The following is a 239233-nucleotide window of genomic DNA, read 5'->3' on the forward strand; positions in this document are numbered from 1 at the left end:
TTTGGACCAAACTGCCCCTGATGCTATACCAATAAGCCCTGAATCACACAAGCGTCCATCCCAGCCTCCCATTTACTGCCCTGCTGGTCACCTTTGCCACACTGCCAGTTTCTACTGCCGTTAAGTGTTATAGACCTTTAGGGGCGTTATTGATTCTTAGGTAAATGAGCACTCGCTACAACCCCTTCAATAGATGCCAGGTAGTGTTAAGGTTTTGGTGAAATTTTTAATCCGATCCTCCAGTTTCCTTTACAATGCACTGTAAAAACAACACAGTTGACCAAAGTGCAGTACACACATCATAAACAACACAACTGAGTGGTACAAAGAGAATGCAAAATAAAATCAGTATAATAAATTGAACACAAAATTGTGAGTGACTCGGCTTGTCTCAGGTACAAGGGCAGTGCATTCCACAACTTGGGGAGAAGGAGCGATTGTTTTGGGCACCACAGGCAAAAAATGATCTGCCGACCGGGGAGCGTGAGCAGGAGTCTCTCCTGGTCGGCAGATCATTTTTAAGGAGTGTAGGGCTGGAGCAGGTCACAAAGATACTGTGTTGAATTTTGACATTTTCTGTGAAATTTTCAAGTTAAGCTTAATAACCATGTTACACAGAGACACATGCCTTGGATGCGGTGAGCTAAACCCCTCCCCCTGCCTCATCACTGCTTGGCAACTGTTGCTAAGCAGAGCAGAACCATATAAGGAATACATCCTGAAGCTCTGAAGGCTGTGGAGAGCCTGGACAAAACATACGTTTTTGACTTTGTCAAAACAACTTCTTCTTGACAACTTCTATATACCTTCAAGTATTCACGTTAAAAGCAGGGTTGTGCGGTGAATACTTGCTGACTACAAGACAATATTGACAAATATCACAGTTTGCCCCCCTCCCCCCTGATGAAGGCCTTTTAGGCTGGAACACACTGGGCTAGCTATGTTTGTCTATTTAGACATGCCATAATAATAAAGGCATTTTAACACTGCCCTGGTTTTTCTATGTTTTAAATGACTTTCCCGCCCCAGGAATCATACTTGAATTGACTTTTGAACAGAATATTTTTAGTAAAACATTTTTTTTCTAATAATAATAATAATGCATTGGTTTTACATAGCGCTTTTCTGGACACTCAAAGACGCTTTACATTGCATTATTCATTCACTCCATACCCGGTGGTGGTAAGCTACTATTGTAGCCACAGCTGCCCTGGGGTAGACTGACGGAAGCAAGGCAACCAGTCTGCGCCATCGGCCCCTCAGACCACCACCAACCACTCACTCACTCACCACTACATTCGCTAGGCTTCCTGGTGTTACTAAACGGTCTCCCATCCAAGTACCGACCAGGCCCTTCCCTGCTTAGCTTCCAAGGTCTGACGGGATTGGGCAGAGCAAAGGCGGTGTGATATTGAATGTTTAGTACCAGGAGTTGAAGCTCTAATTCCTTTTTGCAGGTAGCAGTCCTGGGTTGTTGGTCTGGTGATTTGGGGGGTTACCAGCTGAAAAGCTTGAAAATACCTGGACTAGAGCAATGTTTATGAGAATCACTTCTATATTATTACTAAGAGAATTCTAACTTTGATTCCTGGCAAGTTAGGATATGAATTATGGTTTATTATATTACCCTTAAATAACGGTGTGTGTCCTGTTGCAGTGTGATTATTATAATTACCATGTTATTACACTTTCAGGTACTGTGTTTGTCCTATAGCATGCAATTACTGCACTGTAAAGTCACAGTTGCTGCCACAATCTGCACAGTATCTGTGTCTTATTTGACTAGCTCAGATGCCCCATAGGCTGTGCTGCCATGTGGGGTGTGGGAACAGGGGACACCCATGATGTGAGGCCTTAAAAAGAAAGCAATGGTATTGATTAAACTGCCTTGCAATGGTCAACAAACATTATCCTCCCTCCAGAGGCTCTTTGATATACAGTAATGTTTATATTTCTGTAGGTGCTCCACGAGTCAAAGGAGAGACCTGCAGTGGACCTGGGTCATTGGGGGAGCTTCCATCAGAGACCATTTCAAATACCAAAGAAAACAGGAATAAACACGATTCCCACCTCTATTGATTGCTTGGACGCCCGTTTGGAGGTTTGTGGGTTTGTGTTGACTTACAAACAGCCTGGGGGCCGGTCTGCCTCGGACTGATCGATGCTGGGGAGAAAAAGGCACGGGTCTGGAGCCACTCCCCGGGCTGTAAACCTTCATGGGGTTTATGGTCCGGGGTTACGCTCTCAACATATGCTTGTACCAACATCATTTAAGGCCATGTAATGTCCATCTATAGAGCCCACTTAGCTGCCTATGCCGGGACTCTCATCTCCGCCCCGCCCTCCCCCCACTCACTTCCTGTGTCCTGCTTTGACCTGCTTTTTCCCTTCTCACCTCTTCACCCCGGCCTTAAGGTGCACCATATACAGCTCATAGAGTGCATGGAAATCAATAGCATCATCTCAACACTGTCTCAATTTTCAATTAACGACTTTGAAGACGGTCTCCCCAGACGCATCCATCACAGAAAGATGGGCTTTAGCTTAAACACCTCAGCATGTGACGGAAGAAGTCAGTTTTTACTGTTCATAATTTTGAAGCATAGAAAAGCAATACTTTCTATAGTCAGCCATTAAAATGATAATTCAACATACCGTATTGCAGGGGTCAGCAAATCCTGGTTGCAGATTTATGTTTTGCTATTTTTAATGAAATAAATAAACTCTGGAGATTGGCCCATATAAACTGGCAGTGAATATATTATATGTACGAAATGCACCGGAATACAAGAATATACATGTTTAATATGTGTTTAAAGCAGTACTTAGTAACTCATGCCCCTAGAGGCCATAAGCGCCACTGCAAGTGTCGTAGCATGTTTTTTTACTCATTAATCGTCCGTGAGAATAAGTACTACACTGACATGTCTGTGTATGCTCTCAGTCATACAGGAGTTGTCCATCTTCAATGAAGGTATTTGAGTCGTCTTTTGTACTCAGTGGTTGCAGTGGTTGGAGTCTCGAACGCAAACTAGGAACTAACTTAGTTCGCTGACGAAGCCTTTTGGATGAGAGGTGAAATGTTCGAGTCTCCAACCACTACAACCACTGAGTACAAAAGACGACTCAAATACCTTCATTGAAGATATTACATTGACAGTAAAGACAAAGAGGGATATTGTACATCCAATTACACAATGGAGATTATTTTTTTCGCTCAAGCTTGCCTTTAAATACTGTTTAAGTGGCGCTAGCCCGCAATTAGCTTTGCCCGTTAGCCTGTTAGCTTCTTCTTCGTGATTCCATTAGTGTGTATCGGTGGCTTCCACCCGGAGGCAGCGAAGTTGCAATTGTGGTTTTCTGGCCAAAGACACCAGGGGGAGATGAAAGACCCCCCAATCATCCCGTTAACACTTGTATTACCCCCAAAGGGACAACAAGAAGGATTTATTAAGGTAAACAAGTTACTTAGTTCTGCTTTAAGTCAAATGTTCTCCCAGACCATTGTCTCAGTTTAAGAAATGTAATACAGTTGTTGGGTGACGCATCAATGTACTGCTGGCACAGTGATCTTTCCTCAGTGACACCTTGTGTAAAACAGTTGCTGAACCCTGATGTACTGGATTAGATCTTATTTGAGTTGAACATTTTCACTACAGCATGACCTCAAATCTATTTTAGCGGTGCAGTGCTTACAGTGCAAGTGTTTGTGCTTGTTTTTATCATCATTTGCTCCATATGATTTCGATAACCCAATGAACTCCTTAGTTGTGCTGATGTAGAGCCACTGCTATACCATCCCTTTGGTCTTTACCAGATGAAAAACAAAACGATAAATCACAGACAGCAGAGTCGTTACCACATATGAAACCAGCTAGCTCCACCATTAAACAGTTTAAATACCATCTGCGGAATAATTTCTCCCTCATAGCGCCGATCTTTTTGAGTCAGCAGATCGGCTGTCAGAAGAGGCTCGGCGATGATGAGTAGAATTAACAGTGCAATTAACAGGATCCATATCTCTGCTGAGGTCAGACAGATGAGGCAAACAGGAGCGCCAGACTCCAGGACATGCGTCTGGAGAGGGACAGGCTCCTGGGACACAGTAATGAGACGTGAGATGTCTGTGTTTGACTACAAACACCTCTGAGGACAGTCGCCCCAGGACATGCTCGGGACAAATTAAGAACCGTCCAATATGGTTACACTCATGTGACAATTAGTCTGGAGCAACTAAACCGTGGATGCGTAAACAAAGTTACCAGCCATGCCAAACATGCCCCCAATGATCAGTCGGGCACTGACAACGCTATGTTTGAAAATGGCTTCGCATTTGTAACGACCAAATGACGGCCCAGTCGAAGCACCAACAGCATCTCCATGGAGACATGGAGCTTGTGATGTTCGCTCCCAGCAAAGTTACGAGGCAGGTCTGAGGAGAGGCGAGCCACTCACAGTAAAGACACTTTAGGAAGAATTTTCACCAATAAAACACCATATTGCAGTCTGGGTGAGAGGTTTTGCGAAAACTGAAAAGTTACGCAGGGTGCCTTCAATATCAAGATGGACGATGAATTACAATTCAACAATTTGCCTTTCAACAGATGACAAAAACACAAATGTCTTCTCTGCCAGCACTAATATGAATTATTTTTTCCTTAAACTAGTTGAAAAATGTATTCAGTGACAGACTTGTTGTTGTTTGACAGGAATTTAACCCACAAGAATAATATGGCTAGTAGGTTTTAAAAGGTATTAACCTCATAAGAAATATTATTTGTTTTTTTCCCTTCGAGTTATATGGAGGGTATGCAGATGATGTCACAGCATAGCAACAGAAGCCAAATGATGATCAATATTGTGTAAAATTTGTCATCATTAGTTGCGACGCTGAAATGCTGATGGTTCTGTTTGGAATGAAAATGATGTAAGTGCCTCAGGCCTCTGCCCTCTTTCTGAGACATTGAATTCCAGTGCGTTGTGAATGTAACGCAGTAACTCCTCACATGTTGGCTCTTTGCCATCACTGGGTCTTCCTCATTTCAGCTCTGGTGTGGCCTGGAGTAAAACATTCATTGATACACAGCATTTTTGAAATCTTTATGAAATTATGTCAATACCCTCTGTGTGGTTTCCAAGGCAACCAGAGACCTTGTCAGTGTGGCGTAACCATTGTACTGCAATGCTGCGTTCCCCCCCTTTGGGCTAGCTCTCCGAGGCCCTCTCCTGTATGTCATGTTTACATTAACATCACACGCCGCTCCCAAGAGCAAACATATGGCTGCACGGCTTTATGAACCCCATATTGCGGCATATTCTTCCGGCATGTTCTTCCCACTGGGTTTTATTCATAAATAACAACTTCTGGAAGCACGATTGATGGCGCGTTCCACAAATCTGGCTTGTGTCAAGAAAGAAAAACAAGCAAATAAACACTTACTCAGGGCGTAATAAAGCCGGGTGGAAAAAAAAAAGCAAAATGGCAGTTGCTTTTGTGCATGTCCCACAGGTCCTGCCTGTTTTCTTTTACCTCTGCTGTCAGGGTAAAATGACAGATCAGAGCAAACCCTATCCACTTATGACATGTGCAGACACAGTGACGATGGACAGCAGAACACCAAACATCCCTTTCTGATGGAGCTTGGGCACTGGCTGCAATCTTTCTTTGTGCCTCCCGACCCTGCCCCCCAGTTCTCCAGGGCCAATCAGCAACACTTTCATACCATAGCACTTTTTAATCACATGTTAGTTAGTTATCCAGGCAGCCATTATGCAACTGATTAACTCATGTAATAGACCCACTAAATAGGTATCACTAATCTAATTAAAATGGCTGGGTCCTCTTTACAGGCCAATAAACGGTGCTCCAGTGAAGACCGTCCTAATGTACCTTTCAAATTACCTCGGTCTACGACAGGTTCTCAAGCAGAAAGGTACTTGTGCAAACCACTCACTTCACAAAGGCTATCAAAGTATGCTATGTGCAACCATAGGACCGAGTAGGATGAAAAAAATCACCACAGTTGTAGTAATTTTGATTGTGCATCTCATTAACCTTACCTGAAGTACATATCCATTTAATTTTTGATGTATTTATTTTTTCAAAGCTTGCACAATCTTCGGCCTTTGATTTGGTCCGGACATCTAGGTCTCATTTCTAATTCAAGTTCATGTTTAAATTGTTGTTATACTAATATTCCCAGTAGTGTAGATGTCACAGATTGACACAAGTCCTTATGCACCAATTATCTGCACTTATGTATAGTACATACCAATAACGCCTCAGAAAACATTTTTCAACAGGGAAGGTGGAGACATGTTAGAACAGTGAGCCACCACAACCTGTGAGATCATGTAAATATGTAAATTGGGTAACACTTTACATTACGGGCCAGTAAGTCCATGGTACTTCCAGTGGTAATTACTAGTAATAACCGTGGTACTTAGTGTGGTACCTAGAGTAGTAAGTACTAGTACTTACTGTGGTACTTACTGTGGTACTAAAAGTGGTAAGTACTAGTAATTACAGTGGTACTTGTTATGGTACTAAAAGTGGTAAGTACTAGTAATTACAGTGGTACTTATTGTGGTACTAAAAGTGGTAAGTACCAGTACTTACAGTGGTACTTATTGTGGCAATTACTAGTAATTACTGTTGTACTTCCAGGTACTTATTGTGGTACTTTAAATATACTATCGTGAAAATTACAAGATATGTACTGTGATACCCTAGATACAGTGGTAACTCTTAGTGAAGGTGGTAGCCTACTTCTTTGATCATCAAGTGATAGTTTCTAGTAGTTAGTGAAACATCTACTTGTATAAAGGAATGTGTATAATATAAAAAACATAAAACAATATTAGGGAATACAAGTTTCTTTATTAATATGGGACAAGAAGCAAAGAGAGGACAGTAGCAATACAGAGCTTACCATTTAATGCATATTTCAAAACAAGTTTCAAGCACAAGAAAAACACTGCAATACTTTACAAGAGTTAAATAAAACACCAGTAATTACATAGTAAGTACTAGGTACCCAACACAAGTTACAGTAATTACACATTAACACACCAGTAATTATACAGTAAGTATCAGGTACTTACCACAGGAACTGGCCCATATTATGACAAGGGACTTTACCATAAGTACCAGTGACAACACCAGTAATTACATGGTACTTAACACAGTAAATGGCCCATATTATGACAAGGGACTTTACCATAAGTACCAGTAATAACCAGGTACTTCTCACAGAAAATGGCCCATATTATGACAAGGGACTTTACCATCATTACCAGTAACAACACCAGTAATTACCAGGTACTTACCACAGGAACTGGCCCATATTATGACAAGAGACTTTACCATAAGTACCTGTGACAACACCAGTAATTACACAGTAATTACCTGGTACTTACCACAGGAACTGGCCCATATTATGACAAAGAACTTTACCATAAGTACCAGTAACAACACCAGTAATTACCAGGTACTTACCACAGGAACTGGCCCATATTATGACAAAGAACTTTACCATCATTACCAGTAACAACACCAGTAATTACCAGGTACTTACCACAGGAACTGGCCCATATTATGACAAGAGACTTTACCATAAGTACCTGTGACAACACCTGTAATTACACAGTAATTACCAGGTACTTACCACAGGAACTGGCCCATATTATGACAAGAGACTTTACCATAAGTACCTGTGACAACACCAGTAATTACACAGTAATTACCTGGTACTTACCACAGGAACTGGCCCATATTATGACAAGAGACTTTACCATAAGTACCTGTGAAAACACCAGTAATTACACAGTAATTACCTGGTATTTACCACAGGAACTGGCCCATATTATGACAAGGGACTTTACCATAAGTACCAGTAACAACACCAGTAATTACCAGGTACTTACCACAGGAACTGGCCCATATTATGACAAGAGACTTTACCATAAGTACCTGTGAAGACACCAGTAATTACCTGGTACTTACCACAGGAACTGGCCCATATTATGACAAGAGACTTTACCATAAGTACCTGTGAAAACACCAGTAATTACACAGTAATTACCTGGTATTTACCACAGGAACTGGCCCATATTATGACAAGGGACTTTACCATAAGTACCAGTAACAACACCAGTAATTACCAGGTACTTACCACAGGAACTGGCCCATATTATGACAAGAGACTTTACCATAAGTACCTGTGAAGACACCAGTAATTACCTGGTACTTACCACAGGAACTGGCCCATATTATGACAAGGGACTTTACCATAAGTACCTGTGAAGACACCAGTAATTACCTGGTACTTAACACAGGAACTGGCCCATATTATGACAAGGGACTTTACCATAAGTACCTGTGACAACACCAGTAATTACCTGGTACTTAACAGAGGAAATGGCCCATATTATGACAAAGAACTTTACCATAAGTACCAGTAACAACACCAGTAATTACCAGGTACTTACCACAGGAACTGGCCCATATTATGACAAGAGACTTTACCATAAGTACCTGTGACAACACCAGTAATTACACAGTAATTACCTGGTACTTACCACAGGAACTGGCCCATATTATGACAAGAGACTTTACCATAAGTACCTGTGACAACACCAGTAATTACACAGTAATTACCTGGTACTTACCATAGGAACTGGCCCATATTATGACAAAGAACATTATCGTCATTACCAGCCAAAACACCAGTTATTAGGCAGTAAGTGCCAGGTATTTACCACAGGAACTGGCCCATATTATGACAAGGGACTTTACCATAAGTACCTGTGACAACACCAGAAATTACACAGTAATTACGTGGTACTTAACACAGGAACTGGGCCATATTATGACAAGGGACTTTACCATAAGTACCAGTGGCAACACCAGTAATTACACAGTAATTACCTGGTACTTAACACAGGAAATGGCCCATATTATGACTAAGAACATTATCGTCATTACCAGCAACAACACCAGTTACTAGGCAGTAAGTACCAGGTATTTACCACAGGAACTGGCCCATATTATGACAAAGGACTTTGCACTCACTGCCAGCGACAACAACAGTAATTACCAGGTACTTACCACAGGAACTGGCCCATATTATGACAAGGGACTTTACCATAAGTACCTGTGACAACACCAGTAATTAACAGTTATTTTTCAGGAGGGTTAATCATTTGCCACAAATCTCTCTGAATCAAATTTTACCATCTTTTAGTGCGAGCATCCATTAGTTTAATCAGACATGCAAACACAAACATGGTGTCATAGCGCGTTGGTTTGTGGGAATTTTTTAAAAGACCACTTACATTTCAGGACTATAATTAGGCTTACATTTTTTTTAAGAACTGCAGTTCTACTTAGGGCTTTGGTTTCATCACAGAGTGGACAGAAACATAATAAAACGGTAAAAATATTATTACTGTTTTGATTTTTAGAGAGACAATAAAGAGTTTAAAAATGTTAAAATTATGTTACATGTTCCAACAATGTCCTAATTTGTAGAATGAGCCCAGACCTATTCACCACAACTGCCTCTAAAATCCTGCACTGTCACTCAAAAACATGTTCCTTTGGGTCCGAATTGCCGTCATGCACGAGCTTAATATAGAAGCTGCAGTTACACGTATGACATGAGGTGGCAGTATTGAGTATAAAATGGCAAACTTGCATCTAGCCCCTTTAAATATAGATGTTAAACTTGTATTGACAATTTGTAGGAATATAGAATATACAAAAAAAATACATTGGTATACAGTGGTCTCTCGTTTATCGCGGGGGTTACGTTACAAAAAACCCCCGCAATAGGCGAAATCCGCGAAGTAGAAAGCTTCATTAATTTCAATTATTATATACATTTTAAAGCTGTAAAACACCCCACTACACTTTTTATACACTTTTCTCACTAGTTCACACGGGTTCTCCCTCATGCCTGGTGTACACTGTGTGATTTCATTTGTCTAATAAGATTTTTAGATGTCACATTACAGATGTAGGGGTGGAAACATTGTGAGCTGCACTCGTCTCTGCTGTGCGCTGGTCAGTTTAGCCTCCACCACACAGTAAATTATAGCTATCTGTTAGCTTTATAATTTAGCTTGTTGATGCACTTACGTTTCATGAGGCTATTGTCAAATATGAAAGCTACAGTCATTGCAAAGCTTGGTGCTCATGTCCCATGCACAGTTGCGCAGTGTCAACGTAACTTTGCAGACTGCATTTCGCCCGCTGCCACTCGATACTTCATGAATCCAAGCAGCAATAAAGGTTAACATGCAATATACAGAGGTATAACTTTCACCTCATCCCCCCTTTTAAATTGCAGATTGACACGATTCACGTGAATGGTATTGCAAGGTCAAAATGGTGAATTTCGCCAAAAGGTGACAGATTTGCATGTATGTACATCCTTTTTCTGATTCTTCTGCTTTTGATGATTGTTGTCAGCCATGGGACTTTAAAAAATTCGTCAGTCGTCCTTCACTCCACCACCACCAAGGAATTGATAAAAGGTTGCCTCTGCAAGAAAAAGGTAAAATGCATGTTAAAACATGATTAGCCAGGAGTCAGGACCATAGCCAAAATTTAAAAAATACTAAGGTTCAGTTCCCGTCCTCATTTAACATCCACATTAGGTTAAACAAGTCTTTTTTCTGTAGATGATGACGCCTCGTTAGAGCTCTGTAAATAACACTATTTTTGGCGGGACTTAGCATCGTAAAGCTTAAAATGATGCTAGTGCCACTTAATTTTGCACTCTTTATGTAATAAAATCGCCTTTTTTTCCAAAGTCCATTTGCGTTTTATTTTATTTATTGGTTTATATGGTTGGGATAGTGCATGTTAATAATACCTTTCTTTTAACCAACAAAATGTAGTTCAGCCAATCAGTAAATTAAAGGAACAATCCTGGGAAGAAGGGTCCTATACAATGAAGTTTTGCTCAAGGCAATATGAACGGTAGCTTTTGAATGAAATTAAATTTGTATTTATTTTCTAACTCTGACGCACAAGGGATCGTTGAGGACAAAGCTCTGCTATGCATCCGAACACTTGTTCGGATGCATAGCGATATGTTTTAAGTTGCTAATAAGACTCTTTTAACAAGAATAGGAATATTTTGTATTCACTTGTACAATCAAAGACTTCATCATTCAACCATAAAACAAGGTGAAAAGCAATAACTAGGTCTGGACATTGGTGACCTTAACCTCTTAATCCCCACCTGAACTGAACACATTATCCCCAGTTTAGCTTTACCCAAATCTAAAGGCTTCTTGAAAAAAGTGTCAAAACAGCGACAAAAATTAGACAAAAAAAAGCATTGAAAATGTGGCTAAATGTAACGAAAACAGTATGAATAAGTATAAATAATAAAAAAAGTAGAAAAAAGATACAATGCGGCTACAACATGAGGAAAAAGTTTAGTTAAAATTAGTTTTGTAGGCCTTAGCTTTAAAATGAGGCATTACACTGGCCTATAGGCTGTGGTGACTATGAATTTGGGTAAAGCCGAACTGAAGAAAATGTTGGTGCTGGGGGGTTAAGAGGTTAATGATAATAATAATAATAATGCATCGGTTTTATATGGTGCTTTTCTGGACACTCAAATATGCTTTACATTGCATTATTCATTAACTCCATACCAGGTGGTGGTAAGCTACTATTGTAGCCACAGCTGCCCTGGGGTAGACTGACGAAAGCGAGGCAACCAGTCGGCCCCTCCGACCACCACCAACCACTCACTCACTACATTCGCTAGGCTTCCTGGTGTTACTAAACGGTCTCCCATCCAAGTACCGACCAGGCCTCTCCTTGCTTAGCTTCCAAGGTCTGACGGGATTGGGCATCGCAAAGGCGGTATGCCAATGATGGCTATGACCATGTTATTAGTAACAGCATGTCGACAATATTCAATGTTTTTCGGGTTGATATTGGTATACATTAGTGATTGCTTTTCAGAGTGGGGTCACCCTCTTTATTTACAGGGAGGTTGCGGTCTTAAAAGACAAACCAAACTAAAACATAACAAAATTATATCAAAAGAAAAACAATACACTAATTATTTATAACGCTGTTTTAACAACATGATTCAAAAATGGAAATATTTCTCATAAGCATTTAGTATATAAAAGTTCAGTAAAATTCTAACCTACCACTCAAGAGATCCACTTGTAGATGGAGTTGACTTGATGAGGTGACTGATGAGGCAGCTGATGAGACTGGAGCAGGGGAGGAGACAGATTCATCGGTTTCTTCAGTGCACGTCTCCTGGCTGCTCCTGCTCTGGAATGTTAAGCCTCGAAGTATTTCTATACCAGAAGTGTCAAATTTTTGACTCTGCAACATAAACACAACAGACATTTGGCCTCAGTTCAACCAGTTAGGGCAAAACATTTATAATATGTTTTCTTAAAAAGTTTTCTAGCCCAGGAAACAGGTCTTGCCAATTCTTCTTAGTGAGGCAGGGCAACACGGCCATCTTCACACCAGCGGCAAATTTTAAAAATAGTTATTGTAATATATATGCCAGCGCATTTTCTCCAATTCGGATAATACAAAATCTAAAAGCTTCTCGGCTGGTTGTTCTGAAGACAGCAACCTGCCCTGGGACAACAGATGAAAATTAGCCATTGTGGCTAACACTGGCATATTTACATGTGGACTTTGAGGACTCATGTTAATTAATATGCACTGTCCCATCTTAAATAAATAAATGAATAAAATAAGCCTCATTTAAAAGCTAAGACCTACAAAACTCATCTAAGCTTCTGCCTTGTTATGATTTTCGTTTTTGGTTGTGTTTTCACTACGCTTTAGCTGCTTATTTCACATATCTTGGTCACATTCTTATGGCTTGATCGCAGTGACATTACACTACATAAAAAAGGCCCAAACCCGACAAAAAAGCAATGAAAAGGTGAAAAAAATGTGGCAAAAATGCAATGAAAAGTTTATTTATAAACGCAACAACAATGACTAAAACGTGAAAACAAAAACAAGGAAGAGGCTTAGAAGAGTTTTGTAGGTCTTAGCTTTGAAAGTAGATCTCACATTGGCCTATATGCTGTGAGCTTGCCAGTCTAGTTTAGTTTATTCATTTATTGGAACAGAGACATTGTGTACAATATACATCACACTCAAAAAGGAGAGATGCTTTGTACCAGTTTGTGCTAATTTCCACCTGCAGTCCCTGGGCAGGCAAATTCTGAGTCTGAATCAAGAAGCTTTTAGATTTGGATAAAGCTGGAGAAAATGTCCTTGGTTCAGTTGGGGGTTAAGAGGTTAAAGCTTAAACTAAATATTCAGCTGTGCAAGTGTACATTAGCTCTGTTGATTGAAAAAGAGCTAATGTACACTGACATGAAAGAAATAATACTACTGACAAAACTCATGAAAAATATTATTAAAAAATTACCAGTACCACACATAAAGTGCAAGTACCAAATGTCAAGGTTAAACACAAATCAGAAGTTCTAGTCTGATCACACAAATCGAATTAGGATATGCAGGGCTGCCAACTTTTCACCAAACTTTGGAGTGAGACTTTGGTCGGTCCTGAGCTGGGTGGCCTTTTTCATGACGATAGTGTCTCATAATCATATTAAATTCTAAGCCAAAAACAAGTATACATTTTACATGACTGAGCACATCAGGAGCTGCATGATGGATCAGAGGGGGTTTGGCACCACCCCACATGACCATCAGAACCAATTGAAAGTGTGGGAGGACACTCTGAAGGGGGGGTTTGGGGGTCCTCTCCCAAGAATTTTTTTTATAATTCAGATATGATTTCCTGCAATCTGGTGCATTTTAGATCATAAATAATAATTGTAGCTGGTCTATTTACTGGTGTTAAAGAATTATATTTCTGGGCCCCTTTCAAACTGGGGCCTCTCAGCAAATGCCCAGAGGCCCCTTCATCGTTACAGCCCTGCCAAAAGGTACAATGACACAATGGGCCAGATCTTGTGGCGGCGCACGGGGCGGCGCAGGCTCTTGGCGAATTATTTTCCGAGTGGCGGCGCTATATGTGCCATTTGCCTCCGCCACCTGTGAGGGGGCGTCACAAGAGGAGGTGACTGCACTGACATGGCTGACATTCACTTCCTCGTTTACATTGCGCTGTCTTGCGTTCTTTCTTAAGCCTTAGGCTCTCACAGGTCAAACTAAAAACTTTATTTACCCGATCGTGAGCTAAACCATGTTCACGTCTCGAGAGAAAAAGAGCGCGAAGCAAAACAAAAGCACATGTTCACCCCCCACTCCCACACAACCACTCTCCTGGACGCGGAGTCGATCTGGTTGGAGGAAAATGTGTGCGTCTCCACCCACGTAAATGCGCTAAGTCTGGAGTGGCAAGATCACAAAGTGCGCTCCGACTGAGCGCAAAATGTCACGCTATCGTCTCCGTTTTGATGCACAAGATCGGGCCCAATGTCTCTGTTTCTCTGCGTCAGTCATTCCAATTATTACCAACAAAAAGCAGCACAAGCTTTAGAAAATATGAAAATGTGATCTCTGTATTTTGCAGTATGTTAGAGCATGTTTGATGATTAAACTTTGAATGATTATTCATTGTAATAACTACTTTTTCGGAACGGAAAACGGAACCCACGCGCCTTTTTCCCTCCCATGGCCCGGGAGAGCTGGCGCTGGGAGCGTTCGGGCGCTCTCTCTCGCTGTTTCCCAGAGCCGCGCTCCGCAGGCCGCGCTCACGTCCCGTGGGTCGTGCACTCGCAGTCCCTCTGCCACTCCTCTCTCCGTCCGCCCCACTCCAGCAGTGACTTTTGTTTTGCAAAAAAAGCATGCACAACTTAAATGATGCCCCTCCTCCGAAAAGGAATAAAATAATAATACAAAAAATGAGCCGTTCACGACCGACACATCACTAGAGCCGCCGACAGACACGCCAGAGGAGCGGTGGAGGCACACAGACGAAGCAAAGCGTCTGCAGCCGCTCACTTCAAAAAGTCAAGGATATTTTTTGGTTGAGCGTGTGATATGAGGAGTGTGGCGTGAGAGCGTGTGAAGGCACGGTGAAAGCGTGAGAGTTGGCATCCCTGGATATGCTACGCGCTAGTTTATTTTTTAATTTAGCATGTTGCAATAAACGATAGTACACAAATTTTACCTTTTCATACGGAAACTGATACACTGTCCACCTCTGGATATGTTTCATCAGCCCCCTCTTCATCCATGGTGGATCTTCAAGTTGTCTAGCAAAAAAAAAAAAAAAACGTGTAATCTGAAAAGATCAAATTTTGAAATTTAACGACTGCCCCTTCTTCGTACACCGCCAAGTCGGCGCTTCTGCTTTGTGTTGGAAGATACCAATTCACTGAGAGGGGGGAGCGTAAAGTCAATGAATGTCATATCGCCATAATCACTACTATGTTAATTGTGATGAAGAACACTTTTTCCTTACACCTACATTTCGTTTGGGTGATAATGTGACAGACAGTCGCATTAACAGCATATCATACTTTAAACACGTATAGCAATATTGTACACCCCCCTCCCCATCAGCTAAGAATGTACGTATCTAGCTTTGGTGAAGTGCGCGTGCGATTGGGACTTCGTGTTATACAGTCTATGGTTATTCCTCACTTTAACTTATCAAGACATGAGCTTGCTCTTTATTGAGCCATATCAACAGACTGCACAGCCGCAGTCCGGGCTTTTGGCTGCTAGTGGCTAATTCCTGCTACCACCGCCACATTAAAAGAAGACACCCGCTGTACTTACGTGATGATATCCAGCCAACTGATGAACAAACGGGAGGTCAGACGTCGGTGGAGGGGCGAGACGCAGGTGCACAATCACCGGAGGAGAACAGATCCAGCTGCTGGTGCTGCAAGTAAGTCCTTTCGAAAGCTAGCGTAGCTTGTTGTGGTAATGAAAAATGGCGCGCGATGCGCAGTTTGTTTACGAATGTGATTTCGCTGTAGCTGTGTTGTCTTTGACACACATTTTTCTTCATTCCTCTTCCTTTTTGTCTGTCCGAACCTGACTTCAAATAATTGACAAAATCCAAACGCTTTGCTCAAATATAATATTTTATTTGTTTTACATGCATAACACCCTTTCTTCAAATTTAAAAATGAAAATACTGTACTTTTCTAAATGTCATATCTTGGGTTTTAACCTCTTAACCCCCGTCTGAACCGAGCACTTTTGCTCCAGTTTGGCTTTACACAAATCTAAGAGTTTCTTGAAAAAGTGCGAAAATAGTTACAAAAAGAGGATAAAAACGCAACAAAGAAGTGACAAGAGAGTGACAATAACAGGAAAAAGCCACACAAGAATATCAAAAAAGGGACAAAAACGCATCAAAAGAGTGACAAAAAGAAAGAAAGCCAGAAAGAAACAATAATACAACAAATAAGCGATCAAATGTGTAGCTATGATAAATACCACTTGCTGAGTGGGAAATTGCACATGAACTCCACCTCATCTCATATTTTCCACTGGGAAGATGTTACGATGCCTGAGTTCCAGAGATGAGATAACCTTTGATACAACAGAGAGCAGCAATATTTTAATAATAATTTAGAAAAATTAGAACATCACAATACAAAAGAGTGCAGTTTTGTTGATAAAAATCTATATCGTTTATATATGTTGCTTTTTCGATATTAAAACATTTAATGTTGTTATATTGTTATTGTATCAATATCGAGATATCTTTCAGCCCTACTTCTACCTGTAAAGCACGAATGCTAACCACTGCCACCCATAAACATAAATGCGGTGACAAAAACATCTACATAAGCATTTTAGCTTTCAAATGAGCCGTTGACATATAGGCTTTCAGCTCTCAGGTCAAGAAGCTTCTAGATTTGGGTAAAGCCGAACTGCATTTAAAGCTGCAGGGGGAAGAGGTTAGAAAGAATCACGTAATTTTGAATATTTCATTTGATGCTGGTAAGTATACTACTGTAATTTTATTCACTTGACTAATGTATTTATGTTTTTCAGACCAGAGGACTTTGTACAGCCTGTCTCACCTCCAGCTGAGCAAGATGATATTGATCAGCCACTTCAGATGTCTTACTCAAATGAAGAGGAGCTGAACATAGAACAAGATGGAACTATTCTACTGAAGAAGTATGTCCTTACATAAGAGACGAAATCTAAATCTCTTGAAACAGTAGTGGGTAATAGTCAGTTTCATATCTAATTTTCCTTTTTTTATTTTGAAATGTCAATTGAGTTACTTTTCCAACATTGAGTAAACGTTTAAGTGACGCAATACCTTAACATTAATTTAAAAATATTTGTACAATTTCTGTCAAATTATATTATTTTAGTAGTGACATAATTTACTGTTGTCACTTTAATGCACCATTGTCTTTACTTGAGTACACATTATTCTGCCTAATGTGCCAACTTATGTAGTTATTTGTCTGCATGTACCTAATTAGATTTATATATTTTTTCCAAGAATCTCAGAAGACTTGCCACACTGTTTGTGATACATACCAGGACCGAGTCTAATATATCACAGGTAACTGTGGTCAATTGTATTCTGTTGCACTTATGTTTTTAACATGACACAACCTGATAACAAATCTTATTATTATTTATCATTGTTGTACAGCAGTCTTCTCTAATGGACAACCTCAAGAAGCAGATGAAGGACCTGCTAAAGAAACATTCTGGAAATGCCTCCTCAACTCAACTGGAAAGGGATGCCCTGGATGTAATTTTGACCGGTTTGCTGATCCATTTGCTGAGGTGGCAACAACCTTTCTACGGGACAGTATCATGAAGAAACGGCTGGATTCTTTGGAAGCACAGTAAATTCCTGTTGCTCAAATCCTATGCAGAAGAAAAGGTGTGGATTACTCTTACCAAGAGCAAATTGTAGACTGAAAGACATCCCAGGATTTGGTCAATGATTGATGGTGAGCTTTTCAAGTAATACCTCGTGTTTTCTGCCAAACCCGATGCACTGCAGATAATTTTGTACATTGATGAATTAGAGATTTGTAATCCACTCGCGTCCTGTGTTTCAATAAAGAAACTGCCAATGGTGTACAACACAATAGAAAATATAAACCCAAAATGCAGATCAAAACTGGATGCTACTTGCCATGGCAAAATCTGTAGATCTTCGACAGCTTAGGGTGGACCTGGACCCCATATTCAACAGAATTAAGGAGGACTATGGTGCTATATGGTCTTTCTCCGTGCAAGTGCAGATATTGTGAGTGTTCTTTCAGGACATGCAGTTCAAATTCACTGCGGATTCATTTACAAAAACTTTCCAGAGGTATGTATGTGAGACAATGTGACGAAATTGAAAAGGCACAAACAGACTTGCTTCGCAACATTACAAAAAACTTCTGGAATAGGTTGCGTTCACGTGACGTCACAACATTCTAAAGAGCCTATAGTTTAATATTGAGGTGGAGCAACTGACGGTAACTATGTTAACTGTGGTAACTGACAAAATGCATGTTTTATGTCTTTGTTTTTCGGCTAATATCTCAGTCATTACTAGAGGAGTCCACATGAAACAAAAACTGTCACAAAGTTCATTATCTCCTCTGTCAGCACATATGAACTAATGTCCAATTGTTTTCTCTGAAAAGCATCAAAAAGTGATGACAATATGACAAATCATGACTGTGATCTTGTCCAATAGAAAGGACTTTCAGACATAAAAATAATATCACAGGTTTGTGAATCCAATCACGATCAAAAACTGATGAGGAAAAGCATTTGTCAATTTTCGTTTTGGAGATTTCTTACAAAAACTGCATTTCTCCCATTGAGTTGTATTGGCCCTGTCCTCCATCTGACATTATGACATCATCACATTCTAAATCGTGAACGCCACCTATTAACAGGAGGAAGCTAGTGGAATTTCCCGTTTTTGATATGTTTCAACAAACACCACAGGACATTATGCATGTGATCTTAAAGGGTGCAGCACCACTTAATAATATGGGCCTGTTCCTGTGATAAGTACCTGGTACTTACTGCATAATTACTGGTGTTGTTACTGGTACTTATGGTAAAATCCCTTGTCATAATATTGCCCAGTTCCTGTGGTAAGTACCAAGCACTAACTGCATAATTACTGGTGTTGTTGCTGGTAATGACGATAATGTTATTTTTCATAATATGGGCCAGTTCCTGTGTTAAGTAGCTGGTAGTTACTGGTGTTTTCACAGGTACTTATGGTAAAGTCCCTTGTCATTATATGGGTAAGTTCCTGTGGTAAGTACCTGGTAATTACTGGCGTTGTTACTGGTAATGATGGAAAAGTCCCTTGTCATAATATGGTCCATTTCCTTTGTTTAGTACCAGGTAATTACTGGTGTTGTCGCTGGTACTTACAGTAACGTCCTTTGCCATAATATGGGCCAGTTCCTGTGGTAAGTACCAGGTAATTATTGTGTAATTACTGGTGTTGTCACAGGTACTTATGGTAAAATCCCTTGTCATAATATGGGCCAGTTCCTGTGTTAAGTACCAGGTAATTACTGGTGTTGTCGCTGGTACTTACAGTAACGTCCTTTGCCATAATATGGGCCAGTTCCTGTGGTAAGTACCTGGTACTTACTGCATAATTACTGGTGTTGTCGCTACTTCCAGTAACGTCCTTTGTCATAATATGGGCCAGCTCCTGTGGTAAGTACCTGGTAGTTACTGGTGCTGTTACTGGTCCTTACGGTAGCGTCCTTTGTCATAATATGGGCCAGTTCCTATGGTAAGTACCAGGTAATTACTGGTGTTGTCACAAGTACTTATGGTATAGTCCTTTGTCATAATATGGGCCAGTTCCTGTGGTAAGTACCTGGTAATTACTGGTGTTGTTACTGGTACTTACAGTAACGTCCTTTGCCATAATATGGGCCAGTTCCTGTGGTAAGTACCTGGTACTTACTGCATAATTACTGGTGTTGTTGCTGGTCCTTACGGTAGCGTCCTTTGTCATAATATGGGCCAGTTCCTGTGGTAAGTACCTGGTAATTACTGGTGTTGTCACAAGTACTTATGGTATTGTCCTTTGTCATAATATGGGCCAGTTCCTGTGGTAAGTACCTGGTACTTACTGCATAATTACTGGTGTTGTTGCTGGTCCTTACGGTAGCGTCCTTTGTCATAATATGGGCCAGTTCCTATGGTAAGTACCTGGTAATTGCTGGTGTTGTCGCTGGTACTTACAGTAACGTCCTTTGCCATAATATGGGCCAGGTCCTGTGATAAGTACCTGGTAATTACTGGTGTTGTCACAAGTACTTATGGTATTGTCCTTTGTCATAATATGGGCCAGTTCCTGTGGTAAGTACCTGGTACTTACTGCATAATTACTGGTGTTGTTGCTGGTCCTTACGGTAGCGTCCTTTGTCATAATATGGGCCAGTTCCTATGGTAAGTACCTGGTAATTACTGGTGTTGTCACAAGTACCTATGGTATAGTCCCTTGTCATAATATGGGCCAGTTCCTGTGGTAAGTACCTGGTAATTACTGGTGGTGTCGCTGGTACTTACAGTAACGTCCTTTGCCATAATATGGGCCAGTTCCTGTGGTAAGTACCTGGTAGTTACTGGTGTTGTTACTGGTCCTTACAGTAGTGTCCTTTGTCATAATATGGGCCAGTTCCTGTGGTAAGTACCTGGTACTTACAGCATCATTACCGGTGTGTCAATGTGTATTTACTGTGACTTTTGTTGGGTACCTAGTACTTACTGTACTGGTGTTTTATCTAATTGTTGTAAAGTATTGCAGTGTTTTTCTTTTGCTTGAAACTTGTTTGGAAAAATGCATTAAATGGTAAGCTCTGTATTGCTACTGTCCTTTCTGTGCTACTTATTCCATATTAATAAAGAAACTTGTTGTCCCTAATGTTGTTTTATGTTTTATATATTTATACAGATTTATTTATACAAGTACCATATATGTTTCACTGTAACTACTAGAAACTTGATGATCAAAGAAATAGGCTACCACCTTCACTAAGGGTTACCACTGTATCTAGGCTATCACAGTACATACCTTGTAATTCTCACGCTAGTATATTTAAAGTACCACAATAAGTACCTGGAAGTACCGCAGTAATTACTAGTACTTACCACCTTTAGTGCCACAATAAGTACCACTGTAAGTACTGGTACTTACCACTTTTAGTACCACAATAAGTACCACTGTAATTACTAGTACTTACCACATTTAGTACCACAATAAGTACCACTGTAATTACCAGTACTTACCACTTTTAGTACCACAGTAAGTACCACAGTAAGTACTAGTACTTACTACTCTAGGTACCACAGTAAGTACCACTGTTATTACTAGTAATTACCACTGGAAGTACCATGGACTTACCGGCCCGTAATGTAAAGTGTTACCGTAAATGGTTGAAAGAACAATCTATATGCGCGTGCCATTGAGCTATACACACTGCACCACTACTTTGGTACTATTGACTCAGACTTTGCATATCTATTATTTGCATATTGAGCCGCTTTGCTGGGAAACTTAACTGTGGGTTATTGTGTGCTAACCATTAAAAATGCATTGCTTTTGCTGCTTAAGAGCTGACTAAGAAACATCAACATAGAAAAGTACTTCTCAACCCGTGTAGCTTCAGGACTAGCCTTGAACCAAGAAGCAAGTTTGTTTGTTGAGCCCATTTTGCACACAATGTGATTCAATGTTATGTCACAGTTACATACGATTACAAGGAGGCGTATCAAATCATTCTACAAGACATGAATAGAATCATTAAAGGTGCAACTTCTCAGTGCCTATTTGACCTTTTAGCTGTATGGGTGGTTCCATCATGGTGGCCTCAGTGATGCTCCAGGATCAATTGTTGTTGTTTTTTAGGGTGTCTGGTAGGTTTTCTCTCCATCGAGATGGTCCCATCAGATAACCTTCCAGAAACCCTAAAAGAAAACAAAACAGCTGTGCCTGGATGATTTCAACATTGTCTAAGTCGATGCCTGAATCACACATCCTGGGAGTCTGTTCCAGATTTCAAAACATAAAGGTTTCTCTGTCTGTACGGTTACTAATTAAGAGCTTGCAATGCTGGAGTCACACAAAAACACACAGCCCCACGGTGCATTAGTAAGCAGCAGCAGTACAGTAAGGAGTGATGCAGCAGAGTGACTCATGAGTGAGGTGTTCATAGTGCCTCTCCTCTCTGTTTCTGACTCATCTCTGTTGGCTTTGAAACAGAGAGGCACGTTTCTGAGTCATAAACTGGGATACAGTATATTCAAATGCTGTTGTCATTGTACAGATAGAGGTTTAAATGCATTATTCAGGCAGGCATAACGGGGTATTCAAATGTGTCTTATAACTTATAGATAGTAAAAGGTTTGTGTCAGCACTCAGGTGTTTTCCATTGTAGATGAAAGTTCTGAGGCAATCATCTGTAGGATAAGTGTTGCGGATGTTGCTCTTCTCACCCAAGACGCTCTGCCAGTGACTAATAATCTTTCAGTAACCGGCCGAATATTCTTTGAAGGGTCATGTCATCTTTATTTTCTATCCCTATTTTGCCAGTTCTCCCTTCCCGTATAAGCTAAGAAGGAGAAATGTGCAAAAGTGAGTGACATGGCATTTCAGGTCACCTTGCTCCGTTTGGGAAAAGATCTTGAAAGGCACTCAGAGTTGTTTGCCACTTAGCCAGCGGGGCTCGTCGTTCTCTGTGTCGGGAACACAATGTTATGCAGCTGAAAGGTGGGCTTAATTTGGACCAGCGAGCACCTTGTGTTCCCCCCCCGAGCTGCCAAAGAAGCACGGGAAGAACCTCTTTTTTTTCTTTTTTCTTTTTTGTCTGTATGCTCACACAAACCACAGCACACACATTGAGAAGACACAGTGTTCCTCCCTAGAAGCAAATATTCAAGTTCTCTGCAAAGTTTCTGCACATAAGTGAAAGTATGCTTTCATTAGCACTTATAATTTACAGCTAATAGTGCACACGGTAATAATATTTCCAAGAGCCAACAGACAAGTATGTTTTATTCCCCTGAAGAAGAATTACACGTAATATGCATTGGCAGTCATGTGTTACAATACACAGGCTTATCAGTTACCATGGCAATGTACTGTATCCTCCGCATGCCCTCCGATGGCTGTGCTGTATCAGGAAAGTAAATGAAGTGGAGATAGGAGCACAGAGAAAAGACAAAAAAGATTATAGTCAAACAGGGTTAAGGAGAGAGCTCTGATGACCTTGGCTGACACATGGAGAACCTGCTGACACATTAGGAACATTGTGGGTAGCATAAGGGCGAGATGTACTATATTGACCCATACTTTGCATAGGTTATTCAGATTGCATAACTTGTAAGTTCAATTTGTCAGCCAGTCTGTAAAATTAGCACGAGCTACACACTCTTTATGCTTAGGATCAGCAACAAGCCTGTTTTTTACTATATTGAATTGCAATGTCCCTGTCACATAAATAAATAAATAGCAGACAGTATAAACGTAAACAGCATTTGTGGCAGGCAGATATTTCAAGATCCAGTAGAGCCGATCCTCATAGCCAAGGCATAAGTCTATTCTTGCAGCTCAGTCTAAGATAATCTGTGAACAACTGCACCTGAAACTCACTTTGCTCTTGCTTGTATTTTCTGCAGTTTTTATGATATGGTGTATTCTCTGTTGTCTTTTTTGCTGTTACAGCAATAATAAGCTTCTGAGAAGAATCATTGATTGACGTAACATTAACATTTGCAGGCTCATTTGTTAAGGAAGCATGTCCTCTTTGATCTCCATCATCTCGGATTGCCTTGGCAATGCCTCATGTCACTACTGGTTTGATGGCTCAGCTTGTACTCCAAGAATGGTAATTTCAGCAAAGTAAATAGTAGTAGTAATAGTAGTAGCTGCAAGAAGTACGTGTTTATTTGAAGATAATGTGCAAGTGCGTAGTTAAACTCATGCATTGGAGTCAGAGTTATTTTTCCCATCTTTGCAAATATGTAGGCTATGTTTGTTGCTGCAGTTGTCAGCATTGTCTAGACCCAGGGAACAATGTGGCAACTATTATAAAACCCTGTTAGTACTATAGTCTCGGCCGGGCAGTCACGGTGTGGACCCAAAACAAAGTGTTCTTTATTGAAGCAAGCCATAACAACGTGCCGTACATCTCCCCTCCCCCGTCCCCTAGTCTGCCTCCGATCTCCGCAGACTGAAAGGTCAACAGCAGAGCAGCGTAAAGAGGAGCAAACCCTGGTCATTGAGTTACTCTAAAGTTCAATGAGATTCAGACAGGGGGGCCCACTCTCTCCCTCTCTCTTTCTTTTGTTTATGTCCGTGACTGAATAAGATGTTTTCAGATCATGGGTAATAAGCTGGGGTTGATACAATGACCCTGAGGCAGGGCAACCCGAGGGTCAAAACAACAGGAAGGAAGTCACATGACCTAAAGTTTTTAAAGGGAGGGGGGCAGACGGTGGAGGGTTAGATGGGTTCTTGTTTTGCTCAGCTGGTCTGACACAGGAAACATGTTTGACTCCGGTCCAGACCAAGATGGGACACAATGTCAAGGCCCCTGTGTGAATTCAGCATGATTAAGACAATTGAGAAAACAACAAAAGTGCGCCAGATGAGAACTTTTGTCTAAAAGTATATGCGAATATCATATGACTAAACAGGACAAAAATGCATTTCTCTTTTCCTAAACTGATCAAGCCATCCTGAGAAGCAAGTCATTTCAGCAATGACTCAAATGAGGGATTGGAACATGAAGCCCTGGTAGCTCTACTAGCACTAGAGTCAACATTTGATATTGTAATAAAATAAATAATTGATAAATAATGTAATGTCTTGGATGACTTTTAATCAGTCATCCAAGACATTGTGAGTCTTTTCCCTTAACTTTACGACACATGTCCAGGTCAAGTGGCAGCATAAGCTGTGGCCATTACTGCCACAAGTTATTGGTCCCCACAGCCCTGCCAGAGTAGCCCTGTGATAGTGGGTCGTATAAACGCATCTTGTAAGCGGTGTCCGTTTATTGGAGGGCCATTAAACTTTGGCCCGTGATGGGAGTTCTGTGTGAGATCACTGACAATCGGACAAGGACTGGACAAGCCCTTTGCATCCCACTGCCACTACATGTTACACAGACCCTTTTAGTAGGTTTAAGATAAATCCCGCTGTGAAAGAAAGGTGCTGTGCTACACTTTGAAATTGTATGTATAAAGCAATAGGATAATGTTTCCATGAAATTAAAATCTCCATCAAACTGCAGAATAGTTGTAGAGCGAATGTCTTGGTCGGTCATTGTTGACTAAAACACTGTCTCCATTTCAATCCAGTTTCATTTGTTCCATAAAGAACCCTTTCTCGCAGCACAATGGTCTGGATAAATAATTATCTTTTTGGACACTGAGTCCATTAGAATAACCTTTGTGTTCACACAGACAGCCTCATCAGTTACTGGTGTTTTTGTTCTTTCTGACAATACTCCTTCTGTCTGCCCCTATTATCCAACAGTTTGGTCTTCATCTTTTTCAGATCTGAATCAATGTCAAACTCCATTGGCTGTGTACTCGGACGTGCCTTTGTTCTTTCCATTGACTGATGCTTGACACAGGAGAATAGAAGGTGTTAATGTGCACTCAGGAAGCTGACAGAATTGTGCAAGATAACAAACATCTTGAATGCAACATGTTTCCCTATAGAGAAGAGAACTATAATGCTTTGTTGGTTTCTTTCATCTTTTCAAGTTGAAGTTCTGCAGCTACCATTCTGTATACCTGTATGCATCTTGTAATGTTGCTCATATAAAGTCAACTAAATTAAAACTTTCGTTCTGTATATTGTATCAAACATTGACTTGAGACATTTTATATGTAACAAAATGGTAACAGAGCAGCTGAAAATAATTATAACTCAAGTAATACAAAAAGTCCCAAAAAGGCTCAATCTTGATGTCAATAATCTACATGAATGATGTTTATCTATATCGATCTCCTCAATGACCAGAGGCATATTCTCTTTGTGTAAGCCTTCAACTGAATGGTGTGTGACATTGACTGACATTTGTGACATTTGGACACAATGTGTCTGGTATGTGCAAGTGTCTTGAGCTGTTTGGGTGTCAGGTCAGCTTTAGTGTCATGTAGCCCATGGCTGTGCTGTCTGTCCGCTCCCTCTGTCTGCACTGATAGCATCAGAGGAAGTCTTTATGACTTCCGTTCAGGCTGAATAATCATTGTTCATGGGCTTGTGCTTACACGTGTCCCGCACCGCCCTGCTGCGTCCTCTGTCCCGTACAGGAAGGAGATTATTAGCTTCCTGAGGAGCTGAAGGGACCGGCAATGGACCACTCGATGAGGCCAATGCTGATATAGATTGGCGGGTCGGAAGCACCACGTATCGCTTACAATACATCTCAGAGAAAGTTATGGGCAGAAGCTCATATACTGTGAAGTGGATGGATTAAAAGACAAAAATAGAAAGAGTGATGGGAAGTGTCAGGCTCGAGGTGATACACTAAAATCACTCAGAGTCACATTTGTGGAGAGCGGTCAGAGAGAGTGAGATTGTGGCAGGCAGGAAGTAGAGGTCAAGAGGTTTTCTGGACGACAACCACAATAGTCCATTACGAGCAGCCCGACCTTCAACCCACTGTCCCATACACACAAACACACCCACCCCCAACACAACACAACACACCTCACCCCCCTCCCTTCCCACAAACACAACTACTACTACTGCTGTTTGCATGGCCCCTTATCAAGGCTTTGTGTTTGAGGCTGTCTCCCCAACAAACACTACAAAGTGCCGCTCCTTTTATCTCCCATCTCCTGATAATTACACAGTCATACGAGTGTAGCTATTTGAACGCCGGATTCCTTGGAGCGCAGGGTCACAATGCACCACTTGTTTCTCCTCAACAACAAAACCACAAATGAAACGTCTTGATGATAATCTTCCTTTCGCTTTTCAGGAGCTTGTTTTTAGCAATTGGAAAAAGAAAAAAACATACCACAACACTTCACTCTCACTGTCTGTGCACACAAATCATTCCAATCCAGCCGTATAAGCACCGCCGTTTTGTGCCTTTCAAAACATATGACGCGCATGGCCTTTTATTATGTTCCGGACACTGTTTTTCCTCGGGCTGGAATGTGGACAGGAATGTGTTGTTGCTGCTCATGCTCAGAGAGAAAACCATCACTCTATTGGAATTTTTTAATTTAATCTAGAAAAAATTGTAAAGGATCAAGCAAGGATTTCAGAAGAAGCCATTTCAGCATTTGACAGCTTTTGATCTGTTTTTTGTTAAGAACGCTGTGATGCTCCTTGGAGGGGTCGGCTTGCATAATAGGTTGCTATTGGCCCGTGTCAAAACACAGCTCCTGCTTGTCTTTTTCCATTTCAGGCTATGTATACAAACAGTTGTCCTGACTCGAGTGCCTGTATGAGTAACAGATGTAGGTGGCAACTTGAGTCATAAAAGGTTGGGAAACAATGGATTTAAATGTATCATCAGTAAGAATTGGGATTAGAATGATGAAACCAGAAAAGCATTGTTACAAAGCGGCAAACCCAGACACTCCAAACAAATATGAGCAGCACGAAGAAGTACTTAAAAGGCCTTTATTTAGATAAGCCAAGCCGCGTCTTCATGAGAGCTTGGCATTATGAAGACCTGGTGGTCGAAACAATATCATTTGCATATTCTCTGCCTCAAATTGTGCGCATTGTGCCCCGTTTTGCATAATTAGTCTCATGTGTTGTTGCTTTTTGTTCCACTTTAATACACTCTATGCAGGGGTAGGCAACGTCAGGCCTCCATCATAGAACCTCTGGCCCTCAAGATGATTTTGAGGATTATTATTGCACCAATGAGAGATCAAATGCCTGTTAAAGTACTCTAGAAATGTGAAAAGTGCTGTTGATTCCTTCACAATCCCTTGCAATTCCTTGACAGAACACCAGGCCATATATGATGCACAACACTGGCATTTGGAGAAAGTGATGCTTTATTTCGGCCTATTATTGGAGGGTCCGGCCCTTACTCTTTTGACAATGAAGAAAATCGGCCCTCCAACAAGTAATTTGTAAAGTGCTCTGTAACAATGTGTAATAACTTGTGCCTATGGGTTTTGGAGGTACATAATCTAATAAGACCCTATAGTCTTACATCTTATGACACTATGTACCTCCAAACCACTAATACACATTATTCCACCATGTATGTACTACATCGGAACACGTTATTACATATTGTACTAAATTTAGTTTGGTACAATGTATCAAGATAGTGTAACATGTAGTGTAACCCACTTCTTTACTGGACAGCACTCAATGTGACATAAAGTGATGAATATACATTACTTTTGCCAAGCGTCCATAACCTGGCAAAAGACAAAATGTAAAATCCATTCACGGCAATACTGCAATCAGTTAGCTTAAACTAGCCGTGGTGCAGACTTAAACAAATCAACAGGGGATAAATAAAATGACTTATTGTGAGTTTGTGAACTCACATATCTCAAAACAAACCTTACTGTATGAGTGAGTCCCAGTTTTATCTCTGAAATATCGATTTCTCCTTATCCCCATGAAATTCAAATCTCACTCTCAACAGATCCCGCTCGGTTCGAGTAGTTTTCAGCCAGTGTCCGGCATGGTGGAATCTTGCTGCAGAAATGCCATATTTGTCTCCACAGCAGTCATTTACGTTGGCAGTGATTAACAAGGTAGATAGGGTCATCCACAAGCCAGAGGGGTGTCAGTCTTCTGTCCTCTGTGTGCTGCTTCAATGCTTTGATGGCCTCAGAAGCTTCAGAACACAATCTGCTCTCCATATCTTTTACTGTTATATTGTTTATTGTTTCATTACTAATGCTGTGGACAAAAGGGACAAAAGGTTGTAACATAATAGTATCTACACAGTCTTAATCCCATTTTGCAGAGGTAAAGGGCAGACTAAAGTCACCTTACTGGGGTCAGCCATATTGTTTTGAATGTCCATGTGTCTTGGTGTGTGATGGAGTGCTGGCACAGGGCCGTCATTAAAGCAGAGGATCACCAGCTCTTTCAGGGAAGGCCTCTGATTGGTTCCCCTGAGACTGGACAGTGATGAGGTCTTTGACCCCGCAGCGTGATTTTTCAGCCAAAAAATAAATCAAAAATGATCTATTGCATGCTGCACTATCATTTATGTGGATTTATGAATGCGAGTTTTTGCCACTGGTAGAATGAAGGGGGGAAAATGCATGAATATATGTGTAGCTTCAAGAGTGTTTGAAATACCTATTTTTGTATTTTATGTGGAGTATTAGGCCTTCTGGGTAGAATTAAGTAAATATCGTTGATGTAATAAATATTCTGTACGTCATGAGCTATTGCCAGATTTACGAATTTTCCTTAGAGTTTATGCTTATGATAAGCAAACAGTTTCCTCTCTCGGTGGAAATTCCCTGGAATTAAAGTTCAGCCAGTGTCAGCTGACGTGATGAATCATATTCTGCGGAAAATCCTAGGGAATTATTGAGTAGATGTTTTTACATGACAAACAAGTTAGATGTATTCGAATGTCTATTGCAGGTTCATCTGTCTAAAAAGCCAGTGCTTAGGGACCGATTTGTCCCTAGCAGGAAGACCAAAGGGTGAGGGATGAGGTCTGGGAGTACCCCTTGGCCTGTCTGGGAGCGTCCCAGAACACCCAAGATGGATGTGTAGAGGGGAGGAGCGGGAAAGACCTGGCTTCAACCACGAGTGAAGCAAGAGCATTAGAGAAGAATGGTGGGAAGAGAAGATGAGCTGTGCCCGGACAGTCCCCTCTTTTGATCCGCCATTGAGTGATACTTCTTTCAGTGGGTGATTGAGACCACCTGGGGGGCAGTATGTACGTGCGTGTGTGTGCGTACATACTGCCCCTGTGTGTGTTGGTTTATGAGCTCCTGGGGGAGGGGCTAGAGACGCCTGTCAACCTCCCATAGCCATCCACATTAAAGTGATTGAACCAAAGTGATGGCCCACGTCCAGACAGTGTCAATGTCCTCAGTGAAGACAAGCAGCTTTCATTACGGGCAACAGTGGAGACAATGCACCGCTGAGCTTTTGTTTGTTTGTTATGGCTGTCAATTAAACTAATAGCTCATTATGAAATTAACAAGCTTGAAAAATATTTCTCAGATCTATTAAGCTGAGGTGTTGACGTAATTTGTTATTTTTGCCTCACCGTGTCTTCTGCAAATGACTTATTTATCAGGCCTTCCCTCCTCCAGTATCTATCATGAATAATACGTTGATTTCCAAATGAGCTTGCCCCTCCCACTCACCTCTCCATTCTTAAGTCTCCCCCACACATGTCGGCTCATGTATTTTTGTATGCACTACACACATGACCCCGCCCAGGGTTCAAAGGAGTAATGCAGTATTTTTGTTTTTGTTTCGCAGTGATGCAAGGCTGCCTAAAATGTGGTACACAGACTTTCAGATTGTGCGAATGGAATTTACTTAATTGAGTCATTGGAGCATCTTATTTTCAAGGTTTATTGTTTATCGAGCACCAGCTGTATTTAAGTTTAGGAAACGTCTATTTGTGACATATTAGACCGGGGTTTGTCTGGTGCATCCGTGTTTAGTCTGTACCAGAGTGGGCTCTGGTTCAGTAATAAGGTTGATGCTTGGTGGGGTTCTTTGTTGGACCTAAATGTTTAATGTAGAAGGTTTTTATATTTCTATAGTATGTTTTACAGGTTAGACTACTCATTTTCTTATTGATAACACAATTGATACCTATGTTTTACAAAGATTTCTGACGCTTCTTTGTTTTTTAAAATGTATGTATTTTCCTCTGCTTCCATATGTATATACATTACATGTGTAATAGGTCATTCTCTTAATTTCGGTGTCACTTCTGTTTAGAGCATGAAAACAGTATAGTGAAAGGGGGTGGAGAGAGAATTGAACCCACAACCACCATGCCTGATTCATTTGCCACTTCACTGTTATAGGACTGACTACTACCACTGGCATTACGCCATCAAACTAAAAACATATATAGAAAAAGGTAAAAAGGTTGAAAAAGGTAAAACAGTTGAACTTTAAGCAGTTAGTAAACAAAAGCATTTGTCAGCCTGCTTACAAATATACAAACATTGAAATGGCCCTGAGTGGAAGGTTAGTGTCTCAATTGGGCACACAGACGCCATGTCCTTGTGAGCATGCGTCACACACAAGATAAGTTGAGCGCAGAGAATTCACAACATTATCAGGAATAGAGGAGTGTAGAGATAGAGAGAGCGTAGCAGATAAGCCGGGCTGAAACAGTTTGGTCATCTGTTACAATGGCATATGCATCCAGGAGCAGGTGAGCTCTGAGGAGCAGAAAGAGAACTTTTATTTTGAATCCTGTCATTTTTAAAGCAACGTGAGGAGGAGCAGTGTACTTGTTGTTCACATGTGAGCCTAAAGACTTAACAGCTCAGCTCCCAGTTTATCAGTTCGTGACTCGAGGTGGTGACCTTTCAATAATGTATGGTATGCAGGCTGGACAAACAGCTGTCGGCCCGTAAACATCAACAGAGAACATCGCTTTTGTTTCCTGGCTGCACCCCTGAACACTGGGCTGTCATCCACCGCTGCACACTATTGGCTGGAAAAGGTGCTTTACCTATTTGTTTTAATTATTTTAACAGTCTATGATCAGGTTTAATAAGGCAGGAAACAACTTTACACTAATGATCTTTCTTTTCTTCTTATCTCAGGTAAGTGGAATGTAACCTGGCAATAGCCAGATTGATATTTCAGTGCCAATAACATTTACGCTGACATCAATCTGGGACCGCGCCGGCTTGTATCGTTCAGGGAGAGGTCGCACGTTTGGAGCAGCATTTGCTGCTGATCAGATGAAGAACTCTGCAAATCCATTCAATGTTTAGTTTTGAAAAAAGTGAGTTTGTGTTATGTGTTGCAGCACCTTGTGTTATTTTGTGATCGCTGCGTTAATTTGTATCTTTTTTGTTTGAACTAATTTTGGTCTAATTCTAACAGTTAAGGCGGGAGTGGTTCAAGATGGATTCTCATGTGTTTGTAAACTCACAAGCACTGCCAGAATTCATCTTATTGGCAAGGTTAAATGGATGGAGCCAGACCAGTAATTCAATTATACACTACCATTACTTAGAAATAAACAATAGTGGTCTCAGAGAAAAGGTGTCTTTGGAGTGGCACAATTAGTTCACTCTTTGTAAAAGTAAACCACTGGTGCACTTCTTCAGTAAAGAGGTTTTGGGTTTGATCCACGTGGCATGCACTTTTTATGTGATTTTCCAAGATTACATTTAGGTGCTTTGGCTGAAAGCCTGACTGTAATTGTAGATTGTTGTACATCAGCGACTCAGCCAGTGTTAATCAGATGTATTTTGATGTTGTTTTTGCTGTGGAAGAGTCGCGTCCCTGCCATGACTAGCGTGAGTGCCTGTGCTTGAGTAAACATGTTTGTAACGGCCCCACCCAACGCTGACCTGCAGCTGTAAACACACACCTGCCAGGTATGAGTCAAGTAGGCGGGGCTAAACCCTTTCCTATGACCTCATCCCATCGCTTCCCGCTCATTCCCACAAGCTCACTCCAGAGCCCTTTGTCCCGTCTACCTGTCCGCGCCTCTTTCTGCTTCTCCCTCTCTCTCATTTGTTTGTTTTCAAGTTGTTATTTTGTCCGTGGGGCCTCTCCTGTCATCAAACATGTGAGAGGGGGGCGGCCAGACTGGAGCGAATGAGCGAATAGGATTGCGGATCACTTGTTGTTTGGCCACGTATGCTGGCACTCTGGGAGATAAAAAAAAAAGTCTATTGTAAGGCGTGGGAACTTTTCTTGCAAAACAGATGGAGAAGTCTTCTGGTCAAAAAAACCTCCATAAGCCTCCCTTAAATTGTACACAGTGATGCAGTGATGAGCCACTATACTCCTACTCGCACATTCTTGTTAACTACATGCCCGGTCAGACCTCACCGGGCGAATACTCTGACTCATTCCTCAAGACTCCTTTTTCTGGGAAACAAGGAGTTGAAAAAAAGTGCCGTGACCTTTCCTAAAGCCTTAATCAAAGTGGATTAAACTCAGCCTGGGCATGTCAAGTGTAATGTTTATAAGCTCTTAGTGGTTTTAAAAAGGCACTACAACAATTAATGAACTTGCGTTGCCATAAGCTGCAGACGAACACACACGTTTCTTTATGTGTGAACATGCCATTCCTCATTTCAAAGTTAGGATCCTTGTAAGTTGAGTCACTGAGCGTTAACTACCGGAAGCTGCTCTAGCACTAGTTTGGTCTTGACTTGAGTCCCTTTTATCCAAACTGGTTTTAGCCATTGGATCTGGCTTTCTTTAATATGGGGCTCGTTCTGTTTTCTGTTTGGATTATTGAACCAAAACCAAAACATCACGTTAAGTGTTTTTTATAGTTGGGAATTACTATAGTAGCAGTGGTGGTGGTAATAGTTGTCGCCATAGCAGTAGCAGTAGTAGTAGTTGTTGTAGTAGTTGTAAATGTTGTTGTTGTCAAACTAGTTTCTCATCAGTTGTGACAGTGTTTATTTTGTTACTGAATAATACCAGTACATGCAAGTACTCGTGCCGAACACTTCTACTACATGTTTTGAATACTTCTACTTCTGCTTGGCTGTTGTGGTAACAGAAAATGAGAAGTCAGAGTTTCTGCCTTCTCGCATTTCTCCTAAAAGGGGAAGCCAGCCTTTGTTTACTGCACTTTTATGGGCTGATTATGCAACACTGAAACGATGACACAACACTTGCCATTCAACTGTACAAGGAGAACGAGAGACAGAGGGAGAGAGAGAAGCCACCGTCGACGCTGCTGAACCTCATCCAAATAGGAAGTGTGACTTGAATAGGTGACCACAATTGGAGAAAGATCAGTTACACACAAGTACAGAAAGGAGGCATAGACATTCAGTATCGACAAATATGGACAATGTTTTTTCGTATGTATGTATTTCAGAAACATGCGCGTCCCACACCCAGTGATAATGGCAGAGACAAACAGCATTACAGGAACCGAACAGAAGCAATACAAGAAGGAATATTTTAGATTACAGACCGCGACTTCCATATACTGCATAGGTACAGGGAACAAGAAATGAATTTCACATCTAAATAATAAACTCGCAGGCTGCCATCCAATGTGTTACCAAAAGAGCAAGGTGCCTAAATAGTCCGGTTTACTATGTTTAGATTTACACTGTTGTGGGATTTTCGTGGGGAGTATAAAAACTATATATTTTTGAAAACATTACGGTAAAAGCAATGAGAATAAGCTCAGGGCTGCAGAGAACGTTCATGTTTTTAAAGAGGGGGTATTATGCTGCTGATTTCAATCACATAGCACCAGTCTATAACACACTACAATGATGACGAAACCTTCTGTTAGTCTGTAAATGCAGTAAATTAGAATAACTGCCTTGTATAGAATTGCTCTCTCAAAATGGCTGTAGTGAATGTCTTGAAATAGGCCTCTGTCTCTTTAAGAACCTCTGACCCTTTCCGACACGCCCCCTCCACATGCTGTCTGTGGCATCAGTGGGGAGGGGGTTCTGCTGAGGAGCAGTGGTTGGTTACTCGGCTGGTGACGAAAGCTCGGAGGCGTCTCCAGGAGGTGGGGGCGTTCCTAGGAGGACTCAGACAAACCTATCCCTAAAATGGCCGCCATCAGCGTTTTTACAGATTCCTCAAAAATACGTGAATGAGCCAAGGCAACACTTCAGGCATGTTTTTAATGAGGGAATGACATAATAACAGGATGTAAAGCTTGAAAAAGTCAATTTTGCATAATACCCCCCTTTTAAGAGCAGGCTCAAGACCCTTGAGCTGACTAATCTATTTATTTAATCCTAATATATAAAATATATATATGGGAGGTTGTGCCAGGCGTATTGTTTTAAATGTTGTAGTCTGTAAAGCACTTTGTGATACCTTTTGGTATGAAAAGCGCTTTATAAATAAAGTTTAATTGATTGATTGAATGATTGATTGATTGATTGATTGATTGATTGATTGATTGATTGATTGATTGATTGATTGATTGATTGATTGATTGATTGATTGATTGATTGATTGATTGTGTCCATTTGCCCTTGTCATTTGGTAAAATTGTGCAATTATACAATTTGTCCATAGAGTAAATGGGAGCTCTGGTCATCACTACGGCAACACCGTGAAAAATATCAAAAGGGTCTCATTGACTTTTTTTTATTGTAACGACACATTTCCCTTTTGGTCTTTATCTAGGCTGCGAGCTGAACAGAACTTTAGTTCACTGACGAAGCCTTTTGGATGAGAGGCGAAACGTTCGAGACTTCAACCACTGAGTACAGAAGACGACTCGAATACCTTCATTGAAGATGGACAACTCCTGTACGACTGAGAGCTTACACAGACACATTTCATAGCTTTCGTAGCATGGCCTTAGCCAAGCCGTAAACTCCGGTCAATTATAATTTCCCTACATGTGCGTCTGGGTCTGATGATTGAGAAAACACATTTGTGTTTGTCACACACACAAAAAATAACATCCATTATTTAGTGAATTTGTTGGGAAATATCTCAATTAACCTTTTCCCCTAAAATTGATTTGAAGAAAGGGCTATTAAAGGGACTATACGGAGTTTAAAAATGTTAAAATTCTGTATTTTCCTCCCCCTACATGTTCCAGCAATGTCCTAATGTGTAGAATGAGCTCAGACCTGTTCACCACAACTGCCTCTACAATCCTGCACTGTTACTCAAAAGGTTGTTAATTCGGGTCTGAAGTACCATCATGCACAAGCTTAATATAGAAGGTGCAGCTACGCGTAAGACCTGAAGTGGCAGTAGTGAGTATAAAAATGACCAGCTTGCATCTAGTCCCTTTAATATATAAGAGATCTGTTTTGCATGTAATATTTTTAGGTATAATTCACGTCCCTTATACAATTCTGTTAACTGGACTAATCATTAGAAAAATGAAATACAAATGAACCCACTTAACCAAGGAATTTTTGACAGATGAGACAAGCACATTGTAGCCTGACCTATCAGTTATTCAGACAATGACATTTAAAGGTGAAACTGCATCAACACACCTCTGGGGGCATCCATTATTAAAATCAACTTCAATCTTGAATTGAATATGGTCACGTGCATCATACCCTCCCTGCTTGAATGGAGCTGGTTATTGCTGGCCTCACACACACTCAGGGACACACCAAACTGCTAATGTAGTGGTGATAGTGTCCCGAACAGCATTTCCGGAAGCAGCCATTTCCTCCGGAGCTTCTACAGGTCTCTGGACATACGGACGTCCATTCCCCCGGGGCCAGTGGCTACTTTACCCCGGTGTACTGTTGCACGAGCAGCTGGCGCCAGATATATAAAGACTGCTGTACTTAAAAGACTTCTGAAAGAATGGTGCATCAAGGTGAATGAATGAATGAATGAACTGCAGATATTTCTCTATAGAGTCACTGCGACTTCAAAATGGTAAAGGCATCGAGTCCAGATCTGAAATCAAACTTTAAAGAAATGCAAAGTTCTTTCATGTCTCATTTTTCCTCATCTTTTTTTTCTCTTTTTTTTTTGACACTTGTAGTTATAACGTTTTCTTTTCCACTATTATTATAGGTATTGTCAGCAAATGCCATGTCATTTCACAAAGTTCATTCACATGTTCATTTACACACCCATTGAGGCAAGACCAGTTTATGTATAGAGCATATTTTGAACTCCAGGCATTTCAAAGTGCTTCGCCCACATAAGATGACAGGAAGGCACATAATGTCAATCTGTTAGAACATAAATATAATCATTCATCAATTACAAGCTAAGGGTGCAGGTACTTTCAGTTGTCATATGCACAGGTAAAAAGAACTGTTTTAGCCTGGATTTAAACATCGCCAGAGTTTAGGACTCAAATCTTCTGGAAGTCTGATCTGAGCTGTGTAATAATTACACAACCTCACCATGTTTAGTTACTCTTACCGCTAAATTCTGTACATACATCTTTTCATTATTCATGACTTCATTATTAGTCATTATTATGAGCCAATAAGTTTCCTTGTGTATCAGAAAACCTTTCTCAAGACTCAGAGGTGTTTTTTGGTGCTAGACCAAGACTTAAAGGTGCATTATGCAACTTTTTATGTGGGGAAAAAAAAGGTTGATATTTGTGCGTATTTGACCTTGTAGTGACCCGCCGGCTGTGGTCTCTTGGATGCTCCAGGATCAATTGTTTGGAAAGTTTTCACTGCTGTTTTCTCACCAGAAAACCTACAAAACAACGGATCCTGGATCTTCCTAGAGACCACCGTGATCGAAAGTAAAGATGTCATGCTGACCCCTCATACAGCCGCTGGCTCACTACAAGGTCAAATATGCACAAACGTCAAAAAAATTTCTTGCATAAAAGTTGCATAATGCACCTTTAACATTTCAAGTCTATTATCTGATTGACAAGAGTCCAGTGCAGAGATCTGAGCACTGGACTAATATGAGTATTTCCTGGTTCTTTAGTCCGGACTTGAGCAGCGGTGCTCTGGAGGGTACACGCAATAGAAATTTAAATGCAACACATTTGTATTTACTCTAATTTTTCATGGATTTCAAAGATATAAAACCTCTTCTCTGTAAACAACAGATCCATTTCTCTCAAATGTTGTTCACAAATCTGTCTAAATCTGTGTTCGAGAGCCCTTCTCCTGTGCCAAGAGAATCCATCCCACCTCAAAATGCTGATTAGACCGCATGAATATTGCAACGGTTTTACCATAGTGTCCTTTTGTATATGCACAAGAGATAAATATTTATTATATTTCAATAAATAAATCATGTATTTTTTTATTTTTTTTTGCCAAATACCTTAACCATTGTTATCCTACCCTTACCACAATAAATCGTTCAATCTTTTCAGCAGCCCTCAAGGATGCTATTCAAATTGTCCCATTTAATGAGACAAATGACTATCTGTAATTAAACTTTTATATTGCATCGCTGTGATGGAGGAGATTTGCTTCGTTTGGACTGTGCCACACTATGTGCTCTGGAGTCTCCTCTGTCTGACGCTCATTAGCCTCTTGGCCGTGCTGGAACAAAAGGGACACATCTGAACCTCCTTCAGGCAACATCCCTGCCTTCTTTGTCCATTAAACATTCTGATATTCCTTCTGCTCAGTCTGTTCAACAAAACATGCAAGCCTGGTGCTAAAGAGGCAATAAAACATGCATAGCCGTGGTAGCAACACTATAGTGGCGTTATTGGTTGGCATGAGTTTTTATAGTTGTTGTAACCGAGTATTGTCTAACAGCAGCGGCCACAATTGCAGGCTCAGAGTGGAGGAACAGCAGAGTAACAATAGTGGTCAAACCTGTAGTATTAGCGGTCATAGTAGTGACATGCCTGCCTAGCCCACAAAGCAAAACAGAAAACGGCCACAGTAGTGTTTTGATTTGCTTCTGTAATGTCGAGAGGGATGTCCGTCCTGTGTTGCATTCATTTTTCCCAAAGATCTTAATGATGGGAGAGTCAGACCTACAGATCTCTGAAAAAAACTCTCGATTGGACATTGCCGTGGTTATCCACTGGAACTAATGTCCAGCTCTAGCGGCCATGTTGTGATTATTCAAGAACACTACAGCAGACACCAATTTGTGGTTTATTTTAATTGTGTGAGCTCAGTATAACGTACTTGCACCACCATAACTTTTATTTCTCATATACGTCAGCGTTGTATTCATAAATAATAATGTGTTGACATGTAAAGAAACAAGCACAGATGGACTTCCCTGTATTTTGAACCTCTCCAGTTCGACTTTGCCCAAATCTAAAAGCTTCTTGATAAAAAGCATCAAAATAGTGACAAAAGCGAGATGTAAATGAGGCTGAAAAACGCAAAACCGGAGACAAAAAAGTGATGACAACGAACTGACATAAACGTGGCAACAATGCGAGGAAAAGGATCAGTTTTGTAGCTCAAAGCTTTCAAATGAGGCGCGACACTGGCCTAGGCTGTGAGTTCCAGTCCAAAAGCTGTTGGATTTGGGTAAAACTGAACTGGAGAAAATGTGCTTGGTTAAGGCGGGGGACTCCAAAATTGCCACTGTATACTTATTGTCTAACTTTCATTTGTAGAAATAACTGTCCTTGTGTGTCATTGATGAAAAATCCATTGATGGAATAACCTGTTTGTCATCATTTTCATTCAAATCAATGTTCCTCAAAACAAATAACACATATCATAACTCATCACTGACAATCATTTTGGCTACTACTTCATACTCAGGATATCAGCGGACCTCATTCTTGGACACAGGAAGTTGTTTGAACCTCAAGGCACATTAGCTCTATGTGATACATCCTTTTTTGTTTATTTATTATTATCTTTATTAAACAAAAAAAGCCCTACTCTGCATACTGACAGGCACCATGGTTGTCAGCCTGGAACTTCTGACTGCCCCCCACCGCGGTCTTGGCATCTTGGAACGCTGAGATGTAATGAATGTGTATTTACATATTACTTTCTCCTCTTTTTGCCATTGTCTGTGCTGTCATCTTGCTTTTATCTATTCACTTTTTTTGTCCTATGTTATATATCCTATATTGTTTTGACCTCTTTTGTTGAATCTTTCTCCGTAAGTATGTCTGGTTCTGTTTGTTACAGTAATGTATTGATTAATTTATGTTAAAAAACAACAACTTGTGCCATAGTTGTTTGAACCCTGACCTCATGTGAACTGCAGTAACCCCCAGAGAAAATCCAAGTGGCAACTTATTTGTTTGGCTTGAGAATTTGCTTTATATTTCTCATCCTCAACACATTTCTGGTCCATATACATGGGAGCAATATCCCTCATAATAGGTATCTCAAGTATTATGAATGTGATAATCACTGCATTTGACTATGCATTATACAGGAGTTAGGTCAGTAAATCAGGGACAGTCCTGATGCAGGCGAGCATACTTCATTGTGCTCTTTCTCCTTCAAACCGTCTGTGAAGTGCCCTATTCTTACAGCTGTTCTTCTCTCTGGACCCTACCCCCCCTCGCTCCTTGAGATGGGAGTCGGCTACAAATATGTCTTGTAGCACACAAAGCTAAAGAGACACATAGGCCACCCCAGACAATTAGACCTATTTCACAGCAATAATTACCATTTTAATTAACAGGCTTGTGAGAATGAATAATCTGACAGCATATGGCCAAGGGTGCAGAATCATAATCCTATCACAGCGCTTTCCCCTCCCCAGCTTGTTTATATGGATTGTTTCAACACGCCGGTCTAATTACTATTGCAGGGGGTGGGGCCTGAACGCCAAGTGCAGAAAAACAATAACAATGCTCAGGCTGCAGGCACCTCCATAGCTTATTGGCCTAACACACCCACGTCTTGTGTAATTTTTCCTCAATAGGGAGGAGTGTGGATTTTAAGCATCTGCTGCAACCTATTCTAATGTGGCTGATATATGCGGGGCAAAAACAAGGGGCAAGCAGACAGGCAAGGCTTCTTAAATAACATTATTTATTGCATTTGTCTGTAAAGACTTGGTACAATCTAAAGCAATGAATTAAATTAATTATCATCTCTTAGTAGCATCACAATATTCAATCCGTATGAAATATTTACAATGAGAAGACACAGCAAGAGAAGCCCATATACTGTAACCGTTTAGAGTAAAAACATTATCCAAATGCAAAAAAAAGAAGCAAAAAAAAACGCTGCGTAAAACACCAACAGGCTTAATTAGCAAAAACAGAACAAATGGTCATTTTAGCAGGAAAAAATTTACAAACATCAATAATTAGATCTTTAACAAATATTAATAACTTTCTTTATACATTTTGGTATGTCTTTGTAAACTACGTTTTCAAAAAAGTGTAAATATTGCATATGCCATTTGTGTTGTACCTATAAGAATTAATCGTATCAAGTAATAAGAATTGATCTGAAATCGTTTTGTAGAACAGCAATAGAAAATGTCCCCTTAGTGGCATTTGTTTCAAAAGAGTTTTTAAAAAATCAGAGCCAAACCATACAGGTTAGCGTATAACTTAATAATTAGTCACTCGTTCACTCAAACACATACGAGGATATATACACAATACAAAGAACATAACTTATTAACTTAGCATCGCTTTTGCAGCAATGAGATTCTCACACTATGTACAGTAATAGGCAAAAGTTAAGTACCAGTGAATTCAGATAAATTAAGATACATCCCCTGGTCTGTCTCTCTTTGTAAATGGTCGAGTATCTGCTAAAGACTCTACTCAGTGTGTTGTTGAAGTTGTGATGGTGGTATCCGTTGACGCGCTCGTTCCCAGACTTGGAACAAATATTACATTCAACGTGTCTTGTGTTACAATCGACAAACTTGGTAAGTGCAAGACCATGCATTAGCTGTCTGCTCTGTCTCGCGGTCTCTTAGCTACAGGAGTGGCTCAGTGGAACTGTGTGTCCTGCCCTGACCGCGTTTATAGGAGCCGCCGCCTTTCACCTGCCCCACAATGGCGTCTGGCGTGGCGGCTTCACGAGGCATCGGTGTGAGAAGTGTAACCATTCTGTGCTAGTCGTTCATTTTCCTGTTTGTCCCGTGACAAAAGTGGGGTGCGCGTGCTGAAGGTCCTGGCACGGGAGCCCAGTCTGGCCCAGGGTCGCCCCGGAATACGCTGCGGGGGGTTAGGCTGTGACACACTACGTCGCCTAATCCTCTATGGACTTTGTGTATGTGTGTGTGAGTGAATGGGCACTTCCTACTCTGTAGCAGTCATTTGAATAAATATATTACTCTGCTCTTCTTGGATACATTACATTGTTCAAAATGGCAACATAAAATAAATCTACTGTGGCAAACATTCAGTCTTATGTGATCTTTGACATACTGCGTACTACTAAAGGTCCAAACTAAAAGATCCATCAGATAAGGCCCGACAGATGGGCAAGTAAGGCTTTGGACTGTTGAGTTAAAAACATTCACTTCTGAAAATAAATAGGATAATATAATATGAATCAATATATCAATAATTTTGACTGTGTGAACTGGTACCAACCCGGCATCTGGTGAGGTAGGTTTTCCTTAAGCAAAACTGATCTTAAAATCTATAAATTCACACATTCTTTTGAGGCGTACATACCGGAGAGATAAATAAATAAATATATGGAATCTGTATGCATTTTTCTTTTTTGCGCATGTTTTACCTCCAGGTTTGGTTCACAGATTTTCATGCAAAGGGTCCTCTGGCTACCAACCAGTTTAAACAGAACAGAGCATTATACACTCAGGGTCGAGGAACAGAACTTGCCTCGAGTCCCAAGGTCATTTGAGTTCTGGTTAAGTACTCTATAACAGCAGCAGGGATGGCGCCTCAACGTTTTGGTGCAGGGAGAAACACGGGGGAAGATTTTTTCTTTTTTTGGGGTGGGGGGGAGGTGGGGGGTGTCCATGTTGTCATGACGATGGCCGTCCCCATGACCCTTTAAGGCGGCGGAGGGGTCAACGGTCAGAGGACTTGGGACTGCGGCACATGTTCCAGCTGTCGTCGTGGTAACAAGGTCACTATAGGCTGCGCCGCTGGCCTGCGTTCATTCTGGAAAACAAGAAGGGGAACATATGTTATTGATCATTGATTCATATGAAGTCCTGTGTTCATCTATGGTCACCAATATTCATCTCGGATCGAAGCCTTGAGCAGATTTCTCTCTCCTATAACGCTTGGGCTGAACATACCAAGTTAGCGTTATTGCATTAGTTGACACAATACAAATCACTGAGGTCTTCAAACACAGCCTTGAACAAAAAACACCTGGGAACATAAAAATGTGCAAAGGTTGTTCCTGCTGTGTTGAAATGGTCAGGAAAAATATTGCAATAATGATGTCATATGTTGTATATATTATCGAATATCAACATTTTTTGTCATATTGTTTAGCCCTACATTGGCCTCGTTGAATGACTGTTGATACTACCAACTGCATCGTAGCCGTCTGATAGTAGAACCTGTTTGTATACAAGAGCCGTATTGAGGAGGCGGAGTCAGCACTGTAGGCCCCTCCTCCCTAGCGGAGAGCAGGAGTGAGTCTTCGTTAAGATGCGGCTGTGTGTTTGTGTGTCCCTCCTGAGCGCCCTGTATACAGTCACTGGTGCAGCAGGTGCTCTCACAGCGGGACATAAACACTCTGGCATTTAGCGGCACTGCGCAGCTGACACGGAGCAGTCTCTAGTAACAACAACCCCCCTCATTCTGTGCAGGTACCCCACCACCCACCAACCTCCAACCACCAAAACAATACACCAAACTGCTTCATATTTTGCACACAAACATACTGCTATAGCTGCGTATTTCCATTCGGGCAGCACGATGCATGACCTTTTATATTGCAGTGTATATATGCCATTGTTATGTCTAAAATACACAGTACAGTTTGGTACTGTTGTCAAATATAAGTAATAGGAATAACATTGTCATTCTGTTGCAATCGTTTTGGTTTCTTCTAAAGATATTTTGCAGCATGAAAACATGTCTCCTGGGTGAGTGAATGCTGCTGGTCAGAGTGATGTGTAAATGTGTAGAGGACCTTGACAATGAAATCAACTCCAGCTTCAAAGACAACAGAGCATTGAAATGTCACATCAACATTTTTGCCATGTTTATATCACACTGTGGCACGTTTTTTTCTCATATGGTGTAGCTCTAATTTCCATCTACCACCACCAACTCAGAACCTTCAAAGTGTTGCTTTTCCCCCAGTGGAAAGCAGCACCGACCTCTGACCCTGTGTACTTGTTTGTGCGGTTTCATTTGCATGCAGCGATCAAATGGGAGCGGAAGTGTCACACATCAGGCCCGCATTTCTCTTTTCCCCCCAGTGCGCTCCGGTCTCCTCGTCTTTCTCCGTTAGCCAACACAAGAGCTGTTTTCACAAAGCTGGATGCGATCGTCATTCTCTAAAACAAACCACCCATTCACCAGCCGCACTGTTGTACCCCTCCTCAGCGACTCCCACCAAACACCAACACATGCACCTCTGTTCTCGCTGCCCACCCTACGCAGTCACTGCGGAAGAAACAGAAATCGAGTTTTGTAAACACCCGGTGTGTTAAGTAACGATAACCAAAACAGTAAAAAGAGGAGACTGGGCGTTTGGCCTGCAAGATATGAGATAACTGGCCAAATTTGGTCAAAACAAGACTTTACACAAACAAAACACTACAACAGAATCAAAGCAAGGCTAAAATAGAACTAAATTAGGAAAATCAAGACTAAAACGGGACTGTGTACATTTTAAGTTATTTTATGATGTGTTCACAAAAGACAAGTGAGTCTCAGTGATCTTGGAATGTAGGTCTTGATGCTTTTTTGCAATCTTGTCTAATATTGCAGTAACAATAATTTAGTGATGTATTATGCAGCCCTGGGTGTCTTCATGACTGTGAAAATCTCCACCACATGATAGGAAATACTCAGTGAAAGGAGTCGTAGTAGAAATAGTAGCAACAGCAGTCATAGTAAGTAGTATTGGTGATAGGATCCAAGAGCCCTGTTGGCAAATCTAAAAAAGACCACCCAAAAAGGCTATGCTCTTCATGGCAAAGGACGAAATAGAAACAGTTGGGTGGGAGAGAGTGTGTTGGAAAAGCACAGTAACAGAATAAACTTGACAGGCAGCGACGGGAATGCAGTGAGGTCATGGGACTCGGTGTCTGTGTGTGCGCGTGTCTATGGGATATGGCCATGGAGGCAGACACTTGGGTGAGAATGACTGCAATGTGCCGAGAAGCTGGACTGAATCAGTAACTAGTCAGATAGCAACCAGGTGGAGACGCAAAACAGGGCTATAAATAGGGAAGACAGTTAACAAGTTTATAGTTTGTTCGTTCATTTCTTTTCCCACTTTTGTATCTTTGTACAAAGGACAAAGGACATGTTTTTGTGCCAATGCCCTTCCATTCATAACCCTGTCTCTGGTGATCACGAATTGCAAGTTTATCCTCCAAATATAAGTGTATTAAGTTGCTGATTTCATTTAGGCCTATCTGAGACCTGCCCTCTGCATAAACGTGTTGGATTTGGATGCCTTCTTAATTGTGTCCACCGAACAATAGCAAAGCATTGAGTCCCTTCGCTCTTCGCTTTTCAGACAAAATGTGTATCAGAGAAAAAAAGAGCATGTGGGTGGGCAGCAAAAGATTTTGGGGTGGGTGAACGAGGGCGGTGTTATTGAGAGAACGGGACAGAGGTCTGACAGGGAATGAACCCGATGGCTCCCCCTCCTCACTGCCCCTCCCACTTACCCCCTCCTCCTCCTCTATTACACATGAGTGCCCCCCATCCAAACTTACACAAACACACACCAGGCCTGTCTTCATTATTTATTTAGTTCTCACAAGCTAAAATTAGCCGTGTTCCATTCAGGGCTCGGACACACACACACACACACACACACACACACGCACACACACACACACACACACAGACCTGTATTAGCGCGGCTGCCTCTCCAAAGCTGGAAGAGCAGAGTAAACATGGGAACGTCTACTAATATGCGTCGTCTGCTCGAGTAGTTCTTGTTGTTAGGGCTAAGATAAATGGCCCCTTTGGAGGGAAACCGCTCCAGCTGTTTCTAAATAGCACTGGTGCTCATGAAATTAATCACCTAGCCATTGTTTTTTTTATATATATCTGCACATATTCTTTAAATTGGTTGGCAAATAAGCCCATGTTAGCTGCAGCCTCCTTGTAACCTCGCGTTTTACAACTGAGGGGAAGCATCCGATTTGTTTACATTCCTGGGTCACTGTGACTCCTCCTTGAGCTGCAGCACTTTGACCAGGCTGTGAATGACCTGCCACCTCTGACCTCCCCACTTCTGCGCCCGACCAAAACAAAAACAACACCCTTTGAACATTTTACTCATGCTTTAAAGCAGAACCATCTAGGATCAGAAACTCATTCAGTCTCTATCCACTGTAAATAACAGTATTATTTTTTACTGTATTCTATCTTTCTATTATTTTTGCAAAATCACCAACCAACACACAATCTTTTTGACCTAAATGTTATCGACGTGGCCTGGAACATTTCATATTCCTCAGCCCTGACCATTGCGCAACATTACAAAGGCCATTGCCACACGGAGCTGCTGTGTGTCAGGTGTTGCCTAATGCATTTCCTCTCTGCAATTCCCACGCAGCAACGCCTTGGGGAAGCAGCACAAAGCAAATACAGCATAAAGTTTTGACAGTTTATGAATGGGAACTTCTTCAACACGGAGGAGCCACCTGAAGCTCAGAGGTGTGCCTGTGTATTTTAGCTCACTACGCCGCGTGCACTACTCTCACTACTACGCAGCCCCCGTAGCCTTAACCTCGCAGACAAAACAAGCTACTGAACAATGTCTTAATCCCGTAGTGAATGTAATCCGTTTTACCTCTAAGCTAAATTGAGGATACGCTAGGTTTGACTTTGTTGTTATCTAGAGCTGGAACATCCCGCCCTACTTTGCACATACGAGTTATGTATCAGACAGGAGCTGCTATATGAGTGTCCTTGTGTGTGTGTGTGTGAGTGTGTGTGGGGGGGGAACAGGTGAGAAGAGCATGGTGAATTTGACAAAACGATGCAAGTAAACACACACACAGTAGGAAAATATGGTTCTCTATATGGACACAGCACTGGACAATAGACAATGCTAAAGTGGGGTGTAACAAAATGCTTCTGGTAAATGCTAAATAAATACATTTCTTCCTGGTTTGGTGATTATTACTCTTGGTCTACATTAACAGCTCACCAGCATGTCAGCCACTCAGACCTGCGCGTGAGCACCAACTGGGGTCGGTTTTTGCACGTGTCGCACAATAAAACAAAAACAAAACAAAAAAACTTGCATCTGATTACCATTTTTATTCAAATGCCAATCCAGTGAGGCGCGACTGGCCGAGACCGCGCGCCGAGGTCGAAAAACAACTGAAGAGAAACAATATGATTTCTGGGAAAAAAACAGAAACCAATGCCTGGAGAATTGAAGACGAGGGGGGGAGGGGATTCTTGGAATAATAAAAAAAAAAATCTGCTTGGCCACGCCCCCACCTTCTCTTGCGGTGTTGTTGTGGCAGATGGTGACCAGTCATTAGCGTTCTGTCAGTGAAGGGCCAGATAACCAGTGAGCAGTGCTCGGCGGGGCAGGTGCAAAAACCCTACGACTCTCTCTCCCCCCCTCATCCCCCTCGGCACCATCTGCTGAGGGGAATGGGACTTGGGGTGGGCTTAAGGAGAAAGGGTGCAGATACTCCCTAGGTGTGTAAATAAAATGAGCAGATAAGTCAATATTCTCCGCTTGTTGTGTTCAGATTATAGCTTTAGAGCAACATTTCACATGGGAGATTATGTTGATTAGAATATTAATTAAGAATAATATCAATAGTAAATAATTTACAACCTGTGCACGTACTACCTACTATAAATACACATTAAGACAGTCAATAGGCAGACATTATTAGTCAAACTTATAGCCAATATGCTGTGGTTGTTATCTTTCACTACTAGTTCAAAGGTCACAAAGCTGACATTGGGAGTCACACCAGACGCTGCGCTTTGGAAACTAAATAACAACCCCCACCCTCCCTTTTCCATCTCTCACTCTTTCCTGTTGCCTCTTGAATCCCTAGTGCTCTTCACGTCTGTTTCAAGCCCAAAACAAAACAGCGGGTCAGCAAACGGACCTAACCTTTCATTGTTATGTCACAAACAAATTGCGACGGCCGAGGTAAGCGGACGCAGGTGAATTTGCATATCAGCCAGTTTGGCAGGTCAAAGTTCACCTTCTCCGCTTTCAAAACATCCAGGTATTTGTTCTGTTGTTCTTGTATTTTCTTCTCATGTCAGGGCTAGACATCAACTATTATTACTGCAACATTCCATACATGTCTAAGATTTGTTTAGAAAAAAGGACACCAGATCCCTAAATACTACCTCATTTCTATTCTACCGCCCCTATGTTCTAAACAGAAAACTATCTAACCTTCAACGCCATTGCTCCTAACCCTCCCTTGTATTCATAACCTTTGGTGAGACTTTTGCAAACGAGCTCTGGATTTGCATATTATTTTTCAGAAAACATAAAAGACACTACAGGACACAGGAGATAATGGGTGGGTGGGTCAGAGGTGTAGGTGTCAGTTTTGTAGTCAAATAAGTTGACAATACAATAGAGGTTCTCAAACAAGAGGAACAGGTACAATATGTGTGACGCAGGCCCTGTGTGTGTTTGCCGTTCGAATGGTTTGATTTGGCCAGTTTTATCATAGTACAAGGCAATAAAATGTATTGCCATGTACTAAAGTGTACATAAGCTATAGCTCAGACCTGAAATGGGTTGATTTTTAAAAGTCTGTAAAATGCAGTATAAAAATAAACTGCACAACAATACTGTTGAATTGTCCTGTCTGGTATAATGCAATATAGTGTAACAATGCCAAAAATGTCCCACATACCTTCCTCCCACTACGTTACCACAACAAGCGAGTATTCATGTCTCCCAACAACCTTTGCACACTGCCCTGCATTCCTGAAACCCAGTACCTGACAATTGGTAAACAACAACTGACTCACTTGTTTTTCTGCACCAAAAGCCCTGTTGCGCTAGTTACCATACCCATTAGACAATAGCTGAAAAGACACAACAACACATGACAAAACCGGCATTAAAATCTTATATTTCCCAAACCTCTGACTCACTGTAACCCTTTCTGAGCAAACGGCAACTTCTAACATGCCGCTGTTAGCTCATCTCTCCTGCTCAGCCTGAAAACAAGCTGTAAAGTAACATTCCCTACACCGCAGCTATAGTGGTCTCATAAAACATTGAAATCAAATAGAAAAACATTTTTCTGCTTATATAAAGATATTTTCTCCTATCGACGTTAGTTCATGCGTCACTGTGCTAGAATCAGAGGATTTTGAAACACTGACGTTGTAGTGAAAGTGCGTCACCGAGGGGCAGACTGAAGCAGACCATTCATACAAATAGACAGCAGCAGTGATATCAAGCTGGCAAGAAGACGACCGCCTCTGATATTTCAAAATAAAACAAAGTTAAAAAGCAACATTGAAAGCAGCTCTTTGCTGACGTTAAATAATAGATTTCTTTGATTCTTATTAGTGATAGAGGTATAGTAAACATATCCCATTAGCCTTGAGATTTGAGCTTCGGGGTGTGACGCTAGGTGACTAATCCTCTGTAAACATCACAGTGTACACCCCAGAGGAGCTGTTCAAAAACTTTTCACACCAATTACCACTTCATTAAATATTTGACTTTCCAAATACCACCAGGCTTTGTCGCATAATTAAATCGGGACAAATTTGGGTTTAAAATAGACCTAAAATGAAGTAAATTATGTCTAAAATGTGTGTCGAATTCAGAATAACGTCTGACTAAAATTCATTGCCAAAGCATAGATAAGGATCTCTAATGAAAATGAATAAAGGTTCAAATTGCAGGTGACCATGAGTACACGTAGCAGAGGCCTGGAGGATAACAGCAGTAACAATGATTTCATAGTTTGGAAATGCCTTGAACCTTTGTTCTTGCAAACCGCAGATTTAAAAACAGCCCTTTTTGTAGCCTATGACACAGCAGGTGTGAAAATGGTGCATTGTAGAATAGCAGTTGCCAAAATATTCAATACACATAATTAGAGCAGAAATAAAATTAGTTAAGCATCACCATGGCAACAGGCAGTCTAATCTCCCTGCTGTGAGCAGAGCCCTGAGGCACATGCGTACTATAAACCACTCAGGCCTTGAAACCTCTCACTTTATGAATGAATGCTTGAGTTGTAGAAAATGCTCACCTTTTACAGCAGCCGCAGTTTCCTTGAATCCCATGCTGGCGTAGGGACTTGTGTTGAATCCATTCATCCCTCCCTTACAGCCACATGCAGCCTTCAACCTTAGCAGTCCATCACATGCTCCAAGGTTTCCCTCCATTAAGTTTAAGGCAATGTAATTAAGTCCATTTTGGAAACCAGATGATGTTTCCCTGCACATGGGGCTGCCATATTCCCCGTCCTGTCCATCAGAGGTGTGAATGCTGTGCGATACATTCTCAACAGATGCAGAGCTGTGCCTCTTTATATCCTGTGCAAAGGATGGGCAAACGGGGGGCACAGTGGTGGTGGAGGAGAAGGTCTCAGAGCTGTGCCTCCTTCGCCCCTGAGGGTCCGCCCTGATCACTTTGGCCCCTCTGTGCGGATCTAAAAGGTTGACAGATAATGATGGGGCACCTGAGAGAAAAGAGTCCACTGGAGCTGGGGGTACCTCATCCACCAGAGTGCTGTCCAGGCTGAGTCGCTGCACACAGGTGGTGGGACTAGTGGGGAGGGGGACAGGGTTGGCGACACGGGGAAAAGTCATCTCTGTGTAATCGTCCCTGACTGCAACAGGCTGACACCTCACCTGCGCCTCTCTCTCCACACTTAGGTCCCCCTGCTGCTCGTTTCGCAGTAGGGGGCATCTTAATGCCTCAGGCCGATGTTTTGTGGAGTTGATATCACCGTCAGAGGATTTGGAAGTGGATTCACAGGTGGAAGTGCTGAAATCAATGTTGATGTACTCTCCAGGGCTGCGGGGCTCAGAGGGTAGGGGGTGCTCACTCATGCAGGGCAAAGTTCTCAAAGACTCCAGCACCAGACGTGTGGGCCTACACGCCCTGTTCCGGTGGGTAAGCCCCTCCACTCGAGGTACCCTAAAGGGTGTACAGGACGCCATGCTCAGAGAAGAAGTAGTCTGGGACTCTCCCACAGAAGCAGGACAATGGTTGGACTCCTCTTCTATTCTCTGTTTCTGTATAGACATGAGCACATACTGGTCTGAGTCAGTGGAGGCTTTCCTCTGCAGTGGGCCCTTGAGCATGCGGGACAGAGAGCTGAGAGATAAGGGATGTCGAGGGTGGGGCTCTGTGGGACTGAGGATGTATTCAGGGGGAGTAAACGAACCCAGTGGGTCCACTGGAGACATGTTCAGGTAGTCTCCATTTGAAAGCTTTGTCTCTGTGTTGTCCATCCTGGTCCCACACAACATGGGCATGTAGCCACTTTCCTCCAGTGAAACACTCCCAGGGGAGTCTGTGCGTGGGGCTAGCCCAGTGGACGAGTGTGAGCGGGGGTTTATGATCTGTTTTGGGGCAGAGATACACATCGGGCTCATTGGCATATAGGAGTCCTCTCTGAGCCTTTGAGTTTGAGGCGCTGCCCCTGGCATCATGGCCATGTAGCCATTCTCATCTGATTTGCTGTTAGCGCTCACTTGGACTTGTCTGTTGTCCTCCGGATAGGTCCCTTTAGGAGAGGCTGTGTGGCACCGGCGAGGAGCCTGGCTCCCGTTGGTATATGTGGCCCTCATTAGAGTGTACTCATCCAGTGACGCTGAGGACACTTGTGGCGGTACCCTGTGCTGCCGAGGGGTGGTGAGAGAATAAGTGCGCTTATGGAAACTTTTGTCCGATTCTGGAACCCGCCTGTAGCCGTTCTGATTCTGCCGCTCCATCACCATGTAGCCATCCAGCTCAGTGCTGTCCCGGGATGGGGGGGTGTCCGCTCTGATGGACTCAGGGGTGTTGCTGCGTACAGAGAGGGGTAACCTCACATCCCTCATGTCTGCAGGGCTAGAGCCATACTCCTCACAGGATGTGAAGCCAGCATCACTGGGGGACCCGGAGAAAGAGGCAGTGCAGCTGGAGGGGCGCGGTGCATTGTTATCAGGACAGGATGACAGGCTCACCAGGCTGGGGGCACCAAAGGGTGGAGAGTGGGAAAGTGGCATTGACATAGACTTGCTGTGCTGCAGGGAAGAAGACTCAAATGTCCGTGTGGGGCGTGTAGTGACGGTGTGAGACCGGCTCAAGAGAGTCCTGTGCGCGCTTGGGCTGAGCGGGCTCCCCGTTACGGATAAGGGGCGTGTCATGGTGCCGTCGCCCTCGCTGGCTGTGCGTATTCTGCACGACGAGAATTTGCTCACCGGTGAAGTGGCCGCCATGCTGTCAGTGCGTGACCGGCGGGGAAGCCCTGTTTGGCTGGGAGGGGGGTTGTTCAGGTGCCGCCTTGTGGGCACAGAGATGGGGTTGGTCCCGGATGACTGGCTTTTACTGCGCGGACGGAATTCCGACAGCTCCTTCATGGCTTTCATTGCCTCTAGAATAGTTTCGTGGATGTTTTGCGCCACAACAGAGTCATCCGCTTGCATCCACAGCTCCCCAGGACCCGTGGCTGCAGAGCGGCCAACCTCGATAAAGAAAAAGCTGTCTGAGTGGCCGCACCTCCGGATATTCATTAGCTGGAGAACGACGGAGGCGACCTCGGAGTTGAGTTTGACAAAGCTGATAGTCCGACTGGACAAGCACAGTCTGTACACTCCGGTCAAATTCCTGCTCTGCCCCAAGCCTTTAGACTTCAGGTTGACTTGCCATACCTCCTTATAGGCTGCAGACACCGGCGTTATTACACCGTAACTCGCCTCGTCAAATCCCACAAGCGAGGATGCGGAGTTGGACGCGGAGCTGTCATACACTTTCCCTTCTGACATTAATTCCGTCAAAACCTGGTACCAGCTTTCCTGCTCCTGCTCGTTCTCTGCGGCAACAGCGAAATACTCGTCCTTGGTATAAAGAGCAATGAGATACTTGTGTTTGGCGTCCGCTCTCTTGTTGATATTCAAGCAGGAGTCCAGAGGTATAACTCTCTTTGCGGTCGACTTGTTTTTCCATTTCTTCTCGCTCTCGTAGTACTCCAGCCGCGCGGGGAACCCCTCGCTCTGCTCCTTCAGAACGAAAAAGCGCCTGTGTCCGTGTTTCTGCTTCTTCAAAAAACCGCACTTCTTCGTGTTACTGGGCAATATCGGCTGATCTCCCGTGTTCGGCGGACTCGCCATTCTCTCGTCTTTCACTTTCAGTCAATGCTTCTCTTCGTCAAGTTGTTATGTTTTACTCCTCTATACGAGCCGGCAGTGCGTTCGTCCGTCTTCCCGGCTGAGCAGAAAATAACACATGTCTGCTGGTGTCCGGACCAAGAAGGGGAACAACATGTGACGATCTACACACATCCAGCTCTGGAGTAGACCAAAAAAAAAAAAGAGGAGGGAGAGGAGGAAAAAATACACACGCCGACAGTGGGCGGCGCGCGCTCAGCTCATTGGGCTCATTGGTGGAAACGGGAGGAGAGGAGTGAGCTGGCGAGTTGTGCTGAGCGAGAGGAAACGACCTCCTACTATCACTGCCCTCTTCCGACTCGTTTGTGCGTCGTCAGTCAGCACGCCAAATGTATTTATAGAACACCAGCTATTAGGCTCCGGATTTGGCTACTATACATTGCAGTTGTTTTTTGCCATTCTTAATTAGGACACCACACAATCAGGCCTATTAACAGACAGCTTTGTTTGACGGTCTTCCAAAGAATAAAAACCGCCTTTCATGAGACCTAACACAATCCAAATGCTTGAACAGGACGTTCCCTGCCCGCCTCGCGCACAGCCGTTCACCTGCTCCAGACTGCAGCGCCGCCACCTGAATGCACCCACCGCACATGTAACCTCATGTAAACCCAAACCGCCGGAAGACCTCGCGCACTTGACAGAAATACGCAACGTGCTGCGTACTGAAAAGTCATTCTGCAAACATTACCCGCAAACGGAATCGACACTCTCACCACTTCTTAAGTAGGCCTAACTAGCCTATTTTTAAAAGCCTATATGCCTGATTAACTATATGGATTTAGGGGAGTCTGGCAAAATGTTTTAAGATATTCAATAAAGAAGACCGTGGCACATAAAAAATGTCTTTATGCAGCCTATTCAATCATAATTTCTGCGTCATAACCGGGCGGTGCGTAATGATGGCATCTACAGCCGTGATGATATGAACACTGAAGACTGTCTGGACACTTCCGTGCGTCCAGGCTACAGGAGGGATGGGGTTACAGTGCTTGTAGTGTGTGACGATCTGGCTATAATAAGTGTTGCTCTGGAAACATAAGCCATCGGTAATCAAACAGACTGAACATCACAGCTGGCCTGGGCCCATACATCCTCATTCCCCCCCCACACATCTGCACCGTGGCGTTTATCCACATTTCCTTTAGATCCTACTCCTGCTGGCTCAGCACCTAAACCACCCTGTCGTCTCAGGCAAGGTCAATTGCCATGCCCTCTCAAGATCAATTATGCCCATACACCACAAGTTAATGATTTGACTTCCCTGTCATGGCCAACAACTGGTTAAATCAGGCAACCGGCAACATATTCCGTGTCCCCCAAACCACCTCTGAGGTAGATTGAGTTCAGTGGAACCATTGATGTGCATGTTTGCTATGATGGTTTAAATAGACGTGGCGGATCAGGATGCCAGTTCATAGGGCTCAGATGTCCTCCCAAAGGATGTAAATGCCTCCTTGTTTGTTGATATTAGGTTTCTTAGAAGGAAGTAGACTGCATTGAAACAGGATTGTTTTCATGTAAAAAGAAAAAAAACAACAACCCTCTAATCCGTGAAGCTTGTCTTGGTCGAATCTGCAACACACGAACATAGAAGATTGTCAAAATTCCATTCAAATTCCTTATGGAGTGTTTTACATTAGATGCTTTGACACCAGCTTGACCTGTGTTTTTGGGTTAATAGGCTTAGGACAAGCAATATCAGTAATAGTGATTATAGCTGTAGTACTTGTAGCCGCATTCATAGTAGCATTCATAGTAGTAGTTGTAGTACATCTGAATAGCAGTTTTACTTGTACAATTTAGTTTTGACCAGCCCAAGCTGCTGATTCATGCTTGCATAAACCCAAGATAAAAGTCACTGCAGTGTCACTATAGTCGTCATGATCACAGACATGTCATGAAAACAGCCATTTGAACAACTGAAACAAGAGAAAGACTCTTCGCCCCCATAGGAATAGGCTATAGACACATTCTGAACATGTTGTCTGTTATTTTGTCTACATTTTGTCTTATAAGCTATAGCATGGCATTACTCATCTCCCAATTGATCATATCTAATGCGGTTGCCAAGTGCTGATAATAGAATGTGTTTTCTGTGCACATAGCGCTATAGATCCTTGCATTCAATCTCATGTTGTCAGAGGTAATTGACTCGATTTTTCTAATCAATATGGCAAATGCGAAATTGAAAATTCTCTTCGGGTTAATTCTTGCGCTGATTGATCTTGTCGCCGTGCAGACCTGGTGGGAGGAACGTGATGGGATCTTTATGTTATTGGACATGGACACATGCAGCTATTGAGCCAGAGCAGCTGTGATTACACTTTTGATCAGGTTAGTTAACTCATTATAGTGGACAATCTGCTTTTGATTAATTTGCACACAAAAAAAAAGAACCATGGACGACGTGTTGTTTTAAAGGTTAATGTGTATTTGCTTGGAAAATGCCAATCTTGTGGAATGTCACAGGCTGCACCATATAAGGCCAACTGCAATATTCAATAATATACAGAGATATTATACTGAGCTATTTCAACAAAGTCAACTGTTTAGCTCCCTCCACTATATTTATTAATTTAATACACAGCCCATCAGGAGCGTATTAGCTTTTGATTAGCACTCCCTGGCCTTGCATTAAGAACACAATCCATGTTGGGAATGTTTTATATCTTAACCACATGTGACTGGATTGACAACATCTAGGCAATCCTAATTTTCTAACCACACAGTCATATATGCACCACAGTGCCAAGCCTTATAATCGTATGAAATGCTGTTCTATCTGCTTGAAATGCATCAGTATGAATCTACACTGTACTCATTTGCTGATATAGCACTCCTTAAGGCCTTACACTCATTCACCCCGGCATTGAAAATTACGATAAGCATTTTCAGACCTAACTATCTCTTAATTGTGAGAGCTTTTTTTTTTTTTTTTCATTTTATGGGTCAGTGGGACGTATCATTATTTCAAACACTCATCAGAATAGACAGGCATATATCAGACGCACACACAGCCACAGCCTGCTCATTTGACCAGAAAAAAATCGGGGTGATAAAATGTTTATGTAGGCGCAGACATGCAAAGACAACATATTTATTCATGACTTGCATCCTCCCCCAAACAAATGTGTTGATATACCACTGTCGCAAATTTAGGCTCTTTCGCGTGGATTTCAAAGATACCAACGCATGTAATATTCAGACTCCTTAATGCCCTCGTCTGTCATTTGTCATAATTACGTCTTATCTGCAGTCACATGGTTTGATTTAAATGACAATGATGTATAAGGGGCCTCTCCAGAGAAAGAAGACGAAAATGCCCCATACATTTATACAGTAGAGGCTTATCAAAATTTTAATCATTCTTATGCATGTCATCTATTGAAGGACTTCTTTCAGGGTCGCCTACAGTGTGAACACAGTAATGATGAAAACCAAGGTAGTCCATCTTGTGCTTTAAAGAATGGGCTTCTAAAACAGTGCAGACGAGGGAATAGTCCACAGCGGTAAAGACGCAGTAGGATGTGCCCTACAGATTTGTATGCTTTGATCACTAAGTCATAAATTTGCAATCATTAGCACCCACTGGCATAAATTATTTAGGGCTGCATGATGTGACAAAACATTGTGGTGTCCAATTACTCCGAACATGGCGATACTACTGTATTATTGTGTAAACAATTTTAACACTGCAATTGTATGAAATTTGTTGCTGTTTTTTCGTCAAGTTGTGCAAAAAAACAAAACAAATTCAAGGCAAAAATTGAGGCTAAAACAAAAGTAAATTAAAATGGGACTTTTATACATTTTTTAAGTAAGTATAAGTTTTTGTTTTACACTATGTAAACAAAAAAAATATGTCAATCTCAATCAGATCAAAGTTAACTGTATTCTTAATTCTACCACATGTAAAGTACATACAGACAATTATAATGCCAATTCACTCAAACCATTAGTCTATAAATTACTCTTCCCATATCATGAGAGCAATGTCTTAAATATGAACAAAACATTCACAACAGCAGAGTCACAGTTCTGTGTTCTTGAGGGAGCCATAATCGTAATCCTAATAACATTTTTTTAGTATATTAATTTACTAACACATGAATGCCAATTTAGAGTCTTGAACAGACAGCTTACTGAACATGATGAATTCAGAATTTTGGGCTGCATGCCTATAACTGTTAATATCATAAATAGATTTTCAAATAACAGTGGGTCAGTGGGTCCTTTCTGTAAAGCGCTTTGAGTGCCTTAAAGGAACAGGCCACCATTTTTCCATACTGAGATATGTGCTTACCTGAGCTTAGACTAGTTGCTGAGCTCCATCACGCAAAAAGACCAAAGACGTTGTTAGCATTTAGCTTCTCCTCCTCTTCTGGAAAGTTAGAAGTGACCAAGCTCTTACAGGTTTCCACTATTTAAATACGGTTACGTGAGTAGTTACACGATCCAAGTCTAGTTACACCAAATTAAACATGTTGATTTTATAAGCAGGTAAAAAGGGGTACTATATTGTAAGGCGCAATAACACCGAGGAGCACTTTGACGTTCACGCAGAGAATTCTATAGGAATGAAGATATTACTGCGCCGATGTCGAAGTGCTCCTAGGTGTTAGTACGCCTTACAATATAGTATCAGTTTCATATTGTGAAACTATACTTGAATTGTGTAAATCTCACATAACTGTATTTAAATAGGGACAACATGGAAGAGCTTGGTTGCTTCTAACTTCACCCCCGTTTGGGTCCATATGTTGGGAGAGGCTATGCTAACAACAGCTTTGGTCCTTGCGAGACTGAGCGCACGCACAAAGGCCAGGCAGGTACGCATCAACTCGTCTAAGCTCAGGTAAGAACATATCTCAGTATGGAAAAAAACGGTGGCCTGTTCCTTTGAGTTGAGAACATTTACCATAACTGTGAGACGTATTCATGAGTGCAAAGGAGCCGTGCTGCTTCATGTTGTGGATGTTCATATTGTTATGTTGTTTGTCGCTGCACTATGTACTATCCATCTAGAGAGATTTTACCACCTCAATAAAGTGTGTGTGTGTGTGAAAAACAGAGATTGCAGTTTGAATGTGTGGGAAGATGAGTGATGATTTCTGCTGGGTGCGTTGCCTGAAATGACCCAGTATAGTCTATTAGATTGTTCCAAACGCCGGCATTTGTTTGTCAATTGTAGCTACTGGCAACATGTCATCTTACGTGAATAAATCGAAAAACCCTAAATAACCTCGGCTAATGTTCTGACTGATGTTGACTGACACAAGCTTTGCGCCTCCATAAAAACAGAGTTTATCCACATATTGCAAGACACTACCAGAGTACCTCCTTTTCCTGGGTCTCCTTTCAGCAAACCCGTAAAGCAAAATCGCGTTCTCTCTTTAGCAGTGATGGTCCCTGTTTGCCACAGATAAAATCAAACGGGATCCGGAAGAGTTAAATCCAATTACTGGCAGTCACTTGGGAGACATTGGCTGAAGGAAACGAAAATTTAGGCCTTGACATGGAAGAAATATGATGAGAAAAAAAGATTGTATTGTTCAACTAATAGATCTGATTTCTCCAACTATGGCGCTGAGCTTGTCCAGATCACAAGCCAGCATGTGCTATTGCCAAAGGATGTGCTGTAGTAGTAGCACATTCCTGACCTCACAAGACTGCTACAAACCCTCTTCAAAGAAATCAGCAGATAACGGGGAAGCACTGGATCAGACGTAAAGTTCCGGTCATGAAGGAGGCATTTAGGCACTTCAGACGTCAAAGGGGATGATTTATAAAAACAGGGACATGTGCCAGACCATGACAGAGTTTGGATTGACGACAAACCTCAGCATATAAGGATGGCCATAGAATGCTCCCAGTCATATCTATACAAAGGAAAATCCTAAAAAAAAAAGTGCTGTCGTATACACCAAGATGAAAGAAACGGTGTGCTATTACATTATATGATATGCCGTGCTTGTTCCTTTGGGTAATAAAGCCTACCATACAGTAAAGTGTATGTTTGACTACCCAAAACCCTTTATTATTTAGACAAGACAACCCATTCCTCCAATTTGCCTTTTAAGCGAAAATCAAAACAATGGCGGCACTAATTTAATGAAGACAGATCAGAGGGATCAGGTCAATGTGCTCAATTATGCATGTATTCTAATTAGGCAATCACATCTTTAAATGGAAAGTTGATGACTTTTTTACACAAATGAGAGGAATTGCCTTCTCTGGGTCAGACGCACAGGTATTATGTGCGCTACATATTTGCCACCAGCGCTCAGACTGTAACTGTGTGCAGACAATAATAAAATATATGTATAGTGATATCAAACTGCTGTTACCACATGGGTATGATATCAAGCTGTAGATATGCATGAGCAATCGTAGCATGTGCACTTTACATTTTAGAGACGGGTCATTTTTCAAACACGTAAATGCCATTTGTTACATAATTTTAGCATGAAGTGACAGCATGATGCTAATTAATATGCAAGAGGTCAGAGGTGAAATTTAAATCAAATTCAAGCCGTAAGATATCGTTTATTATCTATGACTCTGTGGCTGTGGCGCCTCGGGGGGTTGAACGTCCCCCACCCAATCGGAGGGTTACTCGTTCAAACCTTGTCAAGGCATAAGAAAAACATTGCATGCTCCATTGTATAGCGTAAATGTAAAAACTACATTTGAAATTAATTTAGAATTGTCTGACACACATAATCATCAATCAAGGGTGGGTGTTGTTGTTGTTTTTATTGTATGAAAAATACTTCTTAAAATCATGCGTTTTTACTCTGAGCAATTGTACTTCACATCAAACCTGACTTGTAAACTTTGCTGGGCCGGACATCACCAGCTCATTTTACGGGAGATGTTGTTGCTTTCTTCAACTATAGTTACCCAAACATGAGGTTTGAATACATTAGGTCCTTTTCCAAATTCTTTTTTTTGATACCCCTGAGCAAAAAACTGCATTATCTGTGTCTGACTGATCATTAGGAGCATGTTTGGTATCTACTGTATGGCACTTTTTTTTTTTTTTCAGCAGTTTTTTTGCTCTCGTGATGTAGCAACGTACAGTATAATATATACAGATGGCATGGTTGGAATTGCCCATATATAGTCATGTTTAAAGCAGAGAAAACACTGAACTTTCTCCCATTCCACCACCATTACTTTAAGAAGTGCTGAACTATTTTTTTTTCCACTAAAGAAAGAGACAGAGACATGGAGAGGAGCAAAGTGGTTCAACCATAGCTATCATGTAATAAAGGCTAGATGTCTTGTACGCGCTGCTGGCCAATGGAAGTCGACGTCCGCACACGGCCATCTTGCCACAGGGAGCTTTCTCACAAACACATTGTGTTTATGGTGCATGTACTTTTTAAATAGCCATAACTTGCTCAATTTTCTACCGATTTTCAAACGGTTTGGTTTGTTATAAAGTCAGAGATGTAGTTATGATACTGCATACATATGAATAAAAAAGAAAATCTACAATTTCAACATGCATTCCAGCATTCAGAATTATAGCCACATTAATAACGTTTGTAAGAAACCAAACCGTTTGTACATCCGTCAAGATTTCAGTGAAATAAGAGGATTTGTATTTGTACCTTACTTCAGATAACACAGGACTCGCCAGAAAGCTTCCTGTGGCAAGATGGCCGCCGGTGATGCCAGAAGTGACTCCGCCTTAAGACATCTAGCCTGTATTTTATGATATCTATGGTTTCAACAGCCCATAAATACGCAAAAAATGGACAATGCTAACCAGGAAGCTAACGAAGCTAACATTAGCTTCATGCTATGTTAGCTAAGAAGTGCCGTTTTTTGCTTCTACTGAACAATTTGCTGTGAAAAAACATCCACATGGACCCGATTTTGGCTTGATTCTATTGGTGTGTGATAAATGTACTTATTGTCCTCAAGAAAATGGTGACAAATTTTCTACACCCTCAGCTAGGCCACGCCCCCTTGTATGGCGCGATGCCATCTGATCTGCATCTACATAGCCTGGATTGTTCCGCACAGTGGCTTTAAATAGAGATGGAAAGAGTGCTCTAGATTTGCTCATAAAGGAAAAACAAAGATAAAGAGAGGTCTGACAACTCATATCATTACCTTTCTATTAAAAATGTATAAGTACACAGACGTCCAAGATGTCAAATTGAGCGAGGCAGAGGCCACAAATTGCATGTCGGTAACTGTATTTTTCCACATTGATTAACCCGGGTCAGGCCCCCATAAGAGCGCTATTATTATTACATTACTATTGTTTTGGCTGTTAAATGAATTTTTCATGGTTTGTGATTGTGTTATATTGTCAATGCGTACAGAACTGAAGAAAATAATTTGTTGAACGTCCTTTATGAGAATGACAACAACACCGTAACAGAGTTATTTTGAAGTGCAACATGCTTCAATTTGAGTCACGATATCTAATAAATTTGATGTTGATTGGTATTATCATGGAATTCCCAGGGGTACTGCAAACATACATAGGAGGGGGGGGGGGGGCATGTTGTTCCCATACATCACTAATGAAGAAATAATACCGTATTCTAGACACATAAATACATTCATTCAACCCTTCATATGCGCACTCAAGCAAGTGATTTGAAAAATGTCCTTTATGTGGTGTTATTGATGTTGGCCCTTTCTCTTAAGCACGATTACAGTGGAGGTGATAGGTAATACACAATCGCAGACATGCATAATAATGTTTGCATAATGGAAACATGAATATGGAGCAAGAGTTGGTGCCTTCTATCTTTCCACTGCAGCTGTTGAATATTTAACATTTCAGCGCGATCAACGGCAGTCTCGCTCAGTGACAATGAATCAGATAGCTTTGTTTTCAAATAGGCCGTCTCTCATCCGACATGATCGTAGTGGAGTAGTGGAGTAGTGGGAAGCACCGGCAGCGGCATTACTCACAGCCGGCTGCGGAGTGTGTGGGACGAGCAGTCATGATGGAGAGCGTTTCAGAAGATGACGGGGGCGTGAGGATGTGAAGAGGTGGACCACTCGAGAACAGGAAACATCCTCCTCATGTCCCATATCAGAGCTTGCCAAAAATCCACAACTGCTCATGTTCATTCTGAATCAAGTCAAGAAGAAACGAAAAGAAAAGAAAACGGTCATTCTTAAATTGCCAGTCCGTTTCAAAGAGCCGGATTTTGTTTGGAGTGTTTTTGGATTCAGACACTTCACCCACTTTGCCTGTGTGAGTTGGCCTGTCACAATAGCAAATTCGAAATTCGATATATTGAGGCAGGAAAGTATCACGATAAACGATGTCATTGACTAACGATACTAGATACTGTCAACTCTCAGGCATAAAAAGTTCTAAAAGTGCATCATCATATCCTAAAATGCCACACAAGCTGCAATAAACATAAAATATAAAGTAACGCAATCAACGGTTTACAAAGAAAAAATAGGGGGGAAATGCTAATAAATGTACAGACGATATACATTGAGCCCAAAAATATATTGTTTATCGGTAGCACTTTAAGTATTAAAAAGGCATTAATAAGCATTAATAATATGCTTGTAAAGTATTAACACACTGCTTATTATACTTGTCTGTTTACATTCTAATAGGCCATTAAAAATATGCTTATTCATAGCCAACCCTTAACCTAACCCTGACCTTAACCCTTACCCTGACCTAAAATCATTACTAATGTTTATTAATACTTAATGAGAACACCTTAATTTAAAGCGATACCTGTCTGTTATCTGTTATTTCTTGAACGATAAGTCGATATAGAATCCTGACAGCCCTATGTGTGAGTTAGTGATTGGTTGTAATTGGGGGGCACCTTACCTCTCAGGGTAACTGCCTCCAGTTATTTTTTCACATCAAATTCATTTAAAGAGTAAAGCGTTTATGACATATCATGTTGTTTTGTTCTCTTTTACATTGATTGCACTATGTGAAATTAAATGTTTTATCATATTGAGTTTGGGGTAGGCACTCATAAGCTTCTTGCTTCGGCCCACTCCTTTTGAGCAAAAAGTATGCTCAAATAAATAAATAAAAAATAGTAAAAGGCCAAATCGTGATATACTGAAATGTGACCTCCCAGTTTTTCATGCTTTTCTATGTAGTGCAGTTATGGCTGTACGTCCCATCTCAGTGACATTTCCCATCAACATGTCAACACTTTCCCTTTTGTTTCTGTCATGTTACAAATATTATTCCAATTGTTTAATAATTCATTCTCTATCCTACTTTTGCCAAGCATGAAAATCAACTGCCCAGATGTGCATAAAGCATAAAGCCAGCCCACCAAAATGACTTTAATTGTTAATCAAGTTGTCATAGTGCAATCTTACGGCGCTGCATTAAGATCTTGGTCATTGACTCAATAATGAATCTATGGATTAACGTCGATGACCGAAATTGATTCAGACTGCCTTAATTGCGCATATATTGAGCTCTAATCTACATCTTTCAGATATAATGATTTTGTTATCAAACGCTCTGATAAAAAAAAAAACTCATTTCTAGGTTTAATCCGCAAGAGCAGCCAGCCAAATCTTCGCCATTGAGTTGACTTCTTCTTGAGATATGCATCCATGCTGCACAGAATATGTCGCCTGGACTCGAGATAATTTGCATACATTTACATTGTAACGTCTGCGGCTTCTTGTTTAATGATGTTTCAAAGTGGTGCAGGGGTATAGCCAGTTAATAAATAGCTTATAGGTGCAAACACTGTTACTGTGGACATATAGGCTTCCATATGAGTGATAAGATACTGACAATCGCTTATAAACAGTTATTGTGTGCTTGGCCCGAAAATAATATAATACAGTAAATCAGTTTGAAATTGCGAAGCGACTTCTTGCTTCATATTTTATAAGCAACCTAAAGAAAGACCGCAAAGTAACAATGGTTTGGTGCAGTGAAGGCAAAACGGCATATTTTCCCAAACGCTTCACTAACCATGTGTACGGATAAATTATACAGAGAAAGGAAAGTACATATATTCATGCATATAGGGAGATCATTATTCTGAGGGTTCGGGACAATGGTTGGGTGTAGGTTGTGGCCTCCAGAGATGACTTTGACAGGGGCAGCGTATGTGTGGGTGGGGGTTCGTTGATGTGCAAGAAATGGGGTACTTGAAGATCTGAGGGCCTCCATGTGTGACCGTGCTGAAATAAGCAGGATTTAGCGGCAGCTCCCACCTCTGTGTCACTTGTCTTCATCAGCCGCTGTGACTTTTCTGTGGCTACACCCTGTCAACCTCTAATAAATACAGACTAGACACAGCAGGAGTCTGTCAGGCCCACTTCACTTCATTTGAGAAACGTTCAGCCGGGAATTATGAGGAATGGTGTGGAGACTAACAGTCACTTTGTAAAATTTAACTGGTATAGTTCTCCCTCGTAAAGATATGGTAAAGACAGAGATGGGAAACAGACCTCCCCGACTCTCCTTGGATTTACAAGACATACAATTTCAATCCCATTCAGTTCTAATTTTGTTATAATCATTGTTGAGCCAAAACACAACAGTCTTATACCGTCCACTGAGAAGAGCGTTGTCCAGCTTGACATCCAAAGAGCAGGTGGCCTCTACAAGTAGGAACAGGCAGCTTGGGCGGATTTGTCACATTTGTCACAATAATATTTTCTTTAGTGGCCGTAGGTGAAAGATGTTAGTAACTTCACAGGGGAAGCCTAATAGTAAATCACCTCTCTCCTCTTATTTAGGATTTCTTTCATTTCTTTGACCTTCACTGGCCTGACGTAAAAAACAATATGCATAACAAAAAAATCGGAACTTTGTAGATGTAGTTACAGTCATACTATTTGGAGCACCCACTAAGATATAGGACATTAAAACCAAATATATTCCACTGATGTGTTTATGCCAGTCATTGTCCCGTTCTCAGTCTTCTGTGTGCAGTGTGTTGTCGATGATAAGATGAACAAGTTTTCGAATTAGCTTTGTTTGCTTTGTCTGCAAAAGGTTAATGTTGTAATTAAATCTCTTTAAAAAAAAATCTAGTAAAATTTTGGTTCAGAGGAGTCAGAGGAGGGTCGACATGCCAGATTCATTATTATTATAATGAATAATGAATAATCCAGTCGATACAGTATTTATACACAATGCTGTGATTTTAAATGCCATGTACTATATGATGCCATGCTCCTTATTTTTAGCTGTAGGTGTTGTGTTCAGAAAGTATTTTCACTCACAGCCAAATTTAATCCTAGCTCGCCATTCAACCCCTGCCACCTCTAACAGCAAAACCACCAGGCAGCAAGAATAGTAAACATGAATGTTTTCAGTTTGCAAAGGCCAAAGGAGGTGCCATGCTTTATATAGCGATGCCCCTCTCTTGCCTGTGATGATGGGGAAGCTGACTGGTGCGGTGTGCACATATGAGGGGTCACCAGGCTGCATGCATAAACACTGAGGCGACTGGAAAAGACCTGTGTACTGATCAGATTACATCCTTCTACCTCTCTGTTGCCGAGAGCCCGGTGTGGGATGGTGTTTTTAATCTATGGCCTCCTGAGATGCTCCCGGACAGACGCGCTGGCTAATACTGTCGAGCCAGCAACCAGTCGAGCCACGGCGTAAGCACATTTCCAGCGTGAAAAACAACATTGTCCCATGTGAAATGACAAGACTATAAGAAGAGTGTGATTGTGTTTGTTTGTGTGGATGCAGGTGCTACTCTGAGGCTAATGGAGAGGCCCATTAGCAGAGCAGGCTTAATAGTAGCTATTGTAAAAACCTATGCTGAGCAATGATGGCGCTGTTCAATAATTCAGCAGCTGCAAGGACTAACCAAGCAATAATTGTACCAAAACATTGTTATTGTTGACAACATCATCAGATAACCAGAGGTGGAGGAAAAACTGTGCTAACAGTCCTGGCACTTCTAACACCCCCTAACATTATAACTGATATTACATAGCCTAGTCACATCAGTGTCCTTGAGCAGGACACTTTATTGCCCCTAGTGTCAATGGCACTGATGTCTGGATGTTTTTGTGTCTGCCAGACCCCCTATAGTGCATCAGGGGCCCCCCAGGGAGCCCTAGACCCCAATTTGAGAATTGTTGTTATATCCTATAACATGGTCATGGTAATGGTTGCAGAGCTGCTTCAGCTAAATAACACTGCTCTAAATTACACTGAAATCCAAAAAATATATAGTTTTAAAATGTAAATTTAAATATTTTAAGATTAGAGTAAAGAGATCAACACCTTAATTTTCCACTCGGCTGAAGAACATAACTCATATTAGAAAACCAGGTTGAGCCATTGTCTCTTTCAGAGGCACTTGTTAATGATGATAGAATTAGGTGATGACTTAACATGTAAATGACATTCCTGCATTCGGAACATATTAAGCGAGCTAATTTACCATGAAAACCATGGCGTATAAGGTTATTCCTTAGTATGATAGTGGTCTACAGACGCAGCATGTGCACTGAACCAGTCTCTAACCTTTACAAGGGAAGGTGTCAGAAAGACAGACGGTGTCAGGCTAAATCCATTGTGCATTACTTAAACACAGAAGTTAATAATTATGTGTCACAGTGTGACAAGAAAATATGGTTTGATGTAAGAATATTTTTTGTTGAAAAATGAGATTTTCAATTTTTGTGTTTTCTGCAGATTATTTTTAGCCATGTGTGAAATCAAATTGTAATTGAAGGAGTCCCTTTAACAAGTGTGGTATTGAAACATGAGCAGTAATCGCCTGCATCTTTCACTTAACCTTGGTTGGCCTGTTTCAATGTTTACAAAGCAGTGCCTCAAGTACACAATCATACTATAAATACACAATAGCAGCAATAGTGTGGGACATGGCGTGACTGGTGTGCCTCTGCTGCAGACACTGGTGTGCGTAGCACTGGCTTCCCGTTTGGACATGCCGTGAATGCAGTGGTAAACCCAGATTGCTGCGTGACTCTCGGCAGGTATAACTGTGAATGAATGAAACATGAGACATCGCCAAATTATCTGAAAACGGCTTCCTAATTTCCCGAATCTCTCCCCTCTGTTCTGCGGACTGAATGCCAACCATCTGCTGTAACCATCCAGAAGGAGCCGGCTTCACTACCGAGTCCCATCCCATTTTCAACAATTATGAATAGAACCTCACAGTACGATTGTCAGATATTTGCTAAATCAAGTGCAGACATTAGATAGATAGATAGATAGATAGATAGATAGATAGATAGATAGATAGATAGATAGATAGATAGATAGATAGATAGATAGATAGATAGATAGATAGATAGATAGATAGATAGATAGATAGATAGATAGATAGATAGATAGATAGATAGATAGATAGATAGATAGATAGATAGATAGATAGATAGATAGATAGATAGATGCAGTTGTAACTGCAGTTGTAAAGAACACTCTCCTTTTCTAAACTAAAGCCATTCACTCTTATGTCCTGGTACACGATGAACAGAGGAAGCAGATAGTGTCCTTCCCACAGACACACTCCCACACTGACTACCCACGCTCTCCCTGTTAGCATGACGTGTCCCGCTCTTTTTTACTCTGGCCCTTTGCTGCGGAGGCGTCCTCTTCTGCTCCCATTCACACGCCACCGCAGCCACGCCGCTATTTCCATATTTTGGAACAGACTTTAGGTTTTGGGAGGGGAAGAGGAGGAGGAGGAAGTGAGGCAGGCACAACCATGTTTGGTGGTGCGGTGGAAGATTAGCGATCGTGCCGGGATGGTGGTCAGATGGGATCTCATGGTGTACTTGGAAATATGTCGTCTTTTTTCTTTTTTTTGGGGACCAGGCCAGTCGTATTGTCCCGCAGATTAGAAGGCTAGTAGGCATCGTCCTCAAATGAACCCCCTTAAAATGAATAGAGCCGGTGCCACTGGCTGATTCAGTAATATTCGTCATGGCAACAGAAAGATGAGAGGAGAGCGGTGAATCAAAATGCAGAGAAGGCGACAAATCAGATGCTCACACTGTACAGTACAAATTGTGAAATCGTTTCAGGAGGTTACGTCTTGGTCACCGGTCATCGGCGTGTGTCCAATTAGTATCCGGTTTCACAGCAAATGTTGAAAATTTTACTCCAACAAACACATTTGCAAGAGTTAAATGTCTTGACGGTGAAAGATTTAATTGATAGAGCAACCATTTGGTGTCAAATGTATGTTAAACAAGATTCAGGGGCCAATGTGGGAAAGAGCAATGGTTCATGCCTGAATGACAATGTTATTTTGCAGACTATGAACATTTTTCTAGTAACATGAATTGTAAAAAACAAAAACAAAACAAAAAAGAAAGAGAGAGAGAGAGAGAGAGAAAGAAAAAAATACTGTAAAATTTTGAAATATGTATATTAAAAACACCCTAATTCACACCACATCTTCCAGTAACTACTGATTTACCAATAGGCACTGGCTCTCACCTTGTTAAATGGCCCAGGATGACCTTTTAGAGTAAACAAGGTGGAGTTCAATCCAAGTCTTATTCATCCAAACAATATATAGTAGTGCATATTATCAACTCCCTCTGGCTGTAAACTCCCTCCACGATCAGGGTCCTATGAAGGTGAACGCAAATATACTGGAGTGCAGCTTTACAGTTCCAATAATCCTTTTTGATAAGAAATCATCAATAACCTTTAATTTGTGAGACATTGGGTGCAACCTTGGATTTGAAGGACCAACAAATCAAAATCAATAAATAATATGGTCTTCTAACAGTGTGCGGTGTGGGATTATATCTACTGGTCTATAGGGACTTTAGGTTTCCATGAATGTAACGCTGCTTTTCCATTTTATGTGTGGCATCATCAGTTTTATTACACCTATTCAAAGACAATGTGTATAATGCTCTGCCCAATAAAAGACGTTGTGTTTGATATTCACAAATATTAAAAAGCAGTAGTAGTATTGCCAATACAAAAACAAGTGTAAACAAGAATAAACAACACAGTGTGACTAAATGTCGAGTTTCTATTGTACATTGTTTTTGGTTTACATTGTCACACCATGTTCCCAACTTGGAACAAAACACTTTCAGATTGTGTGTTGTAGCAATTACAGAATGCATTACACCAAAATACAGGTCACACACCTCAGTGGTGACCGGCATAACTGAACTAACACAGGCATAACTTAACTTTTATCCACACGCTTGACATTTCCTCTTAGAGACAGTTGGACGGGGAGTGATGGCTGTTGTATGTAGTACAGTTTTAGAATGTGATGAAATGTTTTCGGTATAGTTGGGTAGACAGTAGCCTAAAGGTCCTGCCTCCACTGTTCTGTTTGCCCTGTCTGTGTCTCCTGCCGTGTTTTGTGTGGCACGCTGTGTTGTAGACTAATCGGTGTTTTTGCATCGCTCAGGTCGGAGGCGGTGTTCATTTTGACAACAACATTAGTTTTAGTCAAGATTTAGTCAAATAATCCTCTTCAATTTTAGTCAAGTTTAAGTCCACTAAAATTGCATGTAATTTTGTCAACATTACATTTTAAATATTCGTTATGATCATATTTAATCAAGGTCCTCTGCTTCATATTTGTTCTCCACATGAATAAAGCACAGACCTGTTTCTTCACCAGTGAATTAAAATCATATGAGGCTTTTTTCAAGCTGTGTCATTGGCAGTTTGGATGATTTTCTTTTTTTTTTTATTGACCTTTATTTAACCAGGATAGTCCCACTGAGATTAAGATTCTCTTTTTCAGGGGAGTCCTGGCCCCAGAGGGGAATCTATTGTACACGTTTGTAGTGCTAGGGGAAACTGGAGTACCCGGAGGAAACTTACACGGACACAGGGAGAACATGCAAACTCCACGCAGAGAGGTCCCATCCAGGTGGGAGTTGAACCCAGGACCTTCTAGCTGTGAAGCGCGAGCACTAACCGCTGCATTACTGTGTCTCTTTGAGTCTCTTTTTTTTTTTCATTTTTATTTCGTCAACCAAAATAAAAGAACATTTTAGTCATAGTTTTAGGCCCATTAACTACTTTGAATTTAGTTTTACTCTGCAAAAATATCACTTTGATGAGGAATTGAACACTGGTCGGTGGGAGGGGGTTGTGGTGAGTGGCTGTTGCGCCTTGATCCACTAAAAGGTCAGGGTCAAACTGACCAGCTGACACATCCTCCAGTACTACTCCCGCGACGTGGCAAACTAAGCTAAACTGGATTAGGCCTGTTATACAAGTTTGGTCAGGCAGCAGACTATACTATCAACATACTAGATTGATCGCACAGACGCACTCATGCCTGGACTGTTGTTGTTCCTGCTGTAAGAGCGTAATACCAAGCTTACAGGTCCACTGTCACCTTGTTTGCAAACAGGGTGCTGGATTAGACACATAAGAAGGAAAGGTGTTTTGAACCATAAGCCTCTCAGCAGGGGTTAAGAGCCGACCATAACACGAGAGAATTAAAGTGTGAATTCCTCTAAAGGGGTAACTATTTCACTGGTGGATTTAGTTCTGAAGCACACGTTAGTGGATGTGCACAACATGAACAAACATATGAAGTCTATCGCAAAAACAAAAAAGAATGAGAGAGAGACTGTAATCCCCAACAGGAACAGAAACATTCAGTAGCCTATTCCAATATATAAGTAGCCTATTCCCACATTTCACATTTCATTTGCCTCTATTGCGACATAGCAGCAGAGATTGCAGTGGATGTTGACCGTTTCAGGGAAGGCCACGGTGGCTCTAATAACTTTCAGCTTTCTGACACAACAACACATCTGAGGCTTATGAAATAATATTACATAAGTGACCCTTGTTCCCTGTTCCAATTGAATCTGTCAACGAACCATTTTGCCCCAGTGCGCTGCATCTCTCACCTGGGTGACCTTGTTCTAGCAGGTCAAAGGTCAAGGCCCTGTTAGTGTTATGAAGCCTCCTGTTTGTCCGTCTGGTGGCAGCAGAGGAAACAGCGGATTGGATTCCAGTAAGAGGATGAAAGACGAGATCACGGATGAAAGCGGAGGTTATCAGGCCCTCTGCTGCGCGCATTGATCTGTTTGTGTTTTCGTGGGGTGAACGGGTTTGTTGGACACGCTCCCAGTAGAAGTGCTGAGGTAGCGGCTGCCGCAAGAGTGTTTGGTGCTCAAGACGCACGGGGAAAGTGATCTTACTATTGCGCAAACAAGTCTGTAGAGAACTGCGACATGAGGTGAGAGGCAGGCATTTTCTTTCCACAACATTATCCACAAAAAAAAATACATAATACAGCATGAATAGCCAAGGAGTTCGAGGGCTGCGATCGGTTCAAGTTCATGTTTAGATTAAAGGTCTCTACTCCAAGTAGCTACACTAATTTTAGGGTTCTGCTGACCTCTGGTGGAATATGGAGCGCATTGATAAAAGTAGCTGAATAAAGTAAGTGCAGTTGAGTAATGGATTGGTGGCAATTTGCAATTTGGAGACATATGACAACATGATGTGCACCCGTTTATTAAGAGTAAAGCAGAACTAAAAATGGAGAATTCTTGGTATAGGTAGGCCTTATGAAACACCCCGAAGAATTAGGCAACTATTTCTTGAAAAAGTTAGCCTAGTATTACATGGCACCACCCGCATTTCCCAATACAGCAATTTATAAACTAAAAATATGAGATAGGGAGTAGTCTCTTAACCCCCATTTGATTAAAGCACGTTTTCTCCAGTTTGGCATTACGCAAATCTAAAAGCTTCTTGAAAAAAGGAGAATGAAAACGTAACAAAAAAGTGACAAAAAGAAGCAAAAATTTGATGGAAAGGGGACAAAAAAAGAGGCAAAAATTTGACAAAAAAGAGGCAAAAATGTGACGAAAAAGAGATAAAAATGTGACGAAAAAGAAGCAAAAATGTGACAAAAAAGATATAAAAATGTGACAAAAAAGATATAAAAATGTGACAAAAAAGATATAAAAATGTGACAAAAAATGTATAAAAATGTGACAAAAAATATATAAAAATGTGACAAAAAAGATATAAAAATGTGACGAAAAAGATATAAAAATGTGACAAAAAAGAGACAAAAATGTGACTAAAAAGAGACAAAAATGTGACGAAAAAGAGACTAAAATGTGAAGAAAAAAAGACTAAAATGTGACGAAAAAGAGACGAAAAAGAGACGAAAATGTGACGAAAAAGAGACAAAAATGTGACGAAAAAGAGGCAAAAATGTGACGAAAAAGAGGCAAAAATGTGACAAAAAATATATAAAAATGTGACAAAAAAGAGGCAAAAATGTGACGAAAAAGAGGCAAAAATGTGACAAAAAAGATATAAAAATGTGACAAAAAAGAGGCAAAAATGTGACGAAAAAGAGGCAAAAATGTGACGAAAAAGAGGCAAAAATTTGACGAAAAAGAGGCAAAAATGTGACGAAAAAGAGGCAAAAATGTGACGAAAAAGAGGCAAAAATGTGACGAAAAAGAGGCAAAAATGTGACGAAAAAGAGGCAAAAATGTGACAAAAAATATATAAAAATGTGACGAAAAAGAGGCAAAAATGTGACGAAAAAGAGGCAAAAATGTGACAAAAAATATATAAAAATGTGACAAAAAAGAGGCAAAAATGTGACGAAAAAGAGGCAAAAATTGTGACGAAAAAGAGGCAAAAATGTGACAAAAAATATATAAAAATGTGACAAAAAAGAGGCAAAAATGTGACGAAAAATAGGCAAAAATGTGACGAAAAAGAGGCAAAAATGTGACGAAAAAGAGACTAAAATGTGACGAAAAAGAGATAAAAATGTGACGAAAAAGAGGCAAAAATGTGACGAAAAAGAGGCAAAAATGTGACAAAAAAGATATAAAAATGTGACAAAAAAGAGGCAAAAATGTGACGAAAAAGAGACTAAAATGTGACGAAAAAAAGACTAAAATGTGACGAAAAAGAGACAAAAATATGACGAAAAAGAGACAAAAATTGGATGAAAGAGAGACAAAAATGTGACGAAAAAGAGACAAAAATGTGACGAACAAGAGACAAAACTGTGACGACCAGGATTTGACATTTGTCACAACTAATGTATGCCAGTAGACACCAAGCCGTACCAAACAGTTTCAAATGTGGCTGTAAAACGCAAACCTTTTTTGTACTTGATATTGTTATTAAATTACTTACATTTCATACAAAAATTCATGATACAATATAGGTAGGCCTTATGAAACACCCCGAAGAATTAGGCAACTATTTCTTGAAAAAGTTAGTATTACATGGCACCACCCGCATTTCCCAATACAGCAATTTATAAACTAAAAATATGAGATAGGGTGTAGTCTCTTAACCCCCATTTGATTAAAGCACATTTTCAGTTTGGCATTACGCAAATCTAAAAGCTTCTTGAAAAAAGGAGAATGAAAACGTAACAAAAAAGTGACAAAAATGCAACAAAACAGTGACAAAAAGAAGCAAAAATGTGATGAAAAGGGGACAAAAAAAGAGGCAAAAATGCGACGAAAAAGAGACAAAAATGTGACGAAAAAGAGGCAAAAATGTGACGAAAAAGAGGCAAAAATGTGACGAAAAAGAGGCAAAAATGTGACGAAAAAGAGATAAAAATGTGACAAAAAAGAGGCAAAAATGTGACGAAAAAGAGGCAAAAATGTGACGAAAAAGAGGCAAAAATGTGACGAAAGAGGCAAAAATGTGACGAAAAAGAGGCAAAAATGTGACGAAAAAGAGATAAAAATGTGACGAAAAAGAGGCAAAAATGTGACAAAAAAGAGGCAAAAATGTGACGAAAAAGAGGCAAAAATGTGACGAAAAAGAGGCAAAAATGTGACGAAAGAGGCAAAAATGTGACGAAAAAGAGGCAAAAATGTGACAAAAAAGTGACAAAAAGAAGCAAAAATTTGATGGAAAGGGGACAAAAAAAGAGGCAAAAATTTGACAAAAAAGAGGCAAAAATGTGACGAAAAAGAGATAAAAATGTGACGAAAAAGAAGCAAAAATGTGACAAAAAAGATATAAAAATGTGACAAAAAAGATATAAAAATGTGACAAAAAAGATATAAAAATGTGACAAAAAATGTATAAAAATGTGACAAAAAATATATAAAAATGTGACAAAAAAGATATAAAAATGTGACGAAAAAGATATAAAAATGTGACAAAAAAGAGACAAAAATGTGACTAAAAAGAGACAAAAATGTGACGAAAAAGAGACTAAAATGTGAAGAAAAAAAGACTAAAATGTGACGAAAAAGAGACGAAAAAGAGACGAAAATGTGACGAAAAAGAGACAAAAATGTGACGAAAAAGAGGCAAAAATGTGACGAAAAAGAGGCAAAAATGTGACAAAAAATATATAAAAATGTGACAAAAAAGAGGCAAAAATGTGACGAAAAAGAGGCAAAAATGTGACAAAAAAGATATAAAAATGTGACAAAAAAGAGGCAAAAATGTGACGAAAAAGAGGCAAAAATGTGACGAAAAAGAGGCAAAAATTTGACGAAAAAGAGGCAAAAATGTGACGAAAAAGAGGCAAAAATGTGACGAAAAAGAGGCAAAAATGTGACGAAAAAGAGGCAAAAATGTGACGAAAAAGAGGCAAAAATGTGACAAAAAATATATAAAAATGTGACGAAAAAGAGGCAAAAATGTGACGAAAAAGAGGCAAAAATGTGACAAAAAATATATAAAAATGTGACAAAAAAGAGGCAAAAATGTGACGAAAAAGAGGCAAAAATGTGACGAAAAAGAGGCAAAAATGTGACAAAAAATATATAAAAATGTGACAAAAAAGAGGCAAAAATGTGACGAAAAATAGGCAAAAATGTGACGAAAAAGAGGCAAAAATGTGACGAAAAAGAGACTAAAATGTGACGAAAAAGAGATAAAAATGTGACGAAAAAGAGGCAAAAATGTGACGAAAAAGAGGCAAAAATGTGACAAAAAAGATATAAAAATGTGACAAAAAAGAGGCAAAAATGTGACGAAAAAGAGACTAAAATGTGACGAAAAAAAGACTAAAATGTGACGAAAAAGAGACAAAAATATGACGAAAAAGAGACAAAAATTGGATGAAAGAGAGACAAAAATGTGACGAAAAAGAGACAAAAATGTGACGAACAAGAGACAAAACTGTGACGACCAGGATTTGACATTTGTCACAACTAATGTATGCCAGTAGACACCAAGCCGTACCAAACAGTTTCAAATGTGGCTGTAAAACGCAAACCTTTTTTGTACTTGATATTGTTATTAAATTACTTACATTTCATACAAAAATTCATGATACAATATAGGTAGGCCTTATGAAACACCCCGAAGAATTAGGCAACTATTTCTTGAAAAAGTTAGTATTACATGGCACCACCCGCATTTCCCAATACAGCAATTTATAAACTAAAAATATGAGATAGGGTGTAGTCTCTTAACCCCCATTTGATTAAAGCACATTTTCAGTTTGGCATTACGCAAATCTAAAAGCTTCTTGAAAAAAGGAGAATGAAAACGTAACAAAAAAGTGACAAAAATGCAACAAAACAGTGACAAAAAGAAGCAAAAATGTGATGAAAAGGGGACAAAAAAAGAGGCAAAAATGCGACGAAAAAGAGACAAAAATGTGACGAAAAAGAGGCAAAAATGTGACGAAAAAGAGGCAAAAATGTGACGAAAAAGAGATAAAAATGTGACAAAAAAGAGGCAAAAATGTGACGAAAAAGAGGCAAAAATGTGACGAAAAAGAGGCAAAAATGTGACGAAAGAGGCAAAAATGTGACGAAAAAGAGGCAAAAATGTGACGAAAAAGAGATAAAAATGTGACGAAAAAGAGGCAAAAATGTGACAAAAAAGAGGCAAAAATGTGACGAAAAAGAGGCAAAAATGTGACGAAAAAGAGGCAAAAATGTGACGAAAAAGAGGCAAAAATGTGACGAAAGAGGCAAAAATGTGACGAAAAAGAGGCAAAAATGTGACGAAAAAGAGGCAAAAATGTGACGAAAGAGGCAAAAATGTGACGAAAAAGAGGCAAAAATGTGACGAAAAAGAGATAAAAATGTGACGAAAAAGAGGCAAAAATGTGACGAAAAAGAGGAAAAAATGTGACAAAAAAGATATAAAAATGTGACGAAAAAGAGGCAAAAATGTGACGAAAAAGAGGCAAAAATGTGACGAAAAAGAGACAAAAATGTGACGAAAAAGAGACTAAAATGTGACGAAAAAAAGACAAAAATATGACGAAAAAGAGACAAAAATTGGATGAAAGAGAGACAAAAATGTGACGAAAAAGAGACAAAAATGTGACGAACAAGAGACAAAACTGTGACGACCAGGATTTGACATTTGTCACAACTAATGTATGCCAGTAGACACCAAGCCGTACCAAACAGTTTCAAATGTGGCTGTAAAACGCAAACCTTTTTTGTACTTGATATTGTTATTAAATTACTTACATTTCATACAAAAATTCATGATACAAAAGAGAAATTATTTAAAACTGACAAATAAAAAACATGCTCTAGTAATCATGGTACAACTTTTAACAGAACCCATTTAAACAAAATCGAAAAAAACCCAAACAAACATGGAAACATTTTTATTGATGGCAAACCGTGTATTTGAGGGCGTTGAAATGAGCGGGAAAGGAAAGCTTGAAAATGTAATAAATCTTGTACAAAAACGAAAGCATTATGCATGTACATCATAACAGTATCCTATATACACTTGTCATTGGGATCCAAATATTACATGTGCATTTTTGGATTAATTCAACACTACAAAGCAGGAATCACACCAGACACTCACATTCTTACATACATGTTCAGTCATTCACCTGCCAATATCATTTCAGTGCTGTTTCCTGTTGAAGTATGGGGTTGGTGGTCAGAAGTAGAAACATTGCTTTGATACAATCAAGCTATAAGTATTTTCATAAATCTCATAAATAAAGTTATAACACACACTTTCAATAATAACCTGAGGACTATGCAGAAGAAAAGCAACATATTTACAAAAGAATGACAAATACAAAGCTGTAGTTATTGGGCATAGTGTGAATTAGCGTAACATCAGTGGTAAGTCCCATCATTTACAAAAATGTGACAATAATAGATATTTATAGCTTTTCTGGATGTGGTGATAATGAAGGAATCAAAGTGAGCTCGAATAGCACCGGACACAAGGTATTTCAAACAGACCCAAGTTTACCAGTTCATAAGTGTATTCAGTGCAGTGGTAAACCTGGTGACAGTCTTTCATCATCAAATGTTGCAAAAAGGCACTTTGGTCTGTTTTTGGTTTGAGCTTCCAGCTGTTCTTCAAGGCATGCCTCTGCTCTGTCCTTTTTGATAAACTGGGAAATAGCACCATCTTCTGGAGACAGGACCCTATTGACACTCCAGGCACTGCTCCAGCTCGGGCTTATATCCTCTTCATGCACACCTGACAACGGCTGATGTGTGTGCGCAGACTTCCTGCCTTGAGTGTTGTTGGAATAGGTTTCCTGTAAAAATGATCGTAAAATATTAGTATGTGGCAGTTATTTTCCTGTTAATGATTATTGATTGTTAAAAAGTCTCTTACGTAAACATCTCGCTGTCTTCAATTGTGGCTAGCCAGAAGCTATAAGAGTTTGCGTAGTAGTTGCAAGTTCCTCGGCCGTGGCACTCAATGAACGGCGCACTGCGGAATTCCTCAAGACAAGATCCTGGAGAGGCAAGAGCCTGGCCAGATCCCTCTGCACCAGCACTGGTGTGCTACACACAAAGTAACACACGTTTAAAGACTAGCATAGAAACCTATTATGAAGGATTGCATGTCTTATGTGGGTATTAGGAACAGTCCAGTTAGTGTCATAAGAGGCAGGTTGTTGACTTGTACTGAAATAAGATCGTGCTGGACTCACCATGACAAAAGAGTAACCAATCCACAAAGAGTCCCATCCATTTGGACACGGCGGGATCATAATAGTCTGACTGTGCACAGCGATCACCATGGCCGGGGCCTCACACACAGTACACCTATGCACAGAGAGATCAGATGTGTTCTAGAAGGCAACGTGCAGTTTTCTAATAATATTGTCGTAATTCTTACCTGCTGATGAAGGGTTTAATGCTCTGTCCTGTGATTGGTGCCATGCTCATGGGCATGGGTTCAGGCGAGGTGAGCCAGTATGAGTAGTCATTGCGAGAGGCAAAGTTGCACACATTGTTGATGTTACAGAAAAGAAAAGGCATCGGGCTGAACTTTCGGAGACAGCTCCCCGCCGTACCTAAAGAAAGCAACCTCTCACTGTTTGTTCTCACTCTGAACATGTCATCTTTTTGTGAATCTCACCTAAGTCCTGTCCATGTGAGCGCTCATTCCCCTGCACATAGAGCAAAGAGTAGCCATCGTAAATCGGCGAGGTCCCTTCAGGACACAGTGGAACCTCTATTGACTGGCTGTGTCGAGTCACCAAAAACCCATGATACATTGAAGAGGGCCCGGGTGGACCTATTTGACCAGGCACTCCATCAGGCCCAGGAGGTCCTGGATGTCCTCTGGAACCTTCACATATCATGTCAGTTATCAATCTCTCTTTAGACAGACATTTGTGAATGTTTACAAAGAAAGGACATTTCTCACCATGAGGTCCAGGGAGGCCAGTCTCTCCTCTCGACCCTGGCTGACCGTCGTAACCTGGGAGACCATCTTCACCTTTTGGCCCTTGCTGGCCAGTAATGCCTGTCGGTATTTGTTTTTTCAAAAAGAGTTAAAGCACAAGGGAATAGCAAGAGAAAAAGTATGATTAAAGAGCACGTCATGCCATGCTTCACCTTGTAGGCCTTTTGGTCCTGTATATCCAACTGCTCCTGATGGTCCCGGGAAGCCCTGGATTCCAGGGAGACCTGTATCTCCTTTGATAAAAGAGTGGGGGCCAGGTGCACCTGGGGGGCCTTGATTACCTAAAATGCACAGACATTATACCACTGAATAAACAAAATGAACAGTAATGAATCATTTCAATAATAGTAAATATAGTGTCCTCTTTATCACAATGCATTGAGTTTTTTACCCTTTTCCCCCGGAACTCCTCTGTCTCCCAGCTCTCCTTTGAAACCAATTTCTCCCACAACACCTTTTTCACCTAAATGCACCACCAGAATAAAATGATTGTTTGTATCTGGTATTTCACAACTTTAAAAGGTAAAAAAGAACATCACCTCTGAAGCCAGGGGCCCCCTGTTGTCCCCATTCCCCTTTTGGTCCATCGATGCCTGGTAGACCAGTCTGGCCCTGTAAAAGACAGGATCTTGCATGAATTAATGCCTCATTTAATATTGTTGAGGTGAGTTTTTGACAGTGAAACTCACTGGGAGGCCAGGACTGCCAAAGTCACCCTTCTGTCCGGTCTCTCCCTGAAAACCTGGATGGCCCTGGTCTCCTTTATCTCCTTTGTTTCCATCTCTGCCCGGCAGTCCAGTAATGCCAGGTACGCCAGGGGGTCCTTATTCATACATACAAACATTTTTTTTTTTTTTTTAAATAAATCTTTGTTTACATGACATAAAATAATAATAAATCACCTGATTCTCCTGGCTGTCCATAGTCTCCTTTGTCTCCCTTGGGGCCTTCCAAAGAGACCCCCGGCAGACCCCTCACTCCTGGCTCTCCCTGAGGACCTGAAGTGCCTTGTAATCCTTTATCACCTTTGATTCCAGGGACACCTGGATGCCCAGGAGTGCCAGGAATGCCGTGACCTCCTTTATCACCTGAAAGAAGAAGCACAGCTTAGTAAAATCTAACAATGTATAAAAGGATCTGCAAGCAAATGGCTGTACCTTTACTGCCGATTGCACCAGGTTTCCCTGGAAAGCCTTGTCCAGGTATTCCTGCAGATAGGAGAGATCAGTTTAATATCTTATTCGTTGCATAATATAACTAGAGAACCAGTGATAAAAGTACAACCTGGCTCTCCTCTCTCTCCCGAGGATCCTGGGATCCCATCAACACCAGGATCTCCTTTCTCCCCAGTAGCACCAGGCGGTCCCTGTAGGCCAGGATCACCTGATAAACAGATATTGTACTTGTTATAAGGTCTGGTGAACTCCATGATGAATAGAGAACATGTGTTTCTTACCTGGTCGGCCATCAGATCCAGTTTCTCCTTCAGACCCAGGCAGCCCCGGAATCCCCTTTTCTCCTGGTTTTCCAGGCTGACCTACACATCAGACACTCTTACACTCAAATCAACAGACAAGAAATACATATTGTATAATTGCTTGATCAAATAATTTTCAGATTCTGACCAGAAAATCCAATGCTGCCTTTGTCTCCCTTGTGTCCCTGCTGACCCGGTTGACCTGGCATTCCCCCGTGACCCTTCTGCCCCTTGTCTCCACTGGATCCAGGGAATCCGGGCTGGCCCTGTGGACCCTATTTATTAATGAATACAAAGCAGGTCCTATTAGTTCAAACGGATGCACTAATACATAGAAAAAGGTAGCAAACATTGGCATTAAAATTCTACAATGACTAGTTCATTCGTATAACAATGGCACACTAGTGATTTGTTTGCTAAAACAGGCCTCGGTTATACCTAGAGCATTTACCTTTTCTCCTGGATGCCCAGGAACTCCAATGCCAGGTTCACCAGGGACACCTTGTTCACCCTTTTCTCCCTCCTGGCCACCGAAACCTGGATGACCTGGAATACCCGAGTCGCCCTTCGTGCCTTTCGGGCCAACAAGACCTGGTATACCCATTTCTCCAACAGTTCCTTTGTGTCCAGGTGGTCCCATGTAACCGGGTTCCCCAGGAATGCCTTGGTCTCCTTTTTCACCTGTGAGATAGAACAGCAATAATTAGTGTTTATTCCCCTGAAAAATAATGACTACCTTTATATATTAGCTTGGATAAACAACCAGAAATGTTACCTGGGTGCCCAGGTGAACCAGGTTCGCCATCTTTTCCTGGCATACCGGGGTCTCCGGGCATTCCTCTGTAGCCTTTCAGCCCACTAGTGCCAGGGTTACCTGACAAAGAACATTACACTTTAAGAAATTATCCAGTTTACTTCACAACCGAACACAGTTGTAAAGTAGCACCATACCTGGGTCTCCAATGTCTCCTTTATCTCCCTTCATATGCTCCATTTCCACCTTGGACATGTTTCCAGGTGGACCCTGTAGACCCTGGTCTCCTCTCTCTCCTTTCTGTCCAGGCTCGCCCACACCTCCTCTGATTCCAGTAAGACCCGGGTCACCTAACACACAGGAAACCCCATTTATAAAAAAAATTCAAATACTTTTACATGAAATGTATCTGAAGTGTGTCTCCCCCACCTCTCAGACCAGGAGATCCACGTACACCAGGTGATCCAGGAAACCCTGGCACTCCTGGTGTCCCCATGACACCCATCTCACCTTTGGACCCTTGACCACACCCAACCATTATTATAGCACAGGACACAAAGAGAGGTATGCAGGGTTTGGGCCATTGTGGCAATTGTTACCTTGACTGCCAGGAAGTCCATCTCTGCCTGTTAACCCCGGAGGACCAGACAAGCCTTTGGAACCAGGTAATCCTGGAAAACCTGGAGCTCCTTTCTCACCCTGGAGGCCTGGCATGTCCAGACCTGGAGGCCCGGGGAAGCCTTTTTCTCCCTTTTCACCCTCTCCGCCTGTATTCCATGTAATTATTGGTGTAAGTATAAAGTATTTGTTTCTAAAATTGCTAAATTTACACTCACCTGTTAGACCTGGGTCACCAGGTAGTCCTTGTGGTCCAGGGGATCCAGGTGCCCCTTTGCCAGGTGGACCAGGGGCCCCTAGTTGTCCAGGAGGGCCAGGGACCCCAACATCACCTAAAAGACATTGTGGAACAGTGTTAATTGTACGCTATGCAATAAAGATATCCGCGAGGTGGCTAATGAGGGCCGCCATTAGCTGACATTGCTGCAATACCTCCATCCAGAAAAAGTTAGTTTCCCACTAGAAAGCATTGCTCTTTGAGGGCCTGACTTTGACAGGCCGTTAGCATCAGAGCAAATGGTGCGGTTACAACTGAACAACACACCCCTGCCCTACGAGGGCCTACAGCAAAGATCTCGCCCTTATGCCATTTTTAGGAACATGCTCAATCGGAACAGGATAGGAGGAGTCTGTAAATCCAACATGGATTCCCTCTCGAACATAGTTATTAACGTAAGCAGGGAGGAGTGAGCAGACAATACCATTTATGATGTCTATGGGAATGTTGAGGGAACATTGATAGAACTTACCTTTAAGTCCCTGAGGGCCATGTTGGCCAGTTGGACCGTCTCTTCCAGGGATACCAGGAAGTCCAATGTTACCCTTCTCACCTTGAAAACCAGGGAATCCAGCAGGACCCTGTGCACCTTTAGGTCCCGGTAGACCACGCCCTGGTTCTCCCTAAAGCACCAATATCATGTTATTTTGTAAATTTTATCAGCTCTAAACTGTGTTTTCCTATTATTTTGAAATGAGACATATATTCACACGCGCACATTAATAGATACACACTTTTTGACCCAGTGGACCTGTTTGTCCTGTCAGACCATCACGGCCTGGTTTTCCTGGTTCTCCTGGTAATCCTGGAGCTCCTGGGATTCCACTGAATCCTGTCCAAAATATTAGTTTGTGTTTTAATAACTCTAATAATCTCTTTTCATTAGCATCTAAAGAATTACCTTTGGCACCCGTTGGTCCAGGCAATCCAATTCCTGGTGATCCAGTTTCTCCCTTTTGTCCCGGGAAACCTGGTGCCCCTGAGTCTCCTTGAGGTCCTTTAACCCCTGCACCACAAAAACAGTTTGAGTCCTCTCCAACAGTTCAGTGTACAGTAGTGCATTTATTTTATTATTGCTAATTGCGTTGCTCACCTTGAAGTCCAGGTAAACCAGGTTCTCCTTGTGGCCCAGGAGTGCCCTGTGGTCCTGGTGTGGCCATGCCCTGTCCTGGTTCTCCTTTGCCACCTGAGTTAAACATAAGATAAAAGGAGTGAGTCCACAATGGAGAATTTTAACCTTCAATACTTAATAATAACAAGTAATACTGCGCCCACCAGGTGGTCCAGGAGCTCCAGGGTGACCCGGTCTGCCCGAACTGCCCTTTTCTCCAGTTTCACCAGGACGGCCAAACCCTGGGATACCCGGAGGACCTCTCTCCCCAGGAACTCCAATGGAACCAGGGTCTCCATCTTGTCCACGGTCGCCCTTGATACCTTCTTTAGCCTAACAAAAATAACCCAACAATTACCCCAAATGCCACAGGCTTAAATGTTTACATATGTTTTGAATACCGCTAAAACATACTGGTTCTCCTTTGAACCCAGGTGTCCCGGGCAGGCCATCTTTGCCAGGCTGTCCATCCAGCCCATGCCGGCCCGGTGAGCCAGGGGTACCAGGCAGCCCCTTCTCGCCCTTAAGACCAGGTGCCACATAGATGTCACCAGGTTCACCAACAGCACCTGGAGATCCCATTAATCCAGGGTTGCCTTGAGTTCCCTGGATATGAACACACAACATGAGACCCAAACCCTCCACTCTCTTCTTTAAATCTTAGTTTCATGGTCTGCTCACAGGCCTGCCAGGGGTTCCAGCCACTCCAGGGTGACCCTTTTCACCTTTGCCACCTACTGCACCAGGGGGTCCTGAAGAATGAAATATTATTGGAGATGGAAAGCCGATATGGATTCCATTTGGTAAATATTGTCTTAATGATTGAATTAAATGAACAGACCTCGATCCCCTTTTGGGCCGATGGGGCCTGGTAAACCTGGGGACTCCAGACCATCACACCGGACACATGTGTCGCCTTTGTCCCCTAAGAGGATGATCACATGAGAGCGGTCATTTAGACAGTCAAATGTCATGGCGTTAAAGTGATTGACCACACTGGGCTGCATGGACAGTACCTTTCTGTCCTAGCTCTCCCTGCAGTCCAGGGGGTCCAGTTGGGCCAGGAGCCCCTTTCTCAATATTACAATTGAGAATATTAGCTGTTAAGCCAAGTCAAACAGAGAGAATATGATGAATATATTTTTAGGTTACACTTGAACAGTTTATCAAATGTGCGACAGACCTATCCGTCCGGGATCTCCAGGTTGTCCTGCTTGTCCTGGGTCTCCCGGGGGCCCAATCAGAGACTCTCCATCCAACCCTCTTTCGCCTTTTTCACCAGCACTTCCCTTCACACCCCGGTCTCCTTTAGGCCCCTCGACATGACGCCCTGATATTCAGACAGTAACAGCACTAAGGCATGAGATTGCTTTAACTGAGCATTTGGTTGACAGTCACCATACCTGGTGGGCCAGCATCTCCCTGAGGACCCGGAAAACCTGACCACACACAAGTTTATTATTATTATTATTATTATTATTATTATTATTATATTGTAAATGGAAAGAAGAGAGAAAACCTCAGCATGAGCACATATAAAAAGAGAGTGTTGTACTGTACCTTTCTCTCCTTCCAGTCCAGGGAGACCCCGAGGACCAGGAGGGCCGGGAGCACCATTACCCTGAATGTTAAAAAAACATAAATAATTACAATGCATTTTAAAAATTGGTTGGTTGGCTTCAGTCCATATGATTGAGGGCAAGACATGATGCAAATACCTTTGCTTTACTTTATTGGCAACGCTTCATAATACATAAAACATGAATTCATCACAACTTTCATAATGGACCTTAAGAAAGTGTAGTATGCATAAGTGTACGGGGTCATTGCCCTCGCCTGTGTGTTCTGCACAAACAATTCATCATGATTTGGATTAATTACTCATGATCATTAACGAGTTCATTGCCTATTTACTAATTTTTGCAAGTCATGATTGTCTATTGTTGAAAGGAGCCAGCTGAGGTGGCTCGGGCATCTGTTCCGGATGCCTCCTGGTCGCCTCCCGCGGGAGGTGTTCCAGGCATGTCCTAGTGGGACAAGGCCTCGTGGAAGACCCAGGACACGCTGGTGGGACTATGTCTCCGAGCTGGCCTGGTGTCGCCTCGGGGTCCCCCCAGAACAGCTGGAGGAAGTGTGTGTGGACCGGGAAGTTAGGGCATCTCTGCTGAGACTGCTGCCCCCACGACCCGGCCCCGGATAAAGCGGAAGAAAATGGATGGATGGATGGATGATTGTCTATTTTTAGTCCTCATACATTTAGGAAAATTACAATATATCAGTGATATTGATCAGTGATCAGAGTTAGAAAATTATAATATAATAATAATAATAATAATAATAATAATAATAATAATAATAATAATAATAATAATAATAATAATAATAATAATAATAATAATAATAATAATAAAGTTATGTTAAAACACATTTTTATTGATGCACTTCACACACATCAAGTTTTGTTCAAATGTATGGACTCTGTTGCTGAAGGTCCACATACAATGCCTGAACTGCAGAGTATAACTTTTGTCCTTTCAAAGTGGTGTCTTCAGTTTCTGTCAGCTCCATCATACTTTTAATAAACCTCATTAAATAAGGTAGTAATATTAAATATAAGTCTAGGAGGGTTTGTTTCCCTGACTGTGCTGAACGCAGAAATAGCACATAGTCCCAAGATCTCTATGATCACATTTGAAAAATGTCAGCTCCATCGCTCTCTTTTGATGCACTCTTTAAAGCAGTACTGGACTAAAATGAAACAGATTGGATTAATAAGCATTTAGATCAGTTATTTAGACACAATTACACTCTCTAATAACACATGTTTAGGAGGGAAATAGTTGTCTTTTTGGAAACTCATTGAAGCGTCAACTCTTAACTCTTAAGCAGAGTTGACCTGTGAGTGATAACTGCACCTTTAACCTCTAAATGTGCTTATAAGTTATTTTATTTTATTTATTTATTTATTTTTTAAATTTGTACCAGATTACATTTCTGCAGGTGGCATGTCTGTATTGTTCGAGTGAACATTTTAGGATGACACATTTGACAACTTGTGAAGATTAAAGTATAAATAAAAATTGGGAAACAGGTGCGTAAGAGAAATTAAAGCTTTTTTATTTTCATTTCTTAAGAGCTACATGTAAAGAATAAACTGCATGATCTCTACAATCAGAATCAGAAATCCCTGAGCTTCAGAGGTTCAGAAGGGAAGAGACACATAGTATGGAAGATTTATTGTGTCATCAGAATATGAATTTTAAATGTCTGTGAATTTTTGGCATTTAAATTTTTTTTTACACGGAAATAACATCTTTGAATATTTTTTGTCCTAGAATTTCAGACACTGAATATTCAACATATAATATAAGTGTTTCAAATTCAAAATGAAAAATTCACATTGAAAATATACACTGTATGCCCACACAGAACATCCTGTACACCAAGGCCTGAGCTATTATCGATCTAAAGCGAGTCGAGCCAAATTCTGGTTCATGAGCAAACGGTGCAAGGGACCAATCAAAATTCTCAAATTTCACTCAACTCTTGATTCCTCATGTGTAAGTCCCGCCCACTAAAGACACAAACCAATAGGAAACATCCTGCGTCTCAGCTCTCAGTCATCCAGGATTAATTGCTCATGCCTTGAGGTCCAGGATGTTCTATGTGAATTTTTTCACTGCGAATTTCTCACTCTGAATTTATACAGTTGAATTGAAGGGCTTGAATTCTTTAAATATTGAATATTTTAATGGTGAATTTTTCTATTAGAATTTTTTTCTATAGCAAATTTGACAATTTCAACTGTTGAATTTTCATTTTTTTTAACATTGAATAGTCTAAGGGTGAATTTATGTATTTAATTTTACACTCTGAATTTAGACTGCTGAATTGAATGTTTTGAAAATAATGCAGTGAATATTTAAAAGGTGCATTTTTCATTTTCAATTTAAAACCCTTAAAAAATGTAGCCTGGCTAACGCCAGACTAAAATCACAAGTGATATTTAGTCTGGGGACCACCAATTCATTTTCTCGTAGGAGAGGTGTGGTTTACCGGGCGCTACGAATGTCTATCATGCGTCTGCACGTAGCCACAGCCAATCATATCATCGTATCCGATGACGTACCCGCTGTAAACTTTCGAGCTAAACTATTTAGAACACGGCCTAAAGCTCGATCGAAAAATAGCGTCGCGTCTGCTGCTGTCATGTTTGATCCGTAAATAAACTTTTTTTTTTTTAATCCGTAAATAAACATCTTGCCGTCCCTCCTCGTTCTGTGATTGGTTCCCAAATCCACGCGAAATTTCGGCCATGGTCCCCAGGCTGTTGTGCAGTTCGAAATGATTCGAGCGCACACAGCAGCCTGGTGTTAGCCAGGTTATAAAAAATGAGCGTTGAAAATTCAGTGTCGGAAAAAAATATATATATATTATTTCAATGTTATAAAGATTCACTGCATAAATTTCTCAGACATTTAAAATTCACATTTTGATGTGACAAAAAAATCTTCCATGGAAGTGGAAGCAGTTGGGAAGAAGAGGGAGACTCAGGGACAGGAGGAAGAAGATATTGAGTGTAGAACACTCAAACACATTTGTTCATTTTTCAATGATGTTGTATTTTTGTGAGTTTTCTTTGACCAGCTCATCAGAACTATACAACAGGTGGTGCTTTTTCTCGTATAATTATCACCCTTTGTCCTCCGTCTACTTACAAATGCTCTTTGTTAAGTTAGTTATGTTTAGTTAAGTTAGACGTTTTTATGTACGAGAGTAAATCCACATGGAATTATAGAACAATGTCAAAGAATGATTTAAATGGTATACTTTTTGTAATAGCGATCAATCAAGAAATATGCCCTTTTTAGAAACTATTGTTTCATCTACAACCTGTTCCTTCATAAACTGTACCAACTCAGATTTTTGCCTTCTGAAATATATAGCTCTAATAATATATTGCTGTTTTGACCCAACTCCTAAGGATCACTGATACATCTACACCTCAATTATTATAATTAATGGTGTATTATTCCATTACTTACATAACCTGGGGGTCCGCTTTCTCCTTTTTCTCCCTGAAATATGTAATGCAAATCAAGTGTCACAGTTAATTACCTTAATGCTGCGTACAGAGTCATTGACATTACTTACCGGTAGACCAATCTGCCCTGGGATTCCACCAAAACCTTTTAGTCCCTAAAAAAATCATAAAAATATGTCAGCCTTTGAACACAGGCCTATATATGATAAATATTCGGGCTGAGACGATCCCCTTTTGTCACGATACTCCGATGCGTACTTTGCGTACGATACAATAAGTAATTATGATAAGTAATATGCCTTCCTTGCATTAAAGCTAAATGTAACAAAGTGCTGCGTAACTGTTACTGGAAAGCAAAGAAGTGCATGATTAAAACGCCTTCTAATACAAGTATTGAAAGCATTGCTTGGTATTGCAGCACAAAGTGTTACGATCCGATCCAATATATTGTCCCAGCCCAAATAAATATATTGTTTCAGCACCTTTTGTCCAGGGTCTCCATCTTTGCCAGGTTTCCCCTTGAATCCAAACACATAAACTCACATTATGAACTGTTGATGATACACACGTCATATCAGGATACTCACCCTCGGCCCTGGGGGACCAACTTCACCTTTAACCCCTGTATGATATGGTACACAGAATCCCTGCAAAGAGGAACTTATTTAAACCCAGTGAATGTATGAGTGAAGTTGTTATTTTTGTGTAAATGCACTAACTTTGTCTCCTTTGTCTCCGGAAGGTCCCCTGGCACCCTTTGACAAAAGAAACCACAGAAATCACACTGTGTTCTGGTCATAGACCTGTTAAATCTTTGCTTTGTAATACCGGAGGGCCAGACACATGAATAGTAGCTCCTTCGACACCACTGTCTGGTCCAGGTGGGCCAGGAGGGCCACGCAGTCCTCGGTCCCCCTGGAGAAATGATGATACAGTTTAAAACGCTTCACAAATAGGTGTATCCTTGATTCATCCATTTCAGATTAAATAGACCGTCCAGACGATGCATCTGCTCACCTTGTCTCCTTTCTCACTCACAAAGGCCAGCCGGTCTCCCTGTGACAACAAAAGACAAACTCAATTGTCCATTGAATGACTGAGTGACTCTGTTTGTGTATTAAGAATGTGTCTTACTTTCTCTCCAGGAAGTCCAGGGGGTCCAGCATCTCCCTGCATAAACAGTCAAATCAGTGCTACAAAACACAACACAGTAAATACAGGTCACTTAGAGACTTACTTTTGGTCCTTGATCTCCTCGAGGTCCACTTGGTCCTGATGGTCCTTGTGGCCCAACTGGACCCTTAAAACAACAAAAGAAACAAATTAATTAAATATCTGTCATAACAGTTTTGCTCAGCGTGTTTACGGGAAAGTTTATCTGAGCGCAACTCACTGGAAAGCCGGGAGTACCAGGAAAACCTCTATCTCCTTTTAGTGGAACAATCCCAATGACACCACCAGGGTCGCCCTAGTGCACAGAGCAGCCGTTATTTTGATTAGTATTGCCTTTAAGAGGGACTCTACTTGTGAAGACATGTGGTCTCTCACCCAGAACATAAGTGATCATGATAAAGGCTGACCAACAGGAGGAGAGAGTGGAAATGTGTTGTAGATGTGTTGTCAATGTGGTGCAAATGTATCTTGTTCAATTCATGGGCGTAGGTTTGCGTGGGGACCATGGGGACATGTCCCCACCAAAATTTCAGGATGGCCAAGTTGTCCCCACCAACTTCATGTGGAAATCTTCACATCTTTCACATCAAATCTTTCATGTAGTCTTAACTTAGATGTGGAAACTTTAGGCTTGGGGAGTTACAAAAACAAAACTAAAAGAAATGGTCATATTAATATGGCTAAGTGACAATGTTTGACCAGTCTGGAGGCATTATCTTTGATTTAGGTAAAGTATCCCCACCAATAGTAACACCAAACCTATGCCCTTGTGTTCAATATCGTTCTGTGTTTGACGATAGAGATGCAATAAACAAAAGGGGAAAAAAACAATCGCTCAAGACAGTCAGTTCATCAACACTGAATATACTGAATATCAACGCCCTTATGGGGTAAAAATAAGTTTTTCATTTCCACTTACCTTCATTCCAGGAATTCCTGGGATACCCTAAGAAAATACACAGATAAAAAAAAAGCAATTGTTAATTAGCAGGGATATTGTTGGACTTAATATAGTCAACTAGAATAATCTACAGCTCCAATAAAATGTTGTCCCTTTACTGGACTGATGGCTTATTATTTTACATAAGTGCAAAGTAATTTTATTCTATAAAGTCCATTTAATGTCTCCAGTGCTTTATTTTCCTCAACTGACTGTTTCTCCTCTCAGCCTCACCGGCAGCGTGAGGCTTATATTTTTGATCTAATACATTGAATGTGCTTTTATTGTGTGTCTTGTAGGGCTGGGCGATATATCGATACTCAAGATATATCAATATATTTTTTAATCAGATATGGAATCAGACCATATCGCGTATATCAATATAGTTCAAATTCAGACAAGCTATTAAGTAAACAAAAGGAAACAGATAATCTCAAACTGATGTTTAAAAAAGTTTATCTTAAACTGTGCACTTTATTTTGTTATCTCTTTATATATAAATGCTTCCCTCAGAAAGGGCTATTTTTATTTAAGAATTTAATGTGCACATTTATTTAAATCTGCACCTTATGGAGCTTTGTTATACAGTGTTTATGTTTACATTTTATAGTGCATATGTGGCTTTGACTTTGACTTAACATTTCATTTCACAGCTCTCACATTGTGGAAACAATTTCGGGATATATATTATATTTCAACCTAAATATATCGGGATATGACTTTTGGTCCATATCACCCAGCCCTAGTGTCTTGTATGTGGTTATGTATATGTGGTTATATGTGCCCATGTATGAATATACTATATATCAATTGATGAGCTTGAAGGCTCATTGCAACTTGAATCTTATTAATATAAACGGCTAGTTGAAAGCATCAGGACTTGATTCAGACATAGACTAGCTCTGATTGTATTGGTTTGACCCCGGATATTCTGGGTGCTTTAAATAAGCTACGTCATGCCCAAAAACTGCCGTCATTTAGACCTATCCGTCTGGCTCAGGGCCTGATTTGTGTGGAGCACATGTTTAATCCTGCTTTAAATATGGTATATTTGCCAAGAGGATAATTGCCTATTTAAATGTGTAACAGTAAAAGTTTAAAGTCTTTTAATGGGCTAAGCCTCAAAGATCAAGAAATCCTAAAAATGTCACAAGCAAACGCTTAGGTGAAATTCATTTGTTTCTTACTGCTGGTCCTTGAAGTCCAGGGAAACCGGAGGTGCCATCTCTGCCTCTTTCACCCTATTACAAACAATACAAGCATGCAGTCAGTGGTATAGCTAAATCACTGAAAAATCTGTCATTACAACAACAAAGGAGGGGCTTACTTTAGTCCCATTGCATCCTGGGATACCCTGGGCACCAGGTGGGCCGTCATTTCCATTGATACCCTAATGGAACAGTTAATGTAAGAAACATGATATGTAATTGAAATAACATTTAGGAACTTACTGGTAGTCCAGGATTTCCCGGAAAACCTGGCAAACCAGGAGGGCCCTGTGTGAGAACAAACACATCTGTGTCATTTGTCCAATGCTACCAAACACTTTCTTTGCCTCTGATCTGTCATTACTCACTCGCACTCCTTTCAGGCCAGCACCTCCCGGCTCACCTGCGCTTCCCTGAGGGACAAATTATTAAATCATTACAAATGATGTTTCCTACTTTAACATCCGTTAATAGTGTTGGTGTTGTATGGTTTTAAAAACCTCTAAAGTGAATCAGTGCATAAATGTGTTTGTTTACCTTTGGGCCCATTGCCCCAGACGGCCCCTCAGGTCCCTGCATCCCTGGAAACCCCATGTTCCCCTGAAGTCCAGGAAAACCACGCTCACCCTGGACAACAAGGAATATTCCAATAAAACACAAAACAAGGAAAGGTCTGGGGAACACATTATTTTACACTACCCTTGATACATTGTACCTAACTAAATGTAGTACAATGTAATGTGCTCTGTAAGAATGTGTGATAACGTATATAACCTATGGGTAAGATACACAATGTAATAACATGTTTCAAGATTCAAGATTTTTTATTTGTCAAACCATGTGAATGATTTGAAATGATCTTTCTCTCATCCTTGACTGTGGAGCGGGGAGAGGGGTGGGAGGGAGGGCCCTCCCTTAAGCCCTAACCATAAGGGTCTCGTCTCCTATTGCATTATGTACCTACAAAGTACTAATACAAGTTATTCCATTGTGTATCTAACCCATTAGGTACAAGATATTACAGATTGTTACAAAGGTCATTACATTGTACTAAATTTAGATACAATAGGTACAATGTATCAAAGTGCTGTAAAATAAAGTGATACCAAAGTCTGCATACAAAAGTGCATTTTGTACAATGGTATATACCGCATATATTTTATAGAAAACTCTTCCTCACCCACTGCGGGCGGTCTCTTTTTCCTCCTGCTCGGGTCCTCTACCAGAGGCCTGGGAGCTTGAGGGTTCTGCGCAGAGTCTTAGCTGTTCCTAAAACCGCACTTTTCTGGACCGAGATGTCTGATGTATTTCCTGGATCTGCTGGAGCCACTCTTCCAGTTTGGGCGTCACTCCCCCGAGTGCCCCAACGACCACGGGCACCACGGATGCCTACACCCTCCAGGCCTTCTCCAGCTCTTCTCTGAGACCTTGTTATTTCTCTAGTTGTGTTCCATTTTCCTGATGTTGCATCACTTGGTATTGCTATGTCGACCACAACGGCTTTCCTCTGCTCTTTGTCCACCACCACAATGTCCGGTTGGTTCACCATTACCATTCTGTCCATCTGCATCTGCAAGTCCCACAGGATCTTGGCTCGGTCATTCTCTACCACCTTTAGAGGTGTTTTCCACTTTGACCTTGGGCACAGATGTTCCTGTACACTATGCCAGCCACTTCATGTAAGCCAGCATCTTACACCCTGCAGCTGCTGTATGTGCTGGATTGTCTCGGGGCCTCTTTGCACAGTCTACACCTGGAGTCTTGTCTGGTGTGGTAGATCTGGGCCTCTATTGCTCTATTGCTCTGGTGCTCAAGGCCTGCTCCTGTGCAGCCATGATGAGCCTCAGTGCTGTCCTGTCCAACTCTGTCCATCCCATGTAGGGGATTGTCCTCTCATGATGGAACCTCCTGCACCTCATCTTCTGTTCCCCATTGTCTGAGACATTCACTGAGTACATCATCTGTTGGAGCCTTGTCCTTGATGTACTTATGGATCCTGGATGTTTCATCCTGGATAGTGGCTCTCATGCTCACTAGGCCTCCTTCCTTATGGCTAGTGTTCCGTCTCAGGGGGCTGGATTTTGGGTGGAACCCTCCTTACATGGTTAGGAGCTTTCGTGTCTTAACATCTGTGGTCTGTATGTCTGTCTATAAGTTTTGTAGATGTATCATTCGTCACGTACTTAAAATAATGGAATGACATGTAATTTCACACCAGCACCACTAGGAGGAAGCATAACACAGCCACTGAGCCGCTCATAGGGTACCATTGAGGAAAATGTATGGCTGCCAATAGCTGTCGATTTCAATTTTCAAAGCTGCTTTTTTCACTACCGTTTCAAGTCGCATTGGGCACGTTTCTCGGATCAGACTTCCGCATATCAAGTAGTTTGTATGTAGTATTTTGCAAAAAATACTAGATATGGGGATTATGTAAAATGTTCTGGTGTTTCTACAGTTACTTGACACATGACTACAAGTTAGTTAGTGTTAGTTACAGTAAACTAAATACCACATGATATGGACCACATGACAGTATTTTCAACATTTAGTTTCACTGGATAAAGCCTGAGTGAATACTGTTCAAAATACATTGACAGTAAAAGCTGACAACAAGTTGAAGCATTTTGATGGTGATGTTATAAATGCGGTGCAAAAGGTGTTTCACACGTTCACTCAGAGAAATACTTCACTTTGCTTGATTTGCTAAACACTTTGAGCAGCTTTTTGATTTTGCATTAGACATTGTGTTTTGTCTTCAGAAATGTACTTAAAGTTTAAAAATATCATTTCTGATTTGAGAAACGTGCCCAAACTACCGGAGAAACTGTAAACCTGGGCTATAGGTTACAGTCCAGCTGCGCCCCCGGACATGCTCCAGTTCAGAGTCTTTTTTTTTCCATCCTAAGTCCTGCTGCTTCACTCCCCCGCAAGGAGAGATAAATTATTGTGGCCTCAGATAACCTGTTTTATTATTCGTCTTACAGCATCTGTAAATAAGACAATTCTCACCTTTGCTCCTTTCACACCACTGCAGTCACATTTTCCACAGGATGCCCCACAGCCCTACAAGAGAAAAACATTACTATTAATGACTATTAATGACACATCACAAAACAGTAAAGTACTTTTACTTTTCCTCCCCCTCAATAGACAAGGTACTGTTCTTAACACAAAACACACACTACTGTAAACACTGGTTGTAAAAAAAAAAAAAAACTTGCAGTGCAGATAAAACACACTGCACAGCAGCTCTGCTCAGTCATTGTGTTCTCCACCTTTTTTCGGTTTGGGAACTGATAACAAATCATGTGTTGTGTTCATAGTTCTGAAAAGTCAGGTTTTAGAGAAATTGGTTGAGTCAGTTTGTGGTTTGATGCAGTAAATGGGGTTTAATGTGTTATCAATGGGAAAAATATAGCATGTTGCAGTTCTCATGATGTTGAGACATCAACTAAAAACATGCAGTTAAATGCATTACTTGTTTAGATGTAACCAGGGTTGAACCATGATGTGCAAAACCATTTTATTGGCACAGTGTAACAATGATCAGAGAGTGATTAAAACCATGTTTCTACATCGGTGTGTGTGTACCATATTTCTGCAGAGGCATTAATAGGAAGAAACAGTTGAATTTGTGTTTAGAACTGCATAGAAACAGAATAAATGTGACTGGAGTGGAGCCATGCAGCTGGTTTCATCCACTCAGCCTCTTTTCCTCTGGGCTCTCTGAAGGATCAAGCCTGGGAACTGGACTGCTCTGTTTAGCCTCTGTCTTCCATACTGCCCCCACCACCAGCATTCATCCCAGCTGTTCTCAGACTCACGTGTGAGGCGTTTGGCCAAAAATCTGTCAGGGTTTTTAGACTTGGGTCTTCGGGCTCAGTCTTGTCCAGCAGATTCAATAAATAATGTGCAGCAGCTTTCATTCCTCAGTTTGATGCATTGCTGCACTGACCTCTTAAACGGACACCTTTCATAGTTACATTTCCTTTATTACATGCTTCATAACAGAATCAATATGTGATTATCTGCCAGTGGTGGATTACTGTACTTCTTTAAGTATTACTTCAACTTAAGTTATAGTATTTGGAAGTAACAGTACTCTTACTTAAGTAAAACTTTTGGTTACTGTTTTAACAACCATGAGTAAATGTTTTGATGAAAGCTTCATGTTGACACAGAGTGAAATTGAAGTTGAATGGACAAAAATATTGGTGGTACATATCGGCATCAGCCTAAGAAAAACCTATAGGCTATCGGTCGACCTCTATATCTGTAATGTAAGCAATAGGCAGTGTGTATGTTGATGTAATGGAAATGAAATAGACCATAAAACGGACATGATTTAAACCCATAATGCATGAGGCGCATTGAGTTGCCTTGTGTATGAAATGCGCGGTATAAATAAAGTTGCCTTGCCATTGTGTTATAAATGACAGTATAATGTCTTTGATGTTTGTGTTTGTTTTGTCCAATAAACACCTCCTTGTCCAAAGCATAAAAGTGCATCACTTTAGTATAGGGGACACAATCGTCATGAATTTATAAATGAACTAAGGATTAGCTAATGATGAGTTCATTACAGCAGTAAGTGGTAAAGTATGTCTTGCAAACTAATTTTATTAAAAATGGTAAATGGTCTCAACTTACATAGCGCGTTTACACCTACATTATGCACTCAAAGCGCTTTACAGCAAGGATCCACTCACCCATTCATACTCTCATTCATACACCAGTGTACGCAGACACTGGGGGCAATGTGGGTGAAGTGTCTTGCCAAAGGACACAACGACAGTGTACACTTTCAGGAGGTGGGAATCGAACCCCTGACCTTCTGGTCTTGAGACGACCTGCTGTACCATCTGCGCCACTGTCGCCCCAGTGACATTCATTCATAAACTTATATTTTCGTGAATTCATCACGATTCTAAGACCATGATATACTAACAAGATTTTCTCATGAATTCCTAATAGTAGTTACTTAATTCATTCATGCATGAAGTCATCTATGAAAGAACATGAAGTCATGCTAACTCATGATGAGTCATGATATTGTCATACATTAACACATCATTAAATCATGCATTAGTTCATGCATAATTTAATGTTATTCATTCATGACTTCATGAAACCTTATGATAAAGTGTTACCAGTAACTTCTGAAGTTCATACTTCGCTGTGATTGGTTTAAATCGGTTGTCACTCACTTAGAGCGTGAGACTGACCAATAGAGGGCGTGTTCTGTCATTTCCACAGCGGTTTGCACAAGTGGCCTGTTGTAACAATTTACTGTCTCATCTTTTTCACATGCTCGCCTCTTGCACTTGTCTTGCTCGCTCTTAATTCATTTATTTTTCCTTTACGGCAGGAAATGACAGAGAAGAGAGAACACCTGCTCCAGATAAGATTATTATTGTAAGTCAGACAGAGGAAAGGCGATATTGACTTTGAGAATGAGGTACATGTGTGTTTGGTTATAGTTAACCTGCAGCACCCGTCCTAGCATTGGATTAGCATGACTCTTGTATCCCATGGGAGCTGAGGCACAGTAATGCAATAAAAAGACCCATGTTGTCAGCTGTAGTACTGCTGTTGTTGAATAGCCAAGTTACACAGCCATACGCACTTGTTTTTCCTTCGATTTTAAGAGAGTGAAGTCTCCACACAGGAAAATAAACTGGCGTGCAATCAAACCTTTTGAAGAGAACAATCCAAAAGATTTGGGGCTCGTTTCACCCTTTTCCAAATCTTGTCAAATCTGGAAGTGCACTTTTATTCACACACAGACACATCATCAAAGCTAGTACATAAACATGTGTATTTTATGGCACTCTATGTAGGCTGTGTATCAAACTATGTGGATCAAATAAGGCCAACTAAACCTCTGTTAGTACTTATACCACGTGTGTAATAGATTACTAGGCGCCACAATAACTTTGTTAATTAATTACCCACATCCGAGCTGTACATACATTATACAGTACATAAAGCTGACTGATGGAAACATGGCAGTCGATCAACAGGCTGGCCGACCATTACTAACACCGTACTTCACTTGAAAGCCATTAAGGCAGCACGGGGAAGTGTCTTGCCAAAGGACACAATAGCAGTAGCAATCAAGGGAGCTGGGATCGAACTGCTGATCTTTGGATTCATTGACAAACAGTGTAACGACTTATCGTTCAATAAATAACAGATAAACGGTACATTTTGGACTCGATATTTATCGTCTGTTCATTTATTAGCATTAGCATTAGCATTAGCACCTATTTTTTCTTTGTAAAAGTTTATTTTTAACTGAAGCAAATTGGGTTGCATTATATTTCTTGTTTATTGCAGCATGTGTGGTATTTTAGGATATGATTTTAGGCTTTTAGAACAAAGGTTTGCTGTCATTTTTGTGCTTTAGAGTTAAAAGTATCTAGTATAGTTAGAGTCAATAATATCGTTTATCGCGATACTTTCCTGCCTCAATATAGCAAACTTCAAATTTAATATCGTGACAGACCTAACTGAGCTCCTGCCACTTTCTCGTCAAAGTGTCTCTATTAATCATTCTCACTTTTCCCTAATCCTCTGTTACGATGGCTGAGTGTTTAGCACTTCTAAGCTTCTTCTGCTTCAAACTCAAGACTCAAAGGCAGAGCTGTAACTGGGCTTTGAGGTCATTCCTTGACATCACTTGTAAGTCACACCGTGCGTCTTTCCGCTACTTTATTATTTCTTCTCTGACAACATTTCCTCCTTACAAGAAGTCTCTGTGTTAAAAGTTTTATTCACAAACACAGGGGACCAGCTTGTAGCCAAACATGGCAAAATCACTGCGAGATGAACCTGATGTCGCCATTCTTAAACAGCGTGATTGTGCACAGAGCAAACAGACTGTCAGGGGCCTGTGGAGCTGCAGCTGGCCCCCCTCCACACTCTATATACAGACACACTAGTGAGTCACGGGATTTTGAGGAAACACTATCAACCTGCCTCACTTTTTCATTTTTTTCGCCGCACACCTGAGACGAGATGGCAGCGTCTCCAGACTGTGAAACGTCCACTGTTTACTTTGCGGGAAACGCGACACACAACACGGCCTTATCATAATCACGGCTCTATGACAGTGTGTTTGTGATTGTTTATGGAGACCAGAGCAGACATGGAAACACTGGTCCCACTGTTTGCTTTGAAAAGTCTGGGACACAGGATAGATGCTTCTGGAAAGGCAGTGGAGACACAGGTACCCAAAACTCTTTTCGAAGTATAGGACTGCAATTCCGATTTCCATAGTTTGAAAACCACTGATCGATCTTGTTATTCCTCAACACTATCAAAACACAATGGACACAAAAGACTTCTACTGGGGCAGTACAGAGGGGCTGGGAAGGACTTAAATTGTCTCAGGTCCCATACAGCTCAAAGAGCCATCATCAGCACGTACTTGATATGTCTGACATCACACGTCGGAGCGAGACTCAGTGGGAAGTGATGAGTCATGTTTAGTCTCAGGATTACAGGCCCCATCCCGAAAGAGGCCTGAAAGTCCCGCGATGTTATAAACACTCTTAATGCAAACCCAAAGTAAGTGCTGTTGCATAATGAGATCGTCATAAGGAGTTGGAGCAGCGGACACTCGTTTTTATCTAAAGGCAAAATCTGAGGTGATACATCTGCTATTACAAAGGCCAAGTTTGCAAGTGAGTGTCAAAATTATCCAAACCTAAATATAAGGGTGGGTCTATTGTGCATCTATATCTATAAATATGCACATTTCTAGGCAGATTGTGTGTCTCCTGGTGAACATCGCGCGTGTTTGGACATCCATATCCAAGTCTGTCCAGTGACATCACTGCACAGTGAGAGGGCTGATATGGTCAATATTGTGACTTATGGGCTATGCAAAAAAATAACTTAGATAAGGGATCTGCTCAGCTCTTAGTGCGAATGCAAAATTAAAACGGGGCTGTGCAGTCACAGTAATCAAAATACAATCAGTACAGCCAACAATTACAAAAATAATATAATTGTGGAAAACATATTTGATTGAATTAGTTGCAATGTGTTTATTGTGCACCCATCTCCCCCGCCCAGAGCACTCAGATCTATGTTCAGTTTCAGGACACTGCATTTGTTTGCTGCAAAAGTGAACACACTTGATAATAATAATAATAATAATGATCTTAATAATCATCAATAATAATTGTATTTTTCTGTTTGTTCAAAATTGACAATCATGACTTCAAATATATTTATGTTTATCAAAACCAAATCAACATAAGATATTGTTTGAGTCTGTATTGAAGTCATAATTATTAATAAGAAAAGTGAGTCATAGAGCCCTGACGCATCTCTCTTTTACAAAGCACAAGCATCAGTTTGTTCAAAGAAAAACAATACATGGAAGAGGAAAACAAGGTGTTTACAATATTATGTTTTGCAACTGGATTTCCCCCAATCCACAAAGGAGGTATTTCATTTTCACAGCACTTTCAGTGTGACTCAGAGTCTCTGTTGCGCCTGCCAAAATGAACAAATCTAATTCTTTTTATCTACTGCGTCCAAAAAAAAAACATGTCTGCAATCCTAAATCCAGCAATACTGACTTGTGACCAGAGGAGGGCAGTCATGCTCCCATAACCATATCCAGCTATGGATGCTCCATGTTCTGAGGAGTTAGAGATCACGCAAACATCTGGCCAATGTCATCTCCAGGCATGACTCCTGCACGTCACATGAAGCAGATTCCAGCCACAGCCTCCCACCGATTCACAACTATCTCACAAGACGCAAGGGAACCCATGCACCAGACCATCTACACACTGTACATTTATTTCATCTTTGATGTGTTCTGTAAAGCTGAATTTGGCCGTGGTGATATTTTTAACAATGAAATGAATAGTCTATGTGGGGGAGAGTTATCTAAAAGAGAAAGTTGCAGTGAGATCCTTCCTTCCACCGCACTGATACGAGGAGCCCTAAAGAGGAAAACAGATTTTGGGGTCTGCAGACTCTGTGGAGTATGCGCTTGTTACACTTGCTGTCGACCTAGTCCCTGTTCTGAATTAGTCTACATGAGAAGTTCCTTTTCTGACGTTTGGAAAAAAAAAAAAAATCCTAAATGATGGAAAGTTAAGTATCAGAAGTTGGCTTGGTATCTACTATATTAAAAACAGTGTGTTTGTGATTGTTTATGGAGACCAGAGCAGACATAGAAACACTGGTGCCACTGTTTGCTTTGAAAAGTCTGGGAAACCTGGATAGATGGCTCTGGAAAGGCAGTGGAGAGAGACGGAGGTACCTAAAGCTCTTTTCAAAGTAGGACGGCAACTTTGAATGCACATTTTATAATGTGAAAAAGTGTATTTATTTCTCTAATTCAATTCAAAATGTGAAACTAATATATGATATGGGCTTAAGGTGCAAGACACCAAATAAAAAATAAACTACTATGATAGACTCATGACATGCAAAGTGACATTATGTCAAGCCTTTGTTTGTTTTAATTTTGATGATTTTGGCTTACAGCTTGTAAAATTCAAATCTAAGAAGACTTGAATATTACGTTAAATTTAAAAAAAAAAAATTTAAACAGAGAAATGGCGGCCCTCTGAAAAGTATAATCACACACATAGTACTTGGTTTGGGCCCATTTTACTTGAATTACTGCCTTAATGGGGCGTGACATGGATGCCACCAGCCTGGATAAATAGGTAAATAGCCATCAGAGAAGGTATTAGGTGAAAAGGCTCTCATTTAGTTCACACTTTAGTTGCTGATTCAGCTATTGCCTAATTATTTGAACAACATTATTATTATGATGCAGTGGTCAGATTTCATGATGCTTGATTGATCTAATTGTGCATATTGACTTATATTCTTAACCCACAGTTCACCAAATCGAACACGTCCTCACACACTACTCAAACATTTGCCTTTTGCAGGATTTGGAGGCTAAAACAACAATCCACTCATATCACATGGCTCTATCTCTTACCAGCGTCTGAATTTGAACATGCAGTAAATTTAAGCCTCAGATCAATAAAGTGACCAGGACAGCAGTACAGTTACAGTAAATTAAACACAGTCACTGATGTTTAACCTGTGTCTGTCACCCTGTAAAGATTCACTCCTGGCTGTAAACCACAAAGCATGGTTTCCATATGGGGACAATTAGGATACTCTTACCCATAAAGAGGCTGTAAGTACTCCCCCCTTTGGCACAGCGGCGGTAAAGCAATGCAAAGCACAGAAACGTCTCACAATTACAAGACAATGTGTAAGAAGAGAGAGCAGCATGTAAAGACACTATACTTATTGTTTTGAATACGGTAGTTTAAGGTCCCTTATGGAGCAAATACTTACATGGATCACTGACAAAGTGACTTGCTGCTCAAGAGAGAAAGTGTTGAGGCCAAATTTGGAAACGCAGGTAACATATCTCATACTGTGTGGGAAAACACAGGATGAGGATGATTAGATTGCACTAAATTTGACACTTTTTTCATAATTCCCTTGAACATATTCCCAGTAGAAAAACTGAATGTCAGATGGAGTTATCTTTGAAGACATACAGGCAGGATTTTGCCATCTGCATCCATTTATTTGACCACATTTGTACAGGCCTTACTTTCCCAGCCCAACACTGCCTGGCTCTCTCAACACTACACATGTCAGACAAAGTGATAGATAAAATTGAGATGGATTGGATTGCACTGGGCATTTCGAAGCACAAAACTGTCCTTATCCAACAACTCCTTTACAGGCCTGAATCACTTAAATTGGAAAAGAAGCTTGATGAGGTTTTCTGGCATTTTCTGAGATACAGACAGTGGAATATGAAAGCTGCAGGGATGAGAACGGGGGCACTGACTAGTTTTTGTCAGGTTGTACTAAGTTGAACTTTAGCGCGTTGACATTCCTGGCCTTCTCTGGTTCTGACCGGCTGCCATGAGACGATGGATGTGGAGGAGGTTTTTTTTGTCTAACTGCCTTACTTGGATAGACTAAGCTCCTGTTGCAATGTGCTCATATAAACAGTGAAAGACCAAGAGGCAGAGATGCAGGTGCACAAAGTACAATAAGCTAAATTTAGCGACTACAATCACACAGGGAATGTGTTGGCATTGGATACAAATGGGAGTTTCTTAACCAACTGAAGATAATAGTGTCTTTCATAATGGTGTAAAATCTGGGATCGTCACTTTGTTTCACATCCACACACTCTGGCATAAATCTGCTGAGTCACTTTAATCACTGCACGGCAAAAGGCAAAAGCATAAACCTGTTTAGTGTAACTACTTAGCAGAAAACCGTCTATTCCTGAGAACTTTAAGGTGGCCAGGATTTACTTAATAACTGTTTAGGCATCATAGATTTAAGACAGAGGTGTCGGCCAAATTCTCTCACAAGAAACAAGGGCAGAGGTCACAATCCCACCAGGAGACGTAATGCAGGTACACGTGCAATAAAACAGGGCTGTGTTGTGTGCTTCCTTTATTTAAGGCGTCCTGCCGCGCTTATTTGCTGGGAACCACTTGATTTGAACCATGCCCAGCTTGGCTGGAGGCAGCAGGTATTCATCTGCAGTGGGGAAATCATTCAGGGCTTCTGTAACCAAAAGCAGATGCACGGACAGACCCGCGTTCTCACACAAACACATGTCCAAATTATTCGACGTCATAACAAGCAGCAAGACCCACATGGAAGTCATCTAAACAGCAGAGTCAAACGTGAGGACATGAAAAACCACAAGACGATATCCTTATGTTCTTTCAACTTTCCACATTTAGTCTTAAGGTTTGAATTTAAGGTCAGTCGATCTCAAATAAAGACTAATAAAATGTAGCACTAACGTTTCATCAGAATGTAAGAAGAAAAAGAAGCAGTACAGCACAATAACTGTGAATTAAATAAACCTTGAGTCTTCTGGCTGGATAAGGGCCCTATTTGCTGACTCTCCAACAAAGGAAGTTTCTACTTGACTTGAATCCATGGCAGCTGGAGAGATTTAAGTGTTAAGCACCAATTGCAATTGCTGCTAAAACAATCATGCTTTGCTGTCACCAAGCATATCCATTTTCTCTTGCAAGAGACAACCTCAAAACTCAGATTAGTAAAAGTAATATCTTATGATATCTATCCCTTATACCACATAATGATATTAAAAGTTCCAACAATAAGCAGTAACACTCCTTCTTTCATCTCAAGACACTTACACAATCAATGCTACACAATAACAATGGAACAAACGTAAGTACAATGACTTTTAACTTTTGATTTCCTTGTTAAGACTTTTTCTTTTGAGATGTATCTTTCTCTAAATGCAGATCTGTTCCAAAAAACACTGTTCCTTTTAATTAATGTGGATAAAAGTGTCTTCAAGCATGACCAGCCGCTAAATGTTGCCTGTCATCACAGTTAAGGCCAAAACAGCTGCTAATAAGAGTCCCCAACTCCGGAAAGCATTTCTGCCCAAGCACGTGTCCCAGCCAAACAGATACCAACTCATTTCAGCATCTCAAGCATTGGACATTGACCATGCACTGCTTGTTCGTTTTGCAATTATGCTCCTATAACAAAGTCTGCTCGGAAGAAAGCCCCGCTTATCTGTTCAACATGTCACTAAGTAGGAACATAATCCAGGACTGCTGTGCTGCCATGTTTTACTGTCAACGCAAGAATTCTCATGTGCAAAATTAACTGGGCAAATGGGAAAATAGTTTTAGAGGACTTTTTAGGCCCTGTTCCCATGATTGCACTGGGACATATCGTGTAGCACTGGTTGTCATGGCGATGCCTAAACAACACAAACTTCTTCGTGAAAGTACTTTTCTTCGCCGCCGCATGCGTTTATCTCAAAGTCTTTCCGCTGCCTTTGTCTCATCAGTCCTGTGTCCACTTGACTCGTGGTGTGACCCCTAGTGACTCATCCTGCCGACCTTTGACCCTGGGGGAGGCCATTAGCGTGGATTTAGGAGCTCAAACGAGGCTTTCGATTGCAGGGTCATCATGATAAGAGGCTGCCTCTGTGACTGTCTCTGTCGGGGAGTGCAGCAGCAGACATTGGCATGAAATGTTAGCCTGTTAACAAATTAAAGCTAAGTCCCTCCTAATCAGCGAGAGTGGGGGACTTTCCGGGTCTGAATTCAGCAGAAACACCCAGGAACAGATGCTTTCAGATAAAGTACTTTCACCGCAGGAATTACTTAAGTAAGGACAACAAAAATTGTTTGTAAGAGAGACTGTGGTTAACCTCTTAACCCCCACCTAAACCAAGCACATTTTCTCCAGTTTGTCTTTACCCAAATCTACAAGCTTCTTGAAAAAAGTGTCCAACAGAAGAGTGACAAAAAGCAATGAAAGTGTGACAAAAATGTGATGATATTTATTTGGATGAGATATGTAGGTCTTAGCATTCAAATGAGGCGTTACACTGGCATGCAGGCCTATGGACTTTATGGATTTGGGCAAAGTTGAACTGGAGAAAATGCACTCGGTTAAAGGGACTACATGCAAGTTGGTCATTTTTATACTCACTACTGCCACCTCAGGTCTTGCGCGTATCTGCAGGTTCTATGTTAAGCTCGTGCATGACGGCACTTCGGACCTGAAGTAACAACGTTTTGAGTGACAGTGCAGGATTTTAGAGGCAGTTGTGGTGAACAGGCCTGAGCTCATTCTACACATTAGAATATACTGGAATATATTGGGGGATGAAAATACTGAATTTTAACATTTTTAATCTCTGTATAGTCCCTTTAAGGCGGGGGATTTTTTTTTAAAGTTTTTTGTTGTTGTTGTTGATTGTTGGCTGTACATGTGAAAATGCGTGTGATGCATCCGCACATGTGCATTATGTAGAAAAGCTGAACACCTTTGAGGAGCTGCTTGAAAAGAGCTGAGTTACTAGTAGCTCCTCAGTGTTCTCAGATGTAGACCTTGAGTTCAATTCTTTTCTGCTTCTAAACTGCTGCAAAAAAATTTAGCTGTTTTCCTAAATATTTACAGTGGATGCGTACAAGTGCAGTGTTATTCACATGCCCACATGTTGAAGATCTGAGCTGAAATTGTTCTGAAGTGTCATTAAACATTCCCCATCAATCCCACAGAAACAACAGCCGTCCAAGAACTAGCAAACAGAGAAAATCAAATCAGCGTGTTTGAGATGCCTGTGCCCAAAACGTGACTCCGATCAGCTCAGCTGCACCTTCCTCTGCAAACACGTCTCTGATTGAGGCTTTTGGAGAGTGCGGAGTGAAGGCAGCACAAACACAAACACAGAGCCGCTCGGGTGCACGTGAGCGCGGCGCACTTGTGGTTCCTGTCTGAATGTGCATCTCTGGGCTCCAGGATGTAGGCTTTAGGAAGTGGGTCTTTTCTGTGCAGCGAGGCCTCTTCCTTGCCTTTTATGCGCACAAAGACAAGAAGGGGCAGGGTCCGCTCCACATCTCTCCAAAGAGCACTGGGCTATCTGGGAAAAATGTTGGCACGAGAGGACAGCAGTGACCTCTGTGACCGACCCATATACTGTATCTAATGGCAGTTATTCCCACACTTTCACTCGACTTGTTTGTTTCAGTTAACAGAATTACAATTTAGTTAAGAGCGAGCCTGTGGTGGAAAATAACCTGGCGCTTTAACTCCAGAAGTTGTTTGTGACCAGTAAAGTTGTGGTTATTGTCAAAAGGAAAACATGACCAAGGTGATATGGCATTCACTTGCAATCTAATCTCCTTGCTGGTCTTACTAATACCTCAATAAAACATTAACATTTTCTGGACTACAGTGAGTGAAGACAAAGATCACTCATAATTTCCCACATAAGGTCTTTGAACCACCTTTTCCTTTGGCGCTGTGACGCCGTTCTCTCTAAAAGGGAAAAATCACTCCCTCATTAAATTACCTCTAACCACTTCAATTTACACATTGTGTTTGGAGTGTGAGAACATTGGGGATTTCCAAAACAGTGAAAGACGCTCTTTATTCTGGTCGTTTCTTCCTAATATGCTGAAAAGGCGCAATAATTATCATTCCAGACACTTAAAAAGCTGCCCGAGAGTGGCGATCTATTGTTCTTCTGTTTCCACATCAGATCGTATCACCTGCATCTCCATAACGTCACTGCTATTGTAACATCAACGCCCCAGGGGCTTTAGGGATGCTGTCATTGGAAATTATAGACTCCAAATATAAACATCGTGTTCTCACTTCCTATATGTTCGAGTCTCACAGGGTTAATGAAAAACTGAACAATAAAAAGAACAAAGAGAGGAACTTTGGTTCTCTTGATGAAGCATATTGTAGCCGACATACTATATGTCAACATGTTAGACCAGCGAGACCTCCCAATGCAAGCATTCATCATTTAAAAGGGATGTAATGCATTGAAAAAAAGGGACATCTTAAGTAACAAAGTATATTTGCTTGAGTTCTCTGTCTCTGAAAGAAGAAGTGTCTGGCTTTGATACACTGTGTGAAATATCTATAATGCTGCTGTAGGTGGTCCCAGCCCTTTGTGTTCATTATTGTCACAATATTTATGGAATATCTTCCGTCTACCTCTGTGCAAATTGAGTTACTAGACATTTTTGGCCATTGTACTTCAAGAACAATACATACTGTTGCTAATTTACAACTAATTTAAGGCTGACCAAAATGGCAGAGGCTCATTACTCTAATAACATACTCTATTAAGATGCCATATATAGAGAAGTCCAGAATAATATGACCTGTAACATTCAGATTGTAGTTCACATCATTGTATAGTCTTGCTCTGCAGCTGAGACTTTATGAAATACACTTCACTTTGGCACAAAGTATAACCTGATAAACCTTAAATGGAACAAATATGAATCATGTGCTTATCTCATCTGCTTTCATGATACTGTCACGAGTGTTTCGTCTCCATTCACACTCACTGAAATTCACATATCGGGGACAATCAACTGTACAAAACGTTCCAGGTAATGTCTGACTTTTTAGAGTACAATCCCAGGTAGTCCAACCACTTGTAGATGCATTAGAAAGATCAGACGATATAATCTGATTCAGTGATCTGCGTGTCCGATAAATCCAGTAGCCTTTCATTCATGCGTCAGCAAATGAAAACAAACCGCCTCTAGTTCTGGCTCAACATCATCCAAAAAACAACAGCCACCATTCTACCTCCAGTCAGACACAACAGCTGGACCAAAACCTGACTTCTGCCAAAACATTTTCAGTGCTCACTCTCCTCATTGCGGGCGGTGTCACGGGAAGAACAGTCAGTGCTGCCTGTCCCGCTCCAAACATCACCTGACCTTCAAACTGAGCTCTGATTGCATCTTTATTTGCGTAAGGTAGATTTAATGGGAACAAACTGTCTCTTTTGACTGAATCTGGTAAGTCACTAGCACCAGAACTAAACACAAGGCTTTCTCATTTGACACGGTTATCTGAGCACCGAGCTGTTTATTTAATATGGTAGAAAAATTCCATTTATAATGGGCTTTACCAGCGCAATGCAAGACAGTGGCCAGATCTGATAGTCGTTACTCAGTTGCAGTTTCATAGACTTGCTTTGGTACAGGCTGGGGTCTATTTTAGCTGATTTGTTGCAGTCCTATTGTAGGTTTTCCCAGTTTTGGTGGTACATGAGACAATATTTACTGAGGTGTTACTTGGTGTGAGAAGTCTGAGAACAACAGTAATGAATGAAATATACATAATAACCAGAGCACTCAGATCTCTGCAGCAAGACAATCTTTCCATACCCTCAAACTTTGTAAAATATCATCAGTAATCGGGGCATGAATGGGCGATTGTAAAAACATTTAGCTGAAATTCATAAAAAATCGAAAGAGGCCCACCCTATGAGATCAACCCAAAGTTTGACAGACCATGCCCTAACAAAATTGCCTCAGTGCTCACCGTATGTCATAATTTGTCAAAGCCCTAAGATGTAAATGGCAGGACATTGTTACCAAAAGATGTCCTTGTTTAACAGACATAGTTACAAGAATGCTCATCTGACACAGACGATTTGGAAACAGTAAAAAAAAAGCACTAATGGGAAACCCCGAACCCATCAACATGAGATCAGTCATTCATGTGCACAGATTTATGCCGCGCATTTGTCACACACCCATGCAATTATTGGGACACACATAGAGCCACAGAATGACTCTTTTCAGTCACTTTGCAGAACCATAATGCATAATTGCAGCGTTAGGGCTCAGTTATGGTAAAGTAATGAGACGTTCGGATTCCAAGGGGAAATTGTGTGTTTAGTTTGAGGGAAAACAAACCTCACACCTGTCTTTCAAAGAAACCTCAAACAAACAACTGAAGAAAGACAGCGCCCAAAACTTTATTTTTCAAGCAAACTCGTGAATCTGCTGAATTAAGCTCCGCTACTTTCAGCATTTTGAGAGGGTTAAGGGCAAGGACAAGAGTGAGACCAACAGATTGTCTATGGAGCATCGTCGTTGGCTCCACTCAGCATTCCTCTGCATTAGGGCAGGATCCGACCTCCCACCTCACTGTTAGAGAGAGGTATCCATTTCCCCATCAACGTACAAATCACACATGACTTTTATGACTCGCCTTTTCACTGTTAACTTGCTTCATTATATACTGGCATCATGTAGCACCCATTAACACACTGCTGTCGACAAGTTAAAGTAAGGTCAGAGTGAAACTGGGGATTAGAGCGGCCAGATTGATTAGAATTGAAGCAAATTCTCTACAGAGAATGTGCAAACATGGTCTGTGATTAGTGCAAACATGTTATTAGTTTTGTGTTTCAGTCCTTTCTCAAACATGAATGTACCTGAACTATATTGATTTAAAAATCATTTGAACCTCTTACCCCCCGCCTTAACCAAGAACATTTCCCCCAGTGTGTCTTTACCCAAACTTAAACGTTTCTCGAATGGAGCTTACACCCTGTGTAGGCCAGAGTATTTGAAAGTTAAGACCTCCTAAACTCTTCTCTTACAAGTTATGATTGTCATGCTTTTGTCCTTTTTGGTTGTATTTTCATCACGTTTTTGTTGCTTTCTTGACATGTTTTGGTCACATATCTGTGGCTTGATCAGTTACATTACAATAAAAAAAACTAAATGTGGCCAAAACGCTACAAAAAATCATTGAAAATGTGACAAAAATGTGACAAAAAAGCATGAAAACTTGATTTAAAAAAACCCACAACAAAAACAAGAAGCTTACACGAAATGTGTAGGTCTCAGCTTTCAAATGAGGCATTACACTGGCCTATAGAGGCTTTAAGCTCCAGTCAAGAATCTTTTAGATTTGGGTAAAACTGGAGAAAATTAGCTCAGTTAAGGTGCGATGTGTCTTTTTCCCTTTATCTTTTTCTCTTGTCTTTTCTCTGCCCAACACATGTCACAGTGTTCCTCTTCTTGAACATCATCTGACACTTCACAGGAGCCACAGGCACTAAGTAGGACAGCGCCGTCACACTACGTGAATATCAAGGTCAGAGATGTCTCAGCACTGGCCACTGTCAAAACACAGTGCTCCAAACAGAAGCACAACTCTCCCAAATGGAGGCATTTTTACAGCGGTGTGAACAGGGCTGAAGCGGCTCAGGTCTCCTCTGGGGGCTCTGTCTGGGCTGGTGGCCAGTTGTGTGGTGAGAAGGTCAGCTGTCATCTATGTGGGAGGGGGGCAATCGACAAGATCAAACCTCGACCAAATGACATGATCCCCTGTCACCACTTTGAGGTCCCAGAGAAGAGTCGCTATACGATGTTTCCTATAGACAATACATGCACATTCCTCAGGCAGAAGGAGGATGAAGTGTAATTAGCAACACTTCCTCCATGTTGGGTTTGATGCTCTGGACAAGAGAATAGGAACCCGGCTGTGAGGAGTTGACTTTCTCTATGCTACAACACATTTCCAAATCAGCAAACTCTATTTCTATACTAATAATGTCGACATACAAATATGATATGTTTGGATAATGATCATTGTCAGGTTATACCACAAGGTAATGCTCCAAGACACAATGGAGATCTCAGTTCATGGCCTGAGATTGCTTCTTCTTCATGTGTAGGGCCACAAAGATTTCCAAACCTTGTTGAATCAGAGTCCCTTCATAAGAACCTATGCAAATCAATCTGAGATGTTTATTTCACAAGGTCATTTGATCGTTATTTAGAAGTTTAAGACCTTCCTCTCCTGGGCTCAATCTCTCCAAGTGTCTCTAGTTTCCTGTTTGTGTTGCAGTTCATCCATGCAGCCACCAGATAAAGCAACTCCAGCTGCAGGATGTAGTAGGCGCAATATCTTGAGCATGTGTGAGGAAACATTGAGGGAAACTACATCGATGTGAAGATGTGAAAACCGCAGAGAGCAAAAACTGCATTTTTCTTAGTGACAGCCATAATTTACTCTTGCCTTTACATACTGTAGATGGACAGAGAAACTCCCTGAAGATAACAGCTCTTGAGACTTACAGAAAGCTGAACACATTTGTGGCCAATTACGGGACAGTGATTTGAGTGTTGACACTGGAAGTCATTCTTGTTTCATCCAGCATCAACGGTCCCAGGAAACAGACTGCTTATCCTTGAATTGGCTTGTATTTAAACTGTGTGAAGACTTTTTTCTGTAACTCAAATGCCCATGCCCATCACCTAACTATGTGATAAGTCTCAATCACATTAGGAAAAGTATGCAGGGATGTCCAGGCAAACGCTCTTGGGTTGGACATGTACTGGAAACTTGAGATTTGCTTACTGCTACTGAAGACAGGACCCCACCCTCCGCCTGCCCCTCTTCTACAGGAGAAGGGCGGGAGGCTCAACCAGGACACTACAATGTTGAGAGCAGCATGACCGAACCAAAATGTTGGTTTGAGGTTAACATAAATCACTGGCCACAGATTTCACACTGATGGTAAAACATTTGAGCAATGAGCACAAACCAAATGGCACAATAACAAGCATAGACTGAATGAAAACTTTTGTCATTGTTCTTTTTTTTCCTCCTTCCATTGAGATAAAGTGACACTTTCATTAAGAATAAAGACTCCACATATATGTATTTGCAAATAGAAACCCCACAGCCAGTTTTGAAGCACTTACCTCAGCGTGCGCTCGGTCAAAGCAGAGCGCCAGTAGGACCAGGGCTGCGCACTGGAGCAGCATCGTAGCGGCGTCTGCAGCAGCCTGGCTCCTCGTAACCACCACCTGTTGACGCGCCGCTTCTCTTTCTGCACTATTTTTCAAAGATAATTCGCTGTTTATGTCCGTGCAGGGGACAACACCGTTGGCTGCATCTTTGTCCGAGACGATGTGAGCGTCTGATCAATCCAACTTGGTCTTGTTTCTTACTGCACCACACCCCCTCCTCCCAAGAGAAGACCACCCTCGTCCATCCGAATGCGCACAAACTTGCAAACAGTTTGCCTTTTCGGAGTAAGAAGAAGGACTAGTCGCCACACATTGCTGTTTTTCTGTCAATGTTGAAGGAGTTTTCCCACTAAGCAAACTACCTGTTGTAAACTTCTCGGGAGCGCGCTGCTCTGGTGTCCGCAGGCGGTCGGTTTGTCCACCTTCAATCCAGCACCGTAAGTAACATTATCAGTCTACATTAGGCTTTACATCTGCATATCTGCGACCGGAATCCTAATATTGTATTTGTTCAAATCTTGCTATAAAATACTAGAGTGATTAATGTACTAGTGCTGTCCTAAAACTTTTGTCTTCACGTTGAACGGGACGCGTGTGACAGTCCAGGCGGGAAGTGATGCTGTAGAAGTAAAGTGCATCGTGGGAAAGAAGTTTGCGGTCCACGTGCGTAGGACCATGCAGGGACAACACACCGGTGTGAGGTATGAGTGGGTCTGACTTCACATCACAGCTCTGTGAGATTTCTCATGCGTTTCTAACGGGTTCATTTTGCTTCATTGCAGACTTCTGCTTCTGCTTCTCTGCGTCTCCATCTTCGCCTCTGGAGTTCACGCAGTAAGTGGCCTCATCAATCCTTCACTTTTAATTTGAATTACTGCTCAGTGTTAAAGCTGGCCGACTGTAAGTGCAGAGACTGGACTGGATGCAAACGCTGCTCTTCAGTGGGAGTGTCATGTGGGGAGTTCCTCTGTGGAGGAGGGAACTGGGCTTGACATACTGATGCTACATAGCAGCAAAGCCCAAATCAGGAATGAAAAGTGTTGAAACTATATTGGTTGAAAGTACTTCATTTAAATAATTGTGCTCTTTGTAAATCAGAACTGGCAAACATGTGTTTATAATAGGGCTATTTGGCAGTCACTTCACCATAGGGTCAGGTCATGTCAGGGTTTTGTGTCTAATGTAGAAACCACCGATCATATACAGAAGACTTGTTTCCAACTTCCAGTTTGTCTCATTGCCAACAGTTTGGATTCCTTGTACCGTGTGGTTGCTTTATTGAATATCATTCCTCTGAAAAATTACAGTGGGATACACGCCTATATAAAGTAATTATTGTGCTGCACAACAAAGTGCATTGTTCTAAAATGTTATAGTAACATTACAATCATTATTTGGCTCCGTAAGCTGTCTATAAACATTGTTTGTTTGGACTTTACTGTTGGAGTTTTATTGTCACTCTGATGCCAGAAGTACGTTCCATGGCCTACTTGTTGCTCCCTCTCCTCCAGCCCTCCTCCGTGATGCATAAACCATGTGTTTCAGCTTGTTACACGTGAGTGTTGTGTGGCTGTTTTCTGCAGCGTTAGTACATCAGATGCTTTAAGCATTCTCTGAGGTATTTAATATCATTCTCAAGGCTCCCAAATTAAGAGATGTTTTTCCTCTGTAATGAAAGGCCTCCTTGTGTCTTCTCTTTATAAAATCTGTTTAGGCCTTGATTAAAAGCGTGTGACTCTGCTCGGAATCTCTGTTGAGCAAATCTAAGATTTCGAGACCAACAGTGTTGAAGTTCACAGTTATAACTAACATCTCTCAGTCTTTAAGACGAGTTCAGCTCTGAATCCAGTCACAAACATCACAGGATCTGTGCCCAAGTTAGTGACAAGCTGGACAAATGTGTTAAAGTCAAAGTTAAGTCCAAGTTTAGGTTAAAAAAAAAAAAGGTAGAATGAAGAAACAAGTGCAAATCTTTTTGCATTTGACATTTGTCATTAGTCATTGTAGTTACTAATGTCTGGATACTGTGTGTTAACTAGAGCACAGAGGTTGTATCATATAAAGAAAAAAAATCCTAACCATGTCTGAGAAAGTATGTTTCTAATATGAAATTCTAATCTGACCTTTGGGATGGCTTCAGTTCTTTATGGCTGCTCCCGATGGATTGAGCTCTTTCCCACCATTCATGTCCACACAGAGGATGGCTCACATTTAGGCTTTCCAGGAAATATATTTCCCAAGATATCCTACGACAGTTTAATATTCTAGAACAGTGGTTTTCACCTGGTATGACAGGATGACGAGCTGCGAATGAAACACTCCTTAAATTTGTAATCTATGAAATAAAATACTGTGTTTTCCCCACAATTTTTTGTTGAATAAGCTTTAATTAAAGCTTTAATTGAAATCATGATTAAAAACAACCTGATTGCAGTCGTCTTAACAAGTCCCGACCAGTTGAGAACCATGTACTATTCTATTTTGTTTCTATCATTCTTCTCTTGATTTGGAATGAGCCATCAGCCAGGATTTCCGGGTTAGCTCGTCTTTGAAACTGCTGCGTGCATGTGAATGACTTTTCCAAACTCCGCATGAATACCATTATCAGTGTCCTGTGGCAGAGGAAGGAAGGCTCCAGAGACAGTAGCGTTAACAGGAAGTTCCACACCGGACACTTTGAGATGGTCCAGCGTCAAATGTTTAAGAATATATTACTAGATGTTTATTTCGGCCAAGCAATAAAGCAGCAATGCCAGTAGCGGATGTAGGGTTTGTGATTTCCAATGGGGGTGGCCTTGATCCCTCGCGCAGCCACATTGTCTGCTATAGCAATTACCGCTGATTCAAGTTGAATGAATGATTGTTGCGAATGTGTAGGTTTTGTGTATATTACCGAAACAGTAAATCAAAGTGTCAAAAAAAAAGTCTTCTAAGGTTGAAGGAAAATCATGCAAACGGGAGATAGATAGTTCTGGAATACTTTAAAATTGGACATTAACTTGCAGAGCTTTGGAAATTCAAATGATCATGAGTTTGAAAGTCAAAAAATACGGCATAGGGCCTCCACCGTAGAAATATAAAGGAGAAGCCGACGTATGTGGACAGTTAGCAAGCTCGATAGTCTGGGAAACTTTTCAGAGTCCGTTAGCCTGTTCAGTTTACCCTACTTCCATTAGCGATTAGCCATTTGGGATTAACATTCCAAATTATGAACGATGCAGAGGTCAAAGCCTTATTATTAAATCATTAATGAATGTACAGACCAATAAGATTTCACTTTAGAGCTAAATGCCAAGTTTCAGGAAGTTAAGAAGTGTCAGGGTCAAGAACACATCATCTTATATTTTAATGATAGCGAAAAGACAGAAATGTAAATGCCATGAAACGGTCGGATATGTCACATCTTGCCATACTTTAATATTGGGACTTGCTTCACCATTCATTGTATGGGGATAGGACGCTCAATTCACACACGTGCAGAGGGATGTATGTATTTGAAGGAACAGGCTCAGATAGCTAAAGGCACTTTTGTTGTTTCAATGGCTTCGGCTCACTCAAAATGGCCTTGCGAGTCGTGACCCACCCGTTGAGAACCATTCAGTTACACTGTACAATGGTCAAACACTTGTATCGTAAGTGCATTTTAATTGGGTCAAGAGTGGCAAGCCGACACGTGACTGGCCTCTCTAAAGCTTTCTGTTGGAGGAGGAAAGTGCGCTTCCGGATCAAGCGAAAGATGTCTGTTGCTGATATGGGCCGAAAAAATGAACGCCATGTCCCCTGACAAAATACCACTGGAGATATTGCAAATGCCTAGGCTCAACAATGAAGGGAAGAGCCCATTGTGTGGGGCAGCAGGATGCAGAGGCTGGATGAGAAGTCCATGTGTGGGGCTTCCCTGTCTTCACCGCTCAATAAAAATGCTCTTTCCATCGAGGTGTTGCCTCAGAGCAGACCTTTCTGACCTGTATTCTTTAGTGTAGCTTTTGGCCAGTGGAAAGTATGTGTGCTGACCCAAATCTCCGCAAGATTCAGAACTGTGTGTCGCTCCTTTCTTCACCAAATAGAAACCCCAAGTGCTCTACAGTAGATATTCAACATATTCCCTTGTTGTAGAGTAGATTTTCATGACACAAAGCACATTATAAAACCGAGATTGGCAGCACAATCTTCATCTTTGCTTTTTTAATAAAGTAATTTCACTTTATTTTGAGGCTGTGGTCCAGGTGAGTGAATGCTTGTCTGGGATAAGTTTCTTCTTCTCTTCATTTTGACTCTTTTACTCGATCGAAGATGTTTGCTTTAACTGTGCTTCAATAGAGTGCAGGTTTTGGGATGAAAAGCTTGAAACCCAAACTAGTCTCCGAGAATCTTTATTTTGGCTTGGGCTTTATTTTCTCAAGAAAACGTGACACTTTAGTGCAGAGTTTTCAGATCACTTCAATCTACGTAGTTCCCTATTGTGACATTATGAAAGGCCTAGTGCTCTTGGCTGCTTGCCCCCATTGGTTAACAGTACAAAATACAGGTCAAATAAACTATAAAACAAAGTGACAGACCTCCTTTCAGTTATGATTCTGATTTGTTCCCATGATCACATGAATAGCGAGGTGTGAATCATTTTCTCACGTGCACGGCCCATTTCGTCTGTGACCTCAGTTTTTTTTTTCAATGGGAAGCATCCTGAAAACAGAATTGTGTGAAAAGAAAATAGATTATGCGGAGGAGAGCTCTAAACAGGAAGAGGAAACAGGGTGGAGTTACTCTGTCACAGTGTTTTACAGTCGGGCTGGACTCTAGAGAGGGTAAAATCAATCAAGTTACTGTACAGCCTGGTTAGCAATCCATTAGCTCTGCATTCTGCTGTGATGATGTCGATAGTTCTGCGTTTTACAGTGATACTCCTGAATTATTGTTAGCATACAGGGCATAAGTTACGGCTTTACGGAAGTAATAGATGATTTTCTTGAGCCACACATTGTTTCTTGTTTCAAATGACTGTTGCCACATTTTACTCTGAACTCCATCAAATCAACAACTGATTTAGTGGCTTCTCACTGATGTCAACTTGTCGGGGGTAAACACATGCATACATTGTACACATACAGATGTATACATAGTACACATGCACCACCATAACTCTGGAGCTGGAGAGCTGCTGAATACCAGTGGTTTGATCCATGGATAATAACACTCCATGCTTCATTTACATTCCCGGTTATGTGTGACAGCCGCAGATGACATGCACCACATCGGACTGCACAGGAAGATTTAGGGATTCACTGGGTTTTTTTTTTTCCTACTATTTAGGTTAGTACTTAGGTTCCTCAGCTCAGACCATCAACATTTCAGTTTGCATGAATTATCAATTTGAGATGGTAAATAGTCTCAACTTATATAGTGCTTTTCTACCTTCGTTAGGTCCAAAGCGATTGGAACCAGTCGCCCATTCACACTCTCATTCATGCACCAGTGTACACAGACACTGGAAGCAAGGAGGATGAAGTGTCGACAGTGTGCACCTTCAGGAGCTGGGATACGAACCCCCGACCTTCCGATCATGAGCTCATGAGATCATCACAGCTCTACCAACTGTGCCACTGATCTCATCCACACTTTGACATTAATAGCTTCCGTGTCTACTGTCATAAGTGTTCGATAGAATATTGATAAATAGAAATGGGCTCACCTGTGCATTTGTATATCATAATCTACAACATTTCTTTATGTTCCAAAGCCAACCGTCCAACTCTCTTTGACACAATATATGAACGGGCCTGTTGGGTTTTGCTTTTTACCATAAAACTCTTGTCGTCACGTGTTTCTACTCGTCCCAGTCTTTTGTGTCCTCATATGACAGCACCCATTTAGACATTTAAGTCATTGTCTTTTTTCTGACAAATATGTACTGCATGCCCTCACAGTAAACCACAAAGTGATTCTATTACCAATATCAAAGGCTCTTTGTCCGTAATAATCCTGTCAGAATCGCAGCCAAAACATACCATTCGCTTGTGCTCAGGACCAGGATGCTCTCCCAGCTGGAGTCTAATTGATTCGACCGAATTATATCTGGTCATGGGAGAAATGCTAACTGAATTAAACATACTTTGTGCTAGCGTGACCATGTCCAACTCCTCATTCTATTTTTTTAGTGCTTACTTTGGCTGTACTGCCCTCAGTTTTCATGGTTGGAGATACAATCCCATGTAAGGTCACACCAGCTGCTGATCGGTTCTCGGACCCGAAGAAAGATCGTGTGAAGTCAGTGCGCCGTTCTAACACTAAACTTGTCATTGTTAGACTTGTTGGAGGCAATTTCCTCATCAGAACTCAATGGCAACCCCTGCTAACTGAGCAGGACGCACTGATTGGGAATGCGGCCCTCTGGGAAATGGAGTTCATTCGGCTGGTGACCCGGGTCCGGCAGTGCTGGTGTCAGTCGTGGGGCAGTAACAGGAGACTTGTTGACACGAGGGCCTCTGCTGTGAGCACTGACCCTCACCCAGGTCAGGGTCATGTTCAACACTAAACTCATATAGTGTCTTTCTCCCCATCAGAGCCTGCCCTACAATATAACACAAACTCATCCCCACTGATGCTGTGATTATTTATTTTTTAATGAAACATGAAAATTAGATTACTTTTTTCTTTCTTTGCCCCAGAGAGTTTTGGTGTCGTAAATCTGTCGTGTTCTTGGTCAGCGGGCAGCAACGTCCACTGAAACGTAAGGGCCCCAAAGGAAAGAAAAGACATTTGAACCACTCCTTTAACTCCGTTCTCACCACCAATGAACACACATAACACATGGCTTTTGCAAAAACTCTATTGCTTTATCCACGTTGCCTTTGTTCCCAGGATTGAGCACATATTTCCGAGCTCCATTTTGTTCAATCAAATCAGTGACATCGTCTATTTACCTGCATAGCTTTTTTTGTCATGTTTTCATCTCCTTTTGTCGCTTCACTTTTTCAAGAAGCTTTTAGATTTGGATCGTGCCAAACTCGGTTCAGGTGGGGGTTAAGAGGTTAGCTTCTAGTTGGCTTGACGACTTGGTGTAACTTGGCTCTCTTTTGACTAGGAAAAATCACACCTCCAGTTGCTTATTCTTCACCATTTGACTTTCCAAACATCTCTAGCCCTCAAACATCTATCACAATGCAGAGTGGGTTATCACAGCTGCCCTACATTCACATGAGAACTCACCTCTCCCTCTCCTTGCAGCTGTTCCCATGGCGATACTCCAAGCCTCTTTTTCCTCCTATTCGTCATAAATCCATCCATGGCCTGAATCTGTAGCCCCCTCATCATCACCCACTCTTTTCCCATTTCCCCTGGACTTCACATGTGCGTGCCAATGTGTTTGTCTTATGTCTGCCACTTTCACTGTTCCACTTAAAATATATATCGCGGACTTGATAGCAATGGTAGCAGGAAGCATTTTTAGCCCTAAAGTAGCCATTAGCGGCTGCACAAGAATGAGCCTTATCAGCAAAATGGAGACCAGTGGGACATCAAGTGTTGTATCAAGACATGCGTCAGTTTCAAAAGGCTGCCAACAATAATACAGTTGCTGTGTTTGATGTTTGGCCTCCTGTGTTTTTGGTCTGGTTTAAAACCTGATTGAATCAAAAAGCCTGATGCAGGTGATAAAATACAAGCTTTTCTTTTGACCCGCAATTCTACTTTTAGCCTGGCTAGCTACCTGACCATGTATTGAGAATAAGACAGTATGGTACTGCTTCTGCTGCACGTAACTTCAAGATGAGACTCACCGACACAGAGTTAACCTGTTGGAAAGATTTGATGACCTGTACACTCCCATCAATATGAATGGAGACTACCATAAATAGCCGGGCTACAACTATGCCACAAAACAAATAAGTAAAAGGATTTCATTTAAAGCAGTACTAAGTAACTTGTTTACCTTAATAAATCCTTTTCGTAGTCCCTCTGTGGGTAGTACAAGTGTTAATGGGATGATTGGGGGGACTTTCATCTCTCCCCGGTGTCTCTGGCCAGAAAGCCATGCTTGCTTTCCCTGCTCCGACCTGAAGGTGCAATGCACACTAATAGAATCATGAAGAAGAATCTAACAGGCTAACGGGCCAAGCTAACTTTTTACAGCCAAGTTTGAGTGAAAAAAATGATCTCCATTGTGAAACTGGGTTGTGGCACGAAGTACAATATCCCTCTCTCCCTATGTCTTTTCTGTCAGCGTAGTATTTACTCTTACGGACGATTAATGAGTAAAAAAAAGCAACATGCTACGATATTGATCACACATTAAAATGACTAGATATATTCTGTTCTCTGTGATTGGTGTGTACGCCCGCACCTCTTCTGTTCCTGTGGTTATTTGAACATTCTCACTCACGGACACAGGCTTTTGGGACATTACTTGGGTCACATATGCATCAGAGGCACTATATTGTGTCATGGAAATTGTACATCTTATACGTGAAATTATTTAGGTATTATCAGCCTGACAAACCCAAACCATCTTTACATACATGATGGTTTTCATCTGGTCTAAGGGAGTACGGCTCGTGTGGCTGTTAGATTAAGTGCGGAAGTCTATCAGGTCCTGTCACTCAGGCCCGTCTGTCCATGAATGGGTTCACAGTTAGCTCAGTCCTGTTGAAATCGTCCAGGTGTTTTCAGTTCAACCACTTTGCTCTTTATCCTGACGTCCGTATCATTAGTGTGAACAAGGGCAGCTGGGACTCTGGCACCACATACATAAGCCCCCGAAGAAAAATGCACACAGATGTCTTTATGGAAACTGATTTTTTGTAATTCTTCGATGTAGTGTAGGACTTAACACTGGCTGTTGTTTCTTTGTCCTTTTGAAGAATCCTGTAGAAGTGAGGTACATCACCCAGTACATTTGATCCTTTAACCTCAAACCTACTTAACCGAGCGCATTTTCTCCAATTCAACTTTACCCAAATCCAAAAGCTTATCGACTGCAGCGCAACAGTGTAGTGCCTCATTTGAAAACAAAGCCTGACAAAACCAACTTTTTTGTTGCATTGCTGGCACGTTTTGTCGCATTTTCTCTTTTTATGTTGCTTTTTTGACTTGTTTTTGTTGTTTTTTTGTGTGAGTGTGTTTTTGTCTTTTTTGTCGCTCTTTTGTCACTTTTTTGTTGTGTTTTTGTTGCATTTCTGGGCATGTTTTTGATGCTCTTTTGTTGCTTCTTTTTTTTTTTTGTCACTTTTTTGTGGCTTTTTCATCACTTTTTTTCCGTTGCTTTTTTTATTGTGTTTTTGCCACTTTTTTTATATGTTTTTGTCACTTCTTAGGCATGTTTTTGTCCCTCTTTTCTCGCTTTTTTGTTCACAGTTTTGTTGCGTTTTCATCCTTGTATTCGTCGCTATTTTGATGCTTTTTTTTTCAAGAAGCTTTTAGATTTCTGTCATGCCAAACTGGAGAAAATGTACTTGGTTCAGGTGGGGATTAAGAGGTTGTGGTCTAACTGAACACATTGTTTGCAGTCCACTTCATCAGCTCTTCTTCATGTGTGAAAGCTGAGAAGAACCTCAAACAACGTCAAAGTCACCCCCTGTACCTTCAGAGAAAACTCTGTCAAGCCCTCGCTGAAAGAAAGCCACTTGACAAACACAATGCTGTAGTATGTTGATGTGAACCTTTCTTTATTCATCGTTGGTTATCTCAACCCATGTGATCTTTTTTAGTGTTTAAATGTAGGTCACCAAATCCCTCTTGGTCACATAGCAGATCTTCATTTTTTTTTAACTCCCCCTAACATGCCTGGATAATATAGTTTATTCTGTGACTAGGCGTCTCAACAGATTTGATTTCTAAGATTCAATAGGTTATTTTATGTGAATGTACATTTTATAAAAGGGAGTCTGGTGTCTATTTTTTGCCAGTTTTACTGTTGATTCAAAGGTCACACAGGATTACATGCTCCCATCATTCCATAAAACGCAAACTTAATGTACTGTTGAGTCCATCATTTGTTCCCTGAGGGAGGTTTGTGTGATACAACTATACATACCTTAAATGCCAGGGATATTTGGAGGCCACGGATACCTAATTTGGCTCACTGCGTTATCAGTGAGTAGTTCATCTCAACAGAAAGACATATTTCACCCACGAAGCTCCAGTTACAGAGCATTCCCATATTTTATTTCTGAAATTGGCCTAGATCCACCATCAGGGTCTACTGGATCTCAGTTTGTTTTGTCTGTGTCTAGGTCTTGGCTTGATCCTGTCCCTTTGCTAAAGTTGGTTTTGGATGAGGACATGATAGGAAGTGGTCGTGTCTAGCTTTTTGTTTGGATTGAGGCGGTAAATAAAAAAGCCCTAAACCACAGTGACTCACACTGACCACAGACCCATGAGCAAAACCACCCTGCATCTGGACAAGGCGGGAGAGGTTCTACCTGTCACAATGTCATGATCCCCTTTTTTAGTTATTCCTGTTTTTGTACATACTTCTCATCTGAGCTGGGGAGACATTGTGGTGTGGGGTTGGTGATAAGGTTTGATGCCAGTTATTCTTTTTCCTTAGACAATTGGAGATCAAAATGCCGATTGTATATCCAACACATTTGTGCCTGTCATTGAATTATAACCAGTGGATGTACATGATGCTTATTTTGAACTCTCATCAGTCTTTGTCAAGCCCTCATCCACTGTTCATTATCATTAACAGCAGCCATTTATTTACTGGGAGACTAAAGAAACAAGCATACGACCAAGGTCAGAGGATGTCCTGTTTTTATTTCAATCACAATTAAAGACCGGTGTGGACGTATAGGCTCGCAGTGCAACAGACGGGCCATAAAGAACAGCATTCATTAAGGGTTAGTCATTTAGCCACTGTGAACCTCAAATGTGCACATTACACTCCACACAATGTCTGTTTTTGCTGCAGTCATCGCTCATAACACTTGTGTGGTCCAACGTATAGCTTATGAAGATTAATAGTTGGTATTGTGGAAAGTACATTACAGTAGAGTTTCGCAGACCAGACCATAAAGTCAGGACATAAAAGGTGATCCTCTCCAGAACGCCAGTGTAAACGGCAAACTGCACTGACTGACCTACATCTTGCACGGTTGTTTGGGACGTCTCATAACAAGTATTGTATGTATTATCGCCTGTATTAAGAGATGACAATCGATTTAGATTAATTGTGTTCATTTGCACAGACGATTCTGCAGTCTTTGTAGTTTTTGTAGGGTCTGAGGGTATGTATGCTGCATTGTGATATTGGGTGAGGAAACAGGATGTAGCAGCATATTCACATTGTTTTCTGTTGGATTAGTTATTGGTCAGTTTAAAGCCATAAAGAGTGGAATGATTGGGAGCATTGTGTTGCATTGTGTGGGGGAAGAACCTGCTGTATGATTGTCCAGATGTGGACCATGATGTAATGGCAGAGATGAAATGATTAGCATCTACCGTATTTTCCGGACTATAAATCGCTATTTTTTTCATAGTTTGGCTAGGGGTGCGACTTAATTTCAGGTGCGACTTATATATCACATATATAATTTCACATATTTGCTATTTTCGTACTGACAGAGAGCTTGAACAATGTGATCCCAAGAGAGGCTGGTGCGACCTATACTCCGGAGTGACTTATATATGTTTTTTTCTTCTTCATTATGCATTTTTTGGCTGGTGCGACTTATAGTCCGGAAAAGTCTTCTGCAAATTAACACTTTCACACTAGGATTGTGAGTTACAAGGGGTAAGGGTAGATGATGACTAGACCATAGGATCAGAAATCCCTAACATCTTGGAATATATTGCGACAGCCAATCATAGCCAGTTGGTTGCTTGATCTGCTTCGTGTTCATCTTGCACCATGAGCATCTTGCCATGAAAACCATTGAAGCATGTCCTGGCCTCGCAGCCTGGACCCTCAGATATTCTGCTGTCTAACAAAGAAATCCCGCCTCGCGCATTCCTCTGCCCAGTGGAAGAGGGTCTTTTTGTTGTGGAGATAGGGGATCATTAAAGGACCGCGTCTGCTTTGCTAAAAGAAGCTCTTTGTGCATGTGCTCCATCTCAATGTGGGCTTTGTGCTGGACCGCCCGATATGCCGTCAAAGTCAAGTTGGGGGAATTATTTGGGACCTTTATCTGCCACTCTATAGCTGTGGGCATAAAGTGGCCATTTGGAGCAGAGAGGAGGGCAATGAGGCGGCTGCTCTGTAAGCATTTAGTATTGAGGTGTAGGTGGAGGAGATTGTTTGGAGCCTGATAGACATCGTTGTAGAAAAATCTAGAAAACTCTTTGTTGGGATGTTTCTATACATTTCTATACCAGAGATCCCTGATACGTTTCTGATGCTTTACATGTTTAAGAGTTTGGCTATTAGACTAATCAAATTGATATTGAAGTAAATTATTGATGTGAAAAGCAACAGGGTTTAGTTTTCAATGATTTATGTAACTTATGGGACTGCAGTGAAATTGTCAATCCGTGTTTAAGGCTCTTGCTGATTTGGCATTTGCAGGGAAGTTGAAACAATGGAAATTAAAGCAAGTGAAAGTGTGCTAATGCTTTGGATCATTGCTGGTGCACTGCAGTCACCCATAATCTCTAACTTGATTGAGCAGTCTGGATGTTGCATTTTTCTTGAACCAGATTAGCACACACTTCCTGATGACCGCATTATGCCATTATGAATGTCCTGGTTATCTGAGCCATTGCACCTTTGACCCATGAGTCGGGAAACCCGGTTAATAGACTTGACTGCTTTGATCATGTGTTGACCCCACTGCTGCTATTGCCTTTCTGTCACATCCAGGCGTGGGGAGGGCGGGAGGTTGGTTGGTATGCCGACATCCCAGGACAAATTGTCCCTGTTAGTGGGGGGACTCTGACCGGGGTTGAATAGGACTTTTATTGACACATGGACCCACATTCTCATGAGTCATTTGAGCCAAAGCATCCTCTCTGCCCCTACACCAATAAACACATGTGCGAGCAACTCTAAACTATCATGGCAGACACACGCACAGACAACATTGTAAACAAACTCTGCATACACACATACAATAATGTGCTTAGATCACATGGTCATATTTACTGCTGTTTGTGTTGACTCCTGAACATTTGCCTTGGATATGTTGTGCTCATGCTGTGTGTTTGTGCATCAGGGTGGGAAGAAGAACAGCGGCCCGTGCGGAGGAAGAGACTGCAGCGGAGGATGTCAGTGCTTCCCGGAGAAGGGTGCCAGGGTAAGTCCCACTCCAACAATGCCATAAACAACTGTATCTTCCTCCTCTACTTCCTTTCTTCTTTTAGATCAGAGAGCACTTTTGTGACACAGTTTAAGGCCATTACAGGATGTAGATCAGAAGAATAACCGTTTCAAATGTGCGAGGGAGATTGTGGTTCAACGCCAAAGCAGGCACAGAGCCAAATGTAAACCATACTTAATGTCATAAATGTATAATGTATTTCCTCAAGTCCCAAGAGCTGAAAAGGGTGCGAGGTTCATGAGAGTCATTAGGAGACAATGCAGGACAGGAGGGAGGGCTTGACTTCAGAGAGTTGAACTTAGACTAAACAATGAGAGATAAGGGCCGCCTGAGTTCTGCATCGCCACACACTTCATACACTCACTGTACATCAGATATAGGCCTCTAATCATCGGACCCTTCATAACATGACGCTTTGAAATGGCAATGCACAGTCCACATCAGAGTAATAGGTTTTGCTATTCCTAAAATGTCTACTAGTGGAGGGTCGAGAGTGCATTTTTAAATATCTGTAATTATTCTGCTGTTGAGGAGGAAAGAATGGTTTGGTCTTCTCTGTACTGAAACACATATCAGCTCCCTCTTGTCTCATGGGCAGAGTCAGACCTTTTTAAGGGCTATGTTTCTATAGTACTCGTGGTCTAGACTCGAGGACAAGTAATTCGTGAAATCCCATCCAGCCATGGGTAGCACAGGCCACCCCTAAAACCTGACAGACGCGCTGAGGCAATACATGGGGTTAATTAACAAGTTTAATTGAATTCTACCTGTAATATATGATCAAGCAGTAGCAAGAAACAGGGAGAACATGCAAACTCCACAGAAAGGCCCTGTACGATGATGGAACCTGTATTAAGAAAGCGTCAAATCCGGCTGCTCTGATTTGCTCCTCATGAACAAAGTTTGTACAGAAACAAATTAGCTAAACATCCGTCTTTGACCTTTTATTGATTGAAAGACACATAATACAGTATTTAGTCTGTGCTCAGCTGCATGGTGTAAAAGACTCATGCCCGCATTGTGTTCGGTGGTGTTGAAGACTCCCCAAGGAGTAATTAAACATGAGGAATGTTCCTGTAACTGTACTCTGGCATCCTCTGAGGAGCGGCCAACAGCAGCCGACCTTCAGCCCTTGAGCCCGACTGACAGAGGAAGCACTGCAGAGGGCAGACACGAGGAAGCTCTGTGTTACAGAAGGAAATCAGTCTGAGTGGGTCGACTGCCACGCATTGTTTAATTTTGGTCTGTGCGTCATGGCCTGGCATTATAAGTGATAACCAAAGCAATTATTTTCAGACCGTTGCTGTTTTGCCATTCAATACAGCATCCAACTGAGTATCGCCGCTGAAGATGTTCACTTGCACAAAATCCTCCACATATCATAAATTCACTTGAGTATTTAAAAAGACTTTTGACATAACCAGAGCATAAATTGAGCTGCAGCAAAAAAGGAATAATCATTTGCTCTAAATGCAGCCGCGTTGCGAAAGTGCCTGCCTCGTCCTCTGCTTATTTAAAGCAGAGAACGAGTAATGAACATTTTCCAACGCCTTTGACAGAAAATTTCATCCAACTCTTTGCGCAACTAATATTAACTGCTAACAAGATGGATAGTCACAGATGTGACTGATGAGCTACAAGCGTTTCCAAACGCAGCTGTCTCATTTGGTGAGAGACTTGATACAGCTGTTGTGATGAGGACTTTGCTTTTTATGGCGACATTTTAGTCACTTCATGGTAATATGGTTTTGACAAAAGTAATTCAAAAATAATGATCTTAACGGTCATCCTGCCATGTTCACTCATGAAGCAGTAAGATTAACGGCACTTGAAAACCAATCTGAGTGATTGTAATTTAAATAAATAAAATCTCTGCAAAATACCCCTAGGATCTTGTATATAATAGGGATATTTGCCAACCCTGAAGTTTACATCTTTACAAATGCATGGGGATCTCTCTCTTGTTCAGCAGTTCAAATTCAAATGTTTTTGTGCCTGGGTGTGTCCCATGTTTAAAATGTTGAATCTATGACATGCACTTGTCATAAAAACTGAAATCAGATATTTTTCCAGTTGTGCACCCCTATTCAAAAAACAAAGCTGGTGTAAATCTTAAGTGGCAGCATTCTTCAGCAGTACATTGGGACTCAAACAGATGCACACTGAAAGAGTGTGAGAAAATGGGACAATGAGGAACTTTGTGCAGTAATCCAGAGACCTTAATGTCTTTGCTTTTCGCACTTGGCAAATGTCGGGTCCAGTGCACCACCCACTGCTCTGGCATTGTGTGCGAAGGCATGCAGAAGTCCCACCCACTGCCCTCTCTACATCTGCAAAACCTGTTCAACTAAAAGTTAAGTGGAAAGCAAGAAAATCAATACCTGATGTACGTTTTTGGTGACAAGTGGTGGGTGAAAGAACGAGGTATTACATCCTAACAGAGCATGTGTTGAATTGGTTTAGTAAAAATATCATTGATCTAGTAAACCTCAGCAAAATATTTCCTGACACGTTGTGGTTGGAGTTGGCATTTTTGGCAATACAGTAAGAGATGAACATGTAAATGAAAGCAGCTAATGGGCGAGTGGTAAAGGAACAGCATGTGTCAGGAAAAATGTCAAAATATAGACAAAATTACTGTGATATTACATATGTAACTGCAAGATTGTAACATGTATCGAAAGATCTATTTCTATCTTCGGAGAAACTTCCTCATTTTGTTTTTTCGGGAAATGATGGCCATAAAGTAGCCCCGCACAATGACTGTCACTGATCTTTTTATAACTTAACAGTCTGCCCTCATGCTTGGGAACAAGTTGTCTGTGTTTGTGCGATCTATGAACAGCAGCTATTTCCTTGTTTGATTAAAGAAAGATTCCAACATTTTCCCCCCATTATTTTTCTCAATATTCCAGTGAATTGTATCCAACAGACAACACAGACTGCTTTCTTGAGCGTGGAACTGAGCTGCCCTGATTGTAGTGACATCAGCGTTTACATTATAGTTCAAACTTGATTCTTTTTTTCTGCACAACTCAAAAGATACCGTCTGTCTGGAGCGGACAGATAACTTTGTGGATTGATTTGGTGCTGCCGCTTTGAATTACGGATTTTTGGTCGAGAGAGACGCGAGACGTAGACTAAACCTGCAATCAGCGGGCCCATCCATTGCAGCAGTCCTGACCCCGACTTATGAACTGCAGTGTAATGATGAAAAAATGCGTGTAACTAAAGCTATTGCATGGGAGGATTTTCTTTTGCTTAAGATCTACGCAAAGATGTGAGCTGACAGTGGCTGCTTTGTGAAGTCTGAGGATTAATGGAGGGACAGGGCCTAGACAAACAGACAGTACAGCAGCTGTGGTCATGTGTTGATGCTCCACCATGGACTGAGCAGAAGTTCATTGCTGACCCGCGCCATGGGTCAGAGGAGTTTAAAGATGCTACAGTGTCCCGGAGCAGACCTGGTAGAATCATACAGAGGTGTGGAGCTGCTGCATTCCCAATAGGTAGAGAATACGAGCGTTCTGCACTAGTGGTGGAGACCTTGAGGTAGTGGCAGTAGGAGTACAGTAGTTTAAGTAATATTCTTCTGTTAACTGATTTCTTTGAGTATATTTTATTGACACTGCCTTTTAATGTCAAAACTGGCATTCATTCTTCCCCCCCCCCCCCCCCCCCCCCCCCCTCATATTGAAACATATAAAGGAGATTCTCAGTCTTTGCATGTCTTTTATCTGATGGTTACAGTGTGTGACGCAGTGTCCTGCTCCAGCTCTGATGTGACTTTAACGGCCCATAAAGTCTACATTTAAAATTATGGGTGATCTTTAAGAACAAGAGCACCATTGTTGGCGTTTGTGCCGTCACACTCATGATTTAATCAGATCGTTAGAAGATAGTTACACACACTAATGTCAGTGTTAGCTCTGGAAAGTCTATAGCCATTGGTGGGAAATTGGCTGCACTGGTTTCTCTCACATTTGTATAAGAAGTTTGGATTTATGAGGCCATGTTAGTGTCAGATGCATTGGTAATCCACATTGAGTGAGCCAAATCCTGGACAAATGGAAGGAATTTTTGATGCGGTGCATTTTTGGCCACATTGTAGTACACGAATATGAATAAAAGTCAGTAAGCAAAATGTTAAGTAGTTCAAAAGCTTTCATTTAGTGACTGTCTATCTCTAAGTATATGCCTCACCACATGTAGCATTGGGGTAATTGATGAGTGAATCCTGAATATTCTGAAAGACATGTCCCCTCCTTATGGATCAAAAATATGATGCAGCAGTGCTAACCACTCCACCACCATATTCAGTACAATACATTTTGATCTCAATGAGAAAAGTGTTTTTTTTTGTCTATTTAAAGCTGCGCAGTATTTCACATGATGTTGTCAGTCCACACCGGGCTCGGTTGTTAGTGTTTACATTGTCTGGGATATGTATCTGAAGCACAGACAGTAGTGAGAGCATAAGTTATGAGCGGTGAAGAGCGTCCTCTGGGTCGGAGGTGGAATGTGGCCGGAGCTGCGGGTCGCTACGGCAACGACATATGTTCACCATCAGTGTCTTGTGTTGTGAAAACTGCAACAGGGGCCCACAGCAAAGGAAACAATTAGATATCCACTAAGTCCTCCCACGCCGTCTAGTCCTTTCCAGAACCTTCCGGCTTTTTTCTCAGAACCCCATATTCAGCGGAGACAAGGATATGGTCATGTTCTAGATGTGGAAATACATGAGGCAACTGTGGGGCTGTGGAGCACATTTGGGAATACGAATTATCTGAACGTACAAACAGATATTCATAAGAAACACGCACAGTTGCTGGTTGGCAGACTGCATCCTCAACAGCTGTAGAGACAGTGGGCGGTAGCAGAGTTAATCCTCCTGTGGGAAGATGCAAAACGCTCCAAACTGGCAAAGGCAGCACTCCAAAACTGCCTGAAGGGATTAGTGGTTAGAAGGGCCGTTAGAATACTTGTGTATATGGGTAATATAATGAACATAGAACAAAAAATATGAATGAAATTGTTTCAGAGCCATTCAGGTCATTGTGCCGCTGTATGTATAAAGCTAGTATCTTGCTTTTTTCCATTGATGCCAATTGATCTGCATTTAAAAAGTTACATTCACATTTACATCGAGAACAAGAGAGAAAAGCATTTTCCTTTCATTTAGAGCCTGATTTACTAATCCAGGTGATAAATTGCAAGTAGTACTTAAAATTAACACGTTTTTATTGGTGTGTTGCACCAGATTTATCATTAGTGGCACATATCTGATATGTAAAAGAGTTGTAGCTGTGGCCTTTTAGAGTTTTTGAAAGACTCAACGTTTAGTAAATCATGCCCTTAGTGGACAATTCTGGTAATCCTCACTTGCTAAATTGGAATAAATTGTCATCTGTTGCTATCCCGATATCTCTCTCTGTCTCTCTGTTTTATGGGGTAAAATGAAAATGAAATAATCAGCCTAGTTGACCAATTCCAGACCTTTGCCAATCCAAAAACCTCATTTGATTGGCAGCTTTAATGATGGCCACGCCTCTCTTCCCTAGTGTGGTACTGAGCTCTTTGCTCCATGTGAAGTCCCCTGGGTGCTTTGGATAAGCGTCAGAGAGAGCACAGCTTTAACGATGAGGACCCTTCTCTCTGGGCGAACAGATGAGTGGTCCAGTAATGGCCTCGATAAATCGACTGAAGCGATCCAGGCTCACAGGTGTTGATCTGCGGTGCGACCGACACCTCGTTCAAACGCCCCACAGCTGTGTCCTGTTTATACACACACACATGTGCTCTGACCGGGGGCTGCTGGAGATGTCTCATTCCAGCGACGTTAGGCAATGGTGCAGGTGTCGGGCCCCCAAAGACCCCTGGGATCACCGAAGGTCCATGTTCCCAGACGGGGATCTCAACTCCGAGTCTGAATCTGAGGAACACGCCCCACCATCACAAAGACCCTTATTAACAGATCAGTCTGGAGCCAATCAGAGTGGTCTGGAGTGGTCTCATTTGGCACATGTACATCCACGTGAACCCGTCTGATATTCACTTATAGTCTAAACATTTTAATTTGGATGTAAACTGGGATGGAAGTGGCCACATGAGAACCAGAGCCAGTGATGGCAGTGTGATGGCCAATCCCAACGTCATATGTTTTCATCCCTACATTGTTTTTTAATGGGATGAGTCAGAGGGCTGTGCTTTTGGACAAGTTAGCCGTAGCACTATTTGTTCTCATGTTTTCCCTATTACTGACAGAAACCCACTGAATGACTCATGAAATACTCTTCAAAACAGAAGTTACGTGTGGGCGGTGTACTACTGCACATGGGAAGAGCGTGGGAAGAACGTGGGAAGAAGGCACCGCTGTGCATGTACTCACATGAAAATATCAGGTAGGGCTGGTTTTTGGGGCAGTATCAAATCTGGATGACAGTTAGGTCAGAAAGGGCACCTGGAGTAAAACCTAAATATCACTGTGAGTGGCAGGTATTTTGCTGCAACAACATATTAGGCTGGTACAATAGCTGAGTGGTTAGCCCTCATGCTTCACAGCAAGATCGACTGCGTAGTGCCGTTTAGTGTGGACATATTTACCAAGCGTTTACTTGTTTTGCAAAAGTGGATCAGCAGCAGAGTCATTGAGTCTGAGCATTTTCTCACTTACTTGTCAAGATTTGGGATTTGCCTGGTCAATTTCAAATGGTTTGGTGCAATATGCCCACTAATAGCTATATGTTTTTTTTTCCAATTTGCACTCGCTATTTAGCTTAGTTTTGATAAATGACCCCCTGAATGTTCTCCACGTGTCTCGGTGGATTTCCTCTGTGATAGGTTAGGTTGCTTTATTTGTGCCCATAGGTAAACTTGTCCTACAATTCTGAGAAAAACTAGTCAAACATTCATAAACTCCACTTTATACAAGAACAAAATAAACATCACATGCGTGTTTAAGTATCAAGGTTGTAACTGATCCAGATACAAACAGGTTGTGCCATCACTGAAGACACATCGCTTACCCACCACCAACCTAAAAATCCTGTGCAATCCTCCAGCTAGTCCTGACCAAACATACCTGGAAAAACTAGGCAGGGTCACACCTTGAATGCACCTGGATGCTAGACTGTGTCAGGTGAAATGCGCTACACAAATAAGATTTCTGGCTTGCACAAGATCAGGACTGGAGACGGGTCCCCAGTCATTTCACTGTGGTCGCTAACTGCTCCCAATAAGTTGTATCCCATAATCGTAATAGTGATAGACGGAGCACAAGTAACAGACCCACCGGAAGTGAAGTTTCAATTCTTCAATTAACAAGCAATATACCTATACGGGAATAATATTGCCATAACTACAGTTTTCATTAACTTGAATATAATTTGAACTATCCTCTATTGTATCTTAAACTTTCACCTTGTTGTTTCCCTTGAGGGCAGCGCACTGTATTGTAAGGTATTTAGGAGCATGCCGGGTTTTTCTATAATCTGCCCATAATGCTTGTTAAATGTGCTTTGGGTTCACAGAGAGTCAATCCAGGACAACAGAAGCATTAGGATCTCTGCCACACAAACACATGCAGATGTTTTCATTTTACCAGAGAAAGTAAAGCTCCAAGATAGTAGGGAATTGAGCAACAGTAAGCTGGGACGGTTTATGTAGAAAAACTGGGAACATAAATTAGTTTAAATATAAAAATTCCACCTGCATGTGCGATTTCACGTCTCAGTTTCTTATCTAAAGCAGATCATCATTTCTGGAAAGCTGATCTGTCAGACGAGACCTTGTGAAATCTAAACATTCTCTCATACATTTCTAAACACCATCTCCACTTGTTTATTTATCCAGCTCGGGTCGCCATCGGGGATTAGGTCCAGTGGATCCCCATCTTCGGGGCCTTAACCTGGCTCTCTGCTGGGGAACGAACCCCAGATCCCTCGGGCCTCATATACAGGGATATGGATGTGCAGGAAATGAGTCCAAGAAAAATGTGTCCAAAAAAAACACTTGAGCTGGTGGAGCCAATTCACTAAAGACTGATTGTGGGAGTCTATAAGCAAAGGCTGGACGTATATCGCTCCCATGCTTTATCTTAGTTTCAGAGTTTTTCATGTAATTTAAGCTGATGTTCTCAAATACATGGGAACTTGTGATGCTCAAAGATGTTATTATGTTATTATGGTAATTATGTTTATCCCCAATAACTGGTCGAATGAGCCGCTCCTATTTTGCAAAGGTTGGTGACAGTGAACCATTCACAAGGCGAGTTTGTATTTATTTTTTCCTTGCCAGATGGGCTTCCGGACACATTACTGACATCAGTGGCAAACTTCGCAACGTTCATTGTGTCCACTTGTGCTACAGTATAACTTTCAGGGTTCATTTTGTAAGACACTAGGAGACACTAAAGATTTCAACATCTCTAACCCTTGCGTCTGACAAAATGAACCCTAAAAGTTATACTGTAACACAAGTAGACACAATGAACGTTACAAAGTTAAGTGGTATTGGGGTTAAGTGTTTGTCAGGTCAATTATCAGGTTCTCGATTACTGTCATTTCTTGCAAAAGAAGCAATGCAAGGAAATATGTTTAAGTTTAAGTTTAATGCTTTTGTGTAGCCCAATATCACAACAGAAGTCACCTCACAGGGCTGCACCAAACATCAAGGCAATAAAACATGGATATGGATCATGTTTTTCTATCTATCAAGCCAAACACATAAAAATACATGATTTATGTTATGGTCAATGGAGTCCTTTGATCTCTTGTGGTAAAAGGAAAGCAACATTAAGCAATAATAGCAGAATGAGTAACAACAAAGTCATTTTAGGATCTTTTAAGCACATGACTGTGTAAATATGACAGCATCATTTTTGTAGTAATATTGTCGTTGGTTTTATTGTGTCCCTCTGGCTCTTTAGACCCTGAGTCCGTAATAAAGTTGAATTGAATTGAACTCATATGTTGCTAATAACAAAAGAACTGTTGTAAAACGTGCAAGACGGCGAAGCATTACCTAACACAGCTCCTAATAATCAGCGAGACCCCACCCGTAATGAAATAAATGCTTGTGTTTTAGTATTTTATTGGGTGAAATGTTAGATTTTATACCATATTTGTCTAAGCAGTAGTGGATATATGACCCAATCACTCACTGTCTGTCTGATTTTATTATAAACACTGAGCAATACCAAAGTCTTACTGTCACACTTAAATACTGAACATTCCTCTGCAGTGAGCTCACAGACTCTCATTGAAGAGGAGCCTTATGTTCAAGTGATGTGATTGACGGATGAAAATAAGCACATCACCCGTACATTTATAGATTGGGGTTACACCTTTGTCATACCAATCCCATCTTGATATTCTATCACTATTTTGGCATCTAATCTTTGTTTTTCCAGACAGTCACCAGCGGAGTCAGCTTCCGGTCAGTTGTTTATGGATTATTTTATTCCCGTCACAGGTCAGAGGTCTGTTTGCAGGGCTGTGCGTTCCCATCCTGTTCCTACTGCTGTGCTCCCGAACTCTTCTCTCTGGGGGCTACAGGGAAAAATGGATGCTGTCAGCCACGGGATCTTTTAATAGGCCTGTGATTTTGGAATGAGAAAAGTAAACACAGGCTGTTGATCTCAAGGAAAGGGTTGGGACCGAGTCAGGAGTTGGGTCACAAGTTGTCGGACCAAGTTTAGTCTTTTATTGTTCAGAGATCAGACAGTATGGGCATGTGTTTCTTGGTAAAGTAGTAATTATTATTCTATTTTCCTTAAATGGACACACAAAGAAGCTCAGCCACTGTATGATATTAAGCTATGTTGTCAACACAAGAAATGTGGCTGATCTTTTTGTGCCAGTGCCTTTAAGTCACCATCAAATCTTACAATCACACTGACACTTTCAGGCAATCGGTGTGGGTGAAGTGCCCCAAAGACACAATAACAGTAATGTTGCAATGATCCAAATGTTTATGTTGAAGATCATGAGGGGTCATTACAGATGAGAATCCAATTCATGCTTTTAATTAGTTGTGAAGCCAAAGTTCTAGTGGACGCCTTACTGTCACAACACAGGTGTTTATTAACCTCAGTTTTGTTTGATTGTCATACCTGATATAGATACCTCATCTATTTTCTATCTGGTAGAATATGCATCAACAAACAAGCATTTTAACCACATGCAAAATCAAAGCTAGACCTGGACATCACTTGGTCGTAATCGCTGTAAAATGAGCACCACTTCTCTCCGTCTGTGAATGACAGACAGGAAACCACCCACTGCACTTATCTCACACCATCTCCTCTGGATCCCATTATTTAGTTGTAAAACGTCACCCGCCGCCATCCTCAAAAGCGAATGACCACAGAGCGTCACACCTAATTTGGGTTTTGGTCTAGATCACTGTCTATCACGTCGTGTTTCTTCTTTCTCTCGTGTCGGCTCAAGCCTTCCTCCGGCATTCCTCCAGCTGCGAGCTGTGAGCTGTGACATCTCATTGTCAGTGAAGTATTGGATGTGGGAAGCAAAGGTTAATGCTTGGTCATTTTTAAAACACTTATGCAAAGATAGGGATGTGTATGTAACATGTATCTGCTGTGCTTTGCGAACGACATGTCAAAAGATAATTGGCATCTAGAAAGAAGTCTTGTTTTACCATAATCAATTTCATTTACCCACTTTGAATATAGAGTTACATGTAGCATTACGTATCGCTTATCCAATCAAATCTGGTCTTGCATCTTTTTCTGAGAGGTTTAATGCCAGTTTTGGGGAGTCCTAATTTGTGCCCTGGAGCTGCCTTTTGTAAAACCATTATATAGTAACACTTCAAAATGTATAAAATAATGAAATAGCTTTTCACCTCATTGCGTGATTGAGTGAAGATTTCTTAATTATTTGTTAAAGCAGTAATAAGTAACTTGTTTACCTTAATAAATCCTTTCTGTAGTCCCTCTGGGGGTAATATAAGTGTTTATGGTATCATTGGGGAGTCTTTCATCTCCCCCTGGTGTCTCTGGCCAGAAAACCACACTTGCAACTTTTCCTGCTCCGACCCTGAGCTAACGGGCAACGCTAACTGCGGGCTAGCACCACTTAAACAGTATTTACAGCCAAGTTTGAGTGAAAATAATGTCACCATTGTGTAATTGGGTTGTGGCACAATGTGCAATATCCCTCTCAGCGTAGTATTTACTCTCACGGACATTAAGGCCTCTAGGGGCATAAGTTACTTGCAGTAGTTCTGCTTTAATCATTTTAATCACCCACATAATGTTTATGATTATCCTTCTTCTCAGACCATGAATATGTTTTGAAAGAGGTGAAATTTTGATCAGATTTTGAACAATTATTACTTGATACTGTGTTATTACAAAATGTGATTCAACATACCTCCTGCTGCAAGAATTTTTTTTATTTATTGTTTCTTAGTAGCTCACCTCAACAGTAAATCTATAAGTCCGACAGGTGCGGACCGTCCATAGACAGTCACAGTGTATGCGTTTGGGGGCCCCATGATCTCGCTGGAGCCATAATCAGTGACTTAGTTTATGTAGGAAGGGAATTTCTAGGAATTTGCCTCAGTGAAAATAAGAAACATCATTCTTACCAACTAACAAATAGGTCAGTTGCAACACAATTCTGTATCCAAAGCCAACTCCTGTCTTTTTTGATATACTGTATTTACTATGATAAAGCAACAGATGTTTTCCTCTTCCTAAACTTTTGGCCCGTCTGGTAAAATTCCAACACGACCTCAAAGTTAAACCCGAGGGCACCCGCAGTTCACCTGCACCACACTGTCCTGCGTCCTCCTCTCCTCCCTGTGAGGGTATGATTGATGGCAGGCCACAGCCCATTACGCCGCTCACGAGACCAGAGGCTCAAAGTATGACGTGAGGCAGCTGCGCTGTGGAGGGGAAGTACAGACAGATACAGTTACGGGGAGAGCCAAAGGGCAGCGCGAGTCTCCTGAGCTTCATAATCTGGGAAAATCATGAGCACCTTCAAAGATGTCCATTTTTTCGTTTTACAAAACTAGGACATGCTCGTAAGAAGGACACCTGGATACTTCTACACATATCTAGGCTTTTATCACCACTCCGTCTAAAAATCCTGGGTTTATTATTGTATTCTATCTTATTTTATGGCACTGAGAACTGAAAAAGAGGGAATATAGAATTGTTTCTTCTATCTGGTTGAAACCAAGCAGCTACATATGTCTGTTGGACACACGTAGGTATTGATTATGAAATGTTGACCCAAATAAGTAATATTTGTGTCCATCATAAGGCAACCCAAGTTCAGTTGCCCTTTTTTAACAGCACAACCCTTTTTTGTAAATGTTTTGTAGCTTTTTTGGAAGTTAGTTTACTCCTTAAATTACACATCTCTCAGAGTCTTGCTCTGACTCCTTGCATTTACCTCTTAACCCCCTCCACATTTTCTCCAGTTTTCTCCCAAATCCAAAAGCTTCTCGACTGAGGCTTGAAACCTATAGGCCAGAGAAACGCCTCATTTGAAAGCTACAGAACTCCCTCACATTTGTTGTCACTTTTTGTCACATTTTCAACGCTCTTTTGTTCCTGTTTTGTCACGTTTTTGTTGCGTTTTCATCATCATTCTTGTCTCGTTTTTTGCACTGTTTTGACGCTTTTTCTTGTCAAGAAGCTTAGATTTGGGTCATGTGCTCGGTTCAGGTGGGGGTCAAGACGTTAAAGGGGCTAGATGCAAGTTTATACTCACTGCTGCCACCTCAGGTCTTACGCGTCACTGCAAGTTCTATATTAAGCTGACGGCACCTCGGGCCCGAATTATTATTAATGAATTAACAACTTTTTGAGTGGCAGTGCAGGATTTTAGAGGCAGTTGTGGTGGTCTGAGCTCATTCTACACATTAGGACATGGCTGGAACATGTAGGGGGAGGAAAATACATAATTTTTCAGCTCCGTATAGCCCCTTTAACCATTGCGAGGTGGGACCTGTGCCTTGGCAGAGGTCGAGTGAGGTTATAGGGTTAATGCATTTGAGTGGTATCGTGGGGAAATCTTTTTGGAACAGTAGAGAGAATTCTACAGAGCAATAATCTTGGTCTGAAGTTGCTAAATTGATAGTAGTCTGTTGAGTTTTTCTTTAGTACAGGTGAAACAATTCCCTTCAACGGCTCTATTTGTTAACCGTTGTTCTTAACAACACGGAAAAGCCTTGTGCAAAGTAATGCATTTATGTGGAGATGTTTCATTTGGACACCTTTGTACGTTCATGCTGTTCTGACACTTAAACATCGAGAGGAGTAGCCAGCGATGTTTCACCAGTGCACGACGTCTCCATCATATAAGACGGAAAGGTCAAGTAAACACAAGAACAGCCAAAGGAAATGCAAAGGTATGCAGGGGAAATTTCTGGAAAGGATGGGAGGAGATTCTCAGTAGAAGCAGCAGCGGCATTAAGAGCGAGGAGAAGAGTGGGGGTCAGAAGGGAGTGAGGTCAGAAGTAAAACAGTCCAATGTGCTGTATTTAGTTTGGGGATAAAAACAATATACATTTCTATAAAATGTTGGACTGTATGAAAACATTTCCGAAGTGTTTAATGAAAAATGATTTGACTTTATAGGTAAAACTTTACTTTAGAGCACAGTAATGACATCTATTATAGAAAACGCTATCTCAATGAAAACGCTATCTCAATGGCCGCTGCCTGGGCGCCGCCATGTTTATTTCCCATACCGACTTTGAGGCTAAGCAGGGAAGTGCCTGGTTAGAACTGGGATGGGAGACCGTTCCTCGGATGCTAAGCAGGGAAGGGCCTGGTTAGGACTGGGATGGGAGACCGTTTGGGAACACCAGGAAGCCTGGCGACAGTATGACTGCGTGGTTGGTGGTGCTGCTGTCCGAGGACAACCCGCTGTCACAAAAACGCGAGTGCACGAGATCTGACTGCCGTGCGTGTGCGCGCATCCAAACAGGGCGATGTGTGTGTGCGCGCGTGTGTGTGTGTGCGCGCGTGTGTGTGTGTGCGCGCGTGTGTGTGTGTGTGCGCGCGTGTGTGTGTGTTCGTGCGTGTGTGTATGTATGTGTGCGCGCGCATCCAAACAGGGCGATGTGTGCGTGTGTGGGCGTGTGTGTATGTGTGTGCGTGCGTGCCCAAAACCTGCTCAAACACGAGCCTCTAATCACACGCGCTGCTCCGACTGATTTATCCTCCGTGAGTAAAAGCGAAAATGAAACTACAACTTAACGAGCTCATGGCCTGCACTGCGTAGTTTTTTTCCTTTTTTTTTTTCTTTGCTGCTGTACCATTTGTTTTCTATTTTGCTTTCACGTATTGTGAGCCCAGAGGTACATTTTATTCTAAAGCAGCTTTGAACGCATTGCCAATTTTATTGTAAGGTTATAAATACTGTCTAATAACGATCATTAGGCTATTTCAGTTCAAAACCTACTCATTATTTTTTTTATTGTACACTACCGTGATGGACCAAACCACGGGTCCTGCACCGTGAACCAAACCGTTAGAGCTGAACCCCTAATATTTATCAATAATTATTCCACTGTTTCTTGAATCCTGTTCCCCGAGTTTAGCGAAAATATTGTCGTAGTTTATAAGAAAGGAGCACGGGTGCATCAAACACTCCAATTGCAGTTTGTTTGAAATTGTTTTTTGCCTTCATTCTTTTACTTATTTGTAGTGGCCATAGTTTTTGGAATGGGTTGGGAACCACTGGTCTACAGCTGAACTGTGTGACGGGTTGGACATTTCTTTGTAATCACTCACAATCTCAGAATATCAAATGTGGAGACTAGCGAGGCCCGGCCGAAGGCCGGGTCTCAGCTAGTAAGGAATAGAAATTGCATGGATAACTAAAGGGAAAACGATAATGCATTTTGAAGCCTTGTTAACATATTCTAGACGAAGGTTCTTCTAGACGAAAAAGCTTTGTCAGCGACAGTTAAGATGATTTAGTCCCCTATGATCAGAGTCGCTGATGCAGGTTCTTGGATGAGAGGTGAAACACCCTTACCTTTCAACTGCAGAGCACAGATGAAGACTGAAGAACCTTCGTCTAAGCTTACACAGACCTATATACATATTGTTACCTTAAAATTCTAACAATGTTTCCTGATGATTTACAGTCTTTATACTGGGTTAGGGTTAAGTTTCCAGGCCTTAATTAATATGTTATGACACTTTTCGTTGATTTTCCCACTAACCTAAAAGAAGCATCAGGTTCAAGAGCAAATACTTAAATGCTGTGCCCCCTCTTGGATACAGAAGGCCATCCCACATGGGCCCACAGCAATTGGGTCACTGTGGCTTCTCCATTCTGGAACAGTTTCTCAATGTCCTCCAAGATGTCGCTGCAATCTACCGCCAGTTCCTTCTCTGCAGCCTCTAAAACTGCTGCTATAGCCCCAGGTCACTGTCCTCTTCAATTTATTAGACATCACCATTTTCTAAATGTCCTCCAATAAATGTGCGGTCTGCTACCTCAAAAGTGGCAGCCATAGCTAGAAGACTTATCCCTTTGCTTCTGCCGTCATCTTCTTGAAACTGGCACATAGTCTGTTGGAAAGGCTCCTCATTGGCTGGTTCTTCAGTAATGTGAAGTCCACTTTATACGTATGTAAATTGGTCCAAAAGTTATTTACCCCGGAGATTTCTCTTGCTACCTTGCATTTCCTGCTTCCTATGACAATCTCATGCTGCCTTGTATCTTTTAGGTGTGAATAGGTGGCAACATAAACGTAGTTAAAGATAAGAGATCTTTATTGTCTGACCCCATAGAGGCAGGAAGTCAACTTTGACATGGTTTAAAAGGCATTCATTCAAGTAAAAAAAGCAAATAAAGAGACCAATTTACACACAATGCAAATAAATGTCTGGGATGTACTGTGATGGAGACATACTGCCCCTGTTTCCTTCTATTCACAGTGATGAAATTAGTTCCGTTTTGGGTGAATTGGGTGAATTTTCTCTTGTAGTTTCAGCAGGAGGTTTTGTGTGTTGATTTGTTACTTTGTTGTCTTTAATGTGTTTTCTTTTTTTATCTCTGGGATATTTTTGTCAGATCTGACAGGGCACAAGTATTCGGTTTATTCATTCTCAAAATCCTCATGGGACATCGCTCATTGACCTCTGAACTCTGTGTCCAATCCATTCCCATAGTTTCTCAGGAGCAGATCCGTTGATATTATGTTCTTTTTTAGTTTGACTGTTTGTTTTTTTCATTAAACATCAAATGTTATATTCAGCTGAATACTGCTACTGTAAAGTCCCTTTATATCCACCGTCCACTTTTTCATTACAGAAACATCCAACATACAGGGCTTTACTTAGCCTACCTTAATCTTTTTATCTGGCTAGTCTTGTGAAAACAGCTCTGTGTTTTGGTGTCTGAGAGGTTTTGTGAAGTAGATGGTCATGTCAGTTTGGCAGACGGTACTCATACTTCAAAAGGTTTGCACCAATGTCAGTCCCGCTTCTGCAAATAAAGTGTGAAAGATATTTGGTCTGTGTCTCCCTCTAGTGTGGTGTACTCAATGGCACTAAGAGGACCACAGATCATAGTTCATAGATCTTTTTTTTTCCATTATGGTTAATTTGTTGGATAGGCAAGTAGATGGGGTCTAGGCTATACAAAAACTCATCTTACCTTTGCACTGTCATCAAGGATTTAGTGAAAGTTATGTTGGTTTTGCCTGTGGACAACAGAATTACTTTATACACATCAGGGTCAGATAATCAGCATTTTGTCTAAACTTTATTTTGCTTTGCACTGTCAGGGTTCACCCGGGCCCCTCGGTCCACAGGGGTCCCAGGGTCCTGGGGGGCGTCAAGGGCCCTCTGGCATTGAGGGCCACAAAGGTCAGAAAGGAGACCGTGGACAAGAGGGGATCATGGGCCCAAAAGGAAGTGTGGTAAATTATCCTTTTTTTATTCATTCAGTCTTCTATGTGACTTGTCTTCCTGTTAACCACTTTTATTTACCGCATGGAGTAATTGTATTACAAATAAACTTTCTTTCACAGGGAATGACGGGCACCCCTGGCTTCACTGGAGGTGATGGGATACCTGTAAGTACATGCAAGGTTTTGTAAATTAAACTAATAAAACTATGGTTATTTATAAGCAAATGCAGACACAGGTGTGTTTTTTAAAGATATCATTTTAGAAAAGATTAGCTGGCAACGCTGAAACGCTCTCTCTGGTGATACATTAAACTGCATAAGATGCAATAATTAATGTCTGACTGATCTGGATTCTGCAGGGTCATCCGGGACACGCCGGACCAAGAGGAAGGCCTGGAGCAGACGGCTGTAACGGCACTCAGGGAGACTCTGGGCGATCAGGGCAGCCCGGCTACAATGGAGTCCCTGGTTTTCCTGTGGGTTCAAGAAACCTTACTTTCTCATTAGTGATAATGCTGTAATAAAACACAGTCACTTAACTGTTTAATTTTGTCCACATTAGGGGCAACCAGGGAGGAAAGGAGAGAAAGGCGACTCACTCGAGCTGAGTGTCTTCATGGAACGCTTCAGGGTAAGGACGAGTGAAGAGCAAAAACAAGCATCTGTAAATCTTATGCAAGATATCTTTAATTTATTATTGTCACACCCGTAGGGAGATCCTGGCACACCAGGCACCAATGGGATTTTTGTAAGAGACACTGCAATATCAGTCTTCATATTGAAATATAACCTGTGGTCCATTTACACAACATGCTGTTTGTATTTAGGGGCCTTTGGGAAATCCAGGTTGGCCTGGAAACAAAGGCTTTCGGGGACCAAAGGTAACTGTAAAGACTTTACATGTGATTTTTACTTGAAGCAAATTCTGGCAACTCAATCTGTTCCTGTGTCATAGGGGCCTACAGGTCCTCCAGGACCCCGCGGACCAAAGGTAACTTTTACACAAACACACACGACTAAAAATTAAAATTCAAAACTTGCTGTAAAAATGAAATGTTCTTCTCGTTATTTGCATCAACATTACATCATGCCAAGAAATTGCAAATGCAGTAGATTTAATGTTGCTGAGTCAGTGAGTTCTGAATGCAGTGTTGAAGGTGTTATGTCCTTTCTTCCCAGGGTGTTATGACCAAAGTCTTCAAAGGAGTCAGAGGAGAACCAGTATGTGAGCCCCCTTATATACAAGCCACAGTGTCTACTGAAAAAAATAAATTAACCAATATCTTTGAAGTATTTTTGGAGTATTAATACAAATGTTAATCGGTCGGAAAAAAATATTTGGCAGAAAAAAATGATGAAGTGTGTTCTTTCCGCTTTCTACCACAAGGGGGAGACAGGACCTCCAGGGTATCCAGGAAACTCTACTCATCAGCAGACCCAGCCTGATGACGCCCCTTCGGTACAATACTCTTCTATTCCTCTGAGTTAACTTTTATAATTGTGCATAAAACACTTTTAGGAGTTACTGATAATCCACTGGATTATATTTCAGGGACCACAAGGTGAAAAAGGCCTGAAAGGAGAACGGGGAGATCCGGTCAGTTATTGAACAAATACATAACAGAAGCTACTTGAAACATATTTGTAGAATATCATTTGTATATTCAGGCTGACAACAAAGGAGAAACTGGAGTGATGGGGTACCCTGGCTTGCGGGTTTGTGCCACACACATCTAAATTTGCTTTATGTCTTTTCATGAGAGGTTACATGTATTTTGGGTTTTAGGGTTCTCCTGGTGTGAATGGGCCTCCTGGACCAAGGGTACAGTAAACACACAAACACATAAAAATATGAAATGGTATAAAAACACAGTGGGACCCAGATGTTTACATACACAAAAAGACACTTTTGCGTTTTTTTCTTACTGTCTGACATGAAACCAGAATTAACTTTTACTTTTTAGGTCAATTAGAATTTTAAAAATAATTTCTTTTTGCTTAATGCCAGAAGAATGAGAGATAGATTTTTCTACTTTTTATTTTTTACATACATTTCATTAATATTTGGCAGCATTGCCTTTAAACTGTATAGCTTGGGTACAATGTTTTGGATTTCCTTCCACAAGCCTCTCAATAGTTGGGAGCAATCTTGGTCCTTTCATCCAAACAGAATGGTGTAACTGAACCACTTCAAAACATTGACTTTGTTATCCTTAAGCCACTTTGTGACCAGTTTGGCAGTATGCTTTGGGTCATTGTCCAGTTGGACGACCCATCTGCGCCCAAGCTTTAACTTCCTGGCTGATGTCTTGAGATGTTGCTCCAATATTTCCACATAGTGTTCTTTCTTCATGATGTCATCAATTTTGTGAAGTGCACCAGTCCCTCCCGCAGCAAAACAAGCCCACAGCATGATGCTGCCACCCCCTATTTCACAGTTGGGATGATGTTCTCAGGCTTCCCGCTTTTTCCTCCAAACATGACCATGGTCATTATGGCCAAAAAAAAAGTTTTTCTTTTCCATCAGGCCATAGGATATGTGTCCAAAAATTTAAGTATTTATCCTTTTTTATTTGCAAATGCCAAACTGGCTTTTTGATGTTTCTTTTGAAGTAAGAGCTTCTTCCTGGCAGAGTATCATCTCAGCCCATGTCGGTACAGTACTACAGTCGGTAAGAGTACTTACTCTTTTGCATTTGTTTTTGGGGTGATATTCACATTTCACAGCACGTTCATCCCTGGGACACAGAACCTTCTTTCTGATCTGTATGATGGCTGGACATTTCCATCTTTTTCATACTCGAATATAATTGTTTGAATCAATGAATCTGGCACCTTCAGGCGTCTTTAAATTGTGCCCAAGGATGAACCAGACTTGTGCTTCCAAGGACATGACATTGTCATCTGGGCTTTCCCAAATTGTTTAAAGGTATAGTAATCTTACTGTATGTAAACTTCTGACTTTGTAAAAAGTAACCAAACATTTATACAAAAAAAATGTATCTCTCATTCTTCTGGCATTTAGCAAATACAAATATGTTTTAAGTCTAAGTTAATTCTGGTCATGTCAGACACTGAGAAAAAAAATGCAAATGTGTCTTTTTATGAAATATATGTACACGTCTGGTTCCCACTGTATATCTTATTTCCTCTTAAATTTGTTTTAGGGTGACACTGGAGATCCAGGTTCAAGAGGCAGTTTAGGTCCAAAGGTAAGTAATTTGATTAATTGATTGGCAATAAGTAAACACTGTTAATCAGCACAGAGGCAGTTTACATGGAAGTATACTCTGAAGTCATGTGTAAATGTCCGGCATGTAATGACCGCACACATTCAAATGAACAATATATGTTTGTTTCAGGGAGCCACAGGTGATGCTGGGGAGCTCATCTCTTCTGGATCCTTTTGGCCTTGGTCTTCATCAGGTGAAAACACATACGTTTTGAAAATGGATTATGATGGATGGATTAAAAAGCTTTAGTGTTTTGTTTCTATACATTTTTGTTCTGATTATTGTATGGAGTCTTTTTATTAAGTTATGAACTTAAAGAAAAAAGCACTTTTATAACATTTCATTTGACTGGTTAAGCTGGTCCACCTGGCCCACCTGGGGAGCAGGGGCCACAAGGAGGTAGGGGCGCGATTGGTGACCCTGGTACACCTGGACCCCCAGGACGTCCTGCCTTTGATTCACAACAGCAAGGTTTGGTCACTAAAGCTGTTCTCAGCTGCTTTACTTAATACTGTGAGTAATGAATGTTTTATTTGTTTTAGTGTTTGATTATTTTGGTCAATTTGGAGAGAGGGGGGAGCTGGGAGACAAAGGCCAGCGTGGAGACTCAGGTATTCCAACATTGACTCCTGGACCAAAGGGAGTAAGAGGTCGACCGGGAATAAAGGGCCAACCAGGACCACAAGCAACATGTGAGTGACTCAATCACCTCTAGTACTACTGTAATTCTACTGCTGCAACTGCGACCACCACCATTACTACTACTGCACACGACACACTATGAGATGACAAGTGTCCTCTGTGTAATTTATGTAATCCACACTATAATACTTTATTTGTTATTGAAAAGTGAGTGAATACTATAAAGGAGCTTCTGGAGGAAGAGGGCGACCTGGCAACGCTGGACAAAAAGGATTCAAAGGTAAAGAATGACAAAAGAGTGCAATCAGCTTGTGTATTTGTTTTTTCATGTTAAAATAATACTGTGTCCATTCAGGGGACCATGGGGATTGTCAATGTAGCTCTGTAAACTCTCCTTCTGGACCCGTGGGGCCGGCTGGAGAGCGCGGAGAGCCTGGCATGACTGGAGAGTTTGGCCGAGAAGGGGACATTGGAGACCCGGGCCTCAGCGGAGTTAATGGATTACCTGTGAGTGTTGTTCATACTGCATGTGCATAAAGTATAAGAATGATCTTTTTAAATCTTATTACACTCTGTTAATCCAGGGATTTCCTGGGGTCGACGGTGAGCCAGGCCCAAAAGGCAGTAAAGGAGACCCAACTGTGGCATCAGTAAAAGGTGAGGAAAGTACTGCTGAGTAAATTAAAGAAACAGTAACTCATGCTACAAATGTATATAAATTGGATCACTTTTTGGCAGAGGTGGATGACTCGAGCAATTTGGGGACTTACCGTACTTGACCAATGTTTCAGAAAGACTCGACTTGAGTGAGAGCTTGCCCTTTGCGACTTGCTCATGACTTGAGATCAATTGCCATGACTTGTTGTAACATTAATCATTCATTTCATTGTAACTAATAAAAGAGAACAGGATTCAGTGCATAAATCCTCTATTTGTGTCTACATAGTATGGTAATTAACCACATGCTCTGACTTTTGGTATAGAAGCGCTTCTAGTCATTGGAGGAAATGCACATATCGGTCTTTGTATCATGCAGTAGACTGGTAGGTGGTAAATTGTATGTATTTTCAACATATTTTGAAAAGGAGCATTAAACTTATAGGCCTAACTTTCTGACTAAAGCGTGACTTGACTTGCTTGACCTCATGACTAGTTGTCTTGGACTTGCTTGGGACTTGAACATCATGACTTGAGACTTACTTGAGACTTGCAATGATTGACTTATTGTTTGGAGACAAAGGGTCAAGGACAGCACAGCTCCAAACGTCCGACGTTAGGCATCATCTTGCTGTTGCACTATTTGACTGTGCCACTGGCCAGAGGGAATCGCTTAAGAAAAAAAGAGGCCGACTGAGGCGGCTCTACCCCTGCAGCCTTCACATTTTGCATGAGGCAGCTCTTTTACATCGCGCTGCCTCATGTTTTTCCTTTAGCATTCTGAGCTTATATTACACTCTATCAGTCAAACTTGAGTGTTATCCGTGTCTGGTGTCCTGAGACAAACAGATGTACTGCTGGTTCCGCTGTGGTGTCAGTCTGCACGTAAATACGTTAACGTGACTCAAACAAAAGCACGTGTTCACCCCCACACCCCCACCACCCCTCGCCCTTTCCGGGCTGCAGAGTCTGGTTGGAGGAAAAAGGTTGTTCTACATAACATCGCCATTGGCCAAGGGAGTTTGTCACAGGGCACTCCTACTCAGCATATAACATTATGCTATAGTCGGTGTTTAGAAACACAAGATTGGGCCAAAAATGAGGTGAAATCGCTTTGTGATACAAAGCCAAAACTGGAAGATACTGTTGCAGATTCAGGCAAGTCCATAAAATTGAATGATAGCATATTAAAATGGTACCTGTAAAGCTTGAGCAGTGCTCTCGATCTCGGCAACAGATCGACCAAAGGGCCAGTCAATACATCAATTTCATCGTCCTCCAGAAACTGCCTGCATATTCCTTAACTTTAATTCTTTGAAGGAGCATAGACCTGTATGAAACACACGGCCTGATTGTCTATCCATGTAATTGGTACAGGACAGAACGGCGATCCGGGTGACGCAGGTGTGGATGGAGAGTCTGGAGCTATAGGGGCTCCAGGTCCAAATGGACTTCCTGGTTTTCCTGGCAGCCGCGGCCTTCCTGTGAGTCCATCGTCAGCTCATTTCTCGTGATACTTAACAAGGACAGTGTATATAATATGTTTTTGTTATTTTGCTTATTCCAGGGAGAGGGCCCCAGAGGAGAACCTGGAATAAAAGGATTTCCTGGTCGAACAGGACAACCTGGAGCTCCAGGACTGAGTGGAGAACCAGGACAAGTCCTTGGAGGAGTTAAAGGTCAGCGGGGCTTGCCCGGAGACGATGGCCTCCCCGGATATTCTGGAGTAGCTGGAACACCCGGTGCACCAGGTAAGAATAAGAAAAAACTTTTTTTCTTTTTCTTTTCTTTTTTTTTACTTATCAAGGCTATCTTTCATCTTTCAGTTTGCTACTCAAAATAAGCTTTTATATTTTTCATGCAAACAGTGGAATGAACTTAATTAGCCTGTGACTGAAAGGCTAGTGCATGTAAATAAGACATAATTTGAATGTTTTAATAACCTTTACTTTCTCTGCTCCTGTTATACATAAAGCAGGGGGAACAACTCTCAAACAGGCTGCAGCTCAGCTTGTTTAAGATAATGCTTGTGCTTCTGAATAACTCTTCCGAATGCCTTTTTCTTTCATCTCCTTTGCAACTGAAAGGCGGCTGTAGTCCCACAGCAGATGGAGAACAGTTGGATGTAACAGGTAGCTGGTACAATAACGTTTTCACCTCTCTTGATAACTCTTAAAGGCTTTACTTGTTTGCATGACTGATAGTGCTTATGTATATGTATAGTGTGTATTATTTTTTGTGAAATAAGCTAAAATAATTGCCTTGAATTTGGAAAAAAAAAATCACTTCCACGCTGGGCACTGACAATGCAAAATCACTTGAATGTGTCACACAATACCCTTAAATTTACCAGTGTGAAGTTCTGACTGAAGTTTGCTCACACAGGCCCCTGTGAAACCATCCCTGGACCCCCTGGTCTGCCTGGACTTCCTGGACCTCACGGAGTACCTGGTTCCCACGGTAACACTTCTGATTACATCATCTAGTCATTAAACATTTACTGTATATGTCTCCCATTTATTTTATTTGTTTTATTATCTAGGAATCCAGGGTCAAAAAGGCCCTTCGGGTTTATTTGGAACTTTGGGAGAAAAGGGAGAGCAGGGAGAACAAGGCAGAGGTGGCCTTCCTGGACCGCCAGGTAAGTGATAAGACTTAGATCAGCTGCAGGCTTTGCTGGGCCTCCTGATGTCACTCGTGTCCAACTTCTCCTAGGTTTCCCAGGGCCTCGGGGTGAGCACGGCCATTCTGGAGTCAAAGGCACTGTGGGAAACCCAGGGGTGGCTGGGACTCCAGGACGGCATGGATCCCAGGGGGAAAAGGGTACTCATGGTGAAATCCTCGGGGCAAAACCCGGTCCCCCTGGTGACCCGGGTTTCCCTGGCCCAATTGGAGAAAAAGGGCTCACGGGAGAGGAGGGAGGGCCCGGATATACAGGTCAGATTCTTTCACAAGCATTTATTTCTTCTTCTGAGGTGTGAGAGGATTTGGAAGGTTCTATCTGATCTCTCTTTGCTGTCAGGAATGATTGGTATGCCAGGGATGATTGGTTTCAAGGGAGAGACAGGTCCTTCTGGACTAGAGGGTGAACAGGGCAGACCTGGGCCAGCAGGAAAGTTTGGCTATCCTGGCGATGATGGCAATGCAGGCGCCCCTGGTCCACGTGGAACCATAGGACTGCCAGGTTTGAACATTAAATGACAACTCATTCAAATGGATTTTTCATTTTATAATTTACTTGCCTGGTGTCAGGCTTCACTGGAGAGAGGGGTACAGAGGGTGATCCTGGTGCCCCAGGACCAGTGGGGCTAAAAGGGATCCCAGGAAACTTTGGTGAGGTGGGCTTCACTGGTCAGGAGGGTCCGTCTGGTGAAGCAGGATTTGCTGGTGCTCAAGGTCAGCCAGGCCTCCCGGGAATTAAAGGTTTGTACCGTTAGGTCACACTGATTCATTGTTTTGTGTATTTGTTCATTCACTTTCTAAGTTACTGCTGTAGGGTACAAGGGCTCTCCTGGACTGTCTGGATTTGAAGGGCGGAGCGGTGATCTTGGTGGAAAGGGCTTCATTGGGGTCAAAGGAGACGGTGGGTTGCCCGGACAAAGTGGCCCTAAAGGATTGATAGGCTACAAGGGGCACAAAGGCAAGGCTCAGAGATTCATAGTCACTTTACATTGTATCTATCAACTGTTTTCATGGAAGACTCATATCTATGTCTCTAGGGGCTAGAGGTCTTGATGGTCCCCCTGGCATGAAGCCTGTTATCCCCCATACTTTGACTGATGACATGAAAGGTGTTAAAGGGGACCAGGGTGGTGTGGGAAGTCATGGTTTTACTGGGCCAAGAGGTATGTAGTAAGTCCAGTCCAGTTGATTCATTCTTATTCATTGTATTTGAGCCTGTTTTTGGTGCAGGTTCCAAAGGACTGCCAGGTATCCCAGGGATTGAGGGGCATCACGGTTTACCAGGAGGCCCGAGCTACGAGAAAGGACATGAAGGAAACCCAGGGGCTCAGGGTCTTCCAGGAATTAAAGGAATGCCTGGTGCTCCCGGAAACAGAGGGATTACTGGTTTTGAAGGAATGACTGGGGATAAGGTGATTCAATGATTATATTAGACTCACCGCACCGGCCTTTTTTAAATTAAACTACTAACAATGTGTCTAGGGCTGGGACAAAATATTGTATCTGATCTGATCTGTTTGCTGCAATACCAAGTATTGATACTTTCAATAACTGTGTTTGAAGGCATTTTTCTCATTGATTTTTTTTGTAGCAACAGCACTTTGTTACATTTTGCATAAACGCACTTTTCGATCTTAAAGGAATAGGCCACCGTTTTTACATACTGAGATATGCTCTTACCTCACTTTAGACGTGTTAATATATCCCCGTCTGGTCTTTGTCCGTGCGCTCTGCCAGGCAAACGGAGCACATACGCAGCCTCTCCCACATGTCACATAGCTCCAAAAAAGCTCACGATAGAAGCTACCAAGCTCTTCCACGTGTTCCCTATTTAAATAAAGTTACGTGAAGTGTTTTCATGCTAAAGACTTCCCCCGCTCACTTCCGTCAATAACCTTTAGGAGTTACTGCGCGGACGTTTTACTCCTCGTATCATTACGCCTCACAATATAGTCCCCCTTTTTATCTGCTTATAAAATCGACACGTTACATTTCTGTGTAAATATACTTCGCATGAAAACACTTCACGTAACTTTATTTAAATAGGGAACACGTGGAAGAGCTTGGTAGCTTCTATCGTGAGCTTTTTTGGAGCTATGTGACATGTGGGAGAGGCTGCGTATGTGCTCCGTTTGCGTGACAGAGCGCACGGACAAAGACCAGACGGGGATATATTAACACGTCTAAAGTGAGGTAAGAGCATATCTCAGTATGTAAAAACGGTGGCCTATTCCTTTAACACTTCAATAAATGTCTTAAATGGCATTTGTTTTATAAACTTTGAACACATTACTGTTTTGTTTTTACATGTTTTAAGGTTAACATATTACTCATATTTACGATACTTACTACATCACAAACGTGTATCGTCCCAGTCCTACTTTAAAGTATGTAATATGAAAATTGTTTTTGTAAAATTGTCTTCAGGGCATTAAAGGAAGTTCAGGAGCGTATGGTGCACCAGGAGAAAAAGGAAGGAAAGGGGTCAAAGGTAGATTCCAAAATTAAACGACTCATGAAGACTACAGATTCATTTCATTGGCATCTTTCACCCTCTGCTGCAGGACAAGCTGGAGCTCGTGTAGATCTTCCAGGTTCTCCAGGACTGAGAGGAGAGTTCGGTTTGCCTGGAGAGCCAGGTAGGCTCAACTTCAATGTAGCACTGAATAGTTCAGTGAATTATTCTGAATCTTCTTTGTTGCAGGTGAAAAGGGATTATTTGGGAATACAGGAGACAGGGGCACCCCTGGACTTGATGGCATTCATGGAAGACGTGGATTTAAAGGAGAAGGAGGAGATGCAGGGGTTCCAGGTATATCTCATGAATGGGAAAACTACATTGCTGTGTTTTGGATACAAATGGCTTTTAACAGATGAACTCTTCAGGCTCAGATGGACAGAAAGGAACCCCCGGTAAACAAGGACTGAAAGGTCTTTCAGGAAGTCCTGGCAAAGATGGACTCCCTGGCTTTCCCGGTCACATAGGAAACAATGGTAGGGACTCTCATTTCTATGTGTTTAGCCAAGTGGGAATAGTCGAGTACCATGGTTGCAATAATTTCTTCTGGTTAGGATAAAAATGAGTTTGGCAAGCTGGATAATTGAAGAGATAAGAGTGTGAACTGACATAGGGCTTAGCGTTAGGAACCGGCATTATAGACCTTTGTGTTTGTTAGTTTGTTATAACATATATAGTACAACATTTGTTTCAAGGTATCTCTTTCACCCCCTGATGAATTACTACACTATTTTTAACATTCATTTCTGTATATGTACAAAGGTTTCCCTGGCCTGAAGGGGCTGTATGGATTGGATGGTCTGAAAGGACAAAAGGGTCTGCCTGGAACTCCAGGTATTTAGAGAAATGTCATAGTGCTATGCTTGAGTCACGCTCATATTACATTTTTGTATTTCCTTGTTATGGTAGCAGCTTTCAGGCATATTCTGTCCTTTTTCCCAGGGTTTGATATTTATGGACCAGATGGGGAAACAGGAATGAAAGGCCAAAAAGGACAAAGTGGGGAGCCCAACACTGAGAAAGGCCTTCCGGGAAAAGACGGCTTGCAGGGCTTCCCGGGTCCTGTTGGTGAGTTTAATAGTGTGCTTAATAGCTTAATAGTGTGTGGTGCAGCTCAGAAAAATTTTCTTTTCTTTTGGGCATCTTTAGGTGACCAAGGCCCGCCAGGTCCACCCGGATTTAGAGGCCCTGTGGGACCAGAGGGCACAGCAGACAGAAAAGGACAACTTGGAGACATTGGCTCCAGGGGACATAAAGGCTATGAAGGTGAGTGGATCTAAGAACAGACACTGACTGTACCTGGACAGTAGGCAACACATATAACAAGTGTTGTTTTAAATCTATCTGTAGGGTTCCCTGGTACAAAAGGTCTTCCTGGTGCCAACGCAGTTCCAGGGGAGAAGGGAGTGTCAGGACCAAATGGATTTCCCGGAGTCAGAGGATTCAAAGGGTTCAAAGGAGACCAAGGGTCACCTGGGTACAGAGGTCCCAATGGCATTTCTGGGAAAAAAGGTCCGTACGACAAAATAATGGTTTTACTGTAGACTTTCTGAATGGAGACAGTAGAATATTGTAGTGGCAGTTTAAATCCACAGGTTGCCACTTTAGCTGTCAGGGCATGGCTTAAGCTTGACTCATGTGTCTAGGATGAAAGTGAACTGAATCAATGCCCCAACTTACAAGTGTAGTTATGGGTGTTTTAATAATGAGGAAGATTCCACAATCAATGTTGTTTTCACACGGTCAATAAAACTGTTTTGTACAAGGCTCCACCCAACACGCCCAAACCAGTGCCCTTTGTGGTGCAGCATAATATTCATACCAACATAAGGTCACAAATGGCCAACATGAACAACTGTATTGAATCAGCAGTCATGGCTCTATGCTCAATTTCACATTTTGGTTTTTTTCTGATGCAGGAGTTGGAGGAGAACAGGGCCTGATGGGACTTCCTGGTACAGTAGGTTTTAAAGGTGAACGAGGACCAGTCGGGCTAAAAGGAAGCTCAGGAATCCCAGGTAAGCGATGTTTATTGATGAGTTTATCTAAGGAACATGCTTGAAATAGATATGACATTTATTGATATGCTACAGGTCTCCCTGGGCCCCAAGGCGATAAAGGGACAACTCCGCTGCCAATCAAAGTTCCAGGTGAAAAAGGTTCACAAGGACCCCAGGGTGACCCGGGACCGAAGGGAGTCACGGGAGATCCCGGTCAACAAGGTTCCCCTGGAGACCCAGGTCTGCTACTGTCAAAAAAACAGTGTTGATTAAGGGGGTCATTTATCAGGACAGGTGCTACATAGTCAATGCAAGCTAGAAAATTGCATGTAGCTATTTGTGGGCATGCTGTGCCTAATTTACAATTTTAAATTGCATGTGTTACAGTTGCTGTATTAGGGCCTCAAATCTGACATGTGAATGAGAGAATGCTGAATGAGAGTAAAAATGTGTAAATGACTCTGCTCTTAATCCAATTTTGCATGTGCTAATCATTTTGTACATAAGTGAACACATGGTATGTATTGACCCCCTAAGTTTTGCCCCAAAATCTTAATACTGCGTGCCGTCATTGTGTAGGTTTCCTTGGGCCAGCTGGAGTAAAGGGGATGCCTGGTATCAATGGCCGTCCAGGAACACCTGGTTTCCGAGGAGAGGTTGGTCAGGTGGGATATCCTGGTTTACAAGGAATGGAAGGTGAGTTAATGTCTTCAGCTGTGTAATAGCAGCAAGATCGAAACTCATCATGAAGTGAGTTTATATGTCCTCTTCTCCATCAGGTAATCGTGGCAGACCAGGTGTGCCTGGTGTGCCTGGCATGCCGGGTCGCAGTGTTAGTGTGGGCTACCTCCTAGTGAAACATAGCCAGACAGATCACACGCCCATGTGTCCTTTGGGTATGACCAAACTCTGGGATGGATATAGTTTGCTGTACTTTGAGGGCCAGGAAAAGGCACACAACCAGGATCTTGGTAAATGATCATCTAAAAATGGTGTCACTCACAATACTACTAATTTTAAATATTTTCTTGTTTCTTTAGGCTTGGCTGGCTCTTGTCTACCGAAGTTTAGCACAATGCCTTTCTTATATTGTAATCCTGGAGACATATGTTACTATGCCAGCAGAAATGACAAGTCCTACTGGTTATCGACAACTGCCCCTCTACCCATGATGCCAGTAGAGGAGGGAGACATCAAACAATACATTAGCCGTTGTTCAATCTGTGAGGCACCTTCTGTGGCTATAGCTGTTCACAGCCAGGACATCACAATCCCTCAGTGTCCGAACGGATGGCGCAGCTTATGGATTGGATACTCTTTTCTCATGGTTAGTCCTGGAGCTACATAAGGGACATAGTAAAGTTTTACTTCAAAATAATCTTTTGTTTTTTCATTCTGTGTATAGCACACTGCTGCGGGAAATGAAGGTGGAGGACAGTCATTGTCGTCTCCTGGTTCTTGTCTGGAGGACTTCAGAACCACGCCATTCATTGAGTGCAATGGCGCCAAAGGAACCTGTCACTACTTTGCAAACAAGAACAGTTTCTGGTTAACATCCATAGACCAGTCCTTCCACAGTGAACCAGCAGCAGAGACACTAAAGGCAGGTCAGCTTTTGTCCCGCATCAGCCGCTGCCAGGTGTGCATGAAGAACTTGTGAAAATGTCCCCAAGGTTTGGGGTATAGTCATCAATAAATTACAGACCGCAGAAAGCCGTGATGTAAATACAGTGATACATTTTTTATTCAGACAGCCTTGTTTGCGTTGTTGATTGGTGCTTTTTAACTTATTACCTCAACTATTCATTCTCACAATTCAACAATACAGCCAGACCAAAGATGCCTATGTAAATCTACTTGTTATATGATCTGGGCTATGCCACTAACTCTGCTTTTGTCCTTTAAAATGTATTCAACAATATTTTTAGATTCAAGTATGTTCACAGAATGCACTGATTAGTTATTATTTCTCTGTTGAGCAAACTTGACCACCACCCTTCCATTTCAACACGCTCCATACTGTACTTCAGATGCACTTGACATTAAAGTATTGTTTCTAATGGTGGAAATATAAGCACTATGTATCAGGTAAATTACTATTAAGTCACACATAATCAGATCCCATGTCATTGTTAAATGTGATCAAAAATAAATTATGTTTGTCATACGTTGGTCATTTATTAGTCTGCAAACATGAACATTCAGAATAAAAATCTTTATTATGGCACTTATCAGACAAAAAAGAGGCTAAATTTGTTTTACACTAAGCCTGTTTATAGCAGTAAAAAAAAAAAAAAGTTGTGTAAAATGCAAATACAGTCACAATGCCTCTCAATAGTGCCTAAGAATGAACATTCAGAAATGCAGTGATTGACTTTGATTAGAAATTTCAGCATGGCCACTTCGTTAAAGTGCTATTGCAGTGGTCAGAGGTTAAGGTGAAAGGACATAACAATATGTAGGTCCCCTTTGTACAACAAACAATACTTACTGAAATGTTATGGGATCTGTTCTTCACAGGATTAGAAAATTGTGGCACTAGAATATTACAATTATCACAGTTTTCTGAAGTGCTTTGATTTCACATCTTTGGTTTAAAAGGTACTCCTAGCAGCAAGAAGCTTTGCCCCGCTTGACCCTACAGTCCTCCAAGTCAACCGTTGGGGACTCTTTGTTCTCGTTTCTCTTTCTAAGAATAGAAGGCAACACCAGGTCAAACAGTGTCTCAAACAGACTGTCCACATTGTACCCCGTTTTGGCACTGGTTTCAAAGCACATCTTCTCAGCAGGCAGGGAGCTCTTGTCATCCATGCCCTTGTAACGCAGTATTCGCCCATAGAGCGCCACAGCGTCCTCGTGGCTGACCTGTTTGCGAAGGAGCACGCCCGAGATGGAGGCAGGGGAGGCAGGTGGCGTGGGGCAAGCAGACAGCACCTGTGAGTCTTCACATTTGGTTTGGTCGTCCAGGTCTAAAGTCTGTGGTAACTGGGCTTTGTGGTCAGTCAAATCCGCCTTGTTGCCTACTACAGCGTAGATGCAATCATGGTTAGCAGTGTCCGTCAGTGATAGGAAACGCTCCTCTAGCTCCACCAGGCTCTGCCAGTTGGTCACGTCGTAAGTTAGGATAATGGCGGCTGCTCCACGACAATACATGGACCCCAACCCGTGGAATTGTTCTCGACCTGGACGGAGAGATTACAAATAAGCATGCATTACATATCCCTTGCATTTGTGAAGAGGGGGGGGTGAGTTTTGGAAAAGGGGCATAATGATAAAGCCTTTTCCAACTCCAGTCTACTCAAACTTAGACACTGGGGCCAGCGCTCAATCAGCCTGAGTTACTATCACCATTTTATATGAAACCAGAATCAAGAGTAGCTTGGTGAAGGTTTAAGATCTGCAATCTGAAACACAAAAAGGCTTAAATGTATTAAATATGTTGCATTTTGAAAGAGTGTGTTGTGTGTAATGGAATATTTTCTGATTGTGTGAGAAAGACAGCTTGAATTCATATGAAGTTACGATTCTGTACTTTAAATTAATTAATTAATAAATCAATTAAAAAACGATTATAATTCATAACTTCTTAACTAAAGATTGTGAAAATGGTTTCCAGATTCAAGAAAAAATTGTGAGATAAACAAATGATGATTTATATATATATATATATATATATATATATATATATATATATATAAAGTAACATGTGCAATAATCTCTGTATCAGCTGCACTTTATTAACTCTGAGTGATCTTCTTGAACGCCGACTGTAACAAGTGAATTTCTCCTTTGTGAGATCAATAAAGGTTTATCTTATCTTATCTTATATTTTTTTTAAAAGAAAGAAGCACTAAATGAGGCAAAAGGTTAAAACTTCTTCCGGTCACAGCAGCTTGACCATGTGATCCATTTTGAGGAACAGGGTGTATTCTCACAAAGTTAGGCAATATAGCTCTTTAAAAATAAAATATAATTCCTCAGTTTGGATTTGTCTCTCATCGTATACCTCTGGATATAGCTTCTCATCCAGGTGTGAGCGGTCTGTGTTTTTATCATTTTAAAAATATAGAAAACATTACCACACTTCCTGTGTTTAGTCAGTGTTTTCTACGTCACTGGTAGAGGCAAGGTCAGTTCATAACCTTATGAAACACTTGTGATAAGGCAAGTTCACTGTCAGTCACAGCAATGGAATTGGTTACTCCCAAAATATGTGGTAACGTCCCATTAAAAATGTTTAAATAATAATAGATATACTTAACCAGAGGTGGGTAGAGTGGCCAAAATAAGAGTAACGTTACTTTGAAATAATTTTACTCAAGTAGGCTACAAGTAAAAAATTTAAATAGTGACCCAAATCAATACTCAGGCACAAGTAAAAAAGTACTTGGGCGAAAATGTTACTGTGAGTACTGAGTAACTGTTTGAGCTTAAATGTCTGTCTTTTGACAAATATTGTGAGAAACAAAATCCTTTCCTTTATAATATTTCCAAAGAAAATATCATAAATCATGTATTTCAAATATACATTTCTGAAGAAAATGTGGCACAAACTACATCTAAGCTTTAATAACTTTCAAATGTACTCACAGTGGCACAAGTAACTTTTCTTTAAAGAATAAAGATACTTAATTCATACTTCATAAGTACTTGAGCAAATGTAACTGAGTACTACGCGCCTCTGCACTTAACGCAGACAAACAGTCTATGACGGTGGTTCCCCAACGTTTTTTGTCTTTCGTACCCCTTTGGCCTTTCAGTGGTCAACCGTGTACCCCTACCTCAAGGGTGTTACAGTTTATTTAGAAAGTAAATACTTAAAAGTGTATTTGTAAGAAGAAGATGTTGCAGTGAAAAAAAACCTAAAATTCTCCCAAAGCAACACATTTTACTGAAAAATATAGCTTTTCCTATAAAAAAAATTATGTTACATTTTCCCCTTTTTTCAATCTCCAATAGTTCCAAGTACCCCCTGCTAGGTCCTTGAGTACCCCCAAGGGTCCCCGTACCCCTGGGTGGGAAACACTGGTCTATGAGACAAACTAGATTCTACCAAACACCCAGATAAGTTGAGGTTGAATACCAATGGGTTGTTGTGTGATACAGTGTTAATTTCGTCGAATAAAATATTTAGTCTTAATTTTAGTCAAAGTGATATTTTTGACGACTAAAATTGGACTAAAACTAAATTAAAAGTTTCTCACGAGACTAAAACTATGACTAAAATGTCCAGATATTTTAGTCGACTAAAATAAGACTAAATAAAAATGAAAAGGAGAGACTAAAATCATCCAAACGTCTACTGACTGAAAAAGCCTCATATCATTTAAATTTACTGTCAAATTAACAGGTCTGTGCTTTATTCATGTGCGAGCAGCTCCATGAAGTCGAGGACCACAATTAAACATGATTATAATGAATATTATAAATATAAGTCGACTAAATAAGTCTTAATTTTAGTCGACTAAATTGACATGCAATTTTAGTCGACTAAAACTAGACTAAATTTTTTTTTTTTTAAATGACTAAATCTTGACTAAGATTAAATTACATTTTAGTCAAAAGACCAAGACTAAAACTAAAATAAAATATGTTGTCAAAATTAACACTGGTGTGATACTCAAAGCAGTGTTTCTCAAACTGCAATCTCTATTTTATTTATGCTTTAGTAATGCATCCAGTTAAAGGGGCTGGATGCAAGTTCGCCATTTTATACTCACTACTGCCACCTCAGGCCATATGTGTAACTGCACCTTTTATATTAAGCTCGTGCATGACGGACTGAAGTAACAACTTTTTGAGTGACAGTGCAGGATTTTAGAGGCAGTTGTGGTGAACAGGTCTGAGCTCATTCTACACATTAGGACATTACTGGAGCATGTAGGTCGAGGAAAATACATAATTTTAACATTTTTAAGCTCCCTATAGTCCCTTTAAGTCTTGATGGTACTTGGAAAATGTCATTAAATAGTAGTTGCTTTGTGTGAAATGTCTGAGGACTACTACAGCGCAAAGGGACATTAAGCTATGGGCTACCAGACGAACCTTTGGATCTCTGCTGAGCTGCAGCTGACTAAACCATGGACTTGAGGAAACAGTTTTGGACCCAGAGGCTGTCACATGTCTGTCTGCCCCAGGTGGAGGTCACGCAGCACGTAAACAACGGCCTGATTCAAACAGCAAACGGTGTCAACGCAACGAGCAAACTAGAGTGTACGTTAACTAAATTACCTGCGGTGTCCCAAATGGAAATATTGTGTGGTCCCCACTGCTTGAGGAAAAACGCTCCGCCGACAGTGCTGACCGTGTCTTTGAACCTCCTCTCCGTGTACCTGTGGAGCAGAGACGTCTTTCCCACGTTCATGTCCCCCAGGAGCACCAGCTTCACGTCGGGCTTCCTGAGCTTCGAGACCTCGGGCATGATGGTGATGCCACAGTCCGCTGTTCTGCTTATTCAAAAAAAAAAGTTTAGAGACAAAAAGTTTTACTACGAGTCCGTATCGATTCAAAATGCACCATTTTATGAAAAAATATAAACCCCCAGAGGCAATACTCCCCGAAACAACCGCTTGTGAAATGAAATTGAGGGAATCGAAACTTCAAAAAGTACTGACTGATGTCAAACAGGAAGTGGGTGAAGAGCTAAAGAGGGATTATGACACTGCTAATCCCCGAATTTTGTTTTCAAGGCAAGTTTTAGCCCATTTTAGTACAAATAATAATAATAACAGTCACGTAAAGTTTATAAACGGCCATATGAAGGGGGAAAGATAGCATTAATACGCTACGGGACCAGCTTAAAGAAATCATTTACGGAGTTTGTGTTCGTATTTAAGGGCTGTATGCTGAAACAACATGGGAAAGGCGCTGTGCATTTATTACACACTGGACGCTGTGTAGAAGAACATCTTTTAATATATATCCATGATTTAAAAAATGATAATAATAATAAAAAATAAAGTTATCGTAAGGCGTGGGAGTATGGATCTATTATCCATTTGGAATCTAGTGTCTTCCAGGGCCCCTAAACGCACCATAGTGAAAGTCTTCCTGGTTTGCGGTCGCTTCAGCTGTGCCTCATGATTGGGACCATTTATACACAGTTGTCAGCTCTCAAACGATGCCCTCTCTTAGGTAAGAAGCGTTGAGTCTATGGTAAGAAGTCAGAGGCAGATTGCGCCACAACAGTAACACTCGATGTGAGATATATGTGACCGTCAGTGCCCGTCAAGATGATGACAGACTGCGTGATGCAGGCGGTGTTTTTCATCTTTTTATTTGCGCTGCCTCTGTTGAGCAGTATATGGCTGTGTAATGAAAGTAAGTCAATGTGATATTGTGAGAATTAGTGGGTCTTATTTGTCTGTTCAGATTATCCTGGTCCGGTCTGTGGAGCAGGATCTCTAGGACCCTGCGTGCTTTGGCTTGTCAAGTTGTATTTGGGTGGAGAGAGGCAGGTCAGCTTTGTAGAGTTTGCCCAATGAAGGTTCATGTTGCGAATTGAAATAAAACACGCCAGTCAGCTTTCCAGCGAGTTTCATTGCAAGTCGCGACGATGCTGATCATGACAGGCTTCCCCGGCACGTCATTGTCATTTTGGGGGAAATGTCAGTGGCGCTAATTCTGCAAACTTGATGTGCTGATTTACTGTCGGCTAACCGAAGTTAGCAGCTAAAAGCTAGCGTATAACAACGTAAAATAAAAGCAAAAGGCATCAAAATCTTGTTTATCTGCTCAGTCAGACATGCAGGTAAACGCTACGCGAGGGTTCTTGTGGTCGGACGTAGAGACGAAGACCTTGTTACAGATTTGGGGGGAGCAGGACATCCAGACCGCGCTGGACGGGAGCTTTAGGAACAGCTTCATCTACCGCGATGTAGCGCGGAGATTGGCGTCCAAAGGCTTCGACAGGACCCCGGAGCAATGCAGGGTCCGCGTCAAAAGCCTCAAGAGACAGTTTTTACTGGCGAAAGAGGGCAACCTGCGCAACAATGGGCAGTATCACAAAATCTGTAAGTTCTATGACATTATGGAAGGAATCCTGAGCAACCCTTCAGCCTTAGACCCACAAGACATGGAGGAGGAGGGGGGACCCGGGGAAGAGGAGGTCGTGGACGGTCTGGATGAAGATGGAGAAGATACTAAAGAGTCATTTACTGAAAACACTGGGCACGATTGTTTCCCTGCTGAGGCCATCACTGAAGTAAAGGTGGAGAATCCCATCATGCCCATTTCTGTTCCTGTCAACATTACAGTTGGCAAAAATAGTAAGTATTAGAGGTGTTTCCTTTAAATGATGGTTAAATAGTTATACGTTCTTCTGTGCCACTGAGTTTAACATGACCTATTCATGATTTAAGATACTCAAAGACCTCAATCAAGCAGCCACCAAAACTGTTTGAAGACACTCAAACGACCCAGGAGGACGCGCAGCGCTAACTTTCCCATGGAGAAACTTATGGAGCAGTTTCTGGAGCAGAGTGCTCAGGCTGAGGAGAACTTCTATCAAGTGGAGGAACAGCGTTTACAGGCAGACAATCAGAGGAGAGAAGCTGAACACAACAGAGAGATGGACATGCTCCAGATGCTGGGACAGATGTTTTCAAACATCTCCTCTACCAAGCCTGTTGCTGGGGTCTCTAGAGCCACCCCTACGGGCTCCCAGAGTCACATCAGGCACACTTCACAATCAGACTTGTTCAAGCCACACAGTCCAGATGTACAACATTTAGGTAGTAGTTTTTGCGTCAATCTGGATTCGTTTTTGTGTATGTGTGTGTGTGTGTTCGATTATTTTTTTTTCTCAAATCAGGGAAATATTTTATCCATGTTGGAATATACTGTTTATGTCAAAGTATATTAAAATGATCGTTGTTTCAAATAATTGACCTCTTTTCTCCTAGTGACTAGTCACTATAATTTAAGCTTGCACGGAGGTATGGATCTAGCACTGGTGAAAAGCATCGTTCCACCACTAACCTCCAAGAAGCATAAAGGACAAGATGGACGAATAGGAATCATCGGAGGATGCCAAGAGTATGTTGCATAAAAACATTTCAAATTAAACATTGTCTGGCCATTTTAAGTTCTTACATGTACTTTCAGCTATACAGGAGCGCCTTATTTCGCCGCAATCTCTGCTCTGAAAGTGGTAAGTCATGGATTGTTGTGTTTTTTTATTTTTTTATTTTATTAAGACTGACTCCAATTTAATGCTTTGTAATTACTTTTAAGGCCTTACTTTTGGCATAATTAATTTAATGAGTTTTAATGACCTTCGGAAACCCTCCTGTTGTACTGAGCATTTTGTTTTGTTTCCAGGGTGCTGATTTGTCTCATGTGTTCTGCACTAAAGATGCTGCACCTGTCATTAAGTCATACAGTCCTGAACTTATTGTCCATCCTGTCTTGTAAGAATTATTTTTAGATATTTGTAATGGCATTCATTACACATAAATTATAATTTAGTATATGTGCTGTAAAGGTTCACATCACATGTGCATATGTTTGTTCAGAGACAGTCCAAATGCTGTAGAAGAAATAGAAAAATGGCTGCCGAGATTACATAGTCTTGTGGTAGGACCAGGCCTGGGGAGAGATGATCACATACTTAAAACAGCTAAGGCATGTTGACTAACATTTCCAAAATGTTAAACAAAAAAACTGATTAATAATCACATTTGTTTCTCCTTCTTTAGGAAATAATAACGAAGTCCAAAGCGAAAGACATACCCATTGTTATAGATGCTGTAAGTTCAGTATATTATGCAGTCACCTTTTGTGGTTTCACTGAAACAGTAACAATAACAAATGTTTTTGTTTGAAACAGGATGGCTTATGGCTAATTACAGAACAACCAACAGTTATCCAAGGGTACAACAAGAGCATCCTAACACCTAACATAATGGAGTTCACCAGACTGTATGAGTCATTGGTATGTGCAGTGTTGCCATTTGTTGATCACTTAAGTAGTTCATTACTATAGTAGATTATTTTTTAAGTAACTGGAATAACAATTGCAAATAATTACTTTTTTAATGTAACTATTGATTACTTTTTGTCATATTTTGACTGCTGAAAACTCAAAGACATCCTGAATTGTCAGACATTTAGAAAAACAATCAAAGTACAAAATGTGGCTGAAAATACAGACATTGGCTCGTCCAAAGCAAAGTATAGTGTTGCCATCATTTGTTCTGTACGGGAAACGAGACGTTCTCAACTGCAAAAAGTTAGGTGGGGCACATCGAAACAGCCTTTCTTAATCCTTTTTAAAATTAAAGTAACTAGCAATCTGACTACTACAGAAATAAAGTAATTTAAAAAATAACTAGATTACTTTTAGATGGAGTAATCAGTAATTGGATTACTTTTATGAAGTACAATGTTCTCAACAAGACTCCTCATGTGATTCTTCATCCACTTCATCCCCTGTACCAGCGTCATTTATTGACAATCTGCACTAGGACTGTAAACTTTGCACTGGCGATGTTGACCTTGATATTCTACTTTTTTATAGTCTGTTCTAATTATTCATTTTTTTATTTTATTCTTTATTTATTTCCTTATTGTTTATATTTCTGCCCCTTAAGATTTTTGCTTTTACTCATTGTAAATAAGATACCGGTACCTCCTTTTTTTTTACTCTTTAACTGTTTGCACATTTTCTGTCTGTATTGCACACCCTGAGTGAATTTCTCCATTGTGAGATCAATAAAGGATTATCTTATCAAGTGTAAAATGAGGTATAACAGTCCAGCTAATAATATGTTTGATAACCTAGCTTCATCAACCTACGAACACCAGTGATCTTCGGTCCTGCGTCACACAGTTGAGCATTGCGATGGGGAACCTCACCGTAGTGTTAAAAGGAGAACATGACCTCATCACAGATGGAACCAAAGGTCCGTATCATCATGAACATGTCATCACTTCATTATCTAATATACCTTCTGTATTACAGTCTTCTCCTGCAGTATACAAGGCAGTGGGCGGCGATGCGGTGGACAGGGTGATCTTCTCTCAGGATCTCTGGGAGTGTTGGCGCATTGGGCCCATAGTGCTTCAACAGCAGGACTTTTTAAGGGGTGCGGTTATGTATGTTTTTTTGTTTACAATTACAAGAACGATGATGATTTTTATATTTGCATTTACCCATTTTAGGTTGAATCCCTCGCTGATTGCAGCTTTTGGAGCTTGTTCTCTTACCAGACAGTGCAACCTTCAAGCGTTTGAGCGAAATGGCAGATCCACCACTACATCAGATATGATTCAGGAGATTGGCTTAGCTTTCAGAAATTTATTTGAAACATAAAAATATACTTAAAATAAATAGTTGAATCTATGTAACACCAGTCTCGGCGTCCTCCTTGATCTATAATAAGTGGTTTCAATTCACATAGATTTTTAAAACTAAAACCCACAACAAAAGGCTGTATGTTTATGTATTTCTTGTGATAAGCACTGCTTTTGGATTTTGCATAAGCAACTAATTTGAGGAGTGTTTTGCAAAGCTTCTTCCATTAAAACTGCTGTGCATCTGCAGTCATATATCTAGATAGGCTCTAAATACATTTATTTATAGGTAAGGGTGTATTGGCTTTACTGCCTGTAGAGGCTATCTTTAATCTTTCAATGTATCTTTAATTTGTCTAAATTTTGACACCTATGAATAAGGCTATAAATGTATATTATATTACATGATTGGTGCTTACACTGACTGCCCTTAGCTTTACTGACAGGGATGGAAGGACATTCCACTAACATGTATCCATATGAGAGGATGACAGCTTATATAATATTTATTTTGTAAAAGAATATTGAAACATGAAATTTATATATATTTAAGACAAAAAAAAAAACAGTTTGTCATTACTGAGTTACTGAACTTGATAAGCACTAAGATTTACAGGAAACATAATAGATGGAGCAGACCTGTCAGTGTCTCCAACAGATAAAGAAGTACCTAAGCATGAGAACAACAGTCTCTGGATTAAGAGGTCCAAATAATATCTTCCTTGTCAGGGTTTGCAAATAAAACAGATCCACAATGACAGGCCATTTTAGATATTTTTTTCCACCTCCAGCTAAAAAAAAAAACACATGTCATTTAGTCAATAAAATGCCTATTTAGTCCTTATGACTATTCATTGTGGACATTATGATAAAAAAAAAAAAGTCACGTTCTTCAGTGTGAAAGCTGACTCACTGTTGTGAACCAAAAGTCTACAAGAGTTTTCATGTTTTAGTTTTTTGACCTTTCAGACTGCCATCGAGCATCCATAAACAATTAGCTACATCACCATGACCTATCAGTTTAGCCTGGTCTCTCAGAGACTCTCATGATTCAGCCCCACCAGCTATCAATTCTATAAATGTCTATTTGTCCTCCTTCAGGTTATTCTGTAATTAGAACTACTACATTGGCCATGACCTCATCCTATTTTAGACCTGTTGGTCTTTTATAGAATCGAGACTCGATGCTCGAGACTTTATACTGATCCATTTATATTTATATTTTACCCTTTACTCATTAAATTACGATTTTATGATATTACCCCATGTATATTTGATATTATTATAGATCCATGTTGCCATGTTGCGCACGGCTGACCAGCAGAAGACGCTTCTAAAATGGGAAGCCATTCTGCGCATGCGCCAAGCTACATGACGCAGTGCTGTTAGCAACGAGAGTAAACTAGCATCACGGCTGGACCTACGACCACTAAGAATAATACACGGTTAGTCCTTAAACTTTTGTTTCATAATAACATGAGAACAATTGAATTCTGCAGTTGTATTAATCTACACATATAAGGAGCTATAGCTGTGATTTTTACCGCTAACAGAAGCCAAAAAATATCTCCATTTGTGAGGACCCGCACTACTAGACGAGCGTTTAATCCTGTGCGTTTAACATGTTGGCAAACTCTTGGCGATTATTTGCTTTACATGTTTTATATGTTGTAGCGATTTATATTGATTTATTCATCACTGTTAGTTTCCACCAATACAAGCACGGTTGCTATCTTTGAGTGTGATTTTTACCAGGCGTCACTTATTTTGCCTTTTGTTATGTGCATTGACATTCTCTGCACACGAGTGTGTAAAGACAACGCTTTGTTTTTGTTGCCGGGAAGAGAAGCTTTTCTTGTGAGTAAATGTCTAGTTTAATTGCGCTATTTGTGATTATAATATTCATCGAAACGCACTATGTGATAACTGTAATCATGCATACGGCACAAGTTTGATTCTTCTGAGCTGTGGGTCTTGTACAACATTAACAGTTTCCCTTTATGTTTGTTCCCAGGTTACGACGTGATTACACAGGATGCTCAACCCAGCCAATGGCGAACCTGGCCATGTTGCAAAATATGTGGAGGAGTATCTGGACCTGGTGGAATCTCTGCCTTTTGATTTGCAGCGAAGTGTTTCCAACATGAAAGAAATTGACGCAAAGTATCAAGGTATTCTAATCCCTTTTGATTGCCAGTCGTGGTGCTTGGGCTTTAACTTTGTCTTTATTTTGTTTTAATCTATCTTTGTATGTACTTTTCAGATGTCCTGAAAGAGCTTGATGAAGCTTATGAAAAATACTGTCGCGAAACAGACTCTGTTCAGAGGCGAAAACTTCAGTTGTCTATTCAGCGGACCTTGATCCGAAGTCAGGAACTTGGCGATGAGAAAATCCAAATTGCCGGACAAATGGTATTTAACTTGAAACAAAAAAAGAAACTACACTGTAACATTATTTCAGTATGCACCAATGATGTAACTCAACTGTATAATTAAAATAGTTTGTGCTGTTTTTGCAGGTGGAGTTGGTTGAGAACAGAACACGGCAGATGGATTGGCATTCTGAAGTGCTCCACTCTTCTCAAGAAGTTCCAGAAAGTCATGTAGCAACAGCCACTTCGCTAACATCCTCTGCAGCCTCCCTCATGTCATCAGCAGCTGCAGCCATAACACCCGGGAAAACTGGTCACCATGAGAAGAAACGTGATGAAGTTACCCCAGGGTCCGGCAGTGGGGACAAGGTTGGAGGGAAACGCTCAAGACGGCAGAAAAATGGAGACAGTCGTGAAAGTTACGTGGGTTTGGATCACACCGAGGATGTAGGAGTAGGAGCATCACGTGATAAGAGAGCTAAAGCATCTTCTAAAAAGAAGAAACGGTCCAAAGGAAAGTCTGAACGTGAAGTCTCTCCACCAGATCTACCCATTGATCCGGATGAACCCACTTATTGTTTATGTGAGCAGGTGTCCTACGGTGAGATGATTGGCTGCGATAATGATGAATGCCCCATTGAGTGGTTCCACTTCTCCTGTGTAGGGTTACATCATAAGCCCAAAGGAAAGTGGTACTGCCCCAAATGTAGGGGAGAGAATGAGAAGACTATGGACAAGGCCTTAGAAAGGGCAAAAAAGGAGAGGGCTTACAACAGGTAGCCTGCCTCCCTGCTTCAATGAACATTGTGGTGTGAAATCTGTGCTATTAGTGTATCTTTACTGTTAATGACATTTGAACAGTACATGGAGAATGTCGTAGAAAAGTTATTTTTGTAAAATGAAATAATTCTGAACCAGAGAATCCCTTTCCTTCCTTCTCAAAACTATGACATACAACCTGCATGAAACCAAACTCTTGTACTTGTTCCATCATACAATGCATGCTAGTTACACAATTAAATAAAACAATTTTCCAGGATGTGTGTATAAAATGGATATTTTATATAATTAGAAACAATGCACTGCAAACGGTTAGAACATGTCGTGAAGAAATTGCCTTTTTATTTACAAGTACTGGAAAATGGCATGAAAACAACCAGTGCAAAATCTGTACATAAAGTTTTTGTTGTGATTCTTATTTACACAAGTACTTGAACAAAAAACATGAACACACTTCTCATGCGTGTAACAGGGCTCACAACACAGCAAAGACGCAGTCAAGATGTCCACTATAACTTTTACCAGTGATGTCTCTGGGATACTTTGGTTACCCGATAGGAAAAGCATTCACCAAGGAACCCTGAAAACAGCCGTGTAAAATACAGTACACTTGACAGAGCAGTTGAGCACAGCATGATGAATCTATGACACAAACTGGCCATCCAATATTCTAAATAAGTCCTGGGGTGCTTTTCAAGAAAGTGAAATACACCAGTAAGCAAGGCAATGTCCCTTTAGTCCATACAGGCAACCAAGGCAAGATTTAGTTCCCCTGAAGGACTTTTACTTGGTGAAACAATAGAAAAAAAGATTATTCCTGGCAGACAATAAAAGGATTTTCTATGAAAGGGGAAATTGATGGTAAAGTGCATAAAAGCTTGAAATAAAAAAAGTGGGTGGGATACCAGGCAAACACAAGAGGTGCATGACTAAAATTTGCAGCGCACAATGAAAAAACTATGGTGATTGTCAGGTCAACTGTCTCTCCAGCTTTGTTCGACAATGGCAGACACACGTTTCTCGTACTCCCGCTTGTTCTCCTGGTAAAGCTGAGCTGCCTGGCTGTTTGCCGGACTGTTGGGGTTTGGTTCATCAAGCAGAGACTGAAAATGAAAAATCAATAATTACAAAACAATATAAATATACACATTCTTGACATTCTAGACCACGAGACAGTGCCAGTAGGATGTTATTACCTGAATGGATGTAAGGATTGAAGACACATCATAAGTAGGACTCCAGCGGTTTTGTAAAATGTCCAAACATATACTTCCATCTGCATAGACTGAATGAAAAATGACATACATGATTCAATACAGTCACTACTACAGCATGTCAAATCTGTGGGTTAAGAAAAAAATATGCCCCGCACCATTAGGATGAAACATCTTTGACACAAATCGTACTGTAGGTGGTTTATTGGGATATTCTTCTGTGAACTCTACAATGAGTTTAAACGTACCTGAAAACATACAAAAGGACGACCAGAATTTGATACAATTCTTGTTAAATATAAAGTATTCATAACAGGCGAGTGTAAAATGCTCACCATCTTCAAATGGTGTCCCCTCTGGTCTGAAACACAAATGTATGATTTTAATCACAAAAAGAAGAAGAAAATAATGGATTTATTATAGTCTTATAAATGCATTAGTAACTCACCCAAAAATGACGGCGTTCCACACCATGATGTTGTTTTCGGAGGGAGCTCCACTGACACCAGCTGGGGGGTCCTCTTGTAATCTGTGTAGAGTATATACATACATAGGTTAATAATAAACATCAAAAGGGAACGTCACTATCTCTGACGACCTAATTTGTTAAAACCTTGCGAGCTAAACATGAATAAAATGCATCGGAAAAATACACAGAATAACAAAAAACACGATATGGATATTTGTTAAAGAAAAGAAAGAGCTCATGCAAACTAACACTCTTAAACCCTTCCTAAGCACTACATGTATGATGTTCTTGCTAGTCACATACCTGCAGCTACTTGTACAGGCTAAACCGTGAAGTCAAAACTGGTCTGAACACTTACAACCATTAATCAATCATTGACATTTTTTTGGATCTTAAGATATGTTTATAGAAAACAGATATCCAGCCGATCCAAAAGTTATGTTAGTGTATTTCTGTTGTTATCACCACCAAACAACAGGATGCTATGCAACTGCTAGCATTTCGAGCAAACGTAGGAAGCTAATGTTACCTCTGTCGATACTGTCGAGTCATTTTTTTTGAAAACTCACCTTTTGAAATCTCTCATTAATCTTCTTCTAGCCGGGGTGGACATGACCTGATGTGATAGTTGTATCGAGACCAAAGCTAAACGTGTGGAGCTTATTTATCAAAATGTTTTGTCGTATTTCCCAGTTACTTGACACCACCCGCTCCCTCTAGCCCCGATTGGTTTCGTTAATCCGCTTGCTCTGGGTAGCCCAGTTTAGTTTACAGTGACAGACCATTTAATACACGGGGGAGTTCAGCGCTGACAACACGTAATGAAGAAAGGTTACCTACATAAATACAAGTAATCGTGAATCTGTGTGATTTAACATTAAAGTAATAAATAATTATATCTGGCTTAAAATCAACGGCGTATTGTTAATCGGCATTATAATTTCATTAAAGTCTGGTTAACCCCGTTCTTCATGCATGGACTCGCCCGAAGTGGGCGTGGCCAGCGTGACGTAGTGTTTGTGCAGCGTGAAGGTCGGGCTCATGACAGGTGACTAGAGCACAGCACACTGTACTGCCGTGGTCTACACGTGAGATAAGGGGAGGTGCACTCATTTTAAACATTTTTAGCATGACTGCAAGACGTGAGAAATGTGCACACAAGTTAAAATTAAGGGAATGCAGAAATATGGAATCAATAACCACGATTTAAAGTCATTAACTGCACTTTAATCTAATAAATTCACAATTCATTTTAGTCAAACTCAACATTCATTATCAGTATAAAAAGAAAACACTTTGACCACATCGTTGCACCTTGAGTGTTAGAATGAATGAACAAAAAAACATTTCACTTTGTAATACTTTCTTCTTAAACAAGTACATCCCACTGGGTAACACTGGCAAGACATTTTTTTGAATATTTTAAGGCCAATCGTTTATATGCTTAGGCAAATAATATTAGTTTTAGGATCCGTGGTAAAGAAGCATTGTGCTGTAAAATGCATGGTCATACAGTTGCTCTGCTGTCACAGACTTCTGGTGCTCCACCTGGCTGCCCGCTGTGCTGTGGATCTCAAGCAAATCAGTGCAGGCCTGTCTGATTTCTGCTGCTGCTGGATCACACCCAAATGGGAGCTCAGGATGGCTGTGACCATTTGTAGTAAAAAGTCTTGCATCTGTCACTGCAAACCACAAAGAGCAATATTATTAAATCTCTTAATATAATTTTCTTTTTCTACAGCAGTTACAGACTAGTTGGGAGCTAAATTGGTTCTAATACAAGTCTGATCAAGATTATTAAACGGACATTGTGAAATACATTCCACAGCCTCATGCTATTCTTGCACAAGCTTTGAACCAGCCTTGAAATGGGTCAGATCCTTATTTGGAAACGTTTAATGACACAGTGACCTAGTTGTTTGCAGTAGTATTTAGGTGTTTGAGCTTGGGGCATAGATGTGAAAAGAGACATCCTTCAGTAAATCATCATCAGAATAAATGAAATCAGTCCACCAGCCACAAATCTGAAATGTTTCATATTTAATTCTATTGTATATATTCATAACAAAACAAACTTTTCATGGCAAAGCGCTAGAAAATTCCCAATAAATGTAGGACATTTTTTACATATCGTACATGCCACCGACACAGACAAAACCAAGATGGAAAAACTGCTTCAAAAAGTATTTACGACAAAGTTAAAAAAACAAATAAAAAAAACATTTTATAGCTAAAAAATATAAGGCAAATTTAATTTTAGAGAAATTCATGAAGTTTATAGAAGTACAAAAATCCCAACTGAAATAACTCACATGACCAACGTGTAAGTATAAAATGCATAAACCCCCCATTTAACAAACTAATTTACACAAAATCACAAATATTAATAAACCACTTCTAGAAAAATTCACTTTTGAGAAATGAGTTCGATTACAAAAGAACGCTGTATAAATGGCTAATGGTTATACTTAAAAAAAAAAAAATCGGAAAAAAAAACAAAGGCATGGCATTTTATGAAAATAGTTTTTCAAAGTGAACATGTTTTGAGTTCCAAATTATCGAGCAACAAGGGTATGTTTAATAGTGCAAAACCAAAGATATCCCTTAGCAATTTCACAAAATAGAGAGAACAACGTGCTAGTTAAACGGAAACCTGTTTCTATACATTTTTCAATGTATGTTACAACAAAACAAAATGATTTTGCTCATATAATGCATAAACACAGCCCAGCAACACCAAACACATACAAGGTCCAAAGTTCTCTATAAGTAAGCATATGAATTGGTGTAATGGCAGTGAGTCTGCATTGACGCCACAGTAATAACCTCCAGCTCTTTGGCTGGATGGCCTGCTCCATCTTGGCCCACAAAGTCCTCACACTGATCCATGGGGCCTGGATTTGGGGCTGCTACTGCAAACCCATTTAGTGCTAATGCAAAGGATCCTGGCCCACCTGAGCTTGTAGCAGTGGACAGCTCCATGTTTGTGCTGTCCATCTGAACATCTTGAGCACCACCCAGTGGCCCATTCCCGTTAAGACAAACCGATGTCATGTCAAGACCTAAAAAACAAGCATTAACAATTTTTAAATTAAACCGTATTTAATATCAGTGCGTGTTCACAAGCCAAGCGTAACATCATTTGTGTTTAAGTCATAGAATAAAACAAATGGCCTACCATTGGATCTGGCCTTTTTGACAGGGTTTATTTCAATGCCTTCAAACGACCTCTTTCTGTTAGGAGCACCATTCAGCAAGCTGCGTCCCTGGACAGAGGGATGTGTGTGGCCTCCGTTCTGGGCTGTGCCATTCACAAACAGACCGTTTTGGGATTGGGCCCTGTTTTGTTGGAAGTTCTGGGCATTGGACAAAATCTCAGCACACTCCTGGAAGCCCTGCGCGTGGGCCAGGTCGGCAGCAGTCAGCCCACTGGCATTCCTCAGACTGCACAAAAAGAGCAAGTGTCACCAGCCCATCTGCTGCTGTGCCACATAGACACAAAGGCCAGGCACTCAGACGCACACTTACGCTCTGAATTCATTCGCACACAGAGACAGACACGCACGCACACACAGGTACAGACACAACCTGTCCTGACTATACTAGCATCCTCATCGTCATCCTTCTGAAAATGACGTCTGATCCACTTGGATCATTTGACTTTAATATCAGTTTCCAAATAAGGAAACAGGACTGCTGCAAAACATGACATGGTTAAGCCAACTATGGTAATAGTGCAGAGATTTTCTTGTTGTACGTTGCAAGTTTTCCGACTTTGATGAAGGTTCTCTGAAGACTTAAGAGGTTTGAGATCCTCAAGAATGTATTTTTTTCTTCCGTTGATCATGAAATGATATACGTTTAACAAAAAAGGAAATACAACAGTTATATTTGCAAAAATAAATAAATCAGACGCGTAATTACAAAAATTGTTGCGTGCCATTAAAAATCTTCTTAAAATTTCAAAAAAGAAAAAAAGAAAAAAAAGTGCTGTGCTTAAAAGATTTGGTTCCGTGGAATGTGAAGAAAAAGATGGTCTCTTCTCAAAGATCAACAATGAAAGAAAAGCAGGTTTGATGCTTCAAGATCCACAAAGATAATTACGAAATATCTTCAAGGTCAGGAATCCGTGGATCTTCTCCAAGGAGCAGTCAAAGTATGAAATGACAGAAGTGCACTGAAGATATGCAGTGCTGCTCTTCAATGCAAAAAGTGCCCTACAGTGCACAACATAGAGTTGTGTTAACCATGTCAAGCTGCAGCATAGAGCAGTGATTTGGGTCATAAAATGAATGCACAAGCAGTATTGTGTCACAACAGTGTCCTGTATGAAAGTAAGGTCTGTTTTCTATGATGTAGTTACAACTGAGAACGTTACATAAGTAAGTGTGAAATAACAACCTGAAATTAATTTTAACTAACAACTATTTAAAGCCAGTAGGCGCTCAGATATGCAGATGAGAGTTTTACTCTGCTTCACTTAGTTCATGAATGAAACAATAGTTTGCTTGTCCAGGCCACAGTGGCATGGCGATGTGCGTTATCCCAAGCAAACAACAAGTCTTTGTTAAAGACTTGGGCCTCTGGCCAAAGTTACTTCAGTTACAATTGTACAAAACAAGAAACTACTGATGAGTTTGGAAATTACTTCCATACAGTGACAGGTTTACTGTGTGGACATTCATTGCATAAAATGTGAATTTTTTCCCCTCTATTTCAGCTAAATAAAAAATAACATTTTGAAAACTAGTGCACAATGAACATTTCATACACAATCAAAAGATCTGTAAATCATAAAAGTAAAAATCACACAATAACTTGTTGCACATTGTCCCCTTCAAATTAACGCTTCCAATTCTTTAGGAATTTACAAAATTGTTTAACAAAATGAGAATGTCTCACTCAAAGGAATGGACACGTTCTGTACCTTACGCAGTGAATCTACGTATTGTTTAATATTTGATGATAATTATATAATTTAAGGATCGGAGATTGTAAGGCAAAGCTACATAGGGCCATCAAGTTCTCTCTCCGAGTTGCAATATACAAGCGTATACAAGCACCGGTGTCCTGATCTGAGCGTCTGAGCGTAATGCTATGGGTGGGTTTCAGTCAAAGGACGTTTTCTTGTTATGAGTGTCATTTTAGAGGACTTTCACAATTTCAAAAGATCAAAGATTTGTTTTGAATTCTCCATTGCTGTGACAGTGGTGCTCATTTCACATCAATGTGAAACCCAATGGCAAGAAAAAAAGAGACAACGGTAGTTAAAAATCTAATCATCTAATCCAGCTCCTCCATGTCAACGAAGCATCTAAATGTTAGCTTGAATTACTGGTGACATTAAATTCAAGATATACCAATCAAATTCCTTTAAGAGGAAAGCTGTTTTTCTTTGTGGCTAGCCATAAAACGGCTTTTAAGGTCATGAGTAATGATAGACTGTACTTCAGATCATTTCAATACCTCAATTATTCCTTTGGTGAGACCTTAATGAATTGTTTTAACAAAATCAAAGACTCCATTCAAAAGGAAGCGTTAATTCTTTATAAATGCCTGGTATGCTTTGCTTTTCCGGCCTAAGTACAGATTGATCTGCTCTAGATACGGTCTAACTTTCAAGAGGCAGCCTACAGTCATGCTACATGTGACTCACGTGATTAACCTGTCCATTTAAAGGGCTCCTATGGTTAGTTGACAAGACCAAAAACAAAATAGATCATAAAAATAAAACAAAAACTATATATGTACACAATTATGGATAATAAGCAAAGCATGCAGGTATAAAACTGTAGTTGTGATTCATTTAACAACCTAGCATTAAAACCAATCACCGCAAGAAATACCTCAACAGTTTGCCAGTGTGTAGATAGGAAGCGATAGTGAGAACACTCAATGCCACAACAGTGCGGCTATCCCAGGGAACGGGGCAGACTCAGCAGTGTCTATTCTCCCCCTTTCTAGGATTACTTGAAAGAACCAAGTCATTTCCAATTCATTAGCTGAAAAACATTAAGACGTACGGTTCTGGTTCTGTTAACAGTATCAAAACGTTTGGTTTAACTTATTGTCACTTTCAGAAAGGAAAAGGTGACATAGTAAAGGTCAAACAAGACTGTATTATTGTATATGGTTAATACTGAGACAAACAAATAAAACATTTGATAGAGAAATTTTCTGAACAGTGAAAGGACATTGCATGAGTGTTAGCATAACATAGTTCATAGATCATACACGTATTTACCTAGATACAGCTAATCCTCCTTTGCCCTTCTCTCATTTCCAACTGTGTCTAGCCCTGAGCTGCCAGCTGCTGTCCTGACCATGCACCGTCTTGCCGCTCATGAGGCTCATGACAAACAAAACAGGACCGTAAACATTTGTGCTTTTAGGATTTACTGCATTTGTAATTTCTAAATTGGGAACTGCATTGTAAATTCATTAACAGATATTTTCCATGACAAATGCAAGATTCAAAGTGTGCGTTCAAATCCTTGAAGGATGAATAAAAGTTGTCCGGAAGCAAGAAAGAGCAGGATGTCTGCAAGCGTGGCGGCTCATCAAAGCTGTTCAAGGGGGTCCAAGGCCATGACTGTGCTTTGCCGAAACAGACTCCACATCCAAGTCAATGGGGAGAGGATTTTCTTCATTCATAAAAGCTTCTCTGTCCTGGACCGTATGGAGATTTGGAGTTGGTTTTGAGCGAGTGGATCCATGCACACTTCCCAAGATTTGGCAAAAGAGGAAAAGAGGCTTCTTTGTAAAGGATTAATCCTACAATGATATATTTTACTGCAGTTCCTAATTACGAGGCTTTCTAATTGACATCTCACCTGGATACGTGACTCAGTGGTGGCCTGCTGAATAACGAGCATTGAGGCCAAGGTTATACAAGAAATTTGGACGAGGTAAAGATGAGAAGAGGAGCTGATGACGACGACACATCCTCAAGGCTCAAGACAAAGGTCTCGAAAGAACACAGCGAAGGATAAAAAAGGTGTTCATCAAGTGAGATGTCCATAATGCATATTTTACATATTAACTTTATAGATTTGATTTGAGTTTTTAAAGAATGTGGTTTAGCTTAATTGTTTAAGTTAATAACCAATACTGATAATGTAATTTCAACTCAAGAGAAAACAGAATAAACTTAAAGGCAATTTGAAATAATTAGTTTCAACATTGTCATGAGCCTCATCGCCCCCTGTGCCACGCGTTTCCTTCCATATGGTGAAAAACTACATAACCTCAACTACCTAGTTAATCTGCAAATGGAAAAAAACAAACAAACTTTTATTACTTTTAGAGATTAATGATCAGAAGATAGCCAAATGCACAAGGAGCAGCTCCGGTTACTTGGGGATTATCGATATATTTTTTTATTTGTTTTTTATAGAATTTATTTATTTATCTATCTATCTAAATAAATAATTATAAAATCTATGTTTCTGTTAATGCTTGAAAAGAACTATCGTAACTGCAAATCTAATTAGGCCTTTTAAAATAATGTCATTTGAAAGACAAATTATCTACTATATCTATAAACCCCAAGTAGTTTGACTATTTACCGTGTCCACAACTCATCGGTGCCGTGTGTTGCATAGATTAAAGAGGTGTATTGATTATAGGTTAGAAAACATTATTTTTAAAGTGTGTAATTATGTTGCGTGTCTGAAAACAGAGTTAATTTTATTTTGTAAACCCATTTGGTCCAAAGCTTTCTGTGCAATACAAATGAGTTATTAAGCCCTGTCTGTATAGACCAGGGGTATCGAACCCGTTTGGGTCGTGGGCCGCATATGTTGTGAAGGACTGCGGCCTAATAAATAACAACTGCTTACACTTACTGCACTTTATCGGCCTGTGTCACACGTTTCTCAAAGTGCTACATATACTCAATATTCACTCACTCCACACTTGATGGCAAGTGGATGGTAAGTGACTATTTTAGCGACAGCAGCCCTGGACCATTTACCACATGGCTATAACATGCTGTTTATATCCTGGGAAAAGTGGTGAGCAGCAGCCTGTGCCGATCTTTTTTCTCGGTTACGTTTTCGATCCTGCACGGCACTTAAGTACGGGATGTGTATGTCCCATAGAACTATATACAAGTATGTCCCACCCATCTATTTATGTCCTGATCACTTATTGTGTCAATGCCTTCTGCTGGACGTGAGTGGAATTCTTTCCTATTTTAAATGTAAGCTGCCCCTCAGTGGCTGGGGTGAGCATTCTGGCCATTTCTTTAAAAATCCTTACCTCCGCACAGGAATGTGCTTACTTTCTTTTTTTTTTTGACGTACTCAGAATTACATGCTCTATAGAGCGCCACTTTAAATCATCTCGCATTTCCAATGTGTTTTACACATGTGGTACAGATGTAAACATTTATATTTACACTGTGTAAAGTCAATTCTCTCTTTCTGCTGTAAATCCTTCAAGTATCAATGTGTGTTAGGGGTTTAACAATTCATCCAAGGGACGCATTTATAACAATCCCCTTTTAAATACAGGAGGATGAAGCTTTACCTTATGCAGTCCTCCGCCGTCACATAGGTTCTTAAGAACTGTTTATTAAAGGCCTGGGGAAAGGTGGGGTAACTGAATGGGGGTAACTGAATGTGGTTTTATTCTATGCAACAGTTCAGCTCGTTTTTGAAGTCAGTTCAGCACTTGTGCATTTGGCCATCCAAACTGTATAAAACAGTAACCAAAACAAAGTTAACATGGAAAACCACACTAGTTTTAACAAAGATGCATGCTGCTCTAAGAAATACTGTATTTCAACATGTACATTAAGATGCCCTTTTATGTAATTAATCAAAGGCTCGATATGTATTTTATATCTTTGATAATTAGTCTGTATGAATGTCACAGTTTAAAAACACATAGTTTTAAATAATGTGAGAGGAATACTTTCTATGACTATTGCACAGTGAGGGCAGCTTAATATACTTTGTTGCACTGACAACAACAATTTAGTGTATTAATATCACATTCAAGGGATCACCGTCAAACGCTCATAACTATGCACCAGCCAATAACGAACCATAGAAACGTGGTGTTAACGTGGCTGATGCTCCTTTAAAGAGTTCAGCTTTGAATGTGGTAAACAACACTGTCATAATTAAACGGATCTATGTACATGCTTATTCCTGCTCGCCATTCACAATGTCCCCACTTTATAAAATCCACCATTTCTTTTCTTAAATTAAGCTTTGGTTACGAGTTCAGAAATGTACGGAATAATTGGATACATTTACGGCATTTAGTTCACGCTGGTACAATTATATTTGATGTTCTAAAGCGCTGCACATTTAAAAATGGGTTTAACATGAATAACTTTAAAAAAAAATATTTGTTCATTTGATAAAAACTAATTGTTTCATGAGTTTGCTGGTGATTCCTTGTAAAGTTTTAACAATTGTAATAGCATAAAATAAAAGGTTTGAGAACAGAGATGTGGTCACAGGACTTACTCAGCTTTGGCTCTCTGCACCAAGAGAGCATTGATGCAGTCCAGACTGCCCGCTCGAGCAGCCTTGTGGATGGGCGTCTCGCCCACATAGTCCTGAGATGACAAAACGCTACCGTTACATTCAAGGAGGAGGACTGTCCTTGACACATACATCAGGGAGAGGAAAGAGCAAACTCCCAATGAGGGAGTAAACTAGGTTTAACACAGAGGCTGAACTTTTCACCCAGTGAAAAAATGAAGATGAATCAGCACAACTGTATGCTCATTGCTCACCAATTGTTTATTGCTCTAAGGTTGATGAGCATACAGTTGTGTCTTAATTTTTTCACTCTACTTTTTTTTTTATCCAGCCCACTGGTTGAGAGCTGTGGATGTCTTCCTTCCTAAACTGAACTTTTCACCCAGACCTCACTACTGCCCACACACGTTTTACATACACACAGGAAAAAGAAGAAAAACCCTGAATCATCGAATTAATTAGTGAGACCGTTTGTAAAACTCTGGCAAAGACTCCACAGATCCAATTTAGCAAAGCATGAAATATATGAAATACATTCCCAGGGGGGAGTCTGAACAAGAAGAAGTCAAGACAGGCCACGACAAGCTCAACACACCATCACCTGAACACTCATCTCTCCCTGACTGAAAAATGGGTCAAGTCAAGTGTTGGATCAGGCCGGGGTTAGGTCACTAATATATACTTAGGTTCATGACCCACATGTGGAGAAAAATCCTCACTTATGGGATCAGGCACACTGCTGCTCTTTTTACTCCAGGTCGCCTGTAAGGCCTCATACTATACGTATGTTTTATGTGTTTACTATTTAACAACTACACATTATGCAGTAACATCAGGTCAAAACAGCTATTTGTGCAGTAGCCACCTACCTGTCTGTTGATATCTGCACCAGCTTGTAGAAGCCATAACAGGCACGCAGGGTGTCCCCCAAACGCAGCAATATGAGTGGGAGTCTGGGCAAACCTTGACGTGACCGCGTTCACACTGCAGCCCACTTGAACCAGACGCATGACACATTCCAGCTGTGAACACAAACACCAAACCTGATCAATAACATACAAAGAGTGCATATTTGGCGGCACGTGCACAGTGTAGGAAAACTGTGCCAAGTGTTTGGTTTAAGGATGTGGGCGGCACTGCAGCCAAGTTTAATACAAAGCGCAAATGAGCTCAACGGGGTTATATTTCCGTCACACTGGTTCAGAGCAGGCTGTGTATAATTAGACTGATAGAATATTCAGGGAAATATATACCCGATACTTACATTTCAATGAATTTATATATAGTACACGAATTGTAAATGTGCCCGATTATAGCAAAACTGTTTTTTTTACATTTGAAGTCCCGAGGCAGGTCAATCAAAGCAATACAGTGACTCCTAGGACCATTTGACCGGACCCAGTGCCCACTCGCTCCACAGTGTGATGGCGGTGGGTCTGGCCCGTGAACATCAGGAAATGGCCGAGGTAGCGTCACGCCGATGTCTTCGCAGGAACCACACCATGCTAAACGAACTGAGCGAAAGGAAATACCTTTCCGAAGTGCGCAGCCCAGTGAATGGGCGTCCAGCCGTAGAAGGTGTCCTCCACAGCGAGGTCCGCGGTGTTGGCGGTGCACTGGAGCAGCGAGAGCAGGGCGCCGATGTCCCCATCTCTGCAGGCGCGGTGCAGAGGGAAGCGGGCCGTGAGCACCTCTTCGCTCGAAAACCCAGACTCCAACGCAGTCGACATCGCGGCAACACACACCTGGCAATGCCGAAGTGTGGACGAGTTTCACGGCAAAGGATTGATAGTTGTACCGTGGCGACGCAGGGGGAACACTCTGGACCCAGACGTCTGTTTTGTCTGCCCCACAACACAAAAGCGAGCGGCAGGAGGCACGCGCACAGACTTCAGAGGCGCTTAATCTGCTGCAAAACACGGACTGGAGTTACTGTAGAGAAACCCCGGACTGGATTAGTTTACTCGGACTCATTCCCCCGGCGTTTAATTAGGCCATATAACCACAAGGGGGCAGCAGAGAGCCACGAATAAAGTAACTGGGAACTCTGCTTCTGGATGCGGGGTGGTTTATCAAATCTAACTTCCGATTGTTCGTATTTATAAATGCCGGGAATAGATGAAGACGTCTAAAGGGACACGAGGTAAGAGAAAAGTGATGTAAACGGTTATGTTTAATTGCAAAAAAGACAACGAACAAAACGGGTTCAGTGGCGCAACAACTTCCACAAGATGGCGACATTCAACAAGAACTACAGTGGTTTGACCTTAACCAGCTGGAGTACCTGACTTTTTGTTGTTGTAGTGTTGTACATTTATTATGTTGTAAACACAGCAAATAACAGACCTTGGTCCTATGTCTTCACCTCAATGTTTATGGAGCGATGAAAGATAAAAGAATAATCTAAATTGGTGCGATTTATTTTGGGGCGGTCACCCCCGCTTTACTTTTCCACAGCTCGAGGCTGAACATGGGTGTGAAACTTGCATATAATTAATCTCCTTGAACAATTTGGATATGCAGGAGGGATTGTGAGAGCTAGAAATGAGTTTGGACCAAAACAAAAAATGTCTACATTTGAACAGTAAAAATTAGGAACTCTAGCTTTCAGGTAAGTTTCTTTAGAGTTCCCTCATTCAAAAACTGAATCTATGTGGTGAATTTGGTAATGTCTTGTACTATTTTTATTTTCATTAGCTCACGTTACAGTGAACCGAGTGCCATTAAAAGTGATGTCAGGGGCTCAAGTCAAGAGAGATCATTGGAGTATATAGGGCTGCTCGATTATTGAAAAAATAATAATCACGATTATTTTAGTTATAATTGAAATCACGATTATTTAAACGATTATTTTTTTTCCCTTTAAAAAAAAACTTTATTTTGTTTATATATTTATTAATTAAAAAAAACAATGCTGAATATTTTCTGTTTTCTGAACAGTCATGAAAGTACAAATGATTTCAAGCATGCCTCGATTAAGGAGAGGTCTCTGTTTCACACCTGCCCCCTGCTGGCCAGCCCTCACACCTGCACAAGCAAACTGAGCAGCGCGGCCTGATGACATCATCACACAGCGCTGTTTGTTTTTATGTCAGGCAAAAGCATGAGCCATGGCACGTGAAGTGCGAAGGGAAAATAATCCAGTGCCATGAAATAATGCAAGTCTGCTTTGCAAAAAAAAAAAAATTGAATTGAATTGGATAAAAAATAAAAAACTTTTTTTTTTCAGATTATGCTAATTTTGTAATCGTTTAGTGTAATAATCGAAATTGTTATCGAATTTCGATTAATTGCACAGCCCTATTGGAGAAGGTAAGTATAGAAGGGGCTATTGAAATACAGTATTTTGACTTGGCACAATGCATCCTATCCTACCGGCTACAGGCCTCCACAGTGCTATGGAGCCTGTCAATCATCGACTTAGGCTTCAACTTTTTATTTCTAATGTACAAAAACCAGCATTGTTAACAAATATGATACCTCCCCCAGTGTTCTCACATGGGTCACAGGAAGCTTTAAAAAAGAAAAACTCTTTGGAACCAGGCTTTTATGCAGTTTATGCAAGTCTTTTGGAGTCGCCTCTGGCCACCAGAGGATGGTACAGTAAGGTCAGCTCCCTGCATGAGGACCAAAGAAAAGGGCTTTCCCCGCCCAAAGACCAAAGACCGGTAGCACCGTTTCGTGGTCTGATAACGTGGGTTAGATACAATTAAAGAAACCATGCGGGTGTTCGTAAGGTACATTTTAGAATTCTTGTATATTAATGAGGGCCTGACTTTGATTGATTTGGCCATTAGCATCAGAGCTAAAGGCGCAGTTATGACCGAACTACATGCCCAACGAGGACCGGGTCTACTGTGAAGATCCCGCCCTTTTGCCCTTTTTAGGAACATGCTCGATAGGAGCAGGGTAGGAGGAGTCTGTAAATCCATCATGGACTCTCCCACGAATGATTGTTATTAACGTAAACGGTGAAGACTGAGCAGAAGGAGTCTACTATTTATTATGTCTATAGACCCATCTCACGTTGACGTCACAAATGCAGAAGCAAATGAATCGCTGTGTTAAAGGGGGGGTATTATGCAAAATCGACTTTTTCAAGCTTTACATCATGTTATTATGTCATTCCCTCATTAAAAACATGCCTGAAGTGTTGCCTTGGCACATTCACGTATTTTTGAGTAATCTGTAAAAACTCTGATGGCGGCCATTTTAGGGATAGGTTTGCCTGAGTCCTCCTAGGAACGCCCCCACCTCCTGGAGACGCCTCCGAGCTTTCGTCACCAGCCGAGTAACCAACCACTGCTCCTCAGCAGAACCCCCTCCCCACTGATGCCACAGACAGCGTGTGGAGGGGGCGTGTCGGAAAGAGTCAGAGGTTCTTAAAGAGACAGAGGCCTATTTCAAGACATTCGCTACAGCCATTTTGAGAGAGCAATTTTATACAAGGCAGTTATTCTAATTTACTGCATATACAGACCAACAGAAGGTTTCGTCATCATTGTAGTGTGATATAGACTGGTGCTATGTGATTGAAAAAAAGCATAATACCCCATCTTTAAACAACTTCCTGTAGCTGCTAGAGGCCGCTTAAGTAGCAGCGGTTATGGCTTAAAGAAAAGCTGAAACAGCCTCGAAGTGTTGGTGTTGTGTACCTCTTTGTGAGACTAATACACAGCCGCACCTCTGTTTTCACCAGTTTCGAAGAGATGAGGGGTTACTTTTACAGTCCGCCATGGTTGCACTAGCCTGGCCTTAGCCAATCCGTAAACTCCGAGTCCGGTCAATTATCATTTCCCTACATGTTACGTCTGGGTCTGATCTCAGTGGCCGCGTTCAGCATTCAGGGAGTTGGAGAGGAGGGTGTTGTAAGTGACGTCAAGCATTTGGTAGCTTGCCTCACTCACTCGAGCGCATTACATACTTCATGACCAAACGATTGGGTAAAATCAGATCCAGTCGTTTCAAACTTTAAAAGGAGTTCACCCCTCCCACCTGAAAACGGAGCTCAATTGTGAAGATCCAGACCGTTAGTACGGTATGGTAAGACCAGGCTACGGTTGCGCCGTAGCCTGGTCTGATGACATTGACATAACTCCAAAAGGTCTTTGGCCTCTAAAGAAAAGGGCAGAAGGGTAATCCCATCCAAATTCACCTGGAATAACTTTACTGTCTCAAATTGCCAGTCTGTATTTGAGACAGCTAGCAAGAGTCTAAGCTTCCATAATATCAGAGGAAGAAACCCTGATGCTCATGTTTCTGGAGCAAACGTGAATCGTGAGATCGCACATTAAACTAATATCATAGAAACAATAACTAACTTAGAAATATCACACAAGTGTAATGCAAATATGTTTCTAAGCAAATCTAAGCTTTAAGTTCCAAACACTGTGGAAAATCCCATTGAAGCTCTGCTTTTAGAAAGAAGCCTCTGATTGGCTAATTCTGTTGTGAAGCTCAGCTTCAGAGCCGAGGGCTGTTAGCGTTTATTTAGTTGCTCATGCAGGATTACTGTCATTCCCCTAAATATTAGGCCTAATGCAAATGCAATTGAATTATTCAAATGATTGAATTTTTATATTTTCAGGGTTTCCGGCATTAAAAAGCATTAAAAGTCATTAAAAGTCATTAAATGAATCAAGGCATAAAATATAATTAAAATGTTTTATGATTTTAGGATTCAGTCTGCCATTAAATCTAGATTTATTGGACATTTATGACATTGCTCAACAATTCTTACTGCATAAGTTCATCAGAAATATCACAATCATAGTCTAAAACATGTTCAGTTTTGGTTTTGTTTGTTGAAAAGTTGCCTGTTTTGTCCAATTCTTTTTCCTCTGTTTGATGAAATCTTTGCAGATCTTAAGAAATTAAATATGTGCTGAAGCATCAAAATGTAGTATTTCGGCATTGGGATTAAAAACATTAAATTTGACTTGTTTCTGCCTGTATTAACCCTGATTTTGATTTTAAGTATGAGTCAACACAACAGTCCAAATACATCCTTGCACACAAAAGGCTGTTGGGTACAATGTTGGCACATGCACATGCAGGTCCAAGATAATGAATAGAAAATATCCTGAGCTTCCCCTGTTTGAAAGCCCACCAGTCACCACTGATACACATCTGGATTTGGCACTTGGGCCTGACTTTGCCCAACCCTGAGCAGTGGGTGACATGGAACAAAAAAAAGGAGGAAAAACACACACATCACAGTTTTCTGTAGGTTCATGTTAGGCTATAACCGCTTAGTATGTGACTTTATGCGACACTGATTGGTTTAGTGTTTTAGCGTAGAACTAAACACAGGCGACAGAATCATTACAATCAGTTCTCAAGATGGACAGACTAGAGTCATGGTAATCAGTACAATTTTGTATTGACCAAAGGATTTATTATTATTATTATTATTATTTTTCATATGTTCTCCTTCTCTTGTAGGTGTGAAAGGTGTAGTCCTATGTGGAAAGTGTGTTTCCTGTTCTTGCTCCTTGTCACTGACCTTCCTTACACAGGAATGTCTAATGATAGCTTATCAGCCAGGGTCAGTATCCCACCTGATACAGTCTGTTTGCTTTCACCACAAATGGCAGCAGAATGCATTTTCCACATTATTTCACAGGACTTTTCTTTCTAGTTCATCTTTAATGGTTTGAATAGGAACAAAACAGGATAAGATTATGTATGACAAATAGGCCTACAATTGATCTGCCTTTTGATGCTGACTCTCATATGTGGGTCTTGACCGGAGTACAAAGGATCTGCTGCTGACGTTTGGTAATAACCCTGAGAGTAAACTCCTCACAGATGAAAGAGGGATGACGCAGAGGTGTAAGTTATCACAAACGAGGCTACAGAGGGTTTCAGGACAAACTCCTCCAATATCCACAGACAGTCTATTTCACAACTGTTTGTGAGTGCACTTGCAAAGCACTCTTTGGCAACAAGGTGCTGCAAGAAGCCCAAGGCATGTTGGGCCTCTTGCAGTTAAATATCTCAGATTAAATGCTATTGTTGCACATTTTTAAAGCAGTGTATGAACCGAATATTGCGTAATAACGGCGGATAGCGTAATACATTTTCAAATTAAAAGTTTCAAAATGTAATAAGCCGATAACACTTTTTGAGTCGATTACGTAATGATGATTAGCTGGCCGATATTGTAATAATTATTACGCTATTGGATGGATATTTAATTATTAACACAAGACAAGATGAAAACGAATATAATAAATTCAGCAACAGTGTGAACCTGTGTGAGCAGAGACTTAAACCGGCAACGTTTCACTTTACCATCTGAGCTTACTGTCGTAGGAGAATGCATGTGAGCTGTGACACGTTAACTCAAGTAAAAAAAATAAATGCGTTATATGTGTTAGTTTTGGCAAATGAAGCCAGATTTATGTATCGCCGCATTATTGGCTGAATTAAGTTGTGAACTATTTTTTATCTTGTCAGGCTAAAATGTAAGAATCAGCCAATAACGTAATTCATATTATATCATCGGCCATCACATCATTATTACGTTATTGGCACAACAGTGTTATTACGTTATTTGCATGCTATTACATTATCGGCTTATTACATTATGAAACTGGCCAAATTTATCACGTTACTGGTCATTATTACAATATCGGTCGATATTACGTTATCGGCCGATATTGCGTTATCGTTCCTACAAGCATGCTCTGAAGAACTAAAGAATAATGTGTACAATGGGGCTGCACAGTTTCGGGGTTGTGCTGCCCTACATTTTGGTATTCTCTCCCAGAGTATCCCTTGGTGAAAAAAACTGTGCCTTGCAGTTGACTCTGGCTAGGATGTTGTTTGCCTGTGAGTCCCACCACTGCTGTCGGCCTGTTCGGCGTGAGCATCTAGGCAGGTAGAAGGAGAACAGCCTGATCGAGGAGCCGTTCGATCAAACTGATGAACGTGAGCTTCAAAACATCCTTTTACGTAACTGTGTGTGCGAAGCTAAAGTAAGTGCATGTTGTTCCACAGTGAATCAAACCGAGATTCCTATTGCATTGTCGACATTCATAACTGCATGACGCGCCGCTCTGTTGAAGTACCTGCCTGGGAGAGCAGCATATGTTCACGAGATTAGGACAGCTCAAGCGGTGCACCTGTCCCTGGCCATCACAAAAACACAGGAGCGCATTGAAGTGGGGGTTTTGGTGAAGAGCCCTCAGGGGACAGGCTCATCATCGTACCCGGTGATGTGTGTGTGTGTGTGTGTGTGTGTAGGAGAGGGGGGAAAAGTGTGTGTGTTTGTGTGTGTGTGGGGGGGGGCTTTAGAGGTGACATCAGTGGGTTGTTATGACGCCAGCGAGGCTCCAGCTCACACGCCGAGATTATGATTAGCAGCTTGTCGTCTGGGCTTCATCATTCTTGTTTTCCTTTTCTTTTTTTTCCCTTATTCAGCTTCATCGTTCTTTCACTTTATCTCAGATTTAGTTTACTTCTCCGTCCCATAGATGGGAATTGAATGTTGCATGAACAGGAAAGTTATGTTTTGTGCGACTTGGCTGATGTTTAAACCAAACCAAGTTATGATGACGCTCTCTGGAAAACAGTTGTAATCTGGAAAAGTCACACACCATATTTTATTCACATTAAAACACAACACAAAAAAGTCATAATGTTGCTAATATTATTGCTCAAGTAGAAGCAAAGTAATATTTGAGTTGATACTTGGGCCTAACCCAAGTATCAACTCAAATATAAGTAAAACCATACTATATGAGAATCCCATAACAAATAAATTGCATGAAAAACCTTTAAACCTTTAACCTTAGAGAATTACCCTGTAAAATTTTTTTTTTTTAAAGTCAAAGTACTGTTAATTCCTTATATTCCACTCTCAAATATCACAAAAATATACAAATCAAGTCTCTGTTACGGAAAGTAATGCCATTAATTTCCTGGATCATAGCCTGCTGTAGCAAACCAAATCCTGCCTTATCCTCTGTCTGATAACATAACACAAACCCTTATTGTGCCAGGGTTGAAAAATGACTCACCACTCGACCAAAAGTTTTCACATATTCACAAAAACACGGTTGGAGCCCAGCGCTGCAGACTGGGTGCGGATAATTGAGAGCCACATTGTTACACTTCTTGTGTGCAACAATGTGGCAATGTTTATAATGGGAACTTTCACCGCTCTATGTTGTTGTTGTTTTTTTTATCGCCAGATGCTTCAAACCTTTCAGCTCAGTTCATATTTTGAGACACAACAAAACAAAATGCAATGTGCAATGGGTTAATCCATGTAAAACAGACTGAACGGAGAGTGACCTAAATTACAAGTGATGCAGATGCTCCTGTTGTTCCCACAAGCCTCCAGACAGAAGACGTCAGTCCATGGAGCGGCTAATTAATACCCAATAAACAGCCTTAATGAGCCGGCGGCTGCCATTTCACACACTCGTGCACTCTAGCTGTTAGCCACATGCGCTAAAGCCACTGTAATCCTGTTTGAGACATGACATGACACCTGTTAGTGTGGTTCAGTTGCGCACACTAAATGCCAAGGTGGATTTATATAGATGTAATGTTGCGGATTATAAAAGATTTATGTCTCGACTAGTGAATCGTAGAATAGAAATGGCAGTCATTGTAATCTCATTTGTCCTGTGTTGTGTGTGCCTGCATTGTGAGAGGCTGTCCACAATCATAGAGCGTCTATTCTGTGTTTTTCTTTTCCCAGCACTGATGGCTGTGTGCGGTTGTTTCGGGGAGGGAGGAACCGCAGCTGCCGCCTGACGTAAATGGTGAACAAATGCTGTGTTTGTGTGGTCACGGCCCCTCCGACAGCTTTAACCAGTTAATGGGTTACCTCACACGCTCCCTTTTTCTAAGCTGCTCAGGTCTTAATCGACGATGCTGTGCTCAAAGCAGAGCAGATGCACAGGGCCTGAGCATGAGAGGTTACGGGCTGCAACGTGTGGTGCAGATGGGTTTAATTGGACATTCAGTGAAACTGCTTGGTGATTGTGCATTTTGAACGTATCGCCAAATTATAATCACAACTTTAGGTGACGCAATATCCATATCAAAAGAAGCCACGAGAAACCTAAAACAAAAACTTTTTTCAAAATGTTGGTCCAGTTTTGGTCCTGATGTAAATTTCGTTTTGACACATAGTCCTGCCTCAACCAAGTTCAACCTCTTCTACTGCTTTAACTTTGTGGTTTAAAATGTGTTTCTAATTTGTCCATTAAAGTGATAGATTGTAAATTTCAATAGTAAATATCAAGCTCCCTCCCCCTTCCCTCCTGGTTGGACGTGAGTGGCCAGTTCACAGGAAAGCTCGTCTCATTGGTCAAAGTTCTGGCAGTAGGGATTCTGAGCTCAGCAAAAGGAGGACATTTTAGACAAATATAATAATTTAATATGACTTGTGTATCGTCAAATTGCAGGCCCTGGCGGTCAATTATATGCAGTTTATTAAAGCTGCACTAAGTAACTTGTTTACCTTAGGCTAATAAATCCTTTCCGTTGTCACTCTGGGGGTAATACACGTGATTAGGGGGTCTTTCATCTCCCCCTGGTGTTTCTGGCCAAAACCATGCTTACAACTTTCCCTGCACCGGGTCGGAAGCGCAACACACACTAATGAAATCACAAAGTAGAAGCTAACAGGCTAATGGGCAAAGTTAACTGCGGGCTACCACCTCTTAATCAGTATTTACAGCCAAGTTTGAGTGAAAAAAATAATCTCCATTGTGTAATTGGATGTACAACGTCCCTCTCTCCCTTTGTGTGTTTTGTCAGTTTAGTATTTACTCTCACGGACAATTAATGAGTGAAAAATGCAACATGCTACGACACCTGCAGTGGCGCTTATGGCCTCCAGGGGCATGAGTTACTTAGTTCTGCTTTAAATTTGTCAAAATTTAAACGTATAATTTTAATGTGTAGAACTAAGAAAGTCTGACTGGCTCATAATGGGTTCTGAGCTATTATTTGGAAACTATGACAAAACAAGTTTGAAAGAAAATCCTGTACTGTTTTTGACAAAAATCTGGCATCTGTCTTTTCATACTTACGTTACTTTCACGTCATTTCATGTCAATACTTCCAGCCAGCTTCAGGAGTTATGCCCAACAACTGTGTCTGTGTTTTTTACTGGATCTCTCGAGTTGGCGTGGCTGATGTGTATGGGGCATAAAATCAACTTTTTCCAGACGTTGCATAAGCCCATGTGCTGAGTTGTGGGACAGCCATATTCCATTTCTAATGTTCTCAGATAAACTGAAGTGCTGTGAAAATGATTCATCTCTCAACAAAGCATTACATTTTGCTCCTGAAAATCCTATATCACATGGCGCAAAACCACAAAATAGAAAACAAATCCTTCTGTTATAACACCTTTAATGGCTTTTCATTTTGCCCACATGACGTCTGTGCAGCTTTGAAACCCTGGTTGAGGTCGATGTTTGTGCCACTTTATGATACGGTCATGCATAAATGCAAACCACAGGCTCGTTTAACTGGGAAAGCCAACACGCCCAGCAGCGCAACTACAATCCAGTATTATCTGCCTTTATAAGCTGCAAACGTATGCACAAAGTATATTCAGATGGGGCCAGTTTTGCGTCATGGCCCCCCCAGGAGGGATAAACATGATAGATTAGTGCTCCTCAGGAAGTATTCAGTCAGCCCATTGATCAAGTAGAAATACACAGGCGCCTCAAGGTTACACAAGGTTGTTGACTGTCTCTCTCGCTGTGTAAGTGCTAGCCTGTGGCGACATGTACAGACTGACGTGGGTTGACAAAGATGCTACTGGAAGTGGAGATTTGATTAATGCGTAGTGAGCTCCAATGCACAGCTCAAGCTAGGCTAAGGGGATTTGCCAACGTGCCTGTGAGGCTGTGACGCAGGCTGCTGACTTCATTGGTCATACCTTTTCCTTTGACCACCGCAGACTGCACTCACTGCATGAATAGTGGCATCTGTGCTGGAAAAGTAAGCAAGAGGTATCGCTCAAATCTGATACTCAAAGCACCTGTGGCACATAAATCAGCCACAGCATTATACTGTAAAGACTATAGGGCTGCACGGTATGAGACAAAGTCAGGAATATCATGATTCAACTTTGGCACATAAGTTATTAACATTTTTGTTTTAGGCTTGATGAGCAGAAAATGTGGAAGTCTCACTCAGACGGGAGACCTCAGTGACTTTGCAATACTTGTCGCTTATTGTGATAGGGCTTTTGAGTCACCTAATACTGCGATAACAATAATTTGGTGATACCGCAATTTTTTTTCCATAGTTTTGCTGGGGGTGCGACTTATGCTCAGGTGCGACTTATATATCAAAATATATAATTTCACATGTTTGCTATTTTCAAACTGACAGCCGCTAAAGGGCGCTCTAGGCTTGTCTACCAGTATCTGCTATTCCTGCACCACTGAAGATTTAAAAAATGGTAATCGAGCAGCACAAAGTTTGGAGTGAGCGAGGAACTTGTGAGGGACTGGCGAAAAGCGGAGGTTAATCTTACTGCAATGAAGAAAACAAAAAAAGCTAATCACGGACTGAAAGCTACATGGCCACAGCTAGAGGAACGAGTTCACAAATGAGAGCTTGAACAACGCGCTGCCGGGAGAGGCTTGTAAGCGGTGCAGTGACCCCTACAGGCCCAGGTAGTTGCCATGCCTGATGTGACTTATACTCCGGAGCGACTTATAGTCCGCAAAATATGGTACACTGCCCAGCTGCCCTGGGGTACACGCTGAAGGAAGATGGCGATCTGCACCAGCAGCCCCTCCGTACACCCCTCACGCCACACTCATGTATAGTCAAGGTGGGTGAAGCGTCTTGTCCAAGGCACAGCAGCAAAGGTCGGAGCTGGGATTGAGCCTGCAGAGTTTGTGGTTGGAGGCCGTAACCACTGAGGGACTGATGCCTAATTTCTCATGATAATAGCAGCGCCTCAACTGAACATTTCGTCCCAAATATATGTCCTAGAAGCAGAAAAAAAAGCCTAAAGATTTAAGCGTCAAAAAACCAAGACCAAGCCAAGGAAGGAATAGTGCCAAACTGGTGCCAGGTGATGACTGCTGTTCATAAAACTGCTAACATTGGTTGTGTTAGTTATATCTGTAATACGCAGGTGCTTGTAATGACAGGTCTGATTTGTCATGGGCGTGTTGCCTGTGGAAAGACACCCTGCAGTTGGTGCAAAGATGATTGTCATTAGATTACACGCAGACGCCTACATCGCCCCTGAATAGGACATTTATGCTGTCACTCCTGTGCGGAAAATAATTCGACCACCTCCTTTCTGGTGCTTTCAAAACATCATTAAATCCTCTTAAATGTCACCGTGCACCTAGCGCTAATTACATACAGGGAGCAGCACACTGGGATAATGATATTTGACTCATATAGTGTGGGAGGAAAGGGAAACTTTCTAAGGCTTCTTCTGACGCTGACGTCACAGGTCGCTATAGTTGGATGTGTTCAGAAAAAGTTAGAAGGGAGCACTATTAGCTCCATTATTAGAAGCACAAGTGCAGTGATTTGGGTGGTGCGGAGGCTGGAGGTCTTATCTGGGTGTCTATAAATGGCTTGAGGTCTGACTCGTGCGCACTAAGCTGGATGAGCAGATGCAGCGGTGCTCCGTGGCAGGTCACTCCAATTTCTCAGATATTTGCCTCCCTGCTCCAAGTAGCTGACATTTGCGAGGCTGGTGACGAGGGTAGATAAAGAACAAGGTGAAGAATAGGGCGTTTAATCTCAGGTTAATTATTAATACAGTGGTCAAGCAGGGAAAGTGCTGTTTCTTCAAATAACCTACAGCAACCAATGAAAATGAAATAAAATTGTGATATTCAATAATAACTGTCTTGAATATTGCGATAAAGATGTTATTGTAATAATTTAGTCTATTGCATTGGACATTGCTGTATAATCTGTAATATGTGAAGAACATCTCACAAATCAAAATGTCATTTCGTGAATGATCACCCGAGTGAAACCTAATCCTATACTCATGTAATTAGTCGCGGTGACAGGACAAAGGAGTAGTGCCGATGTGTGCCTGTTTTCAGGACATTGTGTTCCCTTTGTCTCCTCTGCATTTAAGCGAGATGTTGACGCATTGAAGGCTGCTGTAGTGTTGACCTGAGAGGAGAGGAGATCATTAGTTTTAATATTTACTTAAGACAAGCATATCACCTTCCAAATTTCAGAGGAAAGGCTAATACTAATACTATAATCGAGTTTTCTTTACATTTTGTTTAACCTGCTTGTGCCGTGACATTTATTTATCCCGAACAAATGCTCTATTTCATGTTTCAGCTTTTAATCAAATCAGTGAGTAATTTCACAACTGGGCAATTAGATTCAATGGATTTGTCCCATAAAAATCTGTTCGTTCTGCCACGTTTAACCTTCCGACTCTCCCTTGTCCTTAAATGACAGCCTGTTCATTACATTAGAACAAGCCCACAGCCCTCACGCCACAATTCATTGTTTAAATCAAGCCGGCCAACCTTTTGACCTGAGCTCGTGCTTTCCTTTTAAGGCTTTGGTGCAGAAGTCAGCCCCTCCCTCCCTCCTCCAGCGCTCACATGGCTGGAGCAGGAGAGCGCGCAGATGTCCTGACTGTAATTTCTGCCTCTCACACCGGGACATCCTCCTTCACCCCAGCTTAGAGATCTCCTAATCCACGCTGAGCCCCTCTCTTATCTGGCAGAACCTGCGCCACCAACTTCAAAACATTACGTTAGAGATAACACCTGCCTGCAGCACCTGTGACTGTGAGACAAATACAACTCAGTGCGCTTGGATAGGCCTGCAGTTTACAAATATATATAAAAACAGACAGAGAAGTTCCATATTTCAAGTAATTGCATGAATTACTTTTCGAAGAATCTAATCATAAGTTTTAGACGAAGAGGAGCCTTTCATTTTGGCTTAGGAATAAATACTGTAGGTCAATGTAAAGATTTTCAGTTTGTGAATTCCATAATTGGGGAGCACAGTAGGGAAATTAAGTCCGTCACATAGATCAATAAGATGCCTTTTGACGTAGGGCCTAATTTCCTAGTTGTCCTGAGTGTGAGTGTTTATATTTATTTATTTTTTAATTCATGCATTCCTTATATTTGAAGAGTTTGGTGGTGCAAGGCTAGCACATGTCTGTAGTCTGACCCAAGCACAGTGCATCTGAGGCAAATCACTTATAACACCTGAATCATGTTATAACCATTTTGCATTTAAAAGAACTTATATTTGAGCAGCGTCAGCTTCCCGGGTTTAAGCTACGCGGCGGCGGAGTGATCTGCTCAGTTACCGGATCTACAGTAGTTTGTTTACCTGAAGCCGGCTTTACTACACGTGGAATTCACAAAGGAGCTTTCTACAAATCAGTTATGGCAACGTGTGGAGGACTACCCCATGATTTTGAAGAGGTTATAAATGCAGGCTACTAGCTCTAGACATACGCTGCTAGCCTAGCGCTAGTCTAGCGCCACTAAACTCTTCAAAAATAAGGACTGCATGAATTTAAAAAATATATCTCCAGAAATCAACAACTAATCGACTAGGCCTATGTCAAAAATCCTGAAAAATCCCTTTAAGACCTGAAAACAAGCCATTATAGTCCAAGCTACTTAACATTAATCAATTTAGATTTTTCATAAAGGCCAGAAAGAGAAAGAAGGGATCAGTTAGTTCACCTCTGAACCGAGCACATTTTTTCTAGTTTAGCAATATTAAAATCTCAAAGTTTCTTGAAAATAGCGACAAAAAGGAGTTGAACACGCAAAAAAGTGTCAAAAAAAACTTCATTGAAAAGCAACAAAAACGCAAGCAAGAAACAAGAAAAAGTGATATGAAGAAGAACGTGAATAAAGTGACGGCATCAACGTGAGGAAAAAGATCCATTTAGAGCAGTTTGGTAGGTCTTACTTTCAAATGAGGCACTGGCCTAGCGGCTGTAAGCTCTAGTCAAGAAGCTTCTTGTGTAAAGCTTAAAAATCTAGACTACACGCAAAATAAAGAAGAAGCAGCTTCATACAGGGATCTTATTTACTCGCCGTGCGTCATTCACAATAATCTGTCGTCAATATATTCACTCTCACCTACTGTTAGTCTGCACTGCTCAGCTCTCCGATTCTTCCAGTAAGCAACACAATCACAACAACAGAAGTGGCTTTTAATTTCTGTTCAGGTTCAGTTTGCTCTACTTGCACATAAAATGCGAACGTGTCTGTTTTAACACAACATCCGGGGATTGCTGACAGATTTGCTGGGGCCCAGGGCCAGAACAGTTCACATGCCCTTGCCACTTCCATTTTCTATTGTTTATAATAGAAAATGGCCTCCTTCAAGCAAACCCCTGGTTGCCCTATACTTCCACCGACAGCCCTGGCCACCTCCACAGCAAATTGAACAATTAGCTTACTGAATTATCTGAACTCGGAGGCTGAAAAGATGGTTATGGCACCACTTGCGTAACCTCCGAGTTTGAGAGCTTTGGGACTGTTCCTGCAGGGGTGTCGGACTGGGGAGTGAAAGGGCACTGTTTTAGACAAAAGCTTGAACACATAGCCTGAAATCATACAGTGAATGGTGCATCTTGATGGTTTTTACCCAGAGTCCATAATTTTGTGCTGCACTCCTGAGTTCAACTCCTTCCCTGTCATACAGCTGTCTTATCGTTCAGCTTGATTACAATCCCCAGTGTTATTACAATATCCACTACAATCAGCAATCTAGCGGGGCTTTGTTAATCTCATCTGTTCCGTCATCGGGCTGTGTCTTTCTTTTTGGTTCTGCCGCTACCCCACATCCTCACAAACCCATTTCATTACGAGCAGCTCAGTTCATTAAATCCCCCTTTACTCAGAGTGCACTCACCAACCAGGACAAACAAAAGTGACCTTGGGTTTATTTTATTTCTTTACTCATTTATGGTGTATGTTTTTGAGTAGCACAATTACAGTGCAACATGTCTGAATCATTGGTCGAGACGCATGACCGAACTCCCCTGACCTGCTTACGACGTCATAGGCTGTGTCAAACCACTCTCCTTTTATTCCATCGCCCATATATGGTCTTTTTTAAAAACAGTTAAGGGGGAAAACAATTGGAGAAAAAAAAGGTATATTTTCTCTAATTATTCAAAAACTACTGTAACAAATGCTGAAATATGAACATAGTTTCAATAAATAATGATACAAAGACACAGGGAGGAGCAAAGTGGTTCAACAGCCCATAAATACATGAATAACGGAGAATGCTAACTTGACGCTACATGTTAGCATCGGGCTAATGCGGCTAACGGTTAGCTCGCGCTAGCTACAACTGCCGTTTTTTCAATTCTACTGAACAATCTGCTGTGAGAAAATATCCACATGGGCCCGATTTACACTTGACTTTATTTGTGTGTGATAAATAAGTTGATTTTCCACCAGAAAATGGCAAAAAAGAGTGGAAAATTGTGTTTCTCTAAAGATTCTATTTCCCCCCCCCCTTCTGAGATGCCGTCAGGACTACTCAATGGCGGATGTCTTTGTGTCAGTGTATTAAGGTTACCCTTTACAGAAGAACACTAAACAAACTATAATATAATGAATTTTGTTCCTTCCCTTGTCCAACTTTTGGGATTCATGATGGTCTACTTTTATGTGGTCTAAAAACGATGTGTTTGCTTTACCGGTCAAGGCTGAATGGTAATCTGTTTTGTTTTATTTTTCAACGGTAATCTCTGTAAAAGAGGCATCCGACGTCATGCCCCCTTGGCCATCTGTTAATCTGCTCATTCATACCCACACCTTGACCACACACACCATGGGAGGAGAAGGTACTGCAACCGTTCAGCAGTACATCCAGATAGCATCAGGCTAGCATGTCATTAGCAATTACCGCACCATAGAGAAGAAAGCTGCATTAGGATTACAACTTTCTGGGCCCGATCATCCGAGGGGCATGGGGACATCCACACGGCAGAAACAAGATCAAAACAAACACGTGTTCAGACTACCCACCTCCACGTTAGTTGCACTTAAAATTTGCTGTGCCAGAATTGCCATTTTTCCAAGCCTGGGTAAATGAAAGGGGCATCTGTCATATTGTACTGACTGTGCAGAAGCAATAAGTGACAATTTCACAAATTCTGATCGCCAGTGCCCTTCGTCTCAGCAGCCATGTGTGGGCATTCTGATTCGTCCCCATTACCCAACGTTCTACAGTTAAGATGATGTGAAATGCACTATTACATTGTTTGCCTTATTTTATAGCCGTAAAAAATCCCTTCCAGTGTTTCCCATTTGCATATGAGCTACACAAACATTGCTTAGCAGTATATGAGTTTAACATCCCACCACCCATCTCTGTGCTCGCTCATTTCTCCTCCCCATTGTCAGGCGGCAAGCTGCTATCACCTTTCTGGGTACCTCACTTCCCCAGCCCCTGCCACCCTCAGCCCGGGATAATAGGCTGATCCGCAGAATGACGCACATAGGCTCGTCTCTCGAGGGGGGCTTTGCGCTTGTGTGGGGCTCGGGTTTTGCAGGGCCGGCCGGCGGACCAGGTATTTGCATGGCCTGATAAGTGACAGCGAAGGATTACAGTATCGGTGTTGCACCTCCAAGTACAATGGGACGCATTCTTCTGCACGCTCGGCCATTGTGAGTGCTGTGAACAATGGCCGTCCAAACACAAGTTCTGCACGCTCCTCAAGTTGCACAGAGTATGAATAAACTTGACTCAGGCAAGTTTTCACATTGCAGCCGTTGCAACACTGTAAGAAGCCATTAAACATAAAAGCTCCAAGTAATTTACACTTGCACAATTCCAGAGTCAGAATCATTTATTAATGAATTTGTTTTTCGGTACAGCACATTATGCTCACATCTCCAGTGTCAGTCACATACATAGTGACAGGCAGACAATGCAACGTTACATGACAACAGATTTAGATACAGGTTACTTTAGGGATTCGCATAGTGGCAGTGGGAAAAACAAATAATTTCATTAAAATCTAATTTGCTATAACTTGTTTATGTTTTCATTAAAATCTAATTTGCTATAACTTGTTTGACTTTTCCTTGGCCTCATTTTCATATCTAGCCTGGCTTTTTATTAACCTCTGTGACCTACTAAGCCTGTTTTGGACTTTGTGTCTTATGCATTACCGGCCAAACCTAACGTAATGTAAAAGATGTTTGTGTAAGCTCTCAGTCGTGAGTTTTCCATAATAGGCAAACGTTCTGACCTTTATATACAGATTTAAGATTAAATGTAGCTCTCGGTTTATCCACATAAAAACATGCAGAGAATTTAATATGTTACTCTCAAGCCAACAGTGCAAGGAGAATATTAAACAAAATTGTGAAATATGAACAGTGGAGTGGACCACAGTTTGTAAATGCAGGTGGAAGCAGAGGGAGTCAGGCAGAGAGGGGTGAGATTCATCTTCCTGGTGGATGAAGCTGTTCTTCAGTCGGCTGGACCTGACACGTAAACTCCGCCATGTCCTCCCTTAGGGCAGCACACAGAAGACACTGCACTGTCTTTGATCCATAAACGTAAAAATTCTATTCACAAATGTTCTAACTTGAAAAGATTCTAGATATTAGCTGTAGTATCAGGTACTATCTGGATATTAACAACGCTACAATGAAGACATTATTTTAGGGGCACTGATTTATTTCGACTGTTGACACATTAGGCTGAACAAATGCAGCATTGACAGTCCATATGTTGTCCTCTTGAGTTTGTTTGACTGTGCTGAGAGCTGCATGCACACTCGCAGCTGCCAACTGCAAGACTCTGTGCTTTATGACTGCCCGTTTTACCCCTGAGAGGTTAAGCAACATTTACTACCTTGTTCACAGAGCTAAGCAGAATACCTGGAGCTGCTGTTTGTTACTTCAATCCTTCAATGAAATAAATCATTTGCAGTGGAACAAGATGCCTCAAGGCCAGTGCCTCAAAACAGTGGTGAAGGCACTGATTATAATTTGCGTTAAACAGGAAGCAGCTGAGGAGTTGCAACATATGTATCAACAGGGAATGGAATGAGAGTGATGTCACAGTAACTGCATGGCATTGGCAACATAAGCCAAATGAGTGAGAAGTCAGCATTGTTATGATTTCTCTTTCTGTATCGGAGCATTTAGATTATAGAGAGGTAGTGTTTAGGGCTGGGGCACATGGCAAAAGAAAACAAAATGTTTTCCACCTGTTTTCCCCCCCCACTAAAAACATATAAGCTCAGACTTAGAGAAGAAATAAATCTTTATACAAATGTTGTTGCTTCATTGTAAACTTCTAATGAACTCCTCCAAACTTGGAGCTGTTATTGCCACAGGCGGCCGCGACCAGGTGATTTTGATATTGACCAAAATTGAGATTTTGATGAAAGTTTGAATAATAGCACAGCCCTATCAATGTTCAGTCGTGGAGCTGACCTTCATAAGAGTATTTCATGAGGCCCAACAGTGTCACGGGGCTGATATAATCTTTGTTTAACCCAGTGTTTAATCCTGATTGTGCGTTGCATGTTAGATCTTGGCATGATTATATATTTTGAATGTCAACCAGGTTATCTATAATCTTAAAATAAATTATTTTCTATAATTCAATCCATCTAAAGCTCTTAGAGTAACTCAATTACTGTTCTCTACAAAAAATAATAATAATCTACAAATAAGTTTTGTTCCTGCAAGACACGCCTCCAAAACTGATCCCCTATGTTACTGTACGATTGCTCCGTGGCGGAAAGCTAAGTCTCTAGCTCCTCTCTTCAGAGGATGAGGGCTGAGCCTCTGTTTGGTGGCCCAAAGCAAAGCTCTATTTTAATATTTTCAGTATTTTAGACTATTTTGACAGGCCTTACATCAAAGGAATATGCAATCATATTTCTCAAAATAAGATGGGGGACCTGATGATCTGTGAGGGCAGGATTTGCTGTTGTAGGTGTTTGGTTTTATTCAAGCTTACAAAACAGTAAACTTTAACTTTTCTGTTTGGTCTCAAACTGTGGTATGTGAACAAACCACTGTTAAGTTTATCTTTGACATTGTGTCACCTTTAGGTAGAGAATTAGGGCAGCATTTGCACTCGTGCTTCAAAGCTAGAAAGTCCCGGAAAAAGCTTCCCCATACAGGGCCTTTCTGTGAGAAGTTTGCATGTTCCCCTCGTGTGTCTCCCAGGTGATTCTGCCCATTAGCCTGGCTCCACAAATGTGATTATTTTTTCTTCGAGGATGGACAAGGTATACCATAGCTTACGTTACCTTAGAATTTGAGTAAAGCCTAACCTCCAGATTCAAAGATCTGCCCATATACAAACGTACTTCCTAATAAGGCGACTGCTCTTTGTCCTGGATCGTCAGCAGAGATCAGATCATCTGTTCATCTCAGACGCAAAACACAATCCAACAGAAAGAGACTCCAGGGATAAACATTACGACCAAAGACATTCAGCCCAGTCAGGGATATATTCTGGAACCATCTAATACCACCGGATATTTGCCTTTTGCCTCGAGCCATTCGCTGAAGAAATCTTATATAATGTTAACTGGAATCTCACAAGTGAAAATAAACGCTCTTTCAATTCAAGCACAAAAGAGAATTATTTAGTTCTGGTAAATTGTACAACCCATGTGCACCACAATTACGCCTATACATTTCTTTATCAATACATTTGATCTTGCGTTGTGTCTTCTGGCCTGAATAGACCTCAGTGATTTTGTGATATATTGTGGTTTCTTGTGATGTGGATAGTGCAGCACCTAATAGGCTACTGTTGTAATATATTTCTCATATATTCAATACTTGTCATATATTTAAAAAGTTTTCAGCTCAAAATGTATTTACTTTAGTTAAATCCATCAATAGATCAATGAAAACCTTGCCTCGTGTACGTTTTCCTCTTTGTGCAGCTCTCCATAGAGGCACACATTGTTCCCGGCGGCTCGTATAACCGGGTCAGTGCTGTGTGTATTAGGTGTTCTGTGTTATATGTGTTCATGCTCCAGGTGCATTTGCTTATAAAAACACTGTGAGCTGTGTGTTTTCATGTGAGTGTGCGTCATGACATTTGTGTTTCATTTGCATAAAGTGTGCACAAAGTTGCCAAGTTGCAAATAGGGACAATGCATGACCCATACCAAATATTAAAATCAACGTTCATTTAACTTTCTTCATTATTATAATAGTAAAAAGAAGAAAAAAATAAGTAAAAAACAGGCTACTGTATATTCAAAAAGTTATTGCTGTCTAAAATGTTCTCAGATAACCTTGTTGCCCTCACTGTCGCTTTCTGATGTCAAAAAGTCTTTCATGTTGGTTCAGGTTTATTTTTTGTCGCGCCCACTTGTTAGAGGCAGGCCCACAAACCCACACTTTGAAGCCTGCTGATACCACCTGTGATCACTGATAATGTCAGACTTATGATTATAGCTGTACTATTTTCTCCTCATGCTCATGGGCTGACATGTACGAAGCTGCTTAGACTGTAGGAAGCTTGACAGCTGAGACCCCTCACTTAAGGCTTGACTAATGGAGTTTACTGCACAGGACAGGCTTTCAGCCTGACTAGATTCTAAATAATTAGGCTATGATAATGAGACCTACACCTTTACCCTCTCATGTGGCAATAATGATGTGCGGCAGGTTGCCAGTAGAGTGCGCTTTAAGAGTTTGAAACTGTTATTATAAGTATTTGTTTTTTCTCTGTTAGGACATTGGCAGATTTGGAACAATTGTTCGTTTATCATTGACGCACTTTACTTTAAACCTTATGTGCATGTGTTGTTTGACTCGTCTTGTTTATTCATCAAACTTTCTTCCTTGTTCTTTGGCCAAACTACACTCTCCCTTCCCCCTCCTTTTGTGTGCGCTGCTCCCCGTGGATCACGCACCTGAACGAGGTCACACACACATCTGCCCCACGCACGCGCTCTACATGTGTCTGTGAGTTTAGTCAGATGTTTTTCAAAGAAAACTTGTCACCAGTTTCTGTACCTCTGCAGCACGCGCTGTCTGAGCTCTGAGGCAGCAGCCCGCGAGCCCCGGTGAGGGGAAATATCACGTGGTGACACATCTTTACGACTGACGTCACCACACTCGTCTCCAAGCAACAGCTCCATCAGCACTCACGTCACCGCACACCCGAGCCGCATGGTCGCATGGCAACCCCGGTCGTGCGCTCGAGCCCAGCCTAGCCGCGCGCCCTGCGCTTGGCTCTGACGCCAGTGTGACGTTAATGAGGCGGTATCAGTTTGTTTGTGGCGGAGGGAGGGAGTCTCAGGGAGAGGCGGAGTTCCCCGTGAGCCTTGCATTCCGCCGGACAGAGCGCTCGCCACACGCACCTGGGCCTCGGCAGCAGCGGAGCCTCATGTGGAATGATTAACGCTTCTTCTTGGAGCGGCTGAGCAGCGACGGACGGAGCTTTATGTCTTTTTGAGGTAAGGCACAACTTTCTTTGTTTTACTGGTGTTCGGTTCATTCCAAAGGCAAATCTGCTCCCGTTACGTTATGTTCTGCTGTTGCGCTGAGTGAATGTAGTGTAACTTTTCACTCGCACTTGGCTCCAGCTCTAAGAGCGCAGATATTAGTTAATGTGGGTTTAAGCTGCTTTGTTTGTTCATTATTACATTACAACTATACAATTAACACGGGTACAAAGCAACAGAATAAAATACTGTCAAATAATATGTGAATAATATAAAGAGTCATTGTGTGCATTGTTTTATTTTAGCTTTTATATGAGTGTGTAGTAATATATATATGTCATTACTGTGTTTAGCAGAAGTAGCTAACCACATCCACTGTGTGCAGGTCCTGGCCTCATTTACCACACTGCACCATGGTGATCATGTCCGAGAGCAGCGGGGCTCAGTCCTGCCCAGCCCAGGGACGCCCGCTGCAGGTTGGCTTCTACGAAATCATCCGCACCCTGGGAAAAGGAAACTTCGCAGTGGTGAAACTGGCCAGGCACAAAGTCACCAAAACACAGGTCAGAATCTACAGTGAACTGCAGTGTGTTTCATTAGTATTTATGCACGGCCGAGTTTGGAGCATTTTCTACAATGATTTTAAATGCATGCCTTTTGCAGGTGGCTATAAAGATAATCGATAAGACCAGGCTGAATCCATCCAATCTGGAGAAAATCTACAGAGAGGTGCAGATCATGAAGCTGCTGAACCACCCACATATCATCAAACTGTACCAGGTGAGCACTTCTGCATTTGCAAGAGAATAATCCATGTTAGTTATGGTTGAATAGTTAAGTTTGAACATTGTTGCTTCGTGTCAATTCATCTTTGTGCTTGAATTGCGTTTGCAAATGAACATAAATACAGTGTTATACAGAGGAAACTGTCTGTGGTTTAACAGTGCCATGAAGTTTGCAGAAAAATAATCTTTGTTTGTTGTCCTTGTGGTTAGTTGGGTTTGTGGCTCAGTCTTGTCTGTGGGCGCACATTGACTCATGAGCACAGCACCATTAGTGTGATCCCTTTGACCTGGGTGTATCAGAGTTAGTCAGTGAGAATTACTGCAGTACCAGCCAGTGCCGATGCATTTCTCACATACTTTTCATGTGTGTAATAGTCACTGCACAGATACGCACAGCTCTGGAGAAGGGCTGCTACTGTAGCTCTCGGCATTAATCCCAAAGGCTTGGACCCAGTGCAATGTGTTTGTGCATCACGTGAAGGCAGTCACACAAAGCAGTGCTTTAGTGCTAATCAAATTTAAAGACTTAGAGAATCCGCTTTTTCCCCTCAGCTGTTCAGCCAACGAGCACTCTCACACAAACAACACCGTCAGGCCTGAGTCCCTTTGTGTATTTTTGTTTGTTTTTCTAACTAAGTAGTAGAAGTAGTCATGTCTACACTGGCACAAACAGTTATAATTCCCCACAGGCCAGGGAACAATTTCACTTTCACTTTTTAAAGTCCAAAATTCACTGGTTTACAGCCTGATCCATTGTGCAGTGTCTTGAGAAATATCGTAATGTTCCAATGCTTTCGTTTTAAGAGCAGGCAGCGCAGCATGAGATCATCATGTGAGCCCGAACTTACGTCTGTGTTACGTCTGTCCTCTGTTTTGGGGCCAATAGTGTTTTGAGTTCATTTCCTCAAAGGCCCCATGAGAAAACATTGTGCTTCCTTTGTCTCATGACCCTGTGCCACCCACACACTCCAGCCGCCTTCCTCTGCAGAGTCACTTCTGCTTTGTGGGACTCCCCAAAAAGACAGCTTTTTAATTGGAGGCGGCACCCTTTGTTTGTGCTAGGAGGCATTAGGAGATAAATGACATTAATGTAGGGAATTTGAAAAAATAAGTACAAGAAAAATGTTGTGTCGTAGCTGTGGAGATGCATTTTGAGAAAGTGGCTTTTAAAGTTTGGTTACATTTTTATACAAATCTATAAAGAAACATGGATTCTCTAAAATAATAAAGCAGCTTATTGTGTAGATTAGACCAATTTTATCGTAGAAGATGGAACTTGCCCAGAGTAAAAATGATATTAAAACAGTATATGAGATCAATAAAGTCTGATGTTATCTTATGTATGAGTGAGAGAATATGTGGTTTGTGAGGCCCTTGACGTCCTTTGCCAGTTCCTCAAAGCCGTGACGTCAGTTACACCTCAAGGTGACCGAGCCCGAGAGAGCCGCTCTATCTCACAGATAAGACGCTGCTGCTCAGAGGCGTCTGTGGATTGAATCAATGTGACTGAACTGAACTGTGGAAATTTAGTGACATTTAATACTGTGCGGCCGGCGGCATTTCTCAGATAGGGCTTTGTCAGCGACCAAAATCACTTTGTGTTGCAACCTTTGCGGCACTCTTCCGAGAGAAAGCGGCGCTCCAGGGAGGACTGCGCTTTGTGTCGTTCTTTCGCTGGTCAGACTGTGGCCAATAAAGGACTGAGCTGAAATGTGAGACAGACAGCGCCTGTGAACCGCCGGGAACAATCTGACACACCGCTTTTGAAATGAGGCTAGAGGAAGCTGTGAGCACGCGGCACCCATAGATGACTAAATACTGCTTAATACTTCATACTGAATATTGCTACACATACAAGTATTCCAGATTTCACAGAAAAAAATGACTTATGAAGCATTATGTGGAGAAAGGGCTGGGCAATATGGCATAATGTAAATAAATTGTCCCATGCTCTGTACCTGAGATTATCATCAAATTGAACACAGTTTAACACAATCTATCAAGTCTTTTTGTTTGGACACATTTCACAGAAAGCTTTCTCGAAACAAGCAAAGTGATACCATGTCTCTCTCTTCTGTTCTCAGGTCATGGAGACCAAAGACATGCTGTACATCGTCACAGAGTACGCAAAGAACGGAGAGATGTTCGGTGAGTCCGCTTCACTTGTATAACCCCTCTGATAAATGACTCGCAGGCTTCTGCCGCGGATGTTAATGTGGATGTCCTGTTCCCGCAGACCACCTGACCTCGCATGGCCGCTTGAGCGAGGACGAGGCGAGAAAGAAGTTCTGGCAGATCCTGACGGCTGTGGACTACTGTCACCGACACCACATCGTTCATCGGGACCTGAAGACTGAAAACCTGCTGCTGGACGCCAACATGAACATCAAACTGGCTGGTGGGCACTTATCACGACTCAATGAGTACATAGATGCTGTTTCCGCTAACACATGCCTAAAACAAGACATTACATTTTTCAATAGTCACACAAGTTTGAACTAGTAATAATAATAATTTTATGTTTTGTTTTTTCTTGTAGATTTCGGATTTGGAAACTTTTACAACGCAGGGGAGCCTCTGGCAACATGGTGTGGCAGTCCGCCTTATGCAGCTCCAGAGGTTTTTGAAGGAAAGGAATATGAAGGTCCTGGATTGGATATTTGGGTAAGACTATTTGTAATTCATTGTGCATGTCATATTCATTTGATTTATTTTTGTAGTTTAGTTTATACAGTGGATCATACAATGGGCAATGCTGAGTCCCAGTTTTAAACATATCGATTTGCTCACGGTTGATTCTTAATTTGCAAACAGAGCCTGGGAGTGGTCCTGTACGTTCTCGTCTGTGGCTCCCTCCCGTTCGACGGTCCCAGCCTGCCCGCTCTCAGGCAGAGGGTGACCGAGGGGCGCTTCCGGATCCCCTTCTTCATGTCCCAGGACTGTGAGAACCTGATCCGGAAGATGCTGGTGGTGGACCCGGCCAAGAGGATCACCGTGGCTCAGATCAAGCAGCACCGATGGATGTTAGCGGACCCCGCCGCGTCACGCCAGACCCTCAGCCTCCCACTCACCGAGTACAACTCCAACCTGGGAGACTACAGCGAACCTGTGCTCAACATTATGAATACGCTCGGCATCGATCGCCAGAGGACTATTGAGGTGAGCCAGTTGTGTGAGGGATAATGTGTTGTACAGCCTTGTTTTACGGTTTTTACAATGAAAAATAGGCCACAATTCAAAACATGACTTCTTGTGTCCCCAGTCGCTCCAGACCAGCAGCTACAATCATTTTTCCGCTATCTACTACCTTCTGCTGGAGAGGGTGAGAGAGCACCGCGCCCAGCAGCTCAGCCGTCAGTGCGGGACGTGGAGCCAGAGACCCAGGAGTACGTCGGACTCTTCCAGCACAGAGGTGATCACCCAAACACCTACAAATAACCATGTTTTTGTTTGAAATGACTAAACGTGCATTGTTGGTCGTTCAGGTTATTATGGAGTCCACTGACAGCTTCAGGACCGCCGCGTATTCTGCCCCGTCCAAACCCAGCGTTACTGTCTACACTCCCGAGGTGGAGAGCGAGCAAGGAGGGTTGTTCCAGGTAACCAGATGAGAAATTAAGATGTAATATTTGTTTGATAAGCTTCATACTATTCGACTCACTTGCAGCTAAATCATCTAAAACATGCTGGATGTCCTGTGTCCCGTTGCAGCGTGTGGTGTTCCCAGTAGAGGCCAGTCTGAACCGCCTGCTGTGGAACCGCTCCATTTCCCCCAACAGCCTCCTGGAGACGAGCATCAGTGAAGAGGTGCGGCCGCGGGACCTGGAGGAGGAGGAGGTGCCTCAGCCTCTCGGGCCCCTGCTACCTCCCACCACCACGTCCCGCAGACACACGCTGGCCGAGGTTTCCGCGCAGTTTCACCTGTGCAACCCTCCTTGTAAGTAGCACCATAACGGATTATAGAAACTGATACTGTGTTCTGTTATTAATGTTTTCATTGAATATTGTCTGCAGGTATCGTGGTCAGCCCTTCAGATGGAGCTTCCTCTGACAGCTGTCTGAAGTCGTCCTGCAGCCCCAGCACCATGTCCCAGGTCGTCGCAGGGGGCATGTCCGCCCTCCTAGCCTCTGGAGCGGAGAGTGGAGCCATACTGCAAACTGGAGCTCCTCTGGCCCTCTCGTCTCACCTCCTGCCCCGGGCGCAGGGCCTCCCCGCGAGCTTCCAGGAGGGTCGCCGGGCCTCAGACACCTCTCTCACTCAAGGTGCGCAACCCCCTCTGAAACGCACTGATCCTGCGTCACTCGTGTCTGATCAACGAGGATGTAACGCTCTCCTGCACTTTCCCACAGGCCTCAAAGCCTTCCGCCAGCAGCTGAGGAAAAACACGCGCACCAAAGGGCTTCTGGGATTAAACAAGATCAAGGGTCTGACAAGGCAGGCCGCTTCTCCGCCCTCCTGCAACCGCTGCAGCCGCGGGTCACTGGGGCCAGCACTGTCGGAGCACCGCAGCATGTTGGAGGAGGTCCTGCACCAACAGAGGTGAGGCACATGTCTGAGAGCGCTTCGCCAACATAGAACCTCAGCCAACCATCATTACATGCACAAAAACTAATCAAATGTGTACTTTTTTTAGGTTGCTCCAGATCCAGCACCAGCCACATCCTCAGATCCCAGCGGCTCAGACCGGACCAACCCAGAATCCATTGCTGTATTTGTCCCCGCAGCGGCAGTGTCCTTCCCCTCCTCCAGCGAACATCTTCAGCGCTGCCTCCGTGTTTGACGCCCCTACTGTCCTGCAGACTCAGCCCGCCCAGCACGTTCCCTGGCCGGCCGTGCTGGAGTCCTGCCCCTCTGCCAGCTGCTCTCTGTCCCCCGTGGCCTCTGCTGCTTACCTTCTCGAGGCCCGTCTGCACATCAGCCAACAGCCGCACCCTCCCCTGCGCCTCCATCCTCAGCAAACCATCCCGACCACCGCACACGCCTTTCCCGTTCGCTCCAAGCCTGGCGTGTGGGCAGCAGCGACGAATGCGGACCCCAATGTGCAAGATTTGGGCATGGGAGGACAGTCCCAGCTCAGCAGTTGTGTCATGGTGAAGTAAGCCAACCAGGACGATGAAGAATAACAAACTAATATCCAATTTTGGACAACATGGAGTTCTCCTATATGGATGTTGTACTGAGATCTTATAAGCTATAGACTACGCAATACCAAACCCTTGATGGAGACGCTAGACCTGTATCCAAACAGCAATAATGAACTCTATGAAGATCTCTCATAGACACTAGAGAGAGCTCACAGGAGGTGATTCAATTGCAGTAGTTCTTGTTATACTTACGAAACAGGAAGCCACCGTCTTCCTTCTTTTAGGCACATTTCCAAGCGTGTCTCACTTCCTGCCCTTGTTTGTTTTTCCACCAAACTGGACGTAAGACCAAGTGTTTTTTTGTTTTATTTTATGCCTTTCTGTGGAGACAGTAGCAGTGCCCTAAGCGTACAAACACCTAACGTGAAGGAGTTGAAACGAAATGCTCGCTACGCAAATGCTGCTTTTACCTCAAGCTTTGAAATGATGCTCAATCGGATAAATTCTCAACAACCATAACTCAAGTAGTTAGAGCTGCACAACGTAAGAAAATTAAAAATCATTCTTTTTACAAAATGTCATCAAACTATTCCAAAAACAAGAATGAATATTAAATAAGAAACAAAACAAGACTGACTAAAAAAAAAACTAATTATCTATTCTCAATAAAGATAATTTGCTGATATGTTGTGCAGCCCTAATTAGAGTTTTTAAAGTTGGCGGACTGAAGCACAATAAGGTACACTTTGTAGCACCTTATATACAAGGAAACCTGCGGTTTTAGAGATTTACTACCTCCTCAGGCAACACGGCAACAAAGATGAAAATAACAGTTAATTTTATTAATTATTTTTTATTAATCAGGACATGAACAGAACAAAGATGGGAGCAGTGCAATATTCCACACTATGTTGTGGATCTACATAGGACGGTCAAAGTTACGCCTGAGGTCTCTACTTTTTCCTATCTGTGACTAGAAGAGGTACTGGTTATGACAAACCAAAAGCATGACCCTTTGTAGTGTGAAAAATGAAGAAAAAATTTGGGTTTTACCAAAGAATGATAGCACAACAGAGGGGTCGAGAGCCACAGAAATGCTACTACTGACTATTTCACGTTAAATGCTGTTTTACATGTAGTGTGGTCATGTGATCTGCACAATATTTTGAGCTTTGCGGAAACTCCTGCTGCCACCAAACTTCAGTTGAAATGAGACATTTCTAGTTGATACCGCCTTTAGCGAGGGGTATTCGTTTTTGTACTTTTGTAATAAACAAACTAAGACAAAATGAAGAAAAAAAATCTTGACATAGCAATACCGTTTTGTGCTGGATCAATGGTTAGAAACTAGTGTTTAGATGCTGTAGACAACGACGTCAATATGAAATGTTTGGCTTGTGAATATCAGTCGCATGCAGAGTGTGTTATGCTGGTTGAAAGTTTCCTCCAGCACTAGTGCCTTTCTCGGAACAAAAGACTGCCGCTTTGCAGGCATAAGCAGCCACTCATTCAGATGACCCTTTTTGATACCTTTTCTAACTCGCTGTGCAAACAAAAAGCACTTTAATCGTGTTCAAAACTTTGTAAAACTTCATACGTTAAACACTACAGCCCTTTTGATAAATGTAACAATAAGAAGTATTCAATGTTTGTGTGTCACTGTGAGCATATGCATGTGTGTGTCTGTGTGAGTGAGGAGAGAAGTCAGAGCGAATGGAAACACAGCTGTTGAACTAAGAAAGTTTATTTATGTGGCTATTTATTTAAATAAACTTCACTTCCTAAATGTTTGGTCTTTGGAGTTTTTCCTTTCAAGATTCCGGCCGAGGAATCTTACATAATGATCATTGACTCATTTACATTTTTAAATAGACTCAAATTTCTGAAATGCTTTCTATTTACATTAAAAGAAATATAGGGGTATGAGAGCTTTAGTAGCCTTAATTATAGCATTAGCAACTGAGTTAGAAGAAGTAGTCGTAGTCATAGAAGCAACGAACAGCAGCAGTGAGTTATACATCATATACTGCTATTAGTACTCAGTATTCAACATTTTTGTTAAGTAAATTCCCTTTCACTAAAACTGTTCTCAATTTGAATAAACAAATACCCTGTTAGAGAGGATATGCACTTATATCATTTTCATCCTAAACAGAACCCCAAAAATAAAAAAGCATCACCTGCTCACCCTCTGTTCAATATTTTTATTAGCGATTACTACACTTTATTATGGTTGGTCGTGTTTTGTATTGTAGCATGTGAGGCCATACCGTCTTTGCTCTGCCCGATCCCGTCAGACCTTGGAAGCTAAGCAGGGAAGGGCCTGGTCGGTACTTGGATGTGAGACCGTTTGGTAACACCAGGAAGCCTAGCGAATGTAGTGTGTGAGTGAATGGTTAGTGGTGCCCGGGGGTACGATGGCGCAGACTGGTTGCCTCGCTTCTGTTAGTCTACCCCAGGGCAGCTGTGGCTACAATAGTAGCTTACCACCACCAAGTGTCCAGAAAAGTGCTATATAAAACTGATGCATTATTATTAACATGGTTGTAAATGCTATTTTTTTTACATACACATTTCCTTTGACAATTAAGTTCTATTACAGTCAATACAAACCATGATTAATAGCTGTTGTTACATCACTGCATCCTCCATGTGATGAATAGATGATCCAGCCGGAACAAATTCTGAATAATCCTGGCAGTAACAGTCATTATCTTTGGGAACAATTCCTTTTGTTTTTTATCAGCAGTGCACTCGGCATAAGTTCACACAGTGACGAAGATTCTCCACTGAGCTCTTATTCATAAAAGAAATTGGTGTGTGACGTGACGCAAGTGACGCAACATCCAAGTGAACAGCCGAGCCAAACATTGCACACGCGCCATGGTTTTTATGATGTCCAGGGAGGCAGCAGTCCGAGGGAGGTGTTAATTTACACTGAAGCAGACAGATCCTCTCCCATGCCGCTCTCGCACACTCAACATATGGCCGGACAGTTGGCTTGAGTCGTCAGACAGGATTCAGAGGACATTAGGAACCCGGGGCTACGTGCATATCCGTCATCAGGAGAGGCCAGCTGCAGACATGACCTTGCCTCAGCTTTTGCCATATGCTCTCATCAAGACACAGCGTAATTTATAGTAGGCATGTAAATCTGACTGTGCTTAAGATGTTTTGACTTTCAGGCTATAAGGCCAGGTGGGGAAAGGTAAACAAGGATCATGTTCTCAGTAAAACATGCCGCCAAATGATACAGCTCATACAAATTTCTCATATGCTAAAGCAATCCAAATCCCCAAGAACAAAGTAGTAACAAAAAAAATGCTGATCTAAGAGGATTGTGTACACATTTCAAAAGGGTTTCTCTATGTTTATACCATGGTCTGGGTGAATACTCGATTCTGATTGGCTGGTGGGTGCTAACAAGCGTGCATTATTTTCGTATAACCGCACACGTAGTCCGGTAGTTAAATCACTGGGATATCACTCCGCTGTGGGCGTCGCCATAGCAACGCATGACACAGCTGAATCAGATAAACACGTAATTAGTGACTGACAGGAACGTATGAGATGGATTTTGTTTAATTTCAACGTTTTGGGCCAAAACAAAATGTTTGATAAATGGGAAGTAGAGGAGAGTGAGCAGCTAGGTTAGCTACTGTTAATAACATATGAGCTTTACATTTCTATTGAAAACGGTTAAGGCACTATTCATGATTTTCAGGCGTACATAAAATGATCCTGCATTTAAACATATTTGTCTGGATTAGTAAAGTCAATCATAAAAGTTTCAGTTCGTGGGGGCCAGGTGTAAGCGGACTCCACCGCAGCTGTTTCCATAAACAGTTGAGCTCGTTGAACTAGCTAGCTAGCTTCAGGTTAAACACATGGATCTATTAAACAGCGTAAAAGTGAAACAACTCCTGCCCACGAGTGCCGCACATCGGTGTTTACTTCCACGGAAAAGTGCCGGGTTAGTCCTGTTGTGTTGTGATTCTGGCGATGCAGCGTGTGCTTATGTTGTTTGGTTGCGCCTGACTGAGATCCTCGTAGCTGCGGAGAATGACTCGCCCTGAGACGAGCCTTCGGTGACCGGCTAATAACCAACATAAAATAGTCCCGGTGGTCTGGCATATTTAGTGAGTTTAGTAAATGAAACAAATATTTATTATAAATGTTACGTTTGTGGGACCATGGTATAAGCGGATTAAACAACTCGGAGCCGTGCATTCGACGGTTATAATGCACTTCGCGGAGTAACACCACTCCGCTGCGCGTCGTGGTGTTCTTGACTCCGCGTCGTGCATTATAACCGTCGAATGCACGGCTCCTCGTTGTTTAATCCTTACTTAACAGACATAATTACATAAAAGAATATTTGTGTCGAGAAAATACTCTGAGGTTTTCAGCTGTTACAAAATGCAGTTATACAAGACGACAGCAGGGGGTGCCCTTCCTCAAAACTTCTAAAAGATCTCTGTGTGGCCTGGTGAGTGCGTGAAGACAGAATGCCTGCACTAACAATTGAAAGTAACTACAGAATGTTCGCTGTGTATCGACGGATGTAAGCCAATCTCTGGGGTCGGGGTAAATCCGTCTGGGTCATTCAGGTCAGCCTAGTGCACAGTAATAGTGTACTGTAACCAGAACATTCTGTGCCTCTGTGCCCCAAAGGTAAACACAGAGACTGGCAATCATACACAATACTTCTATTAAAGATAATGTATTGCTTAAGTGTATTTATACCATGGTCTGGGTGAATACTCGATTCTGATTGGCTGGTGGGTGCTAACAAGCGTGCATTATTTTCGTATAACCGCACACGTAGTCCGGTAGTTAAATCACTGGGATATCACTCCGCTGTGGGCATCGCCATAGCAACGCATGACACAGCTGAATCAGATAAACACGTAATTAGTGACTGACAAGAACGTATGAGATGGATTTTGTTTAATTTCAACGTTTTGGGCCAAAACAAAATGTTTGATAAATGGGAAGTAGAGCAGAGTGAGCAGCTAGGTTAGCTACTGTTAATAAAATATGGGCTTTACATTTCTATTGAAAACGGTTAAGGCACTATTCATGATTTTCAGGCGTACATAAAATGATCCTGCATTTAAACATATTTGTCTGGATTAGTAAAGTCAATCATAAAAGTTTCAGTTCGTGGGGGCCAGGTGTAAGCGGACTCCACCGCAGCTGTTTCCATAAACAGTTGAGCTCGTTGAACTAGCTAGCTAGCTTCAGGTTAAACACATGGATCTATTAAACAGCGTAAAAGTGAAACAACTCCTGCCCACGAGTGCCGCACATCGGTGTTTACTTCCACGGAAAAGTGCCGGGTTAGTCCTGTTGTGTTGTGATTCTGGCGATGCAGCGTGTGCTTATGTTGTTTGGTTGCGCCTGACTGAGATCCTCGTAGCTGCGGAGAATGACTCGCCCTGAGACGAGCCTTCGGTGACCGGCTAATAACCAACATAAAATAGTCCCGGTGGTCTGGCATATTTAGTGAGTTTAGTAAATGAAACAAATATTTATTATAAATGTTACGTTTGTGGGACCATGGTATAAGCGGATTAAACAACTCGGAGCCGTGCATTCGACGGTTATAATGCACTTCGCGGAGTAACACCACTCCGCTGCGCGTCGTGGTGTTCTTGACTCCGCGTCGTGCATTATAACCGTCGAATGCACGGCTCCTCGTTGTTTAATCCTTACTTCAAGCATACACTGTACTCTGTTCTGAGCATTATTATTCAGAGCTATGATGTGGCTGCCATTTTTGCCAGACGCATTACAGTCACAATGAGTTAGTATAAAATATGCATATTATTCATTTCACTGACATTAAAGAGGTGCTGGATTAGTCAGAGAGAATCATTTTATGGGAAAGGAAGTACAGTATGTAGCGCGAGCACCGGATGTAAGAATCTCAAACTTTTCGCACCACCCCTTACATTATTTCCTGCCCAATTGGTATCTTTAAAAGACAAAAAAGTAGCATATATTTTGACTGTACTGCTGCTGTTATTACTCATATGAAAACCTGAAGTCAGATGAAATAACACGGCGGAAATACCAGGACAAACACAGATCAGATTGAGTTGTCATAACAGCATCAAATGATTGATAAGCCATACAAATAAACCAAGAACATTTAAAATGTAAATGACCCAGTTCAACATCACATAATTTAAGCATTCTGGTACTAAATTGTCTTAGATGTAGGGACTGACTGAATTGTTTCTGTTAATGAACACACAGGCATGCAGTTCGATTCCTGACTAGAATCAGGAAGTATGACCATATTAGTCCAGTGCTCAGGTTTCTGCACTGGCTTCCTGTTGCTCAGAGAATAGACTTTAAAACAGCTTTACTTGTGCACAAAATTTTCTCATGGTTTAGCATCAAAGAACATTACTGACATTATAAGCCATACAAACCGACGAGTGCACTGAAAACCTCAGGAGTCTCCGGTTGGTGCCCAGAGCTAAGATCTTATCTGGAACCGACTTCCAGGAGATGTGAGACAGGCCTCAGCTCTGACAATCAATCAGTTCTTTTTGGCAGTGCATATGACAACTGAAAGTATCTTCTATGCACTCTTCGCTGTTAATCAATTAATGATGATAATTGTGTTTTATGGATTGATTTATTTGACTTCTTATCATTTAAGTCACTGTGAAGCACTTGGAAATGTCAAATTATGCTCAACAAATAAACTATGGGCTGATTTTCATTAGTTGTCTCACAGTCGCAGACACTATAAAGCTATATCTACATAAAGATGAATGCAGCAATGCACAGAGACATTCTGGATGAAAACCTGCTCCAGAGCACTCAGGACCTCAGGCTGGGGCCACAACCCGAAGCACACAGCCAAGATAACAAGGGAGTGGCTTCAGGACAAGTCTGTGAATGTGCTTGAGTGGCCCAGCCAGAGCCTAGTCTTGAACCTGATTGAACATCTCAGGAAAGACCTGAAAATAGCTGTGCAGCAACAAAAAAACGACGATACTAGTTTCAATTTGTTCACGAGTCGCAAAATGTAGGGCAGGGGAGTCAAACCAGAGACCATGACAAAGCACGAATCCACGACATGCACTTGTGGGTCAGATTGGAGATCGCTATGCTCTTATAACTGGGACAAGCACAGTGCAATGCAAAATAACCAGATGGAGCTCCAACCATAACGTCACATCAACAAAACAACGCTATCTTAAACTAATCCAAACTGTAACTGTATACCTGACCCTAATCTTAACCTAAGGATGGTGAAGTTTTACAAAAGTACAAATCAATCAATCGGGTAGTCGATATGCAAATGTGGCCTTTCCCATCTTGGGAAAAAAAAAAATGACGTAGTCTGAAGGCAAGTCGGCGCCTGGCGTGTGGTTTGCTGGGGTTGTAACCCGTTACCAGCGCAGAGACCAGCAGCCATGTTGCGGGGTACGCCGACCAATCAGCCCTGGGAAAAGTTCCAATGTCCTGCTCCTCCAAGCCCCAATGTTCACACCTCACTTCTACCTGTACCAAGCCACATGGACTTTCCAATAAATCTTTCCAAACTGTTGTGGCCTCCTTGTACCCGGGTGAACCTAGGGCTGTTACATTAACACTCTGCTGTTTGTGTGTACATGAGCAAGAAATTGTACACAAATGTCACTGCCTATTGCCCAAAGCTCTGGCAGGACAATCTTGAATACCACTGAATTGGTTCCACTTAGTGAAGCTTCAGAGCCAAGTAACAGGGGGAATTGGTGACGGGACAAGTCATGAGAGGGTGTCAGAGGGTTCATCTTTTACCAATAACAGTATTATATTTTCCAGTTGGTGTGCCAAGAAATTGCAATCCAATCCACTTTATTTTCAAAGCCCATCTAGGAATTGGAGAGCTCACATAAAGTCTGTACTTTATTATATTTTGTTAAAAGCATCGTATTATCCATTGATACACACATCCTCACGTAGATTAAGGAAATCAGTTTATGCAGAAAGCAATGCACCATTGTCTCCTTGGGTTGGGACCAAAGAATTCACACTGGCTTGTAACTGGTAAATTTAGTCTCAAAGCGGATGCATTCTGACTGTAAATGAAATGTGTGCAGAGAGAACACATTTAAATCTATCTAAATCTTGGTTGAGTCTCCCTTTATTAAGATCCAAATGACTAATTTGAAAAACGTGCGTCATAAGTCTTTCTGCTACTGTGACGTCTACAAGAGTTTAATCTAATGTACTCATTATACCTCTCGGGGCTCTACAATAACTGCTACTTAAGTACAAATGGATCAACTGGTGTATAGCACATGCCTGATATAGTACAATCCGTACATTTTACAAAAGTGACTACTACTTATGAATTGTTCTGCGATCATAAAACAGCACTCAGTCCAACATGATCTCCACCCCTTATGCCTTTATTGAATCTCGATCTGCTACACCAGAGCTAATTGCCCTCACTATCGCACACAGCATTCATAGCTGGCTGTAATCTTTCCCACACAAACGCTAATGGGCCTGGCAGTTTACAGAGGGTCTTTGAGTTTGGGGAGTCATACTTCAGCAACATAGTGAGGCCAAGATTAAAGAGAAACGCACACAAGCCAAAGATCCTACACACTGAGTGACACACGAATACACTGCAGCAGAACCGTGTCAGCTGTGAGGGCGATGACGCACTTTGAGTCGGGCTAATATTGTGCAGCAGGCTTTGGCGTCTGTGTGAGCATTCCTCTACAGCCATTACATTCCATAATACAGGACCAGCAGCCTGCACCATAAGCTCCTTTGGTGGGGCAATAAAAACTCCATACACAAGTGCTTTAAGGTTCACTCAGAACACATGACTCCAGCAGAAGTATGCATTTGAGATAGAAATAAAAGAACATTTTGTGGAGCCATCTTAGAAAGTAGGGCGGGTAAATATGAAAATCGATTTGAAATCTGAATAATCTTCGTAAGTCTTGGGATGTCTGAAAAAATATAAATCTGCTTCAGTCTAATCTAAATGAGAATGTAAGCTTTCATTAGAAGAAAAAAACACTGATATCATTAAGTTGTCTATTCAAACTTGTTGCTTTGGTTTAATAAAAAAGCGGAAAAATGAAGCTACTCGGGTAGAAATAACCACCAAACTTTACATTTAATGTAAACACAAATAAAATCACTATTGCTGCTACAATCAGGGTCACCTCGATCCAAACTGGCTTTGTACTGTACTGTATAAGTAGTGTCCGGTGAGTCAGAAGTCATCAATGCAGTTCTAGCAGTCAAAGTACTATACAGGTGAAACTGGAAAATTAGAATAATGTTAAAAGGTGCATTCATTTCTGTAATTGAACTTAAAATTTAAAACAAATATATGATAGACTCATTACATGCAAAGTGAGATATAGCCTTTATTTGTTATGATTTTGATTATTATGGCCCACGGCTCAGAAAACTAGATTTTGAACTGTAAGCAAACAAAAAAGGCTTGACATACCTTACTTTGCATGTAATGATTCTATATCATATATTAGTTTCACATTTTAAGTTGAATAATTGAAACAAATAAATGCACCTTTTGCCCGATATTCCAAATTTCCAAGTTTCAGCTGTATACTGAACTAACAAAAAAAAAAAAAATGTGGTGTTATTTTTTTTGGCCCCAACCACCTTGGTCGTCTATACCCAGAGTCTATTCCTGCTCTCCTGTGTACCGCAACCTGCAACATTACGGTTACAGTTACAGCTTTTTTAAATGCATGACAATAATGTTCACATGACAAGGCTCAAGTGCTCAAGGAAAAGCCACTTGAGTAACTACCTTTTTAGTGGGGGAGCGTTAGGCAGTAGCACCAGAGGATGAGGAACTAACAAGCAGAGACTTATGCATTTAAGTGTACAGGAATGCTGAAATTGAAGTGCTCATTGGCTTAAATTTGGCTAAAAGCCTTTAAAGCCATGAGCTGTACCGGTTGCCAATTGTAAAAAAGTCAGTGCCACCAATGAGAAAACAGTGCACAAGCCCCAGCTCTTTAGGCCAACTTTTCTTTTGGTACGCGATAAATTGCTCGATTTACTGCAGCTGACGAGAGGAGATTCTTCTGTTACCAGACTCTGCCTTCTGCCAAAAGTTATGCTGTTTTCCATCTGTTTCTTTCGTCTTTAAACCTGTCAAAATCAATACACATTTTGCTTGTGCTCAAAGCTGGCGTTAGGGTAGTAAATCCTGTTTGTAAGCATTATAAGCTGGTGAAAGTCTGGTGCCGCTGTTGCTAAACCACATGGCTCTATCATGCCAGCACAGAGGCATAAGCTGTGTCTGAGTGGAAACTGTAGACGGCTGAAGTCAGATGACGGTGCGTCACTGGGTCTTCTATTGCACTTGGGAGATATTAGAGAATAAAGCAACCAGTTTGTTGCTGTGTTCACCACACGTCACAGGTGGCTGTCAGAGGCCCATGTCTGAAGGCCCAGACATTACGAGCCACACTGTAACAACAAGAAACCAGATCAGCTGAAGGCTATCATCTCAAGCTAATGTTTGTAGAGTGTTCTCTCAGTGGCTTGAATAAAGGCACTTCAGTACAACAAAACACCTTGTTGAGGCTGCCCCACTGGCTTTGAGGGACGCCTGGACTCTTTATAAGCAACTCCTTTAACCTTAGTTGTTTTTGACCAGAGGTGGTCAGTAAAAAAGTAGAGAAATCACAAATACAGTTAGCAGAAAATAAATAAATAATGCCTTACACTTGTATTGCGCTTTACAAACTGTAATACCAAGTTTCTCAAAGAGCTACACTGTCGTCATTATTCATTCACTCCATAATCAGTTGTGGTAAGTTGGGGGCAGACTGACAGAAGCAAGGCAACCAGTCTGTGCCATCGGCCCCTCCGACCACTCACTCACTTACTCACTACATTCACCCACACGATCTCCCGTCCAAAACCAGCCAGGCCCTTCCTGCTTAGCTTCCGAGATCTGACGGGATCGGGCAGAGCAAAGGCGGTTTGGAAAAAAGGCAAAACACACAGCTGATGTACATACTGTATATTACACTTTACACTTAAACATTTAAAATAATGTGTATTTTCTGATTTGAATACTTAAGTATTTTCCACAAGGTAATAATTTGATTGAGCAACTTTGCTTTTGCTGGTTTAATATTTGACCAGTAGTATCTGTGCTTTTATTGGCGCGTTTGGCACATTTCATGTACACGACAACTCAATGTGCCTCACAGCAACAACTATTGGAATTAACAGTTGAATTAACATTTTAGGACCTTTACAAATGTTCTATGTTATAGACTGTCATTGCTGTCGTAGCGACATTTAAATAATAATAATAATTCATTTAAGTCTGTTCTCTTTGCTGGTTACACAAGCAATTTGCTCTCACTTCAGCCACAACTTCTAAGTTGCCATATTCACTTACAACTCAGAACCTCTGATGTTTTCCCTGCGCTAGTCCTGCTGGCTACTTAATCAGATTTGATCACGTGAACAGAAGTTTGCACGCTCTAATAATTACATCAAGGCAGTACATGCACAAGGAAATAACTCAGGGGAAAATCAAACAAATATGCAACATGTGCCAGAAAGCACGGTCAATGATAAGTATAACACCTGTGTTTCACCTTCCTCTGAAATAATAATTCAATGGCAAGCAAGGAATTAAGGAAAAATATCTCGGACCCTCAGACTTTCAAAACCAGAGCGCCTCAGGGTTGTGTACTCCCCCTGCTATTCTCCCTGTACAACAGTTGCAGCCATCAGTTCATAAATCTTTCAAACTCTGCGGCTGACGCCATGTCATTGGTCTCATATCAGATAGCAAAGTGTCTGCTAACAGGCCGGAGTTCCGATGCAGCACCTGGCCCAGGTGGAGGTTATCATGGACTACGGGAAAGCCATAGGGGTCGCTAACTTCCACTACTCTTCCTGGACAACACTAGGCTGTGCCAACATGAACAAAAATAAAGAAATGTTTTGGCATCAAACAAACAGTGTGCTCTGTGAGGATTTCTCGCTCATATGGTAGTACTTGTTAAAACCCACTAACAGACTTCATTTGAGCGGTTTATCTTCGTAAACAGCCATGCTATCAAGTCAAAGTCAAAAGGTCACGGCAGCTGTCTTTGTTTGTTTATGTGTCACCTGTCTGTCTGTGCTCTCCATCCCCCGCAGGCTGCAGTGCACACATGAAGTCATTGGGTACTGACGTAAGCACTCCATCCTCACAATGCAGATGTACAAGGCGCTCTTTCACTTCTCAGAACTGTTAGTTACACAAGAGAAGTGTGTGAAAAGGCAAGTGTTATTCAAACTAACTGGGTCATGTGTGTTTGCCGTGGCCATGCTAGAGCTGGTGGAGTGTATGAGCGCGGGCTGCATGAGAGGAACTGATTGTTTTCTGCTTCGGGGCAGCAGTCATGAGGCTGGTGAACTTGTCAAGGTAATTAACAGATTTATACCAAAACTGAGCCTCTTGTACTTCATGTTTGTAAACAAGTGGTTTTATTCCAAATGATGATTCCTGACCATGGGGGCATAATTTTGGGCTTCTTAAATAAAGTAAATAATTAATTATTATTAATAAGAGTATATTACTGTGCTATAGCATGTTGCAAGCAGCAGGTAATATATATTTAGCTACATGCAGATGCTGCACAGAAAGGCCCACGCCTTTCTGTGCAGCATCTGCATGTTCCTCTCAACGCTCGATGGGTTGCCTCTGATTTCCCCCATCAACCAAAAACATGCACAATAGGTTTAAGTAAATTTTCCAGCCAGATGGTGGGTCAAATGCAGAGGACAAACGATGCGTTAACCTTACGAACACAGACACTTATTTTTATAGAGTCAAGTGTGTTTGAAAATGGCCGATAAAACTTCATCTCACTCAGTTGTGTTGAGTTCTCCAGACAACTTCTCACAATTCCTCCAAATATTTAATTCAAGTTTGTCATAACATAATCTCAACAATGGAATAAGTTTATGTTTGATAAATGAAACGTTTCTAATTCGCTAAATCACTGTCTTATTTCTCACACAGGGCACTGTTAAAACTTGGGTTGTAAATTTCTTATGTCCAATCTTTTGTTCAGTTATAGCACGACTTTAAGTCAAATGACAGGAACAAGCCTTGACTCGAAGGAAATTAGTGCACATCCTGTTCACGTCATTTTCCCCCTTCTTTACTTCAGTGGAAAAACATCGACGAAGTTTGACAAAGGACACGACAGATCAGGGGCTACAAGAATAGAGAAGCTAAATGCCATTTTCCACGGGATTTTCCAGCAGTTTTACAAAGGCACCCATTAAACATTTACAGTGCAAACACATTCATGACATAGAAGAACTAAGCCAAAGTGTGCATAAGGTCTTTATACAAAGGTATAAAAAGTCCCGCTTGTATACCATTCTACTTTCTCCCCCAAAAATCATCAGACCATGAACACACTGAGACAGAAATAATGCAGCAGGGCAGGCTGCAGCTCTCAAGGGGCTCTGAGCGGGAAAACCCTTTCACATTGTCACAGGCACGAATCTTTGACGTATGAACTGATAAAACTGGAGAGGAAGATGGGGGCTCCCAAAATGGAAAGTCAACAATAAAAACACATCTGTTATTTACCAACTAGCTCTGCACTGCTCGGCAACAGACTTCTTCTTCTACTTCTACAAACTTCTTCTACCACAGTGCCTGAAATATGAGGTACATGCTGCACAGTTACCTCACTTGCACACAAACTTGTGTGTTATGGATAAAGTTACACACACATGGAAATGCGGTTACAGAAGCCGCAGTGTGCAAGGTCATGCCGCAGAGAGACATTCAAGAAGACCATAAAGTAGAACCGTAAGTGAGAGAGATACTGACACATGTGGGGCTGGTTTAAAGCCACAAGAGTCTCCATCGGTCCACAGTAAAAGCTGCTCTCCAGTCCCTGAATGATGGGCAGTCTAGTGGTTTAGTAAGAGCTGGTGAGAAGACCAATCACACCATTAAATTATGTTGCAGTGTGTAGCAATAGCTTTTGAGAAATTGTTAACTTGTTCAATGTCAGCTATTTAAAAAAAAAAAAAAAGTTACACCCCTGCATCCCCTTGATAGAGATAACATAATCTTATTGGCTGAATGACCATCAAAGGAAATGTTAGGACCTTGTTTTTCATGAATGATTCAGAGGCCCCTCACCTAAACGGGTTTCATAACACTAACCTTCTGTGTCCCTTGGGGAGACGCCTCCATTTGGTCAGAGGGAGAGGAGAGTGCAGAAAGCCCTGAGTCATTCTAACAGTCCATTGGTTTAATGCAGCACCTCAGTCCTTCAGCTCACATCAGCATCAAACCCTTCAGAGGCCACTGGGTCTGTGTGCCACTGCTGTGCATGCTCCAAATATTAATACAGTAGAGACAGTTTATTGCATCAATAAAAGGACAATACTTGTGGGTCAGTTACAGTCATACCACTTTCACAATGCCCGATCTCATCAAAGTGATCACAGAGCAAATGTTCTTTGCACTGTGATGTCACTCAGGCTTGTTTCACCATGTTCACAACATCAGATTGGTATTGGAACCTACCTGAACTACAATCTCTTATTACATCTTCAAAAGTAACTAATCTGCATCGGATAAGCTCAGGAAGGAGCGGTTTACATCCAAAGTCAATGTAATGTAGACCGCATAATTTATTATGTTATGCAAATGTATATTGAATTGAATTTGGGCATCCATAATTGTATAGTTATGAATTTTGAAAGAAAAATTTATGTCAATTGTTCAAATAAACTAACTAAACTAATGTTGCTAGCATCATGTATGAAAGCAAACTTAGTTATATCAGGTAAAGAACATAAATTAGGATAATAGCATTCCATAGCCTAAACTAAGCCATATTAAAGGAACAGGCCACCGTTTTTCCCTGAGATATGTTCTTACTTGAGCTTAGACGAGTTGATAAGTACCTGTCTGGTCTTTGTGCGTGCCCATGAAAGAGCTTGGTCGCTTCTAACTTCACCCCTGTTTGGAGCTATAGGAATACATTGGGAGAGGCCAAATAATAAAAACATCTTTGGTCGTTTTGCATGACTGAGGGCACGCACAAAGACGTAGCGTAGACGTATCAACTCGTCTAAGCTCAGGTAAGAACATATCTCAGTATGGGAAAACAGTGGCCTGTTCCTTTAAGCAGGCAGATCAAAAATAAGTTAATCGCAGTGCAAAACACGCATATTTCAAACTAGAGCCCTATGTCACTTGAGGAACATATAAAAGTGAGATAATGTAAATGTGCTGTGAAGTTATTTGTGAAATAATAGTTATCTTGTTCAGTGGCACGTGGAGTCAGAGGATCAGAGCCTCGCCAGCACAGAAACTCGCACTTGCACAAAGCGACACCTGAGAAATAGGAGAAACAATAAACACTTGATCCTGTAACCCTGTGTAAATATGCAGAGGTTAGTGCGAGAGCGCAGTGTTTCCCCCAGGGGCCGCAGAGTGACGCAGGACCCAAATGTACTGGCCTCCTTTCATACCGTCACTCACACAGACCGGACCCATCAGGGCACATTGATGCACTGCACCAAATCACTTTTCTGTATTCATCTGCAAAGCAGAGCGAACATTTGTCAGTGAGAAGATAAGAAAAGGGCAAGGCCGGGGGTCTCTCTGCTTTCATTTGAATGCATTCCTGATTTATATGTTTTGACGAAGGAATGACGCAGAATGAGGATATTAAAACCAGGACATGTTCTCTTGCCTGGACGTACTCCGGCTTCATACGCACATAAAGCCCTGATTCCTCACAATGTCCTCCATTGAGCATTAGTCCTTTCGGCTAAAGAAGCAAACTGCGCTTCAAGGAGAAAGTCATCAGTGCCAACATTCATTAGGCCTACTATCGACTTATACAGCCAACTTAGTGCATTTAAGACAGAGATGTGCTTTTAGCATAAGTTGTGTAATAGACATACAATAGAAGGTGTGCTTATCTAATGTCTTATGTAAAGAAGACAAAAAACAAGATGTTTTGCAATTATCCAGACAGACATGACATTAGAAATCCTCCATTTCTATGAATGCCATAAATCAATCTGGATTCAGTTAGCCTGTGACTAATCTGTAAGTGGCAGTGGCGGAGCCAGAGGGATGGTCGGCGTGGAACTTGCCCTGGAATTGGCCACCGAATGCCTGGGGGAAAATAAATGCTTCTAATGTGTAATCAATATCTGACTTAAAGTCATCTGTTTGTTTACATTTAAAAGGTGCATAAGAGACTTTCCAAATTGCCACATTTAAAGATAATTTAAAATAAAAAAAAGTATAATTTTTTGTGTCACAATATGACATTCATCTTGGAAATGAATGATTTATTTATTTATTTTTTGGTACTAAAATTACAACAATAAAAAAATGTCTGCATCAAACATACAGCCAGGTTATTTTTATTATAACTGTATTTTTGTTCTGCGTAATTGAAGCTGTTTTTTCTCTCTCTTATTTATACTTTCTAAGAGGTATTTACTTAATTATAATTACACAACATACAGTAAGCCCGAGGACTAAGCTTCGTTTAGACACCAAGATCATCCATTTCAACAATGCAGAGGCTGAACAAATACATTTATACATTTAATTGGTCAAAAAAGGCCATGATATGGAGAAGTATTTAACTGATTCTTTCTCTTTCAAATAATTGGAACAAAAGATTTATGATTTATTTTACTGACTTAAGTAATGCAGCAATTAAAGTCATTCTAGGCTAAGTGAGTAACAAGCAAACTTCTCATCATTGTGACCTTTAACTTCAGATCACAATGGAAACTGTCTGGAAACTTACTCAATTCTTAGAGAGTTGAAATCTTTCCACAAAGAAGCTTCTTATTAAAATGCATTCACAGAATATCACCCTTGGGTTACAGTGCCTCTCGAAAGTATTCATACACCTTGAACTTTTGCACATTTTGTCATGTTTACAACCCTAAACATAAAGATTTTATTTCGATTTTTTTTACTGAACGTTCACACATAAGTAACAGACAACTGTGAAGTGAAAGCAAAATGATGTATGATTACGTTATTTTTAAAAAAATAGAAAAGTGAAAAGTGGGGCAGACAAACAGGAGCTGTGTATGACCGCACGGTGCGCACTCGCAGGGGGCATCATTAACACCAGACTCTAACTACTGGGCTATGTTCATGCCTATTGATTCCACAGAGGGGGTACAAACTCAGATGCAGCCATTTGGAGCAGTGACGCAAGTACAACTTTCTAGCCACTGCCGGGTCCTGTGACCCAGTGACTCCACTCTGCTGGTTAGATAATGGTGAGTGGACTGGCAGCGAGGGACACAAAGGTCCTACACCCAGCCGGCTCACATAATGGCACAGGCAGCGAGCCAGGGACAAAAACACACTGGGCTTAGGGAGCACATGGTGAACAAATGGTCCGGATTCAAATTATGCCATCTTTATCAGGGTATGTAATTCACTACGAACAGGATATGAGTAAGGAGCACCACAGACAGGCAGAATTTCAAGGCATTGCAGTGTGTTTTATGTGGGCGTGCCGGCACGGTGGTGCAGTGGTTAGGGTTTGATTGCCACCTGGACAGAGCCTTTGTGTGTCTGCATGTTCTCCCTGTGTCTGCATAGGTTTCCTCCAGGTACTCCGGTTTCCCCTACCACTAAAACGTGTACAATAGGCCAGGGTGAGTGAATGTGTGTGCAAGTGTGGGACAACGGATGCAAATTAGCCCATGGTTACAATCCGGCGTGGCGTGTTTACATGCATGCGTCCCATTGTGTGTTGTCCTGGCCTTCTTGTTTTATTATTTTTAGGCCTACAAGAGCTACAAATACACCAATTTACAACATGAATTTCAAAACAATAATACAGTACTGTGGTGAAGGGAAGAACACACAGAGCTCCGCTAACCACAAAGTCAAGAGGAAGCTTTTTCAAAACCAGCACTTCTAAATCACCTTCTAAGTACCACCCAAGAAAATATTTGGCTTTCCACGTACCATCAGATCCAAACCAGGGTTAAAGGGGCTAGATGCAAGTTAGTCATTTTATACTCACTACTGCCACCTCTGGTCTTATGCGTAACTGCAGCTACTATATTAAGCTCGTACATGATGGCACTTCGGACCCGAATTAACACCTTTTTGAGTGACAGTGCAGGGTTTTAGAGGCAGTTGTGGTGAACAGGTCTGAGCTTACACATTAGGACATGGCAGGAACATGTAGGGGGGGGAAAATACTTAGTTTTAACATTTTTAAACTCCGTATAGTCTCTTTAAACCAGGTTCAAACAACAAGTGTTCAGTCAATTGGTCAAATGATACTGGTAGGAAAAAAATGCCACATAAAGCACATGTTCAGGCTCTTTCTAAAGTATAGCATCAAAGGCCGTTCAGTAAAGACACAAGGGTGGCTCACTGCCTTTCACATTTACAAATGCTATATTGTAAATACCTAATTACTACAAAACTTGTTGCCATAATTAGTTAATGGGGCAGATAATTGAGCCGCAACAGTGCATGTACCGTGTTCTGCAAGGCCTGGGAGACATTAGCTGTCCAAGGGGGACCTGCATCTGCGTCATACTTCAATTTCCAAACACATCTACCTTTCTGAGTTGCCAGTCAAATGCTGAATACAGCAACCTGTTGGGTCTGAGTGCGTCAACGAGCACATAATGACACACAAATATGCATACCTTGGCAGTGGTTTTAACTGACGAGAGCATCGAGAGAGAAACAAGCTGTGGGTAAATAGTCTATCAACAACAAATAGAAGTATAAATAACTGATTTGTCTTTGCATTTGAAGGAAGTGTTTAAAGTGTGGCAGGGTTCAGGATTTTCTTCTATTTCTACTTCTATTTGAGTAATATCATTTGAAGTTTCTTTACTCGAGTACAAAAGATAGTTACTTGCTCCACTGTGAGGAAATCCTTAACGTTGCAAAAGTGTCATACAAACTGTACTGTACTGTATGTACTGCGTTTCATGTACCTTATTTCTCAAAATCATTTCTTTTGATATATTTCATGACATTTTCTTTGGAAATGTCAGTATTTTAACTTTTTTTTTGTTTCTCATAATTTGTGTCTTTACTGAAGCATAAGTCAAACTTTGACACTCAATTAATTACTCAGCTACTCATATACGCAAATAACCTTTCCTCCATGTGCTTTTTTACTCTTACTTGAGTAACTATTTGAATCATTACTTTGTACTTGTACTTAAAATGATTCCTAAGTAACTTCACTCGAACTGGTGTAAAGATTTTGGCTACTTTACCCACCTGTTATGGAAAGAGGCATAATTTCACAAGACAAGCCTAGAACTGGGACTCATGGCCCTTGTGTACAGTATGGTTGCACAGTTGTGACAGTTATGGAATATTTACCTCTACTTATAGCAGATCCTGCAGCCTTTTCTGATATGGAAGAAAATGTGTAAAAATCACAAACAAAATCAAAATAGGGAGGGAAAAAAAGCAAAATCTTCAGTATTCTATCTCTAACATAACATGGCAAGAGCCAGACTGATGTTCAGCAACATTTGCAGCACCGAGTCTCAATGCAATGAACCGCAAATCCATTAAATATTTAGTATAAAAAACAGTGCTTGTTGTCGGTAACTGTTTCACCTGCCTTCTTATGGCAATACTGCCATGTGAATGACCCAAACCTCTGGGGGTTTGTGAACTCACAGATACCATAAGAATTCAGCTATAGGCAAAGTTATCTATAACACTGTGGTTCTCGACTGGGGGTCAGGGGACCATTTTCAGTAGATCGCAACCTCTTCCCCAAAATCACTGCATTTAAATCCACTGAACTCTATGAGAATATTCTGTATTCTACAAACAAAAGGTATGCTGAACATGTGATGTGCACTTCAAGCACATGAGGGACAACTGATGCGAGACAAGGTTTACCATGTTTGACTCAACAGGACACATATGTTTGTTGCGACAAGTTTAAATCATCAGCAGTTGCACGACAACAAGCAAAGGAAATTTGAGCTGGGGCCAATTTCATGTAGTGCGAAAACTCCCTGTGTCTGCTACTGTCGTCACTATTGACAGGAATAAACCGTTGTGTTATGCTGCTTTGTCCCTGAGGAATGTGAGCTCAAAATCGTCCACGTACTAGTTTGATATTGAGCAAAGTATATCAAGTGACGAGTGAGCCCAAGGGCACATTACAAGGCTTAAGAAATGTCAGATGTTTCAATAAATAAGGAAGGGAAATGTGCGTCAGAAGAATGTGGGTGTGATAATATTTACACAGTTTAAATCTTTCCTCTTTATTTAATCTTTAAAATGCTAAAAGCCTCGTTTTGCAAACACTCTTTTTATTTATTCCAACATTGTTTGCAAATAAAACAGTATTGCACAAGTAAACCTGTAGATATATTTCATGTGCTGCAGCGTTGACGCAAATGCAATATTGTTTCCAAGTACTGCACAAGAAAACGAACTTGGAGGAGCAATGTGGTCGGTGGCTTCATACTGCCACCCTGTGGTGGTCAAGAGCGCACTCCACCCATTTACCAGTACACGCCTTATACATATTTAGATACACCGAAAAATATATGACGTTCTATAAAATAATGTAGTAAATGTCGCCGCTACAGAGATGTAGGAGTATTATATTTAATTTAAAAGATTATATAAAGATTCTACAAAAATAAAAATAAATGGATATCTTTCAAACACTATGCCTCGCAAGTTTTACATTTCTCTGTCTTGTGTGTTGGTACTTATGAAGTCAAGAAAGTCCATCGCCGTCACAACTGCAGTAATCTTCAGCCCCTGTCCAGACTGGCCTTCAGCATCACCTACAGAAAAGTCATCATTTACACATTGCAGTTCATTTTAAACACAATATCTACTTCCTCAATAGCAAAAGGTTTTTTTGTTTGTTTTGTTTTTCATATAAATTGTTTTACTCTGAATGTGATCTTGAAACACATAAGCAAAGCGCTTTTTGTGCAGTATGTGCGCCAACTTCCCCAGATGGTCTCTTAGGTGGACCTGAAATTACAATACAAAAAAAAAAATCTATATCATAGGTGTCATCGGGGACATGGTGTATTTAGCTTTGTGCTTGTTAACTGACCTGTTTGAAGTCTGTGGAGAGGACATGTCTGACATGGTCTGCAGGTTCAATAGTACCAGTCGCTATTGAGGAGAGAACAGTCTGCAGAGTGACCACTCCCAACATGGCGCTGCGAGTGTTAAGCATTTGATAGTCATTGATTCCGAAAACATTTAGAAGTATTTTTATCCTATTGGAAAAAATTCTACAAACATTGAGAAGAACATACCCCGAGTCCTCTACAACAGGGGCCTGATCAAACCCTCTCTCTCTTAGAATTTCAATGGCCTTTTGGCAGGTGACTGATGGGGACACAGTGACAGGAGCACACAGGGACAAATCTTGAACTGGGATGTCCCACCACCTTTAAGACCGGGTGTAGTATTTTTTAATTAAACTGAGAATGATCTTTGAAGGAGAATATACAGTTACAAACCCCAACCATGGTTTAGGATCCGTCGGCGCTTCTGAAATAAGGAAACCTTTCTCACACATCCACTGGTCACTGAGGAACTTGGACCTGTGATGCCACAACACAAGTGTCTGTTTAAACAATCATCTGCCTGTGAGATCTAACTTTAGTTCAGTTGGACAGGCTCACATATAGTTGCGGACAGAATCGCTCAAGATGACCACACAGCGCTGACCCTCTTCAAGCTCCTTGGCCATCATCACTGCTGCAGCCATCACTGAGCCACTGCTGCCCCCTGAAGGCAGAAATATGAATGAAGAATAAGGTCATTCTACACAATATAGTTCAGTGTTTTGATCAATTAAAAGTGTGTTGATTTCACACACCAAAGTTTATTCAATGCCTGGCTAATGTTATTAGGGAACCTACCACACAAAAGACCTTCTTCTCTAATCAGCTTGCGGGCCATATTGAAAGTCTCCTTGTCACTGGCCTTATACCAGAGGTCAACAATCTAAGAAAGAAACAACCACTTTAGTCTTCAATGGGCAGACTTTTTTCATGGGCAATGGTTCTATACTCTACTCACAGATCTGTCCAACACTGTAGGAATAAAGTCATATCCAATACCCTCAACTTCAAATGGTTTGAGTTCATCTTTTTCTTCTGATGCAATGAGAGCAGAGCCCTCAGGATCAACAGCAACAATCTGAAATCAACAAAACAAATTGGTACTATGATATGATGGTAATGATGATTTCACATTGTTCAGTTCATATCGAAACTCAAACTTGGTCGTCGTGCCTTAACATTAGGACAGTGCTCTTTCAATTTTCGGGCCACACCAGTGAGCGTTCCCCCTGTACCCGCCCCGGCAACCACCATGTCCACTTGACCTGTGACAAAATAGCACATGACTGAGTGAGTAACATGTTAATTGTAACAGTTGAAGTACAAACCATCACATTGCTCCAGTATCTCCTCAGCTGTAGTTTCGTAGTGAGCCAGGGGGTTGCTGGGATTGCGGTATTGGTCGAGGATATGTGAATTAGGAATTTCATTTTTTAGACGCCAAGCCACGCCAATGTGAGACTCCTCTGAATCAAACGAAGCAGAATTTGGCGTTCACACGACTTCAGCACCAAGAGCTGTCAGGACATTCACCTACAACACAAGTGGAGGTTACCAGGGAAAAAGGCTCAGACCTAAATAATATCATACCTTTTCTGTACTCATCTTTTGGGGCATTGTTATAATACAACGATAACCTTTTACTGCAGCGATCAAAGCGATGCCTATACCTGCACACAGTCACATCATAGTTACTGTATGTGTAGCATATTAGTGCCTACCTACTAGATTATCTAAGTTCAAGTTTCAAGTTTAATGGTTTTGTATAGCCCAATATCACAACAGAAGTCGCCTCACAGGGCTGCACCAAACATTAAGGCAATAAAACAGAGCAATAAATATGACAATTAAAAGTTCAGGTGAATCCTATGGGATGTACAGTACAGGGGCTCATAACATAGTCTCAATTTAGTCTCTCATCCCAATGACAAACTGGTCCTTCACCATGTTATTTGTGATCTTTATACAGTCAGTGGATACCTGTGTTACCGGAGCTTGGCTCAATGATGGTGTCACCAGGGTTGAGAATCCCAGCTCTCTCAGCATCCTCCACCATCCTCCATGCAATCCGGTCTTTGATGCTGCCACCAGCATTAAAGAATTCACATTTGGCCACTAAAAGAACAGATGAGAAACTGATCTCTGGTGGGTATAACGGTAATGGTCTGAAAAGCTGAAATGCTGGTGAAAGGAAGCTTTGTCTCTAACAAATTCTGTCTTTAGAGAGAGCCATCAGCTCACAGTGGTTTACACAGGGAAACCTAATAGTTTAAGCCAAGGTGTAGGAGCGAATTGTGTCACCCAGTGAGCCAAAAGCTTTTTATTTTCATTCAGGTTCATTCAGAAGTCAGGCTACACTGGTCACTGATCGCACCGGTGATACTCTTCGCAAAGGGAACCTCAGAACCACCACTCACTGAAGTAACATGAGGACACACTCGAAGGTTTCCACTGTAAATACAAAAGCTCTCAGTTGTTCAGGAATTTTCCAATCTAGTTTGGGTTGTTATCAATCCAGTTAATGACATTGAAAACCTCCACTACAATAAAACTACAATATCCAAGGTTGTTGTACCATCTACTTAAAAGCTCCCAAATGCTCCGGCCTCGTCTGGCTGTCCTGCAGCTCCTGGGCAGCGTAAAGGGTTTTGCTCAGGAGCCTGGTCAATCTCCCATCTCCGCACTAGCACAATTTTTGTCTTATTTTAAAAATTATTAATTATTTATGTTTTATTCTTGTATTTTATTTTTTTCTTGTCACATTACAATGAAACTGAAAGCTTTAATCTCGTGCTTACAGTATGTAGTATATTCGCAGTTTTGTTTTTTACTTTTACTTTGGTACTAGTATTTTTTGGGCAACTACATTTTACATGAACTACTTTGTATTGGAGTAAAATCATTTTAAAGTAACGTTAATTATAACTGAGTAAATATTTTGGCAAATCAATCAAGTGACTATCACTGTATCACACACATGCCAACACTCGCACTATACTCTACATCAGGCAAGTGGCAGAGGGCCAACTTTCATATTCACCAAAACACCAAGGGCTGACCCGACACTGTAGCCCAAAGTAAATCACTTTCTACAAATGCCAATGTTGTATTATTTTCTGCAAGTACTAATAGGACAATAATACACAACAATACACATAATATAGCCGTGCCCTACATTATCATTGGCACTTCACCGTAACTTCACACCAGTCATTACAAACTTGGACGGCACTTGTGTTTGCTCATACTTATTAGTATGAGTAGTGCGTGCAAGTGGATCAGCAGGCGTGTCATTTCTGCTTTCACTCATCTACATTAAATTTGGAGGCCTAACACCGTGATACAAGCAATATTCAATGGTAAATTTGGTGCAAGGATACACCTCATACCTTATTCTGTGTTGTACGTTAATCTTTGTCACTCAGTTTTGTTACTTTGTTTAGTGCAGGATTTCATCTCCCCATGCTTTGTTGCAACACAGATAAAGTTGGTAAGAGTGTTTACTGCTGCTTACTTACAAAGCTCACACTTCAATCCGTAGTCTTTGGGGATCTTATTCAAACGAATCAAAGGTGTGTCTCCAATTCTCCAGAGAATGTCTGGCAATATGTCAGGTGCCAATATCCTGCAGACATTGATAAACACGTTTTACAGGCTTTGCATGAGGTGTAACATGTGATTCCAGTAGTACATCATGTGTACTCTCTAATCAACATACAGTCATTATATTACCATGATAGATCTTACTACCTCGGGCAGTGAAAGTGAGGTGATGGAGAAAGTGATGCCCCTAATCTCCAAGTGCATTTGCTGGGGAGATCAGGTCGTATCCAGTTTCTGTGGGGGGTGACTCCGTCTTTGTTCTCTAGACTCTCCTCAGCACCTGCACCAGTCTGGACCTCACTGTCTGATTTTACTTCGCTGACCTCAGTCTCACTGTGATCATCAGATGAAAACGGCATGGTTCAGCTGTAAAAACACATTAGGTAACTTAGCTACAACACAAACAGGATCTGATCTTGTCTTGTATGAGCAATTAAAGAAATCACTATCAGAGTTATGTTATCACCAAGGTGTAACTATGGTTTATGACCGAAAACTAGTAATGCCATTGTATTACTGTATTAGATACAGTGCAGCCATTTTGTAGTTGGCTTAGTTAGTTTATTATATATTAAGCATAGGGATTTCATTAGCATGTTGTGGTTAAAAAGATAAATAGAATAAATAGAGATAAATAGTGATTAATTTCAGGGTAAGAATAAAAAGGTAAAAAGGTTAAAAAGTACATTAAAATAAAGAATGTTTTGTATTTTAATTGCGTTGCTTTTGACGAAATTGTAAGGTAATTGTCATATGTGACTCCTAGTATTGTTTATTCAGCTATGGCCACATGGGCTTTTGGACTCTTTTAAGGCCATTTAGCATAGTACTTGTATTAATTGAGTACTGCTGTTGTCATTGTTAAAAAGAACAATTCTCGTGCTGAAGTAAAAAGCAGCTAAACGCATGTGCTCTCTATTCTTTGATCGCAGCTGAGTACTTCGCACACACGTATGCCCTCTGAATCCCAGAGGAGCAACATATGCAAGGTAATTGGCGAAACATGCTAAAATATAACATAATATTTTGCGAGCCTGGCGAACACACGCTGTTTCACAAAAGTGGATGGTAAAATGCTATTCACATTTAAAGTCATGACTTAACACTGAACTTAAATGTGAAGAGAGTAACCGGGCTCACCTACCGTCAGTGAGAGTCCACTGTGATGATCCTGTAACGAGCCGAGCGCGAGCGTCTCTTCAGAGCCTCAGGTAACGGGCAGGACGTTGATTGGACGCAGACTTCTGCTCTCTGATTGGTCAGCATCCAGAGCGGCCTGAATGAGCCCCTATATGGCGTTGGTGGTTATTGGTTAAAATCATGGATCTATTATAAACTATTTGCATATACGTTTTAGGATGTTTCCTAAAATACAATTGGGACAAACTGACCATCAATCATTTCCTACCCCAGGTGAGCACGAGGGCATGTACACTTGCACATAATTTGTATTTTCATTATGACGATTATAATGATTTTATTTTATATGCGCCGAGATTTTATGCAAACAAAATGTTTTTTTTTTTTCTGTTCATAAATAACCACGTGAAGTTTATGAAATCTTGCCCCGAAAAAAAAAATAGGTAAATGCAATATTTAATTTCAATTTGCTTATTTCTTGCCAGCCCAGACCCATGAAAAAAACAAGGAATTGTAAAACATATTTTTCAATATTATCCTTTTTGTTTCTAATGAGGCCGGTTCGCTTTATGCTTATACCTTGCTCACAATCATTTAAAATACTTTTGATTTGTAACAACTGTTCGAATGAACATGCGAAAAATACACGCATAAAAGGTGTGGTCTTTCCTGGATAATTCTCCCAATGTTTGGAAAGCTACAATGTTAGCAAATATAACTGCAACATTTCTTCTTTGTTGCCAAACTATGCACAATGCACATGGTGAAACAAGTAGAACGCTTTATGTGCCATAACAAGATTTTCAGTCTAGTTTTATATTTCAAAAATGATCCACTATACACAGTAAATAACATTTGGACATTCATTTAGTAAAAATCTTTAATGACAACATTTTGTTTTAAGAAAAAAATACATTTATCGTACTGTTTCAAGCAGACAATGTTCAATTAGTTTAAATTTAGCTCAGACAAGTATAAACTTAAAAAAAACTATTGATGGCTACACAGTCAGACAGAAAGACAAATAGTCATGGCTTGCAGATCAAAATCGTCCAGAGCGCTCCCTGTCTCTGGAGCGGCGGCGGTCGTGGTCGCGGCCTCCTCCTCCTCCTCCTCCTCCACCGCCTCCTCCTCCTCCTCCCCTTCCTCTGTCCCTGGAGCGGGACCGCCTTTCCCTGGACCGTGAGCGAGACCTGTGGCGACTGAGACAAAGGAGATTAGATTATATAGATTACTATAGAAAACATCTGACTAATATCTGTTAAATAAGTTTACTTTTTTCTCCTGCGGCCATAGAGCTCTCGCCTTAATTCTCGGGAGATAGGCTTCAGATGCATGAAGTTGCAGAAACCACCACGAGTACACTCTCTGCAAAAATAAATAAATAATAATACACAATTGACAGATTGTACAAATCCTTTTACATTACAAGACCCCTTCAATAATAAAAAGCCATAGATGACAATGAACTGCCTCTCTAATACATTAAGTCACCATTAATGCTGCTGCTGCTGCTTCCCAGCGGTAACATCAGGTTCTTTGAACCCCTTTCCATGAATTGATTAACTATTTTTACGTAGCCTAATAATGATCATTGTTGTTGTTATTATTGTGTATTGTTTGCTGTTGGGTAACTACATCTTGCCCAGGGACTACAGCTTTATAGCTAAAACTGGGACATTTACAGAAATGTGTATTGTCCCTGTTCAAATAAACTAATAAAAAAAAGATAAAGTAAAATTTATACTTCCTTCTCGCTGCTTTCAATAAAACAGTATCGATACCTTAGATTTAGATGCACTTACCCCATCTCATACTGTCGGCAACATGCTTCTCTGAAGTCTGTGACAGGAGAGAGTTCTGCATGAATGGGCTGACCATTAAACCAGCGGTTATTGAGATCTATCACAGCCTTCTCTGCATCTTCTTCATATCGAAACTGCAAAGTGTTGATTGAAAATCAATAAAAATCAGACAACTGTTTTTCAGCTTCCATTAATACAGACCTTTACATAGACATTTCCAACTAAATGGTCCCCAAGGTTGTCACACACATTCATCTCTTCCACTTCACCATACTTTTCTTCCATTTCGGTGAAGACCTCCTAAAAGAATTACATATTAATTTTAATATACATATAATATGCATTGCTGGTTAGAAGAATGAATGAGAAAAGTTAACATAAAAAAATGGCATACAATACCTCAAAGAACTCATCATAGTGCTCCTGCATCTCCATATCAGTAATGGCACCTGTGAAAAATAGTACAGGAATAAATTAATTCATAATTAAGATGTGGAAGGGGCAGCTTCAAAAATGAGAGTACAACTTACAAGTCATGCCATCAGCAGACTGGACATTGTTTTGAGGGTTACGATAAATGTTCAGCAGGGCAATTGTCTGAAAAACATCATTTTAGTTTAAGCATACATGTTCTTATTGCGAACAAATGATTTACCAAACAAAATAATATATGTATATTATATATATTACCTGGCTGAAAGTTGGCTTATTATGCAATCTAGAACATCGGTCTCCATGTCGACAGGCACCAATTTTAAAATAAAAAGAGCAGTTCACTCTGTTGGGAAAGAAAATGGCATTGATAAAATGACCTCCTAGACATAACAGCACTAATCATCCTAAATAAAGGAACACAAAAAATAATAATAATAACCATAATGACAGAAATAATACATTATTATATTATTATTACAACAAAATGTATTTAAAAATTGGCCTTAGTAGAGCATTAACACAGTTCACATCACAATCTTCACTAAAGGTCATTCATTCATTGATTTTAACAAACTGATTTCTGGTTTTCATTGCAGCCCAACTTCTGCTTACAGTAGTTAGGAAGGTTAGGAAGGTTAGGAAGGTTAGATTAGTTGGCTAGTAAGTGTAAGACTAGGGTGATGAACTTGGTATTTGGAAGTATTTTATTGCAATAACATTGTGTTTGAATGAAAACCAAAACAGTCTTCCTGTTAAGTCAATGTTATGGGTTGGTCGCATAAAAAACACCTCAGTACAAACAAGGCAATAACATAGACAAGTCTTAAATGTGCAAACTAGATAGACTTGACATGTCGCTAGTATCAGTGATAGTAGTAAGTTGGATATAGCGGTTAGCCCGGCGGAGCATCAAACGTGTGAGAACAATTGCGGTGCGTTAGCATGCTGCTAACATCGGGCTACACGCGGGGGGTGGCGCAAAAGCCCAAACGTAGAAAACGTCGAACAATCTATAGATAATTAGCTTCATTTATAGATAAACTGAAATATTTACAGAAAGTAAATCCAAAGTTACTTACTTATCTTTCTCTGTTCCAAAAATGGACGCCAGATATTCTGCCATCTTGATGCTAACCTGTGTTCGCGCACAGCCGCCTCGACATCACGTCCTCGAGCGGTATTTCAGAATAAAACTGAACACAATGTTTGTGTAGCTGAACATCCACACATTCTAGCACATCGATGTTTTCTTCAATAAAAAACAAAACGCAAATGCAGCGTAAATGGTTAATACCGAATATTACTTTGTAACAGATAACTATTTTGCGAATATAAATGGTACTTCTACTTCCGTTAGCTCACATTTTACAACAGTAACGAAAAAAACGAGTATGGGAAACAATTCGGTTTGCATTTATTTATTTACTTTTAGTTGGAAACAAAACAATATATTCTACATGTTTATATCTTATTGGATCAGCTTCATTCTTTCAGGCACAGTAGCAAAAAAAAATGGAAAAAAAATAAAAACTGTTTTTTTTTTCATATAAACATTTGAGGGACGAATTCTATACATTAAAGTGTTGAGAAATTGGGAGTTTTCCTTTTTACACACAATGGACAGAGAAAGTTTATTTTTGCAAAGACCCAAAAAGCAATATTCATGTTTTTGTTTTTGTGCCATTTGCCACAAACAATGTTGGCTCCATCATGCATTTGGATGAATGTGTGTAACACTAGAGCTGTCACGATAATTACCATATCGACTTATCATTCAATAAAAAACAGATTAAATATATATTATTGGGCTCGATATTTATCGTCAACACATTTAAAAGCATTTCCCCCTATTTCTTCTTAGTAAAACGTTGATTTCTAACTGATGCAAATTGAGTTACATTACATTTCATGTTTATTAAAGCTTGTGCGGTATTCTGGGATATGATGATGCACTTTTAGAACAAAGGGTTGCTGTCATTTTAATGCCTGAGAGTTGACAGTGTCTAGTATCGATAGAGTCAATAATATTGTTTATCGCGATACTTTCCTGCCTCAATATATCGAACTTCAAATTTGTTGTCGTGACAGGCCTGTGTTACACAATTACGATAACTCGCAATGGGCTGTAGTAAATGAACCAGTGTTAATGTCGTCGAAATAAATATTTAGTCTTAATTTTAGTCAAAGTGATATTTTTGACGACTAAAATTGGACTAAAACTAAATTAAAAGTTTCTCACGAGACTAAAACTATGACTAAAATGTCCAGATATTTTAGTCGACTAAAATAAGACTAAATAAAAATGAAAAGGAGAGACTAAAATCATCCAAACTTCTACTGACCGTCTGAAAAAGCCTCATATCATTTAAATTCACTGTCAAATGATCAGGTCTGTGCTTTATTCATGTGGAACAGCTCCATGAAGTCGAGGACCACAATTAAACATGATTATAATGAATATTATAAATATAAGTCAACTAAATAAGTCTTAATTTTAGTCGACTAAATTGACATGCAGTTTTAGTCGACTAAAACTAGACTAAAATTTAAACGTTTTTTTTGACTAAATCTTGACTAAAATTAAATTACATTTTAGTCAAAAGACTAAGACTAAAAATAAAATAAAATATGTTGTCAAAATTAACACTGATATGAACAGGCACTCTTTTTAGAAGCCTCTTCCCTGCACTGCCTCTCTACCCTCAACTGTGCATTTAATATTATAATATTTACAAGTCTAGTAATAAAAGACAACATCACATAAACAAATAATTGTACTGTTTTTACATTATTCTAGCACTACAATTTTAAAGTAATAGGCACTTTTTCCCCAATCTTATTGTTTTTAATACCTCACATCTCCCCAGTCCATGTTATTTCGCTGCAGTGTGCACAAATATACACA

At 41.2% G+C, this 239233-nt stretch overlaps 11 protein-coding genes across 11 annotated transcripts; 4 read left to right on the plus strand and 7 right to left on the minus strand.

Moving 5' to 3' along the window:
• Positions 1–41086: 41086 nt before the first annotated feature.
• On the minus strand, positions 41087–53306 carry irs2b (insulin receptor substrate 2b). The gene is made up of 2 exons (XM_079563221.1): positions 49878–53306; positions 41087–42612 (listed from the first exon to the last, which is right to left on the minus strand). Exons 1-2 carry the CDS (start codon positions 52948–52950, stop codon positions 42608–42610), a joined length of 3078 nt encoding a protein of 1025 aa, XP_079419347.1. The 5' UTR covers positions 52951–53306; the 3' UTR covers positions 41087–42607.
• A 23299-nt stretch (positions 53307–76605) lies between these two features.
• On the minus strand, positions 76606–111525 carry col4a1 (collagen, type IV, alpha 1). The gene is made up of 51 exons (XM_079562436.1): positions 111309–111525; positions 94234–94287; positions 91759–91848; positions 91590–91634; positions 91465–91509; positions 91341–91403; positions 91201–91254; positions 89993–90019; positions 89294–89368; positions 89138–89200; positions 89035–89070; positions 88918–88956; positions 88729–88815; positions 88620–88655; positions 88488–88547; positions 88383–88418; positions 88011–88055; positions 87902–87934; positions 84417–84477; positions 84260–84295; positions 84040–84186; positions 83873–83956; positions 83698–83781; positions 83538–83608; positions 83271–83462; positions 83021–83189; positions 82839–82931; positions 82647–82751; positions 82480–82577; positions 82218–82368; positions 81687–81800; positions 81450–81617; positions 81280–81369; positions 81048–81200; positions 80872–80970; positions 80548–80777; positions 80245–80371; positions 80076–80156; positions 79904–80002; positions 79777–79827; positions 79522–79707; positions 79309–79442; positions 79159–79231; positions 79011–79082; positions 78772–78900; positions 78581–78679; positions 78290–78502; positions 78047–78224; positions 77859–77973; positions 77537–77709; positions 76606–77456 (listed from the first exon to the last, which is right to left on the minus strand). The coding sequence occupies exons 1-51, from the start codon at positions 111369–111371 to the stop codon at positions 77375–77377; spliced, it is 4908 nt and encodes a 1635-aa protein (XP_079418562.1). The 5' UTR covers positions 111372–111525; the 3' UTR covers positions 76606–77374.
• A 14-nt stretch (positions 111526–111539) lies between these two features.
• col4a2 (collagen, type IV, alpha 2) lies at positions 111540–155350 on the plus strand (the record flags this gene model as incomplete). Its single annotated transcript, XM_079562646.1, has 48 exons — positions 111540–111689; positions 111909–112057; positions 112139–112190; positions 124505–124585; positions 141395–141529; positions 141641–141685; positions 141880–141996; positions 142083–142151; positions 142233–142268; positions 142348–142401; positions 142476–142511; positions 142700–142741; positions 142908–142979; positions 143073–143117; positions 143189–143236; positions 143307–143342; positions 144688–144732; positions 144883–144946; positions 145111–145224; positions 145296–145445; positions 145604–145675; positions 145751–145902; positions 145980–146052; positions 147430–147536; positions 147620–147803; positions 148140–148184; positions 148438–148512; positions 148595–148693; positions 148768–148989; positions 149075–149236; positions 149305–149475; positions 149549–149692; positions 149772–149897; positions 149965–150146; positions 151162–151225; positions 151299–151373; positions 151439–151546; positions 151621–151728; positions 152015–152086; positions 152195–152320; positions 152402–152518; positions 152603–152764; positions 153172–153270; positions 153346–153492; positions 153832–153948; positions 154032–154223; positions 154293–154579; positions 154658–155350. Coding segments are annotated over 48 exons (5283 nt in total), but the record flags the coding sequence as incomplete, so codon positions are not given.
• Positions 155351–155465: 115 nt separating this feature from the next.
• Positions 155466–159854, minus strand: rab20 (RAB20, member RAS oncogene family). The gene is made up of 2 exons (XM_079562437.1): positions 159484–159854; positions 155466–156434 (listed from the first exon to the last, which is right to left on the minus strand). Exons 1-2 carry the CDS (start codon positions 159671–159673, stop codon positions 155860–155862), a joined length of 765 nt encoding a protein of 254 aa, XP_079418563.1. The 5' UTR covers positions 159674–159854; the 3' UTR covers positions 155466–155859.
• Positions 159855–160889: 1035 nt separating this feature from the next.
• naxd (NAD(P)HX dehydratase) lies at positions 160890–164592 on the plus strand. The gene is made up of 11 exons (XM_079562648.1): positions 160890–161519; positions 161613–162032; positions 162156–162288; positions 162358–162403; positions 162574–162662; positions 162768–162876; positions 162951–163001; positions 163082–163186; positions 164036–164156; positions 164216–164339; positions 164416–164592. The coding sequence occupies exons 1-11, from the start codon at positions 160997–160999 to the stop codon at positions 164564–164566; spliced, it is 1872 nt and encodes a 623-aa protein (XP_079418774.1). The 5' UTR covers positions 160890–160996; the 3' UTR covers positions 164567–164592.
• Positions 164593–166582: 1990 nt separating this feature from the next.
• On the plus strand, positions 166583–167933 carry ing1 (inhibitor of growth family, member 1; the record flags this gene model as incomplete). Its single annotated transcript, XM_079562509.1, has 3 exons — positions 166583–166718; positions 166811–166959; positions 167067–167933. 3 exons carry the CDS (start codon positions 166583–166585, stop codon positions 167697–167699), a joined length of 918 nt encoding a protein of 305 aa, XP_079418635.1. The 3' UTR covers positions 167700–167933.
• A 91-nt stretch (positions 167934–168024) lies between these two features.
• On the minus strand, positions 168025–170147 carry ube2al (ubiquitin conjugating enzyme E2 A, like). Its single transcript, XM_079563281.1, has 6 exons — positions 169952–170147; positions 169362–169442; positions 169249–169274; positions 169072–169161; positions 168896–168984; positions 168025–168802 (listed from the first exon to the last, which is right to left on the minus strand). Exons 1-6 carry the CDS (start codon positions 169993–169995, stop codon positions 168674–168676), a joined length of 459 nt encoding a protein of 152 aa, XP_079419407.1. The 5' UTR covers positions 169996–170147; the 3' UTR covers positions 168025–168673.
• A 491-nt stretch (positions 170148–170638) lies between these two features.
• ankrd10b (ankyrin repeat domain 10b) lies at positions 170639–180775 on the minus strand. Its single transcript, XM_079562530.1, has 6 exons — positions 180415–180775; positions 179752–179904; positions 178865–178956; positions 172561–172826; positions 172337–172444; positions 170639–171064 (listed from the first exon to the last, which is right to left on the minus strand). Exons 1-6 carry the CDS (start codon positions 180610–180612, stop codon positions 170847–170849), a joined length of 1035 nt encoding a protein of 344 aa, XP_079418656.1. The 5' UTR covers positions 180613–180775; the 3' UTR covers positions 170639–170846.
• A 21383-nt stretch (positions 180776–202158) lies between these two features.
• On the plus strand, positions 202159–209972 carry sik1 (salt-inducible kinase 1). The gene is made up of 13 exons (XM_079563172.1): positions 202159–202328; positions 202702–202879; positions 202980–203096; positions 205186–205249; positions 205338–205499; positions 205641–205765; positions 205916–206260; positions 206364–206513; positions 206587–206700; positions 206813–207038; positions 207116–207364; positions 207452–207641; positions 207736–209972. Exons 2-13 carry the CDS (start codon positions 202730–202732, stop codon positions 208199–208201), a joined length of 2358 nt encoding a protein of 785 aa, XP_079419298.1. The 5' UTR covers positions 202159–202328; positions 202702–202729; the 3' UTR covers positions 208202–209972.
• An 18951-nt stretch (positions 209973–228923) lies between these two features.
• cbsb (cystathionine beta-synthase b) lies at positions 228924–233309 on the minus strand. The gene is given in 15 exon segments (XM_079563102.1): positions 228924–229042; positions 229154–229238; positions 229324–229432; positions 229532–229666; positions 229745–229822; positions 229904–230009; positions 230144–230228; positions 230304–230423; positions 230519–230610; positions 230674–230839; positions 230843–230878; positions 230936–231015; positions 231326–231460; positions 232864–232970; positions 233096–233309. Coding segments are annotated over 15 exon segments (1653 nt in total). The 5' UTR covers positions 233308–233309; the 3' UTR covers positions 228924–228935.
• A 1686-nt stretch (positions 233310–234995) lies between these two features.
• On the minus strand, positions 234996–237505 carry u2af1 (U2 small nuclear RNA auxiliary factor 1). The gene is made up of 8 exons (XM_079563282.1): positions 237408–237505; positions 236584–236671; positions 236424–236490; positions 236293–236342; positions 236095–236193; positions 235894–236027; positions 235364–235456; positions 234996–235290 (listed from the first exon to the last, which is right to left on the minus strand). The coding sequence occupies exons 1-8, from the start codon at positions 237449–237451 to the stop codon at positions 235131–235133; spliced, it is 735 nt and encodes a 244-aa protein (XP_079419408.1). The 5' UTR covers positions 237452–237505; the 3' UTR covers positions 234996–235130.
• Between the last annotated feature and the right edge of the window lie 1728 nt (positions 237506–239233).

This window comes from Gobius niger, assembly GCF_951799975.1.
Source record: "Gobius niger genome assembly, chromosome: 9".
Lineage (NCBI taxonomy): Eukaryota > Metazoa > Chordata > Actinopteri > Gobiiformes > Gobiidae > Gobius > Gobius niger.

Coding starts and splice junctions, on each gene's coding strand:
- irs2b (XM_079563221.1), bottom strand. CDS start 52,950: ATGGCGAGTCCGCCGAACACGGGAGATCAGCCGATATTGCCCAGTAAC.
- col4a1 (XM_079562436.1), bottom strand. CDS start 111,371: ATGCTGCTCCAGTGCGCAGCCCTGGTCCTACTGGCGCTCTGCTTTGAC. Junction 79,828..79,903: donor GGGAGAGAGAGGAGAGCCAG/GTTGTACTTTTA, acceptor TCCTATCTGCAG/GAATACCTGGACAAGGCTTT. Junction 79,443..79,521: donor TGGACAGCCAGGAGAATCAG/GTGATTTATTAT, acceptor TGTATGAATAAG/GACCCCCTGGCGTACCTGGC.
- rab20 (XM_079562437.1), bottom strand. CDS start 159,673: ATGCCCGAGGTCTCGAAGCTCAGGAAGCCCGACGTGAAGCTGGTGCTC. Junction 156,435..159,483: donor TTCCATTTGGGACACCGCAG/GTAATTTAGTTA, acceptor CTCTCCGTCCAG/GTCGAGAACAATTCCACGGG.
- naxd (XM_079562648.1), top strand. CDS start 160,997: ATGCAGGTAAACGCTACGCGAGGGTTCTTGTGGTCGGACGTAGAGACG. Junction 163,002..163,081: donor TACCCATTGTTATAGATGCT/GTAAGTTCAGTA, acceptor TGTTTGAAACAG/GATGGCTTATGGCTAATTAC. Junction 164,157..164,215: donor CATCACAGATGGAACCAAAG/GTCCGTATCATC, acceptor TCTGTATTACAG/TCTTCTCCTGCAGTATACAA.
- ube2al (XM_079563281.1), bottom strand. CDS start 169,995: ATGTCCACCCCGGCTAGAAGAAGATTAATGAGAGATTTCAAAAG. Junction 169,275..169,361: donor TGGAACGCCGTCATTTTTGG/GTGAGTTACTAA, acceptor TTTGTGTTTCAG/ACCAGAGGGGACACCATTTG. Junction 169,162..169,248: donor GGGGACACCATTTGAAGATG/GTGAGCATTTTA, acceptor GTATGTTTTCAG/GTACGTTTAAACTCATTGTA.
- ankrd10b (XM_079562530.1), bottom strand. CDS start 180,612: ATGTCGACTGCGTTGGAGTCTGGGTTTTCGAGCGAAGAGGTGCTCACG. Junction 179,905..180,414: donor GGGCTGCGCACTTCGGAAAG/GTATTTCCTTTC, acceptor TTGTGTTCACAG/CTGGAATGTGTCATGCGTCT. Junction 178,957..179,751: donor GTGCAGATATCAACAGACAG/GTAGGTGGCTAC, acceptor TTGTCATCTCAG/GACTATGTGGGCGAGACGCC.
- sik1 (XM_079563172.1), top strand. CDS start 202,730: ATGGTGATCATGTCCGAGAGCAGCGGGGCTCAGTCCTGCCCAGCCCAG. Junction 203,097..205,185: donor ATATCATCAAACTGTACCAG/GTGAGCACTTCT, acceptor TTCTGTTCTCAG/GTCATGGAGACCAAAGACAT. Junction 207,365..207,451: donor AGACACCTCTCTCACTCAAG/GTGCGCAACCCC, acceptor ACTTTCCCACAG/GCCTCAAAGCCTTCCGCCAG.
- u2af1 (XM_079563282.1), bottom strand. CDS start 237,451: ATGGCAGAATATCTGGCGTCCATTTTTGGAACAGAGAAAGATAA. Junction 236,343..236,423: donor GTCTGCTGATGGCATGACTT/GTAAGTTGTACT, acceptor TATTTTTCACAG/GTGCCATTACTGATATGGAG. Junction 235,457..235,893: donor TGCCGACAGTATGAGATGGG/GTAAGTGCATCT, acceptor TTATTTTTGCAG/AGAGTGTACTCGTGGTGGTT.